General features: G+C 39.7%; 2 protein-coding genes and 1 long non-coding RNA gene across 9 annotated transcripts; 2 read left to right on the top strand and 1 right to left on the bottom strand.

Annotated features, from left to right (window-relative positions):
- Positions 1–203: 203 nt before the first annotated feature.
- Positions 204–10791, top strand: CALML4 (calmodulin like 4). Of its 3 annotated transcripts, none has more exons than XM_082448211.1 (7): positions 204–1134; positions 1234–1264; positions 3881–4078; positions 5848–5988; positions 7595–7783; positions 9145–9237; positions 10476–10791. In XM_082448211.1, exons 4-7 carry the CDS (start codon positions 5916–5918, stop codon positions 10571–10573), a joined length of 453 nt encoding a protein of 150 aa, XP_082304337.1. In that variant the 5' UTR covers positions 204–1134; positions 1234–1264; positions 3881–4078; positions 5848–5915; the 3' UTR covers positions 10574–10791. The 3 variants fall into 3 exon arrangements, with proteins under 3 accessions (XP_082304337.1, XP_082304336.1, XP_082304335.1); XM_082448210.1 differs by having other exon boundaries at positions 3866–4078; XM_082448209.1 differs by lacking the exon at positions 3881–4078 and having other exon boundaries at positions 209–1134.
- A 2397-nt stretch (positions 10792–13188) lies between these two features.
- Positions 13189–233806, bottom strand: PIAS1 (protein inhibitor of activated STAT 1). 5 transcript variants are annotated; one of them, XM_082446540.1, is made up of 14 exons: positions 233589–233806; positions 111879–112323; positions 58534–58618; positions 58222–58269; positions 54865–54955; positions 54080–54214; positions 46908–47013; positions 35833–35906; positions 26407–26567; positions 24549–24679; positions 23651–23831; positions 19899–20041; positions 17852–17889; positions 13189–17182 (listed from the first exon to the last, which is right to left on the bottom strand). In XM_082446540.1, the coding sequence occupies exons 1-14, from the start codon at positions 233592–233594 to the stop codon at positions 16889–16891; spliced, it is 1938 nt and encodes a 645-aa protein (XP_082302666.1). In that variant the 5' UTR covers positions 233595–233806; the 3' UTR covers positions 13189–16888. The 5 variants fall into 5 exon arrangements, with proteins under 5 accessions (XP_082302666.1, XP_082302665.1, XP_082302668.1 ...); XM_082446539.1 differs by lacking the exon at positions 233589–233806 and adding an exon at positions 137284–137361; XM_082446542.1 differs by lacking the exon at positions 233589–233806 and adding an exon at positions 137284–137361 and having other exon boundaries at positions 13189–17083.
- LOC309654363 lies at positions 153100–170424 on the top strand. Its single transcript, XR_014260188.1, has 2 exons — positions 153100–154299; positions 154610–170424. It is a non-coding gene; the product is annotated as an uncharacterized lncRNA (long non-coding RNA).
- Positions 233807–256129: the final 22323 nt, after the last annotated feature.

Raw genomic sequence — 256129 nt, 5'->3', positions numbered from 1 at the left:
GTGGACCCTGGAGTCGGAGCCCACAGGCAGGACAGCCGCCAGCCGTGGACAAGGGATATAACAGGTTTCTGGGAGAAGAACGGGGAGAACCCAGCTGTGCCCAGTGCTGTAGCTCCAGGGAACCACCCCCCTCACTTCCTCGGTGGGTGTGGGGATGGGTGGGGGGGCAGCACAAACCACTGAGAAATGGGGAGAGTCAGCAGCTTCTGCCGGAAGGGGTGGGGGCTGCGGTGGGGAGAGGAGGGAAAGGAAGAAAAGGGGGAGACTTCCCAGCCGGGAAAGTCACTTAAGAGGCCTCTCTCTGAGCCCCCTGGGCAGCCTGTGGTGGGGCCGCAGACCAGAATGCAGGCACCTACTGCATCCCCACCCCAAACCGCCCCCCCCCAACCAGAAGGAGGGGAGAGAACTGACACACATGCTGAGAACTGACGGTGCACCAGCCATTTGACCATCAACAGCCCTGCGATGAGGCCCGGCCAGGACACTGAGGCACAGAGCAGTGAAGTGACACGCCGAAGTCACTCAGCAGAGGGGCCTTAGAGCAACAGTGGCTGTGTCCCTTCTGCATACGGCATCCCAAGGCTCTGGCAGTGGAGGCGGCTGTGCCGTCACAGTGGTGTTTCCTTCCACCTACAAGGTGGTGTGTGATGAGCCTTAAGTAAGGCGGTGTGCAAAGTGCCCGACACCTAGGAGGAGCCTGTCAGCCCCCAGCTTAGTCCCTGGAGAGAGAGAGGAAAGACCCCCGGAGGCAGGGCCAGGGACCCCCTTTCTGTGTGTCACTGACCCCTTCTTAGTGTCCACTGAGGGCTCCCAGGAAGGAACAGCAGCGTTTGTCCTCTGGCTACAGAGAATCAGCCTCCTGATGCAGGCTCGAGTGCTGGGGAAGCCCTCGTGCAGCCCGGGTCTCTCAAAACCCAACCTGCCACTAGCCTAGGCAGGCCCGGCATCAGCAGTGCACGGGAAGCTGGAATCTGACCCCTGGCGTTGGGCCTGGTCTCCATGGCAGCCGTGGATTTATAACCGGGGCCTCCACCCAGCTTGGCGGACTTTCGACTTGAAGCCGGGAGGAAGGGGAACAGGAAGGCGGTTCTGGGAGCAGCGAGCGCACAGGTGGCAGCCGGAGGCCCCGCGATGGTGAGTGAGGGTCTGTGTGGCCCTGTCAGGCTGTCCTGGGCCGGGGTGGCCGGGGGGCTTTTGTGGAGTCCCTCCCTGACTGTTCTCTCTCTGCTGCAGGCCAAGTTTCTTTCCCAGGACCAAATTAATGGTAGGTTTGGTTTGTTCTTTCATTAGCAACTCACAGCAAAATATGGGTCTCATTAGGCAATTTGCTCTGCTCATTTTTTGTTAGCGGGAGGGAAGGAGGTTGGTGGGAGAGCTGGGCCCACCCACAGGCAAGGGGCCGGCCGCCGCAGGGAAGGGCTGGGTTGGAGGTGCAGGTGGGGGGCAAAGCTTGGAGGTAAGAGATGTTGGTGTGACACTTGTCAGTGTGATTTACAGGAGGGGGAGTGATAGGAGAGGGAGCTCACTGGGTTTTCCTCCAGAACTTGATAGTTGGATTTGGGGAAGGAGAGGGAAAGGGGATGGACAGAGAGACACCGGCAACTGGCTGTGGCTGAGGACCCGACCAAAGGAGGGGGCTTTGTAACTGGCTGAGAAAGAGAAAAGAGCCCAGGGTTGCACTCTCAGGCAGGATGCTTCTACCCTCTGGGCCTCAGTCTCCCCATCTGTAAAGGGGGGAAGGTCAGCTTAGGTGGTCTCTGAGGTCCCTTCTGTCCTGACAGCAAGCCTCGTTTTGGTGTTTGGAGCACTTTGTTCCCAGAGTCCCCTGACCTGCTGGTCCCCAAGCAGGCTTCAGTTTCCCGCAGTGCATGGTTCTCTTTCCACAACAGAGTTGGGTTACACAGAACTCAGGGGCCCAGACCTGGCTGGGGAGGCCCATCGGAGCTCAAGCAGGGAGATGAACTGAGGGTTACTTGGGCAGGGATTCCAGAGTTCTGGGTACCAGGAGCTTGGTCTATAAGGGAGAGTGGGTGGGTGGGTTGTAGGCACCTCCCCACAGACCCCTTGATATCCTTACCCTACGAGGGGGAACAGAGCAGGGACTCTTAAAACACAAGGCCCAGGGCAGGGGCCTCTCTTGCCCAGGTCTCGAGGCAAGACTTGAGGAGTCTCGGGGCTGGAGTCCAGCTGTCAGCCTCAGCCTCTCCCCACCAACACCTGGCTCTGAGGCTCATTGATCCTCCCTCTGGGGCCTCTGAACCTCCCAGAAGGGAAGAAGGTAAGTTCCCCTTTGTATCCTAATGTCTGACACAAAGAAAGTGACCACAAACGTTAATGAATGAAAGACTGGAGTAGGAAGACCAGGGACCTTGGAGGCAGTGGACCTGGGGTCCAGTCACCTCTGAGCCTCAGTTGTCTCATCTGTGAAGTGGGGCTAATGACACTGCCTCACCAGGCTGCTGTGAGTGAGGGAGACAGCAGATGTCAGCCACGTGCCTGACACTGGGCCTGGGTGTCACCCAGACCGACACTGGGGCCAGCTTGCTCTTGCTATCGTGAGCCGGACGGTACGGTTTTAAGAAATTTGTGAGCTGGTTGTTAAAATCAGCCATTATTAAACAATGGAAGATGAAAGAATGCTCCAATCCCTCCATCTGTATAAACATTTTTAAAAGATATCTCTTGGGGCTTCCCTGGTAGCGCAGTGGTTAAGAATCTGCCTGCCAATGCAAGGGACATGGGTTCAGACCCTGGTCCGGGAAGATCCCACATGCCGCGGAGCAACTAAGCCCGTGCGCCACAACTACTGAGCCTGCGCTCTAGAGCCTGTGAGCCACAGCTACTGAGCCCGCACGCCCAGAGCCCGTGCTCCATAACAAGAGAAGCCACCTTAACGAGAGGCCTGTGCACCGCAACAAACAGTAGCCCCCGCTCGCCACAACTAGAGAAAGCCCACGCGCAGCAACAAAGACCCAATGCAGCCCAAAATAAATTTATATATATATAAAAAAAATCTCTTGCAGTCAATAGTGCTGAAGATTTGAAAGAGATTTCAGTTGAATGAATATAATTTGCACAAAGGCGAGAAATAGTTTAATAGTAGATCACTTATCAGAGGTAATGATAGTATAGTCATTGGGAAAAGAGTGGCATTCATTGGCATGCAGCCTACCTCACTTATGGTTAAATCAAAACTGTAGGTTGGCAATGGCTACAAGAGCTGTCAAAACTCACTGTGATAATCAATTGGCTAGATGGAATTTATAATCAAGAGTATATTTTATGATTTGTAAATTGTGTGCTGCACATCCTTAAGTCTATAAAACTTAAACTATGTACATATATCATCAGAGCCAGTTGTTACATTCTGAGCATACAACTGGTGTCATCCTAGGCCCTGGGGAGGATTCTTTCTTGCCTTGGGGTATTTGTATTTTCAAAGGGAAAACCTAAAGGGGATTTTTAATTCAACTTATTTAACCCAATTTGTTCTTTCATTCAACAGTTATGAGTCCTTTCTTTGTGCCAGCCCAGTTCTAGGCATAAAAAAATATAGCGGTGCATGTAATAGCCCTAGATACCTGTGCTCACAGGGTTCACCTTGCAGGGATGGGGGGGCCAACAAAGGAAAGTAGTAAAATAAACAGGATGTTGGATGGCCGGCTGGCCTATGAGAAGGAGAGCCAGGCAGGGAGAGGAAGGAGGTGTGGAGGTCTCGGGGGGCGGGGCAGGGGGTGGAAGGAGAAGAGCCCTGTTGTTCCAGCACAAGACTCCAAGTTCAGAGCCAGACTCCCAAGTATCTAAAAGGCAGGAAGACAGAACACATTTTATGTAACTGAGGAGATGGGCCTCCATTTGACCTTAGCCCTGCTGGTATCAGGGACCATGGGCCCCCGTGGTGCAGGGCACGGGGGCGGGGGGCAATGTGCCCCCCTGTAGAGCCTGGTGGATTCCAGGCCCCAAGAATGTGATGTCCCCACCTGGCCACTGTCGGAAGATGGTCAACTGTCATAGAACGAAGTCTCAGGAAGGCAGCGCGCCCACCCCTCGTGCAGAGGCAAACCAGACAGAAGACAAGGTGAGGTGGCCAAGAGCAGTCCCCAGGAGGGGGAGGGGGAGAGCTGAGTTTAGGCCCTGCACACATGGTGGCCCTCTCTCTCTGCCCCCATCCCCACTGGCACTGGGCCTTCTTGGAGGGAATTAGGTTTTGCAGGAACCAAAAGTGGGGTTAGGCCAGGCTCTGGCCCTGCTTCCCCTGGGCCACTCCAGCCCCTGCCACCAGGTCCTGTTGCTGGTCTGCCCCTCCGAAGCTCAGGCTCTGGAAAGTTCTGAAAGGGTGGAAGGTTCCCATTCAACCTCTCCACAGGCACAAAAGCAGCTAATTGTCTCTAAACCCCACTGCCTGGCCTGCCTTTGATTAGCACCCTCCCTGAAATCCTCTGCTGCCAGGAGAGGACTTAAGGAGGGACCATGAAAGGGCCCTAGGCCCGGGCTTCCTTTTGCTGTCTCTCCCGCTCTGCTGCCCTCTGGTGGCTTCTGCCCGGGAGTGGAGATCTAGTGTGGCCTCAAGGGCAGAGCAGGCTGCCCACTGCGAGTCCTCTGCTGCTCCAGCCTTCCTTGCCCCATCTGCACCATGGGAACAACAAAGGTACCACCCCACAGGGTCACAGTGAGGATTACACAAGGGCCTGGGGGGCAAGTGCTAGTAGTGGGAGCGGCGGTTGCTGGTTTTGTTATCAGCTCAGGAGCCACTGGTCTAGGCCTCTGAGGAACCAGCTGGGTGTGGGAAGCGGGAGAGCAGGGTGCTGAGGACGGCACAGGGCCCTGCACGTTCCCAAGCAGGGCTCAAGCAGGAGCTCTACCCCGTGGGCCCCAGGGACTGGACGAGAGGGGAGTCTTGACCAATTCTGATGAGAGCCCTACCCCTGGGCTGTGGTCAGAACCTCTGTGAGGGGCCCCTGATCTTCCCAAGCTCACGGCTGGCCTCACTGTGCCTCCAGGGCTGGGGGTCTGGGGAGATGCAGGTGGGGGTCGGTTCTGCTGGGCCTGGGGGGCTGTGGATCTGGAGGCTACTTCGCCCCCAGCAGGGGAGAGAGGGTTTGGGGAGAGCAGCAAGCAGGATCTCAGCAGAGCCTGGGAGGACTTCCTGGCAGCGCCTCTTGAAGGGGGCCAGGGCCTGTGTCAGAGAGCAGCTTGAGAGTTCAGCAGCCTGGAGGCCGGCTGCTGGAGCCGTAGACTCAGAGGTGCCCACAGTTGTGATTATTGTCATCACATATGAGAGCCTCTCTGCCAGGCCTGCGCAGAGGGGATTTCTGGTCCTTCCCAGAAAGGAGGACCAGTAGCCCTGAGGCATTATTGTCCCTGTTTCCCACATAAGCTGTCTTTGCCAAGGTCCCCTGGGAGTCTGGTGCCCTGCTGTGGGCTCCTGGTCTCCCTGGGCTGGCCCTGGAGGGTGAGAGAGAGCTTTCATCTGGTTTTGGTCGACTGAGGAAGGGAGCAGGGAGGGCGAGAGGGAGGAGGCAGAAGGGAAGTCAGGAGGGGGAGGGGAGAGGGTTGGCAGATGAAACAGGACACCTAGTTAAATGTAAATTTCAGATAAATAACAAATACCTTCATAAGTATATCCCATGCAAAACTTGGGATCGACTTGAACAATGAATACATTTTTTAGAATATCTGAAATTCGGTTTACCCTGGCAGCCCTGGACTTTTCTTTGCTGTCTGGCCACTCTAGGAGGGGAAGAGGAGAGGGGAGCAGGCAAAAGGAAGGGGAGGGGCACAAAGAGGGGGAGAAGCGGGGTGGAGGGTGAAAGAGGGCTCCTGATTCTCCCTTCTGGGCTTTGGCAGAGTACAAGGAATGCTTCTCCCTGTACGACAAGCAGCAGCGGGGGAAGATTAAAGCCACTGACCTCCTGATGGTGATGAGGTGCCTGGGGGCCAGCCCGACGCCGGGGGAGGTGCAGCGGCACCTGCAGACTCAAAGGATAGGTGAGTGGGCTGGGCTGGGCCAGTTGCCAGGGAAGGAGTCGTCTGGGCTGAGGGTGGGCTCTGAGCCCCACAGCTGTGGTCCTGGGGAGGGCCCGGCAGGCAGGTGCAGATGATCGGGGTGTAAACAGCTCAGAAGTTTGAGGGGTAGGTTGTAGCTGGAGCTCACCGGCTGGGTGCTGTGGAGGCACCTGGCCAGGTGTGCTGTGTATCACTCGGGCTTCCTTGAATCCTCCCAGCAACCGGTGACACCCCCATCCCAGAGGACCAAGGATCTAGGCATTCCAACAAGGTTATCACACACCTGCAGTCCAGACGGTGCTAAGTGATCCCAACGTTGTTTTGCTAGAACGATGTCCCTTTACTATTTGTCATGTGCTTAGTTCAACAATCCAGTGAAGGAGGCACTATCCTAATCTGGGTTTTACAGACAAAGATCAAGATTCAGAGCCCATTAGGTAACTTCCCCAAGTGCTTACGCCAATAGTGGAATCGGGCTTGGAACCCAATTCTGATCTCCAAGTGGTTCTCTGGTGATGCGATTATGGGTGATTTTCATTCCTTGTTTCCTCTGTTTATGACAATGGAAACATACGGGACTTTTCATAACCAAAAACAAGTTCTGTTGTTGTTGCTCGTGGTGGGTTTTTATTTTTTAAAGAAAAAGAGGGAGGGATGTCAGAGGCCAGGATGGCTGTTTGCATTGGTGGCTGGACACTCAGGAAGGAAAGAGAAGGGTGGCCTGGAAAGAACACTTGATCAAGAGCCCATCTGGACCTCAGTTTCCTCATCTCTCAGATGGGTTCCCACCATCTGCTAGCATTATCCTGAGGTCCCATCCGAGGGTGCCTGAAGTAGCACTGGGAGCCCGTCCTGAGGACAGCCTGGGCCTGGGGGTTGGGCCTCTGAAAGCCTCAAGCCCGGTGATGGGGCGCTCAGCCACTGAGATCCACTGCTTCCATCTCCGAAGGGGTGGTGGTTTCCTCTGGTTTCTGTCTCCTGCAAACAGGAAGCTGTGGTCAGGGGCAGTTCTGACTTCCTGCAGTTGTAGCCCAGCCAGGGCCTGGGCGGAGGTCCCCAGGCATGCCTGGAGGAGGAGGGGTGTGGGCTGGGGGGACTGGGGTGGAGGCTGCAGTGAGGTGAACAGCCTGGGTGGGACAGAGGCTTGAGGCCCCAGGTGCGGCTCATCTGTCCATCTTTGTAGATGTGTTACAGTGGCTGCCAAAAGGGGAGATAGACATGTTGGTGCACTTCCCTCCGGTTCAGGGCAGGAGAGAAGCATCCAGAAGGGAGTAGAGGAGGCAGTGCTTCATCCTGGTCCTGCCACTGCTCTGAGGTGACTCTACGCTCTGAGCTTCTGTCTCCTTAGTGGGCAAAATGCGATGATAACCAGTCACTAAGGGGCTGTTGGGAGGATTAAATGAGGCATATCCATGGTGGGAACTCAGCAGGACAGGCTGCATCCTCTCCCCCATGACTACTGCCTCCAGCACGGTGCTTCCTGAGTTAGGTGGCCCTTGAGCTGGCCATGAAGGCAGGAAGCCAGCTGCCTTCCTCAAGAGAAGCCTTTCCCTCCCTGCTCACTCTGCTGTGTTTGGGGGTCTCCTAGACAGAAATGGAGAGCTGGATTTCTCTACTTTCCTGACCATTATGCACATGCAAATAAAACAAGAGGACCCAGAGAAGGAAATTCTTTTGGCCATGTTGATGGCGGACAAGGAGAAGAAAGGCTACATCATGGCGTCTGAACTGCGGTCAAAACTCATGAAACTGGGAGAGAAGCTCACCCACAAAGAAGGTAATGGCCTGGGTCCCTCTTTCCCAACAGCAGGAGGTGATTAAGGGGTCAGGGGAAGGACACCAAAGCCCAATCCATGCCACCTGGGTTATGTAGGCACTGCATTTGATGGATGCCCCAGAAGGTTGTGACTAGATGTTGAGCTCGGTGAACTCTGGATTGGATCCCAGAAAAGAACTAGGGACCCTGTGGGTGGCAGGAGAAATTAGCCAGGGCGAAGGGACAGCTTGGGGAAACCCAGTTATGATCTACTTGGGCATCGCACTGTGTTCTAAACTTTCACTGTGGGCCTTCATTTAGTGATTATGACATCTCTGGGAGCACTAGTGCCCCCCTCATACTGATTAAACAGGTGCAGTGAGTGGCTTGTGAGTAACAGAGCTGGGAGCTACATGCAGGTCTATTAGACACTCGGACCCCCGCCCCCCAGCCCCCCTCAGGCTCTTTTCTCTCACCACCGCTGTCTGTCTTCTGAAGCTGCTACTGCTGCCAAGTTTCTAAATTGAGATGTTACTTTGCTCCCTTTCCTCACGACTCAGCCAGCTCTAAGAGCTTTTCCAGAAGGGGTGTCTGTGGTGGTCTTTGACCCCTACCTTCCCTGCCTTCCTACCTCAGAGAGGGTGAGAGGCTTGCGTCTTCTAGGAAAGCCCCGTGTCCATGGTACGGGCGACCCCAATGCTGGGCCCTTTGCAGGTGTTCTCCCAGCCTGCCTGGTGGGCCCCTCGGTCCAGCCACGGCAGCCATGCCAGGTCGCCGCCAGACTCCACACCCACCAACCCCAGAGGCTGGGATTTCTAGTTAGGCCGCTGGGTCACTGCCTATGATTGAGGCAGGAGGAAAAAGGCTTCAATAGTGATGGGCCTTTAGCCTTTGGTTAAATCACAACAAACAGACTTGAATCCTGGCTCCCCCTCATTCTGGGGGACCTCAGGTGAGTTTCTTAACCTCTCTCACCCTCCTCAGTTTCCTCGTTGGGAAATGAGGTTACAATAGACAATCCCTCAGGTCCCTCCAAGAGCTAACATTCTATAAAGCAGTCTGCTGAGATTTTATCTGTAGTCACAAAGGCACAGCGCAAAGCATGTAAAAATAGCTCTACAGAAGGCAGATGGAGCTTCCCCCGCTTTTTCAGGCCAGCAGCTATCACGATCTCGTCTTTCATTGTGGCTGTTTTAATGTGAACAGGGAAACACGGGCTCTCCTTCCCTCCCCAGCTCTGAGGACACTGCTTGGCCTTTTATGTACCAAGTGGAGTGTTAGCAGAGGGCCAGCAGGGGCCTTAATTCTTACGGTTAATGATCTCTGCCTAAAGCAATACCATGGCCCCCAAACTCAAACATATCTCTCATTTGTTTAACCAGTAAAGAAACATTTCAAAGAAACTGACAATGTCTTCCAGACAGAGAACGATGTCCCTTCCTCTGGCTGTGGGAGAAGGAAAGATGGTACTAGAAGTAAGACTCCTTTACCCTCAGTGATTGAAAGAAAAGCTTCAGTTTTACTACAGAAGCATCCTTGGAGCTGCTGAGATGGCTGGGAGGGAGGCCTCCTTTGCGACCTGGTTCTTTGTGGGTTCACAGGGAACCGCCGTTCTACCCAGAAGGCATCATCAGACTCCAGCTGCCCCTCTTCTGGACAGTTGGAGGCTGCAGTGGTTGGTGTTAGACCTGTCCATTGGGACGGTTTTAACCAAGTGGTTGATGGGTAGACGCATCTCTATGAAATAAGATAAATTACAGTCTCAACATTCTGAAAATACTCAGAACTACTATCAGCTTAAGCACAGAGCACAGTAATTACATTTTTGGAGGAGGATGGTTAAGCAGGAAGTCACAGGATATTTTCTAACAACTACCCAGGATTATGTTGGGGACGCCTGGGGCCGGGGAAGTTAACACAGAGCAGTGAGATAGCTTTGTAAGAGGGTGAGGATGGTCCTGAGAAGCCACTGTGGAAAAGTGTAAGCTGAAATGGCTCTTGTTGTCAACTCCTGGGACAAGCTAGTATTTTGTCCCAGGGATCCAGAACCAGTAAATGTAGGGTTTTTGTTTTTTCTTTTTTTGAGCAACATTAGAGAACGAACAATGGCAGTTTTTTGTAGGCTTTGAGCTTAGACACAGTTGAATATATTTTCTCTTACACTACCCCACCCCCGAAACGCACACTTTTTAAAAGAGGTGATGGTGGCAGTTACCACTTGTCACCGAGCCCCCTTGGGGTGGGGGGTGGGGGGTGTCAAGTTGGAAGGCAGACTGGCAGGTCAGGGGCAGGCCAAAGACTGGGCTGGGGGGCCCAGGATGGAGCTGCAGAGGGTGTCTGTTCTGCAGGGGGCTGAGAGGGTGGGCTGTAGAAGGTAAAATTCATGCCCAAGCTTTCTGGAAATACTCACACAGGGGTCAGACATTTTCTGAAGGGGGAAAAAAAAAGCACAAGGTGGTTTCAGTGATTGAATCCTTACCAGTACACCCCTACCCTGGCCCCTGCAGAAAGCCTGATGAACTCAAAATTGGATACATGGTCTCCAAGGGGTAGGGGGTGGGTTGTCCTGTTCCCTCCACTGGTTTATTTCCTCATCTACGGGAACAGTCAATTAGACGCTCAGGGAAGACCTCCAGGGAGTCCCAACCCCCAACTGGATGTCCTATAACGTAACACTAAAGCCAAACTGAAAAATTAATGTGATTTATTGCAGTGGATGATCTTTTCAGGGAAGCAGATATTGAACCTAATGGCAAAGTGAAGTATGACGAATTTATCCACAAGATCACCATTCCTGTGCAGGACTACTGAATGAGGAGAAGGCAAGAGAGCCTCCCCTGGGCTGGAAAACGCAGACTGATGAATTTTTAAAAAGAAAAGTGTTCCTTTCACTTGCGGGAGATGGCAAACACAGCAAGATGACATACCTGACCACAGCAGAGGGTAACTTTTAGCAAGGAAACGAAACTATTTCAGCTACAGTATTAGCATGTCTTTAATAAAAGATTTTTACTGATTTTAATAACTAACTACCCTGAGTCTAGCCCTTTACATCATGGAACGAGCCTATGGTTGGGCCAGGGTTCCAGCCCTGACTCTGCCACTTCCGAGTCAGGTGATTTTGGGCAAATCATTTCACCCCTCAAAGCCTTAGGATCCTCACTGAGGTTGGACTCCTACTTCTTACCTCATGGAGCCTGTCGAGAATGGGCTTCAAAAGGCCTCTGCAAATCGTAGAGCACTGTGTAATCCTGGGTTGCCACGGTCGTGCTTCTCCTAAGAAGGTAAATTTACTGAAAGACTAATATTCTGTATTTGGGTGCTAGACTCATCTTCCGCATTTCAAAGATAAAGCTAGCTGCGAAACAGCGACAAGCAGAGGGCTCAAACTATGGCAACAGTTCTTGCAGCACCACAGGGTCACATACAAATTCTCATTCCCAGTGCATACTAATGTAGTTCAGGATATTCATTCATAAACAAACAGGATAAAAAGCAGGTTTAAAACAAGGCAGCATCAGCTAAACCCTGGGAAGAGTGATCTGACTACACCCCAAACCAAAGGAAACCAGATGTGACGAGCTGCATTCACTGAGGCCTTGCAGAGCTTGAGCAGACCTGTTATGATGCTTCTGTCAGAATTTTGAGCTCCTCCCTGACCCATTATCAGAGAGGTTCATGGGACTAGGATGGTCTGCTCAAGTGGGCCAAATTGATAATGGCTTCAAGCCATTTCCTCAGGACTAATGGAAAGTAATAAGGGGATGGAACAGGCCACAGCCATGACCCAGCGAGAGCCCTGGAAAACAATAGTAGGGGTACTGGTCCTGCCGGGAGCTTTTCCAGCTCAAGTGGCTTTTTAAGTTAATGTAGCCGGAGGTGCCAGGCTGGTGCTGCCTGTGCACTCATCAAAGTTGTGGATCCATTGCTAGCGCCAGCACAGCCCTAAAACGGGCTGGAGTCACACACCAGCATGCTGAGGCGGGGGCAGGGCAGAACTCTAAGTCCAGAGAGAGATTTTCATCCTTATATGTATCAAAACTGGGCTCTCTGGGCTGTGGCTTTTTCTAATTGTGCCTTAGTGGCTAAGGCAAAAGAAAACCAAATTAAGGAGGTGCGTCTCTGGGGAGGTTTACACAGAACACAAATCTAAGGGCCAGGAACAAGGGAAACTTCAGGGGACAAAACAGAGTCTTAGTGCAGCTATCTCAAGATGCTGCACGGCCTCAGACCAGATGGAGGTCCTGAGAAAGGAGAGCCGCTTTCATTTCCCCAACAGTGTAACTGCCAATGGAGTGAGTAGGAATTCCTAGGAGCTGTAGAGGAGGCTTCTGTGGGGGAAGGCAGTATATGGGCCCCAAAACACCAAGTAGGTGACCTTGTGATCGTCAGGCTGGGGATCTTAGGCTCACACGGTACAGGGGGTTTTGTGGGGTCTGAGGGTTATACGATTAGGCAGCCTTCTTCAAAAATATTACAGTAGAAATACAGAATTACTAGGGCTGCTCCTGGGACCCTGGAAGAGACCAGAGCAAGTGAGGGGCCCTGGTGCTTAAACTTCATTACCTTCATGGTAAATCCATCTGAGGGCTGGTTCGATGTTGGCACCCCATGCAGAACTGCTATATGTCACTTTCAGGCAAGGCTCAAGGGTCCTAGTGTGCCACATTTCTTTTTAACTCATCATGGACATGAGGAAGTTAGTCCTGCACAGCCACTCTGGAATACCAAGGATTAGACAGTAGATACCTGTGATTTAGACGGGACAGGAAAAGGAAGTTCTGGGCTATAACAATAAACGAGGGTACGTTCCCTCAAAGCTTTGTCTTTATATGCCACTGAATGGTACCCGTATGGTTTCAAAGCAAGTTTTATGAATCTCATTTGCCTAACAAACAGAAATCTGAAGTAGACCTTGCCAAAAACACATAAGTGGTGTGTAATGGCCTTGAGAACCTGGGGCTCGTGTCCACTGACTTGGTGTTCCTCATTAAGGGTGTTCAGTGGGTAGGATTCCAAGATCCTGGGATGTGCTCTGATTTAAACGTCTACCCCAGGAAAGGCTCTGACACTACCCCATGTCTGGGTTTCATGCTCATTCCTGAAATTCCTGTTGGTTTACCTAGCACCAACTATTGTTTGCAAAAAAAGGCCACAGTGCTCTTAACAATCAAATTGCAGATTAAACAGATTTAAAACTAAACAGATGCTGTGGTTCGTTACAAAGCTAGCCATATTTCAGTAAGAAAGGGGAATGATAGCTGTATATTCATTACTTACCTCAAAGCATGTTGCAAGAGAATGAGTTACCTGTCATGCTTTGAAATCTCTGGATCAAAGGGGCTCTGGAAGCACAAAGCACTGTCACTTTTTCTCATAGGGATTGTCCCCTTGTATACGCAGCAGTGTATTTTACAGAAGACAAATTAACTGAAGGCTTTTCTTTTATTACATCTAAAGAGCTCTACATAAACAGGTAACATTCAATAGGTAAACAATTTTTTTTTCCAATGCATGTAATAAATATTTTCACTTGGTACTTTTATACAAACTGACATTGGTCTACTATACATTTTTAAAAGCCATTTTACTGGTTTGGCATGCGGTATGGAAATTCTAAGAGAGAAAGTTTTAAGGCAATGAATCACAGATTTAAGTTCATGGAATTTATGGTAACTTTTATATCTGTTTATATACATTTTTCCCCTTTGTTAATTAAACAATTAACAGCAGCACACTCTGGGACCACCAGCTATTCTCCCTCCCTCTTTCTGAAATCTAAGCTTTGTGTTTTCTTTTAATTAAAAAACAGAATTCAACATGTATTCATAAAACAAAACTCTTACTAAAATAATTTCAAATGTGCTTTAAAGTCCTAAAGATCTTGAAGTGTTTTATGTGTTTAAAATTGGAGCTGTTTAAAAACAATGTTCTTTCCACAATTAGTAATTTAAAATTGGGATGTATTTTCATTCAGTTTCAGACATTTGACTCAAAGGAAAATCTGCCAAGAAATCACATTTCTCAGAAGCTTAAGGGTATCTTTTCTAAGTCAGTAATACTAGAGAATTGTGATAACGTCTACATTAATAGAAGTAGAAAATTTTTAATGCTCAAAATAAATTAGTCAACCAAGCGTGGCATGGTTAAGGTCCAGATACTTTTAAAAACATGTGTTCAATAATGCCCACAAAATAATTAAAAGCCACTTCAACCCTGCTAGTCAAACAGCTATTATACTAAAGATGTGTGTGTGTGCACATACACACACACCCCCACCCACAGTACTGTACAGACACACAAACATATGCTCACCTATTATGAGTGACCAAGGCAAGGGGGATGGTGGTAACTTGACTAAAGATTCTGAGAATCATTATTTATCCACAGACAGCATGTCAATATTAGCTTGGGTGGGGGAGTGACGGTGGGCTGGGGAAAAAAGAAATAACTGTGCTTAAAAAAAAAAAACACTTAGAAGATAAAGATGCAGTGCATGACTCCACTAATAATTACTATGGACCATAAAAAGTCTGATTGACTAATAGCGGCCATGAGACCAACAGAGTAATAGCTACTACTACTGCAACATTTTAGAAAGTTAACAACTGAAGGGAACAAACTCCTTAGGAGTGGAATGAACTAAAAAAGACAAACTGAATGGTTAGTTTCGCCCGTGGAGACACGACCAAAGCTACTAGACAGACATTTATTTCTCCCTGTTACCTGTTCTTCCCTTCGGTTGGTATAACGCAGGACCCTGAGGGAAAATAACCCTTTCCAAAACTGGGCTGAAGAAAGTAGAGGGACGGTTTTTCAACTGGATCATTCAAAGAGTTTGTTATTCAGCATCATACACAAAGTTATTGATCAGAATTCTGAGACCACTAACAACAACAAACAAAGAAAAACAAAATATTCACTTTATCTTAGGTAGCTGAATTAACAGAAACGTTTCCTATTACAATGTGAAATAAGAAGCAACTCCCTACAATTTAAGTAATTTCTATCCCAATCTGAATTTAGACACAAATTATAATACTATTAGATATTAGCCTAAGTTAACATGGCAATGAGAGTTCTAAAGTGTGTACTCACATAACACCAGATTCATTTAAAAACTTAACTATTTCCTGTTTTAACTGACAATGAATTTTTTTTAATTGCAAATTGTTTAGTGACTATAACTCAGCCATGAATGTGTGGAATACACATGCGTAGGGAAGACTATATAACTCAGTTGTCACTCACACACACTTGTCTATAAATACATATATACACACACACATATACATATCAATACCAACTTGTTTTTCAAACTTCAAGTCAACAATTTGGTGGCAGAGAGATCCTGTAAAAACAGGTATTTTAAAATGCCACACAGTCATGTGAACCATTAATTTCATCAGACAACTGAAGATACAGACATCTTGAACTCTAACTGGATTAAAGTAGGTCAATTTGTTACCACCGCCAGGTTTAAAATGACAATTTTATACACAAAGGTGGTCCTTCATCAACTCTGAGAACATTAACAGTTGTGATATAAAAATCCAGTCTGGAAAACTGGTAATCGTTATGCCCCTTCCTTATCTTTTCTGTTAAACCTGCTAAACCTTTCAATCAGATAAACAATATTTTCAACACCTTCAGATATTACCTGAAAAACGGACCTTCTCTGACGAGGATTTTGGAACACAAGTAGAACCACTTTTTCCTTCCCTCCAACCCTCACTCATTTCCTGAAAAACAGTTTTCAATATATTTACATTTCCATTATTAATAAGAGTAGATCAGACTGATCCATGAATTCTTAAAAAGATTTAACTTTCCTATGTCATGCTTGTCTTTAAAAGGTGAAGAAAAATATAAAACAAACAAGATAACTAGGCTAAAAAAATAAGTACACTCAGAACCAGAGAGTGAAAATGACTAAGGATCAAGCCCATTTTGAATTTCAACTGTTTATCAGATGATAGATTTCTACGGACTGACATGTGTGGGGCATTGTATTTTCCGAAGAGAATTTACTTTTAAGGATAATTGACTGTCTGTCTTTCTTTTTTGAGGTGATGTAGCCTTACCTCTGTCAGCTGCACAAGACATCCAACAGGGCTTTTCTAAGCTATTTTTACTTCCTACTTTGGTATGAAGATCTTACATGAAAACTTGTTACCCTGTGGCCAAAAAAGCAGGTGTTCACAGACTTGGTTTAAATACATAATACTGGCAATCCAAATTTAAAATAAAGAACTAGACTAAAGTGTATTATTCACAGGTCGGTTAAGCCTACTCCTTACCCAGATAGCTCTACTCCAATCTCTGAAACATATTCTCAGGGGGTATCTAGCAAATAAGAGACAATATGTGATGGAGAACATGCAATTGGGATAGTCGATAAAGATGCTCATATGAGAGTTCAAGACCTTCAAAGCACTTTGAAAGAAGCAGGCAACTGATTTATCAACTGAATGCAAACTCGGGAGAAGGAACAGTAACGACAGAAAAATACACACAGACACACACACGCCCACAAGCTATGTCCTGAAAATACATAGGGAATGCAGAGGGACAGATGAGATTTATAACTTAAGGCTGGATAAAATATGCACACACACAAACAGAATCCAAGTCTGTCATTTTTAGAAAATGGAAATTAAAACTATCCCCCCCAGCCCCTCCCCACAACAAAGAAAAGCCCACAATTTAAAACTTCATACATGCAATTCCTTTTCTGTTATTGCAAATAAAATAATGCCATTGAAGTAAAATAAAACCAAATAGGACAAATGATGGGAAAAAAATCTTCAGAATCCAGAAAGAATGAACTGAAGGTGGTTTGTGGGTACTTGTTTTTTTTCTTTTTTTTTCTTTTCTTTCCTTTTTTTTTGTTTTTTACAAGTGTTTTTTCAGACAGGCAGTCTTAGATTTATATACAAAAGTAAAACTGAAAATATAGTTTTGTTCTCTGTACATTTCTTTTAATTTTTTCCCTAAAAAAAAGGAAAAAAAACACGCTTGTGTACTTTTCTAAACAGAATAAGGTAAAACATAGCACAAAGTTCTCTTCTTTCTACCAAGTTCATTTAATCTGGGGCAGGGATGGGAGCAGCAGGGGCAAGGGAATCAGTCCAATGAAATGATGTCTGGGATGATGCCGAAGATGGATGCTGTGTCCGCGCTGCTCCTATTTGCGACGGCGTGGCTATGGCTCTCCCTTAGGCTGTTGGAGGATACGAGGCTGCTGTTACTGCCACTGCTGCTTCCATTGGTGGTTGGCAGAGAAGTACTGCCTCCTGCACTTAACTGATCGAGAAACATCTGTGAGGAGGTATATGGAAAAAACCGAGACGAGTGTAAGAGGTCTTGATCATCTGAAACCGCTGCTGCTGCAGCGGCAAGCAGGGAGGTGTTATAATGCTAGGGAGGGGAAACAAAAGACAGAAAATAAAGTTAATTATACTTATAAATTAATGAACTTTCTTCTCAGCAGAACAAAGTCCTAAATTTAATATATTCTGAGTACCTGGTGTTTTTGAAATATTTAGTAAAACATTTTGCAAAATCAAATGGTCTTATGTAATGATCACATCATTGACCTTTTTTTTTTAATTTTAATTTTTATTGGCACATCACTGATCTTAAGAGACATTTTTGTAGTTGAGATGGGGGGTGGTTGTGGGAGGGAATAAAAATATTATTTTTTGGTTTTAATTTGTATTGCAAGCAATTTTCATAATGCTATTTCCAAAGAGGCATATACTCAGAAGCAGCAGGAAACAGGAGAGTCCACTTTCTTTCTCTTCAGGAGATATATGGGCCAAGAAATTTATCAGTCAATATGACTCACTGCCCTGTTTTTTATAAAACAGTACTGGGAACCAACAAATAGACACTGTAGTTACCATATATTCAGGCCCAGCTGAAACAAAGGGACTTTTATTTAAATTTTTAAAACCTTAACAATAATGGGTATAACTTACTCTGAATTTCCTAAGGAAATTTATTTTCTTTCTCTTGGCTACATATTATACTTTTAAGTATTTTAACTTAGAATTAAAATAACAGTATTTTTTTCATATAACATACCTGATTGTCTCCTGATAAGAAAGGAAAGAAATCTAATCCTGTGGGAGAAAAAATTATTTTAGTTTAAAAAAAAAAAAGAAAGAAAGAAAAAGCCTTCCAAATGTCCCAATACTACAAAAACAAATACAATATCTTAAAAAGCTAATTCTAAATTCATTTAGAATTTTATTTAAACATGAAGAGTTGAGCTGAAGGTTTTACATTTCTCCCATCTCTAGATTACAAAGCCTAGAGTTCAAGCTTTAGCAATGATTTGCACTCCCGGTGACTCCATTTGTGGGACTTGGGCCACTGCTGCCCTGTTAAGTCCAACACTGATCCCTTAAATTGACAGAGCACTTTTCACCAGATGCTCTCATCGACTCCCCTAAAGTCACCTTTCAATCTACTCGAATTTACTCCTCACAAGCACCTCATGAGGTATGTAATTACTTTGGTCTCATTTTGTGGATAAGGACGTTTTTACATTAAGCAAGTTATAAGACAGATTTTCTTTCTCAAATTCCTTCACTTCCCACTATCTGTTCCAGATTGTAACTCAGAGACTCCTGAGTGACATGAGAGGGGAAGAGATCTGAGGGGGTGTCTGACTGCTGGCGTGGAGGCTATTACAGAAGGACCAGCTCTCATCCCTGGCTGCCAGCAAGTCATTGTAAGCCAGCCCCTTCCAAGTCACATTCTTGTCCATATTGCCCAATGTGTAATGCGACGAAGAGCAAGTAAACCAACATGAATAAAATGCCTCATTATGGTATCTAAACTTGGAGAAAAGTACAACAAGCAGGTGTAGATAAAAATATGACAACAACACGAACACTTTGGGGATCCATCCACTGTCTGCACTAGAGCAGATTATAACATGAGGATCCTGCAAAATGTATAGTACTGTGTTTTTTGTTTGTTTGTTTTGGCCATGCCGCAAGGCATGTGGGATCTTAGGTCCCCAACTGGGGATCGAACCTGCATCCCCTGCACTGGAAGCGTGAAGTCTTAACCACTAGACCGCCAGGGAAGTCCCAGTACTGCGGTTCTTGATAGTGAGTTTGGCAGTGGGCTAACAGGCAGTGAGAAACGGGGGTACACTGTCTAACAGAGTAGCTGCTAACCACCTGATGTGGCTATTTAAATTTACTAACGTTAAATAAAATGAAAAATTCAGTTCTTTAGTCATACTAGCCACATTTTAAATGCTCCATAACCACGTGTGGCTAGTGGCTACTGTACTGGTCAGATTACATCTCCCTAATTGCAGAAAGTTCTATTGGACAGAGCTGAAATAGGATTTTCATAACAATCACTAGGAATCCACTCAACTATCTGAGCTCCCAAGATCCTTGCCAGTGACCCTGAATTTTACTGTAGGAAATGGTTGGAGGGCACTTTGTGCTTTTGTATTATATTTTCTACAATGAGCATATATGGCTTTTTGTAATTTAAAAAATGTTCTTAGATTATATGGCTAATATACAAATTATTAAATTACAAAGATAATGAGAACAACTAGTAATTCTTTTTGATAATGTAAATGATTATTATGAACTCAAAATACATCATAGAAATGAGTATACTGACATTTCAAATTACTTTCAAAAAGAAGAATCAAGTTCACCGGAATAAAAATTAAAGCTTTCCAATGTTTCAGTTCTGCATTATCTAAAATACAATATGACATAGCTACCCACAATGCCTGATGCATTATAACTGGATTCAGGGAACAAAAAATAATTGTCATAAATATCAAAATTTAAAGCAACATATTGGAAGTCATTCAAAAACAACCTGCAGACTACTTTGAAGCGCACAAAACCTAAAGATCATTGAACTGTTTTTACCACTGGTAGTAAAACACTGGCTACTGATGAAGGTACTAACAAGGAACTGAGTCTGTATTTATTTATGACCACAGTGTATATTTCTCTCAGTTTCCTAGATCCAACCTCCTCTTTTCCTAATCTTTCGACCTTTCTTAGACTTGCCCAGAAGAAGACTATACAGATCAAAGGCATTCACAATGCTATGTGACGACACAGAAGAATGGGTGACTCACCTTGCAAGTCATAAGGCATGGGTGTCATGTGGAAAGGATGTCTGTAGTCTTGGATGAGGGATGTGTTAATATAGCTTGTGTCTACAGCAGGGAGGCTTGGGGTGCGGGACACTGGAGATGCTTGATGTGGAAGACTTAATATGCTAGAAGAAGAAAAGGTTTGCAAAATTTTCATGAGTCAGTTGAACTTTTAAAAAGGGTTGCATCTCACAATGAGTCCTAGTTTTTGTGCTGGAAATAAAAACAAAAGACAAGTAAAGCAATATATAATTTAGACTACCATAATTATTAGGAAATAATTTGTATACTTAATAGCATCTTTCAGAGGCTACAGGGAAAAAGAGATGGACGCAATGGTATCCAACATTCATAAATCACATGTTGTCTTTGGAACAACGTCATCTACACTTTCAGAATGCAGGGGGAAGAAGGCACGGCTGAGCCACTTCAATGGAATATGAGTGAAAAGTATCTACAGCAGACAAAATTCTGAAACCTTTAAAAAATAAGCACTAGAGTGCTGGCTAGTAAAAAGTTTAGGTAAATCCTTGCAAAGAAAACACATATAACAAGACTAGGGGAATGCAGCAATCTGAGCAGTGAGGAGTTAACAGTGGCCCTCAGACTTGTAAGATTTATAAGAATAAAAACTAGGTACTGTTTATCTTGGTATATTCAATGCCCGGCACAGTCATTAGCACGCTATTTACATAAAAGGCCTTCTGAATGAACGAGGGCAGCAAGACAAGGAGTAAAGATGCTCCATAATGAACAGGTGGTACAGCGTTTTTAAAGGGAGAATAGTATAAATAGTATAAATGGAAAAAGAAAAAAAGAACAAAGACAGGGATTCTGGAAGAACAGAGTGAAATGTTTAAGTAGCTGAGTAGTTAAATCTTTTTTTCTTTACCAAAAATCAAGGAAAAGCAAAAGAGAGGGAGAAATAAAGGAAAAAGAAAAGGAAGAATTAAAATGATTTTGAAAAGAGAAAGAATTCTAATAGTCCTGAGTGAAAACATAAGGGCCATATGCTATCCCAACCATACAGAGGCTAATAGACATATAAGTTATAGAAAATAAAGAGAAAAGAAGGTAGAAACAGGCTGTCTTTTGCTTTTAAAACTTCACGTAAAGTCCTCAGGGTATGGAGATGCAATTTCAATGGTAAAGAATATTTCAAAAGATGCCAAGGATGGATTTCCAGGAATAGAGTTCTAGTTATGACCTTCTACCATATTTTTATGAATGGGATATGAAGCATAAAATATACTCTCATCCACCTCATAAAAATGTTTTGTCTAATGGAAACTTAACTAAACCTCTTACATCTATAGAAAGTACCATTTTCCATTAGCTATCTCCTCTGACAATACCTAAGGGATTACAAGAGAGACAAAAGGAGTTGAAATGCTAGTCTTTGAAAACATCTTGGTATACCAAACAGCAAAGGTAATTTCTGGATGAACACTCAGCAGCTGAAGACAGCAAAATGTTTTACATTTACTAATCTTTGCCTCTTTCTGATTCCTGGCTGGCTCCTTCTCTTTCAATTTTATGATAATATTCTAAAATGCATTTCCACCTTCACACTGCACAATAACAAATACAATATGCTGGGTTTAGGTTTCTATTTATTGGCTAGTCATTACTGAAAAATGGTCACTGGTACTGAATATGGTGTTATTCTTCTAAAAATGTTATAAACTTTCAGGTTGCTTGTTTTTATCTGAAAATCAAGAGAGAAAGGTCTGGCGTTAGCAAATACTCTATCTGGGTTCAATTAGTCACTGGGAAGCTCAGGAAGTAGTTAATGCATCTAATGTAATTTCCCAAACATAATAAACAAGCTATTTCTGGAGAAACAGCAAAGCAAATATTCAAAGAAGAAAAATTAGATTTCTAAACACTCAGAAAGTTTCCTTTAAGGAAAAGTGTTTACATATGTATGACTACTATCAATATACTAAAGAGCAGAACTAATGTATATATAATGATGCATTTAATGCATGAAGTATTTATATACCCAGATTGATGAAATATATTTTAAGGTGCTGTTTTATGGCATTTAAAGTAATAAAATGATGATATGTTTTGGTCATGCTATGTTAAATATACCATTTAAAAATATATATAAAACATAAAATATCTTAGAGTCAAAATTCTACAGATATTTGCTCTAACTACACCAGCTTTTGCTAATTTGACTCTTCTTCCCTCCCTGCCCCCCCACCCACAACTCAGATTTAAGAAAGAAGCTGGTATAATAATACGGTCAGGTTTGTTGGATAACAGCCATCAACGTAGGCTTTCATCAGAGGTGAATGTTCATAAAGTAGGATGTAAAGCAGAATTAGTGTTTAAATATTCATTTTGTTTAGAATAATGATACTGCTCTTAATGTCTTTTATTTGTCTCTATGATAAAATAAGCTACTCTAGAGTGAAAATATCAACCTGCATCATATGTCTGGTTGTACTATAAAGACTCCTGAAATAGCCAAAGTCCTCTAATGAGAGAGGAGCCACATTTATCACAATTGTGCTCTTTTACTGTTGCAACTTCATTTTTCAAGTAACTACAAATATACTCAAATAGAAGATCTTTTTATCTCATCAAATAGTATCAAGCCTGAAAATAATTTGACTCCAAGCACAGAAGTGCCTGCTCTTGGTCTGGTGTTTACTTTCCCTCTTTAACCTTGAAATCTGTAACAATGCCTTCTGCAGACTTTCCCTTCCTCACTTACATTCTTCCTTCAGGCACTACAGTTTGCTGGAAGATTTTCTGAATAGCTTCTATTCAATTACATAAGGCCACATAACTCTCCTGATCTATACCTAAAAGGGGTCACACATGGATTTCTAGATTTACCTTTGGTGTGCTACAACTGTGCCTCAGCAAAACATGAAGTCTTTTGCTGAGGATCCCCGAAGTGTCTCATAAGACTAACAGCCTGTTTAAGAGTACAGCTAGAGTCAGCTACTTGTTTTACCATCCTCTACAAAATGTCAAACTCTTTAAGGTTGGGACTGTACTTACTTACTTTATTATCACCCATGTTTAGCATAGCGTGTTTTACATAAAGTAGGTAACAGTGTTTCATGAAGTGACATGAAGCATAACCAAGGTACATTATTACCGATATGAGACTAAATGGGAAGTATGGGAAATGAGTCTGCAAAACATAAAGCATTGTGTACTGCAACTTAAGTCCTACACTTCTTTCATTGCCAGTCTTACACATTCTGAGGCAGGTTTAAAGCATTCAACTGGACTTCCTCTGCTTTCTGCTTGAAACACTCAACTTAGGGTTAATTTTACAGCACACATTTTCCAGTCTGAGTAAGTATTTTAAATCCTACGACCAGCATTAGGATCACCTGGGAACTTATTAGAAATACACATTTTCTCAGTTCCTATTCCTGAATCAGACATGGGGGCTAGGGAAGCAATGTGTTTTAGTAAGTCCTTCAGGTGATACTGATGTATACCCAAGTTTGAGAACCACTGTACTAGAATCATCTTTTGGTACGATGAAGATCATATCCAAGTGACCCCTTTAATGCATTATCCCAACCCCTTAAGAAACACACCTGAGAAAAATTCAACCTATTCTCTGATTACTAAGTTAAGTTTTACAATCATTACTAAGTTAAGTTTTACAATCATTTTATTTAGCAGATCTTTTAACCCTATTTGCAAAATTAACTTTCACAATGAGTTTTTTCTTTTTTTAAGATCTCAGCACTTACCCTTTATTACTTAGTGGTGATGTGGGAGAGAGAGAAGGGCAGGTTCTCTTGGCAGATGGCTCTTCCTCCTCTTCATCGGATGAACTGTCTATGGTTAGGTCAATCACCTCTACTTTCTTACTTTTATTTGAGGACTGGTGATGAGAAGCCACTTGATGCTCTAATGTGGAGCTCAAGCATCCTGTGTGGGAATGATTGAAACACAAGGCAAAAAAGACCTGTAACATCTCTCTTTTTCTCAGCCTATGGATTAGATTATCAGTTGTAGTTTAGACTTTATCAGTTACACTATATTGCTAGGGTCCAAGAATACAAAAGCAACAGTGGCTCTGTTCCCCTAAGCTTAAAACTATTATTTATTATTGGTTGTTAAAGGATTGTTTTGAAAAACAATTCTGAATTAGGGCAAACAATCAAAATATATGTCCACCTCAGAATAAAAGTAGTCTGAGGGCAAACACTATATATTACACGTTTACCTGTACAATACCTGATATACAGAGAGACGTTATAGTAACATTTTTAAAAAGTCATAGTTTCCTTCCAGCAAAAACGTACTAAAAAAGCCAGGAAAAAAATGTAAATGAAAAAAGAACATTCACTAACCTGTACCAAGTCTGTAAAAGATTTAAAAGGATACCATTTCAAAAGCATGACTTTACAAATAACTTATTAGATTATGTTATTCTGAAATCTTATACCACAAAATTTTAAAAGCTGGCAGAAAGTGAATTTAGAGTTTCACTACTTCTAAACATTTAATCAATAATTTAATAAGTTATTGAGCTATCCATAAACTGCTGAGTATTCTTAAAAATTTTATGTGTTTTAATATTGAAAACCAAGGCTTCACAACAACAGGGAGACTGCCCCACCCTTTTGGAAAACTAACACTCACCATCAACTCCATTGTAAGAGGCAGAAACTTCCTGTACTTCCTTTTTTGATCTCATAGGTGCCCAAGAGCCATCCTCCTTAAACTGTATTTCATCACAATCTGTACAGTACTTTAGGATTTCCATAAACAAGCTATAAAAAACAATTTGTCCCTTGAATATCACATTCTAAAGTAAGACCAATTAGAATTATTACTATTCAAAAAACATTCAGACCTTCTATGTTTTGTACAAGTATAAATGAGAAAGTGTAACCGACAAGGTGTATTTGTTCTCAAAATCTAGGGCTAAATAGGAGAATAGTTACTTAAATTATGGTACCTGTATGCAAGAAAATATTATGTAACCATGAAAAATGAGGTTTCCAAAGATTTTTTTAATAATATGGGGGGAAATATATGTTCACAGAAAGTGTGACGAGGCCAAGAAAAGAAAACTCTATATTTTAAAAATAAAATTCTGTGTGTGAGTGGTATATAAATAGTGCTTATCTCTCAGTGGTGACATTGTGGATATTTATTCTTTTTCTTTATACTTTTCAACATAATCCAAATTGCCTACAATAAGCACATCTTATTTGATAACTGAAGAAATACATGCAAAAATATGTATTGAAAGTTAAAGCTCCTTGATAATTACCATGTGGATATTAAAAAATGAGATTTTCAAAAACGTGTAAAATTAATGATCAAATTCTCAGGTTGTAATATTAAATGAAACCAAAGGATAAAAAATACTAATACTGTATAATCACAAATATGGGGAAAAAAATCAGAAAATAACATAACAGCTTTTTATTTTCGTATGTTTCCAATTTTTCTTTAGGGGTGTGTGTGTATGTGTGGCTTTTATAGTAAGAAAGAATAATCCCAATTGATGCAGGCATCTAAAGTTACATAATATACAGAGTTGGTAAAGTATTATTCAATTCTGATTTATTAGTGATCACTGACATCTCTGAAAAATCAAACATAAAACATTTAAGTTACATGTTTACTTCTCCCCATATGACTGGTCTGACATCTTTCAAGCTCTGGATTACACTTCTATTGCTAAATGTATTCCATTCCTTATGTTATACCTTCAGGCTTCTATGTTTTCTCAAATATTATAGTAAGTTGCATTAAGCATTTTTCTAAAGAGTACAGGAAATCTCAAGAAGATCCTTCTTTTCACAATTTATCTTTGTTCAGTGGCAAAAAGGAAAAAAAGGAGGCTAGAGAATAGGAGAAAACTGAAAGGGATATTCGAAGATGTTTGGAAGGACAGATAAAACACCAGAGTGTTAAAAAAAAAATCGACTGTTGTGATGCTATAGGTGGAGAAGAAAGACAAAGACAAGTATTTTAGAGAAAACAGAAAAACAAAGAGCTGCTATTCAGTGTGTTGATCAGTTTGAGGAGCCCGTATGGTAGGGAGTAGGGATGCTGGCCCACAACTGAAGCAGCAGGAAATCTCCAAAAACAGACCAATTTCTGGTCAGTTAGGTTAACCAGAGTTTCACAATTCTTTCATTCTCTCTCCAAAATGGTCTGCATGTCTAGGGATAGATGGATTCATGTTAGGAAAAGGTGTAAGTACACCCTACTTAGAACCACTGGTGCTTTAAAATGGTAAATGTCAGGAGGCACTGACAGTAAGGCACACATTTTCAAAACAAGGGGACATAAAGTTAAAAAGGAAAAATGTTCACAATATTAATTACTTAGAAAACTACTGACTTCTACAGTCATGAAAATCCTAAAAATACATAGCTCAGAAAACACTACCTATAGAATTTTAATCCCAAACGTGATGGAAAACAAAACCAATAATAGATGGTTACTTTGAAGTACAAGGAAAAACTTTAAATTGACATACCCATCAATAATAAGGTGTTCATACGGAGCCTTCTTATCACAGACAGGACAAACCCAAGTTGGTTTTTTCTCATTCATCTGAATATAAAGAGTTGCATCAAAACACTGCAGATGAGAACATGTAAGGGCCCGACATGGAATTGTCAGCCGCATTTTACCAAGCTTTGAAAAAGGGAGACAAAAGTAAATATTAGACAACTGTTATACAAAATTTTTCCTGAAACACAAAGTATATGTATTCCAATTTAAAGCGTATTCTGTTTACTTCTAACACATTTTCTGTGAAACATCTACCGGCTAAAAATTACAGTATTTCTTTGGATATTAAAATAGAGAGACTATGGAAAGTTACAGCAGAGGTTATTTACCCTCAATCCACAGCTTACAGATCCACTTCTAGGGGGAAGAACTATGAACCCCTTGAAATTACATGCAAAATCTTGTAAGTGTGTGCATTTTTCCGGAGAAAGTGCTTTCACCAAATTCTTAGAGTAGTCCCTAATCCAAAAAAGTTAAGAACCACTTTACTAGGTATTGGGAAAGGAAAAAGGAATGCCTTATTAAATGCTCAAGATACAGATACTTACTCTCATTAAGATATCAGGTTGATTGTAATTCAGAGGTCAGAACAGAATAAGCATTTCCCACAATGCTTGGCATAATTGCCAAACAGCAGCTCTGAGAAGAAACCCAGGTGTGTGCACTCTCTTCCCTCACTGGGCACCATCACAGGCAATTCAGCAAACACCTCCGGACCTCTAGCATCTCTAGCATGTTATGAGACTTGCTCTTCTTGCCCTGCAAATAGTGCTTATGCTGACATAGGTTGAGTCTGTCCTACGAACAATGAAATATGCTTCATCTGGTCCCTGAACTGCCAGCTTTGGACCAAAGTAGAGAAGCTGTCCAGAGATCTGCCCAGGGAGCTACCATATCATGACCTCCTTGCATGGAAGACACTTCGTACAGTACAGCTGGATAACCACTGTGGGGTCCCCGTAGGTCACAATGGCCGTATAGTATAGAAGTCACCTACTTTCAGTAACCACATTTTTTGCTAAATATCAGGAAAAGATTTTCCACATGTTTGTGAGCTTGAAAAACATAAGGCCTTGGAAAGGATATGAGTTAAATGAGGAAAAAAAGAGGAAAAGATTCTTGGCTTACGAGAATTTCACGGAAATGTGCAATTTCCTAGTCTACCAAGGAAATTAACTGTCATTTGGGGCCCTAAATTATTGTTCTCACACCAGTGATTTACTGTGCCTCTAGGAAAGGCACTTAACCTTGCTGGGCTCTTTTTCTATCTCTGAAGTAACATGGTTTCCTCCTTATTTCAACAGGATGTAGTGATGAAGAATAAAAAAGGACCCAGAATGTGTCATCAACTTGAGAAGGGAGTAATGACAGTTTACAGTATCAGAAGTATGGACAGGAGGGATGCAGAGAAAACTGACAGCTCCCTTCTCTGTGCTCCCAACTCTACACTGCATATGATTACACTATTTATTTATGTGTTTCTCCTCCTACTAGAAACACATTGGGCTCATCTCCTTATCCTTGGCACTGGGAAAGGTACCTGCTATACATACAGCAAGAAGATGGTCCTGTGTACTGATCAGGCTTCAGCTATGCATGCTGGGTAGTTCTAGGAGGCACCATTCATTGAGGGTATGAATCCTGGAAGTTATTTAGTCTCTCTGAGCCTTAGTTTTAGAAAATGGGGATAAAAATAGCATCTATACCATATGACTGTAGGGTCTAAATTATATTTATTGCACAGGGCCTGACACAGAGCAAGTACTCAATATATGTCCCCCATTATTAAAGTACAGAAACATATTTGCTTCAAATCACTCTGCAAGCTAGTAGGAGACCCACTCAAACCTCAGCCCAGTCAGTCTTCTCTTCTATGCTCACACAGTATTAAACAACTCCATTACTCCCTTTCTACACTTCTATTCAGGTTTTATGATTTGATTTACCTAAGTACCTGATGAAAAAGGCACACACACAAAAAGAACAAACTAGCTCTTATAACAGAAATATCATCTATTTACCATTAGCCAAGACATGCTGCGTTAGTCTAGAAACATCTTCCAAATAACGATATAGGTGGTGGTGCTAAATTACATTTTTATGTCTTAAGTCACACCTTAACTTATCTGTGAAGTGCAAATTCCTACTGAGTAGGTATATTTGCTACTGCCTTAATACTAAGTAGAGAAATCCTAGATAAATACAGTCATTGTAGACAAGGTTCATGTAACTGCAGAACTAGTAGGCTACTTCTGATAGTTTATGAAGACAATGGATAAGAAGATAAGAAACAACGATTGTTTCAGAATCCAAGCCATAGGCTGTAGAACTTATACTATGAAAAGCAGTTATTCTCCAAAGACCATCACCTCACATAACTTTAGCCCTGTAGTTGCTGTCAGTTCATCTTTTCGTTGGGAGAGCAACTCTCAAGCCCTTATATGATCAGCCACACTGACAAGTTTACCTACAGAATTTTTAAGGAACACTGCTACATGAATGCCACAGGAAGGACGTTTTCAAATAGGTATACGAAAGGAGAAGTTCAATTTCAAATGCAGTTTATTAGCCATCACACAAATGTCTTGCTTCAAAGAATTACAAAGTTAATTGTTATATGACCCTCATACTCCTGATTTTTAAAAACAATCACTAAATTCTAAATACTTATCTATGAATGGACACTGAATTCTCTAACTTCAGAAAAGAAGCTGAGCTTTGAACATCTTCATCTGGTAATTACAAATTCCCCTTTTCCCTTTATAGGATGGGGTGGATATTTGCATCATTTGCAAATAAACACTTTGAAAACAACTCCCAAATAAGCTTTCTAATGCCATTAACCTTACTATAACATAATAGTAACTGATGATACTTCAAGAGAAAATACCCTACTTAGATATAAGTTCAAACCAGCTTATACCAAAAGACCCCCAAAACATCAATAATAGATGTACTTTTTCCTTATAAAAAGAAAGTAGTGTGATATTGAGAATTTTATAACTTCTTCATCATCATCATTATGATAAGTATTTCATGAATACATTTCCAAGGAGTTTATTTTTTTTTCTTCTATCAACTCCAAGTGATTTGCATTCGAGTTTACAGGTCTAGGGAGTATCTCACAAAGCAGGTTCACAAACATTCTTCCAGCTCTATTTTTAATAAATTAGAACTGAAAAATTCCCAAAGAGCAAAAACATCTTTAATTATTTTCATTGCCTTTAGCTAAACAGCACACAAAAAACAGAAACTCATTTATTTTGAGCTGTGTATATCACAACAAGGGTAATTCAAATGAACAGTCAGATATCATATTTACATATTTCAAAGGGAACAAATCTCTTTTATTATTCTATAAATTTGATATATAGATGAGTTGCCATTACGAAGTTTTATTTTTTAGAGTAAAAACATACCTAAAATATATTGCCTTACTGTTCCAGAATAATTGTAAAGGGATTGTCCCTTTGGCCAAATAGAAATCCATAAAAGTATTATAATTATGGGTTATATATATAGTTGTTTTTCCTATAATCTGAATTTTGAAAGCATAAGTCAATTTAAAATGAACTGCTGTAACTGCTGAAACTAAAAAGGGAGGAGCAGGGGGATATGGAAAGAAAAATTTAAAGCTCGCCGAGTAAATTAAGAGGTGCAACAAGCAAAACATGATTAACATTTTCTAATAATATAAAGATCACCTGAACTATGAAATTCAAAACTAGTTATACAAATAAGAACATCAAGATTTATATTGTAGTCCTTATTTATACGAATAAATGCTTCATATAAATGTTAAATAATATAAACATCATATATATTAGCACAACTGTAAACACTTTTAAAATGAGACTGCAGAAAAACAAGACTCCTTCCAGTGATTTGAATGGAAAATGAAGCTTATGCACGTTCCTAAATTTCTCATGTTCTCTGAACTGGTGTTTTATAATGGAATGGGGCGGCAAGGAATCATGTCAAGGGGGAGGGTAGATAAATAGGTGTTTGGAGGAAAGAGGGTATGATAGGTATATACCTTTAAAAAAAACTTTGTCTTCTTCCCACCCTCCACTTAGCTGGTCTGTGAACCATTTTTCTAAATGTTAAAAAATACCACATTCCTTTACACCATAGTCTGTTATAACATCTGATTACTTAAGAATCCACCCCATGTTCCCCCGGCCAATATTTTTTATTGTGGTAAAAACACTAAACATTAACATTAAACCTACCACCTTAACCATCTTAAAGTGTACAATTCAGTAATGCTAAGTATATTCACACTGTTGTACAACAGATCTCTAGAACGTTTTCATCTAGCAACACTGAAACTCTACACCCACTAATTTGCCCTCCCCAGCCCTTGGATCCATCTTTCTACTCTCTGCTTCCATGGTTTTGACTACTTTATATACTTCATGAGTGGAATCATACGGTATTTATGCTTTTGTGACTGGCTTATTTTGCTTATTGTAATGTTCTCAAGGTTTATCCACATGGCATATGACAGGATTTCCTTCTTTTTTCATGTTCCATACATTATATTCTATTGTATGTATATATACCATATTTGTTCATCTCTTGATGGACATTTGGGTTGCTTCCACCCTTTGGCTATTGTGAATAATGTGACGAACGTGGGTATGCAAATTATTTCTTCAAGATCTTGCTTTGAAGTCTTTTAGATATATACCCAGAAGAATCGACAGATCATATGTTAATTCTATTTTTAACTTTTTGAGGAACCTCCATACTGTTTTTCCATAATGGCTGCAGCATTTTACATTCCCACCAACAGTCCACAAGGGTTCCAGTGTCTGTGGCATCCTCACTGAAACTTGTCATATTCTGATTTTTTTGCTAGGCGCCATCCTGATGGGTGTGAAGTGATATCTCATGTGATTCTGATACGCATTTCCTTAATGATTAGCGATGTTGAACATCTTTTCATGTGCTTGTCAGCCATCTGTATACCTTCTTTGGGGAAATGTCTATTCAAGTCCTTTGCCTATGTTTAATCAGGTTGTTTGTTTTGTTGTTGTTGTTGGGTTGTAGAAGTTCCTTATATATTCTGGATATTAACCCCTTACCAGGTATAAAATTCTCAATTATTTTCTCCCATTCCCTAGGCTGTCTTTTCACTCTGTTAACTGTTTCCTTTGGCAAGAAAAGGTTTTAAGTTTTTAAGTTTAAGTTTTTAAGACCAATGGGTGTATTCCCATTGGTCTGTCCTTGCTTTTGTCGCCTCTGCTTTTGGTGTCATATCCAAGAAGTCACTGCCAGATTCAACTGAAGCCTTTCCCCCATGTTTCTTCTAGGAGCGTAACAGTTTAAGGTCCTATGGTTTTGATCTTTAATCCATTTTGAGTTAATTTTTATATACGGTGTAAAGTAAGGGTCCAACTTCATTATTTTGCATGTGAATACTCAGTTTTCCCAATGCCATTTGTTTAAAGAGACCATCTTTTTCCCATTATGTAGTCTTGGCACTCCTGTAGAAAGGCATTTGACCATATTGTTTCTGGGCTCTCTATTTTGTTCCATTGGTCTATATTATCTACCTTTCTGTCAGTACCACACCATCTTAATTACTACTGCTTTGTAGGATGTTTTGAAATCAGGGCGTGTGAGGGCTCGAACTTTGTTCTCGTTAAGATTGTTTTGGCTACTCAAGAGTCCCTTAACATTCCACAGAAATTTAAGCATTTTTTTTTTTTTGTATTTCTGCAAAAAATGCCATTGGGATTTGATAGGAACTACACTGAATCTGCAGATCACTTTGAGTAGTATGCGCATTTTAACAATATTAAGTCTTCCAATCTGTAATTATGGGATATCTCTCCATTTATTTCTATCTTCTCTGAATTCTTTTTTGTCATGTTTTATATTTTTCAATCTCCTTGGTTGAGCTTATTCCTAAATATTTTATCCTTTTTGATGCTATAGTAAATGGGACTGTTTTCATAGTTTCCTTCTCAGTTTGGTCACTGTTAGTGTATAGAAATGCAACTAATTTTTGACTGTTGATTTTGTATCCTGCAACTTTGTTGAATTCAGTTCGAACAGGTATATTTTGGATTTTTTGGTGGAATCTTTAGTGTTTTCTACGTAAAAGATCATGTCATCTGCAAACAGAGATTATTTTACTTCTTCCTTTCCAATCTTTTTTTTCCTCCTTGTCTAATTGCTCTGCCTAGAACTTCCAGTACTATGCTGAACAGCAGTGGTGACAGTGGGCATCCTTGCCTTGTTCTTGACCTTAGAGGACGAGCTTTCAAGTCTTGCCTCATTGAGTATGATGTTCACTGTGGGCTTTTCATATATGGCTTTTATTATGTTGAGGAAGCTTTCTTTTATTCCTAGTTTGCTGAGTGTTTTTATCATGAAATGGTGTTGAATTTTGTCAAATGTTTTTGTCAAGTTTTTTCTGCATCGATTGAGATGATTATGTGGTTTTTGTCCTTCATTTTGTTAATGTGGTATATTACAATGATTTACTTTTGTATGCTGAACCAGCCTTACATTCCAGCTATGAATCCCACTTGGTCTGGTGTATGATCATTCTGACGTGCTGGTGAATTCAGTTTGCTAGTATTTTGTTTAGGGTTTTTGCATCAATATTCATCAGGAATACTGGTATGCAGTTTTCTGGGGTTTTTTTGTTTCATTTTGTCTTGTCTTATTGTGTCCTTGTGTAGTTTTGGGATCAGTAATGCTAGCCTTACAGAATGAGTTTAGGAATATTCTTTCTTCAATTCTTTGTAAGAGTTTGAAAAGGATTGGTGTTAATTCCTCTTTAAATGTTTGGTAGGATTCTCCAGTGAAGCCATAGAGTCCTAGGCTTTTCTTTGTTGGGACATTTTTCATTGCCGCTTCAATCTCCTCACTAGTTATAAGTCTGTTCAGATTTCTTATTTCTCCATGATTCAGTCTTGCTAGGTTATGTGTTTCTAAGAATTTATCCACGTCTACGTTATCCAATTTGTTGGCACAGTAGTGTCTTATAATCTTTTTAATTTCTGTGACATCAGTTATAATGTCTCCTCTTTCATTTCTAATTTTAGCTATTTGAGTCTTCCCTCTTTTTTTCTTAGTCTAGCTAAGGATTTGTCAACTTTGTTGATCTTTTCAAAAAAACCAACTCTTGGTCTCGTGATTTTTTTTTTTTTAAAGATTTTATTGATTGATTGATTGATTGATTGCTATGTTGGGTCTTCGTTTCTGTGCTAGGGCTCTCTCTAGTTGCGGCAAGCAGGGGCCACTCTTCATCGCAGTGCGCGGGCCTCTCACTATCGTGGCCTCTCTTGTTGCGGAGCACAGGCTCCAGACGCGCAGGCTCAGTAGTTGTGGCTCACGGGCCTAGTTGCTCCGTGGCATGTGGGATCTTCCCAGACCAGGGCTCGAACCCGTGTCCCCTGCAGTAGCAGGCAGACTCTCAACCACTGTGCCACCAGGGAATCCCCGGTCTCGTGATTTTTTTGGACTGTTTTTCTATTTTCTATTTCATTTATCTCTGCTCTAATCTTTATTTCCTTCCTTCTGCTGACTTTGGGTTTAGTTTGTTTTTCTTTTTTTAGTTTCTTGAGGTATAAGATTAGGTTGTTGATCTGAGATCTTTCTTCTTTTTTAATGTAAGCATTTACTCCTATAAACTTCCCTCTTCTGCTGCATCCTGTAAGTTTTGGTATATTGTGTTTTTATTTTCATTTGTCTTCAGATATTTTCTAAATTCCCTTGTGATTTCTTCTTTGACTCATTGGTTGTTTAAGAATGTATTGTTTAATTTCCACATGTTTGTGGATTTTCCTGTTTTCCTCCTGTTACTGATTTCTAGTTTCATCACATTGTGATCAGAGAAGATACTTTATAATGATTTTAATCTTAAATTAAGACTTGTTTTGTAGCCTAACATGTGCTCTGTCTTGGAGAATGTTCTGTGTGTTCTGAGAAGAATGTGTATTCTGCTTTGTTGGGTGCAGTATTCTGTACATATCTGTTAGGTCCAATTGGCATACAGTGTTGTTTAAGTCCTTTGCTTCCTTATTGACCGTCTGTCTGGCTGTTCTATCCATAACCAAAAGTGGGGTATGGAAGTCTACTACTATCATTATGTTGCTGTCTATTTCTCCCTTTAGTTCTGTCAATGACTGCATTATATATTTGGGAAAGAATTTAAAAATTTAAAGTAATAATATAAAAAGCCTGGAGTCAAAATACTTTCCCTATAAAAATGACTGGCTATAGTAAGGAATAAAAAGATAGAAGGATATATACAAAATTATACATTTGGTGGTTTTTATTAACTTCACTGTATTTTTTTCTGTACTTTATAGATGTTTAATAGTGAACAGGAGTTCTCTTAGCAATTATAAAACAAAAAAGTTTTTTTTTTAAAGAGCTATGCAAAGTACTCTATTATAAACTAATTCATGAGCTAATGACTTTTTCATATTGTTTGAGGTTTTATAAATTATAGAAGACTAAGATATAAGACAAATAACACTTAATTTTTGTTTAAGAATAAATAACTTCATCTCAGATTAGTAGGATTTCAATATTAAAAGCTTTCAATATCAGGCTTGCCTGAACAATCCTGGCAAATCAGGAAAGAGCTGAGTCCTCTTATTTTCCATACTTTCTCCCCCAATTTAAATATGATTAATTTGATTAATTACAGAACAAAAGGCAATCAAAATATCAAAGTAATTTACTCTCAGTTTTTCACATATTTTTGTATGAAAGCATCATTCAACTACCATTCCTACTATTGGTGGACCTGACATCAAACTAGTTAAGAAATAAACCTTAACACATTTTTGGAAACTTTTTCACTACCAGTTTAATCCTTTGGTATGTCTTGAGCCTTATATTTATTTTGTAGAAATGACTGAAATTGATCTCATTTTCTGGTTTAAAAATATTTCTAGTTGATTTTTATATGCATAACCAATTCAACTTTTCAGGCTAAATAGAATAGTTTTTAATTGTTACAGTCATTGTTGGCAAAATGGTTAAATTGAATGTGTGAATAATCATGGCCAGATTTTTATTCAGAAGTATACTATTTTAAAAAATGAAATTTTAATAAATATACTAAGACAATAAAATGCATTATGTGGAGATTTTACACTTAAGTCTGAGAGAAAGTCATTTAATAACCACAAGCAATATTTAAATATAACTTACTAAGAGTAGAAAATTTTTATAGACATAAATTTGTTTAGATTTCAAATCCTAAGACTACATGATGTCTTTTACTTTTCATAAACTCTAACAAACAAGTGGGCATGTTTCAATTTAACAGAACTTGTTAAAGACTGGAAATACTTAATAACCAAAGAAAATGTATATTAAGCCTCCTGGAGAGCAAATATTAGTTAACACTTACTGGACACAGTAGAGAAACCCTCAGGCTGGTTGTAGCTATTTCACTGTCTGGATCCGCAGTCAATTTCTCTTTAACTGACATTCACCAAAGAGAAAACAAACAAGCAGAAGAAGTTTATTAAAGATACATCACTGATGCAACATAAGAAAAAGAATGAGGAACTTAAAAAAAAAGAACAAAAAAATAATCTGCTCAATTATTTTCCAATCAATTGAAAGAAAAGATAAAAACAATTATAAGGTTCATAATCTCTACAATAAGCAAAGGAAGGAAAACAATTGTATATCTATAGACTGATTACATTTCCTGTAAGTCTCCTATTTCTCACCCACAAAACAAAAACTGCATTGCACTAACACAAAGGAAATTTATATAGCAGGTTAATATATTCAGCTGATGGCAGACCATCTTCCTTTTATAACTCTAAGATACTGGATAAAGATTTTCTTTCTTTTAAACTATGACAATATTATTTTAAAATGTATTTATTTATTTATTTTTGGCTGTGTTGGGTCTTCGTTTCTGTGTGAGGGCTTTCTCTAGTTGTGGCAAGTGGGGGCCACTCTTCATTGCGGTGCGCGGGCCTCTCACTATCGTGGCCTCTCTTGTTGCGGGGCACAGGCTCCAGACGCGCAGGCTCAGCAGTTGTGGCTCACGGGCCCAGTTGCTCCGCGGCATGTGGGATCTTCCCAGACCAGGGTTCGAACCCGTGTCCCCTGCATTAGCAGGCAGATTCTCAACCACTGCGCCACCAGGGAAGCCCTGACAATATTATTTTAAAAGAAACTAATAAAAAACAACTATAAAACTAACACGTATAAGTTTTTATAATGCTCACATAATGCAAACATTTATTGTAAACACATTAATTCTAATTTCAAATTATAAAAAGAAAAAAGTTCAATTGATTTTTTTACCATATGATTATTTGAGTTTTATATTTATTTATCCATAACCTAATTAATTATGTTACCTTGGGCAAGTCAGTCCTCCTCTCTGAGCTTAATTTTACTTCTTGGAAGATAACAACCTACACTAGATAATCTCTACATCTTCTCAGTTCAAATTTCCTATGGTTCTTAAGAGAGGAGGCACTGGTAATTTTACTTTTAAAGCTGTTCTGTTACTCTCAGTCAGTCTAACATAACAAGGACCTTTATACTTCTCATCTGAAAACCTGAGACATCTGTTACTTCTGAAAACCTCAGAACTTTAATTAAACTTCAGCACAGAAGTGAGACTGGAAATGCCTAAATGTAATATTTCAGTAATTTTAGAAGCTGTTCCACAATAACTTTAAAGTCTAGATGTGTAAGGGGGCACAAGTGGAGTAGTTGTGGAGTCAATCATAGAATTTCAGAGCTGAGGCACAATTGAATGTGACAGGAAGGAAGGGAGAGAGGGAGGGAGGGAGGGAGGAAGGAAAGAAAGATACAAGAAAATGGAAAGGGGAAAAGTACTTGGGTAAGGAAGAATAATTCCAGATGTCTGTTGAACTGGTAACTATTTATAAGAACTAAGAATTCTGGGCTTCCCTAGTGGCACAGTGGTTAAGAATCTGCCTACCAACGCAGGGGACACGGGTTCAAGCCCTGGTCCGGGAAGATCCCACATGCCGCAGAGCAACTAAGCCCGTGCGCCACAACTACTGAGCCTGCGCTCTAGAGCCTGCGAGCCACAACTACTGAGCCCGTGTGCCACAACTACTGAAGCCCACGTGCCTGGAGCCCGTGCTCCACAACAAGAGAAGCCACCGCAATGAGAAGGCCGCGCACCACAACAAAGAGTAGCCCCCACACGCCGCAACTAGAGAAAGCCCGCGCGCAGCAACGAAGACCCAACACAGCCAAAAATAAATAAAATAAATAAATTAAAAATAAATAAAAGAACTAAAAAAAAAAAATTGAAAAAAAAAATCCCTGCATTCAAGAAAAAAAGAATTAAGAATTCTGCCTTTATTAAATTTGATGATCACAGAGTCTGAAATTTTTTGAGATGGTCCAAATCTTAGATATTCTATTCAACTGCCTCCATAAGCTAGTGGATCTCAACTAAGATGCACATCAGAACTACCTATAGAGCTTTCTAACTTATACTGCCCACTGAACCAAAATGGGGAAGAGGGACACTAATAAGCAGTTTTTAAAAAGCTCCAGATGTGATTCTGATGACAGACTGAAAAGTCATTTTATGGCCTGGAAATTCAAAAATTTTACAGTCTATATAACTCATAGGCTGTCTATCACATCTAAAAAGGCACACAATCCGTGAGTTTTAGTTCGGAAAATATAGTTATCATATCATTTATGCTAACTAATATTATATGTAAATTATGAAAAGTATGCTTTTGCCATTATAGACCCAATCTTACTCCAACCTTTCTTATAAAGATACAATTAACGAACAGTATCTTTTTTTTTTTTTTTTTTTTTTTTTTTATTTTTTTTGGCTGTGCTGGGTCTTCGGTTCGTGCGAGGGCTTTCTCTAGTTGCGGCAAGTGGGGGCCACTCTTCATCGCGGTGCGCGGGCCTTTCACTATCGCGGCCCCTCCCGTTGCGGGGCACAGGCTCCAGACGCGCAGGCTCAGTAGTTGTGGCTCACGGGCCCAGCTGCTCCGTGGCATGTGGGATCTTCCCAGACCAGGGCTCGAACCCGTGTCCCCTGCATTAGCAGGCAGATTCTCAACCACTGCGCCACCAGGGAAGCCCCGAACAGTATCTTTTTAAAGGTGACAAACAATTGCCATACGAAACAAACATGTAAATAGAATTCTAATGTGATTACTAACCATTCTGCATGTCTTCACCAACCACTCCCTAACACCCACCATGCACACAGCAATGGGAACAGTAACTGACTTTAATCTATTTAAACTTCGAGTTAAATGAAGCAATATGATAGATAATATCAGCCTTATGCAAAACAAAGTTCAGTGTTAGTACTTTGAAAAAAAAATGAAAAAGGAAAGGTAACCTGAGGTAGTGGTTCAGAGCACAGGATCTAAAGCCAGCCTAGGCTGTAATTCAGCCTTAGTCATTTAACTTTTCCGTGCCTCAGTTTCCTCATCTTGTAAATGGGAATAACAACAGTACCTCATGGCATTGTTTTAAGGATTAAATGAGTTAATACAAATAAAATGCTTTAAAATAACCTAACATTATACTAAACATTAGTTATCGCAACTTAAAATAAAATGTGACTTATATGTTTATTTTCTCTCAGAGGTCAAAGAATTTTCTGAAATTATTTTAGAATTAGCTTATCAAATTTCTATTAAAAAAAAAAAAAGCCTCGCTTTTCACCTTTGCCATTATAGACTCAATCAATTCTTTCCTATAAAGATACTTTTTAATACTTTAGGATCTTGATTGAATTTAACCTACAGATCAACTTGGAGAGAACTGACATTTCTCCAATAACAATACTGAGTGTTCTGATCCATTAACATGATGTATCTCTTCATTATTCAGGTCTTATTTTAATTACTCTCACCAATGTTTTATATTTTTCAGCATACAAATCGTGCACATATTTTGTGTAACATATTCCTAAGTATTTCATATTTTTTAAATTCTTATTATTTGAATTTCAATTTCCAGTTGTTTACAGCTAGTAGAAATACAATTTTTATAAACTGACCGTGTATTCTGCAACCGTGCTAAATTCACACATTGGCTTTAGCAGCTTTTTTGTAGATTTTTTGGGATGTTTTCTATACAATGAAGTCATCCTCAAATAAAGACAATAATTATTGTTCATTTCTAATCTATATGCTTCTTTTTTCTTGCCTTATTGTGCTGACTAGGATCTTAAGAGCAATGTTGAATAGAGGCATTAAGAAAGATATTCTTGCCTTATTCTCAGTCTTAGGGATGAAGTTTTTTACCATTAAATATGATGTTAGCTAAAGGCTTTTTGTAAATACCCTTTATTACATTGAAGCAGCCCCCTTCTCTCTATTTTGCTGAGTTTTATCATGAATGGATATTGAATTTGACCAACTGCTTTTTCTGAATCTATGGAAATGATCACATGATTTTTTCTTTTTTAGTTTGCTGAGATGAGAAGGTGTATTATATTGATAGATTTTTGAATGTTGTATGAACCTAATATTCCTGGAACAAACTCTATTTGATCCCTATGTATTACCTTTTAATATACTGTATTTAGTCAAAACAATTCTGAAAAAGAAAAATAAAGTTGGAGGACTACCTGATTTCAAGAATTACTATCAAGCTTTAGTAATGAAGACTGTGTTATTGGTATAAGGATAGATAAGTAGGTCAATGGAAGATAATGGAGTCCAGAAATAAATTCATACATCTATGGTCAATTGGTTTTTTTTTTTAAAGATGACAGGTTTTGGTTTTTGTTTTTAACTTTGGGTTTATTTATTTAATTTATTTATTTATTTATGGCCGTGCTGGGTCTTCGTTTCTGTGCGAGGGCCCTCTCCAGTTGCGGCAAGTGGGGGCCACTCCTCATTGCGGTGCGCGGGCCTCTCACTATCGCGGCCTCTCTTGTTGCGGAGCACAAGCTCCAGACGCGCAGGCTCAGCAGTTGTGGCTCACGGGCCTAGTTGCTCCACGGCATGTGGGATCTTCCCAGACCAGGGCTCGAACCCATGTCCCCTGCATTGGCAGGCAGACCCTCAACCACTGCGCCACCAGGGAAGCCCTCAATTGGTTTTTGACAAAGGTGTCAAGGTAATTAAATGGAGGAAAAATTAGTATTTTTGACAAATGTTATGGAACTGGGTATCTGTATGGGGAGAAAATGAACCTCTAAAGCTTACTTTGCATCATACACAAAAATTCATTTAAAATAAATTGTAGACCTAAATCTAAGAATAAAACAATAGAACTTCTAGAAGTAAAATGTTTGTGACCTTGGGCTGGACAAAGATTTCATAGTATGCAAAAAGCACAAACTATAAAAGAAATGGAGGGAAAAGTTGAATAGACATTTCATCAAAGAAGCTATAAGGATGGCAAATAAGCACATGAAAAGATGCTTAACATCATTAGTCATTAGAAAAGTTCATATTAAAACCACAATGACATATCACCTACACAGTGACCAGAATAGCTAAAATCAAAGCAGCCTGACAATATCAACTGCTAGAGAGAATGGGGAAAAAACTCTAAATCTCAAATCTTGTTGGTGGGAATGCAAAAATGGAATATGCACTTTATAAGAAACTGCCAACCTCTTTTCTATACATTTATCGTGTGACCCAGCAATCCTAGTCCTGAGTATTTACCCAAGAGAAATGAAAACGTATGTCCACAAAACTGATATTCATATGCAAACTGCAAATGTTTTAGCAGCTTTATTCATGATAACAAAAAACTGGAAGCAATCTAAACGTCCATCAACTGATAAATGGATAACCAAATTACAGTACAGATAAATGGAACACTACTCAATAATAAAGAAGAGCAAACTACATGAATGAACCTAAAAGCATTATACTATGTGAAAGAAGCCAGAAACAAAAGGCTACATGCTGTGGGATTTCAAGTTCTGGAAAAGAAAAAACCACTGAGACAGAAATCACATCAATGGTTATAAGAACTGGGGGAAGGAGATGAGGCAGAATGCAAAGGGCCACAGGGGAACTTTCTGGGGTGAAGAATGTTACATATTTTGATTGTGGCATTTAGTTCATGATTGCATACACCTGTCAAACTCATCAAACTGTACACTTAAACAGGTGAATTTTTACTGCTTGTAAACTATACTTGAATAAACACAACCAAAATTAAAAAAAGAAGAAAGGTGGGGGGGGGAATCACTATGTTAAATTTCATAAGAAAGTGAAAAATAAAAATAAGACATCAATATTCATCCTGCTGCATCAACCAACACCGGGTAAGTCTTTCAGGAGTTCAGGTTTTCTTGTGTCACTGTGAGCTGCAGCCGTAACAGTATTTCACTATATGACCTACAATACAGCTAGCCACACTTAAAATTAATCTTTGAAAATCCCTGTTGTCATGTGCTATGAGAGTTAGCCACTAGTCACATGTGGCTATATTTAAATTTAATTAAATTTAAAATTCAGTTCCTCAGTTGCACTACCACATTTCAAGTACTCAACAGACACATAGTACTAGTGGCTATCACACGGGATAGTGCAGATATAGAACATTTCCATCACCACAGAGTGTTCTATTAGTGCTGTTCCAGGTTTTCAAAAAAATTTCTATCCTTTTTAGAATTTTAAGGCTGGAAACAATTGAACATATTAAGTCCAATACTTCATTTTATAAGCAAGAAAACAGAGGCACAGAGATGTGATCTTTTACTCAAGATCTCTTTTCATCAGTTTACTTAACAAAAGTCTGAGGATCTACTATGTGCCAGGCCCTGAGCTAAGCACTAGGAATTCACAAAAAGATAAGATTAAGTTCCTGCCCAAAGGAACTCATAGTCTAGTAGAGAGCAAAGATACTTCTCTAATGTGCTGTAATGGAAACTAGCTGAAAGTCAATGCATCAACTCTGGGGGTTCTGAGATGCCTCCTGGAAAAAGTGAAACATGAAGGATAACTAGAATTTAGGCAAAGTAGGTAACAGGGAAGTGTGAGGCACAGAGAACAATATGGGCAAAGCACTGAAGAAAAGAAAAGAATTCATTATTTTTGGAGTAAAAAGAATGAGAAGAAGAATGAATACAGATGACACTGGAAAGTAATAAGCAGGTGCCACACCATGGAAAGCTATACGTTTAAGTCATGCTAACAAAAGTTGGAATTTTTATCCCATTGGTGTTAGGAAGCCATGGATTGCAAAGAAATGGTAAGATTAGATCTGTATTAATCACTTAGATTGCTACCAGAAGAGAGATATAAAAAGGGGGGCCAAGAAAGGAGAGGAATATATAATTCAAGAATAGGTTTTTAAAATAAAGGCAGGATATGAGAGCTTAAATGAGGTCAGTGATGGTAGGGAGAGAGAGAGCTCGACAGAGTTGAGAAATATTTAGGGTTTACGTCTGATAGAACTTGGTGAGTTCAGTTTTCACTACTTGAATCTGAGGAACCAGTGGTATATTTCAGTGAAGACAGTTAGCTATGTGTGTCTACATTTGAAATTCAGGGGAAGGTCTGGAATGAAAATATGTATTTGGGAGTTGGTGCTAATTTAAACCACAAGAGTAAATGTGATTATCTCTAGGGAAAGTACGTATGTCCTTGTAGAGAACAAGGACAAAAACCCAGGGAAAACAAACATTTAGGATACTACCCTTAAGAGAATCCATTGAAGGCAAGTGACTGAGAAGAAATAGAGATGAGAATTTCAAGGAGAAAGCTGTTGGTATGAAATGCAGCAAAAATATCTAAGACATAAACTGAAAAGATAAAACTTTAAATCTGGTAATCAGATTGTCACTTGTGACACCTGCAAGAGCAGTTTCAGTGGAATGATGGGAGTTAAAAGTTCACAATGGGTTGCAGTGAGGAGGTAGAAAGGGAAGTGTAGATGACTCTTTGAAGAAACTAGGATGAGAACAGGAGGAACACAGATCTCTATCTAGAGAGTAGCTTGCTTTTGTATTTTCTAAAGGATGAAAAAGACTCGACAGTGAAGGTTGACAGAAAGAGCCTATAGAGCGGAGGAAGGAACTGAAAATACAGGACAGAGAGCAGATAAGTGAGCAGAGAGGCCTCGTAATACTGTTTCTGAGCATCTCCATCTGTATGTCTCATAGACATCTCAAATACCAAAAGCCCAAGAGTGCACTCTGATCTTGCGCCTGCAACCGGATCTTTTCAACACTGTTTCCCATTTCAGTAAATGGTACTACCATGTAAGCTGGTGCCTAGTAAGTAAGGAACCTAAAACTCCTCCTTCACTTCTTTTTCTTCACTCCCCACACGTAGTCACCACTTCTCCCCTTTAACACCTCTCAAACCATCAACTTCTATTTCCATCATCATTACTTTAGTTCAAGACATCATCATCTCTTATCTGCACAACAGGTTCCTAACTGGCCTCACTACATCAGCCTAGCTCCCCTTCAATTCAGTCTTCTAAGTGAACATTTTATTGCCCATATCTGATCGTACCACTCTGCTTAAAAATCCTTTAAGGGTTTTTTATCATCTCTCTTCGTATCATCTATATGAACTCACCCCATGGCTATCTCTCTGGCCACTTTCCTCCTTTGTTCTCTCCACTCCAACTCTACTGGCCTTGTCTCTTGGCATATTCTCCTCCCATCTTGGGGCTTAACTCCTCCTCATCCTTATAATCTTGTCTTAAACATCACAGCACCAGAGAGGACTATGTTCTCCTGCTGTTACCTCCAGAGTTCCCCGTCTTTCTTCTTTAAGACACATGTCACAACTGTAATTCACTAATGGCCTGTACAATCATTTAATTCTGTCTTTCCCACTGGACTGCAAACTTCTGATGGATGCAGAGACAGTATGTGTTTTGTTTAGTGCTACAGTCTCCTGTGCCTGGAACACAGTAGACTCTTAATACAATTTCTTCAATGAGAAGAATAAATGAATAAAAAAATTAACTTTGGGCAGGAAACGGGACATTTCCTCCTGAGACTGAAGAGAATAAATAAAGATGGGTACAACTGAAGATAAGTTGAAAAGTAGTTATGTGACATTAAGGAAGAAATGGGCAATTTAGAGAAGTCACATCTTATAGCACCAATTTTCTTGCGCGGACAGTGTTGAAAGAGGGGGAATATTGTTTAAGTATGGCCAAGGTTTAAAGTGATTGCTAAAGGGAAAAAGAAGAGGAGACAGGAACTTGACCAAGAATTAGTAAAGGACTGTTTTGTGATAGTGGTGAGGGGACAACTCTACACAAAGACGGAAACCGCAATACAAAAATCTACTAAATCAAACGAATCAGCGTGGATTTCTCTGTGAAAAGTCTAAATACCTCTGACTTTATTTCAAGAATAACGTCTGATTTGACTAATAAAATTTTGCCAGTAGAATTCATTGATAAGATTAAGAATGACTTACAATGAACACATTTGTAGGTAATTTGATTCTACAAAAATATCTGAGAAACCCACCAACATTTTCTTCTGTCAAGTTGTTTCACACAATCTTTTAATTACATAATTAATTTGTTGGGTAAGTTATTTCTTTAGAGATAGCATAAAGGCAAACAATCTGTTCTTTAGTCAATTATGACAAATGTTTTATTGGTAGGATCCAAATTAAAGTTTTGTTGGTTCCCCAAGCCAATAAGGTAAGATACAAAGTGCCACAAAAATCCAACCCAATCTGCAACTACTCTCCACCTCCAGGATGTATTAGAGACGAAATAAACAGCTTTTGAATTAAGTAGCTTTTGCTGCTTAACAGTGGCTAACAGTGGTTTGTTCTAGTAAATAAAAAAACTCTAGGCTCACCTTCCCACTCTCCCTCCAGATGGTGCCACGGCTGCAAGCGGAGAAGAGTCTACAGCTTGAGCAAAGACAGCTTGCCTTATTATTATTATGCAACATAACAGCTTCATCAGCTTTCAGCTTTATTTCTTGGTATGACCTTTTCTACACAGGCTCACACAATTCCATAATACTTTCTGACTAAATGAAATTCTAACACTATGTGGCAAATATGAAGATTCTCAGGAGAATGACCAAGAATGGAATGTGAAAAAAGAAAAATTCTTCTCTTGTGTGCTCCTTCAAAGCAGGTGTCTGTCCCTCCTCTTCTTTCAGGATCCCCCACTCATCTCCTTGTCCTTGCCAAAAGGTGCTTCCACTCCCCTAGACCTCAAACCAGACCTCTAGCTCTCCACTGTCTATCAAGGAATGCCTACAGAGGCATTAGCCACTAGTGTGCTCCTCTTGACTCAGAATATTTGCAATTTTAAAAGGACGCTTTTAATACAGAAAAATCCTTCAATGAACTCTTAAGGGTATACTGATATTCAGAGGTAATGGGATCTTTTAATCTGGCATAGAAACAGGTTAGAAAAAGAGATAAAAGCTATGTCGCAAAGGGAAGCAAAAGGAAAGGTGGTCTTACTACCTTAGTTTCTTTCTACCAGAATGTTCCTAACTACAAATCTGATAGTGGGTTTCATTAATCAACTCTCATCAAGAATCCTTAAAGGGTAGCTACTGAACCCCCATCTGTAAAAGCTTTGTTCTCCAAGTGCCCATCCCCATCCCCCAAGCCATCTATCTCTCACAAAGAAGAGAATAAAGGAAGAACTTAGTTCACCTCTTTGGAAAGGCCACCAACCTCTGGCCTTAACCCTCAAACACTGAGGCCAGAAGAGTCAATGTGCACCTTACTACCTCTCAAGTTCAACTGGACAAAAGGAACCATCTAGCTATTCCTACCTAAGAACCTAGATTTTGAAGGAGCTTTAGATATCATGTGGTATAAACTTCTTGTTACAGATGAAGAATAAGAGATTCAGACTACGAGTAGACTGACTTTCCAAGGTCACATAACTGGTTAAAAGCAGAACCTACTTCATTATTATATCTACCACCCCACTGACTCTCTTTTTACTTTGTTAATGCAGGGATGTTGTCATCACATGTTCTTGGACATTTTTCCTGGATAAACCTTAAATATAAAATAATTCTTGTAAAATATATGCCAAGATTTCCTTTCCATCTCCTAGAATTCCTGAACATTTATTTATTTTTATGAAGCTTTGGTAAAATATTCTTCTGTATTCACGTACTGACTTTACAAAGTTAATTTTAAGATCAGTAAAATATAAATTATAAAATATACGTCATGACAAAGATATTAAAACTACTCTTTTTTTTTTTTTTTGGCCGCGCCACACAATGTGTGGCCTCTTAGTTCCCTGATGAGGGATCGAACCCGTGCCCCCCGCAGTGGAAGCGCAGAGTCTTAACCGCTGGACTGCCAGGGAAGTCCCTAAAACTACTCTTAAGCCTTGAATTACTGTAGCTCACAAAACAAAGTTTTCAGTGTTTTAATCCACTGTGACAAGCTCTAGTTAAAAAAATAAACCCTAAAATTTCTTGAGTTGAGAAAACACTATTCTAACCTTTACCAAAATAGTTCAGCTGCATAAATAAAATAAGGTTATCATACGTACTTAAAGCTCTAGAATGATCCGGATTCCTTATTCCCTTTGCTCGTAACCTCTGAAGAAGAACTGTTGAGGACAACTGTTTTACAAGATATACTGCCATGGAATAGTTCTGGAAAAAAAAAAAAAAAAAAAAGATGTAGAAAGCAAACAACATACGTAAGTAAATAGGTACATCTATTTTAATCCCACAATGATAGGGAAAGAAAATTAACACCTGTTTAAAACACCTACTGTGTGCCAAGCACTATCTTAGGTGTTTTCATGAATGGTAATTCATTTACTCTTAACCAAAAAGCTGCTGAGGTAATCCTATTTTTATGGATGAGGAAAGTGAAGTGTAGAAAAGTAAAAGAACTTGTTCTAATTTTGCAACTTTCAAGAGATAATGCCAGGTCTGTCATGCTTCTGTATTACCTGACTACCGATGCTTGAAGTTAATCAATTTAGGCACTTATGTAAAGAACATTGTTAAAAATAAATATAAACCAAGGCCAGTAAGATGTCAAAGTCATCATAAAACATATTTAGCAGGTAACAGTAGCTATTTAAAAAATTAGACTGGCATCCTAATTTATACCATTTAATTTCTCTCTATGCCTTTAACTAGTTTTGAAAAGACCCTACTTGGGCTATTATCACAACAAGCAGAGGGAATATTAAATATTTTCAAAGAGAAGCTGATGGTTTGGCAAAAGAACAGATGAATATCCATTACCAGCAGAGGGACTACCCAGAGATGGTACTAGGAGAAGGGGGACAAAGAAAATAGTTTATCAACAAGCCAAGGCAAAGTAAAGGGTACATGACTGGATAAGAGGAAGAAAAGAGGGCTGAGGCTTATGAAGGGTAAGAGAGAGATTTAAATGAGAAGGTCCACTTTCCACTTGGTGCTGGAATCAAGAGGAAGGTCAAGAGATTTGGAAAGAAGCAAAAGGAAAAATAATTATTGCCATCTTCTATTTATTAGCTACATACAGTTTTACACGCACTCTTAATATATACTCTCCACTTCATTTAAACCTCAAAGAAGGCCTGTAAGAGATAGGTAGGGCAACTATCTTTCTAAGTAAAGGATTGATGAACTGTAGGCACACAAAAATGCTTTTAATTTTAAATTTTAAAAAATATATGTAATCTGCTCATGATCATGCACCTGCTTGGTGACAAAGGTGGCACTAGAAATCAAGAGGAAAGTGTAGGGATGTCAGGACAATGGACTAATGGCCAAGGCCAGTGTAGTTCTCTATAGTTCTTGATTTCACATACCATTTGCTTTGACCCTCCTAACCTTCCAATGTACATTCCAACTTTCAGTTACTTTCGCACTTTGGAAAACGCATCCCCCTCTTTTGGCAAGAAGAGAATATATGTACAATACCCTCTGGAAGGTCAAATTTTCATTTAGAGTTCAGAAACCTATCCATGTTCACATGCTACACATTTTCCAGGAAAAAAATGAAGTTATCAAAAAAGCTAATTTGGGAGGGATAAATTAGGAGTCTGGGATTAACATATGCACACTACTATATATAAAATAGATAATCAACAAGGACCTACTGTATAGCACAGGGAACTCTGCTCAATACTCTGTAATAACCTAAATGGGAAAATAAGCTTAAAAAGAATGGATATATGTACATGTATAACTTGAATCACTTTGCTGTACACCTGAAACTAACATTGTAAATCAACTATACTCCAATATAAAATAAAAATTAAACATTTTTTAAAAGCTAATTTACTTTCATTAATAAATCCCATAATTTATTAACGAGGAACAAATAACCTTAAAACTTACCCGAATTTTAGACATACAACATACCAATCTAATATAAAACTAAAAAGTTCCTTTTAGAAAAAAAATCCTTATTCACCTTTATTATTTGATTAATGGTTCAAGTATGATAGAAACTGGAGAAATGCTAATTAACACTGTGAAATAATTATATATACTTACAGCCTGAATCTTCAGAACTAGTAATCACCCTAAGGCTTTATATAAATTTTTAAGGAGAGGTCAAGTAGAAACTACAAGTTCAGTGAAAAGGTATGTTCACTCTAGTTGAAACACGTAACCAGATAAGAAATAAAAAAAAAGGAAGTAAAAAGAAGGTCAGGTATTAACAAACACCACTTGTACCGATAATATGGAATTAAATTTTATATCACATGAAAGAGATTCAGCAGCAACCCCCGCCAAAACTTCAGTGGTATAATATCTCTCCTAGGTAGATGATATATTGTTCCTGCTAACCCTTCAAAGTACTACTTAACTCCAACTACTGAAATATATTGCATTACACTGATGTTTTTGTCAAATGCTTTTTCAAAGTCTTCAAAATTGTCTATCAAGTTTATAGGACATTTTCTTCACTATTAAGATATGATCTACTCATTAAGTGCCCTTTACACCAGTATCTAAATAACTTCTCTACAAACAATGACAGTTTAATAAATGCTAGATGCAGTGATTACTCTGAGGTAGGATAGGAAGTTACAACATAGTTCACTTATTTCCTTCAAGCACTGTACTAGCTCTTCTTTTTCTCTTATATTACAATTTTTTAAATTGAGCTATAATTGACATATAATATTGTGTAAGTTTAAGGTGTACATGTTGACTGCATAGAGTTATAATATATTGTAAGACGATTACCACCATAGCATTAGCTCTTCCATTTATTTCCTTTCAAGACATAATGCTAACATTTCTCAATGGCAACTAATAATACAGAAATTAATCCCCAAAACAGTAAGAGATCCTACATGAACTATTCAGAGTATCTTCACAAGCTGAATAAAACTAGGATCACAAACCAATCTAATCAGTTATCTTTTGGGCTTTAGAAAAGAATAATTTTCTTTCAATGTTTTATTTCAAAAAGAAGGTCTCCAACTTGTAGATCATGGTCTATGCAAATCTTAACCTGGGAGACCTTCAAATCACTGAAGATTACTGTTTTCTTTCTGAGGTGTGGAAGGCTTCCCATGGAAGAATATATCCCCCTCTCCTCTAGTGCTATATATCAGCAACTACATTTCCCTCCTCTCCCCCAGTTTGACTTCTTTCATAGTTCACTGTAAACACCCTGGTGTTTATACACTTTTCACACACAGACAAAACCCAAAACATCTGCAATACCCTCTTCAAAAAGGGGGACAAAAACAGGGAGCCCAAGGTACACTAGAAAAAAACATTTAAAAGGATTTTAAAAACCTAATAGTGACATATTGATTAGGTAAAGAAAAAATATATAACCTTGATGGATGTCAAAAAAGGATTCTGATAAAATTAAAAGTCCATTTCTCTCAAAGATATACAGTAAAAAAGAGGACCATAGGATTATATTATTGCTATAATTAAGTTCTATCAAAACTTAATAGCCATTATAATAATGTTGTGACACTAGTATTCTCATTAACATAAGGAAAAAGTCAAGTATGTCCACTAGCACTCACATTACTTAACATTGTTCTGAAGGTTCTAGACAGCACAAGAGAACAAGAATAAGAAATTATGGCATAAGTATTAGGATTATCATTATTCATATAATGATACATCTCAGACTCAAAACTGCCTATTTGGAAATACCAAGAAACCTACTAAAAAGCTATCAGAACCAATATGTGAATTTATGTACTAAGTAAATATTCAACAATAACTAGCTTTTAAATAAATCAACAATAAGTACATTTTTTAGAAAATACAACAGAAAAAAGATCTATTTACAAGAGCAGTAATAATAATAAACAACACAAAAATCAATAAAAATATGGAAAACTTCTAAGAAGAAACCTATTAAATTACTGAGGAACATGAAAGAGGATTTGAATAAATGGAGAAACATACAGTTCCTGAAATAAGGACATTAAATACTGTAAGTAAGTTAATCCTCTCTAAGTTAATATACACATTTTAAAGCAAGCTCATTTATTCCCAGAAAGATTTGGGGGAATAATGCAGGGGAATATGTCTTACTCCATGCAATTACTTTTTCAACATTTTCACTCTCCTCGAGGCCCCGATTTCTTCTCTCACTCTCAGCAGACCTCTCTCACTTCCTATCTCACAGACTTAAGAGAATTCATCAGATCAGAACTTACCATCTCTCCAGTACCAATCATATACATGCATCCAATCCTTTTATTCCACTAAATAAAGAAGTTGTCCCTCCTAGCTACAATGAGTTACTTAATGAAATTCACTATTGATTATTTTTCTCATGTATATTTAATCTCTTCCTCCCAAGAAGATACCTGCCATCATCCTTTATACCTGTTTAACAATCTCTCATTAAAGCAAACAAATAACTCTCATCTCAAATTTCCCTCCAGCTCAGCTGTATCTATTTCCAAAGCTACCCTTCTATAACTCACTATCTCCACTGCCTTACCTCTGCCTGGTCACAATCGGGCTTCTCCTACCACCATCCACCAAAACAGCTCATGCTAAAGTCAACTTTATGTTTCTAATCCAAAAAGTATTTTTTTAGATTTCAACATGCTTGACTTCTCAACATCTGTTCAATACTGCTTACCATCTCCTTTTTTTTTTTTAATAAATTTTATTTTATTTTATTTACTTATTATTTTTGGCTGCATTGGGTCTTCGTTGCTACATGCAGGCTTTCTCTAGCTGAGTGGGGGCTACTCTTCATTGCGGTACACGGGCTTCTCATTGCGGTGGCTTCTCTTGTTGTGGGGAACGGGCTCTAGGCACACGGGCCTCAGCAGTTGTGGCTCGCAGGCTCTAGAGCACAGGCTCCGTAGTTGTGGCGCACGGGCCCAGTTGCCCCATGGCATGTGGGATCTTCCCGGACCAGGGCTCAAACCCGTGTTCCCTGCATTGGCAGGTAAATTCTTAACCACTGCGCCACCAGGGAAGTCCCTGTCCTTCTTTTTTGAAACTCTTCCCTTGGTTTCTCATACCCACCCCCGGTTCTGCCCCACATCTCTAGTACTATTTCCCCATGTCCTCTGCAGGTTCATTCTCTTCTATCCAGTATTAAAAGTTATAGTTCTTCAAGAATGGTAAGTGTTCAACACTCTCTTCTTTTTACTTGTTACATTTCCCCTAAACAATGTCAGCCTGCTTTTATGGCTCTAGTAACCACCAATATGCAGATGACTCATTTTTTTCTCTAGCCCAAACTTGTCCTCTGAGCCTATATGCCCAACTGCCTCTTCAGCATGTCTCAAAGGCATCTCAAACTCAAAAGCTTCAAAACTGAACTCATGATTGTCTCCATGTAGTCCTCCAATACTCCTTCCTTCAAAGCAAAGCAAAGCAAAACAAAACGCACCTAAATTCAGTCCTTTTTCAGTGTTTCCTCTATCTCAGTAATATTTTCATTTACCTTGTCACTCAAGCCAGAAACCAAGGAGTCATCCTTGACCTCTCCCTTTCTCTTAGCCCCTATTTCTAATCTATCACTTATTCCTACAGATCCACCTATTTATCTCCATCCCCAGTGCCACCACTCTAGACTAATATACTATTTCTCTCACTAACGCTTCAGCAATAGTAAGAGGTAAGAATGCTAGGCTAAGAAACCATACAGAAAAGATCAGAACACACACAGGATAAATAAAAGCAAATATATAATAATGGTGGCTTCAGAATTAGCATTTGTTTAGTTAATGGTATTAGAACTGGCTATTTAAAAAATTAAATTTTTATTTCACACTACACATAAATTCACAATGGATTAAATATTTAAAGGTAAAACTAGAAACCTCAAAAGTCAAGAAAAAATATAAACAAATATTTATGTAAGATTGGGAAGGACAGACAGACTAAACTTGATGGAGGCTGACTGGAAAGACTATAAAGAAACAAAACTGTGCAACTAGAGATTATCATACTAAGTGAAGTAAGAAAGAGAAAGACCAATGCCACATGACATCACTTATAGGTAGAATCTAATATATGACACAAATGAACCTATCTATGAAACAGAAACAGAATGAGGTACGTAGAGAATAGACTGGTGGTTGCCAAGGGGGAGGGCAATGGAAGAGGGTAGGAGTGGGAGTTTGGAATTAGCAAATGCAAAGTGGTATATATAGGATGAATAAAGAACAAGGTCCTACTGTATCGTACAGGGAACTATATTCAATATCCTGTGATAAACCATAATGGAAAAGAATATGAAAAAGAATGTGTGTGTATATATATGTATATATGTATGTGTGTGTGTGTATGTGTGTGTGTGTGTGTATATATATATATATATATATATATATATATGTATATAACTGAGTCACTTTTATGTACCGCAGTAATTAACACAACACTGTAATTCAACTATACTCAATAAAAAATAAATTAAAAAAAAGAAAAACAAAACTGGTTAAGATTTGGCTCCGTAATAATTTAAATCTTCTACACATTAAATAAAAATAAAGGGCAATAAACTAGAAACAAACATTTGCCACATGTAAAAGAGGGTTAAATCAATATATAAAGAACTCAGAAACAATAAAAACAGCAATAGAGAAATAGATATTGATATGATTTTTAAATGTGAATAATCACAAACATAAATTATGTCCAACCTCAATAAGAGGAGTACTAATTAAAACAATGTGGTACCACTATTTACCTATTAAAATTAGTAGAGATCTTAAAGAAAATAAAACTCAATGTTATCCGTCGACAGGCACGTGAATAAACACAAAGTTAGAGAATAAATTTGTACAACATCTTTTGGTAAGGTAATCTGCCAATGTACACAAAATTTCTTTAAATTCTGATGCTCTCTGACTCAGCAATTCCACTTCTGGGAATTTACTCTAAGGAAATTACCATGTATGTATGCAAAGTTAGAGCTACTAGGATGGTCTTCAAAATGTTCTTTGAAATAGTAATGAATCAACCAAATAAATGTTCAACAGCAGGGAACATCATATTGGAATATGATGTAGCCATTTAAAATCATGCAGATGAACATGAAATGACATAGGAAGATGTTTATGAAAACTGCTCAGTGAAAGTTATCAGGTTATAAAACACTGTTTAAAACATTTTTTAAATGGGAACATGTTGAAAATTCATTGTGAGACAAAAATAAATCCTTTTACAACTCATTTTATTTACATACAAGCTCAGGTAGCCATGGAGATTAACCATTCCTTATAATACAAAAATCTGGTAGAAACAAAAATTTACTTACTCTTCCAATTTCTGCAGTCCATGAAACAACAATGGTGTTTGGTACAGTTGTGGACAATCGGACAAGTGAGGTGATATTAATTGGTCGGCTGGGTCGCTTTGGTTCCACACCATTTTTAGTAGGTGGAAGATAACCCTAAGGATGAAATATAATTTATTTCTACTTATTACTTCCACAATCATTTCAACTTCCATTCCTTAAAAAAAAAACCCTACAAACTACATATGAGAAAATATGAGTATTTTCATTTAAAAGTAGAGAAGCAAACATTTGTAAGAGTTTCCTGTTATGTTTCTCTAAACAACCATACAGTGTCATAGTAAGCCTGAGAAAAATACTGGTAGCAGAACTTAAAAATCTCTAAACTTTAAGAATCAGGTTGAATTCATAAAGAGCTTGGATAAGTATATAAGGACTATTTTAAAGGTGAACAATAACAGCCCCCACTCCTCTGTTAAAGACACAGCATTCTTCAGATCTCTATTCTACCACAAGCTCCAGACTTACACGAATACATCTGAGGTTTTGTTGAAACAATCTCGTCTTCCCAAAATTCAGTAAAACACGAAAGCTACCACACCCAACTCCTAGACTATGTCTCCATAGCTAATGTCACAGCTGTTAATTGTACATAGTTGGTGCAAGTGTTTCACTCAGTCACATGAATATATATCCAAAATAAAGATGTTTTCTTAATGAAAAAATATGATTAACAACAGCTGTGATGACTTATTTGCTAGCTATGTTGGCAATGCACTTTTTAAAAAATAGCTTTTGGGACTTACTGGAAGGCTGCAAGGTTTTGTATTCACTTTCACACAAAGATTGGGTGGGAAGTGATCTTCTTGTGGACAACTGGTTTCTGATAAACAAAACCTAAACAATAAATGATAAGTTTAATTACCTTTATTAAAGGATGACACCACATTAATATTTTTGTTCCATAGCTAATCTAAAAGATGGTCAAACTTAATAACAACAGCAAAAAACTACTAAACCTGAATAAATACATGAATAAATGTATTGAAATAGGTTCAAAATAAATAATTCTGTCAATGTAGAGTTTCAGTGGTCACAACTACCAACCTGTAGTTGTCTTCATAATATTTCCAGTCATTTGTTCAAGCATGTTTTTGGGGGGAGGAGGTGGGGAAGTGCTCTGTGGTTGAATAAATTTAAGAAATTTTGAATCAAAAAATTAAATTAAGTTTCCTCCATATAGAACTTCTCAGAGCTAGGCTAACAATAACTGTAACTTTTTAAGAGGGAAATATAAATATATAGTAGTTCCCAAATTTATTTGTCTGTGAAATATTTTTTTGTCTGTTCTCAGCAGACTATACTGAAAATGCTAGAAGTCCATCCCTGGGATCAAGTTCTGTCCACTAAGCCCAGGTACTCCATTATTCCCTGAAAACTGAAGATGCTGAATAATAACATTAATTGTATTATACCCACATGTGTTTAGAATACTATTTTAGAAACTCATGAAAACATTTATTTCTAAATTAAATGCGTTATCTTTTGGGAAAACCAACGACAACTACATAATTTGTTCATTCTCACTCCATTCTTACATAGATCAAGAAATAAATTATTAATTTGCTATTTAAGACAACTATTCTTGATTATTATACTTCCTTATTCCCAATATACAGCTGAGGCTCATTCCACTTTACAGAATGTTCACAGCACCTTTGTGTTACATGTTAAGAAGAACGCTGTCTCTGAATTCTGTGAAATATTCATCATGCACAAACATCTTCTCTCAACATCTTGATCTGCCTGCCATGCAATCTGTGTGAGGGAGTGTCCACAAAATGGGACAATTTTCTATGTAAAATTTTACGGGTACATATAAATATATGGTCATCTTTAAGCAGGGACAATCTATAGCTTCCATTAGATTCTCAAAGGGGTTAGAGATCCATATAAAGGTTGAGAATTACTAATCTACAAAGATTTTCTCAAAATATACTTAGCAAACAGATGTCAAAGCCCAAAAGATCATCTCTAACCCCAGCAGAAGCTTCTATTACAGGCGAGTTCTTTACTTTGCAACAGTAAGAGGATGCCATAAAGTCTTAAATCAATTACTCCAATGCAGAGATAAATTAGAAACGTGAACCTGGCTGCCTGAAGCTACAGAAAAGCAATAATTTATATGACAAGTTGACTCCTATTCAACTAAGTAAAAAGTGAAAATCTAAATCACCCTTACAAACCAAAGAGAAAAAAAGATTTTAAAAATGGGGAACAAGAGCAGAAAGTTTCTGTATAGGAGTTCATGGGGGTGGGGAGGGGAAACAGATAAATGAAAACAGATTAGGAATCTAATAGAGAAAATATTGATCCTAATTCTGACCAAATTGTTTTCATGTTTTAGATAAAGACTTACAATTAGGATAGTGGAAGGTATACGCTCCCAACTTAATAACACTGGAATTGCTGTAGAGGGTGAGGAGGGTGGGGATGAAAACAATTTAGTAAAATACAAAGAACCACCTAACAATTACCAAATATAATACAAAATGGTTCTTTATTCATCAAATTCTGGAGATAAATTTGATGGCTAAGCCATTTTTAACCGTCAAGATTCCCTTAGAATCTCTGAATTGATCTTAGAAAGAAAACCTTCCTTTGGAATGTGAACCATACCTCTTTACTGCTTTAAAGAATGCATGCGTACGTTAATACTAAGGATAGTAACTAAATCTTTTGCTTTAGAGCTATGGTTTTCAAACTTTATTTTAGTCTTAGGATACTCTCCTCAAGTGAAAACTAACCCAGAAATCAAACACGTAGAACAGATCAAAAGCCACATTACTTTGGTTCAGAGTGTGTGTATATGTGTGTGTCAGGTGGGGGAATTGGGGGTGTTGGGGGAGAGAAGGTGGAATGGTAGCCAAAGGGTAGCCACCAAACACTGGCTCCAAGCAACAGTCTGAAAACCACTGTTTTAAAGGGCAAAGTCACATATCAGTATGAACAAAATGTAAACTATTGAGGCAGGGAAGTAAAAAATGTTATAGCAATATATAATTAATTATGAAGGCACCATATTTTAGTCCTTTAATTTATTCAGTCATTATCATAGTCTGCCCCTGACAGAGGAAAAAGTACCTTTTACACAGAAACACCTTTGTCAGTGCCTTCCAAAACCAAGACCTCAACCTCTCCTCTGCTTTCTCAGTTTTCATCACACTATTTTTGAACCTAGATCAGAGTTTTTCACATTATTCCATGAAGCACTGAGCTGGTACTTTCATCTCTTTTCTGATCTCCTAGTGTATTTATAATCTGTACATACAACTTAGTATCTGATTATTGAGACTGGGCTATCTGTTTGACTTATCCTTCCCACTTTATAGGGAAAACAGCTTGTTGAGGAAAACAACTGTCTTGAATTTCCTCTTCTATCCCTATTGCAACAAGAACATTGTGGGACACTTAGGTTTACACAAGGATAGTCACTGAGTAAAAAGAACAGCATAAGATGGTTTATGTAAGCAACAAGAGAGAGACATATTAACATAAAAGATGTCTTAGATATTCTTAGAAGAAATGGGCTAAGAAAAGAAACTGAATATGGGCAGTAGCATGTTGGAAAATTTTCGTTTTCCAAATTGTAAAATTTCGTCTTTACAAATCTATCAAGAGATGTCTCACATGGAATCTAAATTAGAGAGTATTTAAATTAATGGTTTAAAAATACAGGACAAAACAAATTAGCCTATTTTGGTTCTTGTTAAGTCCATGAGACACTGTAGACTTAACCTAAGTATTAGTTCTTTATCTACAGTAGTTTGCCACTCATGCAGATAAGGTCTTTGCTTTCATAAAACTTGGTACTTCTAAAGAGCTGACCACCATATTTAAACATATCATTAGCTGGAGCTTCTCAACCAACCAAGGGCAACCAAAATAGAGAAATACGGTTAAATATATGGCACATCACTTGCTACATTAAAATCTAACTTTGATAGTAATTAGGATGTATCATAATAGGAAAAGGTTTTCCCTCACCCAAACATCTAAACCCAATACTTTCAATATACTTACTGAAAATTAGGCAGATTTTTTAAATCTTTAAGAAATATTAACTTTTAAACTTTGGATATATACTGTAGTCAACACTGTACCTTAACTGGACCTGCACTGTGAAGTCACATTTGGTCCCAGAAATATCCCTAGAAAAGACAGAGTAAGAACTACAATTATTTTAAAGATATACAGAGGAAAGCTGATTCAAAGACACTGTTACTCCAGAAAGTATTTCAAATTTATCAGAAATATTAACAGTTATTAGGGTAACTAACACTATAATAATATTTTCAATACTAATATTTGCATGACAATAATACTCATCCAATACACTGTTTTAAAAAGTCACTTATTATAGACAAAACTGGACTCAAAGGTCAAGCTGCAAGTTACACTCGAAGACAACTTACATGGAACTACTGATTTGCTGCACTTGTTGTGGTGTCAATGCAAATGCAAAACAGGTTTCTCGAAAGCGCTGACTGTTGTCTGATGCTAAAGAAGAAAAGAATTATATTTTTAATTACCTTCAAATTCATCAATATAGAACACATCAGCAAACAAAACAAAACAAAAAAACCCAGCCATTCACACACCTTTAATTAACTAGGACGGATTCTAGAGTTTAGGTAACAACTCAGTTAAGACACTGAAAAATAAGATATGTGCCAAATATCTAATCATATAGATGTCTGCATCTAAAAAGCACACTTGTATAAAAACATGCTGATATTAATTTTATTTAAAATAATATAAACCCATTTAAAGATACATGGCTTCTGAGTTAAGTAACAAACATATACACATACACCTTGAGATCTGCACAGGTGAGATGACAGTTGGACTTGAAGGCAAATTAAGAATTTTATCATCTCCCATCTAACTATACCATGCCAAGTTTTATACAATAAATATCATATATAGTTTCTCCTATGCTTAGATGAATTGACATCAAAATGGGCCTGTGGTCACTATCTCAAAGGAGGAAAGGAGTTACAAGAAGGGAAGGAAGGGAATAGAGAGAAGGAAGGGGGGTAAGTGGAGGTGGGGAGAGAGAAAAGAGCAAGAGAACAGGCAGGAAGGCACAGGTCAGTGAAGACCAGGGATTCCTACAGGGCGCTGCCGTGAGCAACAGTATTTCTATTGGCTTTTAATACACGTTATATCTATTTTTAAAATCAGTGGTCAATATCCCTCTTGTTCACTAATATTTCCTCAGTGCTTGGCACAAAGAAGCACTGAATGACTGTTTGTTGAACGAACAAAAGACTGAAAATAAGAAATACCAAACTTAATTAAACTGTCCTTTTCCAGGATAATTTTCTAGAACAAATGGATCACTGAAAGTTATTACCAAGGAACTCTTGGCCTGTGGGCCCTTAAACTGGTGCAGAAAAAGGAGCTGAAGCCATCTCTAAAAGGGTTCAAACAAAGTATAAGTGGAGGAAGTGAAAGGAAGGTTGAACTCTATCTAGATCAATGGTCTGCAAGCTCATTTGATTATTTGTACCTTTCAGCAAAATAATTTAGCAAATACCATGTATATGTTATGTATGTTAAACTATTATATTGATATTGTATATGCTATAGAACACACCAAAAATAGAATTCGATTTTATGGAAAATGTCAACTTTAGAAACTTCTATTTTACAGGTAGATATTTTTTCCTTTATCCCTATGGATTGTCTTGTGTACCCACTGAGATGCATACCCCCAACATCAGAGATCATTGTTTCGGATGATTTCCCTGCAAGCAACACTTCCTCCAAAATTACCACCAAACACAAATGTCAAAAAGCCGTACAAATGTATCACTATGAGAAAGAAATGCAAAAGAACACTGTTGATCTACAATTTCATGTCAATGTAGGAGTATCTTTTAAAGTCTACATTTGCTTTTCTGCTTTCTGTGATCTGGGAAGGTTTTTTCTTAAAAACTCTTTCCCCAAGAAACAGTTACTAACCAGAAAGTTATCTTAATCATGAAATATCAACGTGGCAAAAGGCAGATAACCAAGGACCAGAATGTAGAAAAGCAAACAGTTTCCTCTGTCAGGCAACGAAACTAACTTCTTTTGCTTCTTAGAGGATATGTCTCTATAAAGATTTTAGTCCAGTAGGCTTATCCTGATTTAGATTTCTGGCTCCATTCTAAAACAGTGCTATTGATAAAATAATTTCCCAAGTACCAAAATTAATATTATTCTCTGGGCAAAATTTCAGATTCATTTTAGAATACATGAGTACAGTAAGTTTTGGACACACTCACACGCAGATTTAGATAGAGAAGATATGACTAAAATAACAAGGCTGTTTCTTGAGCCACACATAGAAATCAGGTTTATTACTTAATAGTAACCCCTTTTTACATCCTCTTATATATAAATGCTCATGGGGTTATTACTGTTTACCTGGAAAAGCATCTTTCGCACTATTTGATTTTCAGGTTTAATTTTGCTATGAATGCCAGTGAATTTATAGTTTTGGTCTTAGGTAAGACTATTTAAAAACTTTTCTAAAAGTTAATTAAGCTATCATTATCCCTTTCAGAAAAGTTCAGGCCAAACAGAATCATGGACTCTTCATACTGAAAAATGAGTCTTACAAATCATCCAAAACAATGACCTCCAATGTTGGGGGTATACATCTCAGTGGGTACACAAGACAATCCACAGGGTTAAAGGAAAAAATATCTACCTGTAAAATAGAAGTTTCTAAAGTTGACATTTTCCATAAAATCTAATTCACAAAAATATCTAAAATTTTATGTCAAATCTTAACTTTTTTAACTTCTATTTTTGGTGTGTTTTATAGCATATACAATATCAATATAATTGTTAAACGTATATAACATATACATGGTATATGCTAAATTATTTTGCTGAAAGGTACAAATAATCAAATGAGCTTGCAGACCATTGATCTAGATAGAGTTCAACCTTCCCTTCAATTCTTCCATTTATACTTTGTTTGAACCCTTTTAGAGATGGGGGAAGAGAAGCTATCACCTTGTCAAGCAGAAGATGACTGGTGATAAACAGTGTAATTGTAAGAAAGCTTGCAGCCCAAGAGAGTAGCAAAGTTTAGTGGAAAGAGATGAGATCATATACACCTGGATTCCAAACTGGTTTTACAACTTATTTGCCATGTGACCTTAGGTACTTATCCACTCTGAATCTGTTTTCTTCAATATTTAAACATAAACATACACGAACACAAAAACCCTCAAAGGATTATTTTAAATTTAAATGAGGGAAGGTATTTAAAACAAGCACCAATTTCCTTTTCTGTCTCCCTTCCTCCTTATGCCCTTACACTGAATCAAAATATATAATGCTTTAACTCCCACCCACTGATGTCATATAGCATATCCAGTCATAGCCATTCTTCAAATATTTTAGACAGCATTAACGTGCCCCCTCTCTCTCCATCGACTCTTGCCACTGTACTTCAGGCAAGACTTCAGAATTACTCACCATTCTGATCTTTCTCCTCTGGACATATCCCAGTCTATCACACTTTTAAAGTGACAGCCAGAATTGAACACACTCTGTCATAGCATACTATTTCTCCAAAATATTTGCTGCCCCTCTGTACTGGCCCATCCCCACAGGAGGAATATGACCCAGTGCCACCGATGCCTTGGTCAATGAAATATGAGTAGAAGTTACCACTGTGGAGCAGACCTTTAAGAACTATCCTTGGGTTTCAACAACTTTCTTTCCAGTCTGCCTTGATTCTAGAGTGGAGAGAACACAGAGCACAGCCACAACCAACCCACAGCTAATAAGTAACGTACGTGAAAAATAAATCTTAGTTGTTTGCCATTGAAATTTATGATTGCTTGTAAGCTGACTTATTATTCAGATGTGATATGACAAGAACAATATTTTTATCAACAACTACCATCTACTACTGTTAATCCATACAACAATCATAAAGGAATCTACTCTTTTTTCAGATTTAGAAATTGAGGTTCAAAGTAGTTATGCAACTGTCAAGGCCTCATACTAGGTAAGTAGAACCCGAACTGGAAGTCAGATCTACACATTTCCAAAGCCCATGCTCTTCTCAAAACATAAGTCTATTAGCTCCCCTGATCTAAGTGTACTGTACTTCTATTAATGCAGCCTAGCATTATACTGAATCATAGAAAACAGGAAAAGAGGGCTTCCCTGGTGGCGCAGTGGTTGAAAATCTGCCTGCCAATGCAGGGGACATGGGTTCGAGCCCTGGTCTGGGAAGATCCCACATGCCGCGGAGCGACTAGGCCCGTGAGCCACAACTACTGAGCCTGCGCGTCTGGAGCCTGTGCTCCGCAACGAGAGGCCGCAACAGTGAAAGGCCCGCGCACCGCGATGAAGAGTGGCCCCCGCTTGCCACAACTAGAGAAAGCCCTTGCATAGAAACGAAGACCCAACACAGCCAAAAATAAAATAAAATAAAATAAAATAACTAAGTCAGGAGCTCTTTAAAAAAAAGAAAAAGAAAAGAAAACAGGAAAAGAATTACCCACTATATCCTCATCATAACTGCTTGTCATTTTTACATATTTCTTTCCAATCAAATTACACATACAATTTAAAAGCTCGCTTTAAAAAAATTACTCTTATCACATTTTCAATTACAATCTCTATTACCATATTTTAATTATTGCATTGTATTCTATCTGTGGGGTGTATGAAAATTTTAATTGCTCCCTTGATAAACCATTTAGGTTTCTCTAATTTTTCATTATTTGAAATGACTGTATACAGGGCTTATACGTTTGTTTTTTTGGAACAGGGGCGGGGGGCGGGTAGCTATTATTTTCTCTGGATCAATTCCCAGATGTGGGTTTTCTGGGTCAAAAAGTATGGAGATTTTTTTAAATGCATCTTGACATATCACAAGAGTGGTTTGCAAATGCTTGTAACACTATAAGACCATTAGCAATTTGTGCATCTACTAAATGCATCCGACTCTGGCCTGCACGGGAGTTGCTGCTAATTTAATGGGTGGATCTGGGCAACTCCTTAGTAGTTTAATTTGTATTAAGAATTTTTTTCTTGTTTTTAACTTCTTATTTAGTTAATTGCCTAATCTTGTCCTAGGCCCATTTTTACATCTGCATAACAGTTTCATATATAAAAAATATTAACCCTTTGGAAATCTGCTGCAAATATTTCCCCCAGTCTGTTATGTTTTTTCATTTTGGCTACATTTTGGGATGATACAAAAGTTAAGTTTTATGTAGTCTAATCTGTCAACCACCTCCTTGTAAATTTGTGTTGTTCCCCTTCTTAGGTTCAATCAGTACACAATTCAGTTCTTTGGCTTGTTGTTTCGATGTAATTATCAATCCATCTGGAACTTATTTTAGTATGTGATATTTTTTAAAAATCTAAATTTTTGTTTCTCCAAATTGCTTAGTTATACTAACACCATTTGTTAAATAATCCTTCTTCTCTATGGATATGTGTGCTTCCTTTATCATATATTAAATCCTTATATCCAACATGTTCCATTTCCAGGCTATTTTCTCATTGGTCTTTTTTATCCTGGTGCTGGCACTCTATTTTTTAATTGTTATAGTTTCATTATGTTTTAATATCTTCTATCAGGTTTCTCTCCATCCATTCTTCTTTTTTCAGAACTTTAACATCAACTCAAAGTTTTATCATCTAGATAAACTTCTGAATCCTTTTGCCATGATTCTCAAAGCTCAATGTATTTTGAGTAGAATTACAATAAACCCATAAATTATTTTGAGAGCTGACATCTTTATATATCTTTACATCTTTAATCTTCCCATCCTGGAGTACTGTATCTGTGTCCATTTATTCATATTCTTAAGGTTTTGTCATTTTCATCATATAAATTAGTCACACAGTTCCCATTAAGATTATTCTTATGCAAAATATCAACAATAGGAGAATGACTGACTAAACATTCATATAATGGAATACTCTGTAACCAAAAAAATAGAGAAAAATCAACAACACCAGAAGCTAGTTTCTTTTTGAAGATCAATAAAACTGATAAACCTCTAGCAAGACTACTAAGGAAAAGAAGAAAAGAAAAATAAGAATAAGGAATAAGAAGTAACATCACTACAGATTCTATAGACAATAAAAGTATATAGGAGAATATCATGAACACCTTTCGGCCAAAAAATGACAACTTAGAAAAAACAAATTTCTTGAAAAACAAAAACTACCAAATAGATAACCTGAATAGCTCATATCTAGTTTAAAGTTTGAATTTGTAGTTAAATGTCTTTCCTGAAAGAAAAGTCTAGGCCCAGATGTTTTCTCTGTGGAATTCTACCAAATATTTAAGAAAGAAATAGTACCAATTCTACATAAATTGTTTAAAAAAACTGAAGAAGTCTATCAAACATTTAAGCAAAGAGTAATACAAATTCTAAACAAACACTTGCCCCCAAATTAAAAAGAGAGTATTTCGCAACTCATTTTATGAGAGTATTACTCCAGTACCAAAACAAGACAGACATTAAAAGAAAATCACCAGTGTTACCTCTCATGAACATAAATACAAACATTCTTAACAGAACTTTCACAAATCAAATCCAACCATATAAAAAAAAAGGATAATACATCATAACCAAGAGACATTTATCCCAAGAATGCAGGGTTGTTTCAACATTCAAGTCACTAGATTAACAAACTAAAAAAGAAACATGTTGTCATTTCAATAGATGCAGAAAAAGCATGTGACAAAAATTTAACATCCATTCCTGATTTTTAAAAGAACTCTCAGCAAACCAGGAATAGAAGTGAACTTCCTCAACCCAATAAAGGATTTCTATGAAAAATTTACAGCCAACATTACACTTAGGGACTTCCCTGGTGGTCCAGTGGTTAAGAATCTGCCTTCCAATGCGGGAGATGTGGGTTCGATCCTTGGTCAGAGAACTAGGATCCCACATGCCGCTAAGCCTATGTTCCACAACCACTGAGCCCGCGCGCTCTGGAACCACAACTAGAGAAGCCCGCTCGCCACAACGAAGGGTTCCGCATGCTGCAACGAAGATCCCACGTGCCGAAATCAATCAATCAATCAATAAAAACAAAAAACAACAACAAAAATTACAATTAAAGATGAGAGACTAAAGAATTAGAAACAAGACAGTGACATCCACTCATCATTTCTATTCAACAATGTACTGGAGATTCTTGCCAGTGCAATAAGGCAAGAAAAAGAAAGAAAAAACATCAGGATTGAAAAATAACTAAAACCATCTATTCACAGACAACATGATGATCTATGTAGAAAATCTGACAGAATCTACCAAAAGGTATTAGAATAAGTGAGTTTAATAAGGTAACAATTATATACAAAAACCTGTGCTATTTCTATAAATTAGCAGTAAACAATAAGAAACTGAAATTTTAAAAACACATTTATAGTAGCATCCCCTCAAAATGAAATACTTAGGCATAAAACTGACAGAAGAGGAGCTAGACCTGTGCATTGAAAAATGCCAAATATTGCTCAGAGAAATTAAGGACCCAAATAAATGAAGAGCTAGATAGTGTTCATGGATCAGATGACTCAATGCGGTTAAGATATCAGTTGTTTCCAAACTGATCTACAGATTCAATGTAATCCAATAAAAATCCTAGCTAGTTTGTTTTTTTTGAAGAAATTGATAAGGTGCTTCTAAACTTCATGTGGAAATGTAAAGGACCTAGAAGAGCTAAAACAACTTTGAAAAAGAAGAACAAAGCTAGAGGGCTAATACCACTTGATTTTGAAACTTATTATAAAGCTACAGTAATTAAGACAGTGTGATGCTGGTGTCTAGATTAAAAAAATAGATCTATGGAGCAGAATAGAAAATCTTGAAATACACCCAAATATATATGAATGACTGATTTTTGACAAAGGTGCAAAGGCAATTTAGTTGAAAAAGAACAGTCTTTTCAATGAATGGTGCCAGAACAACTGGATACCCATATGCAGTGGGGGAAAAGTGCTTTGAGTCATATAGTACACCATATGCAAAAATTAACACAAAGTAGATCATAGGTGACATCAGAGAAAATGGTAGAATAGAAAGCTCCAGGAGTTAGTTCCTCCTTCCAAACAACCATTAAGCTGGGGGGAAAAAAATCAGAATCAATGATTTCAGAACTCTGAACCTGATCAGACACACAGCAACCAGGGGAATGCTTGATGAAGAGACTGCTGAATCTGTTGAGAGAGCTGTGAGTGATCTAGCAATTATCCCCTATTCCTCAGCCCCACTGTAGCTGTAGGGACTGTAGCCTGTCATCTATCACAAGATTTAAAGAGATGTACACACTTTTGAGGGGGCAGGGTGAGGGGTGATTGGATGTTTGGAGAAATCTCCGTCAGATCACAGGCCGACTGAAGAGACAATGGAAGAGAAACTTCACAGACCACACACAAGGAATTCAGACTTTGCAAAAGTAGTAAAGGAAAGTCACTATAGTCCCCTTGCAGATCTAGCTCCAGCTTCTCACTGAGGGTCACTAAGTTGCTGAAGACCTCTTTGGACTCCTCATCCACCTCAAATCCACAAAAATTGTGAACAAACTGTGGGCAAAGGTTCTTCCAAACCCCATTCATGGTGATGGCTGTAACCTCATGGCAAGCAAAGTCAATGTTTTTTACGGCCTTGTAGATGTTATAGTCCTTCCAAAATTGTCGCAAGGTTGTTCCTGATTTGTCACTCACCTTCACTGCCTGACGAAAAGTGTGATGTAAATAATATATCTTGAAAGTCGCTATAACTCCCTGGTCCATAGGTCGGACAAGCGACGTAGTATTCGGTGGCAGATGTACTACTTTGATGTTGGGATGAAAGTCATCTATGAATGGCGGGTGGCCCGGAGCACTGTCAAGCAGCAAAAGAATGTTGGAATGGGATGTCCTTCTCCAAGCAATATTTCTCTACCTCTGGGATAAAGTGGTGGAAAAACCAGTCCTGGAAAATGGCCTGTGTAACCCAGGCTTTGGGGTTACTCTTCCACACAACAGGAAGAGAGCCCTTGGCTATGTCTTTAAGGGCTCTTGCGTTCTCTCAATGATAAGCTAAGAGAGGCTTCAGCTTCATATCACCAGAAGCATTGCCACCAAACAACAGAGTTAGCTTATCCTTTGCTGCTTTATAGCCTGGCATCAACTTTTCCTCCTTACTGATGTAACTTTGGTCTGGCATCCTCTTCCAGTACAGTCCTGTCTCACCCACATTAAAAACCTGCTCAGGTAAATACTCACCTTCATCAATAATTTCTCGAAGCGTTTCAGGAAATTCCCAGGCAGCTACTGTATCTGCACTTGCTGCCTTGACACTTACTTTTACATTGTGAAGGTTGGCTCTAGCCTTGAACTGATGAAACCAGCCAAGGCTGGCATTAAAAGATGCACAATCTGATTCTTCACCGTTTTTCTTCAAGTCTTCACAAAGGCTTTTAGCTTTCTCTTGAATCAGCATTAAACTGAGTGGGACTTGATGCTGATACTGCATCCATACACTGAGAAGTTTCTCCATCTCCTCTATCACTTTTCCATGCTTCTTTGATATTATTGATATTGTCCACTTCATCGGCACAGCAGACTTTATATGTTCCATGATCTTGTCCTTGTTCTTTAGAATCATGCCAATGGTTGAACGATTCATGTTATAAGAATGAGCGATATCTACCATCTTTTCGCCTTGTTCCACTCTCTCAATTATTTTCACTTCTGTTCCCATCGTTATCACTTGGCACTTCTTAGCAGTACCAGCTACACCACCGCTACTTTTACGCTTGCTTCCAGACATCCTGGGCTTGAAATAAAGATACTGTACTATGGTACTCTATACAGTACTGTACAGCCGGGGTCCCCAACCCCCAGACCAGTACTAGTCTGTGGCCTGTTAGGAACTGGGCTGCACAGCAGGAAGTGAGCGGCAGGCAAGCGAGCAAAGCTTCATCTGTATTTACAGCCACTTCCCATCACTCACATTACCGCCTGAGCTCTGCCTCCTATCAGCATTATGGTGAGTTGTACAATTATTTCATTGTATATTACAATGTAATAATAATAGAAATAAAATGCACAACGCTTGAATCATCCCGAAACCATGCCCCCCCAACCCCGGTCCATGGAAAAATTGTCTTCCACGAAACCAGTCCCTGGTGCCAAAAAAGTCGGGGACCACTGCTGTATAGTAAAGTACACAAAAGCACAACCACTTGTAGAGAATGCATGCACGTGACAATGTACGCCAGACACGTGATCTTACATGACTGGACATGAAAATGCACATTTGCGTCTCTGAATGTTTGCAACTTGAAGGTTTGTATGTAGGGGAATTACTGTACACAAAACCAGAACCACTTCAAACTGACTAGGATGGCTACAATTAAAAACAAAACAAAATCACAAGAGTTGGTGAGGATACGGAGAAACTGGAACCCCTCATACACTGATGATAGGAATACTAAAATGGTACAGATGCTGTGGAAAACAATTTGGCAGTTCCCCCAAGAGTAAAACATAGAATTATCATTAAGACGCAGCAATTCCACTCCTAGGTATATACTAATGCAAAGAAATGAAAGCAGGGACTCAAACAGATACCTGAATGCCAATGCCCATAACAGCTTTATTCACAATAGCCAAAAGGTAAAAGAAACTCAAGTGTCCATCACGAGATGAACAGATAAACAAATATCTATTCCAGGGATGGATTGGGAGTAAAGATTTCTTTAGGTACAGTCCCAAAGCACGATCTTTTTTTTAATTGATGAATTGGACTTCATCAAAATTAAGAACTTATGCTCTTGGAAAGACACTGTTAAAAAAAAAAGAAAAGAGAAGCCACAGACTGGGAGAAAATATTTACAACTCACATATCCATTAAAGGACTTGTAGCCAGAATCTATAAAGAACCATTACAAGTCACTAACAAGAAAGCAAACAACATAACAAAATTTGAATGAGCAAAAGATCTGAACAGACACCTCACCAAAGAAGATAAATATATGGATGACAAAAAAGCACATTAAAAGATGTTCAACATCCTTAGTCTGTGGGAAATGTAAATTAAAACTACAATGAGATACACACCTATTAGAATGTCTAAAATCCTTAAAATGACAACACCAAGTGTTGACAAGGATGGAGAGCAACTGCAAAGTTCATATGCTACAGAAGAGAATGTAAAATGGCCTAATGGTTTAAAAAAGTTTGGCAGCTGCTTACAAAGTTAAACTTGTATCTATCATCTGACCCGCTTACTCCATTCCTAAGTAATTTACCCAAGAAAAATATAAGCATACAATTATACAAAGATTTGAGCCCAAATTTTCATAGCAGATTTGTTCTCAACAGCCAAAAACTGGAAACTCAAATGTCTATCAGTGGGTGAAGTGTTATATCCATATAATAAATACCACTCAGCAATAAAAAGCAACAAACTACCGATACAACAACATGGGTAAACGTTAGAATATAATCTTGAGTAAGAGAAGTCAGCCTCACCCCCCAACCCCCCCCCAAAAATAAAAGATTATATATTCCATGATACCATTATATAAAATTTTAGAAAATGCAAACTGATCTATAGTGACAGAAAACACATCATATCTAGGGGCTGGTTGGGAATGGAAGGGGCAGCTGGGAGGAATTACTAATGGGATGAGGAAACTTTGGGGAGTGATGGATACGTTCATTATTTTTATAATGATGGTGATTTCACATAGTCAAAATGTATTAAATTGTACATTTCAAGTATGTGAAGTTTATGGTATGTCAAGGATATTTTGATAAAGTTGTTTAAAAAAATAGTAACTAAAGCAAAATGGTGCACACACACACCCACACACAAAAAAACCGGCAGATGGTGAGGGGGAATGAACAACAGAACAGAACCCTTGTACCACATTTAAGGCGCAAGTCAAAGAAGACACAGCCAGAAATTCAGAAAGAAAAACAGGAGGAAATGGCGTCCTTGACATCAAGGGAAGAGAGAATTTCAAAGCGGCAGTGGTACATGCTCAGAAGTCAGGATAAGAATTGAGAACTAGACTTAATAACTAGCAAGACACAGGTGATCTTGGCTGGACCTGTTTCAGTGGAATGTGGAGCAAACGTCAGATTGCAACAGATTCAGGTATGAATGGTTACTGATTTTAATACTTAAATATGAGAACTTTGTTTTCATATCTGCAATAGGAAATTAATATCTCAGATTTGTGAATTAATTACCATTCTGTTTCGAATCACTACAGCCAATCTTGAAGGTCTCCAAAGTTCTATAATGCAATTTGAAATTTTGCTAAGATAGGACTTTGAATATTAGCTGTTTTGACGATGTAGGATGAGTGTCCCGGGTAATAACTCAGCCTCTCAATGTGGCCTAAATTGCATACTTGTCAGTAGCTCTCGTTGAGGGTAAAAACAGTCATTCAGATTTCCACCTTTTCCATACTCCAATTCAGAGAAAGGATGAAATGTTCTAGTGGAGTTCGTAATTAAGAATACCTATAAAGGTCGTGGAGGATATCTCTGTGAATATTAAGGGCTCACTGTACTTATAGGAGAAGATTTTCAACAACCCGCCCTCCCCCCATAAGTATTAATTACCAATGGTTCATCTGTAATAAAGAAAACCATTGCCCATAATAACCAGAATATAATTATCATTCAAAACATAAAATGTGCAGAGAAAAAGTTAAGGCTTTAGAAATTTCATTATTTTTTTTAAACATTGTTCCATAGAGAGATGAACTAGACTAAAAAGAGAAAGAGGAATCATGTTGCAATTTACATACACTAAACATATTGGAAGGCAAAACCTAGATACATAACATAAACAAAGTTATTGAGATTCTGATGATAGAAACACTAAGCTAATCTAAGTGGTTGTACTTTCAACTGCTCTAAAAATATTTGTTATTCCACCTCACCAGCAGAAAGAAAAGCTAAAAATAGTCATCTTTCTATTATAGAATATTTCTTGCTGTCTTGGGGAAAGTGAAACTAAAGTACCTATCTACAAATGTCAGTCTTAAAATCTTTATTGAACATTTTGGTTTATTCAAAACAAACAAACAAAAACCTGGACAATAAGGTAATTTTTAAAAATATACCTGAAATTACATAATTTCATCATCAGGCTGCTAACTACCATTAAAAAAGAAGGTTGCAGAAAATTTGTTTCCCCCAATAAAAGGCATATACCGAATCATCAACGAACTTACACTGCTTTTGACTATCTATCTTTAATGTGGGAAGTATTTTAAGCAAACAAAATATAATGACCTGAGAACACACTCATAAAATATTAAGGTAAAAAAGGCAAGATATAAACTTGAGATGTACAGCCTAAGTAAATTTATTTATATATGTGTGTATAGATGTATATACGCATTGAAAGATCAAAAGAAGCAGCAAAAACCGGTTTCTTGGCAACTTAAAAGTTTTTTCACATTGAGTATGCATTGCTTTTATAATAATTTGTTTCACATATCTTAAATAGAAACCAATGTAATATCACACATACACGTTAAACACACAACTATGATGTTCTACTGCTAGATTTTAAGAATTCTCATGGTGGCAAATATTCCACAATATTTGCCTGGCTAAAGGCAAAAGTTCTTTGCGGGTACAACAAAAGCCACACTTGAATTTCTCCATGAAGCAGGAAAGAACATTGTAACATGCAATTCTGTTGGACTCTAGCTCTATAAAACCCTCTGATATCATTTTATCACACCCTAATTGTAGGTTCCTAATAAATTCCTTTTCAGTAAGCTTACTATGCTTTTCATCATCTTTCTCCTCTGGAATTTAACTCTACCTGTCCTATTTATTTTGTGTCTTTATAATTTCTCAGATAGTTTACTGAGTTAGTCAGCTGGTCTCCTGAAGGACTTAAATCGTTATGAGCCTATACAGACTCCTGAGTAACTTTAGAGCTAACAGTATGGTAAATATTATATCTGGCCTATCTATTCTTTCACAGCTGGCAGGCTATCAGGCTATTTTAAGTCCAGTGGGGTTAAGAAACAAGACTGGGTCAAACCAAGCCAGCCAGCTATGAACAAAGTCTGATGATCAATGTTTAAATGCAAAGATAGAAAAAGGAACAAGACTATAATTGGAAAGTTAGTTTTCTTTCTTTTGTAAACATTTTTGATTTTCTTCTTTTTCTGACATTGGCAATACAACCAATCCAAGTTAGAAAAACCCTAAAATTCTGCCACTTACAGCAGCTAAAAAACATTTTGGTATTCATTTTTCCAGGTATTTTCCCATATATACACACTGTGTATATGTACATCCATGAGTGTAATATACACAATGTTTCCTACAAAAATTGTTCTGAATACTTTTCTCACTTCAAAATGTGTAATAAAAATCTTTCCATGTCAATAACCTATCTCTGTCATCATTTTAAGTGGCTACATGGTATTCTATTATATAAATATGCCATAATTTAACCAATCACCTATTGTTGGATATTTAGGTTGTTTTCAATATTTTCCTTTTATAAACTATGCCTTGATGAATCCTTTCCTCTCCCCCTGGGGGTGTGTGTTTGTATTTGTGTGATCTTTATTTCCTTAGGACATACTCGTAGAAAAGGAATGCGTGGGTCAAAAGATATACACATTTTTAAAGCTTTTGTACAAGTTGCCAAACTGCTTCCAGAAATGCTGTTCATTTGCATAAGGAAGTGGTATATGAGAGTTCCTTGCCAACACTGGGCACTAGATGAAAAACATCTTATTGTCTTAAATTTGCATTTCTTTGGCTACTCTATAAGTTAACTACTTTTCATACCCTTATTGGCTTTATGTTGTGAGCCACTCTAATCGTACCAGTCATATTTTAATTTTTTCTGTTGATGTTTCAAAACTGAGCAATGACTTGCTTTTAGTGACATAATGGTCACTGATGACCTATATAACAGAAGTTTCTTTGGCATGGGTTAAGTGAAAACCTACTTGGAAAGGATTCATGAGAGAAAAGGCAGGAAAGAAATCAGAGACAGTGAATCGAAACACTCCTGGCAAGGAATTTTGTGGCGAAGGAAAAGAAAATAGGGGTATAGCTGGAGGGAAATTAGGAGAAAAGTAGTTTGTTTTTTACGATGGGAAAGTTAGCACAAAATTGTATATTAATGGAATGATCTAGTACACAGGCAAAAAATTGATGACGTACGAGAGAGAAGGAAGAATTAATAAGCAATGTCTTTGAATAAGCAAGTGAATGGGATCTAACACACAAGTGTAAGGACTGGCCTTAGTCCAGAGACCAAAGAATTCATCCGGAGTCACGGAAAAAACATATATAGCATATGGTCAGAGACGTAGGTAGGTGTGGATAAAGTACTTATGGGGTGGGAACTTTTCGAAGTTAACTTTTGGGGACTTCCCTGGTGGCACAGTGGTTAAGAATCCACCTGCCAATGCAGGAGACATGGGTTCAATCCCTGCTGCGGGAAGATCCCACATGCCGTGGAGAAACTAAGCCCGTGCACCACAACTACTGAGCCCACGTGCTGCAACTACTGAAGCCCACGTGCCTAGGGCCCATGCTCCGCGACAAGAGAAGCCACCGTAGTGAGAAGCCCGCGCACGGCAACGAAGAGTAGCCCCCGCTCACCACAACTAGAGAAAGCCCGCACACAGCAACAAAGACCCAACGCAGCCAAAAATAAAATAAAATTAAAAAAAAAAAAAAAGAAGTTAACTTTTGACTGGTTCCATTTTCCTGGTGAAGAAGAAATAACAAGCACAGTCATCAACAAAGAGAGTGGAAAAATAGCTGTGTGTGAGAAAAAGTGTGTTGTGACAGAATAAGATGAAATAGTCATTCAGTGAAGTGGAAAGAGTGTATGAACCAGGGTAACACTGTCTGATGGCTAGGTAAGATTAAGCACTCCTGTGCACACACAAATTATTTCTAACAGCCTTTCATATATTAAAGATTTGTAATATGGTCGTATATTGTAAATATTTTCCCTTGGTTTATTTATTTTGCCATATAATGTAATAAAAAAATTTTGAGTCCTCACAATTCATGTTTTTCCTGAAGAAAAATTCCTTCCTAACTCCAGTATTATTTAAATATTTTTATGCAGTGTAATACATTATTTATGCATCTATTTAAATGCAACCTATACTTCCCTCTGACATCACTATAGTTTCATTTTCAAGCATTTAAATCTTTAAACCATATTTTGATATAATTCTGACAAGTTGCAAGGTAGGAATTTAACTTTTTAATGGTTAATTAGATACTCCTGAACAATTTAATGTCTAATTCATGCCACTAATTAGAAATTTCACTTTTGTTATTTTAAAATTATATTTCTACTTCACTAACTGCTTATTCAGGCATCAGTTCCACAGTTTCAATATTATACCTTTGTCATACATATAGACAGTATATTTTACATGTGGTATGCCATACATCTCTTTTTCAGAATTCCTCTATTCTTATTTTTTCTTCTAAATTACACTGGCTATTTTAGTCATGCTACCTACCACATCCAACTTTCCCTCCTAGTTGAACCTTCCCAGCCCACACCTTCTACCAGGAAAGCAGCTATAGGCTGTTTTCTGTACTGGACAGCCACTGATAGCAACAGGGAGCATAATTTTCCCAGGGGTGGCCTATCCACTGGGTAACCCATAAAATGACTATGCCTGAAGGGATCCATCCATTAGCAACATATTTACTAAAATCAATTCAAACTAGCTTCTTCCAGGATTTGGAGTATGGAACATAAAGGGTCTCCAAGAGCTCTCTGTAGTCAGAGGCAAACAAACTAAATGCTTAGAAAGATATAGAGGTGCCATAGAGGGAGAGAATATATATAACCAGACAGAGAAAGTGTAAATAATCATAACTTTCTAATTCTTATACAACCTTAAAATAAACCTTTCTTAGGTGGCCTGAGGTATTACCCTTTCTTGCAATCAAAAAAACCTACAACACAAAGGAACTTTGGAAGTCATTTGATAAAGCTCTCTTTCTCTTCCCTTTACCTCCCTCTCTATTAAACTGGATTTCTAATTACAACTACACTATATTTATTGAGAACAGACATCTTTCAAAGGACTGTGTCTTTCTAAATATTCAAGTCTTTGTGGAATCAAACATTTTTTCTTCTAATAAATCCTGTAAATTTGAAGAGTATTCCTTTGTATTTTTTCTTTTGTTGCTGTTGCATGAGATTTTTCTTCAATTTTCTAACTAGTTCTTAGCAAACATAACAATATTTCTCATTATGTGGGCCATGAGAATATACCATGAGATGTTCTAAAGGGAAAAGGCTTCCATGTTCAAAGAATTTGGGAACTTGTTGCATAAAACATATCCCACTTAGAGATTCATAGAGTACATTATTATATTTAAAACCCTGAGAAATTTTGCAATAACAAGCTTTTTTAAATTTAAGTTTCCAAAATTAATGGGACATGGTCAAATACCTACTGGCATCCCATGGAACCAGTATCCAAGGATCACATTTTGTAAAACAGTGGTATACAAGCTAGTAGACATTTCTTGTATTCAGCAGCTTCTATTCCCACAACAGACATTTTTATTTGTGACTTTACTTCCAGTCTCAGAATGGAGCATATGACCAAAGTCTAGGCTGAAAAGTGTACCCCATTCCCCTGCAGGGTTGATTGGTCAAGGGCGGGACATGGCATTTAAAGTAGTTCAATCATAGTGAACCTCAGGACCTTTTCCTGGGGATACTGGGACAAAGACTTTTTCTCTTTGGGGCTAGATTTGAATCTGGAAGTATTCCAGGACCTGCTGGGAACTACATAATGGCTAAAAAAAATAAGACCAACAGCACCTAACATGTATAAGACATTATTCTAGGTGCTTGGGATAATCAATGACGAAGAAACCAAAACCTCTGCCCTTATGGGACTTATATTCTAACAGGAAAAGAAAAATAATAAATGATATCATAATAAATAAAGTATGTTAGAAAGTGATAAACATTACAGAAAAAATAGCACAGGGTAATAGGGATTAGAAAGAATGAGGTGGAATTTTAAATAGGGTAGTCTGGGTAAGTCTTATTAAAAAAAAAAATAGTATTTTGGCTTGAAGGAGGTGAAGGAGATAGCCATGTGAATATATTGGGAAGAGCATTCCAGGTAAAGAAAACACCCATGCCAAGGCCCCAAGATAAGAGCATACAGTGTATCTGAGGAACAGCAAGAAAGCCACTGTGGTTAGAGCCAAGTTAAAGAGAATACTAGTAAATAATAATACTGGACGGGTAATGAAGAGAGGGCTAGATCATAGGATTTTGGATTTTACTCTGAGTCACAAGAGAAGCCAACAGAGAGTTTTAAACAAAGAAGTAACGTGATTAAAAGAGTTACTTAATGGAATCACTCTGGCTGCTAAATTGAGAATATTGTAAAGGAGGGAAATGTAGCAGCAGAAATCAATGTAATATGGCCAGATCTTCTGATTTTCCAAGAAAAGCCCAATATCTACGTTTTTAATGTGAAATCTTCCTATTATCCATTTTTAAGACTGGGCTATTTCTCTTTTTTGTTATTGAGTTTGATTATTGAATTATAAGGGTTCTTTATGTATTCTGGGTAGAAGTTTCCTTATCCCATATACGATTTGAAAATACTTTCTCCAATTCTGTGGATAGCCTTTTTACATTTTAGATGGAATTGTTTGCAGCACAAAAGTTTTTGTTGTTGTTGTTTTCAAAAAAAAAAAAAAGAAATCAATGTAATAATCCTGGTAAGAGATGATGGTGGCTCAGATCAGGGTAGTGGCAGTGAAGGTTATGAGAAGTGGTCAGATTCGGGATATATTTTAAAGATAGAGTCAAAAGAATTTCTTAACTAATTGACTGGGGCATAATAAAAGAGAAGAATCCAGGATGACTCTAAAGATTTTAGCCTGAGCAACTAGGCAGATGGAAGATGCCCTTAACCAAGACGACGACTAGGGGTAGAATTTGTTTTAAAAGAAAGAACAAAAATTCACCGCTGGACATATTAAGTTTGGGATAGACATCTGAATAGTGATTTTATATGGGCAGTTGGATGAGACTCTGGAACTCAGAGAGGACTTGGCTAAGATATAAATGTTATTTTGTCAAATAAATGTTATTTTGTCATATAAATGTTATAAATGTCATTAATGTTTAGTTACTATTTAAAGCCTTGAGACTAGATAAAATCGCCAAAGAAGTAAGGACAGCAAAGAGGTCTGCGAGAAGAAGAGAAACAAGAAAAGAAGTGTAGAAGACACACAGATGGCCAAGGGGCACAAGAAAAGATGTTCAAAATCACTAATTACTAGAGAAATGCAAATCAAAACTACAATGAGGTATCATCTCACACCAGTTAGCATAGCCATCATCAAAACATCTACAAAGAATAAATGCTGGAGAGGATGTGGAGAAAAGGGAACCCTCCTACAGTGTTGGTGGGAGTGTAAACTGGTACAGCCACTATGGAGAACAGCATGGAGGTTCCTTAAAAAACTAAAAATAGAACTACCATATGATCCAGCAATCCCACTCCTGGGCATATATCCACAGGAAACCATACTTTGAAAAGATACATGCACCCCAATGTTCATTGCAGCATTATTTACAGTAGCCAAGACATGGAAGCAACCTAAATGTCCACTGACAGATGAATGGATAAAGAAGCTGTGGTACATATATACAGTGGAATACTACTCAGCCATAAAAAAGAATGAAATAATGCCATTTGCAACAACATGGATGGACCTAGAGGTTATCATACTAAGTGAAGTAAGTCAGACAGAGAAAGACAAGTATGATATCGCTTATATGTGGAATCTAAAAAAAATGGTACAAATGAACCTATTTACAAAACAAACAGAGTCACAGATGTAGAAAACAAACTAATGGTTACCAAGAGGAAAGTGGTGGGGGATAAACTGGGAGATTGGGACTGACATATACACACTACTATCTATAAAAGATAACTAATAAGAACCTACTGTACAGCACAGGGAACTCTATTCAGTGCTCTGTAATGACCTATATGGGAATGGAGTCTAAAAGAGAGTGAATATATGTGTATGTATGGCTGATTCACTTTGCTGTACAGCGGAAACTAACACAACACTGTAAATCAACTATACTAAAATAAAAAAAAATTATTTAGAAAAGAAGTGTAAGAGGAAATGACCAGCAAGATATAAGGAAAACCAAGAGAGAGAGAGTTGTGTCCTGGAATACTTTGTCCAGTGACAAAGTGCTGCAAGTAGGAGAACCTGATTAACTGTGTCAAATGCTGCTAACAGATCAAGTGAGCTGGGGACTGAGAAGGGACCATGGGCTTTGGCATCAAAGATCTTCCTGACAAAGGAAGTTTCAGTGAAGTGACTGGAACAAAAGCATGACTGGAGTGAACTTACAGGAGAATGGAAAGTGAGGAACTGGAGACAGAGACTACAGAAGACTTGTTCGTGGAATTTTGCCACAATAAGGAGCAAAGCAATGGGGGTAGAGGTTCACAGGGGAAGAGCAGAGGGATAAGAAAAGGATCAAGTGATGTCATTGAGCTGAGCATCAAGCCTCTTATTCTTTGGTTATATAAACTAATGGATTAGTTTTTACATTTATGCCCAGTTATAGGTGGATTTTTCTATCATTTGTAGTAAAAAGAATACTGATTTTTCCCCCACAATAACCTTAATTAGCTCTCATGCTGAACTCAATTAGTTCTAACAGCTCTTCACAGTTGATTTTCTAGTAGTTTTCTTGTAGAAGAGTTTCTTGTATTTATATTAAAAAAGAGTTCTTGTATAAAAGTAGCTAGAAGTTTCTAGCTACACTACTACTCTTCACTAGAAAGGGAAATTACTTTAAATAATGTTTCAGTAACCACCTGGTAGTACAAACTGAAACACATGACTGTGCACTTAGTTTTTTCTTAAATGTGTATTTTCTCCAGTAAGTATAAGCATTAAATGTTTATCATGGACTTTTTTCTTGTTTATAAATGTTGGCCATTTTGTCATCAGACATTACTATTAGCTGTATAACTGCATTTAGATATAGTTTAACAGCCATTTTCAAATTCATTCTACCCTATCCTTTCTTAAGTAGAAGGGTAAAATATTAAAATTTGAGTAGCAACCTAAATTCATGAACTCAGAAAAGGCTCCAAAGACTAATTATCTAGTGTAAATATTAGGCATTTAATAACATTTACCCATAACTAATTTTATATTTACGACAGACAAACTAGAAATTCCAGGCATTTGGGTAAATACTGATTTATATACTCTTGAAATATACTGCTTAAGAGAACTCAATCTTACAAACTATTATGTTTACTTTCCCGCAGGAAGAAATGGAATTTCCTTCTGATAAGGATTAAGAGGACTCATGAGGAGAAGGTGGCGGCAAGTGAGCCCATACCCAAGCATATTTGCTGTGAACAGTGATCAGAGGGAAACCAGCTGTAAGTCAATGGATAATTCCTGACAAATACCTAAATTACAAATAAGCAAACATGTACAAATAGCTACTACAATCCTGGACTCCCATCCCTAAGCAAAGAACCTATAGGTTCAAAAGTAGAAATATCATGAGTATCAAGGTTAATTTAATGGAGTTGACCCAGAAGAATCCTCAAGCAAGATGTATGTACCTCTCCTAACAAGAGCACCTCACCATGCTCATTATGATTCTAGTTTTTTAAAGATCCATTAATAATTTTTCATACAACGACCCTAAAGATAAGCCAACTTCCTCTGTGTTCAACCAATGAAACAGCAATCTGACCCAATGCTGGAGGAAAGCTTACTGTGCTGTATATCTATTTAAATATGGTACACTATTATAACTGACAAGATAATTTCAGGAATTCTCAGTAGTCAGGTTAATACACTGACTTTTAGAACCAACTCCCTTCACTCTACAGATCAGATTGTTTTATTTCACAGACAACATTAGAAAGACAATGGAGGGGTTTTGTGGAGGTTAAGAGGTACATCTGCAGGCCTGGAAAAAATGCCACAGTAAGGAGCTAAAGACACCAGACACCTAAGAAGAAGGCAGGAGGAGGTGGGAGAAGCATGAAGAAAGACAAATGGGAAGATTCCAAAGACAACTTTCCACTGAAATTTGGCCTGGGCCAGTTTTGCACACGAGTAAGAGAATAGTTTCTTCCTGCTCCTCAAGTTCACCTTCTTGCACCACAAAACTCTCCATTCAGAAAATCTAGAAGGCCTAGAAGCAAAGGTTATTTTCCTCATGGGCACAGAAACAGGTGTTTAACCATCATTTTTAGCCTTGATGGGGGGAAAGGGGGGGTGCAAATACTTTAATATCTCTAATGTACACATTCTCATTTCTTTCTCCTATTCTTTTGAACTCTGAGTGCAAATGAATGCACTCTGTCTCTTACACACAGATATTCTTGTATGCAAATGTATGTATATGCAAACTAGAGTATTTAAAAAAAACAAACGGAAAAATAAGTATCACCTTTAATTGAATCAGTATCTAAACTGTAGTTTGCCATATAGCAGAAAAAGTATACTTTGCAATGACCTTCAGTTGAAGAACTGAATTAGACTGGTAATTATCATTTTTTTAAAGGGCAAAATGTTTAACTGTGTGAGGTGGTTTCTTAGGTATCAAAAAAAAAAAAGTGTCTATCCTCTAATTTTATATATTAATAGAAAATCTAATATATGTAGGACAATAAGAGATATAACAAACTACTATCATTAAGAACTATAATTTCTGGCTTCCCTGGTGGTGCAGTGGTTGAGAATCTGCCTGCCAATGCAGGGGACATGGGTTCGAGCCCTGGTCTGGGAAGATCCCACATGCTGCGGAGCAGCTAGGCCCGTGAGCCACAATTACTGAGCCTGCGTGTCTGGAGCCTGTGCTCCGCAACAAGAGAGACCACGATAGTGAGAGGCCCACGCACCGCGATGAAGAGTGGCCCCCGCTTGCTGCAACTAGAGAAAGCCCTGGCACAGAAACGAAGACCCAACACAAGCCATAAATAAATGAACAAATAAATACAAATTTAAAAAAAAAAAAAAAAAAAAGAACTATAATTTCATTTTGTAAAAGTTCAAACACATTTCAGAAGTTACTTTAAAAGCATAATGGGGGTAAAAGTAGAGGTGAAATGCTAGATTGGGGAGCAAAGAAGTAAGCTGCAGACAGAAAGACTGATATAGATTACTCATTAGGTAGTAAAAGCTCCAGCATTTTAATTCTAGTCACACTAAGTTAAATGTCATTCTCCAGTCTTCTGATTTAGCAAATCTAGATCTTACGGTGGGAAGGTGAGAATTAACATGAAAAAAATCATCACATATATGAATACAATTTTGGCTTTAAACTGACTCAAAAGCACACCAAAATCTACACAAGCATAAGCAAGTTATACACAACCACATAAACAGTAAATACACACATATGACCTTATTTACTTTATCTAAAAGTAACCATGGGGAACTTCCCTTGTGGCACAGTGGTTAAGAATCCACTTGCCAATGCAGGGGACACGGGTTTGATCCCTGGTCCGGGAAGATCCCACATGCTGTGGAGCAACTAAGCTCGTGTGCCACAACTACTGAGCCTGTGCTCTAGAGCCCATGAGCCACAACTACTGAGCCCACATGTCACAACTACTGAAGCCCACACGCCTAGAGCCTGTGCTCCACAACAAGAAGCCACCGCAACAAGAAGCCCGTGCACCACAACGAAGAGTAGCCCCTGCTTGCCACAACTAGAGAAAGCCCACGCGCAGCAACAAAGACCCAACACAGCCAAAAATAAAAATAATTTTAAAATTTTTTTAGGGCTTCCCTGGTGGCGCAGTGGTTGAGAATCTGCCTGCCAATGCAGGGGACACGGGTTCGAGCCCTGGTCTGGGAAGATCCCACATGCCGCGGAGCGGCTGGGCCCGTGAGCCACAATTACTGAGCCTGCGCGTCTGGAGCCTGTGCTCCGCAACAAGAGAGGCCGCGATAGTGAGAGGCCTGCGCACCGTGATGAAGAGTGGCCCCCGCTTGCCACAACTAGAAGAAAGCCCTCGCACAGAAACGAAGACCCAACACAGTCATAAATAAATAAATAAATATTTAAAAAAAATTTTTTTTAATTAAAATAAAAATAAATAAATAAAAGTAACCATGGGATGAATTCTAAAGAAATTTCAGCCTTAAGTAGAAATACAAGTTACAGTATCAAGGCTATCTGTTAAAGAATAATGTATTATTTCTATTAAAAAGGAAGTTAACAATTCACATCTTTGGTGAACATGAAAATATGAATTTCCTAATCTGCTTAATGGATAAAATTGCAATTTAACATGTTAAATATTGTCATAACTCCACTCTTTTGGTTGAGTTTTAACTAAATTCACAATGTATTCATCAGATTTTCTAATCCCCACTCTACCTACTTTGATTTGAAAGACTGCTTGTTAGCTTTTGGATTCTATAGAGACCTCTCAAAATAATATGAAATAAACCACTAAAGTGAATGTCTGTTTCTCCATTTGACAGCAATTCTTTCATAACCATAATTATTGAATCTATTAAGATTTCTACTCTTATCATGCAATGAGGGAAAATGCTTCTTCTGTCAACAACTCTCATGTAAGCTTTAATTGTTAATATAAACTTTGAGGAAATAGCCATCAACATATTTCTGATAAAATAAATCAATGAATAAATTAACGAGGGGGAAGGAGAGGCAAGACACATTGATTACACTGAAAAATTAACAATGTTGGTAAGAAAATTTAGGCTTAAACGTGCTTGGTAAACTTTAACTAGTAACTACTTAAGGAAACAAAGATGGCAGAGCAAAGACCAAATATAACAGTGACAATATAAAAATGAGAATATGTTACATTTTTAGATTGAGTTTTTTTAAAAGCCAGCTAGATGCTTGCTATGTATAAGCGCAAAAACTGCCACAGTGAGATACCACTTCACACCCACTAGGTTCCCTATAATCAAAAAGAGAATAACAAGTGCTAGCAAGGATGTGGAGAAACAGGAACCCTCACGTATCACTGGTGAGAATGTAAAATGGTACAACTACTGCTTTGGAAAACACTCTGGCAGTTCTTCAAAGTTTAGACAGAGTCACCATAAGACCCAGCAATTCTGCTCCAAGGTATATAACCAAGAGAACTGAAAATACATATCCATACAAAAACACATATATGAATATTCATAAGCATTATTCATAATACCAAAAAAGTGGAAACCCAAATGTTCATCAACTGATGAATGGACTTTAAAAATGTGGTATACCCATACAATGGAGTATTATTTTGCCATAAAAAGGAATGAAGTACTGATACATGCTATAACATGAATAAACCTTGAAAACATTATCCAAAATAGGCAAATACATAAAGACAGAAACTGCATTAGTAGTTCCAGGGGCTGGGGAGCTGGGACTGGAAAGTGACTGATAATGAGTACAGGGTCTCTTTTCCGGGTGATGAAAATGTTCTAACATTGACAGTGGTGATGGCTGCACGACTCTATGAATATACCAAAACCAATGAACTGTACACTTTAAAAGAGTAAATTTTATAGTATGTAAATTATATCAATAAAGCTGTTATTTAAAACACAGAGAACATCCTAAAATAAAATGCCACAAGAGGTTGAAAAAAACAAAGAACACAGCTTTTACCAGGCAAATGCTAACAATAAGGAAGCTTAAAAAAGAATAATAACACAAAACAAGGTAACTTTATGAGGAAAAGTCTGAAAACAGGTGGAAATAAAAATCAGTTTATCTTGAGACTTTCACCCTAAGATTAAAAACAAAGGATGGTAATTCTCACCATCAGTATTCAACACTCTGTTGGAATCCCAACCAGTTAAAAATAAGATAATGGCATAGAAAATGGTAAAAGAAGAAATAAAACTGTCCCTATTTCCAGATGACATTGTAATCTATGTAGAAAACTCCAAAAAATTTACAAAAGCCTTCCTAGAACTAAGAAATGAGTTCATCAAGGTCACAAGATACAAAATCAACAACAACAAAAAATCAACTGTACCTGTATATACTAACAACAAACACATGAAAATCAAAATTTTAAATACAATAACATCTGTAATCACTCAAGAGAGTGAAATACTTACGTATAGCTCTAATAAACATGTGCAAGACTTGCATACTGAAAACTACAAAATGCTGATGAACAAAATAAAAGAAAAAATAAATGGAAAGACATACCATGTTCATATATTGGAAGACTCAACAAAGAAAAACTTTTTTTTTAACATTTTTATTGGAGTATAATTGCTTTACAGTGGTGTGTTAGTTTCTGCTTTATAACAAAGTGAATCAGCTATACATATACATATATCCCCATATCTCTTTCCTCTTGCGTCTCCCTCCCACCCTCCCTATCCCACCCCTCTAGGTGGTCACAAAGCACCGAGCTAGAAAAACTATTAATTATTCCTAAATTGATTTGGAGGTTTAATTCAATTCCTATCAAAATCTCAGTAGGTTTTTTTTGTAGAGATAGACAAGATAATGTTAAAATTTGTATGGAAAGGCAAAGAAACTAGAATAGCTAAAATAATTTTTAAACAAAAGAATAAAGTTAGAGAAATTACTCTACCCAATTTTATGACATTATATAGTTAGTAACCAACATCTTGTGATATAAGTGGGAGACAGACTACAGATCAGTGGAACAGAACAAAGGACCCAGAAATAGACCCATACAAATAAGGACAACTAATTTTTCACAAAGGTGAAAAGGCAATTCAATGGAGGAAGGATAGCCTTTTTAAACAAATGGTACTGCAGTAGTCAGACACCTATAAATGAACCTGAACCTAAACCTCACCTTATATAAAAGGTAACAACAAATGGGTCATAGATTTAAATGTAAAACATAAAAATATAAACCTTTTAGAAAAAAACATAGCAGAAAATCTTTCAGATCTAGGGTTGGGCAAAGAGTTCTTAGACTTGACATCAAAAGCACAATCTATAAAATAAAAAAATATTTAATTTTGCTTTGCGGAAGACCCCATTAAGAGAATTAAAAAAAAAATCTACAAAATTGGAGAAAATATTTGCAAACCACATACCCAACAAAGGACTAGTATCTAGCATATATAAAGAACTCTGAAAGCTCAATAGTAAAAAACAAAACAAATAACAAAAACAAAAACCCAAATACTCCAATTAGAAAATGGACAAAAGTTATGAAGAGGAAATTCACCTAAGAAGATATTCAGATGCCAAATAAGCAAATAAAATGATGCTCAATATTATTAGCCATTAAGGCAATGCAAATTAAAACCATGAGATATCACTGCACATCTATCAGAATGGCTAAAATAAAAAATAATAATAATACCAAATGCTGGCAAGGATGCAGAGAAATTGGATCACTTATACATGGCCAGCAGAAATGCAAAATGGTATAGTTATTGCAGAAAATAATTTTGCAGTTCCTTTTAAAACTAAAAATGAACTTACCATATGGCTCAGCAATTGAACGCTTGGGCATTTATCTCAGAGAAAGGAAAACTTATTTCCACACAGAAACTTGTATATGAATGGTCATAGCAACTTTATGCATAACAGTCAAACACTGAAAACTATCTAAATGTCCTTCAGTGCATAAAATGGCTAAATAAACAGTATGTCATACAATGGAATACATCCCAGCAATAAAAAAGAACTACTGATAAACACAACAACTTGGATAAACCTCAAAGAAATTATGCTGAGTGAAAAAAGCCAATCTTCAGAGGATACAAGGCATGATTTTTTTTTTTAATATAACATTGCTGAAATAATTTAGAGATAGAGAACTGATTAGTGGTTGTCAGGGACTAGGAACAGGGCAGGAGGGTAAGTGAGGCTATGAAAGGGTAGCAAGGGGTGGTCTTGTGGAGTTAGTAAATATCTTGATTGTGGTGGTGGTTACATGAAGCTACCATGTGATAAAATTGCAGAGAGGTATACACACACAAAGAGTGCATAAGTAACTGATATAATTTGAATAAGCCCTGTGAATTGTACCAATGTTAATTTTCTGGTTATGATATTGCACTATAGTTAGAAAAAATGCTAACAATGGGGAGGCTGGGTGAAGGGTATACGGGATGATCCTTACTGAAGACTTCTTCGCAACTCCCTATGAATCCATAATTATTTCAAAAATCAGATGTTTTTTAAAAAAGAAACACAAGCTATACCCTGGAAGAAAATATTTCCAAATCATGTATCTAAGGACTAGTATCTAGAATATATACTGCAACTCTTAAAATTCAACACTATAAAAACAAACATTGCAATTTAAAAATGTGAAAGACATCCACAGATATTTCAGCAGGGAGGCTACAGAGACAGCAAAAACACACATGGAAAGATGTTCAACATCATTAGCCATTAGGGAAATGCAAACTAGAACACAAGGAGATATCACTACATACCTATTTAAACATCTAAAATAAAAAGTGACAATAACAAATATGCTTGCAAGGATGCAGAAAAACTGGGTCTCTCATACACTGCCAGTAGAAATGTAAAACGGCATAGACACTCTGGAAAACCGTTTGGTATTTTCTCAAAAAACTGAACACACACTTACACTTATGACTCAGAAATCTCACTATTGGGCATGTATCCAGAAAAAAAGGAAACTTATGTCCATACAAAAACCTGTACATGAAAAAGAAAAAAAGAAACAAAACCCCTGCACATGAGTGCTTATAACAACATTATTTGTGATAAACAAAAACTGGAAAAAACTAAAACACCCTTCAACAGGTGAAAAGGTAGAGAAACTGTGACACATGCATACCATGAAATACTACTTAGCAATGAAAAGGAATGGAATGCAAATTTCCAACACCAATCATAAATAAAGTCAAAAGATATCACACTAGAAAAAACAGCTGCAATTTATATCATGAAAGTGCTAAATTCCTTAATTCTACAAATCAGAGAAAAAAGTCCTATAAACCAATTTTTAAATGGGCAAAGTTCACAAACAAAACAATTCAAAGAAAAAGAAATACAACCATCTCAAACAAACTTCACCATCACTCTTAAGAGAAGTGCAAGTAAAAACTATAATGAGTTACAAATATTCACCTAATAATTTGAAATGATCAAAAAGTTTAATAACACAGCATTGCTGAGGCATAGGGAAAAAAACACTCTCAACACAGCCGCTAGGATTACGAATTTGCACAAACCTTCTCTGGAGGGAAATTTGGCAACATCTATCAAAATTTTAAACACACATTCTACTTCTAGGAATTTATCTTATAAAAACATTGGATACATTTAAACATGTGCATAGGGATATATATATCACAGGACAATCTCTGTAATTCAGTTTTAATAGTAGGAAACTATCTAAATGTCAATCAACAGGAGAATATTTAATAAAGCACACTCCAATCAACTACATACTAAGTAGATGGTAAAAAAAGAATGAGGCAAATATGAGGATGAGAACTTTCTGGAACGACATAAAAGGAACTGAAAACAACACCTCTGGTTGAAATAAAAGTAGGAGAGGGACTTCCTTTTCACTATAAACTCTTGTAACTTTTGACTTTTGTATTAAGTAAAAATGTATTAAAATGCATTTTAATTACAATAAAAATTAAATATAATAATCACATGTTAGTGCAGAATATATAAACAGATCAGGAGAACAGAATAAGGTCTGGAAGAATATTCATTCAAAAAAAGTTTTGGAGAAAATAAGAGCCTTACTCTCATATAAATAAAAATAAAATCAAGAACTGATGCAAAAAACCCCACAAATGTCAAATAGAAAATGTAGGCGCTTGCAATTTACTCATCTAGACACAGGATAGGTCATCAAAAATCAGACAAAATCCTTAAGTCACACTGTTTAATATAGGAAAAGCAATCAATATAATAAATAAAGAACAAAAACCAGAGACATCTCAACAGAGAAAAAGCATTTAAACAAATTCCAACATACTTTCATGATTTTTAAAAATTCAACAAAAAGAATATCTATGAAAAAAAATCCACAGCTAACATCATACTCAATGGTAAAAGACTAGATGCTTTCCCTCTAAAGAGCAAGATTAAGAATGTCCACTCTTCAAATTCAATAGCACATGAAAAGGATTATACACCATGACCTAGTGGGGTTTATCGTGAAATGCTAGGATTAAAATATGACAATTAATCAATGTAAAATACCACATTAAAAGAACGGAAAAAAACCAAAACACATGACCATCTCATTTAATGCAGAAAATGCACCTGACAAAATTCAATACCCTTTCATGATAAAAATACTCAATAAACTAAAACTAGAAGGAAACTATCTCAACATAATTAAGACCATATATACGAAAACCCCACAGCTAATATCATACTGAATGGTAAAAGATTGAAAGCTTTTCCTCTGAGATCAGGAACAAAGTAACTTTCTATTCAACACATCATACTATAAGTCCTAGCCAGAGCACTTAGGTAAGAAAAAGAAATAAAATGAAGTAAAATTATCTCTGTTCACAGACGACATGACATATATGTAGAAAACCTTAAAGATTCCACAAAAAACTAGTAAACAAATTCAGGAATGTTGCAGAACACAAGATTAACACTCAAAAAATCAGTTGCATTTCTATACACTAACAATGATCAATCTGAAAAGGAAATTAAGAAAATAATCCGATTTTCTATTATAGCATCAAAAAGGATGAAATACTTAGGAATAAACTTAACCAAAGAGGCAAAAGACTTAACATGCTGAAAATTATAAAGCATTGCTGAAAGAAACTAACACAAATAAATGGAAACACTTCCTGTGCTCATGGATGGGAAGACTTAATATTGTTAAAAAAAAAGTCCATATTACCCAAAGTGATCTGCAGATTCAATATAATCCATATCAAAATCCCAATAGCGTTTTCTGCAGAAATCGAAAAAAATCATCTTAAAATTCATCTGGAATTGAAAGGGACTCCGAGCAGCCAAACAATCTTGAAAAAAAAAAAGTCAGAGGTCTCATATTTCCTGGTATCAAAACACATAACAAAGCTATAGTAATCAAAACAATATGGTACAAAAACAAACAAACAAACAAAAAACAATGTGGTACCGACATAAAGATACATAGATCAAGGGAACAGAAAAGAGCCCAGAAATAAACCCTTGCACATAGGGTCAAATGATCTTTGCAAGGGTGCTAAGACTACACAATGGGGAAAGAATAGTCTCTTCAACAAATTGTGTTAGAGAATCTGGATATCCATACACAAAATAACAAGGTTGGACCATTCCTTTACAGCATACACAAAAATGAATTCAAAATGAATTAAAGACCTGGAACTGTAAAATTTCTAGAAAAAAATATAGGGGAGACACTTCATGATACTGCATTTGGTAATGATTTCTTAGATATGACACCAAAAGCACAGGCAACAAAAGCAAAAACAGACACTTGAGGGTACATCAAACTTAAAAACGTATTCACATAAACACACCATTGTAAAGCAATTATACTCCAATAAAGATGTTAGGAAAAAAAAAACGTATTCACATAAATGGAAACAACAGAGTGAAAAGGCAATCTATGGAATGGCAGAAAATATTTAGAAATCATATCTGATCGGTGTTCTTTTTGTTTGTTTGTTTTAATTAACTTATTTTTGGCTGTGTTGGGTCTTCGTTCCTGCGCGCGGGCTTTCTCTAGTTGCGGCAAGTGGGGGCTATGCTTTGTTGCGGTGTGCGGGCTTCTCATTGCAGTGGCTTCTCTTGTTGTGGAGCATGGGCTCTAGGAGTGGGGGCTTCAGTAGTTGTGGCACGCAGGCTCAGTAGTTGTGGTGCACGGGCTTAGTTGCTCCACAGCATGTGGAATTTTCCCAGACCAGGGCTTGAACCCGTGTCTCCTGCATTGGCAGGTGGATTCTTAACCACTGAGCCACCAGGGAAGTCCTGATCAGGGTTTAATATTCAGAATAAATTAAAAACACCTACAACTCAACAACAGAAAAACAAATAACCCCATTAAAAAAACGGGTAAAGGACCTGAATAGAGATTTCTCCAAAGATATACAAATGGACAACAAATACATGAATAGATGCTCAACATTATGAATCATCAGAGAAATGCAAATCAAAAGCACAACAAGATATTACTTCAAAACCATTAGGATACCCACCGTTAAAAAAAAACAAAAACAGAAAATAAGTGTTGGAGAGAATGTGGAGAATCTGGAACCCCCTGTACACTGTTAGTGGGAATGTTAAATGGCATAGCCATTATGGAAAACATGGCTGTACCATGTATGGTGGTTCCTCAAAAAATTAAAAATAGAACTACCATATGATCCAACACTCTCACTTTTGGACATAAATCCAAACGAACTGAAAACAGGATCTCAGCTATTTGCACAATCATGTTCATAGCAGCATTATTCACAACAATCGAGAGGTGGAAGCAACCTAAATGTCCATCCAGGTGAATGGTTAACCAAATGTGGTACATGCATACAACAGAATATTAATTAGCCTTAAAAAGGAAGGAAATTCTGTCATACACTACAATACAGATGAAACTTAAGGGCACTGTGTTAAAGGAAATAATCCAGTCACAAAAAGATAAGTACTGTATAATTCCACTTATATGAAGTACTTAAGTAGTTAAATTCTTAGATATGAAAGTGGAATGGTGGTTACCAGGGGCTGGGGGGAAGGAGAAATGGGGAGTTGTTTTTTGGGTACAGAGTTTCAGGTTTTTGTTTTTTTGTTTTTTTTAACATCTTTATTGGAGTATAATTGCTTTACAATGGTGTGTTAGTTTCTGCTTTATAACAAAGTGAATCAGCTATACATATACATATATCCCCATATCTCCTCCCTCTGGCGTCTCCCTCCCACCCTCCCTATGCCACCCCTCTAGGCGATCACAAAGCACCAAGCTGATCTCCCTGTGCTATGCAGCTGCTTCCCACTAGCTATCTATTTTACACTTGGTAGTGTATATATGTCCGTGCCACTCTCTCACTTCGTCCCAGCTTACCCTTCCCCCTCCTTGTGTCCTCAAGCCCATTCTCTATGTCTGCGTCTTTAAGATAAAAAAGTTCTAGAGGTCTGTTGCACAATACGAATATACTTAACACTACTGAAATGTACACTTAAAAATGGTTAAAAGAGAAATATTTTTACAATTTAAAAACATTTTTAAGGAAATTAGACATATCCCACTAAAAATAATTATATACCAACCTGCAAAAGAATGAAGTACTGATGCATGCTGTAACATGGGTGAACCTTAAAACCATTATGCAAGTGAAAGCCAGTCACAAGAAGGCCATATATTATATGATTCCATTAATATGAAATAGCCAGAATAGGCAAATCCATAGAGACAGAAAGACAATTAATGGTTTTCAGGGGCTGGGAGGAGGGGCAAATGGGAGTGACTGCTAATCAGTATGGTGTTTCTTTTGGGGGTGATGAAATTTTTTTAATTAAATAGTAGTGATGGGTACACAACTCCATGAATATACTAAAAACCATTGAATTGTATGCTTTAACAGGGTGAAGCTGTTACTTGAAAATCCAAACACCATAAGAGTAATAACAGAGTTGACAGCTTAACTGTTTTCAACTTCTGTGTAATGAAAGATATTAGAAATTACATAATAAGATCTGTAACAGACCAAGATAAAATATTTACAACATATAATAGAGGGCTGGCTAGTATGTAATACATACAAAGTACAAACCAATAAAAAAAGAAATATAGAGACTAGAAAAATGAGCAAAGAATATAAACAAGCAATTCATGGATGACAAATGGTTAATAATCATTAAAATGTTTGGCTTCAGCAGTAAGCAAAATATATAAATTAAAACAAGATGGTTTTCATTTTATCAGTTTATAAAAATTATTTAAAGTATTGATAAAACTGTGGATAATAGGCACTTTCATAACAATGTTGTTGGTCGGAGTGTAAACTTTTTTGGGGGGCGGGGGATGAAATTTGATAGCAAATTAGAAGTATGCATATCCTTTGACCTAGCAAAATTATTTTAAATTTTAAAAAATACTCACATAATTACAAAAATATATACTCATATATAAGGATGTTTGCTGGAAGAGGAGCAAAAAATAGAAACAACCCATACATTCATGGAAAGGAGAAAACTTAAGTTTACGACTATACTATGATACATTCTGTAGGAGTTCAAAGAAATAACATGATCTATGTGAGAAAGTTTTTATAATGTATTATGATGTTAAATACAATTCAGAAGATCTGGAGTGTGGAAAAATCTCTATTTTTTATAAGCATCCTCAGTAATTCTGACTCAACTACTCCACAAGACAAAAATGTTAAATTCATGCTCCCTGGTAAATATAATCTCTTTAATTTTTATCCTTAGGTTATGCCTTTTAGTTTACTTTCCCTTGTGTTTTCTAAGATGAACTATATATGTTTGACTCCTCTACTAGATCATGAACTCCTTGAATAACCATGTCTTATTTTTTCTCAGAAACCAGAATGATGCTTGGCACAAAAAGAAACTTAATAAATATTAGTTAAATGAATAAATTTTTTAAAAATCAAAAATATTATATTTTTGTATCTATGTTGTCTAAAACATTGGGAGGAATGGATGGAGAAGACTGTACTTTCATGACCATGGGTATTTACATAAAAATGAAAACATGTTTTATTATGATCTTTGTTCTTTTGGAACGTTTTACAGTGGCTTGATGCATATGGAAAGGATAAAAATGAACAAAAAAAAAGAACTAAAGAAAAAATAACCAATAAAATAATCCTCTATAACTTCATTTTATATTTCTCTTCTATTTATGTAATTTTAGAAGAACTTTAAACTTTTTACTTATAATTTTTTCCCTATTGTTTTTGAGGAGTCTTAGAATCTTCATCTTATTTTTAAGGTCTCTTTATATCTTATAAAATACCATAAATTATTTTCTTTAAGGCAAACAAGGTTTTGCTCCCCACAAATATCAGGAAATCAGGGAGATTTTGAGATTAACTACACATACTTGTCATTTCAACAGAATGAATTTAGCAAACACCTGAAATCTACATTGGGTTGAAAAAAACTTAATTCCTCTTTAAGATACTTAGGTATTGAGTTATGAAGGGTCTATAATTTTAACACCTTAAAAAAAAATTCTAGGACTTCCCTGGTAGTGCAGTGGTTAAGAATCCACCTGCCAATGCAGGGGACACGGGTTCAAGCCCTGGTCCGGGAAGATCCCACATGCTGTGGAGCAACTAAGCCCATGCACCACAACTACTGAGCCTGCAGTCTAGAGCCCGCGAGCCACAACTGCTGAAGCCCGTGTGCCTAAAGCCATGCTTCGCAACAAGAGAAGTCGCTGCAATGAGAAGCCTGCTCGCCACAACTAGAGAAAGCCCACGCACTGCAAGGAAGACCCAACGCAGCCAATAAGTAAATAAATAAATTTATTAAAAAAAAAATTCTAGTGACTAAGATCTAGAGGTGCTAAATCAGAATTCCTCACATGTACTGTGAATTTCACACAGGTCCAAGCTGATCTATTGAAATAAAACTCCATTTACAGTATGTACTGGTAAAAATTATCATGTAAAATTAAAATGTCAAACCCTCTTTCAATGTATGTATGAAATACAAAAGAATTTACTTTATGAATTCACTGTATGAATTTACTGTATGGAGTAGTTCTCCATACAGTAAATTTCAACACAGTGATCCCACCTGTAGATCCAATGAATTCTACTGGAAAAAAAAAAAAAAATCAAGAAGACTTCACTATATAAAAATGAGAGCAAAAGATGTTATAAAATTGCAAAATTGTTTTAAAGAACAATTTTTAAAATACTTTCATTTATTGTTAATATATTATGTTATACAGGAGCATTGGCTTTGGAAGCAAACTTACTTATTTTCAAATCCTGACACCTTCCCCTCATCTCTGTGAATTACCTTCTTCAGATCTCAGCTACTACCACTTTCATAAAATTTAGGCTATTGGTCTAACCTTCCAAAGCTGTTTGGAGGCTTAAACGAGATAACAGATATAAAACTCCTAGCTTAATGCTTGTCAGAGTAGGTAATAATTTTTAGTTACCTAATCTAATTTCTTATTTAGTTACCTATCTAATTTCTCTCCTCATGTATTAAAGACTTTATAATAATTTTGACTGATCCTTAAAATATTCTCTATAGTAAATATATCAGTTTAATTAAATGTTATTCTATAATTGGATATTTAAGTTATTTCTAATTTTTATACTGGAAATAATGTTGCAATGAATATACTTAGGCTTTGAGTTCCCAATGGTGGAACTAATAGATCAAAAAGTATTTTTAAGCTCTTGCTGCATACTGCCAAAATGTACTCTCAAAGAGCTGTATTATAGTTTATATTGCTACCAGCAATGAACACAACATTTTAACACATCTCATGGATACTGTATAGAAATTCATACATATTTTAATGTAAGCTATAGACAAGATTTAAAACCTCATTATTGACTTATTTTGAATTTTGGTTAAGAACTAGTGAAATTCAGTATCTTTTCATGTTTCCTAGCTGCACTTCGCCTTTAATAATTTACATTTTCATACACTGTCTAATAGAGTCTTAGTATCCTACCCCATATTGATTTGTGAGTTCTTTCCTTCAGTCTTATATTTGATTCAAATATTTTTATTCAGTATTTACTTTGATACTTGGGCTTTAAAAAAAAAAAAACTGATGCATAGGGGGTTTGATCTTTATATGTAATCAACTCCATCATTTCCTTTTGAAACTGCTAATTTTACATTTAAACTTTACATGGAAAGGTGGTGAAAAGAAACACAAAATGAAAATACAGTGTGTGTGTGTGGAAAAAAATAAAAAATAAAAAAAATAAAAAGTGAAAAAAAAAAAAAAAAAAGAAACACAAAATGCCACGAGTACTTACAGATAAGTGACTTTCCCCTCTAATTCATATCTTATGTAATAAAATAATTTTAAAATTAATAAAATTTAAGAGCAGAAATAAAATATTCAAAACTACAGCAGCAAAATAAACAATGAAACAGAATTCTAAGAACTGCAGAGAACATGTAGAGGTGATAAATTGAATTTGTTTTGTTAAAATAACTCAGCCTTTTTATTTTTACCTACCTTAAAGTGATTTAATTCTAATAATACATTCAACATCCAGTTTCTTTTAAACTGCAAAATCCCCGTCTTTGGCATATCTAAGGCTTATTTACATTTTAGTGTTAATAAGTTTAGCAAGAGTAGTGCCAAAAAACTAGAATGACTAATTGCCACTCAAAACCATTGGGGTCATCTGCAAGCACTGTCAACACCGAAATAGTAAGGCTCAAGAAAGGGAATGGCAGTCCAGTGGTTAGGACTCTGCAATTCTACTGCAGGGGGCACGGGTTCGATCCCTGGTCAGGGAACTAAGGTCCCATATGCCACAAGGCGGCCACAAAAAAAAAAAAGAGAGAGAGAAAAGGGAATGGCTTAAAATTACCTTCCAATCACCCAGATGTCTAACAACAAAACTTCTGTTTTAAAAAAAGCAAAGAAACAGAATGCCAAAAATGGGTTCTCCCTTTGTTGTGCCATCCTACCTGTACCACCATTACCACAACCAAGTCCTCCAGCTGGCTGGTCTGCAACTTGTATGGTAACTCAACTTGTGCTGGGAAGACTGAACCAAAGTGGTGTAGGATTCATTGGCAAATTCTGAAATGCTACATTTCAAGCACTATATATACTACATGTTTGATCTTTAAATTTCATCCCAATAAAGTCTTATATGTTGGATTTCTCTGTAAAACTATACTTGCTTGCTTCTGAACCTAAATGGCTGGCTCATTAATCTCACAAGTAAAATTTTTAATGTCATATTTACAATTATACACAAGGATTCTTTACTGATTCTGATCATCAAGATTCCTTCCCAACAACAACAAAGTCCATCATTCTAGTTCCCAAGATAACAATCAAGAACACAAAGATTCATTTATTAAAAACACAATAGGGCGATTAACCAAGATGGCGGAGTAGAAGGACGTGCTCTCACTCCCGCTTGCGAGAGCACCAGAATCACAACTGGCTGCTGGACAATCATCGACAGGAAAACACTGGACTTCACCAAGGAGGATACCCCATGTCCAAGGACAGAGGAAAAGCCACAGTGAGACGGTAGGAGGGGCGCAATCAGAGTAAAATCAAATCCCATAACTGCTGGGTGGGTGACTCACAGACTGACGAACACTTATACCACAGAAGTCCACCCACTGGAGTGAAGGTTCTGAGCCCCACGTCAGGCTTCCCAACCTGGGGGTCCGGCAACGGGAGAAGGAATTCATAGAGAATCAGACTTTGAAGCCTAGTGGGAATTGACTGCAGGACTTCGACAGGACTGGAGGAAACAGAGACCCCACTCTTGGAGGGCGCACACGGAATAGTGTGCGTATCGGGACCCGGGGGAAGGAGCAGTGACCCTGGGGGAGACTGAACCAGACCTACCTGCTAGTGTTGGAGGGTCTCCTGCAGAGGCGGGGGCTGGCTCTGTTTCACCGTGGGGACAAGGACACTGGCAGCGGAGGTTCTAGGAAGTACTCCTTGGCGTGAGCCCTCCCAGAGTCTGCCATTAGCCCCACCAAAGAGCCCAGGTAGGCTCCAGTGTTGGGTTGCCTCAGGCAAAACAACCAACAGGGAGGGAACCCAGACCCACTTATCAACAGTCAAGTGGCTTAAAGTTTTACGGAGCTCTGACCGCCACAGCAACAGTCAGCTGTACCCACCACCAGAGCCTCCCATCAAGCCTCTTAGATAGCCTCAACCACCAGAGGGCAGACAGCAGAAGCAAGAAAAACTACAATCCTGCAGCCTGTGGAACAAAAACCACATTTACAGAAAGATAGAGAAGATGAAAAGGCAGAGGGCTATATACCAGATGAAGGAACAAGAAAAAAACCCCAGAAAAACAACTAAATGAAGTGGAGATAGGCAACCTTCCAGAAAAAGAATTCAGAATAATGATAGTGAAGATGATCCAGGACCTCGGAATAAGAATGGAGGCAAAGATTGAGAAGATGCAAGAAATGATTAACAAAGACCTAGAAGAATTAAAGAACAAACAAACAGAGAGGAACAATACAATAACTGAAATGAAAACTACACTAGAAGGAATCAATAGCAGAATAACTGAGGCAGAAGAACGGATAAGTGACTTGGAAGACAGAATGGTAGAATTCACTGCTGCAGAACAGAATAAAGAAAAAAGAATGAAAAGAAATGAAGACAGCCTAAGAGACCTCTGGGACAACACTAAACGCAACAACATTCGCATTATAGGGGTCCCAGAAGGAGAAGAGAGAGAGAAAGGACCCAAGAAAATATTTGAAGAGATTATAGTCAAAAACTTCCCTAACATGGGAAAGGAAATAGCCACCCAAGTCCAGGAAGCGCAGAGAGTCCCATACAGGATAAACCCAAGGAGAAACACACTGAGACACATAGTAATCAAAGTGGCAAAAATTAAAGACAAAAAAAAATTATTGAAAGCAGCAACGGAAAAACGACAAATAACATACAAGGGAACTCCCATAAGGTTAACAGCTGATTTCTCAGCAGAAACTCTACAAGCCAGAAGGGAGTGGCAATGATATACTTAAAGTGATGAAAGGGAAGAACCTACAACCAAGATTACTCTACCCGGCAAGGATCTGATTTAGATTTGATGGAAAAATCAAAAGCTTTACAGACAAGCAAAAGCTAAAAGAATTCAGCACCACCAAACCAGCTCTACAACAAATGCTAAAGGAACTTCTCTAAGTGGGAAACACAAGAGAAGAAAAGGACCTACAAAAACAAACCCAAAACAATTAAGAAAATGGTCATAGGAACATACCTATCGATAATTACCTTAAACGTGAATGGATTAAATGCTCCAACCAAAAGACACAGGCTTGCTGAATGGATACTGAAACAAGACCCATATATATGCTGTCTACAAGAGACCCACTTCAGACCTAGGGACACATACAGACTGAAAGTGAGGGGATGGAAAAAGATATTCCATGCAAATGAAAATCAAAAGAAAGCTGGAGTAGCTATACTCATATCAGATAAAAGAGACTTTAAAATAAAGAATGTTACAAGAGACAAGGAAGGACAGTACATAATGATCAAGGGATCAATCCAAGAAGATATAACAATTATAAATATATATGCACCCAACATAGGAGCACCTCAATACATAAGGCAACTGCCAACAGCTATAAAAGAGGAAATCGACAGTAACACAATAATAGGGGGACTTTAACACCTCACTTACACCAATGGACAGATCATCCAAAATGAAAGTAAATAAGGAAACAGAAGCTTTAAATGACACAATAGACCAGATAGATTTAATTGATATTTATAGGACATTCCATCCAAAAACAGCAGATTACACGTTCTTCTCAAGTGCGCGCGGAACATTCTCCAGGATAGATCACATCTTGGGTCACAAATCAAGCCTCAGTAAATTTAAGAAAATTGAAATCATATCAAGCATCTTTTCTGACCACAATGCTATGAGATTAGAAATGAATTACAGGGAAAAAAACGTAAAAAAGGCAAACACATGGAGGCTAAACAATACATTACTAAATAACCAAGAGATCACTGAAGAAATCAAAGAAGAAATCAAAAAATACCTAGCGACAAATGACAATGAAAACACGATGACCCAAAACCTATGGGATGCAGCAAAAGCAGTTCTAAGAGGAAAGTTTATAGCTATACAAGCCTACCTAAAGAAACAAGAAAAATCTCAAGTAAACAATCTAACCTTACACCTAAAGGAACTAGAGAAAGAAGAACAAACAAAACCCAAAGTTAGCAGAAGGAAAGAAATCATAAAGATCAGAGCAGAAATAAATGAAATAGAAACAAAGAAAACAATAGCAAAGATCAATAAAACTAAAAGTTGGTTCTTTGAGAAGATAAACAAAATTGATAAGCCATTAGTCAGACTCATCAAGAAAAACAGGGAGAGGACTCAAATCAATAAAATCAGAAATGAAAAAGGAGAAGTTACAACAGACACCGCAGAAATACAAAGCATCCTAAGAGACTACTACAAGCAACTTTATGCCAATAAAATGGACAACCTGGAAGAAATGGACAAATTCTTAGAAAGGTACAACCTTCCAAGACTGAACCAGGAAGAAACAGAAAATATGAACAGACCGATCTCAAGTAATGAAATTGAAACTGTGATTAAAAATCTCCCAACAAACAAAAGTCCAGGACCAGATGGCTTCACAGGTGAATTCTATCAAACATTTAGAGAAGAGCTAACACCTATCCTTCTCAAACTCTTCCAAAAAATTGCAGAGGAAGGAACACTCCCAAACTGATTCTATGAGGCCACCATCACCCTGATACCAAAACCAGACAAAGACACTACAAAAAAAGAAAATTACAGACCAATATCACTGATGAATATAGATGCAAAAATCCTCAACAAAATACTAGTAAACAGTATCCAACAACACATTGAAAGAATCATGCACCACGATCAAGTGGGATTTATCCCAGGGATGCAAGGATTCTTCAATATACGCAAATCAATCAATGTGATACACCATATTAACAAATTGAAGAATAAAAACCATATGATCATTTCAATAGATGCAGAAAAAGCTTTTGACAAAATTCAACACCCATTTATGATAAAAACTCTCCAGAAAGTGGGCATAGAGGGAACCTACCTCAACATAATAAAGGCCATATATGACAAACCCACAGCAAACATCATTCTCAACGGTGAAAAACTGAAAGCATTTCCTCTAAGATCAGGAACGAGACAAGGATGTCCACTCTCACCACTATTATTCAACATAGTTCTGCAAGTCCTAGCCACGGCAATCAGAGAAGAGAAAGAAATAAAAGGAATACAAATTGGAAAAGAAGTAAAACTGTCACTGTTTGCAGATGACATGATACTATACATAGAGAATCCTAAAACTGCCACCAGAAAACTGCTAGAGCTAATTAATGAATATGGTAAAGTTGCAGGATACAAAGTTAATGCACAGAAATCTCTTGCATTCCTATACACTAATGATGAAAAATCTGAAAGAGAAATTATGGAAACACTCCCATTTACCACTGCAACAAAAAGAATAAAATACCTAGGAATAAACCTACCTAGGGAGACAAAAGACCTGTATGCAGAAAACTATAAGACACTGATGAAAGAAATTAAAGATGATACCAACAGATGGAGAGATATACCATGTTCTTGGATTGGAAGAATCAACATTGTGAAAGTGACTATACTACCCAAAGCAATCTACAGATTCAATGCAATCCCTTTCAAATTACCAATGGCATTTTTTACGGAGCTAGAACAAATCATCTTAAAATTTGTATGGGGAAACAAAATACCCCGAATAGCCAAAGCAGTCTTGAGGGAAAAAAACGGAGCTGGAGGAATCAGACTCCCTGACTTCAGACTATACTACAAAGCTACAGTAATCAAGACAATATGGTACTGGCACAAAAACAGAAACACAGATCAATGGAAGAAGATAGAAAGCCCAGCGATAAACCCACGCACCTATGGTCAACTAATCTATGACAAAGGAGGCAAAGATATACAATGGAGAAAAGACAGTCTCTTCAATAAGTGGTGCTGGGAAAACTGGACAGCTACATGTAAAAGAATGAACTTAGAATACTCCCTAACACCATACACAAAAATAAACTCAAAATGGATTAGAGACCTAAATGTAAGACTGGACACTATAAAACTCTTACAGGAAAACATAGGAAGAACACTCTTTGACATAAAGCACAGCAAGATCTTTTTTGATCCACCTCCTAGAGTAATGGAAATAAAAACAAAAATAAACAAATGGGACCTAATGAAACTTCAAAGGTTTTGCACAGCAAAGGAAACCATAAACAAGACGAAAAGACAACCCTCAGAATGGGAGAAAATATTTGCAAACGAATCAACGGACAAAGGATTAATCTCCAAAATATATAAACAGCTCATTCAGCTCAGTATTAAAGAAACAAACACCCAAATCCAAAAATGGGCAGAAGACCTAAATAGACATTTCTCCAAAGAAGACATACAGATGGCCACGAAGCACATGAAAAGATGCTCAACATCACTAATTATTAGAGAAATGCAAATCAAAACTACAATGAGGTATCACCTCACACCAGTTAGAATGGGCATCATCAGAAAATCTACAAACAACAAATGCTGGAGAGGGTGTGGAGAAAAGGGAACCCTCTTGCACTGTTGGTGGGAATGTAAATTGATACAGCCACTATGGAGAACAGTATGGAGGTTCCTTAAAAAACTAAAAATAGAATTACCATATGACCCAGCAATCCCACTACTGGGCATATACCCAGAGAAAACCATAATTCAAAAAGACACATGCACCCCAATGTTCACTGCAGCACTATTTACAATAGCCAGGTCATGGAAGCAACCTAAATGCCCATCAACAGACAAATGGATAAAGAAGTTGTGGTACACATATACAATGGAATATTACTCAGCCATAAAAAGGAACAAAACTGAGTCATTTGTTGAGAAGTGGATGGATCTAGAGACTGTCATACAGAGTGAAGTAAGTCAGAAAGAGAAAAACAAATATCGTATATTAACGCATGTATGTGGAACCTAGAAAAATGGTACAGATGAGCCTGTTTGCAGGGCAGAAGTTGAGACACAGATGTAGAGAACAGACATATGGACACCAAGGGGGGAAAACTGCGGTGGGGTGGGGATGGTGGTGTGCTGAAATGGGCGATTGGGATTGACATGTATACATTGATGTGTATAAAATTGATGACTAATAAGAACCTGCAGTATAAAAAAACAAACAAACAAAACAACTAATACTAAACTTTCATTGGGTTATTTGTATGGAAATATGTTAATATAAATGTTTCAGACATTACATGAAATTTCTAAAAATCTTATATGTTCTGGTATAATGTTATAAGTCATAATCCTAGTTATTACTTTAAAATGTGTATCTCAGAAATAACTAATTTTCTTGTCAACTGCATTATTATGAACTTTCATCAAATCTTTAACCATGGTCATTTTTAAGTTTTTTGTCATTTACAGACAGTTCTGGGTGTACTCTGATGCTTTTGCAACTATGTTCCTATAAAAGGGTTTCATCTTCAAGGAATTCATGGAAAAGACTGACAAGTACAGGTTTCTGGTAACTGACTGTACTGCTGAACTGAATGAATAAGCATTTTCAGAACTCTAATGAAAAACTGATGAACTCATAAAAGTGGTAACAAAAGATCAAGATGAAAAAAAAAATTAATTACATGGGACTGAGTGAACTGATGAGGATGAGTATAATTTTTGTGACTTTCTGTTTGAATTAAAAAAAAAAATCGCACAAGGACTCAGAGGCAAAGAATATACAAATCGATTTTCACTGCAAAGTAAAGGAGCTGTTACAGTGGAGGATTACTGGACTGAAGGTCAATATTATGACATAGTATGAGTGTGTTTCATGTTTGGTAATTGCAATCATTGTTGCTTTTGCTGTGGTCATCCATGTACAATGCTTGGTGTCAGTCTATTTATCTCTTGTAAAAATAAAATACAGTGTGTGCGTGTGAAAAAAAAAAAAAGAAGACTACCTGAGACCAGATTAGAGGAGTGCAGGCCCTGCACACACCCTAATCTTGTCAGCAACCCCACCCTTGGGAAGCACTGCTATAAAACTCCTTATCAAATCCTACTGGGTTGGGACATATAGTTTTTTGAGGCAGGAGTCTGCTGTGTCCCCCTTTGCCTGGCAAAGTAATAAAGCTATACTTTTCTACTTTACCCCACAAAAAATTTTTTTTAAAAATAAAAAAAAAACACAATAGATGGCTTCAGGCTTCTGGGCCACTTATACAAACTATAATAAAAATATTAAATTAAATTCACCAGATAAAAAGACAGATTATCTACAAGGGGATGTAGATTTAGAAGTAAATTTTAGATTTTGTTTTGAAAGTCAGAAATCAGTGCTGCTCTCCAAAAAAAAATTGCAGAGGAAGGAGCACTTCCAAATTCATTCTATAAGGCCACCATCACCCTGATACCAAAATCAGACAAAGATACCACAAAAAAAGAAAATTACAGGCCAGTATCACTGATGGACACAGATGCAAAAAGCCTCAACAAAATACTAGCAAACGAATCCAGCAATACATTAAAAGGATTATACACCATGATCAAGTGGGATTTATCCCAGGGATGCAAGGATTTTTCAATATCTGCAAATCAATCAGTGTGATACACCACATTAACAAACTGAAGAATAAAAACCATATGATCATCTCAATAGATGCAGAAAAAGCTTTTGATAAAATTCAACATCCATTTATGATAAACACACTCCAGAAACTGGGCATAGAGGGAACATACCTCAACATACTAAAGGCCATATATGACAAACCCACAGCTAACATCATACTCAATGGGGAAAAGCTGAAAACATTTCCTCTAAGATCAGGAGCAAGACAAGGATGTTCACTCTCACCACTTTTATTCAACATAATTTTGAAAGTCCTAGCCCAGCAATCAAAGAAAAAAAAGAAATAAAAAGAATCCAAAGTGGAAAAGAAGAAGTAAAACTATCACTGTTTACAGATGACATGATACTATACATAGAAAATCCTAAAGATGCTACCAGAAAACTACTAGAGCTCATCAATGAATGTGGTGAAGCTGCAGGCTACAAAATCAATACACAGAAATCTGATGCATTTCTATACACTAAGAACGAAAGGTCAGAAAGAGAAATTAAGGAAACAATCCCATTTACCATTGCATCAAAAGAATAAAATACTTAGTAATAAACCTACCTATGGAGGCAAAAGACCTGTACTCCGAGAACTATAAGATGCTGATGAAAGACATCGAAAATGACACAAATGGAAAGATATACCATGTTCTTGGACTGGAAGAACCAATACTGTCAAAATGACTATTACTACCCAAGGCAATCTACAGATTCAATGTAATTCCTATCAAATTACCAATTGCATTTTTCACATAACTAGAACAAAAAATTTTATAATTTGTATGGAAACACAAAAGACCCCGAATAGCAAAAGCCATCCTGAGAAAGAAAAACGAAGCTGGAGGAATCAGGCTCCCTGACGTCACACCATACTACAAAGCTGCAGTAATCAAAACAGTATGGTACTGGCACAAAAACAGAAATACAGATCAATGGAACAGAACAGAAAGCCCAGAAATAAATCCACACACACAGTCAATTAATCCACAACAAAGGAGGCAAGAATATACAATGCAGAAAAGACAGTCTCTTCAATAAGTGGTACTGGAAACACTGGACAGCTACATGTAAAAGAATGAAATTACAACATTCTCTAACACCATACACAAAAATAAACTCAAAATGGATTAAAGACCTAAATGTAAGACCTGATACTATAAAACCGCTGGAGGAAAACATAGGCAGAACACTCTCTGACATAAATTACAGCAATATCTTTTTGGATCCATCTCCTAGAGTAATGGAAATAAAAACAAAAATAAACAAATGGGACCTAATCAAACTTACCAGCTTTTGCACAGCGAAGGAAACCATAAACGAAACAAAAAGACAGGCTTCCCTGGTGGCACAGTGGTTGAGAATCCACCTGCCAATGCAGGGGACACGGGTTCGAGCCCTGGTCCAGGGGAATCCCACATGCCACGGAGCAACAAAGCCCGTGCACCACAACTACTGAGCCTGCACTCTAGAACCCACAAGCCACAACTACTGAAGCCTGTGCACCTGGAGCCTGTGCTCCACAACAAGAGAAGCCATCCCACTGAGAAGCCTGTGCAATGCAACGAAGAGTAGCCCCCGCTCACCGCAACTGGAGAAACCCCACATGCAGCAATTAAGACCCAACGCAGCCAAAAATAAAATAAATGAATTTTTTTAAAAAAGGCAATCTACAGAATGGGAGAAAATATTTGCAAACGATGTGACTGACAAGGGATTAATCTCCGAAATATACAAACAGCTCATACAGCTCAACAGCAAAAAAAAAAACCAAACAACCCAATCAAAAAATGGGCAGAAGACCTAAAAAGACATTTCTCCAAAAAAGACAAACAGATGGCCAAGAGGTACATGAAAAGTTGCTCAATATCACTAATGATTAGAGAAATGCAAATCAAAACTACAATGAGGTATCACCTCACATTGGTCAGAATGGCCATCATCAAAAAAAATCTACAAATAATAAATGCTGGAGAGGGTGTGGAGAAAAAGGAACCTTCCTACACTGTTGGTGGGAATGTAAATTGATATAGCCGCTATGGAGAACAGCAAGGAGGTTCCTTAAAAAACTAATAATAGAGCTACCATATTATCCAGCAATCCCACTCCTGGGCATATATCTGGAGAAAACCATAATTCGAAAAGACAAATGCACCCCAATGTTCATTGCAGCACTGTTTACAATAGCCAAGAATGGCTAGCAACCTAACTGTCCATCAAGAGATGAATGGATAAAGAAGATGTGGTATATATACACAATGGAATATTACTCAGCTATAAAAAAGAATGAAATAATGCCATTTGCAACAACATGGATGGATCTAGAGATTATCATATTAAGTGAAGTAAGCCAGACAGAGGAAGACAAATATCATATGATATCACTTATATGAGGAATCTAAAAAAAAGGATACAAATGAACTTATCTACAAAACAGAAATGGACTCTCAAACACAGAAAACAAACTAATGGTTGCCAAGGGGAGGAGGGGAGAGGGATAATTTAGGAGTTTGGGGTTAAAATATACACACTACTATACATAAAATAGATAACTAACAAAGACATACTGTATAGCACAGGGAACTATACTCAGTATCTTGTAATAACATATAATTGAAGAGAATATAAAAAAAGAATATATATATTTATATATATGTGTGTATAACTGAATCACTTTACTATGTACCTGAAACTAACACAACATTGTAAATCAACTATATTTGAATAAAAATTTAAAAAATAAAAATAAAGATAAATAAAATAGCAATTTATAATACTTAATGGACACTAGTTTATGGTGATACTGTTGTATACAACAACAAATGTAATTAAAACGCACAAGCAATAAATTAGTCAAATTAGCCAAAGTTTAAAATAAATAAATAAATTCTCTCTACATCTCTTAAAAAAGAAAAGAAAAGAAACCAGTGCTGCCAAATTAGGAAGAAAAGTTCCTAGGGAAGAAACCTGCCTACAGAAAAAATCAGTGCTTTTGATTTCCTAAAATTCAAGTACAGAAGAGCACAGCTTGTGTTGAATTGTTAGAAGGCAAATTTTCTAAAAGCAGAGTAGAGTAAATCATAAAACCTCTGAATGCCCTTCCCAATACTTATCAGAGTCTGTGTCCTTGAATTTGCATCACCTGATCTTTAGGCAGTGGCTATTAGGCATGTGGAGGAAGGCAAACTCAATTATAAAAAATGAGAAAAGAAAGAAACTGTGAAATCTAATCCAATGCCAGTCGAGCCCTTGGCAGAAAACACTGGTAACCAATGTTATTAAGATGTAGCAGAAACCTTACTCGCACTGCACAAAACAAGATGGATCGTTTTAACTATTTAGGAGTGCTGAAGCATCTGCTGCCTTGTTTCCTAAGGCAAAAAACCAAGTGCATAATATAAAACATATATATATTAATTCAAATCTTTTCTATAAATTATTCATACATCTTCCCAAGCCTAAAATAATTATAATTTTCTATATACAAATGTTCTACTTTAAAAAGGCAACAGACTGACCTAGCTTTCTAAAATACTGAAACTATAAACCCTATACACCTAGGTTGTTGGACATCCCTAGGAAATACCAATACACCGTCCCACATCAAATTAAATTATAACTACTTAAGACAGAACTCAGGAGAATCAAATATGTAACCCAGAGCAGAGATATTTGTGGTGTTTAACGGAAAAGATTGTTTGACAAACATTAAAACTTAAATAGAAACCACCTTCCAAGACGTAAAAAAAGAGGGAGGGAGGGATAAATTGGGAGACTGGGATTGACATATACACATTACTATATATAAAATAGATAAGAACCTACTGTATAGCACAGGGAACTCTACTCAATACTCTGTAATGACCTATACGGGAAAACGATCTAAAAAAGAGTGGATATATGTACAAATGATTCACTTTGCTGTAAAGCAGAAACTAACACAACATTTTAAATCAACTATACTCCAATAAAAATTAATTTTAAAAAAGACTTAAAAAAAGAGAAAGACAAAGAAATAAGTGACTTGTTTCATGACAAACTGAAGAATGACATCCATATGACCAATTATAATGTCTCAGTGTTTCAGATTCTTCAGTATGTAGCATCCAAATACTTTGCAAAAAACATTAAAACAGACTTTATTGTATTTAAATAAATTGGAGAGCTAATAATTGTTTACTGTGGTTCCACATAAGAGGTTCATAGCTCTGTATATTATGGGAATATACAGATGAATGCAGCAGAGCTGATTTTGAGGAACTAACAACAACAAAATGTTATTAAGAGCATGCAGGAAAGTGAAATTGATTTGGATTGGGGAAGAACAGACAGATGTGAGGGGGACATCTTAGAAAGATTAATGGAAAAGGTTTTTAAAAGCATTTGAAATGGACCTCATAGAACAAACGGGATTTTAATACTGACAGACAAAAATACACAGTAAATCAAGCATTTTACTCTACAACCACCTTTACTTCATCTCCCAATTAATGAAAAGAATTCTCTTTAATATGTGTTCCAAAATGGATAAAGACCTTAAAATTACTTATTGTTAAAGAAATAATAACAAGATGATTATAAAAATGGATAAGAATTATCTAATAAAACGGGGGAATACCAAAACTATTGTTTTGATTTTAGTTAGAAACATGAACCATGCATACAAACATTCAGCTTACACTAGAACACCTTAAACTCTGTTTACATCTAGTGCTTACAGATAAAATGGAAGGGGAAAAAATGAAAAATTAAATTTACCCATCACATTCTGGACTCAAGTGATTAAATGTGATGAACCAGCTAAGTACAGGTCAACACTAAACTCTTAAGAGTTTGTAATGATTTTAAATGTATTCAATATGTATACTAAGAAAGAAAATGCTTCAAGCCATTTAATTTTTCAGAGAATACTGTTTTCCTAGACTTAAAACAAACAATCTACGGGCGAAAGTAATCCCTTAGAAAATTGAATTCCATGATGAAGTAGTCATTTCATTTAATGAAGTACAGAGATAGTCTTTTAACAATGTTAAAAATCTTATAGATTCCTTTTTTCAATTTTTTTTTTTTTTTTTTTTACTTGACAGGGCCTTAAAATATGTTCATCCTAAACTCTTGCAGATTACTCAGAATCTTTTTTCAAATTCTCTGAGTATTTCCATCCCCTGAATAGTTACTGAATCAATAAACTTCCACAAATTACTTTCTGGTGATCTTTTTATGCATAACCAAAATGTTTGCTTTTATTTTAATTCTATGATAACAATGAGAAATTAGAAATCTATTTACATACCACCAAGCAATTCCATACCACCTATTCATTTTGTGTTTATATCACAAACAATGGATTTATTCATGAAAACTGGTGCTCTATAAAGTTGCCACAAACAATGAGTTAGTGAATACTGAACCATTGCTCCTAGGAGAAATACAGGGTTAGATTCCTGCAAGCCTCTGAGCACCACATTTTCATCAACTGATCAATACCTAACCTTGTTTTATGTGTGCTTCTGTTTAAAGACACCTTATTTGATATATATTGATGATTCACTCACACTAAGCTCATTGCCAACAGCACTGTAACTCAAGGCTGAACAAAACTGATCTAATACATGTATTTTCTCCATAATGCACATCACAGCCTTTGTGCATACAGGAACACTAGACAAAACTTCAGCACTATGCTTGGGGGCCATTTTAAACAATGCAATCACCAACAAAAAGCACAGAAATGCAAAAAATGTGGCATTAAGTAGAATGCAAAGAGGACATTTGTTTACAATATGAAAGCAAGAGCCACCTAGTTCAACCACAGGTGGGAAAGCACACATGAGCCAACTCAAATTCTTTGCAGCTCTGTGCATGTCTATAAATGGCTGTGAAACTGTTGTGAGTAGTGATTTTGGATTTACTGAGATAGCAGGCATTCATCCACTAGCATGTGCAAATAATGAGGCTTGACAATACAAAGAAAGTCCAATTAAATAAATATTATGGGAAATATTTTAGTACTTCAACCAGTCAATTTTGTAAATGCAAAGGTTTACTTAATGGTTATCAAGAATGGGCAAAACTTTATGACATTGTTCTTAAACTGTTACACAAAAATACCCCATTGAAGCATTCTATAAATTTTCAGATGAAGAGTAAAGACAGAAAAATTATTTAAAATTTATTGACTATTCTTTAAAAACAGTCATTAGGGAGAAAATACTATAGAAAGATAACAAAAACTATCTGCAGCTTTAACAACACAATTTCTTATGAACTACCTGCTTCTCATATCTTTTTAGGGAAAAACCAGATGTTTGCCCACTATTATTACACACTAAAAAGTTCATAAGGATAAAGTACCCTGAAGTATTAAAACAATAAGATATAAATTATGATATATTAAGTTAAACTGCAAAGGCATAAAAAGACAGTGTAGACAACTAGAAATGAACACATAACATATATATTTAAGCAAAGTACCTCAGTAAAAATAACTTTAAATGCTCTATTTTTATTTATTAATATTTAAAATATTATCCAATATAACCAGAATTTATGTCCACTTTGCATTTCTACTTTTCATAACAAAATTTAGATACGTATGTAAACATCACCTATTCACACTGGTACTTGAAATTTATATTAGTGAAACTGAAAACAACAAGATATGTTAATTGTTAAGACCCAAAGAAAATTTGAGAGCTGGGAATCAAATCAAATCAAAGCCACCAACATTCTTTTCCTTTCAAATTTCAGATGATGTTCACTATAGCATGTTTTTGGCAGCGAAAAACTAGAAAATACGTCTTTTAACAGAGGACTTATTTAGAACATAAAATAATACAGTCTTTAATAAGAAATTAGCTCATATATATATATATATATATATACACACACACACATGCTCACACATGTACACAATGACACTATATATACGTGTGTGTATGTATAGCCTTCAATTAAAAATGGGAAAGACAGACAAGGAGAAATGTCTGTAATATATTAGTAAGGCAAAAAAGGGGGTAGGGGCAAGTCACAGAACACTATGTATTGATACAATATGATTCCTTCTTAAAAACAAGAAACATAACTTGCTTATATATGCATATATACTGAACTGCTAACAAGGAAGGGACTTTGGCACTTTCATTTTTTATAATGAGCATGTATAAGTTTTAAAAGCTTACAGTAGGTTCTCAGCAAGTGTTTTCTTATTAATGGCTATTTAAAAAATAAAGTCATGTGAAAAAATTCATGTTGTTTGAAAATGACTCCTATAATCTTAATTTATTCAGTTATTCTGCTAAAAATAATTTAAAACAAACATTTCCCAGTTCAAAGAATTTCTGTAAATGTTCTCAAAATTCAACACTCACCAATCCCCCAAACTGAAATGTTTACTGATTTGTAACAGGGGTTGGCAAACTTTTTCTGTAAAACCCAGACAGTAAATATTTTAGGTTTTGCAGACATACATGGTCTCTGTTGCATATTCTTCTGTTTTTGTTTTATTTTACAACTCTTTAGGAATATTAAACAAAAAAAAAAATTCTTAGCTCAGATTCACCAAAACAGGCTGCAGGCTGAATTTCCCTTGCCATCCATAGTTTGCCAACCACTGATTTATAACAACAAACCAGCATCTGGAAGTCTGATATTTTAAATATATTACACCAAAGGTAGCAGAGATCCCAGCAGGGTCAATTTTCTTCTACCTTAAATAAAGTAAGGTAGCATTATAGCAATTAAAATTTCAAATTGATTAATACATCGAATTCTATTAATAGACTAGGCATTTATCAAATGATGGGAAAACATAGTACATGAAATTTCAAGTGATTATATAACCATAATCATGTGTGCAAATGAAAGGTACACATATCCACTTGAAAAAGTCAACTGAAATTAAAATACTACACATCAAAGCTCAAATCTCCTTTATAAAAATTTAAACCATTTACTCATTTAAATAATCAAAAATAGTCATTTGATTTAGATGTCATCAACCCTTGAAAATTAAAAACTAAATTCAGAGACTGATAGTAATTACTGGGTTTTAATTTTAATTTTGTAAGGGTTATTATAAAATAGTAATCAACAATCTAAAGTATTACACTTTAAAAACGTTTATTTTCTTGGAAAGTTTTTAACATTTACTGTGTCAGCAACCATCACGGAAGACGTGAATATGCTTTTTTTCTGTCTAAAAGACAGCTTTTATATATTTGAATTTGTCTAAAATTCAAAGATCCTTTTTACCATCTAGATCCTACCACCAAATATAAATTTTATTATGAATAATAATCTGGGTCAAATTCAAACTCAAAAATGAAAATGTATCCTCCAAAAGTAACCAAATAATCATTACAGAATAATCTTACCTAGACTGGTGGGTTTTATCAGTTCATCCAGTAAATCATAAAATGGTAATTTTTGAAGTTTTATATCCGGATGGACTGGATGAAGAGCTGATGTAAGATGTGGGAGTTCCAGTTCATGTTTAGGTCCCAGAAGAGAAACAGGGAGTAACGGTGATGATGCAGGGTGACCATCATAAGTGAGTTGTGGAATGGTAGATGGAGACAAAGTTGCTGGCATAGGACTTGAATGTACGTTGGGGATGGACAAGTCCGCAGGCGTCATGATTTTCTGGGGGAACCTCCGCCTATAGAGTTCTTTAATTTTCATTTGTACAGCAGGACTGCAGCCAGCCTTTAGCAAATGCAGGGCTTTTGTGAGAAGTTCGTGTTTGCGTCCGTGCTTGTTTCTCCCAGCGTAGCCCAACAGTACTTGGAGTTCAGAAACTCTAAGGCTCATAACCATTTGCTTAGAGACAAAACAAAATGTAAAACATTAGTATTCCAATAATATAATTTACAACATTAAACGATACTTTAACACTTTATCCTTATGGTTTGTTTACAAAGGCCAATTTATTTACAGTCAATTCCAGTTATTTCAAACTTAAAATCTAATCATTTGATATAACCAAAGAAATTTAAAATTAATATTCATAAATTCACGAACTTCTACCTAGGGTTATGAAAGATGTAAAATAAGTATACACCAAGTAGAACCACATCTCACCTCATTCCATTGTTATAATGAAATTTTCAGGTATTTATCAAGCACTTACTAAGTCTCCAGGAGAGTACTGAGTGCTGTGTGGATGGCAAAAGATAATGAACCCTCAAGAACATTTGTTTTCTTAGGGGAAAATTATATAAGTATATGTGAAACATATAAAGAGTCCACCTCAAGCACCAGATGTAGGCAGGATACAAATAACATTATATTACATTCTATACTGACTTTGGGATTTATAGGGCTTAAACTATACCTTTTTTGACCCATTATATACCAGATACATTTGATATTTTCATATGGGTTGTCATTAAATCTTTACAACTCCACAAGGTGTTACCCTTCCTGCTTTACATGTGAAGAAACTAGTTAGGAAAGGTTAAACAACTTACCTAAGGCCACATAGCTACTAAGTATCAATGAGGATTTAAACCCAGTTATGTGTAATTCTAAAGCCCATGCATGATCTTTCCACTAAACCATTAGGAAAAGGATGACACTGGAAACATATTATTGACACTCTATTGGCAAAGCCAGGCTAAAAAGTCCAGGAATTGGGAATTTCCTGGCAGTCCAATGGTTCGGACTCTGTGCTTTCACTGCCGAGGGCCTGGGCTCAATCCCTCATCGGGGAACTAAGATCCCACAAGCCACGTGGCAGAAATCCAGGAATTCAATCCACATGCCATAATGCATAAGGCTGTAGTAAAGAAATCTATTTAACTTTAACTCTGCGTTCCCAAACTTATTTCTCCTTTTTCCCCAACTACTAAGAGACTACCAACAGGAAATACCCACACCAATTCTCTCATTTTAAAGTTGAGGAAAATGAAATCCAAAGGGAAGACAAGATCATACAGCTATTAACAGAAGAATCCTGACTTTACCACCACTGACAGGGAGGTGTCAGGATGAAAGACACATGTAAGGTTACCATTTACTCTCTATTTGCACAACTGTTTTCTCCCCTCACCTCATCCCAAATACCACAAAAGCTAAGCTGCCTTCCCTAATTTACCACCACTCCCTGGGATAACATTCATCTCAAGCCAATCATCTAGAAGTTATCTGCAGATTACAAAACAATTAAGAAAAATAAAACAGTGAGAAAAACAAGTGTATAAAGAGCTTTAAATGCAATATAGCGGGTTAATCAAAGAAATATGAGCCCTTGCCCTACCTTCCCTGGCCTGGAGAATGCTTTGTTTCCTTAAAGCCCAGATTTTGTCAGCCTTGCCCTTTAGGCCTGGCAGAACTAAATGACTCTCTTTTCACTACTCTTACTGGCCATTTTTCATATCTTTATTTTAGCACTTATCTTGCTGTATTATAATTTTCTTTTTTTTTACAAATGATTCCATGACCAGACTGAGGTCCTCTATGGCAACAGTCCCCAACCTTTTTGACACCAGGGACCAGTTTCGTGGAAGACAATTTTTCCATGGGTCAGGGAGGGGAGGATGATGGTTTTGGGATGATTCAAGCACATTGATTATGGTCTCTGTGCAGTCAAACCTCTCTGCTCATGATAATCTGTATTTGCAGCTGCTTCCCAGCACTAGCCTCACCACCTCAGCTCCACCTCAGATCATCGGGCATTAGATTCTCATAAGGAGCACGCGACCTAGATCCCTCACATGCGCAGTTCACAGTAGGGTTCACGCTCCTATGAGAATCTAATGTCACCGCTGATCTGACAAGAGGTGGAGCTCAGGTGGTAATGATGGGGAGCAGCTGTAAATACAGATGAAGCTTTGCTTGCTCTCCCACCGCTCACCTCCTGCTGTGTAGCCAAGTTCCTATCAGGCCATGGACCAGGTGGTTGGGGACCCATGCTCTATGGTACAAGGTCATGTTACCTTCAGCCTCTAACACTAGGGCCCAACAATAATGACAGGACAATGAATGAATGATGAACAAAATAAGAAAATCACACCAGAAGGAAGGGTGGGGGTGGATTCTACAGTGATAAGTTATACATATAACTATAATATAAATCCAAATGAACTCCCAAGCTCTTATGTTCAAAGATATAATGTAGCCCTTAAAAAACAAATTCTAGCCCGAATCCTATAACGTTTCTCTCTTTAGATTGTTATCAGAGATTAAATAATTACTATAATGTCAGCAGGATATCAATTTCTCCCTACTATCCAAACTGTCCTAAGAGTACAAAATAGTTTTAAAGATTTTTTTTTACTTATTTTAAAAGGAACAGAGATTTCAACAGAAAAGCACTGTATTAATAAGCTTCTGCTCTTAGAGAAATAACATGAATTATGCTTCGAAGATTATAGGTTAAAACTAAATTTAAGTTGGCATTGGCCAAATGTATTTTGTTTTACAGAGAAAACACGATAAATTTTTAGAAAGAGAAGAATGTCTTTCCATTTCAATTCAGCTCCATTCTCTTAAGTCAAACACAAAAACCGAAACTCAGCGGTTACCATAAACTTATGACAGCTTTTGTCCTAACTCTATGTGTATAAGGATTTATTTAAATGCAGCACAGATGTATTATTGTTCTATTTCTATGGAAGAATACATTGACAACTCGCATAAAATAAAATCTCATGCTTGATGATCAAAAGAAAAAAGTTAATGACATAGGCATAATTTTTGTTTTCATTTTCACAGGACGCATAATTAATCATCACAATTATAAGGTAGGTATTGTCCTCAATTTACAGATGGGAAAACTGAGGCCTAGGAAGGTTAAGAAATTTGTTGAATGATACAAAACTACTTCTACTCCAAATGTTGTACCTTTACACTATGTTAGTGTCTTTTAGCGAAAACAAACCACATGCCTTTTAATTAGGAAAGAGAAAAACTTCTAAAAGATCAATTTATTTAACATTCAATCTCAACTTCAAGCTTCAACATTTTAGCTTTAAAAAAAATTGGTGGTTAAGATAAAAGAAAACATCTGGATTCAAATTAACCATTGCACCTTGTAATCAGGTACAGTGAAAGATGAGGTGCTATCTATTGCTATTATTGGAGCAGCTGCTGCATAATCTTAAGGACTGTAATAAGCATGCACTGTTTAAAAAACCAAATAAGAGGGCAGGAAATGCAACCATCTGAAGTATCTCTCAACCAAAAAGCTTCAAAGAAGCATGGAGCAGTCAATTCACAATGTAAAGTGTTGACAACACAGAGGAAAACTAAACACTTAAATGTGAAATGTTGAAATGCAATGTATTTTAATCTTTCGTGTGTTTAAAATCTCCATTTGTTAGCACTACAACAAAATGAATATTTATAACTAAGGACAACATCAACCACTGCTATTACTAGAAATCATTACCTCCTTGGATAGCATTCTGCTGACTCTACAACCCCAAATGATAGAATGCCTGAGAAATGTGTATATTCTGTACAGAAAGCATTCTGTGAGGAGCATCTTTTTAAAATGAATCTTTTTAATCAGAAAGACCTGCACACCGTTTTAAAAGTCGAACAGTTTTACAAGAAAAACAGATCTCACTTGCCCTGTCCCCATTTTTCACATCCCTAAGGCAACTACTTTCAAGTCTTTTTAGCTATTTCTTCAGGCGTTTTTTTCCCTATTTCTACTATATAGTAGGTCTATTAGTTATTTAAAATTTTTTCCCTTTAGGAAAAAAATTGACTTCCTATTAAAAGATAATGTTTTAGATCTGTTACAACTTCCCATCATCATTTTTGGTTGAATCAATTGTTAGAGTTTATATTATTACTATGGCCGTAAATAATATTCACAGACAAGCCAAAAGTACATCATGATTACTGTTTCTTTTTTTGTATGACCTTGTTTTCCTTCTAGTTAATAACTGCACCATTTTTGCATTTGCTTAATTTTCTGTGTAACTACGGTTAATTCATCTTTAAATTGCTAGTGTTAACTTTCCTCTCAACATATTCAAATATATCAGGTAAATCTCTGTTTTAATTTCTTTTTTGGTAATTTTATTTTTGGCTGCATTGGGTCTTCGTTGCTGCGCGTGGCCTTTCTCTAGTTGCGGCGAGCAGGGGCTACTCTTGGTTGCGGTGCGCGGGACTTCTTATTGCAGTGGCTTCTCTTGTTGCGGAGCATGGGCTCTAGGCGCATGGGCTTCAGTAGTTGTGGCACACAGGCTCAGTAGTTGTGGCTCACGGGCTCTAGAGCACAGGCTCAGTAGTTGTGGCACACGGGCTTAGTTGCTCCACAGCATGTGAGATCTTCCCACACCAGGGATTGAACCCATGTCCCCTGCATTGGCAGGTAGATTCCTAACCACTGCGCCACCAGAGAAGTCCTTTAATTTCTTTCTTAAAAATATACTTCATACAATCCTCCATCAAGTTCTAATTTAGACTGCTTGCTCTCTAGACCTGGTACAAAACTATGGTCATGGAATTTCCCTTTAACTTATCCTGGGAATTCCCTTATCACTCTTTGTGTTGGACCCCCTGTTTCCTTGATCTCACTTCTTCCTTTCTTGATTTTCTCTTTTTAGTGGGGTATTTCCTCCAGTAGCTTCCTGAGAAGGGGGCATGGGAAGTACACTTTTTTAAAAATCCCTTGCATTGTCTAAAAATATCTTCATTTACTCATACTTAGTAACTGAGTTTGGCTCAGTATAGAATTCCAGACAGGAAAGTATGTTCCATCAGAATTTTGAAGGCCTTTCCTCATCATCTTCTCTTAAGAAGCCTGGCACCATTCTGATCCACAGTCTTTCACAGTCACCTATATATCCTCCTCAGGAAGCTTCCAGAAGCTTCTCTGTATGTGTTCTGAAATTTTACAATATTGTATCTTGGAGTAGGTTTTTTGTTTTTTTTTTATTGTATGAACTGATAAGTGCTAAGTCTTTTACATTTATAGATATATGTCCTTCAGTTCTGGGAAGTTTTCTTTTTTTTTTTTAAATAAATTTATTTTTGCCTATGTTGGGTCTTCGTTGCTGCATGCGGGCTTTCTCTAGTTGCGGCAAGCAGGGGCTACTCTTCGTGGCAGTGTGTGGGCTTCTCACTGCTGTGGCTTCTCTTGTTGCGGAGCACGGGCTCTAGGCATGTGGGCTTCAGTAGTTGTGGCACACGGGCTCAGTAGTTGTGGCTCGCGGGCTCTAGAGCACAGCCTCAGTAGTTGTGGCACATGTGCTTAGCTGCTCTGCGGCATGTGGGATCTTCCCGGACGAGGGATCGAACCTGTGTCCCCTGCATTGGCAGGTGGATTCTTAACCACTGTGCCACCAGGGAAGTCCCTGGGAAGTTTTCTTGCAGTAATCTTCCTTTGACTTTTTTCTGTTCTCTTTCTTGCATGCCTATTATTTAGATACTGGCCTTGCTAGACTGTCTAATTCTCTTTTGCTCTGTTTTCTTTTTCCTCTTGCATTTACATCTCTTGTCTTTAGCTCTATTTTCCGGGAGATTTCCTCAACTTCATCTTCTAACTCTTCTATTAAAATTTTAATTCCGGGGCTTCCCTGGTGTCACAGTGGCTGAGAAGCTGCCTGCCAATGCAGGGGACACGGGTTCGAGCCCTGGTCTGGGAAGATCCCACATGCCGCAGAGCAACTAGGCCCGTGAGCCACAACTGCTGAGCCTGCGCGTCTGGAGCCTGTGCCCCGCAACAAGAGGGGCCGCGACAGTGAGAGGCCCGCACACCGCGATGAAGAGTGGCCCCCACTTGCCACAACTAGAGAAAGCCCTCACATAGAAACGAAGACCCAACACAGCCAAAAAAAATAAAATAAATAAATAAATTTAAAAAAAAAATTTTAATTCCTATGAGCTCTTTTCTGTTTGCTGCATTTTTCTTTTTCTTTTCTTTTCCCTCTACATCTTGTTCTTATTTTACATGAATGTAGTGTAGTATCTTCTCTCTTTTTTTTAATTTTATTTTATTTTTTACTACAGCATCTTCTTTTCTCTTGAGAATATAAATAAATAGGATGTTTGATGTTGTTGTTTTCTTCACCTGCCTGCACTTGTCTCTGTAATCTGAGTTCTTTCTTGCTATTCTCTCGGGTCTCTGCCTTTCATGCTTGACGTTTTCCTCAAGTAAGAGGGAACCTTTGGCTGTACATTTATATCTAAGAGTAAGACACGAAAAAGATGATCAGATGAACTGTGTGAGTGAGCAGACCGGAGTACTGCACTCTAGGATGATAAGGCAGGAACTTGGCTATCATGAGGATTCCATTTTTTCCTTTTATCTGATCACTTTTGACACAGAGGAATCCTCCAACCTCCTGCTTTGGCAGTATAAGGTTGACTTCCAGTGTTCTCAGGGCAGAGTAGGGGAATGGGGAGGAAGGAGGGGAAGGTCCTCACCATTATATAAGAACACATTTCAACTTAATCTCCTTCTCAGATATGTAACATTTTACACACACACACACAAACACACACACACACAGTTATGTGTGTGTGCCTGTATAAGAACACCATTCCAACTACAGAGGCAGGGACTATATTCTGAGAAAAAGAAATACAAGAAATAGTCAAGCAATATTAATAAGTATTGTAGACAGCTTTTTGAGATTAAATAAAAAGGGCCAATGTTACTGTCTCATTAGCTATGACCCTACGTTATTAAAGGTCATACCTAAATTGTGAATAAGAATTAGGTACTTCCTGTTGAACTACCTAATTACTCTCGTTCACACATCCCACTTCAGTATTTTAGGGGATGAATCATAAAGCAGACTCTATATTATGAATCTTTATCTGGTATCAATTTGTAAACAACTGTAAACCAAAATGAATTCTAAAGACAGTCAAAATAGGCATTTAACAATGTCATAATATTTCATTTATACTTTTACTTTCCATCCACAAAAGCAATCATCAAAAATACTCTAACTGCATAAAGATTGTACGGTACTACAAAAATATTTTATTCATTATTTTCAAAGTCAGATTCTTCATTCAATGGAACTGACTTCAGGATCACTTCTAATCCTCTCCACTTGAAATAGTTAATAAACAGCTGTTAGATTAGCAATTTGTCAACAATGTCCAGTTCAACCAGAAAACCTAGTTAGACAGTTTCTACTAAAGCAGCAAGTCAGGCTGGTTACATACTTCTCCATAATCTTGTTCCACCTGATTTCTCATCTTTTATTTATTTCTCAATATAAGATGACTGAAAAATGACCTGTAGTGCCTACTCCTCTAGCTGATTTTCTTTCTCCCCTTCTGGTATCTTCCATCACATGGGTTGCATTTAGCTCCCACATAATGACAAAACATGAAGATTCCATTCTCCTTCAAGCAAAGTATAAACCTAACACTCTGTTGAAATGGCATATCATGGCTTTGATTTTTGATAGATAATTTAAATATCATCCCCATTTATGTACTACCACATTTCATGAAACTCACGGATATGTCCTTCAAAAGCTCCTTCTAGATGATAACTCGAATACTAAAAATAACAAACCCAAATCAAAACAGTTTAAAATTTGGATTAAATATTTTTTACAATAAAAAAAGTTTAATTTAAAAATTAAGAGTTTAAAATTCTAACACATTGCCAAACTTCTTATGCAGAGGTAGGACAAATATAACTTTAAGTAAAAAGCTGCTCTGCACACAGATGTTCAATAAACGCTTTTTGGATCCATGAATGAGCCCTAAATGAGTTGTAGAAAGGGAATACAGGAACAAACAATGAACACATAGAGATAAGCTATTCTTCAGAAACAGAGACTCATGATCATATTAATTCAATTCTCAAATGTGCTAGGTACAAATACAACATAATATGGTACTAGTATATATAGAATTTGGATTCTAATACTAACTCGGCCACTAATTTACTGAATCACAATCTTTCAGGGTCTATTTTCTCTCTTTAAAAAATGACAGATTGACTAGAGCTTCTCAAAGATTCCTCAATTTCAAAATTCTATAATGCTATAACTATTAAGTGAAATCTTTCTTTTCGTTCTACTCTTCCACAGGTTAAGGAAATACAATCTGTATGGTCAGTGAAATCTCTCCATGAGCAATGTTCTCAATCAAAAATATAAGTGTCATACATGAGTTGATACAGTAAAAATAATGATAAACCTAATATATATTAAATGCTTATAATATGCCAATTACATATTAATTATAGTAGCATGAGTATCTTACTTAACCCTCACATGGACACAAGAGACAGACCAATATTATTCCCATTTTATGGTTAAGAGAACTGATGCTAAACAGTAAATAAGTAAATAAGTGATGGAGACAGGGCTCAAACCTGACCTGACTCCAGAGCTCAAATTTATAACCACTAACCAATACAAGTGTCTTATCACAAATCTTAGCCAGGACAGAGTATGTGTTACACTGGGATGGGGGCACTAAATGACAGTGAGAGAAATTAGACTCTACAGAGTGAACAAGCAGTGGAATAAATGCTTATTTGGGGACAGTAAACAAGTGATAAAAATAGTTTAAGGTTATTCAAGTAGCCACCTATAGGATGGATGAAAGAGACTAAGAAATAAGACTTCTAGCTAAAAGAGACAGCAACAAGCAAGAATTATTTATCTACATGTAAGAAGAAACTGTGACAGTGGAAATAGAGGAGAGAGGACCAAGAAATACTGCAAAGAAAATCTGCAAGAACGTTCAATCATCTAGATAAGGTGCCTTTTAAAAAGCAGTGCTATACATGATCATGAGAACAATCGTTCACTTTTCAAATAAAATCTAAAATTTAAAAATAATAAAGCTTTATGGACTTCCCTGCTGGCACAGCGGTTAAGAATCCACCTGCCAGTGCAGGGGACATGGGTTCGAGCCCTGGTCCGGGAAGATCCCACAGGCCGTGGAGCAACTAAGTCTGTGTACCACAACTACTGAGCCTGCGCTCTAGAGCCCATGAGCCACAACTACTGAAAGCCCACGCACCTAGAGCCCGTGCTCCTCAACAAGAGAAGCCACCACAATGAGAAGCCCACGCACCACAACGAAGTGTAGCCCCCACTCGCCACAACTAGAGAAAGCCTGCGCACAGCAATGAAGACCCAACGCAGCCAAAAATTTTTAAATATATAAATAAATGTATAAAAAAATAAAATAAATAAAGCTTTAAGAAATTTTAAGTCTATCAAATTATAAAAGAATGAATATTTTTTCACAAACTCCTCCAACCAAAACCAAACAAAATGTTGCATTTACAACTGGAGATATCATCTAATTTAAGTTTCAGACAAGATGCAATGAAAGATACATTATACTCTATCTGAGAGAAAGTTACGAAGTGTAAAAGAATAGATAAATATTAACAAAACAAAAAGTGAGAAAAAATGCATTCTGTAACTATACAAAATCTTTAAATCACAGCCTTCAATCTGGGTCCCAGAAAAGTGATTAAGTAAAAACCTTAGAGGGAAAGTATCAAGAGAACTATTTCAGAGTAACAAGTGTAACCTATTCAATCAAAGTTAGAGCTAGTAAATAGTGGAGCTCAGACTCAAAAGTCAGATGCCAAAGTCCACACAATGCTGCAGAGTACTGACAATTACAGACATCATTAGGGAATTTGAAATGATTTTTTTTTTTTTTTTTTTTTTTGCCGCACCGTGTGCCATACAGAACTCCCCTGACCAGGGATCGAACCTGGACCCCCTGCAATGGAAGCACGGAGTCTTAACCACTAGACCACCAAGGAAGTCCATGAAATGATGTTTTTCTTTTTTTAGTTTTTGTTTTTTTAATTTTTTATTTTTGGCTGTGTTGGGTCTTCGTTGCTGCACATGGGTTTGTTTTTTTTTTTCCTCTAGTTGCAGAGAGTGGGGGCTACTCTTCATTGCGGTGCACTGGCCTCTCACCGTGGCGGCCTCTCATTGCGCAGCACGGGCTCTAGGCACACGGGCTCAGTAGTTGTGGCATACAGGCTCAGTAGTTGTGGCACACAGGCTTAGTTGCTCCACGGCATGTGGGATCCTCCCAGACCAGGGATCGAACCTGTGTTCCCTGCATTGGCAGGGAGATTCCCAACCACTGCACCACCAGGGAAGCCCTGAAATGATGTTTTTAAAAACTGTAGAATCATAGGACCATAACATAAAATAGGACTTTATTTTTCTTGACGTATACTTGACTTACAATGTTGTTAGTTTAAAATAGAACTTTAGCAATCATCTTGTCCAACTCTCCATCTAATATATGAAGTTCTACTGTAACCTCCTTAATTGATGGTCTCCCAGCCTCTGCTGAAACACTTACATGAGTTCACAATCTAATCTTAAAACAGCCTACATTACTGAAAAGCTCTATGAATTGAAATTTTCCTTAAACTTCTACCCAATGGTTCTAAAATTTCATCCTGTTGGTATAGACCCCTTCCCACCCTGGCCATCGTACTCAGAGTGAATGAAATAATCCAGATGATAGTTTGACTACTCTTAGTACTATCTCTCTTATTATGAACAGAGCTATTTCTACCAGTGCAACCTAATAAGGCATTTTAGACTGACTGGCCTGTTTTATTTAGGCAAGTGGAAGGATGTTGTACGTTATGCTTTTCTTTCAGCAGGGACAGGGAGTCACGTCCACATCACATTGTCGCTCACATTAAGCTTGAGGTTAACTAAAACCTTTATTCAATTGTTTTCATATGACATGCTACTAGGTTAAACCTCCTCATCCTCGAATACAATTTTTAAAATTTAAAAATAGAACTTTATATACAGCGCTGTTAAACTTCGTTTTTTCCAAGTTCATTATTCCAGCCTTTCAAAACCCTGTTGAAGAATTGCACCCTGCACTCTCTGCTGTAGCATTTATCACACAGTGTTGTAAACAGCTGATTTTCTAGTCTATGTCCTCCCCTAGACTTTGAGACTTTCAAGGACACTTTTCTCCATATCACCTATGCTAAGTATGGTAGATGACATCTAGTAAGTGCACAGGAGATGATGATGATGATGATGAATTAATTATCAAGGAATTAATTATCAAGGAATTAATTCCTCTTGATTTTGTCATCTAACATTCTTCCCAGTTTTCTGACACCTACAAAATCTGAGAGTTTTGCTTCTTAAATATTCATACAGGTCATCCTTAAAACTTGGGATATAACAGGGTCAAGACTATAGAGCCCAGTGGCACATGATAAGAAACTCCCCTCCAGATAACAAAGTTTAAGGTTACAAATAAGATCGTTCAACTACTTAGGATTCAGATGATTATTTTTCCCCAAGATTCTCCAATCTTAAGGTAATTATTCAATAAACACTGTCCAGGGTGCACAAGAAAAACAAGGTTATCATATGCTTGATTTATAGCTTTCAGAGAAAAACAAGCTTAGAAAAAGATATACACAATTTTTTTTTTTTTTTTTTTTGGCCGCACTACAAGGCTTGCAGGATCTTAGTTCCCCAAGCAGGGATTGAACCCAGGCCCTTGCAGTGAAAGCGCTGAGTCCTAACCACTGGACCTCCAGGAAATTCCCACAAATGTTGTTTTTAATTTTATTTTATTTAAAAAAATTCTTTTCCATTATTGTTTATTACAGGATATTGAATATAGTTCCCTGTGCTACACAGTAGGACCTTGTTGTCCATCCATTCTATATGTAATAGTTTGCATCTACTAACCCCAAACTCGCAGTCAATTCCTCTCCCACCTCTCCTTCCCCGTTGGCAACCACAAGTCTGTTCTCTATGTCTGTGAGTCTGTTTCTCCTTTGTAGATAGGTTCATTTGTGTCACATTTTAGATTCCACATATAAGTGGCATCATATAGTATGTCTTTCTCTTTCTGACTTACTTCACTTAGTATGATAATCTTTAGGTCCATCCAAGTTGCTACAAATGGCATTATTTCATTTTTTTGTGGCTGAGTAATATTCCATTGTATGTATGTACCACATCTTCTTTATCCATTTATCCATCTTTATCCATTCATCCATGTAGCTTTTTGAATTATAGTTTTGTCCAGAAATACACCCAGGAGTGGGATTGCTGGATCATATGGCAACTCTATTTTTAGTTTTTTGAGGAACCTCCATACTGTTCTCCATAGTGGCTGCACCAACTTACATTACCCCCAACAGTGTAGGAGGGTTCCCTTTTCTCCACACCCTCTCCAGCATTTGTTATTTGCAGACTTTTTAATGATGGCCATTCTGACCAGTGTGAGGTGGTACCTCACTGTAGTTCTGATTTGCATTTCTCTAATAATTAGCAATGTTGAGCATCTTTTTCAGGTGCCTATTGGCCATCTGTATGTCTTCTTTTGAGAAATGTCTATTTAAGTCTTCTGCCCATTTTTTGATTGGGTTGTTGTTATTGAGTTGTATGAGCTGTTTGTATATTTTGGAAATTAAACCCTTGTAGTATTGTCTGAAGTCTGGGATGATTATGCCTCCTGCTTTATTCTTTTTCCTCAGGATTGCTTTTGCAATTCTGGGTCTTTTATGGTTCCATATAAATTTTAGGATTATTTGTTCTACTTCTAACAAAAAATACCATTGATAATTTGATAGGGATCACATTAAATCGGTGTATTGCTTTGGGTAGTATGGTCATTTTAACAATATTAATTCGTCCAGTCCAAGAGCATGGGATATCTTTCCATTTCTTTGACTCATCTTCAATTTTCTTTGTTAACGTTCTATAGTTCTCATCACATAAGTCTTTCACCTCCTTGGTCAGGTGTATTCCTAAGTATTTTTTTTTTTTTTTGGTGTGATTTTAAAAGGTATTGTTTTTTTAAACAACCCATTCAAAAAATGGGCAGAAAACTTAACTAGACATTTCTCCAAAGAAGACATACAGATGAACAAGAGGCACAGGAAAAGATGCTCAACATCGCTTAGTATTAGAGATGCAAATCAAAACTACAATGAGATATCACCTCACACAAGTCAGAATGGCCATCATCAAAAAGTCTACAAACAATAAATGCTGGCGAGAGTGTGGAGAAAAGGGAACCCTCCTACACTATAGGTGGGAATGTAAATTGGTACAGCCACTATGGAGAACAGCATGGAGGTTGCTTAGGAGACTAAAAATAGAGCTACCATATGATCCAGCAATCCCACTCCCTGGGCATATAGCCAGAGAAAAACGTGGTTCAAAAGGATACATGAACCCTAATGTTCATTGCAGCACTATTTACAATAGCCAAGACGTGAAAGCAATCTAAATGTCCACTGACAGATGAATGGATAAAGAAGATGTGGTACATATATACAGTGGAATATTACTCGGCCATTAAAAAGCATGAAATAATGCCATTTGCAGCAACATGGATGGACCTGGAGATTATCATACTAAGTAAGTCAAACAGAGAAAGACATATATGATATCACTTATATGGGGAATCTTAAAAAAAGATACAAATGAACTTATTTACAAAACAGAAACAGACTCATAGGCTTAGAGAACTTATGGTTACCAGTGGGAGGGGTGGAGGGGGAGAGACAGACTGGCAGTTTGGGATTGACATGTACACACTGCTATATTTAAAATAGATAACGAACAGGGACCTACTGTATAGCACAGGGAACTCTGCTCAATATTCTGTAATAACCTAAATGGGAAAACAATTTGAAAAATAATAGATTCATGTATATGTATATCTGAATCACTTTGCTGTACACCTGAAACACAATGTTGTTAATCAACTATATTCCAACCAAATAAATATTAAAAAAATAAATACAATTTTTAAAAAGGTATTGTTTTTTACATTCCCTTTCTGATATTTGTTAAAGAAATGCAACTGATTTCTGTATGTTAATCTTGTATCCTGCTACCTTGCTGAATTCATTTTTCAGTTCTAGTAGTTTCTGTGTGGAGTTTTCAGGGTTTTCTATATATAGTATGTCATCTGCATATAGTGACTAGTTTATGAGGTTATATTTTTTAAACTTCAAATTTTACTCATTGTAATAAAGTTAGCTGCCCAGATATGACAAAACAAAATCCCAAATAAAACTTATAACTGAGAAGCAATCTGATTGGGCTTCACATTAAAAAGCTCCAATTTAAATGACAGGATACTCCAAGTCACCATTTTCCAAACTACGTTCATACGGTTAATAGATATTCAGAGTAATAGGGTGCTGGGGTAAAACTGGTCCAGGAGGGACTTCCCTGGTGGTCCTGTGGTTAAGACTTTGCCTTCCAATGCACAGGGTGAGGGTTTGATCTCTGGTCAGAGAGCTAAGATCCCACATTTCTTGGGGACAAAAAACCAAAACAAACAACCAGAAGCAATATTGTAACAAATTCAAATAAGGACAAAAAAAAAAAAAAACCGGTCCAGGAAATTCAAGAGTCTATAATTCCCCATCATGCCCTCCCTTCTCAAACAACATTCACACATTAAAGGTCTTAAGAAGTCCAGCAGAAGAAGTATGTTAACTTTGCATCCAACATTTTGCAAATTTACTTGGCCACAAAACTCTTCTTTATTATTATCATTTTTTAATCTCTGTCATCTCATTTCTTAGCACTTCACAAAAAAAGTATTTTAGAAAAAATTACAAGATCTTCAAGTTTTCCATTTTACATCTGTTGTTCTAGCAACATTATTAAAAGCATCCCCTTCCACTCTTAAAAGTGTCCCACTTTGGTTGATAAATTATATATGGTCACCCTAATACTCTAAAACTAAACACAGGGACTTCCCTGGTGGCACAGTGGTTAAGAATCTGTCTGCCAATGCAAGGGAAATGGGTTTGAGCCCTGGTCTGGGAAGATCCCACGTGCCGCGGAGCAACTAAGCCCGTGCACCACCACTACTGAGGCTGCGCTCTAGAGCCCGCGAGCCACAACTACTGAGCCTGCGTGCCACAACTACTGAAGCCCGCATGCCTAGAGCCCGTGCTCCGCAACAAGAGAAGCCACCGCAATGAGAAGCCTGCACACCACAACAAAGAGTAGCCCCTGCTCGCTGCAACCAGAGAAAGCCCGTGGAGCAACGAGGACCCAACGCAGCCAAAAATAAATTAATTTTTTAAATTAAAGTGGATAAGATGGTAAATTTTAAGTTATGTATATATTACTATAATTTAAAACTTTTAAAGAAAAAAGAAAACAAAATTTTTAAAGATTTGTCATTTAAAAAAATAATAAATTACTTAACATAAATCAAAATATTAACTTAAAAAGACTATTCCAAGACAAAAAAAATTGTAAAAATAGTCACTATTTTACATTTTTGCACATCTCTTTAATGTCTGGTTTAAAAAAGACAGCCTCATTTTCATATCCACTTTCACATTCAATCTGCATTAGGTTGTTTTGATTGAAGTACATGAAGAAAATTCAGCCTTATGCAGATACGTAGTGGAAAAAGATGGAGTATTTCAATAGCTTTCTCAGATAACTGTGGATATTCTTTGGTCCTCTACCAAAACTCAACAAGTGGCAGTTTCTTAAAGGCTGTTCCAATATGGAATCTGAAACCATATCAATGAACATTTCCTACTCTGATATACTCAAATCCATTGGTCTGTCTTACATTTCCAATGGATCTTTTTACCATTTTGCAATACCATGCATTGATTATTTAGAAAGTATTGCTTCAGTGAGTTATGCAGTTCTTCCAAATGTTGACCTTTTCACTTTACAACTTCAATATATAACATTCATTAATACCACCCTGGAGACTTCCCTGGTGGCGCAGTGGTTAGGAATCCGCCTGCCAGTGCAGGGGACACGGGTTTGATCCTTGGTCCAGAAGATCCCACATGCCGCAGAGCAACTAAGCGCATGTGCCACAACTACTGAGCCTGCACTCTAGAGCCCGTGCGCCACAACTACTGAAGCCCGCACACATAGAGCCCGCGCTCCACAACAAGAGAATCCACTGCAATGAGAAGCCTGCGCACCACAACGAAGAGTAGCCCCTGCTCACTGCAACTAGAGAAAGCCTGTGTGCAGCAATGAAGACCCAACACAGCCAAAAAATAAATTAAATTAAAAAAAAAAAAAAAACCACCACCACTGATCTTATCGGAAAAAAAAAAAAAAAAGTCAAGTATTGGGAAACTGTCAAGCTCAAAGTGGCAAACACAAGTCTCCCAAAATTCTATTTTCACTTGAAAGCTGAAATTTTATCATTAGCAACAAATATTGTCAGTTTGTCTTGCTGTGACAGGCTCACTTGGTTTAGTTTTGAGAAAACGTCTGCCGAATACCCAAGTCTTTATAACCATACTTCGTCAGCCATTCTTTCAAATAAAAATGGTATCCCATTAAAAAAGTAGCTAGTTCAGCATGCCAACTCAAACAACTGCACAAGTTCTTTTTCTTGAATTAACCATCATCAGATTTGGTGTTCAGTAAAAGTGGTTTACAGGACTTTTCATCACACAAAATATATTTTAAAACGTATTCAAGAATTGAGACATAATGAAATTAATAAGTTTTATTGTTTCATCATCTTAATTCCAAGTGCATGAGGTCGTAAACTAGTACAGTTTAGTGTTACTGCCTTAATTCATGTAATTTTACCCACCACTGATTTTGCAAATGTCAATATAGCAAATAATGTCTTACTTCTACTGAGAAAATAGTTTTGACCTGCAGGATCCCCAGAAAGAGTCTGAAGAACTACCAGAGGTCTGGGAAACACACTTTGAGAACCACTGTAATAAGTGGTGCATTACTTGGATGCTTAAGAAACAAATATTTTTAGTACATATCCCACTATAACAAGAGTGTTTAAATAAATACACACATTTATATGGTGATATGCTCAAACCAACTGATAATCTGGCATTTCACATACAGTCGGAACTCAAACATATAATGAACGACAGAATATGATACTTCCTGAATAAATAACAAATAATTACCAAATACCTACTATAAGCTAGACTCTGAGCTAGGTGCCTCTACGTTCTCTTTCTTGGGTAACTCACAGAAGCCCACAGACCAGACTGATGATTTTAATATATGAGAAAAATATTTACCCTGAAATCTTTCAGATCTTAAGATTAGACCTACATGGCTACAAGAAAAAGTCTTAAAATTCACCATAATGCACAAGATAGCATGTTTAAATTCTATTTTAAGCACTATGCCATGAAGCTAAAAACAGGCTTGCTCACATTCAGAAACCCAAATACAAAATGAACTGCTCTGGCTGTGTACTGCCAGCACCCCATAAAGAGCCTATATTCATTTCTCCTCAAGCCAAACAACCCTTATCTGTTACAGTTTTCATTCCTATTTTTAAGTGAAATTCCAATATTAATATTATCGGAGTTACATTAAATGTGGCAACTATTTTTTTTATAAAAACAATATAGCAAAACCATCAAAACAAGTTAAGAACTTTTAGACATATACATTGATAAATTCAAGAGGTAAACTTCTACAAACATACATATGAAATATTTGCACTGTAAAAAAGAAAGAGACCATCTCATTTTGGGACATGTCATGGAAAGAGCTTCAATATAGTATATCGTTAAGTGAAAAAAGTCAAAGGATATTGTATATAGTATGATTATGTATGGTAATACATGTACATTCATTTAATAAATATTTACATACTGAGTTCCATGTATGTTCCTAATTTGTTCTGAATCTAGACACACACACATATAATAAATTACAAATGTTATACAGACATACACAATTAAATGTCCAAAGAAAAATGAGTAGGTCAGACACAAAAGACTACATATTATAGGATTCCATTTACACGAAATGTTCAATACAGGCAAATCTATAGGGACAAAAAGTAGATAGCGGTTGCCTGAGGGTGGGGTGTGTTGTGGCAATGGGGTGATAGCTGAAGGGTGCAAGATTTCTTTGGCGGGGGCGGGGGGGTGGGTAAGAAAAATATTCTGAAACTGGTTGCGGTGATGGTTACACAACTTTGTGAATATATTAAAATACCATTTAATTATGCACTTAAATGGATGAAATGCATGGTATGTGAATTATACCTCAATAAAACTTATGCTCTCTCCTTCTCAAAAAACAGAATAGGTACCAAAGAGGTTGCAAGGGGTAAGGAGTGGGTGGGGTGAAAATGAAGGCCTTTAAAATTTTATTCTACTTACTGCTATAACATTACAATGAGAAATGTATTCATTTATTATCTATATAACTTAAAGAAATGTAAAAGGTAAACCTAAAACAGTCTCTCATAAATTATCTGGATTTAATGTTACTCAAGTTCATCTACGCAGCAGCCACAAGAAAAAGTATGAAGATATGACCCTATCGCAGAACATTCACAATTTAGACTTGTCATATAAACATGTGCATCTGCCCCCTCACTAACAGAAACAAATCTTGAATGTAATTCATTTCACGAATATATCTTAGGCACCTACTGTCTCCACAGGGTAGGGATGAGGGAAAATGGAGTGGTGTACAAAGCAGAACACTAGTCAACAACAAAAAAGCAAACTAACAGCTCTGGCTTTAAGTTAAAAACTTTTGCTATACAGTGGAGGAGACAAAACAGACACATGAAATGTATTAGAGTCAGACTATAGAAAATCTTGAATACCAAACTGAGAGCTAAGACTTTATCCTGTTTTCAATGGAAAGCCAGTGGAGTGACAGGATGAAAGGAGTGTTTGGGGAAAACTGACCTGGCAACCAAAGGGGGGAAACTGAAAGCAGAAAAGAATAGCAGGAAAGGTAAGAAAGAGATGGAGCTTTTAAAAATAGGAACATATATTAACAGTCCTGTGAAAGTTATTGATATTTCAAAGTTACAGTTAATGTTCAAAGGGTTTATGTTTGTTTTGTTTGCTTGATCTAATGTGAAGTAGAAAAGGAAAAAAGGTGATTTCTTCATTTTGATGAATTTTAGAAGTTCATGGCTAAGAATGAACGTTTACCAGAAAATTCTGAGGGGAGTAGGGGCTTAGGGAGTTTTTATTCACGTGCTACCACGAAACCAAGAGTAGAGGGAATCAAAAGCAATGGGAGTTCCACAATTTTTAACATGGAAGAGGAAGTAGCACTCAAACATTTTGCAGTAAGAATAGCAAAAAAAAAAAATGCATAACAATTAGTACTATTTCTGAAATTGATAGTAAAGGACAACTAAGTATTTTTAAATATCTCTATCACCTATTTCTGAAAAATCCTAATGAAACAATTTGTTATATAAATGCTAAAGATTTAGGTGAGGACCAAATTTAACATATCAAATTTAGAGTATGATCAATTTCATACCCTTAATTTCATCAGCTGTTCCTCCTACAGTGCAGTACTGTTGCAGATGTTGCACAAATAATATTCTTGATTCAATTCACACATGCATTTATTAATTGATTTAACCCATAAAGGTTCTTAAGATAGAAAAATGTTTTCATTGCCTGTGTAACCTCCTTTCTCTAACAGCCTCTCCAAAACAATGTTACCTACCAATCTTATACTATAGCAACACTTTGCTTTGAGATTAAAAATATGGGTAAAGCAAAAATTCTCATAATCTATTTCTATTTTCGTAATCTATTTAATACTTTATCAAATGTTCTGATTCAGATCATTTATATAATGTTTACTGACAGATTTATAGGAACAGATATAATAAAGGTATAAACAACGAACAAATCAAAAATTACTTTTCACTCAACCCTTAATCTAATCAAAATCCTATTTGCACTGTTCCCTGAAGCACAAAAAAAAAAAGTCTGTAGAATATACTTAGTTAGAATAAAACATTTGCAGGGGCTTCCCTGGTGGCACAGTGGTTAAGAATCCGCCTGCCAATGCAGGGGACTCAGGTTTGAGCCCTGGTCTGGGAAGATCCCACATGCCGCGGAGCAACTAAGCCCATGCGGCACAACTACTGAGCCTGCGCTATAGAGGCCTCGAGCCATAACTACTGAACCCCGTGAGCCTAGAGCCCGTGCTCTGCAACAAGAGAAGCCGCCGCAATGAGAAGCCCGCGCACCGCAACGAAGAGTAGCCCCTGCTCGCAGCAACTAGAGAAAGCCCACTTGCAGCAACGAAAACCCAACACAGCCAAAAATAAATAAATAAAATAAAAATTTTTTTTTAAATTGCAAACTTTACTACCAGGCTGTTTGTCAAGACTGTTTAAAATAGCAAAAAAGAAAAAAAAAAAAAGTGGAAGTAATCTGATTGCCCAGTGATAGGGGACTAGCTGAATAAAATACGTTACCTTTCAAATGATCATATAGACCTATATTTACTAACCTGGAAAGATAGCCATGAAAATAGCAGATTACAAATAAAGAGTAGTACAATCTCTTTTGTGATGTATATACATATGCATTTACTCACAGACAGAAAGTCTAAATGGATACCCAGATGTTAACCATGATATTTCTAAGTGCTGGGATTACAGGTGCTGTTTATTTTTGTGCTTACTTTTCAGTATTCGCTGAAACTTTCTCAAGTAAAATGATATTTGCAAGAATTAATGTCTATGTTTCCAACTAACAAACTCAAAAATCTTCCTTGCAAAAAGCCCAAGGAATATCCAAAAATACCCTGGCATAGAGCAAGAGGGAAAGTATTAGCAACAACATAACTAGAATTCTTTGTGAGCGAGGCACCCTAGAGGGCTCCAGAACTGACATGGCACCTTTAACGCAGCCTACAGTACAGGATTTTGAACTCACAAGACCTAGGCTCAAGTCCCTGCCACTTTTATTTGTATGACCTTGGGCTAGTCACTTACCTTTTCTGGGCTTACTTTATTGGTAAAAGGGAGATATTACCTGCCTTTCCTACCTTAAAGAACTGATGGAAAAATCAAATGAGATAATGTGATACATTATGAACTGCAAAGTACCATATAAGATATTATTCAAACATAAAAAAAAAAAAAAAGGTCCTTAAGGCCAGAGCAGAATACTTCTACAGAACACACTACAATCAATTCTATGAAGTAATGAACCAGGGGTTTTGTTTGTTTTTAAAGGCTACGTCTCATCATAAACACTGCAGTTTTCCAGAAATTTAGATAATTCTTCCCGTCCCTACTACAACTCTAAGACATTTTCTTTTCTTATCCCTAGTTACAAGCAAGAAAGGGTGCTAATTACACTGAACTCAAAAGCCTCAGCAAGAACCCTGGAGCAGCATGTTGATGGAGTTCACCAGGAGAAACCCAAGGTTAATCAGCTATGGACTCACCACTAAGCACTACTGCAATCAACAGGGATTACAAGAGACCCTTTGAAGACAGACAATACAATCGTCCAGGAGAAAACGTCGGAGGAAAAGGAGATATTTCAAAACAATTATATGAAATACTCAAATATTAAAGTGTTTTACAAATTTTTAAATATTGTTCATAAAAATGGTGACTTTAAAAAGCCATCTAAATGTGGCACTTGAGAAAAGCAAGTTATGGAGATTCAATTCAAATCCATGAATAAACTGTCAGATTTACTTGCTTCTATCTGAAATAAAAGCAGACAAATTACACCACAAAGATCAAAATTAAGTGACTAGTTCTTGAAAACAGAGAGGCAGAATATGACAACAGAATTTACTGACACGCTTATACAGATACTACTTTTAAAGGTATGGTTTTTAAAGTATGATTTCTCCTCCCCTTGAATTCCATTATTTACTCCACTAAAATGATAATGAACTTCTTCCTTCCCACTGTTCCTCCGGTGAGTTAAAAACGGCAATATAACGCAATTTGACTTTTAATGCAAAAAACATTTGTAATTTTTTTTTTTTAAAGTACTTTAAGAGGAGCTCCATGAAGCTGTCAGATTAACTTCCAAAATCACCTGGCCATCACACCCTCCTGCTTTTAAGTTCCTAAAGACAATAAAATGCTCACTCTCTACATTCTTACAAATGTCATTTATGGGTATTCCCAATGAAAAATTAAACCTTTCATAAACAAACAAGTACAGAGAACTTTTTGATATGTATGACTCACAATCTAATTTTTATTGGCAATATCTTTAAGTGTTGCAGCTTGCACAATTTCTACAGGGGGTACAGATCTATCCATTTTTCCCATCTGATCCTGCAGATCTGTTATACATTTAAAAGGACTCACTAAAATGGGTCACGAGGAAAAAAATTATGAATACAATCCACAGCAAAATGAAATGTGGGTTGTAAATTAAGATAACAAAAGTCACTATTTACTCAAAGCCTCATAGTTGGAAATCCATTGGAATACTGTTGTTTTCACCTAAAACTGTGAAAAATCTGAGTTTTTCTTAATTCTTACTCTGACCTTTCATTCCTTATTAGGAATAAGTGCTACTTACCTCCAAAAACCACAAAAAACAAAGAAACAAAATACCACTCAGAAAATATAATTTCAAAAGGAGTATCTTCCAAAGCTTACTGCACAGAAAATTACATATACACATTCTTAAATAACTATGGTAGGTGTTCCTAAGATCATATCCTCCCCTTCAAAAAAAAAAAGAGCAAATGTAACCACAATCAAATATAAACATAATGTTTAACACAGCTATTACCAACTAAGCAATTTATCACAGCTCCTCAAAGTACTGGGCACACACAATGACAGATCAGTATGTCAAGAGCAGTTATTATAATCTGGAGGAAAAAACTGTACAACAGAACAAAATATTAGAAAAAAACTCCTTTGGAAAAACTCAAGTAGATTTTGGAGAGAGCAAAACAGGAGACCAATTTTAGAAAAATAAAGTTTCCCCCCAAGTGTTTAGAGTTCATCTGATGCAGGCTCATTTTTGTGAAGAGAAACTTTACCTAACAAGACTCACACCAGGGATCTGATCTATCCCCAAAGGCACTTTCTTAAAATGAGAAAGAACAAAGGAGGAAATCTCCCAGCATGTGCTTTCCATACCAGTTTCTTTGGACAGCATCAAGAGTGACAACATAGCCAGCACAAGCTTTTCAGCTTTACTCTGTAGTCCACGTAAAACAGAACTGATTAGCTATCATTCAAAAGGATTCCTAGCAAAATAAATATTAGAAGGCAAAGATCACAGCAACATAGTGACTACATTTTAAAACTACAGAAAACATGTATCTTAAAGTTGCACACTTTTTTATTTCAAGAGTTAATTACCTCCAAATATTCAAATTCCTGGGGCTTTTTCATTTCAGTCAATAGTTTGAAACTGGAAAAAACGAAACCATCCATTCTAAATCTGCTCTCCCTTAATTTGCAATTAGAAGTAAATTAAAAAAGAATGACACTCAAAGGCAGAGCCTAAATATACAAATTTTGGAATGTTAACATTGAAAAATTATTGGGAAAAACGATCTCTCAGCGAAGGTTTCCACTGAAAAACTCTCCAGAAACAAACCTGGCGTTTGCTTGTTCTAGGAGTTGTCGTTTCATTATAACCGAGATAATTCTTTAAATAATTTTCATTAATTATAAAAAGACGACTCTCCCCAAAGATTTACAACTATATATCCCAATCTCCACTCTGACAGAGATGTCAGTTCCCGGGGTCAAGATAACCAGCTACTCGGTTCACACACAGGAAGCCAGAGAAGGGAATATCGCGTTCAGAGCCTCGAAATAATACGCGTTAGTTAAAAACTGCTTGCTACTGAACCAAAATTATTCAAGCGGAGCCCCATTTGTCACAATCCAATCATAAGGGTTCCACCCCCCCCTCCCCCAACTGCTTGTGTAGTGGCATATCTGCTTCGGTAAAGAAGCCATCATCAGGTAAAGACTGGGGTGGGAGAAAAAGCGGGGAAAAGGGGGCACCCTTTCATCCAATTTCGCGAGGCGAGAGTAACTGGTACAGTTGAGAGAAACGAAGGAACGTTCTATTTATGGGGGTTGAAGTAGGATGAGGGGAGAATTTCGTTCAAATCAACATGGCCAGCAAGATGTGCCTACAAACAAAAGGCAACGGGGGGATATAAACACTAACCATTCACCTCCATCAGCTATAGCATCGCCATCATGGTGTGTGCAGAGACCCCCGAAGGCTCCTCTCACCCTCCACACCAGCCAAAAGGAAGAAACGAAAAAGAAGGGAGAGTAGCTGCTTCCCACCACCCACTGCTTCCAAATACACACCCTTCGAAGGGGTCTCTCCCCCCGGTTGCCCGGAATCAGAGAGAAAGAGTACCGTCCCGCCCAGACAGACTCCCCCGTCACCCCCCAGTCGAACCCCAACGCCAGCCCGGGGTTCACTAAACTTTACTGGAGCTTCTCCCCCACATCCCCACCCCATCGCCCCAGGATCGCGCTGCCCACAAACGGGGCACCCTGGGCGCCTCCTGACAGGCGGGCAGCCGGGGAGAACCGAGTCCGGGGCGGGGGCGGCAGGGAGCCCCGGAGGGGCGGGGCGACAGGAGCCAAGTTCCCGGGGGTCTGAGGAGAGCGCCTGACAGGAGCCCGGGACTGCAAAGGAGGAAGAGGAAGCGGCGGCGGGGAGCTTTCCCAATCCCCCCAACATGAACACCCTGCCCCTGCCCCCGCTCCCCACGGGGGGCAGGGAGGCTGCCTGGAAGGTGAGGAAGCCGAGCCCCGGGGACAGCCGCGGCCCCCACCTCCCGACTCCCAATCTCTTCCCCCGCCAGAGGCGCCCACAACAATAACACGCTGGGGACGACCCGTCAGCGCCCCCGAGGCACTCGGGGCCCGCGGCCCGCCGCTACCGGGCCCCCTCGGCTGGGGCCCGGCGAGCCGCTCCTCTCTACAACTCCAGGCCCGGTTGGAGTCAGGCCCGAGCGGCCCCCCAGGGTCGGACGCATCCCCCCTGGCACCAGCGGCACAGTCTCCGTGGACGAATATTAGAAGTGAATTCGAGCTGCGCTTTACCTTTAGTTCCGCACTGTCCGCCATCTTGCGTCTGTCAGCGCAAGCGCAGTGAACATCGCCGGGGACCGCCGCTAGACCCGCCCCTCTAGCCAGCATGGCCCCGCCCCGGCCCGTCCCCTCTCGCCCCTCCACCTCCCCGGCCCGCCCCCGGCCTCCGCCCCGCTCCGGGGGCTCGCAGCCCCGCCCCGGGCACGTACAGCTGCGAGACGGGCACGTACCATTTAAATAATGGCGCCAAGCGAGGAGGTTTGACAGTTACTCCCCCCCAGGCTCCCCGCCCCTCCTCCTTGCCCGGCTGGCGCCTCCGGGGAAAGGCCGGAGCGGGAGGGCTTCTGGCCTGAGCCCCGCCCCTCCGCGGCCTGCGGAACCCTTCTGCAAAACTTCGATGCCTACAGCCACAGGAAAAAATAATACCTCTCTCCCCCAATCAGCAAGTCCTTTTCAGCACCTGCTACCTGCGAGGCTACACGTGGGCCGCAAACAACAATACGTTACATTTAAGGATCACTTGATGAAGCATTTCCAGGTTTATTTGCTCAGGTCCTCCTCGTGACGATGCGGTGAGGTAGGCAGGGAAGAGATTACAATTCCCATGGCATATGTATTCAGTTACAAAAGCTCGGAGAGGAAAAGTGACTTGCCCAAGCTAGTACTTAAAAGAGGTTGCCTCTAAGACAAAATTCTGAAGACGTTATTCATTAACTTATTTGTTTTAACAAATAATTATTTAGTGACTATGTACCGGCCCTGTTTCTAAGGGCTATATATACATTGGGAAATTAAATACAACAAAGTTCCTGCCTCCCTGTAGTTCTTTAAAGTGGGAAACAGACAACTGAACCAATAAAGATACAATTACAAATGGTGATGAGTACCAAAAACGAGCAAATGGTCCAGTGAGAGAAAAGGGGGTTGGGAGGAGATGTACTTAATCCTGGAAGGGCTTGCTCCACGAAACTGACATTTAAGTATTCGTGATGAAAGAATTATTTCACATCCTCCCCTCTCTACTAAAAGCCTCCTCCCAAACCACTTTTTGCTGTTCAACTTTGTCTCACACCTGATGGAAAAGATATCAGATATGAACTCCTTGTCTTCTCACCACCAAAACTACTCTTATAGGCATAGTAACATTGGGGTTACTATGAATGAAGTTTCCCTGTGCCTATGAAGGCCTGTCCTTCCACCAGGGACCTGTTTTCTTTTTCCCTCCCACGTTCCTAAGGATTTTACTCTTACAATTTACAATTACCCCTCCCTCCAACATCATTACATTCTCTCCCCGCCCCCATTAGATTATTTCTATCTGCATATAAACATACTGAAGTTCCTCCCATCTAAAACAAACCTTGACTCCAAATTCGCCTCCAGGACTGCCCAGTTTCTCGGCCCTCTTCACTGCATAAATTCTCGGAAAGGTTTTTCAAGAGCTCTCTACAGTGCTTGTTCCCACTTCCTCACTTCACATTCACTCCTCAGCCTACTCTGATCCAGCTTTGACTTCCCTCATCAAGATCACTTATCAAGATTACTAATGATCCCCAGGTTTCCAAAGCCAACTGCCAATTCTCTATTCTTATCTAAATTGACCTCTCAGCAGAATTGCAAACAGTTGACAGCTTCCTTTCTTTTGAAACACTTTTTCCCCTGAACTTCTCTCCATATCTTATTCTCCTGATTTTCTTGTTCCCTCACTGAGCCTCATTTTCAGAATCCTTTGCTAATTTTTCCTCTTTGGCTCAATCTTTAAATGTTGCAGTGTTCCAGGGCTCAGTCCTTATACTCTTCTCTACTTTACTCTCCCCGGGTGATCTCCTTGATGCTAAGTCTACAAACTGATGACTCTCAGATTTCTGTCCAGCCCAGACCTCTCCACCAATACCCAGATTCACAAATCCAACTGGCTACTTAATATCTCTACTTCATGACTCATGGTCATCTCAGATCCATAGCAAAAGCCCTTGATTTTACCCCCAACTCTTCTTTCCCAGTATTCTCAGTGGATGGCACTATCATCCACCCAGTTGTTCAAGCCAAAAATGTAGAAATCATCCTTGGTTTCACTGTTTCATTAACCTCTCATATCCAATCCATCGGTCAATCCACCTGACTCTACCTCTAAAACATATCCCAAGACTGCCCATTTCACTGTGTTTCTACTACCATCACCCTACTCCAGGCTGCCATCATTTCACAAATGGACAGCTGGGAAGGCTACTCAACTGACAGGACCACATTGACTTTTGTGGCCCCAGGCACTTTTGCCTTCTAGGAACTGTGGTATATAACAGATATTATTTGACTTTGTCCCTGGTTCCTGGCACAGAGTTCCTAAAACCCTTATTTCCTGAGTGATAGGATTGTCTTTTGTTAATCATAACAAGCCCCTTTCCACCACACCTGAATTTATGTTAATGAGGTGACTCAGGGTGGGGCTCTTGCGTAGTTTAAGGATCGGAGCTGTTCAATAGAAAACCAAATGTGATTAAAGAGAGGTCGGTGAATAAACGGAAGTACTGGGAGGCATATCGGGAGGCAAGGTGGGGTGCCTGAAGAGGGTGTGGAAGCTTCACAGCCCCTCCCCCCCACACCCCGTACCTTACCCTATGCATCTCTTCCATTTGGCTGTTCCTGAGTTGTTTTATTTATAATAAACTGGTAAATGTAAGTAAAGTGTTTTCCTGAGTTCTGTGAGTCATTTCAGTGAATTATCAAAACTGAAGAGGGGATTGCAGGAATCTTCAAATGTGGTCAGTCAGAAACCGATGGAACTGGTGACTGGTAGCTGAAGTAGGTGCAGTCTTGTGGGACTGAGCACTAAACCTGTGGGGTCTGATCTTACTTCTGGAGTTAGTGTCGAAATTAAATTGTCAGATACCCAGTTGGTGTTGGAGAATTGATGTGGAAAGACTCCACGTATTTGATGTCAGAAAGAACCTCAGAGGCTCTTTCTTCCATAAAAATTTTATTTTATTTTTTTCTTTTTTTTTTTCTGCACCACACGGGATCTTAGGATCTTAATTCCCTGACCAGGGATCAAACCTGTGCCCCCTGCAGTATAAGCATGTAGTCTTAACCACTGGCCCTCCAGGGAAGTCCTAAAAGTATATTTTACATCTGCATCAGTATAAAGACTAATGTAATCCAAACAGAGTGTACTTACTTTTTCTTCTGATTTTAAAGATTTAGAATATTTTTGTGAGACCCTAAAACTATTGTGGGTCTCACTCAACACTTAAAAATTAACCCCAAGAACCCTCTTGCATGGTTGGTGGGAATGTAAATTGATACAGCCACTATGGAGAACAGTATGGAGGTTCCTTAAAAAACTAAAAATAGAACTACCATATGACCCAGCAATCCCACCACTGGGCATATACCCTGAGAAAACCATAATTCAAAAAAGAGTCATGTACCACAATGTTCATTGCAGTACTATTTACAATATCCAGGACATGGAAGCAACCTAAGTGTCCACTGACAGATGAATGGATGAAGAAGATGCGGCACATACTATGGAGAACAGTATGGAGGTTACTTAGAAAACTAAAAATAGAACTACCATACGACCCAGCAATCCCACTACTGGGCATATACCCTGAGAAAACCATAATTCAAAAAGAGTCATGTACCACAATGTTCATTGCAGCTCTATTTACAATAGTCAGGACATGGAAGCAACCTAAGTGTCCATCGACAGATGAATGGATAAAGAAGATGTGGCACATAAATACAATGGAATATTACTCAGTCATAAAAAGAAACGAAATTGAGTTATTTGTAGTGAGGTGCATGGACCTAGAGACTGTAATACAGAGTGAAGCAAGTCAGAAAGAGAAAAACAAATACCGTATGCTAACACATGTATATGGAATCTAAAAAAAAAATGGTTCTGATGAACTTAGGGGCAGGACAGGAATAAACACGCAGACTTAGAGAATGGACTTGAGGACATGGGGAGGGGGAAGGGTAAGCTGGGATGAAGTGAGAGAGTAGCACTGACATATATACACTACCAAATGTAAAATAGATAGCTAGTGGGAAGCAGCTGCATGGCACAGGGAGATCAGCTCGGTGCTTTGTGACCACTTAGAGGGGTGGGATAAGGAGGGTGGGAGGGAGATGCAAGAGGGAGGGGATATGGGGATATACGTATGCATATAGCTGATTCACTTTGTTATACAGCAGAAGCTAACACAATGCTGTAAAGCAATTATACTCCAATAAAGATGTTAAAAAAAAAATTAACCCCAAATAAATCATAGACCTAAATATGAGTTAAAACTATAAAACTCTTAGATGAAAACTGTGGAGTAAATCTCAATGACCTTGGGTTAGGCATAGTTTCCTTAGATACGGATCACACATACATTGTTGATAGGAATAGTATAGCCACTTGGAATATAGTTTAGCAGTTCATTTGAAAACTAGAAATGTACTTACCATACAACTTAATTGTGTCCTTGGGCATTTTTCCCAGAGAAACGCAGGAAGTTGTACCAGAATTTTCATAGCAGCTTTATAAGAGCCCCAAACTGGAAACTATCCAAATATCCTTTAGTGAGTAAATGGCCAAATAAACTGATACATCCATACCATGGAATGCTGAAACTGCACACCTCAGGTGGGATTTGATCCCAGTCAAAACTCAGATTGGGGCTTGAACCCATGGGCTGGGACTCGAACCCACTGTCTTTTAATTAAAATCATTCACCTGGTGTCAGGACCTATGGAAGCTCAGGTTCTTCATGTCTCAGCATAGAAGGAATTCAGTGAGAGGCAAAGTGATAGGCAAGAAGTAGATTTATTAATATAGGACACTTGTGAGGGATACAAGTGGGCAGGCAAGGGGGGGCTCTGCTCCAAGAACTAAGTGGGAAAGCAGGTTTATTTAGGGAGACACACATTCCATAGACAGACTGCAGTCAGTCTCAAAAGGCAAGAGCAGCCCCAAAATATGGCAGGTGGTTAGTTTTTATGGGCTGGGTAATTTCATAGGCTAATGAGTGAGAGGATTATTCTAACTATTTTGGAGAAGGGGTGGAGATTTCTAGGAATTGGGCCACCGCCCACTTTTTGGTCTTTTATGGTTGGCCTCGGAACTGTCATGGCACTTGTGCATGTGTCATTTAGCATGCTAATGTATTACAATGAGCATATAATGAGGCTCAAGGGCTACTGGAAGTCGAATCTTCCACCATCTTGGGCCTAGTAGGTTCTAACAAGTTTTTGTCATATTCACAACGCCTATGTCATTCTTTTAAAGGTTGTGCCCTGCCCCCTTCCTTCCTGTCTCAATACTACTCAGCAATTTTAAAAAAGATCAAACTATTGATACACACAGCAACTTGGATAAACTTCATGGAAATCATGCTGAGTGAGGAAAACAATCCCAAAAGAATTGCATGAATTATTGCATGATTCCATTTATGTAATATTAATGAAATAACATAATTACAGAGATGGAGAAGAGACTAGTGATTACCAGGGATTAGGGAGAGAGGGAGAAAATAGCTCTTACCTGTGTCAACTTCCTGGTTTTGATATTGTACTGTACTTCCATAAGATGTTAACTTTGGGGGAGAATGGGAAAAGGATGCATGTAACTTTCCTGTACATTTTTTTTTGCAATCTCCTGTTAATCTACAATTACTTGAAAATAAAAGTACATATATTTTTTCATATACGTTTGAAAAGTATATATATTTAAAAAGTATATATATATATATATATATATATATATATATGTATTAATATATCAAAATTTGTGGAGAGAGGGACATCAACAAAATAGCAGAGTAAATAGCTCCAAATCCCATACCACAAAACACTGAAAAATTAACCAGAAGCTGTCAGACCAACTTTATCAGAACTCTGTCTGGAAAACAAAGGTTTACAGCAACCAAATGCTTAATTTAAAAAAAAAAAAAAAAAAAGACAAGTTAAAAATGGTAAGAAAACTTTATGACATTTTTACTTGCCCCTGCCCTACTCCCTCCCTGACTCAGCAGCAGTCTTAAAGACAGAAGCCCACCTTCCCAGGATGGAACCCTGGTCCCTAGTAATCATTGTGTTTGTCTGTTCTAATCTGTCTGGGGGCTAGCTGAAGGACTAATTCAAGGCTCTTGTCTTCATTTTGCCAACTCTGGAACCCATAACAGAAAAGCAGTGGTCATTGCTTGAAAACACTGTAAGGTGAACAAATAACCTGCAACTGCCTGGGGCCAAAGATTACAGTTGGTACATACAACAGACCACCTAAAGCCTGGAAGTAAAAGCTGAGGAGATAAATTTGCTAGGAAATTAGGGCATTCAGATTCAAAAGTGCTTGTGCACACAGGGCATTTAGAAAGCTACACACATGCCTGAGACAGGATGCATGCTCAGGAAACACCTGAGAAGATCCTAAGACCTGAGAAGATCCTAAGACTCCACCACTGGCTGATTTATACGCTCAGTGCAACCAGGAAGTGAAGGCTGAGGAAGAATTTCAAATGGCCTGGCTAAGTGTTAAAGGAATACAATGCAAAGATTGGGAAAGGTATTTGTTTGTTTTAAGTTCTCATTGTTCAAGAATATACTGGCTGAACACAAGCTGAGGCTTCAACAATCAAGAACAGCAAAACCTGGGCAAGGGAGAGAGTTTGATTTCCATAGATAACCCATTATAATATTCAAATGTCCAGTTTTCAATGACAACAACAACAACAACAAAAATCACACAATGTACAAAGAAACAGGAAAAAATGGCCCATTCACTGAAAAAAAAAAACTGACAAAAACTATCCCTGAGGAAGCTCAGACATTGAACTTATGATACAAAGACTTTAAAACCACTGTCCTAAATATTCTTCAAAAACTAAGGAAAACTGGACTTCCCTGGTGGCACAGTGGTTAAGAATCTGCCTGCCAATGCAGGGGACACGGGCTCAATCCCTGGTCCAGGAAGATCCCACGTGCCACTGAGCAACTAAGCCCATGTGCCACAACTAATGAGCCTGCACTCTAGAGCCTGCAAGCCACAACTACTGAACCCACGTGCCACAAATACTGAAGCCCATGTACCCTAGAGCCCATGAGATGCAACTACTGAGCCTGCGTGCTGCAACTACTGAAGCCCACGTGCCAAGATCCCATGCTCTGCAACAAGAGAAGCCACCTCAATGAGAAGCCTGCACACCACAACGAAGAGTAGCTCCCACTCACTGTAACTAGAGAAAGCCTGCGCGCAGCAACAAAGACCCAATGTCGCAAAAAAAAAAACTAAGGGAAACCAGGAAAATGATGTATGAACAAAATGAGAATATCAATAAAGAGAAGGAAAATTTTTAAAGAAACCAGGTAGAAATTTTGGGGCTGAAAAATTTGATATCTAAAATGAAAAATTCACTAGAGGGGCTCAAGAGCAGATTTGAGCAGTCAGAAGAAAGAATCAATGAACTTGAAAATAAGACAATTGAAATTATCCAATCTGAGGAGCCAAAAGAAACAAAAGTAATAAAGAAAAGTGAACAGATTCTAAGGGACCTGTGGGGTACCATCAACTGGACCAACACATATGTTATGGGACTTCCAGAAGGAAAAGAGAAAGAGAATATCTGAATAAATTATGATCAGAAATTTTCCAAATTTGATGAAATATATAAATCTACACATCCAAGGATTTCAATAAACTCCAAGTAGGATAAACTCAAAACAGAATACTACATAAAAATCAACTCCAAAAAAATTTTTTAAGGCAGTAATGGAGGAATTGAGAAATAAAAAGTATATAAACCATACAGAAGATAGTTAAGTGACAGAAGAAAGACTTTCTTATCAATGATTACTTTAAATGTAAATGGTCAAGCTCTCCAATATGAATCCCTTGGTTAAACTTATTCCTAAGAATTTTATTCATTTTAGTATTATTATAAATGAAATAATTTTCTTAATTTCCTTTTAAAATTGTTCGTTGCTAGTGTATAGAAATACAACTAATTTTTGTGTGTTGATTTTGTATTTCACAAGGTTGCTGAATTTGTTTAACTCTTTTTTTTTTTTTTTTTTTCTTTATTTATTTATTTTTGGCTGTGTTGGGTCTTCGTTTCTGTGCAAGGGCTTTCTCTAGTTGCGGCAAGCGGGGGCCACTCTTCATCGCGGTGCGCGGGCCTCTCACTATCGCGGCCTCTCTTGTTGCGGAGCACAGGCTCCAGACGCGCAGGCTCAGTAGTTGTGGCTCACGGGCCTAGTTGCTCCGTGGCATGTGGGATCTTCCCAGACCAGGGCTCGAACCCGTGTCCCCTGCATTGGCAGGCAGATTCTCAACCACTGCGCCACCAGGGAAGCCCCTGTTTAACTCTTAAGTGGTAGTTTGTGTCATATAATTTACCACAATAAAAAATTTAAAAAATAAATAAACTTAGAGGGAAATTTATAGCCATTTATGCGTATATTAGAAAATTTTAAGGTTGAAAATCAATTATATAAGTTTCCATCTCAGGCAGACATTAAGAGACGAGCAAATCAAACTCAAACTGGCAGTAAGCAAATAATGAAAATGAGAGCAGAGATAAAACTTAAAATAAATATAAAATAGAGAAGATCAACAAAGCCAAAAGTTGGCTATTTGAAAATTTTAATGAAATTGGTTACCCCCTAATAAAACTGATCAAGAAGAAAAAAAGAAAGAAGCTATCATCTTCACGAATGAACAAAGGGTCACTACAGATCCTATAGACACTAGAAAAGATAATAAAAGAATACCATAAACAGCCTGATTCCAGTACAGCTGATGATTTAAATGAAATGAACAAATTCCATAAAACATACAACTTACCAAAACTGACTCCTATCCAAGAACATGAGAACAGTCCTACATCTATTTAAAAAGTTGAATCGATTATTTAAAACTCTGTTACAGAGAAAAATCCAGACACAGATGATTTCACCAGTGAATTTTCCAGACAATTAAGAAAGAAATAATAACCAATCTTAAAGTCTTCTCAAGAATAGAAAAAAGAGGGCTTCCCTGGTGGTGCAGTGGTTACGAATCCGCCTGCTAATGCAGGGGACATGGGTTCGAGCCCTGGTCCGGGAAGATCCCACATGCTACAGAGCAACTAAGCCCATGAGCCACAACTACTGAAGCCCACGCGCCTAGAGCCCGTGCTCCACAACAAGAGATGCCACCGCAATGAGAAGCCTGCTCACCCCAACGAAGAGTAGCCCCCGCTCGCCACAACTAGAGAAAGCCCACGCGCAGCAACAAAGACCCAATGCAACCAAAAAAAAAAAAAAAAGAATAGAAAAAGATATAACATACTCAACTCTTTATGAGGCCAGGACTGTAAGACGAAAACCTGACAAGGATATTACAAGAAAGGAAAAGTATAGACCACTCTCTTTCATTCCTATAGAGTGAAAATCTTAAGCAAAATATTAACAAATTGAATCCAGCAATATATATATATTATATATATATATATCCATTTTATATATATATATAATGGAATAAAACCAAGAGGAACTTATTCTAGGAACACAAAAAATTGTTTAACATTTGAAAACCAACCATTTTAATTTACCACATTAACAGAACCAAAAATAGAAAAATGATATGATCATATTGATAGATGCAGAAAAATCATTTAATAAAATTTAACACCTATTCATGATACTACTTCAATAAACCAGTAATAGGAGGAAACTCCTTTATATGATTATAAGTATCTACAAAAACCCACAGAAAACATAGTTAATGGTAAAACATTGGAAGTATTTCTTTTGATAATGGGAATGAGACAAAGATGATAAGGTAAGTAGAAGAAAAAATCAGGATTAGAAAGGAAGTAATAAAACTGTCATTCACAGAGAACATGATGGTGCATGGAGAAAATCTCAAAGAATTCTCAGAAAAACTATTAGATATTAGAATTTATTAATAAGTTAATTTCACTGGATGCAATGTGAGCTAGCAAAAATCAATTACATTTCTATATATCAGCAATAAACAAATAGAAGATATAATTCAGAAAAAGATGACAATTACAGTTACATTTTAAAAATAGCAAAAAATATATTGGAATACATTTACAAAAAAGGCCTCTACCTTGAAAACTATTAAATTTTTGCTGAAATTAAATAAAAAGAGGGATTATAGGGCTTCCCTGGTGGCGCAGTGGTTGAGAATCTGCCTGCCAATGCAGGGGACACGGGTTCGAGCCCTGGTCTGGGAAGATCCCACATGCCACGGAGCAACTAAGCCCGTGAGCCACAACTGCTGAGCCTGCGCGTCTGGAGCCCGTGCTCCGCAACAAGAGAGGCCGCGACAGTGAGAGGCCCGCACACCGTGATGAAGAGTGGCCCCCCCTTGCCTCAACTAGAGAAAGCCCTCGCACAGAAACGAAGACCCAACACAGCCAAAAATAGATAAATAAATAAGTAAAAAGAGGGATTATATTCTTCATAGATTTGAATACTCAATATTGTAAAGATGTCAGTTCTCCCCAAATTGATATGTATTTTATTGGAATATATCAATGTAATTGTAATCAAAATCCTAGTAGATTTGTTACAGATACTAGTAAACTGATTCTAATATTGCTAGAAATGCAATGATTCAGAAATAGCAAATATAGTCTCGAAGGGAAGAACCTAAGTGGAGGCCTCAGACTACCAGATATCAAGACATATTATAAACCTAGAGTGATTAAATCATTATAATATTGGCAGAAAGATAGACAGACCAAGGAACAGAAAAAAATAGTTCAGAGACACTTGGAAACAGCATGTTCAATAAAGATACAGGTCAATCAGATATCATTTAGCAATAAATGATGCGTGACCCCTACCTCAAATCATACGTTGAAAGAAGCAATTACAGACAAATTATAAATCTATATATGAAATGTAAAGTAAAAAAATTTTCTGTAAGTTAACATAGAAGAATATCTTTACGGCCTTAAGATAGGCAGAGATTTCTTAAATGAGATGCAAAAAGTGCCAACCACAAAGTGGTAGAACCCACTCAGGGTTCTAGTTCACTTTCCAAGTCCACTTGTCCAGACTCCCTTTGATCCTAAGAGTCCCCAATTACCTTCTAACCTAAGTGGATCTGCTTGCTTACAATCAAGTATCCTGTCTGATGCATCTTTCTCTCGTTCATTTTCTTTCATTATAGTTATCACAGTGTACAATTACTTTATCTCTTTGTCTACTTGGCGCTGACCCTTACCTAAGAGTAAGCTCCAGGAAGTCAGGGTTCATATCTGTCTTGTTTTCCACTGTACCCCCTATACTTAGAACAGGACCCGACATATAACAGGAACTCAATGAATGCTAGCTGAATGAATGAATGAATGGATGGATGAATGCCTCCTTTGCTTACTTCCCTGCTGTCTTGTCTGTTACTTCACAGACAGGGGTTTTCAGCAGCCATCCCCTCTGTAATGTTTAACTCAACATATTTTCTGTCAAGGCATTTTCATCCAATGATTAAGAAGCCTGCATTTAGGGAACCTAGCTTCAAGACAGACCTAGGATCTAATTTCAGGATGAAAGATTAGAAAGCTGCCTCATGTTGCTACTTCTCCAATATGCCCAGATATTTATATTAACCTTTTAGTTGCTAAACAACAGTTCACTTTTCTCTCTCACTAACATTCTTCCATTCCACAAAGTAGATCATCAAAACTTTATGAATATCCATCATCTTAGGGAAATAAACTAAGCCATTTTAAAACTTTGAACAGAAGCAAAACACGACTTTTGTTTTGAATAAAAACAAATATTTTAAATTTCTCTGAATTGACCCTCTTGCAAAACACAGTAATAACCAGGGTTTTCAGTCTTTAATAGAACTGCAGAATGAAGTATCAGGTAAGGAAGAAGGATAGAATAAGGAGATATCCTAATTATAACTTATTCTGAGCAAGTGTGGTTTAGTGGAAGGAAGTCAGTCTTAAGGATTCAGTATTTTTATTAAGCTTTAAAGCAAAATTAAATTTTTTTGAAAGTGGGCTCAGAACATGGTGGCCCATCCTCAGAACCATAAAAATAGAGTAACAGAAGTCCTACTTGGAGTTAAAAAACTAGACCCAGTGACGTGGATAATGAGAGGTTGTTATTGTCACCTATAGTCTATTTCACTGCAATAAACCTGCAAAACAAAAATACCTGTGATAGCCGTTTGTGAGAGCCACTAATATCCAAGTGTTAGGAGAAGGAAGATGTGTCACTTCTAGGCAGAGCCATGCATCTGTGCCATATCCCCCCTCCCTGCTGTGATGATTGTAGAAGCATATGCTGAAGTGGACCTTCCATCAGCTAAGGCTCCTGGGTGACTTCAATGAACAGCTGGCCCTGCTGACCCACAATGGACCTGTAGCATAGGCAAGAAATAAACTTTTATTGTTTTTAGTGATTGAGATTTGGGAGTCTGTTACTACAGCATAACCTACTTTATCCTGACCTGATCCCTAAATATGAGATGCTGCCAGAACAAAAACCTAAAATGTGTCATTGGCAGTGACAAGGATGATGAGTCATGTTACCCGATGGTGAAATATTTAGTAAAGCTGTTGCCTGAAGTTACTTGGTAGGTAGGTCACGTACCTAGTGAAGTTGTAGCTCTAGAAGAAGCAATTAAAAAACATAATGTTAACAGTATGATTTGGCTGTATTTGATAAGGTATTACAGAGAGAGAGAGAGAGAGAGAGGTTGCATGGTTTGCAAGCAGCAATGAAAGGCAAACGAAAGAGTCCAGAAATTCAGAGATTTGCGGAGTTGGAAGACAGACTGCTTCTCATAACAAATAAAATAAGAAATCAAACAATGAAAACCCAGTCTTACAGCAAGGATCTAATCAAGGCTATTCCCTCATATCGACATTTAAAACCTCCGAATGGATTAATATGTGGGAATAATGGTCCAATCAGAATGGGACTTTAGGGTTGACTCCCTTCAAAAAGGGTGAGTGAGAATATTTGGATTGTGGGAAAGGCATTTGGGGGCTGAAATGTGGATTATAGTAGTCCTCATGGCTTTTCACAAACATTTTGGTTTCCTTCTCCTAAGCACATGGTAGGATTGTACTTCCCCTCTCCGTCTGAAATTAATCCTGACCATGCGATTGAATTTGGTCAATAAAATGTGAAAGGAAATCATGGATGTTGTTTTGGGGCAGAAGCTTTTTTTGTTTTCTGGGGGTTTTTTTGGCCGCACCGCGCAGCATACAGGATCTTAGTCCCCCAACCAGAGATGGAACCCGTGCCCCCTGCAGGGGAAGAACGGACTCCCAACAACTGGACCGCCAGGGAATTCCCAGGGCAGAAGCTTTAAGAGCCAGTGCTGACTCATCACGTCCTCTTCCTCTTCTTCCCTCTGTGTTGGTGCCTGTAGAAGCACGTCTTGAGACACAACCTCCTTTAGCATGGGTTCCTGAGTGACCACAAATCATACAGCTTTCTGCCCACCCAACATGTAATGTAAGCAGAAATACTTTTATTGTTACTCCACTGAGATTTTAGAGCATTTTTTTCCTTCTTATCACAGCACCCCTAATCTATCCTGACCAATATAGTGACCAGTGTGTTTATCTCTGTAGGAGGAAAACATTAAGCAAAAAAGGAAATCCACAGCCATAAACGGAAAAAAAAAAAAAAAAAAAAAAAAAAAAGCTACATTGGACTATATACTAATTTTAACTTCTGTATGGTAAAAGACACTACAAAGAAATCATATGCTAGAAAAAACACTTGCAATACATATATAAAAGTTTAACATTAGCTATCTTCAAAGACCATCAATCAATTGATAATAAAACCACCCAACAGAAACAACAGGCAAACGATACAGGAAGTTGAGGTGGACATTTGTTGTTTCCTTCTCCAGCATTGTTTTTCCTTCTGCCAAAAGCACATAGATTTTCCTTTGGTGGAACTGCTCAACTTACATTCTCAGGCATGTGATTAGGTAGGTTTGACCACACCCTCAGTTGCAATGGGTCCCAGACTAGATTGAGTCACATGCCAAACTCTGAACCAATCATTGAGATCAGGAATGATTGGATAAATGTTGGCATTTCCATGAGATATTTCTGAACAGCTTTTTAAAAATGAGATTGCTCTAGTATGCTTACATGGAAACATGTGCATAATATATAGTTTAATGAAACAAGCAAGTTTCCAAGTAATGTGTATACTCTGACCACAATTTTTTCTAAATATAAAGGGGGGAAAGCCTATAATACATGTGAATATATCTCTGTACGAGCACAGAGAAAAGCGTGTAACATACAGACAGTATCGTTAACACTGTGTGCTTGTTGTTAGACCATTGTTTCAGGTCCAGGAACCTTTCATTCTGCTTTGTGAAGCTAGGGCTGAGACTCCACAAACCACATTTCTGGTTTGCCAGCTGCTGTCTGTCACACTGTTAATACGGGGTGCCGGAGGGACTTCCTATTTGCCTCCTGAGGGCTTCCTGTTCCTGTCAGAGTAGCCCCAGTAATTTTTCACCCTGGCGGCAACGGGATTTTCCACATCTCCAGAATGAGCTTCTTGATGACCCTTTAGAGCACTGGCACTCCAGTGCCCGCTCCTCAGAGGTCTGGGTCCCATCTCCACAAGGCCCCTTCTCCAAGTTTCTGGGTTCAAACAACCTTGGCCAATTCCCTTTGTTCCCCAGCCCTAGGAGTGGGGAGCCACTTCCTGCAGCTTCTCTGTTATCTCAATGCCCCCTTTTGCCTCCTCAGTCCTCTAGTACCCGTTAAGTCAATTGTACTAGTTTGCTATTGCTGCTCTAATAGGTTATCACAAACCTAGTGGCTTAAAACAACACACATGGGCTTCCCTGGTGGTGCAGTGGTTAAGAATCCACCTGCCAATGCAGGGGACACGGGTTCGAGCCCTGGTCCCAGAAGATCCCACATGCCGCAGAGCAACTAAGCCCATGCACCACAGCTGCTGAACCTGAGCTCTAGAGCCTGCAGGCCACAACTACTGAGCCCACATGCCACAACTACTGAAACCTGCGCGCCTAGAGCCTGTGCTCCGCAACAAGAGAAGGCACGACAATGAGAAGCCTGCGCACCACAACGAAGAGCAGCCCTCACTCACCGCAACTAGAGAAAGCCTGCGCACAGCAACGAAGACCCAACGCAGTCAAAAAATAAATAATTTATAAACAAACAACACACATTTATTATCTTACAGTTCTGGAGATCAGAAGTCCAAAATGGGTTTCATTGGGCTAAAATCAAGGTGTTAGCAAGCCTTCATTCCTTCCGGAGGGGCTAGGAAAGAATCTCTATCCTTGCATTTTCCAGCTTCTAGAAGCTGCCCGCATTTTTTGGTTCGTAGCCCTCCTCCTCCACCTTCAAAGACAGCAGCACAGGACCTTCAAATCTCTCTCTGACTCTCCTGCTTCCCTCTATTCCTTTAAAGGACCCTTGTGATTACATTGGACCCACATTAATAATCCATGATAATGAAATTTCCACATTTAATCATGCAGGAAAATGTTAAAAATATATGAACATTTAATGGGACATTTACCATACAATGGGACTATCCCATTATAAAACAATAGACATCCTACAATCCAATTTTCAAAAGGTGTATTTATACATGGAAAAACTATGGACAGGTATACTCTAACACATTAAACTGGTTATCTCAGAGTATGGGGTTTTGAGTAATTTTTATTTAAAATTTTTATATCCTTGTATCTTTTAAGAGAAACGTTAGATGTGTCATATACACACACACACACACACACACACACACACACACACACACACACACATACATAGAGAGAGAGAGAGAGAGAGAGAGCGAGGGGGAGAGAGAGAGAGAGAGAGAGAGATTGATTTATATATATCTTTGAGATACAACTTAGGGGCCCTACTGCTTTTTCCCCTGTATCTCTTTAGCTACAGAGTAATATTACAATTCCTAAGTTACTGCTTTCCGGCATCCCATACAACAAAGTAAAACAAAGTAGCTCTAAGAACCAACAAGCAGTCCTGATCCCAGCAAGAACTGCCTAAGAACTAGCCAGCTATTCTTCAAAGCCTATGGCAAACAGCGATCTTTCCATCCATCCCCTCCTCCTTCCACTCCAGGTGAATGTCACTCCACCTCCTCTGCATGTCCTAGGTACTTCAGTGGCACCTCAGAGGCATTCATATAAAGAATCCTCCCACCTAGAATAGAAGCACCTTGCGGGCAGGAATCCCATTTTAGTTTGAGAATGAGTCTCAGTTCGTAATATGAGTGATAGCTTTGGGGTCATTAAGACCTACTTAATCTCCGGCAAGTGTCTTGAGTTCTTTGAGTCTCAGTGTTCTCATCTGCAATTTGGGATAATAAGGTCCACGTGACATGACCGTAGAGGTGTAACTGCTAAGAATCAGGGCTTTGGAGTGGAACTGGGCTTCTTATCCAAGCTCTACCACTTGTGTGCTTTGTATCCTTAGGTAAGTCACTCTACCTCTGAGCCTGAATCTCCTCCTCTACATATGAAGAATCATTGTAATACCTACTTCAGAGGTTTGGTGGAGGGTAAGTGAGAATGTAATCGTGATGACCTCACTGGTCCAAGGATCAGCATCACCTTTGCCCCAGCTGACGGCCTTGGCCTCCTCACGTCTCCATGCTTCTCCCTCCAGGCTCTGCTCAACACAACAGCCAGGGTGCTCCAGCTGAAGCTCCATTACATTCTGTCATTCCCTGCCAGTGGGCATCAGCAAACTATGACTTAACAGGCCAAATACAGCCCACAAGCTCAAAATGGTTTTCACATTTTCAAATGGTTGGGGAAAAAAAATCAAAAGGGGAATAATATTTTGTGACACATGAAAATTATACAAAATCCAACCGTGTACATAAATCGAATTTTCTTGGACCACAGCTACACTGGTTTGTTCACACAGCGTACCTCCATGGTAGATGGCAGCTTTTTGAGTAGTTGTGACAGAGACTATACCGCCAGCAAAAGCTAAAATATTTACTGTCGGGCCCTTTACGGAAAAAGTTACCAACCCCTGCTTTATTTTTTTTTTTAATTTATTTTTATTTATTTATGGCTGTGCTGGGTCTTCGTTTCTGTGCGAGGGCTTTCTCCAGTTGTGGCAAGCGGGGGCCACTCTTCATCGCGGTGCGCAGGCCTCTCACTATCGCGGCCTCTCTTGTTGCGGAGCACAGGCTCCAGACGCGCAGGCTCAGCAACTGTGGCTCACGGGCCCAGCTGCTCCGCGGCATGTGGGATCTTCCGGGACCAGGGCTCGAACCCGTGTCCCTTGCATTGGCAGGCGGATTCTCAACCACTGCGCCACCAGGGAAGCCCCCCAACCCCTGCTTTAAAACGCAGATTAACAAAACAAAACAAACTAAAACACTCTGAGGGTTTCCATCACACTCAAACGGCACTTTCCCAGAGAGACCACCTATTTAATATTCAATCCCCCTCTGTACCTCACTAATGTAGGCACTCTTGATCCACCCAACTCAGCTCTATTCTTTTCCACAGTAAACGTCACCTTCTAACACTCCACTTAATTTACTTATTTATTACCTCTGTGGGCCTGTCTCTCCCACCAGAATGAAATCTCTTCCAGGGCAGGGATTTTTGTCCACTGATGGCTCCAAGCACTTACACCTAAAACAAATGTGTTGAATAAATAAGTGAAGTAAAAGAAAACATAAAGCATTAAGCACTGTGCCTAGACCATAGCAAGTACATCAAAGCACTTATTATTGTTTTTATTATTTTTGATTGATTAGTAGTATGTATACGAGTGCCTAACATAAAACAAACTCGTAGATTTTAATTTCCTTCCCTTCCTTTTATATCTTACAGCACTTGGAAAAGTATCTTATCCTTACTAAGCCCTCACTACTCTGATGACTTTTCACTCACCCCTGTGCCCGTCCCTATCAAGCCAAATACTGGGCCTCTGATCCTTGTCCTGTCCAGCTCCCAACATTCAGCTCTGTGGCTCTGTCACCAGGGGGAAAGTGTGCATGTGACTGAAGGGATGCTAGTGGCCCCATCTTACCAGATCTGGCTGAACTACTGTGGACGGTGCTGTAAAGAACTCTAGTTCTGGGCTTCCCTCGTGGCGCAGTGGTTGAGAATCTGCCTGCTAATGCAGGGGACACGGGTTCGAGCCCTGGTCTGGGAAGATCCCACATGCCATAGAACAGCTAGGCCCGTGAGCCTCAATTACTGAGCCTGCGCATCTGGAGCCTGTGCTCCGCAACAAGAGAGGCTGCGATAATGAGAGGCCAGCGCACCGCAATGAAGAGTAGCCCCCACTTGTCACAACTAGAGAAAGCCCTCGCACAGAAACGAAGACCCAACACAGCCATAAATAAATAAATAAATACAATTAAAAAAAAAAAAAAAAAAAGAACTCTAGTTCTGATACCAACCTCAGAAAGACCATTCAAAGGCAAAACACTTAGGAGGTATGCATGCTTGTACCTAAGATAAAACTGTTATAAAGTCTCCAGGGTTTGGAAAAAACCTGGCTGTGTAATCACCATGGCTTGGCTTTGTTTAAATAAGAGTGTTTGAGGAATGCGTTCAGGACTATTTAAACTCAGATCATTTAAATTGTAAAGAATTCAAAAAATAAGGGTAAACACTTAAATGATTTTAAAGATAAGCAAGATAGGAGACTATATAACTTACAGAGCGTCCACCCTTGGTTCTGAGGATCAAGTCATTTTATGTGGAACGTCTGGGGGAAATAAAGGTAGGGGGTGGGGGAGATGGAGTCCAGGTGTACAATGAAGTCATACATCTTGGATTTTCTGGGGGCACACTTAATATCAAATCTTGTGGCATTAGCAGACAGTGTATCTTGGATTTTTATTTCTGAGAATATGGCCATTTTAATCCATTTAGATCATCTATTCCAACACCCTTATTTTACGAAGAAGAACACGAGGCCCAGAGAGGGGTTCACAAATGCTAGGCATAGTTCCTGGCACATAGGCGCTAACTAAATATTTGCCAACTAACTAAAATTGGACCTATGACTTGCTCAAAATTAGTAAGTTGAGGAGTTAGGACACTTCCTTAGGCCCTCTCAGCTAGAGACCATCAAGCCCGCCATGTGCAGCCTCAACTCCACACAGGTTCCAGGCCAGTATTGACCACCATAGAGAGAGCATTAGCCACCACAGGTCCTTCAGGCAGGTGGGTTTGGGATTAAGTGAGCTTCTGCACCCTTGTTGGGGCCTCTGGGCACCAGTTATATATTTCTCCAACGCCTATCTCACTGGAGCACGTGATGCCATTTTTAAAAAATTAACAATGATTTCTTTTTTAATTTAATTAATTTATTTAATTTATTATTTTTACTTTTTGGCTGCATTGGGTCTTCGTTACTGCACGCAGACTTTCTCTAGTTGCGGCGAGCGGGGGCTACCCTTCATTGAGGTACGTGGGCTTCTCATTGCGGTGGCTTCTCTTGTTGCAGAGCATGGGCTCTAGGTGCACAGGCTTCAGTAGTTGTGGCTTGCAGGCTCTAGAGTGCAGGCTCAGTAGTTGCACATGGGCTTAGTTGCTCCGTGCCATGTAGAATCTTCCCGGACCAGGGCTCAAACCCGTGTCCCCTGCATTGGTAGGAGGATTCTTAACCACTGTGCCACCAGGGAGGCCCCAGTGACACCATTCTTACAGACCCTTTTGAGAAAGCTGTCTTGCTCTGAGTCAGGTAGCTCTGCAACCTATGCCCCATCTGATTAGATAGAGGATAAGGCCCAGGTCAATGGTGGCCATCTTTATAGACTGGAAATACGGGAAGTCTGGAGGGTGCCAGGCATGAGACTCTGATAAACAGGCACCTTCTCCACAGCAGAGTGATTGGTGGACCCACCAGAACTACTCTTCAGGGCACAGTCAAACAGAAGATGTAGGGGATGCTGTGATGTGCCACTACATCCCCCCTTTAGGATTGAGGCACTCATTTTTCCCCACTGCAGGCATTATTGGCTATTCACAACCCACCCCTCTCCTAGACTTGCCCTCAGCCAAATTATACCCCTTCCCCAGGAGCAGCCAGCATCTAATGCCTTGTGAGAGTACAAAGGCCTGACCCCATTGTCTCAATCTGAAGCACCTTTGAAAGGCCATCCCAGCTCCAGAATTCCCCATGGGGTTGGCTGAGGCCTTTGTACTGACTGCACCAAAGTCCAACTTCTCCCTTGTCTCTTACTCCTCATAGGTATTGATCTTGAGAGTTCTTCGCAATAAACTTCCTGCAGACAAATAGCCACCTCAGAGTCTTTTCCTAGGGAATTCTAAGACAGAAGGGGAAGCAGACAGTGGAACAGAAGCCTAGACACATTCAGAGAAGACACTGAGCAAAAGGCATGAGGTAGCAGACACCATGTCCTCGCAGAAACCATTCAGAAGTCAGGAGCTACAGTTAAAAGGAGAGAAGAAAAGTTGAGAAAGCTCAAATCACTTTCCCAATGCATTGCTAAAATCAGTTGAAGTAACCTGAGTTGTCTCCTTTCCTTCTAACCAGAAAGAGCCTTAGGACCACACTCAGCTGGGTATCTGCCTCCTGTCCTTATTGTTTTTCCACTTCCTGCCTTGACTCTGGGACCACGTGACCAGGACACTCTGCCCACATTCGTCAGCCTCTCCCTTTGAGGAACTGGCCAGGATTCTCTAAACGCCCAACTTCTGGCTGCCGTCTTCTTCTGAATCAACTGATGACCCAGAACAAAAGTGCTTCCTCCTGTCTGACTGTGAGTACTGCATGTCCCTTTGGACACTGTCTTGGATTGCTGCCCCCCCTGGGGGCTAGTTTGATGGCAGGGTCATTTTCCCTAGCTCCACGCCCTCAGGCTCTGGCTCCCCTTCTCTCCCCATTATCCCATGATGTTGAGAGTACAGCCAAGTACACTCAGGTTCTATAATCTCCTTTTCCTTTTTGGCTTTAGCTTCACCTCTAAGAAAATACAGACATGCCTTCTTACAATTTTAGTTTTGTTCCCCTCATTTCTTGCTCTCTTTGTCTGCATGTCTCATCCTTTAGCAAGAAACCTTCTTAAGTTTTAAAATTTCATTAGGTCAGAACTAAGGGTTATGGAGAACATCTAACTAGTAGAATAAAGTGTTCACAGTGAGTCTGAAATATTAGTTCAAATATTTCTTGTCATAATATAAAAGTTGATGGATCGTAAAAAGTTGCTTTAAAATGGATTTATTTACTTATTTTTTTAAATGTTAGTATGCAAAAGTTTAAACATACACAAAAGAAATCATATGATAATACTTCATGCACCCATCATCCAGCCTAATTTATCTAAAATGTACATATTTATTCTACTTTGTTCAGTTGAGTGAACGCAGTCAATAGATGATGAATCAACTAATTTACTTGCAGGTGACTCAAGGTCAACCTAAAATGACAACTACTGATCACTTTGACTGACCTGCGCATTCCGTGACTCCCACGTTGAACTGGTTGGCAAAAATGAATGATTCTTCTACACATCTCTTGACTTTATCCCCTTCTATCTCCACCCTACTTCTATAGTTTAGGGACCTCAGTCATCTCTTGACTGTATAACTAGATTTTATATCTTGAGATGTTAATATGTTGTCAGTTCCCACCCCCCCCCCATATTTGCTCTTCTCTATTCTTCCCATTCAAGCAGAGGGTCAGCTCTGAACTCTGAAACCTTGAGAAAGATCTGATGCAGAGCAGAAGGCAGAAGCAGGCAAAGCTTTCTCACTTTTGTTTTCCCAAAACCCAAGGAGCTTGAGGGAAAATTAGAGGGTTTGCAAAGGAAAGAAAGGAAGAACGATATTTGCAGGTATAGATAGTGTCTAGGGGCAAAAACAGAGTTCCCTGGTGGGGGAGGTCCCTGCTCCACAGGGAGCCTGGTTCTGATTCCTGGGAGGTAGCAAGTCCCCAGGGAGGAATAGCTACTGGCTGCATCTAGGCTGGGTGACTATAAGCAGACTCACAATAGACGCCCAAATCCCCAGCGTGGCACAAAGATAATAGAGAATTGCTGGGCCTAAAGGGACCATGTGGGCAGGACTGATGGTTGTCTCAGTGGTACCACATGTCTGATGGGAGCACGTTGCCACACACCCCCACCTCAGCACTGGGGGAGACTCTGGAGCTGTGTAGCACTGCCCCTGTCGGTGAAGCAGGGAAGAACTCAGTTCCAAGTCTCAGCGGGATGGCCAGTGAATCAGTTAAGTAACTTGCCCACGTTTATATAACTGCTAACGCATGGCAGAGCTGTTATTTAAGGCCAGGTCTCTCAGCTTTACCCCCCCAATTACTCTATAGAATTGCACAAATTCAGTGCCTTAACACCTCCATCAGCTTCCTGAGGAGTGACTGATACCCTTCTGTCCCAGAGGCATGAAGGTGTATCAGACACAATTTCAGGTGACCCCTCTCCTGAGGCAGCTGTGGGAGGTGAAGGAGCTCAGGCTGGCATAGCCTCAGACTCTCTAAGACTCACTGAGCCATGTGACGGTGCCTGGCCTCAGGCTCCTCATCTGTGAAATGGAGCTACAACACCTACATCATAGGGTTCCTGGTAAGCATGAGATAAGATAATGGAGATGAAATGTACTATAACAAATGCCTGGGTTTAGGAAAAATATCAGGAAGAACAATAACAACTAGCACTTTCATAGTAATAGTGACACCCTGAGGCCTGCTGGACCTTCTAGGGCAGTTCAGTTCCTGGAGGCCGAGCTCTCTGGGATCTCAACCTCTGCATAGCCTGCTCCCTTTTCCTGGAACATCTTGCCCTGCCCTGCCCTGCCCTCCCCTCCCTTTGCAAACTCCTATTAATCTGGTCTCACTGTAAAATGTCACTGCTTCTGAAGGCCCACCATGAACCATGTGTGACAAGCCCCTTCTCTGGGCAGCCCTACCGGCATGCATTGCCCCTTTAGCACTGAAATTTCCTCACTCACCAGCCCATCAGCACACTCCACTTCCCCTCAGCCTCCCCTCTCCAACTAAACTAGCAAGCTCCTGGAGAGTGGGGACTGTGTCTTGTTTATCGTTGTATTTCTAAGGTCTAGAAGAGGGCCTCACATATAATAGACACTCAGTATTGCAAAATCTGTTAAATGAAGGAAGGTACAAATATACCCTCTGAGTCATCAAACACAGATTCACTTATGGCCCCCAATAGTTTCAGTGCCAAGTATGTCTTACTATAATTGAATTTCCTAAAAATTGGTAATCCAAATACAGTTTAAATATAACATAGCTAGTCACCAACCACCCATAAGCAGAACATAAGTTGCTCCTTGAAGGGCTTGATAATTCTTTGGCTTACCTAAGAAAGTTCAAGAAACATTTGCTGAAAACATTCTCTGACATAAATCGTACCAATGTTTGTTAGGTCAGTCTCCCAAGGCAAGCTTACAAGCTTGCCTTGTGCACAGCAAAGGAAACCATAAACAAAATGAAAAGACAACCTAAGGAATGGGAGAAAATATCTGCAAACCATGCGACCAACAAGAGCTTAATTTCCAAAATATACAAATAGCTCATACGACTAAACAACAAAAAAAACCAAACGACCCAGTTGAAAAATGGGCAGAAGACCTAAATACTGTAGACATTTCTCCAAAGAAGACATACAGATGGCCAATAGGCACATGAAAAGATGCTCAACATCACTAATAATTAGAGAAATGCAAATCAAAACTACAGTGAGGTACCACCTCACGCTGGTCAGAATGGCCATCATTAAAAAGCCTAAAAATAACAAATGCTGGAGAGGATGCGGAGAAAAGGGAACCCTCCTACACTGTTGGTAGGAATGTAAGTTGGTGCAGCCACTATGGAAAACAGTATAGAGGTTCTTCAAAAAACTGAAAATAGAATTACCATGTGATCTAGCAGTCCTACTCCTGGGCATATACCCAGACAAAACTATAATTCAAAAAGACTCATGCACCCCTATGTTCATAGCAACACTATTCACAATAGCCAAGACATGGAAACAACCTAAATGTCTATCAACAGATGAATGGATAAAGAAGATGTGGTACATATATACAATGGAATACTATTCAGCCATAAAAAAGACCAAAATAATGCCATTTGCAGCAACTGAATGGAACTAGAGATTATCATACTAAGTGAAGTAAGTCAGAAAGAGAAAGACAAATACCGTATGATATCACTTATATGTGGAATTGTTGGGCTGCACCCCACAGGCCTACAAGGCCTGTGCCTGCCCAGCCTCAAAACTGAAGAAAGAGTCCAGAGTCAGCAACAGAGACATCAGTGGTTTAATGGATGGGGGAGCTTACACAGCTGAAGCAAGGTCCTGGAGGGACACCCCACCGTGTGCCGCGGACCGCGGGCAGGACATCGTGGTGGTCTTTGCTCCTGAGGGGAAGGGGAGATTATCAGTTATAGGGGAACTGACGTCAGGTGGGCTCATTAGTTACCAGGGAAACCAGTAGAGGAGCAGGTCCTTCAGTGCCCCTTTGATAAGAACAATCACTAGCTCGGCCCTGGGGCAAGTATGTAGGAAGGTCAGTCATGTGTGTAAGATATAGGTGAAGCAGGCACTGGTCAGCCAGGGGACGTACAGAGAGCAAGAGAGCAGCCATCTTGAGTGGCCTGACCATACAGGAATCTAAAACATGACACAAATGAACCTATCTACAAAACAGAAACAGACTCACAGACATAGAGAACAGACTTGTGGTTGCCAAGGGCAGGCGGGATGGGGGTGGGGCAATGGACTGGGAGTTTGCGGTTAGCAGATGCAAACTATTATATATAAAATGGATAAACAGCAAGGTCCTACTGTGTAACACAAGGAACTATATGCACTATCCTGAGATAAAGCATAATGGAAAAGAATATTTTAAAAAATGTATGTATATGTATAACTGAATCACTTTGCTGTAGAGCAGAAATTAACACAACATTGTAAATCAACAATTAAAAAAGTTCTTGAACCTAAGGAAAAAAAAAGAAAGAAAAAAAGAAACATTTGCTGAGTAATTGTTCAACATAATATATCCTTCCTTGACCAGTGTGGGGACAGAATTCACTGCATAAATTCTTACTGCTCACCACAAGCTGAGATGTGTTCTATGTTTCATAAATTATAGGAATTGGGAACAAGTCTTTTCCTCTTGAAAAAATATCAAAGTCTAGTATATTAAGGCCTGATGCCAGGAGCTATGAGATCGTTGGGGTAATCTAAAGTCTAGATTCTAGACAGTCCGGCCTTCAATTTTTTACAGTCTAATACTGGAAGATAATAAAGAGTACACCATCCCCATCTTTTAAAGAGATTGGAGTTTATTTATTTATTTATTTATTTATTTATTTATTTATTTTCGGCTGTGTTGGGTCTTCGTTTCTGTGTGAGGGCTTTCTCTAGTTGTGGCAAGCGGGGGCCACTCTTCATCGCGGTGCGCGGGCCTCTCACTATCGCGGCCTCTCTTGTTGCGGAGCACAGGCTCCAGACGCGCAGGCTCAGTAGTTGTGGCACACGGGCTTAGTTGCTCCGCGGCGTGTGGGATCTTCCCAGACCAGGGCTCGAACCCGTGTCCCCTGCATTGGCAGGCGGACTCTCAACCACTGTGCCACCAGGGAAGCCCCACCATTCCCATCTTAACCTTGGCTTCTGCTCAAGTCCACAGATGTGTGCTCCTGTCTTCTGTACCTGAACTGGTCAATGAGAAGTTAATGAACTAAGAAGTCAGCCAAGCCCTAAACCAACAATTGCCCTAAATATTGACTAGACTGAGCAGCCACAGACATTTCACAATGAATGATGGGGGAAAATTCAGTCTTACCGCAAACAGAACCAGATGAAAATGTCTCCCATAACACCATGGCAAGCAGCTGGGCCATTAAAGTCACAAACTGCCACTTAGTCTAACTTATTTTGTTTGCCTGATGCCCTCTGGAGCTGTTTATCTCTCTGCAGAGATGACACAGGTATGTGATATCCTGGTTTTATCTTAAGTTGGAGTGAGAACAATGAGGTCTTCTATAAAGTTTTGGATGGCTAGTCTCTGGAGAGCTGTCTTTTGCAACACCCAGTGAACTCAGAGTACAAATGATGCATTTACTCCTAAGGAAAAAAATGGACATAGAGTTACAGAGTTTTTTTCCCTGTCTGGCTTCCATATCTCCCTCAGCTTTGTCTTATAGAAGAAAAAACTTTTATGGGTCCAGGGCTGGGTATCTGGAGCAAGCTGAGCCAAGAATTGCCTTCCCTGGGAATCTAGAACCAAGACAGAGATTCCATTTTCAGTGGGACTGGTTTATAGACAGGACTTACAAACTCAGGATCTGGGAGTGGCGACTTCTGCCACATGGCCTGTAGAACAAAGAGAGCCAAAATGCAGTCAGAAAAAAGGAAAGAAGGAGAGGATGAAAAATGAGAGAGAAACTTCTGATAACATTCCATGTTCTTTTCTGAAACTTGGCTACTTATTGGGATTCCGTGAGACTCTTCTGTATCCTCATAATAGATCCCTTTTTGCTTAAGTTGGCACAATTTGGTTTCTATTACCGATTTGTAATTACCAATTACATTTATTCTACTACCAATTTGGCTTAATCTATTGGTCAGAAGATTCAAAACTAATACACAGGCAATTTTGTGGTAAGTATAAACTGCAATAGGAATTTGAGCACATACAATACAATGGTGCTAGGTCGCTGTCAAGAAATTCTTGTGGAATGAATTGAGATCAGTGATTTGCTGGTAAATGCTTAACGGGCTTTGTTTGTGGGGAGGTGGGAGGGGTAAGCCCTAATTTGTAGCATTTGCCAATTTCCAAGGTGTAAATGTTCCATTCATGGCCAGTTTCAAGCTATCTATGTGAAGTCAGCACACACAGAGTTAGAGCAGCATACTATTACGTAGTATTTCTACAATACACATACAAAGGATGTAAATTACCTCAAGAGCATTGCTAATAGTAACATGTAGTAAAATAATTAGGAAGTGATGAGTATTGAATAAGTATTTATCACTTTTGTTTTAAACAGAATGTATTTAATATATTCCAGTTTACGTGATTTAATTTTAATAATGGCTGTTTAATAACTGAAATTCCTGTAAATCTGACCATCTGCTTTTGCAAACTTGTACAAGCTGGCTCTAGCATAACACTGATTAAGATGAATGTTTGTTGGTCAAGTTCACATACAGGTTTAATACTGGGTTAATATAATAGCTAATACAGAGTAATCTCACCTAACTCTTTACTGCTAGTGCTTGACATGACACACACATTCTTTTGTTGTTGTTCTTTCTAAGTCAGAACTTTCTCATTCCCTTTGGAAGCTTCTAAATTTTTACCCATCTTTCTTTCAAAAGAAGTGATGCCCCACCCTTTCCAAGCCCTCTTCCCCCAACCCCAAGCTCAAGCTCCCAACCATCTCCTCTGGGACATCAGGTCATTAATTGCAGTTAGCACATCCAAAACCAAACTCATTATTTTCTGCCTGAACTTGCTCTTCCTCCCCCCTCTTCACCTATTTTACACCCTAACCACAAAGAACTATTTGTTTCCTGTCTCATTTAATACCATCCCAATTCACTCTGTTTACCAAGGTGGAACTCTGAGTGCAGTGGCTCCCAGCCTTGGCTACATTCAAAAATACCTGCACCTGAGTCCCACAGGCAGCAATTCAGACTTAATTGGTCTGAGGTGTGGCTTGGGCATTGGGGGCGGGGAGGCTTAAAAGATTGCCAAGTGATTCTGATGTTCAGCCAAGTTGCAAACCACTGCTTTAGTGTCAACCTTACCGACTCCCTCTTAGCATTTATTATTTTAAATTGGCTGCCAAAGACCAGTCAATTCTGCCTCCAAAACATCTTTCAATTCCACTGCAAATCTCCATTTCTACTCTCCTTGCTCCGTCACTCCCTCACCTGGATTACCATAGTTGCTTCTTGACCGGTCCCCCCTAGTCAATCCGTCCTCCTCTAGAACCTCCTCTTGCACTTACCAGAGTGATCTTTCCCAAATACAGGTCTGGTCGTGTCTTAACACACACTGAAAAGCCATTAGAGTGGCAAGCAGTTGCACCACAATATTTGGATGCAAGAAACATCGCATCTCGTTATCTTTCTCAATCAAACTAAATTGACTTTGAGCATCCATTTTCCAGCAGAGTGGCTTATTATTGACTATCTTCTTTCCTAGAATTATACAAGAATCCCAGGAGGCCCCAACAAGCCAGAAAGTGTGGTCCTTCTAGGTCCATCTTGGTCACTCACTGCTGACATGCTATTTACCCAGCTTATGAGCCAATTCCATCCCCTTTGAGTCAAGCAGGTCACAAAGATCTTTCACCCAGACTTCCAGGCCCCAGTGTCTAGGGTCTGGCTTTTCTGGGCCACCCTCAATCTGGGGTACTGTGTGCCAGTGGTTGCTCAGGAGTTCACCACCCATGAAACCCGTATTCCAGAACACTCTGTCCCTTGCCTGTCTTGGGGAAATTGATTGCCTCCTCAACCCTGGAAGACTTCCTTCTCCCAGAGAAACTAATTTCAGAGTTCAGCACAAAGTCCTGTTTGCTGAAGGGTACCTGGCCTGGCAGGATGAAGCAATCCACTTGGCATAGAGGAGAATCCTGGCCCTGGCCTGGTCTGAGCAGGTCACATACCTGGGCCCAGAAAGAATGTGGGGCTGGACTTTCCTGGTGGCGCAGTGGTTAAGAATCCACCTGCCAATGCAGGGGACATGGGTTTGAGCCCTGGTCCGGGAAGATCCAACATGCTGCGGAGCAACTAAGCCCGTGAGCCACAACTACTGAGCCTGCACTCTAGAGCCTGTGAACCACAACTACTGAGCCCATGCGCCACAACTACTGAAGCCCATGCACCTAGAGCCCGTGCTCCCCGACAAGAGAAGCCACCGCAATGAGACGCCCGCGCACCACAACGCAGAGTAGCACCCCCTCACTGCAACTAGAGAAAGTAACGAAGCAACGAAGCGCACACAGCCAAAGCGCACAGCAACGAAGACCCAACACAGCCAAAAATAAATGAATAAGTAAATTTATTAAAGAAAAAAAAAAAGAGTGTGGGACCAACACCACCAGGGCAGGAAGTTATGACTCTCCCTTTTCTAGGCTTTTGTTGTGCACTCACCCATTGTCTCATCAACACATATCTCTTTTACTTAACCCTGTGGAGTTGTAAAACAATAGAAGGAAGGAGTGGTTCATCAATGATTAACCAACCTATTGTTGGTCACATTCTTGCAGAATCTAGCATCAGCCCAAAAAGAGCTGGGAGTTTGGGAGGAGTGCCTCTACTCTATTCAACTGGTCCCTCAGCACCTTTTTGGCCACTTCCAGCCACTGTCCCTGGGTACACAGGGAACGTAATGAGTTACCTGTAGTTCGCCAACCATGCACCCTCTTGTGGCCTCCATAACTTTGCTTATGCTGGTCTCTGCCTCTAATACCTCCCCTCCCCCTTTCTATACCTGATGAGCTCCTATTCTTAACTTAACACTCAGTTCTATGTCATCTTCTCTAAAAATCTTCCAAAAGCATCTCACAAACACTTGATACATACCTCCATCTTAGGCCCCATCACGTTACTATCATTAACACTACACATGTTGCTTCACCTCCCAAGTACTCACAGGCAGGCCTTGTGCTAGTGAATATTTATGGACAGGAATTGTGTTTTCCTTCAGCGCCTTTCACAAGTCAGGCATATGTTAGATGGATTCTAAATTCCTAGAATTTTAGAGCTATAAGGAACCTTGGAGTGCATCTAACCAGTGGTTTTCGAACTCTATTTTAGTTCTGCAATCCCTCTTCAAACAAAATCTTACATGGAACTGATATTTAAATAGGTGAGAACAGAGAAGCTCTAGTTAAAGCAAAGGAGATGGTGGTGCCGAGAGAGAGAGAGAGAGAGAGAGAGAGAGAGAGAGAGAGACAGAGAGAGACAGAGAGAGAGAAAGAGGCCCACGGACCCACCTCCTCAGGTCAAAATCAGAAACCCACAGGGCTTGCCCAATACCTTCATTTTGCTGATGAGACAACCACAGTCAGGGAACAATTCTATCTCATATAAACCTACTCAACCTTACATCTTTAGAAAGTTGTCACTTTACTCTCTCCAATCTTCTAGAATCATCACGGCCTCACAAGAAGAATCAATGGCCCATTTTTAAAGCCTTTGTGTGATAAACGATTTCCTTTGCCATGTATTATGCATCCTATTAACCAACTCTTCAAGGAAGGTGTTTATAGGCAAGTTATTACTGTGTCAGGATTGCAGAAACATGTATGGCAATTATTTGGTTTTTTTTTTTTATTGCTTTAAAAAAAAATTTCCCCTATAATATTGTGTGGGTGTTTGTAAAATTAACAGGCTAGAGTCTGTGCCCCATAGCTCTGCCAGTGTGCCTCAGTGAGCAGTTCCAACCTGCAAAAAACTCTTCCAGGCTGAAGATACTAAGGAAGTATCTTTAGTTTCTTTTGACAAGGTCCGGTTTGGTTTTTGTTGTTGTTGTTTAATTAATTAATTATATTTTATTTATTTATTTATTTTTGGCTGTGTTGGGTCTTCGTTGCTGCATGTGGGCTTTCTCTAGTTGTAGAGAGCAGGGGCTACTCTTCGTTGCGGTGCGCAGGCTTCTCATTGCGGTGGCTCCTCTTGTTGAGGAGCACGGGCTCTAGGCGCGGGCCTCAGTAGTTGTGGCACGTGGGTTCAGTAGTTGTGGCTCACGGGCTCTAGAGCACAGGCTGAGTAGTTGTGGTGCATGGGCTTAGTTGCTCCGCGGCATGTGGGATCTTCCCGGACCAGGGCTCAAACCCGTGTCCCCTGCATTGGCAGGCGGATTCTTAACCACTGCACCACCAGGGAAGCCCTTTGTTGTTTTTAAATAATCCAGGAAGTGGACCAAAGCACTCCCTTCCTTTATAAGCCACAATGCATTGAGATGTAACTTCGAGGGTGGAGGCATTTGCTTATTCTTAAGCAGGTCCTGGGTACTTTCAAATTATAAGGGAAGTCATTGGAAATTCTTAGGGTCAGATCACAATTGCCTCAGAAGTAAATGCATATTGTGAATTCCTGCAGAGAGGATATTGTCAAGTCCATTAAAGTCACAGCTCTTTAAATCGAACCTTTTCTCTCCTTTCCAACATCACCACCCTAAGTCAGGCCTCACCATCTCTTGTATGTACCATTGCTTTCGCCCTCTAACAAATTTCTCCGTCTTCAGTTTCAACCCCTCGGACCCAGGTTTTTGTTTTGTTTTGTTTTGTTGTTTGTTTGGTTTTTTTAACATCTTTATTGGAGTATAATTGCTTTACAATGGTGCGTTAGTTTCTGCTTTATAACAAAGTGAATCAGTTATACATATACATATGTCCCCATATCTCTTCTCTCTTGCGTCTCCCTCCCTATCCCACCCCTCTAGGTGGTCACAAAGCACCGAGCTGATCTCCCTGTGCTATGCGGCTGTTTCTCACTAGCTATCTATTTTACATTTGGTAGTGTATATATGTCCATGCCACTCTCTCACTTTGTCCCAGCTTACCCTTCCCCCTCCCCATATCCTCAAGTCCCTTCTCTAGTAGGTCTGCGTCTTTATTCCCATCTTACCCCTAGGTTCTTCATGACCTTTTTTTTTTTTTTTTTTTTAGATTCCATATATATGTGTTAGCATACGGTATTTATTTTTCTCTTTCTGACTTACTTCACTCTGTATGACAGACTCTAGGTCCAGCCACCTCACTACAAATAACTCAATTTCATTTCTTCTTATGGCTGAGTAATATTCCATTGTATATATGTGCCACATCTTCTTTATCCATTCATCTGTCGATGGACACTTAGGTTGCTTCCATGACGGACCCAGCTTTTGAGCTGCTGCTAGAGAGGACTTTTGCAAATGCACTTGAGTCCTTGCAAAGTGGTGGTGACCAAAAGGGTCTTCTGGGACGCTGATCTGGTTCTGTTTCTTGATTTGAGTTCTTGGTTACATGGATGTGTTTGCTCTGTGAAAAATTCATGAATCTGTACGTTAATGATTTGTATACGTTTCTGTCTTCGTGTGTCACTCTACTGTAGCTGGTTTATTTGTCCTGTTAGACTGTGATCCAGGGATGCCTCTTTCATCATCTTTGTATCCCAGTATCTAGCACACAGTGGTTATTCTACAAATTATTGTTGAATGTTATAGGCATAAATAATTAAATGAATAAATGGAATTGAAGACTCAGGTGGCAAGGGCTATAGGATTTTATCTAGGGCGGGATGATTAGATATACAAGAATGGAATTATGAAAAGTGGGGGAGTGGGTAGAGTAGAGGGCCGGTAGGAAGGTTATTTAGAAGTGTTGTGTTCAGACAGGAGGAAGACCAGAGTGAAGTGAGGCACTCATAGACCACCTGCCAGCACAAGCCACACTGGCATCCCCATACCCTGCCCCACTTCAGGCCAGCTCCCCTTCCTGACGTCCCTATTCTGGGACTGGAATCCTCCCTGTCACAAAGGCACCAACACTCCTCCTCTTTTCTCTCTCTTTTGTCCCCCTCCACCTTCCATTTGCTGCCAAACTAAATGTTTCTTTAATCAATCCTCCTTCCACTCCCATCACTGGCCCCCTTGTTAAGATTCTCCTGGATTCTTAGTCTAATTGTTCCAACCTGGTCTCCCTATTAGGACTTTTTGTGACATGGAAATGGACTGATTTTTTAGAAAAGAAAAGAAAAAAAAACTGGAAGGGAAGATTCATTAAAAGATTACAGGGATGGGGCTTCCCTGGTGGCGCAGTGGTTAAGAATCCTGCCAATGCAGGGGACACAGGTTTGAGCCCTGGTCCGAGAAGATCCCACATGCCACGGAGCAACTAAGCCTGTGCGCCACAACTACTGAGCCTGCGTTCTAGAGCCCGCGAGCCACAACTACTGAACCCACGTGCCACAACTACTGAAGCCCGCGCCTAGAGCCCGTGCTCCACAACAAGAGAAGCCACCACAACGAGAAGCCCACTCACCGCAACGAAGAGTAGACCCCGCTTGCCACAACTAGAGAAAACCCACACACAGCAACGAAGACCCAGCACAGCCAAAAATAAATAAATAAAATAAATAAATTTATATATATAAAAGAAAAGATTACAGGGATGACCTACAGAACCTCAAAAAAAAAAAGAAAGCTAGAGTTAGGGACAAGAAAAGTCACCAAGGCTCGTTTGCTGCCACTTTCTGGGCACTTCTTGGTAATTTTAGTCTATGCGTCTTTCTTCTGTTCCTCAGACCTCATGGTGGAAATCATGGCCATTGACCCACACACCGAAGTTTTACATCAGCTTCCAAGAGACCACACCGGACAGGGATGAGAATCTTCCAGGCTCAATACCAAATTCCCATGCAAGGGACTCTGATTAGTCCCCTGGGTCAGACCTCTGCCCTGGAATCACTCAGTTGTGTTCTGGGGAGAGCATCCAACTGCGACAAAGACTGTCCATGATCGAGTACCGTTGCCAAGAGGAAGAGGTGGGGCCATTACCAGAGAAGAGGAGCTGGACAAACAACCCAAGGATGAATTTACACCTTTGGCTTTGAATCTGCCTGGCAAGCCACCACAGTGCTATCCTTCCCAAAGGAGTGCTCTGATCAGGTCACTTTCACTCAGCAACTTGACCTCAGCTGCAGGGTCACCTCACCTGTGGTCACGCCCCAGGGCAGCCTATAGCTGCCCTACAGTGAGATCAAGTGAGGTGGGGGGTCTATAGTCCTGGCCATTAACCTGACCTGGGATAACGCTGCCAGGCACTGTTCCTGGCAGAATTCCCCACCCAGCTGGCTGAGGCTTTGCCAAGCTTGCATTGCAATTCCACTTCCTCCTCTGTCCTTCCTGCTTCCTCTCACTTCCTTCTATGGATGTTGACTCTAATGCACTCTGTCTCGGTGTCTGCTTCCAGAGGAGCCAAGCTTTGACAACTGCACGGATCCTTCTGCCCACCTAGGTTTCCCATTTCCTATCATCTCTTCCTGCCTCAATTCATCCTTCCCTTCAGATGCCACCTCTTCTCAGAAGCTTTGCCTAGTTGCCGCAATCAGACGTATTCTCTCCATCCAGTAATCTCTGTCACCACCTCAGATGGTGTACCTTTTTTACTGAACTTGTCTGATTCTCCCCAGTATTGTAGCTATTTGTGAGCCTTTCCACCAACCCCCCAACCTCCCCATAATACACACTAATCAGTGAGCTCTTGGAGTGGAAGTCCAGTTTTGCTTTTTTTTTTTTCCCTCTTTCTCCAACGCTCTGCTAAGTACATGGTCAGTCCTCAGCGCGGGATTATTAATGTTCCCAAACACTTGGGAGAATCAGGCAGTAAACGAATATAAACCACCAAAGGTCTTTAAAAAAATTTTTTTTCCTTGAACAAGACAGGGCAGAAATAAATTTTAAAATACCAAATGTTTGCAAAAGTGTTTAATCTTCGCTACTAGTCTATAAGCTCCTAAACAACAGAGACTAAATCCTATCAATGTATTCATATCCCTCCTAAGCACAATTTTAGGTCAGCGTAAGACAGAGGCTAAACCCACCAGGTCTGCAGCTCACTAGGCCTGGGGTCACATCTTGACTCCGTCATTTACTTCCTGCACACACTTGATCAATTCACTTAATTCATTTAACCTTTAGTTTTTTACCTGTAAAATACCTGCCTCACAGGGTTGTTAAGGGACTAAATGAGATAACTGTATGAAGTATAGTGTCTGGGTCAAGTAAGAGTTTGATAACAATTAGTTAATTTTGTTTATTATTAAAGGGTGTTCTATAATGTTTACTAAATGAATGAGTGAATACAAAGAAAGGAGGAGGAAGAAAATAACTTGGAGAAAATCTACGTAGACATTTGCTGAAAGCAGAGACCAGGAGTTATAGGATGAGATGCCAAGTCCTGTGAATTTCATAACTCTGTCATCCTACTTATGAGTGTTTGCCCATAGTAGGCACTCAAAAAATGCAACTCTTCCAGAGACCAAAATGGGACAGGAGATAAAGGAAACAGATGTCTTAGACTAGGGCAACTGTTCTCAAATCATTTGGTCTTAGGATTGCTTTACCCTCTTAAAAATTATCAAGGATCCTAAGAACTTTTGTTTATGTGGGCTGTATCTGTCACTATCTACAGTATTAAAAATTAAAAATGAGGACATTTTAAAATATTGTTTTATTCTTTTGAAAATAACAATAACAAAGTCATGTTACATGTTGACATAAATAATATCGTTTATGAAAAATAGCTATATTTTCCACACAAAAAATGGTGAGAAGAGTGGCATTGCAAATTCCTTTGATGTTTGGCTAACAGAAGACAGCTGGATTCTCATATCTGCTTTTGCATTCAATCTGTGATATGTTGTTTTGGTTGAAGTACATGTAGAAAACCTAGCCTCACACAGATATGTAGATGGAGAAGGGAGGAGTATTTTAAAAGCCTTTTCAGATAATTGTGAATATTCCTCTTTGCTACCACTCTAAAACTCATTAAGTTTAACTTTATTAAATCAAATAAGTTTCTTAAAGGTCAGTTTCAATGTGGATTATGAAACCACATCACGAACCTTTCCCACGCTGTTATATTAAAATCCATGTACTTTGAATGGATCATTTTACTCGTGTGTGATTTTGTAACATTATGTTTTGGTCATTTAGAAAGTATTGGCTCACTGAGTTATACAGAACTTCCAAATGTTGACATAGTTCATTGTATAATATCAAAAAAAAATCACGTTTGTTAATATTGCCACTAATCTCATCAGAAAAGTCTTTCAGTATTGGTAAGCTGTCAAGTTCTCAATGGCAAATACAGGTTTTCCAAACTTCTAGTTTTTGGTTAAAAACCTGAATTTTATCATTGGCAACAAATGCTATCAGTTGCTTTCCTTAAGGTGACTGGCTTACTTTGTTTATATTTAAGAGAATGTCTACCAAATATTCAAGTTTCAATAACCACCCTTGTCAGTTTTTGTCAGTCTTCTTTAAGTAAAAACGATGTTTCAGGAAAAAAACAGGGAATTCAGTTTGCATCTCAGAACAATTGCACTTCTCCTTGAGACAACCATTGTTCTTCAGTATCTAGTAGAAGTGCTTTACTTGTACTTTCCATTTCATCATACAGGATAGTATTAAAAAGACAGGTACTAAAGGGTCAAGATTTAATAAAAGTAATTCTTTTACTGCTTCATTAAGGACACTCTTGAGTGAATCCAGCTTTTCTTTTTTTTTTCAAACTGAGAGTGCAGAGTGGTGAAAAATGCAACGTCTACCAGTACACTTTGGTGCCACTGCCTTACTTCATGCTAGGGTGCCAGCAACTGTGCCCATCACTGCTTTTGTACCATCATATCATTGCTTTTGCACCATCAGTGCAAATGTTAACCTTGGGAAAAAAGCCAATTAACAACTTCGTATTATTATGAAAATAGTTCTTGACAGACCCCCTGGAATGGTCTTGGGATCAACAAGGGTCCACGAACCACACTCTGTAACAGCTGGACTACAGAAAAGAAATTGAGAAAACAGTAAGTCATAATTCAGGCTTCCCTAGTGGCGCAGCGGTTAAGAATCTGCCTGCCAATGCAGGGGACACCGGTTCGAGCCCTGGTCCGGGAAGATCCCACATGCTGCGGAGCAACTAAGCCCATGTGCCACAACTACTGAGCCTGCGTGCCACAACTACTGAAGCCCGCAGGCCTAGAGCCTGTGCTCTGCAACAAGAGAAGCCACCACAATGAGAAGCCCGCGCACCGCAACAAAGAGTAGCCCCCGCTCACCACAACTAGAAGAAAGCCCGCACGCAGCAACGAAGACCCAATGCAGCCAAAAAAAAAAAAAAGTCATAACTCAAAGGATTACGGCCTAGAGGAGGGATTTGGGGAACTACAGGGAAATTTGAAGACAGAGTCCCTGGAAGGGACCATAGAAGACTCCTAGGGTTGGCAGATTTCATAACTGAAGTTTTGGTTATCTTTGTTTTTAAGTCCTCTAGGGAGACCCCACCCCTTTATTGCCTGTACCTGGGGAGAACTACTCCCAACACTAGTTCTTTTTTTTTTTAATTTAATTTAATTTATTTTTTATACAGCAGGTTCTTACTAGTTATCTATTTTATACATATTATTGTATATATGTCAATCCCAATCTCCCAATTCATCACACCTCCCCCCTTTCCCCCCCTTGGTGTCCATACATTTGTTCTCTGCATCTGTGTCTCTATTTCTGCCTTGCAAACCGGTTCATCTGTACCATTTTTCTAGATTCTACATATATGTGTTAATATACGATATTTCCAACACTAGTTCTTGTTACACCCCTGTTTTTTGTTTTCTGGCCGCGCAGGGAGATCTTAGTTCCCTGCCCCTGCAGTGCAAATGCTGAGTCTTAACCACTGGACCACTGGGGAAGTCCCTACACCCCTGTTTTTACGAGACCCTGAAGGCCTGTGACCTGCCTGCAGTTCTCTACCCTCTACATCATTTTTACTTTATTATTTTCTACTTTGGGGCACAAATGCATTTGGGGGGAGGTGACATTTGTTCTGTAATTCATCAATTCTGATATGTACATCATTTTCACATTATAACATCCCTGAAATTGAGACATCTATAGCAATCAATGGCATCTTATAATCAATGTACATCATTTTCACATTATAACATCCCTGAAATTGAGACATCTATAGCAATCAATGGCATCTGGCTTTTGGCCAGTTAGGGGTCATGGCACAGTTGGCACCACCCATACATATGTGAACTTGGTTATTGTGACCTGAGTAGACTGCTGCAAACTGCCAATGTCTCTGTCAACAAACCATTTAGAAAACATCTGGGGAAGGACCATGAGTCCTGCTTGTTGTTTGAAAACCTCTGTTGACATCTTCTGGTAAGATCAACTAACAGAATGGAAGGCAGGGGTTTGTCAGAAACAATTACGGAGTACTCCTTGAGGATACATTGCCTCACTAATGCTCTTGGTGGCAGAGAGAACAATATTGTGTCGAAAACAGACTTCGATTACTCTCAGCTGAAAAGTGACCTAGGAGAGTTGGCCTTGGAATGTGAAGATATTTCAGGAATACCTTAGCCAATTTATTTGCCTATATTTCCCTTTTTGCACATGAATGCTATGTAATAAAAGCAAATGTCTAAATGAGTCTGAGAGAGCTCTTTCAATAAGTATAAAATGAGAAGTCTAATACAGATGGCCAATAGGCACATGAAAAGATGCTCAGCATCGTTAATTATTAGAGGAAGGCAAATCCAAACTGCAGTGAGGTACCATCTCACACCGGTCAGAATGGCCATCATCAAAAAGTCTACAAATAACAAATGCTGGAGAGAATGTGGAGAAAAGGGAACCCGCCTACACTGTTGGGGGGAATGTAAATTGGTTCAGCCACTATGGAGAACAGTATGGAGGTTCCTCAAAAAACTAAAAATAGAGTTGCCATATGATCCAATAATTCCACCCCTGGGTGTATTTCCAGACAAAACTATAATTCAAAAAGACTCATGCACCCCTATGTTCATAGCAGCACTATTCACAGTAGCCAAGACACAGAAACAACCTAAATGTCCATCAGCAGATGAATGCATAAAGAAGATGTGGTAAACATATACAATGGACTATTACTCAGCCATAAAAAGGAATGAAATTATGCCATTTGCAGCAACATGGATGGGCCTAAAGATTATCACACTAAGTGAAGTAAGTCAGACAGAGAAAGACAAATACCATATGATATCACTTATATGTGGAATCTAAAATATGACACATATGGAGCCTCTCAGAACTCTGCTTTTTAAGGTAGGTCAGAGTTCTAAGGGTAAATTTCAACAGGCCAATTTATCATAATTTAAATTACTGAGTTAGAAAAAACAAAGGTTTAGTTTCTAGGCTAAAATAAAGAATTTCTCATTTTAGGATATCTAATTGAAAGCCACTGATAGAATTTAGCTATCAGAAATGTTAAAAGACTGGTTTATAATGGTCTATTTCTGATACATGAATACTTATAATAACCATGTACAAATGGAAGTCAAAAGTATACCATGCTTCTTAAATATTAGCAAACAGGGCCACGACTTGCAAATTTTAAAATGTGTAATTACTTCTAAACTACAAATATGTTCCCACCAAGTGCAGATAAATACTTTTATAGTACCTGTTAAAGAAATGTTTCAATATGTATTAAACAAGCATCCCTAAAAATGTGCTACTGTTCATACCTTATGGAAAAATTAAAGACAAACAACATATAAAATATGACACATGTGAACTTATCTATGGAACGGAAACAGACTCAGACATAGAAAACAGATTTGTGGTTGCCAAGGGACAGGGGGAGGGATGGATTGGGAGTTTGGGATTAGTAGATGCAAACTATTATATATAGAATGGATAAACAACAAGGTCCTGCTATATAGCACAGGGAACTATATTCAATATCCTGTGATAAACCCTAATGGAAAAGAATATGAAAAAGAATGTATATATGTATATAACTGAATCACCCTGCTGTACAGTAGAAATTAACATTGTAAATCAACTATACTTCAGTAAAATAAAATAAAATGAAAAGTCGAAGTGATAAGAAAGTATTGTGTATTTATTTGGCAGCATTTTTTTTTTTAATTATTTATTTTATTTTATTTTTGGCTGCATTGGGTCTTCGTTGCTGCACGTGGACTTTCTCTGATTGTGGCGAACGGGGTCCACTCTTCGTTGTGGTGCGCGCACCTCTCATTGCGGTGGTTTCTCTTGTTGAGGAGCACAGGCTCTAGGCACATGGTCTTCAGCAGTTGTGGCACATGGGCTCAGTAGTTGTGGCTCTCAGGCTCTAGAGCACAGGCTCAGCAGCTGTGGCACACGGGCCCAGTTGCTCCATGGCATGTGGGATCTTCCCGGACCAGGGCTCGAACCCATGTCCCCTGCATTGGCAGACGGACTCTTAACCACTGCGCCACTGGGGAAGCCCTGGCAGCATTTTTTTGTTCATTCTTAGTGATACATAAAATGATGATTGTATCTTATAACTGAGGTATTTTAGATTTGATGAATTATGGTGGTAATATTTGCATTTAGGTATATCTGAAGTTTTAAAACATGGCACTTGTGAGTGAAGACACTCTAATATAGTTGTTCCTTGTTTGTTTCCTTATTGTTTTCTTCCCAATACAAACATTTGCATATACATCATGAAAGATAAAACCAATTTCGAAATGAAAGAGAAAGTCCCCCATCAACTTGGTCCCCAGACATACCACTGTAAACAGAACAGTGTATATTCTTTCAAAAATAAACTAAAATATACTTTTAAATATATTAATTTATTTTTGAAGTATTTGATACTTATAAAAGAATATATGTAATGTATACGTTAAGTTATGAAGCATAAAACTAATAACCATGAACCCATCTCCCACTTTAAGAATTATAAATCCCAATAGCACTGCATCTTCTTGTATATGCCTTCCCAAGCCCATCCCCCAGTTTCCCCACCAGGGAAACTGATTTTGTTGTTGTTGTTGTTATTTCTCTTGTTTTCAGTATAATTTTACTATATATGTGTGAATTCCTACACAATGTATTCTGTTTGTTTTCTTGCCTTTGAACTTTTGAAAAATAGTATTATTCTGTATATATTCTTCTGCAACATGCTTTCTGCACTCAACATTGTATTTGTGAGATTCATCCATATTAATGCCTATAATTCAGGGTTTCTCAACCTTGACACTGTTGATATATTGGACTGGATAATTTTTTGTTGTGGGGGGCTGTCCAGTGCACGTTAGGGCCTGACACATAGTAGCTTCTCAATAAATGTTCTTTCTTTTGTAGCCAACTTGTACACCAAAGTGCTCAGTAATAATATTTGTTGAATGAATGAGCGAGTGAATGAATGAATGAATGAACTAAGCCTTTACTCTTCTGGGGCATCTTCTTAGGGCTTCTGCTGCCCTAGCTTATCACTCTTGGCTTGGTTCTTTCACTTAAGCTTTGAATTCTGACTGGATCTGAATTAAATGGTGTCCTTTCACCATAGCTCATCTCCCTGTGGGAAGCCAAAAGCAACCAGGAGAATACTTGACCCATTCAAAGAAGGTGGCTTCTGGTCAGTTCCATCTCAGTGTCAAAGGCCAGAATCTTCTGATTTTCAAGAGAATCCCCAAATTCCGGATTTTATGGATATCTTCTGATATTTAAACATTTGCAAAGGATTCAATTTCTTTTTTTTTTTTTCACATCACATAGGACACATTAGAAATGCCTAGGGCTTCCCTGGTGGCGCAGTGGTTGAGAATCTGCCTGCTAATGCAGGGAACACGGGTTTGAGCCCTGGTCTGGGAAGATCCCACATGCCGCGGAGCAACTGGGCCCGTGAGCCACAACTACTGAGCCTGCGTGTCTGGAGCCTGTGCTCCGCAACAAGAGAGGCCACAATAGTGAGAGGCCCGCGCACCGCGATGAAGAGTGGCCCCCGCTTGCCACAACTAGAGAAAGCCCTAGCACAGAAACGAAGACCCAACATAGCAATCAATCAATCAATCAATAAAATAAATAAATCTTTAAAAAAAAAAAAAAAAAGATAAGAAATGCCTAAGCTTGGCTTTGGCCCTCAGGCAGCCAGTTGACAGCCTTTGTTTCAAGCCAGCCACCATGGTCCTCCTTTCATGTGACCATGGAGGTAATGGCTCTTGGCCTTGAGAATAGGACCTTCACATAGGGCCCTAGGACCCTTTCCACTGGAGCTTCTCCAGGCCAAAGACTAAGGGAAGGGGAAGAAAGCCAACATTTGTAGATGCACCCTGCACAAGATTCCCACTCTTTCCTTCAACTGCTGCAGCAGCCCTGTGAGATAGGTGTTATCATTATCCCCATTTTGACAGAAACAAAAGCTCAGAATTACAACATCACTTGCTAAAGTTACACTTTGCTACTAAATTACAGGCCTAGGATTTGAACCCAGGACTATCTGACCAGACTATAAACTCATTTAGAGAAGAGAGAAACCGTGCCCTATTCCCCTCTGTATTCTTCCAAACACAGGTCTGGGCACGTAGTCCATGCTCAGTAGGCATGGTTGATTGATGATCAATTGATTGGCTGGAGAAAGACATGCTTATGGCTACATCTTCTCAACACTTAAACAAGAATTTGAGATTCAGTTTGTCTAGGCCTGATAGACAAACTCCTCTACCAAACAAGAAAAACAACACACATGTACAAATACGTTGAATTATCTGAATTGAGTTCTTATCTGAATTGGCATCAAAGAGATACAGAAGAGATAGAAATATTTAAAAGAATAGAATTGTGATTACCTACCAGCTTTTCATAAGCTCTTTCCAATCTCCTTGCTTCTCATCCCCCTCAAAAGAACATTTTTGTCGTTAAAAAAAAAAAGCCTCCAATTATTCTTTCATGAGCATATCCTGAAAAGGATTCCATACCCTAAATTAGTGTGAGTGGCTGGTGGTGATGACAATGATACCACAACTCTGAACAGTGATTAATATTTCTATGTCAGTATTTTACAATATGGAGCTCAAATTACAGACTTAATCCAATGAAAAAACATGAGAGGTATTCATAGTCAGAATACTTGTTGAAAGATTCCCCACCTATAGAAACATACAGGATAGCTCCAGGGACTATATCACCATTTTCCTAAAATTTTGGCAAGAAGCTGTTAGGAGTCCTGATATGGCTGGCAACATGGAAGAACATTTCCTCCTCTTGATGCCACCCAGCCAGCTTCTGACAGCCCTGTGCCAGCTTCCCAGAGCTACAAATGGCTTGGGGTGATTTTATCTTGACTTTATTATCCTAACTCACAACCTATAGAAGTCATAAAAGAGGAAACACAACGGATGAAATGTGAAGCAACATTTCATGGCAATGAGCCATGACCAATTTAAGATGAAATTCAAAATGCATAACCAAGCAACAGACTTAATCCAAATTCAAACAGTAGGTAGTAAGGTGGACAAGCCCCAAAGACAGGAGTGGCATTAGAAAACTATAAGGAAAAGAACTAAAATATTCCTTTGACTCCAAATGGGGCCAGAGAGGCAGAGATTCTTTTTCCCCCCTCTTAGGAGGCTTGAAATGGAAGTCAGGGATGAGAAAAAATTATTTTCTATGTAGTATCATTTGTAGTATTATAAGAGACTGGCCCTAATTTATTCATGTGTTCATTTGAAAGATATGTTTCAAAAGATGCATGCACCCCAATGTTCAGAGCAGTATTATTTACAATAGCTGACATATGGAAGCAACCTAAGTGCCCATGAACAGATGAATGGATAAAAAAGCTGTGGTATATATATAATGGAATACTACTCAGCCAGAAAAATGAGTGAAATTATGCCATTTGCAACAACATGGATTAACTTGGAGGGTATTTTGCTTAGTGAAATAAGTCCAAGAAAGACAAATACTGTATGATATCATTTACATGTGGAATCTAAAAAATAAGACAAAGTACTGAATATAACAAAAAAGAAACAGACTCACAGATACAGAGAACAAACTAGTAGCTACCAGTGGGGAGAGAGAAGGGGGAGGGGCAAAAGAGGGGTAGGGGATTAAGAGGTACAAACTACTATGTATAAAATAAATAAGCTACAAGGATATATTGTATAGCACAGGGAATATAGCCAATATTTTATAATCACTATAAATGGAGTATAACCTTTAGAATTTGTGAATCACTATGTTGTACACCTGAAACGTATAATATTGTAAATCAACCATACCTCATTAAAAAAAAAAAAAAAAACTCTGAAGGAAAAAAAAAACATGTTTTGACATCCACCCTATCGTATTTCTGCCTTCAAACAGTCCGGGGAGGGGCTCAGTCATGAACAAATAGTTACAAAATGAAATAAGTTACAGATCAAAAAAAGTGGGAAGCACAGAGGAAGGAGCAGCGTGACTCCTCCCTTGAGGATGGAAATAGGGGTGAGGAACTGAGAATCTGGGGCCGGGGCAGGGAATTCCCCATCACAGATCGCTGAGCCAACGAAACCAGAAGGTTGACCCAAGTCCAGGGTCCATGCAGAAAGCCGAAGTCCCAAGTTGGAATGAAAGTCCTGGCATGGACAAGGCAAAGGGCTCAGAGACAACTCAGTGTTGGAGCACAGAGCCCCAGATCTGGGAAAGTAGGGGAGCCAGATTGACCACAATTGCCTGAGTACCCCCTGCGGCTCCTACATCCCTGTCGCTTCCCTGGGACCTCCCCATGATCCAGCAACCAACGGGTTCAGACGGCCCACCAGGGGCCCCCAGGACGGAGTTGTGTGATAGGCCTGCTTCTGTTTTGATGGCTTTTACATGCTTGCCAGGGGGGTGATATGCAGGTGGATCAGCCAAGTTTGATGGTTTAGGATGCGATGAAGGGAGTATCTTGCCCTTTTGGGGGGGAAAGGGAGAAGTTTTCTCAGACACTTTGATAAAGAGGCAGGTATGGGGCTGGTGGAAATGGGGCATGAGGGAGTGTGTGCGTAAAGGCAGAAAGCATGTAAAGGGCTGGGCTCTGAGCTCAAGGGGCCGTGGGTACCAATGAGCCTGAGCCACTGGGCTTGAGCCACGTTGGGGAGCCTTAGGTGAGGCTCCAGGCCTTAGACTTTATCCTCTAGCCAAAGAGGAAGACCTTCTTTCCAATTAAGAAGAGGTGGTTCTGAACCCAGGAGCTCTCATTGCCTTACTAGATGGGTCTGAATGCTGGTATGTTTTTTTTCTGTGTCCCAGAGAACAAGCCACTAGGAAACAGACACAAGCTGTTTGCTGCTCTGTCACTGCCTATGTGCTGAGTAGGGCTGCAGATGTCCCAGTCACAGGAAAGCTTTGCTTGAGAGAATGCCCAGAGGTGTGCAGACATCAGCAGTACCCGGTGATCACACCCAGGGGGCCTCAGGTGGGTAAGCAGTCCCACTGCCCCAAGTCCTGAGACGCAGCCATTTCCCTGGGCCTGACCTTTGGCCTCTCAGGCTCCCAAGGGCTGCAGAGTCTGTTTTCACAGGCCCAAGAGGTAGTTTTCACAGGCCCCTTGTGGCAAATCATACATCTTCTATAATGAAAGAATGCTATCTTACTAGAGACACAGCTCATTTGTCCCTGGTCTGTTCCTTGGGGAACTTTCTGTACAGAAAGTATAAACGTCATCTGAGCATCCAACAGACTTTCTTTCCTTCCCATCTGTGTAAAAATTTACCCGTAACACCACTTTATGCTGCTCAAATTTTCAGGGACTTGGAGGGACCATTTCAACCAGCATCGTGGCAGCTTGGTGAGGCAGGTGACATCACCCCTTCCTACAGGGGAGGAAACTGAGGCTCAGAGAGGGTAAGTTCCACCGTTTGTGAAGTTGAGATTCAAACCCAGACTTGTCAGAAGCCCCAGTCCATGCTCTTCCCACTGGCCCACATTCTCTCTCCTCCCAGGGAAGAGATGCTGATGCAAGGGCTGCTATTTCCAAGGGCCTGGAGTTCCTCTGAATGTTTGCTTATCAGTTTGGTTGAGTTTAATAAGACAAATCATTCTGACTGGGCCTTAAAGACAAACATCTCAAAAAAAAAAAAAAAAAAAAAGACAAACATCTCATGACGGTGAAAAGTGTGAGAAGGGACGGTTCATCATAATATTTTGCATTTATAGGACTCTATTTTCCCAAGCATTTTACAATTTCCGCTGCACTGAGACACCCAACCCTCCTGTGAAGGAGCTGGAGCATTTATTACACTGGCTCCTTCTGAGGGTTAGGTCAGGCAGGCTACTCCAAATTTCAGCGGCTTCCCCTTTTGGGGATTACAGTTCTGCACGGTGTATTAGAAAAGAGGGGATTTGAATAGCAGGGACCCTCTATCACCATGTACTCCTCTCTCCTCACTGGGGCCTCCTGGGACCTTTTCATGGTCCCCTTTCCTTAAACCCCCCTTCCTCCTTTCAAGCTGCTTGCTCCAAATGGGAGGGGCAGGCCACTCTCACTCTCCTACCCCTTCCCTCTATCCTTCACCGGCATCATCATATAAGGCTAAACTAGGAGGGTAGGGTAACTAGGGACAATCTCAATGTAGCAATGGAAAAAAATTTTAAGCATGCAAGCTAAATATGATTTCTTCCCCCATAGACTGAGAGAGAGTGCCAAGAAGTGAAACCAAGAAGTTTAGGGCCAAGAAGTCATCCCAGGTATGTCTGTGGGTACCACAGGCCTCCAGGGCTGCCACATTGCACAGCTCAGCCCCACCTGGGGCCTTGCCAGTCCCTAACCCTGTGCCCTAGCCTCATGTTTCTCTGAGAAAACTTCTTCTTTTTTACTTCTGCCTTGCAGATCTGACTTGCAAATCTCTCCACTCTGCCTCAAAAATCTGCTCCCACTTTTTAGGAAACCCCACCTTTAAATCCCAGGACTTGATCTCACTTTACAGCATTCCCTACCCCAGCAGTACAGTTCCTTAGGTATGAGTTATTCAGTCTGGAATGATAGCCAGAGTGCGGCAGGACAGACCACACAGGGTAGTGGCACTCTCTTCCACAAGATAGTCAGAGGTTGGGGAGGGTCTCACCAGTCTCCTCTAGAATCCACCCCCTGCCCCAGTCCCCACTACCACTACCCTGTGAGAATCAGGTAGGCTTCTTTATTTTTCTGATTAACCAGTTGGTAACTTTAGATCAGATATACACTCATCTCTAATGGACAGAGTTTTAGTCTAAAGCCCTAAAGCTAAATAAAGACTGCAAACATCTTCTATTTGGTGAGTGCTGTGTTTTCAAAAATGTTTGAGAATTTGAACTCCTTTAAGTAGGGCATGCCTTCTCAATTAGCCACAGTCCCCACTGTTCCCTAGTGTCCTACACCTAGGCTGATTCACTCATTTATATTATCTGTGTTGCCCCTATAGGCATCTGTGTTTGCCACTACTCTTCCAAACTCACAAGGAAGAAGAGAAACATTTTCCTAATTGTCCCCTAATTTGAAAACCTGCTTCTCTCTCAGTGGAGCTGGTACTGCACATTATTACTGCATCGTGCTTGATCTTTTCCTTAAACCCCCTTCCTCCTTTCAAACAAGCTTCCTTGGCTCCGTTGGCATTTTAAAATTTCATTACAGAATGGCCAAAAAGCACATGAAAAGTGCTCAACACCACTAATTATTAGAGAAATGCAAATCAAAACTACAATGAGGTACCACCTCACACCGGTCAGAATGGCCATCATCAAAAAATCTACAAACAATAAATGCTGGAGAGGGTGTGGAGAAGAGGGAACACTTCTACACTGTTGATGGGAATGTAAATTGGTACAGCCACTATGGAGAACAGTATGGAGATTCTTTAAAAAACTAAAAATAGAGCTACCATATGATCCAGCAATCCCACTCCTGGGCATATATCTAGAGAAAACCATAATTCAAAAATATATATGCACCCCAATGTTCATTGCAGCCCTGTTTACAATAGCCAGGACATGGAAGCAACCTAAGTGTCCATCAACAGAGGAATGGATAAAGAAGATGTGGTACATATATACAGTGGACTATTACTCAGCCATAAAAAGAGAATGAAATAATGCCATCTGCAGCAACACGGATGGACTTAGAGATTGTCATACTGAGTGAAGTAAGTCAGACAGAGAAAGACAAATGTCATATGATATCACTTATATGTGGAATCTGAAAAAAAAGGGTACAAATGAACTTATCTACAAAACAGAAATAGAGTTAGAGATGTAGAAAACAACTTATGGTTACCAGTGGGGGGGAAGGGAGGGAGGGATAAACTGGGAGATTGAGATTGACATATACACACTACTATATATAAAATAGGTAACTAATAAGGACCTACTGTACAGCACAGGGAACTCTACTCAGAACTCTGTAATGGCCCATATGGGAAAAGAACCTAAAAAAGAATGGATATATGTATATGTATAACTGATTCATTTTACGGTACACCTGAAACTAACACAACATTATAAATCAACTATACTCCAATAAAATTTTTTTAAAAAATTCCATTACTGAGCTGCTTGTCCCTTAAAGGTTGCTCCTGTAATTATACAAACACATGGCCAACGTTTTGAAATCATCTCTGGGGTTGGGGCAAGATGGTGGGGAAGCGTAGGCAACACCATATTCCTATCACAAACTGAGCGGGAGAGAGGTCCTGACCTGGCTCTGGGACTGCCCTTCAGGCTGTGGTGTTCTTTTCAGCGTGAGCAAGAAGAGCTTAGTGAATCAGTTCACTAAGACCTGGGAGAGCGAAGGGGCAGCCAAGAGCATCAAAGGCAGCAGAAGATTCAGGTCAGGTTAACAGGAGGTCCCAAACGCTGCAATATGAGCCACTCTCCATCCCACACACTCGTTCCCACAGCCTGGCAGACGCGATTAAACAATCGCAGCACTCTTTCCCACCAAGTGGACTACTCCCTCACAAGCCTTCTCTGTCCCTCACTCTAGGCAGCCACCACAGCCTGAGCAAAGCTGACAATTACGATGAAACCTATTTCCTATCCTTTGATTACACTGGATGGCTAATCTAAAGACCAGGACTCTGGTGTCAGCCCTGCCATTGACTCACTGGGCTATCTGGGGCTTGGGCAAGGCTGCTTACCTCTGCAGACCGGTTTCTTCATCTGTTAAATGAAGTGGCTGGGCAGTTGATTAATTGATTTCCAACCTGATGTCAAGGTTAAGTGAGTAGGATGATGATTTAGGTGAGGAGGGCTGGAAGAGTACAGAAAAGGAAGGGATCCCTGTGGGTCAGTTGTCCTGAGAGGGTCTCCGACTTAGTAGAATTTATGCAAAGCTGATGGCCACGTTTAGAGAAACAGGAGGGGGCTCCAAGCAGGCATCATGAGCAAAGGCATGGAGGTGAGAATGTACTGAACAGGGAGGGGACCTGTAAATTGACAATAATCTCATAAATCCCTGGGTTAGGTGCATGCAATCACTCACTCAGTAAGCCTTTCCTCTGTCCTACCATGTGTTGGGTGTTGTGCTAGGTGCTGAGGTCCTACTGTGAATAGAAGGCACATACAGAGCGACTGGTGCTGTATGCTGGCTCCTTAGCCACACTGAAGCGTCAATAGGACTGGATGCAGCTTGCCCTCTGGCCCTTCCAGACGGGCAAGGAGATACATTTTAATGGCTGAGTGAGTACAGCCAAGTCACCTAACTGCTCTCAGCACTTCTGCAGATAAGCGAGGCACTTCATGTAAAAGGCACCTCGTCAACTGCAAAATCCTCCAAGATGTTGTCTATAAATCTAAATTGTAATAATAACAACAGTTGAATGAGATGCGGATGGTAGAGTTTCAGGCAAGGGACCTCAAGTGGCAGAAAGCACTCAAAGCCCCTGGAAACCAACTCATCAGAGAAAAGCTGACTTTGACCCTTGCTCCCTGACCATCCCAGCTTCAACGTTTTGACCCAGTTTAGGCTTCCTTTTAAAAGCTCATAGAAATATTTTCTCACTATAATTACAGGCAAGGCTCAGGATCTCTGTCGTAAAAAGAGCTGGTAGAAAAGCGACGATTAACCAAGGCACATAACTGAAGGGTAGATAAATATATCCGGTGGCAGATGAGGCCCCTTCCTATTGGATACTATTCCCAGTATCCAAGGGCAAAGATAGGAATGTGCTTCATTTAGACCAGAGGGTGCTGAGCACTTTATAATTAAAGGCTCCCGTCAAGAAGTGAGGTGCACGTGAATGTGGGTGATGGAGACTTCTGGGTGCCTCCTGCATGGACTGAGTCAACAAGCTCCCTTTCCTACCCAGGAGGCTTTCCGTGGCAGTGGCTCAATTTAAAAAGTCTGCTAATCATGAGAACGGAGGGCACGTTTGGAGTAGAGACAGTGTGACTCCTGTCACTGAGCAGAACAATGAAAAGTTCAAAAATAGTAGTATCTGCTGGTGGAAAACCAATAAGCATATAATTTCCAGGTAATTACTATCATATAATTAGCTCTCTGCTTTCATATGTCCCAGCAGAAATTGAGTTGGGGAGCAACTGTAACACAGCTTAATAATTGTGGTACACTCCACAGCAAAATGAAGACTTTTTTTCTCCCAACAAAAACTGAGGGTCAAAGAGCACCAAGACTGGCTGATCCTGGGCCCAATTCACATGGACTGGTGAGCCGGGTTCTTGGGTGACATAAAATGGGCTCTGAGCTCGGAATCTGAAGAGCTGGTTTTCATTCCAGCTCTACCTGATCCCCTTTTGTGACCGTTCCTCCCGCTCTTGGTGTCCTTCTAATCAGTCAAATGATGGTGTTGGACTAACTCACGCATTCTCATCACACTCAAGGGGGTGAACATTGGTTCTGGAGGCAAAACAGTCTTAGATATTACAATGGCTTGTGGCCCTCCAAAGCTCAACCCTATCTGGCAAAATCTTATTTCTTAGTGTTTAACTTATTTCTCTCATCAGGTTTTCTTTGTCATTATCATTAAGTTCGCGGAGGATACACAAAATGCATGCAAGATCAGTACTGCAAAACTACGGGGGATGGATTGGAGGACTTTCTCTTCATCCCTCGCTCCATCACAAAGTCCTATCACAAGAGGTGGCTCGTGTGTCCTATTGGCTGCCATTCGCTGCCTCCTGGGTGTTGTTTATGTTTATTTCTCAGTGATTCTGTGTGTGACTTGGGCTTTGAGAATTAAATAAAAAGTTGTATTTTACTATTTCATTCCTCTAAGTTATTCAATCCATCAATAATTACGTCAAGTGCTGAAAAGAAAAAATGTCAACAATATCTGAAAGAATATCTAGCCAAGTACACACACACACACAGTGCATAAATGGATATACAATACATCTGTGATATTAAAATTTCATGGGAGCAGCGATTAGGGAGCAGCGATTAGGGTAAAAAAAAAAGGTCTAAAAACACTCTTGGGAAGGTAATAATAGGTTGAGAACACTGCACTAGATGATTCTAAGAGTCTTTCCAGCTACGAGATTCTGTAGGTCCGTGATTAAGAAGTGTCCTCTGAGTTGGTACCCACCCAGCACAGCAACGTCCCTTACTGTCCTGTGAATTTGGGAAGGTTCCTTAACCCCTCTGAGCCTTGGATTTCTCATTGGGAAAGAGGACATGCATACATGCCTCAACAGGTATCAGCATCTTTCTTCTAGGGGAAGAGGAATAGACCGGTTTGAGCAGGGTCTTCATTTGTGTTCTCCTAAAATCAGAGCCTGAGACAAGGACTTGAGCGCAGGTAGGTTTGGGGAGATGATCCCAGGAAGCAGGATTGAGTGAATGGGGGGAGTGAGACAGGAAAGGGTGGAAAGTCAGTAAAGGGTGTGAGTTGGTTACTGCTGTGGGCAGGTGGGCCTCAATCCTGCTGGCAAATCTCTGAAGAATTATCTAGAAAGCATCTTAGAATTGTTCCTTTGAAGGATGGGAGGCTGGGGCATTCGAGCACTGATTTTCATCCTCCATGGCAGAGGGTTACCCCTGGGGATGTTGACTCCTCTGCACTTTGAGGCTGCCCTGCACTTAGGCTGAGTGAGCTTCTGCAGCTTTGAGAAAAGATTTGGGGCAGAACATGAAAAGATGCTCATCATCACTAATTATTAGAGAAATGCAAATCAAAACTACAATGAGGTACCACCTCACACCAGTCAGAATGGCCATCAATAAAAAGTCTACAAATAGCAACTGCTGGAAGAGGTGTAGAGAAAAGGGAACCCTCCTACACTGTTGGTGGGAATGTAAATTGGTGCAGCCACTATGGGGAACAGTGTGGAGGCACCTCAAAAGAACTAAAAATAGAGTTGCCATATGATCCAGCAATCCCACTCCGGGGTGTATATCCAGACAAAACTATAATTCAAAAAAATACATGCACCCCTATGTTCACAGCAGCAATATTCACAATAGCCAGATGAATGGATAAAGAAGATGTGGTACATATATACAATGGAATACTACTCAACCATAAAAAAGAATGAAATAATGCCATCTGCAGCAACATGGATGGACCTAGAGATTATCACACTAAGTGAAATTAGCCAGAAAGAGAAAGACAAATACCATATGATATCACTTATATGTGGAATCTAAAATATGACACAAATAAACTTCTCTACAAAACAGAAACAGACTCAGACATAGAGAACAGACTTGTGGGGAGGAGAGGTGGCGGAGGGATGGAGTGGGAGTTTGGGGTTAGCAGATGCAAACTATTACATATAGAATGGATAAATAACAAGGTCCTACTGTATAGCACAGGGAACTATATTCAATATCCTGTGATAAACCATAATGGAAAAAAATATAAAAAAGAATGTATGTACATGTATAACTGAATCACTTTGCTGTACAGCAGTAATTAACACAACACTGTAAATCAACTATACTTCAATTTTAAAAAAAAAGAAGATTTGAGGCAGAAAAGGAGATAAAATGCCTGGGGTGGGACATTGTCAGTATGCTTGGAAATATCCATCATGGCCTCAGTGGTGGCCCAGAGCCTCTGCCCAACCACAAAAGAGTGTGTGTTAAGGGGTACTCCTGGCCATAGCACCATCCATCCGTCCATGCATCCATCCCTACAGGATCCACGCACCATCCATTCATTCAAGCATCCAGGCATCCAACCATGCACGCATCTATCTATCCATTCATCATCCATTCATCATGCTCCTTCCTACTATGAAAAAGAACTTGAAGTGAGACACAAATATATGCTAATACCCTGGAAAAGTCATTCCCTCTTTTTGGGATTTCCTTCTTCTCTGAAAAAAAAAAAAAGGTGGGGAGGGATTGGGATGCTTGGTCTTACAGCCCCCGGCCAGCTTTGGGGTTTAAAGTGTAGTAAGAACAAGAATTGAAAAGACAAATAGAGTGCGGATTGCCAGCAGCCCACCACAGCTGGAGAAACGAAGTACAGATGTGTTCTGGTGAGGCTGGCTCGTTGTCCAGAGAGGCAAAGCCCCGGTGCAGCCCCTCACTCCAGAATCTGGTCCTCCGCACCAGAGCTTTAGACACTTGGGTATAGAATCTGGATGTGACTGGGTTCTGGAAATGAAAGTAAAGGTGGTTGGGGAGCTATAGAGTGGGTCCTGATTCAGAATTCCCAAGTTCGTCAGATACACCAGAGGCCAATTTATTAACTTAGCATGAGCTATAACTGTCAAGAGAATCAGAACCCTTTGTGGGCTGATCAGCACATACAGAAGTCAAATGCTAAACACAGGCTGTTTGGGGAGTTTGATTCAGAACCTTGGGAGGGAGCAGGTGCTTTCATGGCAGGTGTCACGAAGCTATGACAGTCTGATGCATCCAACTCTCTTTGGAGGCAGGCTCACGGGGGCTGACAGTGAGTCCACCTTCTCCCCTGACAGTGTGGAGACACGTGGCCAAATTCTGTATTTTGAGTCCTCACCCAGCTGTCCATACTCCTGTGAAGAGTTCTTACAACTCCCAGATTGGATACAATGCAATTGATTTTGAATCAAGTGCCTTAACTGAAATCACATTCCGGGTCTGCTTCCCAGGAATGAGTCTTGGGTGCACTCAAACCTTTCAGTCACCTACCGAGGGTTGCTTTAGAGTGGCTGATGGCATCCATGATGTGTAGATTTTTCTAGTTTGGCTCTCTGAGAGGGTACTGGCTAGCCTTCCCCTGCTCCCTGGCAACACACACACACCCTACCCAGAGCTATTCTCTGCTCTGTTCCGTGCCCCAAGGTCTGCCTCTGTGGATGCACCCTTGGCCTCCTTTGCCAGTTCACTTGTGGTTGGCAGGAGATTGGGGACAGGAAGAGATATGGGTCAGATCTTTTTCTTTCCCTCCGTCTCCCTGCTGTGATGGCCTGTTTTCGGCTGCCTCCCTCCAAGGCTATAGCTCCTGATGGGAAGTCCCTTATTTACTCTTCTTATCCCTTCAGACCTAAGGGTGGTAACAGCTTCCCTCCCTCTCTCCGATGCTGCTCTCTGAGTGCCCCAACATCCCTTGTTGGTTCCCTGAATTCTGCTCGTATCGCTGTATCTCCCTCTATCAAGTATCTTCATTTGAACCACCTTGGGGGGCGGGGGGTGAATCCTACTTCTTACTCTGACCCTGATTATTACAGAGGGTATCCTTAGTCTCAAAGTCCTGGTAGGCTCCCATAATAGTCTCCCATATCATCACAAAAAGGGCTTCATGTTTTCATGTGACAACATGTGCTAGTGTAAGAGCGAAAGCAATTGACATTGACAGGTTTAGAAACCCTGGACAAGCATAAAGTGTTTCAAGAAATGTCTCAGCTGGACAATGGCACATTAAGGCGGAGATCATTATGACCCTCAGTGACCTTCTCAATGACACACCAAGGAGGGTGTGACTGTCCTGAAAGTAATCCCAGCACATTTCACTTTATGAGAAAATAGAGGTATCAGATTTAGAAATTAAATAGCTTATCAAATTTTAACTCTCAATCATAAGATATTAAGGCTATTAATTATTAAAGTTCTAATCATGCATTAAGATACTTTAAACATTTAAAAATACACTGAGCTTCTAACAAGTTAAATTTTACAAAAAGAACTTTGGTTGAAATGAACAGAAGTGAATTTCTCTGGGCCTCCCTTTCCTCTTTTGTTTGGCAGAACAATTTTTATTATCCTTCTTACTAGTTTAGGAAAGTCTAAGACTCCATGATCCGTGGAGATTCATTCTGCCCATCAATGTATTCATTCTACTCAGTCTTTCTTCAGCTTATTTGATCAACCTACACTGTTGCATAAAAAGTACTGTGGAGCCCACTAAGGGGAGGGCTTTAACCCACACCCACATCTGCTTCAAGTCCCTAAATCTTCCTCTGACACTCCTGGCCATAAAATCTCACCCCCCTTTTCCACATCAACACTTGGAATTTGAACCACACAATTTGCCATCTGACTGCATATATTTTGTTCTCTGCTTGCTTCACATGTGTTGTTTCTTGTATTTTCAATGAAATTATAAATCATTCTGGACATAGAAAACAAACTTATGGTTACCTAAGAGGAAAGCGGGGGGGATAAATTAGGAGTTTGGTATTAACATATACACACTCCTGTATATGAAACAGGTAACCAGTATTTCCCTGGCTGTTCAGCGGTTAAGACTCCACACTTCCACCACAGGGGGCACAGGTTCAATCCCAGGTTGGGGAACTAAGATCCCTTGAGCCGCATGATGTGACCAAAAAAAAAAAAAAAAGGTAACCAACAAGGACCTACCGTGTAGCATGAGGAACTAAACTCAATATTTTATAATACCTATAAGGGAAAAGAATCTGAAAAAGAATATATATATATATATATATATTTATATATATATATACACAAACACACACATATAACTGAATCACTTTGCTGTACACCTGAAACTAACACAACATTGTAAATCAACTACACTTCAATTAAAAAAAAATCATTCTGGGATAGGCACACTGTCATACATCATTGTATGCCCTCTGCCACCCAGAACAAGGGCAGACTCATAGATATTACACATCCATTCAGCCAACATTTTTAAGCAGCTACTATGTGCCAGGCACAGTGTTAGGCTCTGGGCATAAAGATGATTAAGATAAAATCCAGATTCTCATGAAACGCAAAATCTGGAGAGGACAATAGACTTGTAAATATACAATTATAGTATGTCCTGGTAAGTGTTCAAATGAAGTCATGATCCCAAACACCAGGGAGAGCAAAGAAGGTGAGGTTTGATACAGATATTAAAGAATAAGAAGACTTTTCCAAGAAGTGCAATGATGGAAGAGATGCCAGTAATGGGGAATTAGGTGAAAAGAACTATGTCTGCAGAAGGGCAAGCAGTGGGATATTTGGGCACCCCTTGGAGGGGAGGGGACAACATGATGGTGGGAGATGAGGTTCTTCAGAGGCCCTTGGTGGCCTCCTGGAGCTGGAGTCCTAAGACATGTGTCTGAATTCTAGTTTTGCCTTTTCCTTCACATCAACCTTTGTGAGCCACCATTTCCCTATCTCTAAAACAGGAACAATAAGACCTTCTTCTTACTGCCTTTGCAAGGATTAAACAAGGTAACAAATGGAAGAGCACCAGTTTAATGTCCTGCCATACCACTTACTGGTTATGGGATATTAGGCAAGTTACTAAATCATTCTGCGCCTCAGTTTCCTCATGGGACAATAATAACGATACTTAGATTAAATTATGTTTAGAATTTCATAGCAAGTCTTCTTCCTCTGCCTAAATGATATGCATCCTTCTTTTGAATAATTATGGAAGGAATTGTATTTTCCTTTTTTCTCCCTGGCTGCCAGGAAGCTCAGAAGCAAGTCTCATGCCCAATCCCAGAAAACATGTGACCCCTTTTGTGAATGTCTCTGCCATTTCCTCCTCCTGGACTGCATTCTCCATGATACTACTCTTACTTTAAGTCTATCCTTTGTTGTAAAGCTTTGACTGTTGGTTCTTTTTTTTCCCCCCCACTTAGCCTGCTTCTTTTCCATGAAAGTATATACTCTTAGGAAACAGGAGTTTTAATGCTTGCAGAATATTCATATGAATTGAAGCAACTTTAACCAGTCCCTTGTTGCTAGAAGTTTAATGATTTCCCATCCTCATATTTAGACAGAAGATGGATAGGTAGACAGACACACAGATGGGGAAATAAAAATAAAGAGATATATAGGTGTCAAGACCCAAATTTATGGCAGTGCAGCACTAAATACCACCTGAACATTTAATTTATTATTATTAATATTTAACTATATAAATAATACATAGATACATTCTCCTTGTAAAACATTGAACATTGCTGATAAGGCTAAAGTCTTTTTGGAGCCCCTGACTCCGGTACCCTTCCTGCCTCCCCAGAGGAAACCATTATTATCAGTTTGGTGCGTAAACTTCACAGCCCTTTTCTATGGGAATATGTACATTTCCATAGAAAATGGACTCATCTTTGTATTTTGACAGCTAATCTTCTGGGCTGTGCCTAGGCTTGCCCTTCATATTCATGATTACTTTTTAAGACAGGCCACATGTATATAAGTGTACGTAAGTGAAATAGTTTATGAAATCTAAGAGAGAAAAGGTATCGCATGGAAAATATCTCTAGAAACTCCACAGCCTTTAAGAAAATAGAGAGCTCATATTCTCCCAATAGCTTCCAGGTACTTTCTTTTTTCTGGGTTAGTCTCTGAGTACTGAGGGCTTTCAGGAGCTTCCAGGGCGATGGACACACTTTGTGCCCAAAGGGTAAATGTGTAAGAAGGAAAGATCCTTGGAGATCGCTCCCAGCTCCCATTCTACAGATGGGGATATCAAGGCCCAGGAAGGAAGAAATGAACTTCCAAGGTCACACAATTGGGTAGCAGCAGGGCTGGGGTAGAAACCCAGGCTTCCCGATTCCCAGCCCAGTACCCTTTCCACACTCACATGCCCAGTTCCTGCTTTCCCTTTGGAAACTTGCCCACAGACCAACCTGTGTGCAGTCACTCAGAGGTGATAACACTCAGTCGATTCTTTTTTTTTTTTTTTTTACTCAGTCGATTCTTGTACACACATTGTACACATTTTAGATGATGTGGGAAAACTGTGATATTGAAGGATATTGTATGGATGTGCTCATTCATTCACTTATCCCGATGTTCACGGAGTGTCTTCTCTATGCCAGGACCTGTGATAGGTGACATAGGGATTCAGGAATGCATCAGACCAGGTCCTGCCCTTTAGGAGCCTACAGCCTAACTGAGGATATATGACAAGTGCAATAATAGCCGCAGCGCCAAGTCTAAAGTGCTGAGTGCTATGCGAGAGGTAGAGAGTGCAGAGAGAGCCCAGACACCATTGCATCTAAGAGTGGGAAGTCAGAGAAGGCTTTTTGGAAGAGATGGCATCTGAGTGAGCCTTTGAAGGATGATTAGGTTAGTTGAGGGGCAGTAAGTCAAGGGGACTCCAGGCATAGCAAAGTGCCAAGAAAGAAAAGCAAGAGGGTTTTAGAGAAAATGCAGAGCTCAGGTTGGTAGGCAATGAAGAGGCTTGTAAAGGATGTGGGGGCCAGGCTTAGCCCCCTTGACTTGGAATCTTGAGGCATGTATCTTGTTGCCTTCACTCGAGTGTATGCCCCCAGAGGAAAGACAGCTGGCCTCACCCCTCTGAATCCTCTTGATGCCTGGCAAAGTCATGCATACATTACATTATCACGGATTATATTATATTAATAACAATAATATGTAACATTATACTATAATGCATACATTATATGTGTGTGTATATCTATCTATCTATCCATATTATATATACACACTACAGATTATATATGTATGCATATATTTAGAAGGGAGGAGGGGGGGAGATGTGAAGAGGGAAAGAGGGGAGTAAGTAAACAAACAGGCAAGGAGATTACTTCCTTCTGTCACCTACTCTTTACCCTTCCCTGGAGATATTGTGTTTCTTCATTCTAGGAGTCTAAATAGTCAGTTCAATCTTGTGTGGTAATGTGTTTGTGTCACAAATGATTTGACTGCATGCTCTAGTATGGTAATCACTATTTATTACTTCTTAGAAGTTATAAGCCGCTTTGCTATTCTCACCCCCAGGAAGAATGTATGACTGTCACAAATCCCCTCAGGAACAAACACAGAATCTATTCTTCTTAGGGAAAAAAAAATCCTCTCCAATGATTAAGGAAATGCCAAATTAAAACAATACAAAATATAATTCCCCTCTTTCCCCTCAAATTAGTAAAATTTTTAAATGAATGAGAACATGCATGAACATGAGTGGGTTATTCCTATTCATATGAATCAAGTATGTATTAAGAATCTTAAAATGTTCATACTCCTGGACAGTAATGAACATTTCTATAGAGTTATCCGAAGGAAGGAATCTGAAATGTGGACAGAGTATTAAATATAATGGTGTTCACGTCAGTATTATTTATCATTGGGAAAAATGAGAAATAATAGGATGTCCAACATGAAGCTTATGATTAATAAATTACAGTGTACCCAGCCAGTGGAGTATTATGCAGGTCCTACAATGCATGTTTATGGAAGACTTTTTAATGGCATAAAAATATGTGCCTGTGTGTGCGCGCGTGTGTGTGTTGGTTTGTTTATCAATAAATACTCAGTGTGTTTTTTCTAAAAATAAAGACTTTTTTACATAACAAGAAGCAAAGAAAGTCAGGAAATTAATAATGATACGATCCCATCACTTAATCCACAGACAAACATTTCACCAACGTCTCAGCAATGTTCTCTATAGCAAAAGGGGAAAAAAATGTTTCTTCCGGTTCAGGATACAAAATTGGATCACACGTTGCATTTAGTTGTCATGTGTCTTTAGTCTCCTTTAATCTGGAACAATGTCTCACTCCTTTTTGTCTTTCATGATTTTGGTAACTTTAAATAGCACAGGTCAGTTATTTTGTAGAATGTCCCTCAATTTGTGTTTATTTGATGTTTCCTCATGATTAGATTCTGGTTATGAATTTTTGTCAGAAACATGACAGAGGTGATGGTGTGTCCTTATCAAATCAAGAGGCATATGGTGTCATTTGGGAGATGGAGATTGACATATATACACGAATATGTATAAAACAGATAACTAATAACAACCTGCTGTATAAAAAAAATAAAATAAAATTCAAAAAGAAAAAAGAATAAACTGGAAAAAAAATTATTTGGCCAGCCAAAGAACCAAGAAATGTCTTCCTCCCCTACAATTTCATTTTACAGTTTTTCCATATTGTTGTTCATTTCATTTTTTCTGAGTATGTGAAAATTAACATGGTTCAAGACTTGTGGTTGCCAAAGGGGATGGGGGGGCGGTGGGAGAGGGAAGGATTGGGAGTTTGGGGTTAGCAGATGCAAACTATTATATATAGGATGCATAAACAACAAGGTCCTACTGTGTAGCACAGGGAACTATACTCAATATCTTGTGATAAACCACAATGGAAAAGAATTTGAAAAAGAATGTACATAGATGTATAACGGAATCACTTTGCTGTACAGTAGAAATGAACACAACATTGTAAATCAACTATATTTCAATAAAATAAATTTTAAAAAGAAAAAAAATCAAGAGGCATATGGTGTCTCCTTGTCACATAACTGGTGATGTAATCACTCAATTAAGGTGGTGACTGTCAGGTTTCTCCACTGTAAATTTACTACTCTTCCCTTTATAATTAATAAGCATCTCATGGGGAGATACTCTGAGACTATGTAAATATCCTGTTTCCTGTTAAATTTTTACCCACTAGTTTTAGCATCTGTTGATGATACTTGTTCGAAACATTTCTTACTATGGTGGTTGCCAAGTGGCAATTTCCTGATTCCATCAGTCCTTTTTTACTAGTTGTAATTCTGCCCTAAGGAAGAACTTTCCCTTCTCCTCTATTTATATATTTATTCATTTTTTATCAGCATTGATTCTTATTTATTTTTATTTTATGGGTTATTATTTATTATATCATTATTTATTTTGATGCTCAAGTTGCCCCAGATTTGGCCAGTGGAAACCCCTTTGACTGACTCCTACATCCTTTTGATAGAACCCCATCATTTTTTCTGGCACTTCCATACTATCTGATGCAACTAGATAGTACTGGTAAGTTCCAGGCTTACCTTGTACTGTCCGTGCCTCAGTCCTAGAATCTGTCATTTCTCCAAAGAAGCCTTGGTTACTTTTAGCGCATAATAGTATTTAGAAACTAAGATTTGGACAATAAGTGTACTCTCTACTACTAAAGTATCACTGCCTCTGGGCCCTGTCAGCAGACACAGCTAGGAAATACACACACACACACACACACACACACACAAGCATACGTTTATACTCACATATCTGAAAATATGTTTTTAACAAAATATTAAGTAGAAAAATACAGAATTACATATACCTACATGGCAGATTGAGCCCACGCCCAGCCTTAGAAAAGATAGGGGGACAAGATATAATTCAAAAACAAGTACAGGCTTTCTTTATGGTCCAACAGTGGGAAGGATCTCCATGAGACTGAAAGCAGGCAGGATTGGATTAAAGAGGAAATCAGCAGCAGCAATAGCTCAAGTGAGCCACCCCAAAGGAGGAAAGAACACCAAGGTGTTCCATGTCCAGAGGCGATGGGAGAAAAGTGAAAAAAAAAAAAAAAAAGTGCCTATGGGGAAACTGATGGGGGGATTTTGGAGAACTGTAGCGGAGCAGCCAGGCCAATCGACCTTGTATTTCTCCACGTACCTTGCATGTAAGAGCTCTGGGGTAAGTACTTGGATTAATGAGAAAGGGCCACGTACCGAGTGGCTGTCAAAGTCTGGAAGGAATGAAAAACATCCAAGCCCAGAAGACCAGCTGCTGAGCTTCCACCCAGCAGCAGGTCCTGCCCATCAAAGTGGTGTGGAGTGCAAGTCCCAGCAGCTGTTTTGCCCTTCTCTATAAGCAAACTGCTCAACCAGAGACAGCTGTCAGCCTAACCAGACACTGCAACTGCAAAAATGCATACACAGTCAAGAATCGCCAATTGCTTGAGGTGTGCAATATTATAAAAAAGAGATCATAAATCTAACAGATAAATGCACATCTGAGAAAAGGGAGTTAATAGGGTAACCAGAACTAGACTTTAAAATAAATGTGGGCTTCCCTGGTGGCTCAGTGGTTGAGAATCTGCCTGCTAATGCAGGGGACACGGGTCCAAGCCCTGGTCTGGGAGGACCCCACATGCCGCGGAGCAACTGGGCCCGTGAGCCACAGCTACTGAGCCTGCGCATCTGGAGCCTGTGCTCAGCAACAAGAGAGGCCGCGATAGTGAGAGGCCCGCGCACCGCGATGAAGAGTGGCCCCCGCTTGCCGCAACTAGAGAAAGCCCTTGCACAGAAACGAAGACCCAACACAGCCAAAAATAAAAAAAATAAATAAAATAAAATAAATGTAATGATAAATCCTAAGAGCGATAAGGAAGAGTACTTCATTTAAGAAAAAGAAAGAATTGGTTGTAAAAAAGAAACAATTAGAGATTTTTGTAATAAAAATATAATTATTGAAATTAAAAAACAGATGGGCTAATATCAGAATGAGCACATTTAAAGAGTGAACAAGGGAACTGGACGATGAGATCTAGGAATTCTTCTGGAATGCAGCACAAATAAAAGAGATGGGTGGTAAAAAGAAAACTTAAGGATACAGGGGATAGATTCAGAAGTGTTAATATTTATCTAATAAGAGTTTCAGAGACATAGGGCAAAGACAATAGAAAGGACGCACTATTTAAAGAAATAATAGCCAGAGATTACCAGAATTTTTTAAAAAGTAAGTCTTCCGATTGAAAGGGTCCACCATGTACCAATAAAAATTTTTAACCCACATTTGGATTCATCATAGTGAAATCTCAGAACATGAAGGCTAAAGTAGAAATTCTAAATTAAATGCTCATTTAAAAAGTCAGATTTACCAACTGCAAAAGAATGAAGTCAGGTTTCTTTTTGGCAACATCAGTTCAATATCTTCAAAATGCTAACTGTAGAGACATTTGAATTTATTATTTAATAGCCAAATTACTATTTAAATGTGAGGATAAAAGAGAGACATTTTCGGACATGAAGCACTCAGAAAGTTTACTCAGCTCTTCTCTCCACATCCCTTCTGAAAAGGAAATAAAATAAAACAAAAACCAATTAGAGGGACTTCCCCGGTGGTCCACTGGTAAAGAATCTGCCTTCCAAGGCAGGGGACGCGGGTTCGATCCCTGGTTGGGGAACTAAGATCCCACATGCTGCGGGGCAACTAAGCCTGAGTGCTGCAAACTACAGAGCCCATGCACTCTGGAGCCCGAGCACCATAACTAGAGAAAGAAAAACCCTCATGCCACAACTAGAGAGAAGCCTGCGCACCCCAGGCTTGAAAGATCCTGCATGCCTCAACAACGATCCCATGTGCCACAATTAAGACTCAATTCAGGGCTTCCCTGGTGGCGCAATGGTTAAGAATCCGCCTGCCAATGCAGAGGACATGGGTTCGAGCCCTGGTCGGGGAAGATCCCATATGCCGTGGAGCAATTAAGCCTGTGCGTCACAACTACTGAGCCTGTGCTCTAGAGCCCATGAGCCACAACTACCGAAGCCTGTATGCTCAGAGCCTGTGCCCCACAACAAGACAAGCCATTGCAATGAGAAGCCCACACACCGCAAGGAAGAATAGCCCCTGCTCGCTACTGCGAAGACTAACACAGCCAAAAATAAATAAACTTATTATAGAAGACCCAGTGCAGCCAAAACAAAAACCAAAATGAACAAAAAGATCAATTAGATGTTGTGCTCCAGTTAAAGAAAAAAAATCCAAGAGGAAACTGCCATGCAAAGACCAGAGGAAAACAAGAATTTAAGAAATCATAATAACTTCCTGGAAAAGTTATAAAATAACCACCTGGAACTAAAATTTTAGGTATCAGCAAAGTCAACATATATAGAAATATCGCACAAAAAGTGAAGGAAAATAAAAAAGTTTCTTAATAGAATTTTGGCCTTGTCTGGGTGAGGACATAGATTCTAATGAATTCTTTAAAAAATATATTTGCATATGTGCATTAAAAATGAATGTTAATACAGAAGTTGGTTGCATTTCTTTATACTAACAAATAAATATCAGAAAGGGAATGTAAACAATCACTTTTAAAATCGCATCAAAAAATAAATACTTAGGAATAAACCTAACCAAGGGAGGTGGAAGAGTTATATGCTGAGAACTACAAAACATTAATAAAGGAAACTGAAGATTCAAAGAAATGGAAAGATATCCCATGCTCTTGGATTGGAAGAATTAATATTGTTAAAATGGCCATACTACCCAAAGCAACCTACAGATTTTTTTAATAAATTTATTTGATTTATTTTATTTTTGGCTGTGTTGGGTCTTTGTTGCTGTGCTTGGGCTTTCTCTAGTTGCAGCAGGTGGGGCCTACTCTTCCTTGCGGTGCACGGGCTCTAGGCACGTGGGCTTCAGTAGTTGTGGCACGCGGGCTTGGTAGTTGTGGTTTGCAGGCTCTAGAGCGCAGGCTCAGTAGTTGTGGTGCATGGACTTAGTTGTTCTGCGACATGTGGGATTTTCCTGGACCAGGGCTTGAACCCGTGTCCCCTGCGTTGGCAGGCGGATTCTTAACCACTGCACCACCAGGGAAGCCCCCAATCTACAGATTTAATGCAATCCCTATCAAATTACCAATGGTATTTTTCACAGAACTAGAACAAATAATTCGAAAATTTATATGGAACTATAAAAGACCCAGAATTGCCAAAGTAATCCTGAGAAAAAGGAACAAAGCAGGAGGCATAACCATCCCAGACTTTGGACAATACTACAAAGCTAAATCAAAACAGCATGGTATTGACACAAAAAGACATATGGATCAATGCAACAGAATAGAGAGTCCAGAAATAAACCTACACACCTATGGACAATTAATCTTCAACAAAGGAGGCAAGAATATACAAGTGGTATATTCAGCAAATGGTATTGGGAAAGTTGGATAGCTGCATGTAAATCAATGAAATTAGAACACACCCTCACACCATACACAAAAATAAACTCAAAATGGCTTAAAGACTTAAGTATAAGACAAGACACAATAAAACTAGAAGAGAACAGGCAAAACACTCTCTGACATAAATCATACAAATGTTTTCTTAGGTCAGTCTCCCAAGGCACTAGAAATAAAAGCAAAAATAAACAAATGGGACCTAATCAAACCTATAAGCCGTTGCGCAGCAAAGGAAGCCATAAGCAAAACAAAAAGACAACCTACAGACCGGGAGAAAATATTTGCAGATGATGCAACCGACAAGGGTTTAATTTCCAAAATATACAAACAGCTCATACAACTCAATAACAAAGAAACAAGCAACCCAGTCAAAAAATGGGCAGAAGACCTAAACAGACATTTCTCCAAGGAAGACATACAGATGGCCAATAGGCACATGAAAAGATGCTCATTATGCTAATTATTAGAGAAATGCAAACCAAAACTACAATGAGGTACCACCTCATACTGGTCAGAATGGCCATCAATAAAAAGTCTACAAATAACAAATGCTGGAGAGGGTGTGGAAAAAAGGGAACCCTCTTACACTGTTGGTGGAAATGTAAATTAGTGCACCCACTGTGGAAAATAGTTTAAAGGTTCCTCAGAAAACTAAAAATAGAGTTGCCATATGATTCAGCAATCCCACTCCTGGGCATATATCCAGACAAAACTATAATTCAAAAAGATACACGCACCCTTATGTTCATAGCAGCACTATTCACAATAGCCAAGACATGGAAACAACCTAAATGTCCACAAACAGATGAATGGATAAAGAAGATATGGCACATATATACAATGGAATACTACTCAGCCATAAAAAAGAACAAATTAATGCCATTTGCAGCAACATGGATGCAACTAGAGATTATCATACTAAGTGAAGTAAGTCAGAAAGAGATAAATACCATATGATATCACTTATAATATGGAATCTAAAATATGACACAAATGAACCTATCTATGAAACAGAAACCGAATCAAGGACATAGAGAATAAACTGGTGGTTGCGAAGGGGGAGGGAGGTGGGAGAGGGATGGATTGGGAGTTTGGGATTAGCAGATGCAAACTGGCATATACAGAATGGATAAGCAACAAGATCGTACTGTATAGCACAGGGAACTATATTCAATATCCTGTGATAAACCATAATGGAAAAGAATATGAAAAAGAATGTATATATATGTATAACTGAGTTGCTTTGCTGTACAGCAGTAATTAACACAACACTGTAAATCAACTATACTTCAATAAAAAAAAAGAATGAAATAATGCCATTTGCAGCAACATTGATGGACCTAAAGATTATCAAACTAAGCAAAGTAAGTCAGAAAGACAAACACCATGTGATATCACTTATATGTGGAATCTAAAATACAACACAAATGAACATATCTATGAAACAGAAACAGACTCACAGACATGGAGAACAGATTTGTGGTTGCCAAGGGGGAGGGGGGATGGGGGAGGGAAGGATTGGAAGTTTGGGATTAGCAGATGCAAACTGTTATCTATAGGATGAACAAACAACAAGGTACTACTGTACAGCACAGGGAACTGTATTCATTATCCTGTGATAAACCATAATGGAAAAGAATTTGAAAAAGAATATATATATGTATAGCTAAGACACTTTGCTGTACAGCAGAAATTAATACAACATTGTAAATCAAATATACTTCAATAAAATTTTTTTTAAATGAGTGTTAATAAGCATAGGAAAATGTACTCAACATCATTAGTCATTAGGGAAATGCAAATCAAAATTACAAGATACCACTTCACACCCAGTAGGATAACTATAATAAAAAAGATAGATAATAGTAAGTATTGGTGAGGATGTGGAGAAATTGGAACCCTCATACATTGCTGGTGGGATTCTAAAATGGTACAGCCACTTTGGAAAACAGTTTGGCAGTTCCTCAAAATGTTAAATATAGACGTACTATATAATCCACCAATTCTACTCCTGGTATATGCCCAAGGGAATTAAGAACATATGTCCACACAAAAACCTGTCAACAAATGTTCATAGAAGCATTATTCATAAGAGCAAAAGAGTGGAAACAACTCAAATATTCATCAACTGATGAATGGATAAACAACATGTGGTATACTCACACAGTGGAATATCATTCAACCATAAAAAGAAATGAAATACTAACACATGATACAACATGAATAAACCTTGAAAACATTATGGTAAGTGAAAGAAATCACACACAAAAGGCCGAATATTGTATGATTCCATTTATATGAAGTGTCCAGAAGAGGCAAAACCATAGAGAGAGAAAGTAGATTAATGGTTGCTAGGGGCTAATGGTAGGGGAGAATGGGGAGTGACGGCTAATGGTTTTGGGTGTTTTTTCGGGGATGATGGAAATGTTCTGAAATCAGACAGTGATGATGGTTGGACAACTCTATAACTATACCCAAAACACTCAATTGTACACTTGACAAGGGTAAATTTTATGGTACGTGAATTATATCTCAATAAAGCTGTTATTTAAAAAATTAGCATCAGAATGTAATATTATTCAGACTAAAAGTAGGAAGGACATTCTGAAAAATGTTACAACATGGATGAACTTTGAAGACATTATGCTAAGTGAAATCAACCAGCCACAAAAGGATAAATAGTATATGATTCCATTTGTATGTGATACCTAGAGTAGTCAAATTCATAGAGACAGAAAGGAGAATGGTGGGTAACAGGGGTTGGGGGAGGGGTGAATGGGGAGTTAGTGTCTAATGGGTACAGAGTTCCAGATGGGGAAGATGAAAAAGTTCTGGAGCTGGATGGTGGTGATTGTTGTACAACAATGTGAATGTACTTAATGCCCCAGAACTGTACATTTTAAAATGGTTAAAATAGTAAACTTCATGTACATTTTACCACAGTAAAAAATGAATGTTAACCACTAGAAGTCTCAAATAGAATATGCAAGTTTCAAATCAGTAGACGAAAAAATTGAATTAATAAAATTTAATGATTCCAAAAAATCTAGGAGAATGGGGGGAGGGGGAGGAAGTTGGAGAAAGCATAGAAATGGTAATACAAATAAGATGGTCAAGAATAAGTGCAAGAAATGTGGTGTCCTGGATTCAGTCCTGGAGCAGAAAATGGACATTTGTGGAAAAACTGGTAAAATTGAAAAAAGTCCGGGCTTTAGTTGACAGTAACCTACTAATATTGGGTTTTTTAGTTTTGACAAATGTACCACAATAATGTAAGAAGATAACATCACAGGAAATGAAACTGGGTGTCCAGTATTTAGAAACTTCTGTACTATTGCAACTGCAACTTTTCTGTAAATATAAAAGTATTCCAAAATAAAAAGTTTATTAAAAAAAATAAGTGCAAGAATATCAATAATTACCAAAATTTGTGGTTAATTAAACTGACCCATTAACAGACAGTGTTTTCATTTTGGGGATTTTTCAAGAATATAGTTATATATTGTTTAGGTAGAAAATATACTTTTAAAAATTACAGAGGAAAGTTGAAAAAAAAAAAAAACACTTGGAAAATAATTAGCAAAAATATTTTTCATAGTGACAAAAGGAATAATTTGCTAAGAACTTATAACACATATGAGATTGTGTGTACCTAACAGCATACTATGAAATATACAGTAAGATTTTATAGAATTACTAAGAGAAATTTATAAATTGATATTTATATTGAGAGACTAACACACATCCCTCAGATTTGACTACTAGGTAAGACAAAAATTATAAAGGTATGTAGTATCTGAGAGCAAAAATGTTTATCAGTTTAGGTCACATTAGCATCTATAACAACAACAACAAAAAACAAACCTTAAACATCAGGACCTTAAACCTTAAACAATAGAAGTTTGTTTCTCTTTCATGTAAAATCCAATCTTAGGTCACGGGCTACCGAGGAAGGGTCTCTGCTCCAGAGAGTCAGTCAGGGATTCAAGCTGATAGATACTTTGCTAGCTTCAAAACGTGACTTCCACGGTCCCCTAAGTGTTGTATCCTAGCAGACAGTCATGGTAAAAGAGAGAATGGAGACTCACACGCGAGCCGGTCCTGGAACTGACACATTATAAATTTTATTCACGTTCCATTGGCCAAAACTCAATCATATGGCCACATCTAATTGCTAGAGAGGCCATGAAATATAGCCTCGTTGTGTGCCCAGGAAGAAGGTGGAAACAGGTTTGTTTGTCAGTTAGCCAGTCTTTAACACAGTAATTAACAACCTATGAGGGACTCCTCCAGTGGTCCAGTGGTTAAGAATCTGTCTTGCAATGCAGGGGACACCGGTTCGATCCCCGGTTGGGGGACTAAGATCCCACACGCCTTGGGGCAACTAAGCTGGCGCACCACAACTACAGAGCCCACGCACTCTGGAACCCGGGTGCCACCACTAGAGAGAAGGCCGCATGCCGCAATGAAAGATCCCGAGTGCAGCAACTAAGACCTGATGCAGCCAATAAATAAATAAATAAAACAAAAACTAACTTAAAAAAAAAACAAAAAACAAAAAAGCCTATGAACCTAATGGATACGTATAGAACTCTGAACCCAACAGAGAATGTATGTACATTCTTTTCAAAGACAAATGGAACATTTACAAAAATTGACTATTACGCTGCACAGTAAGTCTCCAAAATTTATTTAATTGATGTAATATAAAACATTTATTGCCAACACAGAAATAAAATTAGATGCCAACAACAGTATAAAGATGACTAGAAACTTGTATACATCTGGAAACTTAAAAACACAGTTCTAAATAATTAATGGGATGAAGGAAAATCATAAGAGAATTAGAATTGAATGAAGTACTACTTTAGAATGCAAAGTAGTTTTCAGGGAAATATATAGACTTACAGGCACTTATAAAACAAGAAAGATGAATGATGGATGAACTTAGCTTTTATATTAGAGATGCCATAACAAATTATCACAAACTAAGTGGCTTAAAACAACAGTTTATTGTTTCACAGTTCTAGAAGCTATATGACTGAAATAAACGTATTGGCAGGGCTATGTTCCCTCTGAAGGCTCAAGGGGAAGATACTTCCTTGTTTCTTGCTAGCTTTTGTTGATTGCACGCAATCCTTGGCACTCTTTGGCTTCAGACACATCCCTCCACTCTCTCCCTCTGTCATCACATGGTGTTCTCCCTGTGTCTGTCTTTGGTTCCAGAGAAAGATTTCTCTTTTCTTACAGGGACACCAGTCATATTGGATTTAGGGCTCATCCTAACCCAGTAAGACCTCATCTTAACTTGGGTACATGTGCTAAGACCCTATTTCCAAACAAGGTCACATTTATAGGTTCTGGATGGACATCAATTTTGGGAGACACCATTCAACCCAGTAGAGCTTCAAATAAAAAAATAAATTGAAAAAAAAAACCCTATGAAACATAAAGAAAAATAGCAAAGACTGCAGTAGAAAGCAATAAAATAGGAAAAAAAGTTAATAAATAAATAGTGATTCTTTGAAAAGTCTTAAAGAACTTGATCAATTGAAACAAAGGGAGGGCAAATTAACATCATATAGATTGACAAAATGGTCAAACGACCAACTACTGACTCAGAAGAGATTTTAAAGTTGTAAAAGACTACCAAACAACATTATGGGGATTTCCCTGGTGGCGCAGTGTTTAAGATTCTGCTTGCCAATGCAGGGGACACAGGTTCAAGCCCTGGTCCAGGGAGATCCCACATGCTGCGGAGCAACTAAGCCCATGAGCCACAACTACTGAGCCTGCACTATAGAACCCACAAGCCACAACTACTGAGCCCGTGTGCCACAACTACTGAAGCCCATACACCTAGAGCCCGTACTCCACAACAAGAGAAGCCACCACAATGAGAAACCCGTGCATCAAAACGAAGAGTAGCCCCCACTCGCCACTACTAGAGAAAGCCTGCGCACAGCAACAAAGACCCAACGCAGCCTAAATAAATAAATAAATAAATAAATAAACCAACATTATGCAAAAAAATGAAACCCAGATGAAATGGAAACAGGAAAAATTAAATTATCAACCACAAAAGAAATTGAAATTATCGTCAAAGATCTATCCACTAAAAAGATACTGGTCCATGTGGTTCTATAGGAGAGTTTTACCAAACATTAAGGGGACCAATAATTCCTTTCTTATATTAACTCTTGCAGAGAAGAGAAAAAGAGGGAAAGCTACTCATCTTATTTTCTAGATGAATATTACATGTGAGCCTGAGAAAAATGTTTATTCTGCTGTTGTTGGATGAAGTAGTCTATAGATGTCAATCATACCCAGTTGATTGATGGTGCTGCTGAGTTCAGCTATGTCCTCACTGATTTTCTGCCTGATGAATCTGCCCACTTCTGACAGAGAAGTGTTGAAATCTCTAACTATGATAGTGGATTTATCGATTTCTCCTTGCAGTTCTGTCAGTTTTTGCCTCACGTAGTTTGACACTTTGTTGTTAGGCACATACATGTCAAGAATTGTTATGTCTTCGTGGAGAATTGACTCCTTTATTATTATGTATTGCCGTTCTTTATCTCTGATAATGCTCTTATTTTGAAGTTAGCTCTGTCTGAAATTAATATAGCTATTCCTGCTTTCTTTTGGTTAATGTCAGCATAGTATATTTTTCTCCATTTACTTTTAATCTATATGTGCCCTTTATATTTAAAGTGGGTTTCTTGTAAACAACACAGAGTTGAATCATGTTTCTTCATCTACCTGGACAATATCTGTCTTTTAATTGGTGCATTTAGACCAATGACATTCAAAGTGATTGTTGATATAGTTGGATTAATATCTACCATATTTGTTACTGGTTTTCTACTTGTTGCCTTTGTTCTTTGTCCATCTTTTTGTCTTCCACTCTTTCTGCCGGTTGTGGTTTTAATTAAGCATTTTATATGATGTCATTTTCTCTCCTTTCTTAACAAACCAGTTATACTTCTTTTAGTGGTTTCCCTAAAGTTGCAATATACATTTGCAACTAATCTAAATCCACTTTCAAATAATCCTATACCACTTCACAGGTAGTGTGAGTACCTTATAGTAACAAAACATCCTAATTCCTTTATCCTGTCCCTTGTATCATTGCTGTTATCATTTCACTTATTATAAGCATATATATATACACACACACATAAGCAAAATAATTGAACACATTGTTGCTGTTATTATTTTGAGCAAACTATTATCTATTAAATCAATTAAGAATAAGAAAAATAAGTTTTATTTTACCTTCACTTATTCCTTCTGCAATGCTCTTTTTTTTTTTTTTTTTTTTAATGTAGTTCTGAGTTTTTGACCTATACTTGCCCCTCCATATCTGTGAGTTCCACATCCGTGGAGTCAATTAATCTTGGATTGAATTTATTTGGAAAAAATCCAGAAAGTTTCAAAAACCAATACTTGAATTTGCCATACCCTGGCAACTGTTTACATAGCATTTACATTGTATTTACAACTATCTACATAGCATTTACACTGTATTAGGTATTATAAGTAATCTAGAGATGGTTTAAAGCAGTGGTCCCCAACCTTTCTGGCACCAGGGACCAGTTTCGTGGAAGACAATTTTTCCACGGAAGCGGGGAATGGTTCCAGCGGTAATGAGAGCGATGGGGGGAAGCAGATGAAGCTTCGCTCGCTCACCTGCTGCTTACTTCCTGCTGTGCAGCCCACGTCCTAACAGGCTGCAGAGGGGTTGGGGACCCCTGATTTAAAGTATATGGAAGGATGTGCATAAGTTATATGCAAATACTGCGCCATTTTACATAAGGGACTTGAACGTCCATGGAGTTTGGTATCCATGGGAGGTCCTGGAACCAGTCCCCTGCAGATATCAAGGGACAACTGTATATTATTTTCCTTCTCTCTAAAGAACTTCTTTTAAAATTTCTTGCAAGGCAGGTCTACTGGCAACAAATTCCCTCAATTTTTGTTTATCTGAGAAAAAATTTTTAGTTCTCTTTCACTTTTGAAGGATAATTTTGCAGTGTACAGAATTGTACGTGGCTGGATTTTTTCCTCTCAACACTTTAAATATTTTGCTTTACTCTCTTCTTTCTGGCTTGGTTTCTGAGGAGAAGTTGGATGTAATTCTTATCATTTTTTTCCTCTATAGATAAGGTGTATTTTTCCTCTGGTTTCTTTCATATTTTTCTTTATCTTTAATTTTCCGTAATTTAAAAATAATATGCTAAGACATTGTTTTTTAAATATTTATCTTGCTTGGTGTTCTCTGAGTTTCCTGAATCTGACATTAAATTGAGAAAATTCTGTCATTATTATTATAAATATTTCTTCTGCTCCTTCTCTCTTTCTTGAAGTATTCCCATTACACATATGTTATACCTTACGTAGTTGCCCCACAGACCTCAGATATTCTGTTATATTTTTTTCAACCTTTGTTCTCTTTGCTTTTTGCATTTTGAGGATTCTATTGAGACATCCTCAGGCTCAAAAATTCTTTCCTCAGCTGTGTCCACTCTACTAATGAACCCATCAAAGGCATTCTTCCTTTCTGTTACAGTGGGTTTTTTTAATCTCTTGCCTTTCTTTTTTGTTCTTTCTTAGGATTTCTATCTCTCTGCTTACATTGCCCATCTGTCCTTACATGCTGTCTACATTTATCCATTAGAGCCCTTAGCATATTAATCAGACTTATTTTAAATTCCCAGTCTGATCATTCCAAAATCCCTGCCATGTCTGGTGCTGATGCTTGCTTTGTCTCTTCAATTTTTGTTGTAGTTGTTGCTGTTTTCATTTTTTGCCTTTTGGTATGACTTGTAATTTTTTCTTAATAGTCAGACATGATATACCAGGTAAAAGGAATCGATTTGTTAATCATTAAATAAAAGTTTTTAAATTACAATATAATATACTCTGTACAAGGAAAAAAGTATAGAAAAAAGACTGAAAGGAAATGTACAACAATGTTGAACAATGGCTGTACTGGGCAATGTGTTTATGGGTGATTTTGTTTTCTGCTTTTTTTTTTTTTTTCCTGTACTTTACACATTTTCTGGAATACCATGTGTCACTTTATAATTAGCCATGAAAAATGTAAAATAAAAATAAAGAGCCTTTTAAAAACCCACTGTCAGATTCAATCTTTAAAGAGTAGTGTGTTTACTCCCCTTCCCCCTAAAGGAGGCCCTGACATTTAGAAACAATATAAAACACTCTGAAGCATCATTTAATCCTATTACTCTTCTGGACCTCTTATAAACCAGGGGATGATCCTTTTGGCTCTCTAAAATAAATCTCCCAAGGTCACCGGGCTTGTCTGTAACAGAGGGGGTTGAAACTCCCAGGCCAGTGCTCCTCCCCCTGCACCATCTGGCACCTCGGAATTTCATCAAAGACTGCTTGAGCTAGCCAGAGAGCCAAATGTTCAAATTTTTCTTCTTTCTAAGGGAATATTACTCCCTCTTAGGATCATTCCACTAACAAGCCATTGCCCCCTTGCTGGGCCTCAGTTTCTTCCTCTGTAAAATGAGGGACTTGTGTTGTCCTGGCAGATCTGGAAATTCCAGGTTTCAAGACAACTTGTGCCCTTTTTTTTCCTCCCTGTTACCTCAAGGTTCTGCTTTTCTCTGCTGGCTCTGTCATGGTCCTGAGGAGGCCATGTCCCATCCTGGTTCTGCCACGAACTCATTTACTGGGTATCCTTGATCGAGTCAGTGACCATCTGGGGACCTCAGTTTTCCCATCTGTACTGTGAGGGTTTGGGCCCAGAACAGAGATTTTCACTTTCTGGGTGTTGCAACTCTAGAGTCCTGGGGACGGTGGATGGAGTGAGCAGCACCCTCTGTGTTTGGTTTGCACATTGAGGTTCTGGGTAAGATTTCCTTTGAAAAAAGGATCTGTTGCTACAAAACTGCTTGAAAACTATTGAGCCAGGAGACTCTGCAAACATTTTTCCAGGGCTGACATTCTATTTCCCCACCAATCGCAGAACACTGGGTACCAGGGTGAAAGAACAGGGTAGACTCCACTTCCCTGTAGGGGCTAAGCTATTGGGAGAAGAAGTGGAGATGGGTGCTACTAGGTGGTGCTAAGATCTGAGATGCTCAGATCAACTCAGCCCACTCAGCCACTTCTCCTTCATTCCCCTACCCTTCCCCGTCACCTAGGCAACCAGGCAGGGACACTGGGCCTGCGGTCCCTCCTTCCCCCTCCCTCCCCACCCACTCAAACTCCAGGCCGCATTCCCACTCCTCTGTCTGTCCACAGCTTCTCTGCGTGGAGAGATGCAAATCCTACCTTTAGGGCTGTCTTTTTGTGAACATGAAACCCAGATTCCAAGCGGGGGGCCCCTAAGCCCTAAAATAATTTTGGCTTGCATGCGAATTTGCCTGTTTTCCTGGAAGGCGTGCTGCAAGCAAAGGGTCTGACCTTGCCACTGCAGTGAGTGCAGAGCTCTGGGAGGTCTAAGGCCAGGGCTCTCTCACTGGAGACCAGGGCTGCCATCGGCTGGGGGTAGGGGGGTTTGGGGGGTGGGGAGGGGGTGGACAGAGGTGGTGGATGCCACCAGCGGTTCTCTGCTGCAGGTAGGAAGTTGGGGGTAAAGTGTCCTGGGGTTTCATGTTTTGAGAGTTATCTCCGCTACCAAGTGGCCAGAGCTGAGGGCCAGGGTCAGGGTGGGAATCCAGCTAGGCTCATGATAATAGTTAAACGGAGGCAAACAGGAGGCAGAGATTGGGGAGTTGGAAGGGATGGATGGGGGCTTTGTAGAGGGAACTCGCTGGAATCTGTGTCTGCATATTACACTGAAAAATTCCAGGTTCAATTCAGGGGGTGAGCTGGAGTGCTAAGCTGGGTGGTGGACGTCGGGCCATGAGAGGCAATAGAACCGTGGGCGAGTCCCAGCTACTTGGTTTCTTCAACAATTAAATGGGGATGAAAGAAGGTGTGTGGACTAGAGTAAGGGTCACATATCAATAGCAACTAGAGCTAATAAACAAATTCAGCAAAGTTGCAGGGTACAAGACCAATATGGAAAAATCAGTTGTATTTCTATACACTAACAATTAACAACCAGAAAAGGAAATGAAGAAAACAATTCCATTTATAATAGAATCAAAAAGAATAAAATATGAGGGTCTATCAGAACTCTCCTTACTTTCGGCTCATTTTTTCTGTAAAACTAAATGTCCCCCCAAAGTCCATTAATTTTTCAAAAGTAATAAAATACTTAGGAATAAATTTAACCAAGGAGATGCAAGACTTACATTGAAAATATTGCTGAAAGAAAATAAGGAAGATCTAAATAAACGGAAAGACATTCTGGGTTCATGGATTCAAAGACTTAATATTGTTAAAATGGTAGTACTGTGCAAAGCGATCTACAGATTCAATGCCATCTCTATCAAAATCTGAAAGTCCTTGTTGCAGAAATGGACAAGATGATCCTAAAATTCATATGGAATTACAAGGGACTTCAAATAGCCAAAACAATCTAGAAAAAGAATTAAGTTGGGGGACTCATTCTTCCTGATTTCAAAACTCACTGTGAAGCTACACTAATCAAAACAGTGTGGAACTGGTGTAAGAATAGAAATACAGATCAATGGAATAGAATTGAGAGTCCAGGAATAAACCTATACATATATAGTCAATTGATTTTCGAAGGGTGTGATGACCATTCAATGGGGAAACAGTCTCTTCAACAAATTGTGGTGGGGAAACTGAATACTTCCATGCAAAAAAATGAAGTTTGAATCCTACCTCACCCCATATTTAAAAATTAACTCAAAATGAATCAAAGACTTAAATGTAAGATCTAAAACCATAAAACTCTTAGGAGAACACATAGGGGGAAATCTCCATGACCTCAGATTTGGCAATTTTTGGCCCAAAACACAAGGAATAAAAGAAAAAAAATGGATGAATTGGACTTTATCAACATTAAAAACTATTGTGCATCAAAAGACACTATCAAGACAGTGCAATAACAACCCACAGAATGAGACAAAAAATTTGCAAATCATATATCTGACAAGAGACTTATTCCCTTATCAGAATATATTAAAAACTCCTACAACTCATCAACAAAAGACAACTGGATTGCAAAATGGGCAAAGGGCTTGAATAGATATTTCTCCAAAGAAAATATTCAATGGCCAATAAGAATATGAAAAGATGCTCAGTATCATTAGTCACTAGGGAAATGCAAATCAAAACCACAATAAGATACCATTTCACACCCACCAGAACAGCTATAACAAGTATTGGCAAGGATGTAAGAAAATCAAAACACTCACACATTGCTGGTACGAATGCAAAATGGTACAGGCACTATAGAAAACACTTTGGCAGTTCCTTAGTAACTTAAACATATGACCCAGATATTCCTTTCCTGGGTATGTGGCCAAAAGAATTGAAAACAGGTGCTCAAACAAAGACTTGTACAAAACTGATCATAGCAGTATTATTCATAATAGACAAAAAGTGAAAACAATTCAAATGTCCCTCAACTGATAAATGGATAAACAAAATGTGGTATATACATACAATGGAATATTATTCAATCATACAAAGGAATGAAGGGCTTCCCTGCTGGCACAGGGACACTGGGTTAAGTGTCCTGTGTTAAGGTTAAGAATTTGCCTGCCAATGCAGGGGACATGGGTTCGAGCTTTGGTCCAGGAAGATCCCACATGCCACAGAGCAACGAAGCCTGTGTGCCAAAACTACTGAGCCTGCACTCTACAGCCCATGAGCCACAACTACTGAGCCCATGTGCCACAACTACTGAGCCCTCATGCCACAACTACTGAAGCCCACGCACCTAGAGCCCGTGCTCCGCAACAAGAGAAGCCACCACAATGAGAAGCTCATGCACCGCAATGAAGAGTAGCCCCGGCTCTCTGCACTTAGAGAATGCTCGCGCACAGCAACGAAGACCTAATGCAGCCAAAAATAAATAAATAAATAAATAAGTTTAAAAAAAAAAAGGAATGAAGTACTGATACATGCTACATCATGGATGAACCTTGAAAACATTGTGGTATGTGAAAGAAGCCAGGCACAAAAGCCCATGCATTGTATGATTTCATTTATATGAAATATCCAGAATAGGCAAATCTATAGATGCAGAAAGTAGATTAGTGGTTGCCACGGGCTAGGGAGAGAGGTTAATGGAGAGTGATTACTTCATAGGTATGAGGTCTCCTGCTGGGGTGATGAAAATGTCCTGGCACTAGATAGTGGTGAATATTGTACAACATTGTGAAGGTTCTAACTGCTGCTAATGGTAAATTCTACATTATGTGTATTTTACCACAATAATAAAATGTTCAATGAATTTTTTTCCAAAAGAAAGAGAACTCCTTAAAATTTTTGCTCACCTCTCCATAAACAAACAAGCAAACTTGTTTTAACCACAAAACTATTTTGTTCAAGTATGAGCTTATGCAGAAACTCCATATCTGAAACAGATAAAAGTGGAGGTCCTGGGACAGGGGGTGTCCATGATCATTTCGCCTCATATGAAAAGCCCTGAGCAACTGAATAGATTTTGAGATGCCTTCTAGCCCTGATCTCCTGAGTTTGAGGTGCATAGTAAATCTGTGTTGAAGGACTGCTCGGCTGAGGCCGCCAGAATTAAAGGGTCTTGGATTGGTGACCAGGCCAGAGGTCCAGCTCTAGTCCGTGTTCCCTGTGGAATTCCGGCCGGAGCCTGCCGAGCTCAGCACTGGGTGGCATTCTCTGAAAGACGACAAGATGAACTATAGCGAAGGGCCCGAGAATGTCTGGGGTAGAGAGGAGGTAGGTGTGGCGCTTAGGAGTTGGGAGCTCTGGACCCAGTCTGCCTGGCTTTGATTCCCGCATCCATACTTACTAGCTATTTCCTGGAGTTAAGTTCTCAAACCGTCTGTTCACCAGGGGTTAATAATACTGTGTATGGCATGGTGGTGTCATGGGGAGTCAATGCATTAACTGCAGTAAAGAGCTTAGAACAATACCTGGCATATAGAAAGCCCTCAATAATTAATCTTATTTTTATTCTAGAATTACAGGGGTCTCTTTCATCATATGACTCAATACAGTCAATCCTATGGTGACTGAGAATCTCTCTCTGAGGAGGGTCCAAGAGATGACCTTGGGCCCCAACTTGCCCTTCATCCTTGTTTCTTCTGTAGTACACATGGCTGTGGCAAACTGAGGTTTCCTCTCCAAAATGTCTGCATACTTTGGTTGCCTTGAGTGTATTTCAAACCACTGGTCTTAACCCATTGGTAGTGAAATCAACTGAGTGGGTTGTGAGCAGTTACAAACATTTCAAAACATGAAAAACAAAAGAATAGAATGGAAAACAGAGTGCAGCGTAGGTAATTAGGGTAAATATTCAGTATTGTTTGTTGAAGCTTCTGTTTCAGTTTGTGTGTGTGTGTGTGTGTGTGTGTGCACACACGCACATGCTAGCGAGCACATAGGTAATGGGTTGTGATATAACGTGTATTTCTTGCTGAGGGTTGCAGTAAAAGAAGTTTGAAGATCATGATCTGGTAACACCCAGGGGCTTCCCAAAAGTCCCTGAGCTGAGCTGAGGAGGGCTGTCTGGCCTAGGAAAGCAGATCTGATTTGGTGGGCAGGACTGACTGAATGAACTCAGGTAATTTGCCCATCCCCCAGCAAAGCTAGGACGGTGGCTTGCATTGGAGACTGGAGGCCAGGAGGAGGGAAGAATCTTCAGCTGGGAGGTGGGGAGATTCAAAGGGTGGGACAGGTGCCCTGATACTTGAATCAAGTCGATAGAACTTGGAAGACTTCCCTCCCCTCCCCCTACATACACATAAATACATACTAGGATCATTTAAGCAAAAACCAAGGGCCTGTCTCAGGTGTTTGGCTGTCTCTTTCATAGTATTTTGTATTTTCCAGGCTACCTTATTCCCCAGGTTTGTGTTGTGGTTCCAGAAGTCCCCACCTTCCCCTGCCTTTTAGATGACCCATGCAGACTCATTTCAAAACTACTAGCTTTCCTGCTCCCCTTAGCCCCTGCCTTCTCAGATGTCACTGGCTTCCCTGGGTTCAATTTCTCCTGGTAGCTTTGGCCCAACCCAGACTCCTCCTCCCTCCACCCCAGCAAGGAAGACTAGCACCCCCCTCCCCTATATACAAACTTAGACTCACCGGAGGTCGGGAGTCATTGCCAAGGCCTGGGCAAGGGCTGCCAGCTTTGTGGAAGGGGGCCTTCTGGAGATTTCCCAGCTGGGGACTTATCCAGAAAAAGAAGAGGCAAGAGTCGGAAGTATTGTTGAAAATGTGGCCAGTGGACAAGCTGTTTGGTATTGCTTAATCCATGATCAAGTGGGTGGGAGGTAAAACTGCCTTCTAGTGTTTGGGATTTCAAACCCCTACCCTCACTCACCCTCACTGGGTCTCCTGGGAGTATGGCAATTCTCTGAAGCTGGGACATCAAAAGCCAAAAGGAGGGGGACTTCATCTCAGCTGGGGAAGTATACATTGAGACACAGCTTTTAAGGACTATTCATGTCCTTTAAAGAGCGTTAATCACATTGAAGTCTTTAAATCTAGTCCTTATGACAACCTGGGTATCACCTATGTTGACCACACCTTTGCTTTGTAAGGATAAAAGAAACTAACATGTGAAAATATCCTAGTACAGTTCCTAAAGCAAGATAGACACGTCACAGATCAATCATTTATCACAAGCATCCTTGCAATATCACATTTTACCATTGATATCACATTTTATAATTTGGTTGAAAATTAGTGAAAACACATAAAACAAAAACCACCCACAAGCCATCTTTTATGCTTAAAAAGAAAGAACTGTACAAAGACCTCACAAGACCCCACTTTCTACTTCCCAGATTAATAATTTGCTGTGTCTCTTTCTTTATTTTTTTCTTCAAGTTTAACTGGACCTACTTATTGGTCACTCCCTCTCTCTCCAGGCTTTTTTAAAAGATGGAAATTGAATCACGCAGTCTATCTAACTAACGTTTTAACTTGCTTTTTTCACTTAATGTATCATGAACAATGTATGAGTGCAGCCATTCCTTACTGGGTATTATCTGTCTTTTTAGTTTTTTTCCAATCTGATGGGCAAAAAATAGCGTCTCATTGTTTCAGGTTGCAATTCTCTGATCAAGCATCATTTTATGTCTTCTGGAGGTTTGCATTTTCTCCTCTATGAATTGCCAGTTCAAACCCTACCTAACCCACCTTTCTATTGGGCCTTTTCTATGTTTCTTATTAAACTGTACAGCACTCTTTGTATAGGAAAGACATTTACCTTTTGTCTTTTACATGTGTTGCAAATATTTTTCTTCCATTCTGTACTTTGCCTTCTGACTTTATTTATAGTATCTTTTGTTATTCAGACATTTTTAGTATTTTATGTAGTCAAATGTGTTTATTTTTCCTTTATGGCATCTGGATCTCTTTTTGGGTTGTTTAGCAAGCCTTTCTTTTCTGGCTTTCCTGGACCTATTGCTATGTTCTCCATCCACTCCTGGGTGACAGCTGGCAACGAATGTCCTCACTGAGCCCTGCTCTGTCCCTCATGCCAGCACCTTGGGCTCCTTATCTATCAACACGGTGTAATCATTGTCTGGTGTTGGCAAGTATTACATTGTGTCAGAGAACACAGAGAGAGGCAAGGGTGGAGGAGCCAAGACAGTCAGTGAAAGAAGTGGAGTGGCAGTTGGTAGAGCTGAAAGGTTGAGAAAGCAGAGAGGAGGAGGGAGAAGAATTTCATGACCTTGAATGGAGCGTCTAAAAGTCACGCTAGCTGATACTCTGAGTAGGAATTTTAAAGCCAACGGCATCTTGGAAAGGAATTTCGTTTAACTTTTTTCCAACTCATTTCATTCTTTACAAGCACTACATAGTGGCTGGCCCCCACACCTGGGAGGTAATATAAAAACCTCCTGCCAGACTCGAAGTGAAAGAAAAAGAAATTGGAAAATAGGACCTCAGCTCAAAAGTATGTCCCTTCTTGAGTAAATTATAATAGACATTCCAGGCTCCATAGATCAAATGCTTAAATTAAGAAAAAAAAAATCAAGAAAGTAATGGTACTTTGGTTAGAGTGAGTCTGAGTTCCTTACCTCTCCACAGTTCACCTTCCTAAATGAACAGACAAAAACAGCTCAGGTCACCACATACGCGGGAGCACCTACCCTGTACCAACTACCTCTCATGAAAACAGCCCTGGAGATAAACAGGACATGGTGTAGGGTCATCTGAGATCACTGCAGCGCTGATGGCTGGAGCATTGCCTAATGGTCCCTGGCATCCATTGCCCGTGACTCTGGCTCCAGAATTAGGCAACACAGTTACTCTCTGCCTCTGCAGTTATGGCCCCTACAGCCCTGGGGCTTCTGCTCACTGCCTTCTCTCTGCACCACTGACTTCTGCCTCCTTCCAGGCCTCCTTTGCATGGGATGCCCTCTTGAGACTCATACTCAAACTCTCCAAAAGACAGGGTCCGACTGGTTCTAGCTACTAGTGTCCTTTTGGGGTTGTCTCATTGGCAGCTGGTCAATCTACGGCCAACTCTTCTTGGGTTTGTTGCCCACCCCTGCTCCATGGTGGCAGGGTCACGTGGCCAGCTTTCCTCCAAAGGAGCTCCACATGGGCATTAAGGCCTCAAGAGTAAAATAAGCTGCTTTCCAATAATCACTCCTTCCAGCATCATGCCCACTGCAACAAGGTGTGACATCTGGCTACCCAGTTTATAGTAGATTAGAATGTTAAAGAGGGGAAATGGAAGATGAGAAAGCATTTACAATCATAGTCAAATATTATTCATTAACCACCATTTGTTAGCATTTCAACATTTATCATTTTCTAAGGAATAAGATATGGTTTCTTAAGGCCTACAGTGAGGAAATAGGCCATAAAGTATAATATAAAAAAGTATAATTGACATGTAAGAACTCAAGAAGCTACCAAATGGGGCCATGCAGTGTCGCGACAAGCCTTGCCTCCTTCTGTGATGCCAGTCTACCCCTATCTACCCCTATTCTATCTACTGAAGAATACTTGAGATGCAGAATAATACTTGAACCGTGGAACTGCTAAGCTGGGTTCTAAAGACTCTCTCTACTCAGTGGTTAAGAACAACTTAAGTTTGTGATTATTGATGTGTCATCACCCCTTCATTCCACTGACAACAGTCATCTGCAGGCCATCTTGCGGAATCTTAGTGCAGACACCAGGCAGAACACACACATTTGCCAGAGCACTCACCTTTGGATATTCTGAACAACCATTTCTTGAGATATTTCTAAACTCCCTCTTATATCTATTTGGACTCATAGCAATCTTTCAGATTATACCATTTTTTAAAAAAATCCAGGATTATTATTAAAAACAGCCATAACTAACACTTCTACATCATTTCTAAGCTATATGTGTCACTCAGGATCCCTGCGGGGGATCTGTGTGATTTGAGGAGAGTTTATAAAGGGACTATTTACAAAAGTTTGAGGGCAGAGTTTAGGGAAACTACCACGGGACAGTGCAGCACCCTGGGGCTAGCACCCATGGGGAGCAGTTACCATCCCTAGGCTTAGAGGGGAGAGAGCATAGGAAGTGGTGACCAGGACCAGGACAGGGGATATGTATGGAGAGGGTCCCCTGACAGGAGCTGTAGCCCTAGCTAGAGGCACAAAGCCAAACCATGGTGACCTGGCAGAGAGGAAACCAAGGAAATATATCTCTCTCCTCACTTTCCTCTGGCCCTCCTATCTCCAGTATTTCCCATTTGCCAAACCCTACTGGAAGCCTGAGTGCAAGAGATATAGTCCACGGAGGTCAGTCTCCTAGGGCACAGAATAGAGTGGAAAAGATGAGGGGTGGATATAGAGGGACAAATAGAAGACGTCCAGTGCTTCTGCCATTAAGGACAACAATATTAATAACACCTTCCATATGAGCCCCTGCTTTACGCCCTTCACACCAGTTTGCTTTTTACAGGTAAGGGAAGGATGGTTCACAGGCTACTGTGTTCTTCAGTGTCACTGGTAGGACAGCAGTTGAGATTACCTTCTGAGAAGGAAATTCATAAGAATTAAAACAAAAAGCGATGATCGCAGTCATCTAGGGTATATTAGTTATCTGTCGCTGCTAACAAATTACCTCAAAACTTAGTAATAAAAAATAACAAACATTTATTATTTCACACAATCTCTGTGGGTCAGGAGCAGCTTGGCTGGGTGGTTCTAGCTCAGGGTCTGTCATGAGGTTGTCAAGAGGTTGGCCAGGGCTGCCTTCCTCTGAAGGCTTGATTTGGGCTGAAGGATTCATTTCCTATGCAGCTCATTCACTGGCCTTGCAAGTGAGTGTTGGCTTTTGGCAGGAGGCCTCAGTTCTTCACCACGTGGACCTCTCCACAGGACTGCTAGAGTGTCCTTGGGACATGGCAGTTGGCTTCTCCCAAAGTGAGTGATCCAAGAGAGCAAAGCAGGGAGGGACCACAGTGCCTTTTATGACCTAGTCTCACAAGATATACACTATCATCACTTCCACCATATGCTACTCATTAGAAGCAAGTCACAAAGCCCAACCCACTCTTGTCGGGGGACAGCAGGTACATGGCAGGGATTAAATTCCATCTCTTAATGAGATTAGGAAAGACTTTGTGAACATATTCTAAAACAACCATATATCACAATAACAATATCAAAGATAATGTGGTTACATGATTGAAGAACTTAGGGAAGACTTTAAACTACACTGAAACTTGACCATCACCAAGCATGGTGAAACCTCCCAAGCATACTGTGCTCTGTCTGAAGAAAGGGCAGGTTAACAGAAGAGGGCTAATTCCCAAGGCATCTATGAAAAGATGGCCCAGAGGGGTAATACTGTGCAGAGAATTGTGAACCCAGTGGACACAAGTTATCTGATAAAAGGAGAGGCATACTTGGTTTGGGGACAGGAATGGATCATGTCTGGATGAAATATCTGACAGGATTATCCATTTGCCCTGGGTGGGAGATGTCTTCTGGCAAGGTAGTGTCCTAGGCAGTAGGTATGAGGATTTCAGTAAATCTAAAGAATCACCTCCACTTAATATCAATTAATTGCTAATGTTGGATGCCCAGCAGTGTCTTATGAGTGTTGCTAATGTGACTTGGGCCTGAGCATTTCCAGACCAGCAAAGCTAAGGACTGGATAGACCCATAAACATAGAGGTTCCACCCTGCAGAGAAATCACCGCCTTGAGTGATGTCCTTATCTTGCCATGCCTTTTGTTATTGCAGAGCCCCTTCTATAAAAATTCATGTGCCTTTTGCCTCCTTGCACCCCTGAAAGCAAGCTGGGTCACTAGCAGTGTTACTAGAGCCACCTGGGAAAATTCAGCCAGGGTTCTCACTCTTGCTGTGTCTGCTCAAAACAACACGGTCTGATCTGGAAACAGGGCCTCAATATGGGCCCCCAGTGTTTCTGTCAGTACACAGAGGATACAGTCTTCATCAAGTCAGGCTAAGTGATTTTCCTTGAATGGACCATCCAAGACACCTATCCAGTGAATAAACAACGCTAGCTCTTTGTACATAAAAATTTTTTAAAAACAACTTCAAAAAAATATTCATGTGATTTTATAACTAAATCACTTTGCTGTACATCTGAAACTAACACAACATTGTCAATCAACTATAATATAAAATAAAAATTTTTTAAAAACTAAAAAAAAATTCATGTGATAATAGGGCACTGTTTACAACACTAAAAATAGTGCAAAAAACCCAAGTGTCCAGCAATATGGGACTGATAGCATTAACTATGTTACAACCACACAGTTGAATACATTAGCTGTATTGATGAAAGTATTCTACTCTACTATGATGAAAGTGTTCTACTCTGTCCTGCTATGATGAAAGTATTCTACTCTGTCCAATACGGTAGCCTCTAGCCACATGTAGCTACTTAACACTTGAAATGGGGCTAGTTCAGCCAAGGTATTAAAATTTAATTTTATTAATTTTATTTTAAATAACCATATGTGGCCAGTAGGCTATCTTAATGGACCCTACTCCTCAATACATTGGTATCATATGATCTCCAAGATAGACTGTGAAGTGAAAAACAAGATTCAGGAAGTGTAGACCAATGTATAGAGGATATTACTTTTTGTGAATAAAAGGGAGAGAAGTAAAAAACATATTTGCATGAATTTGCACAAACCCAGTGAAAGGACAAATGAAAAAGGTTACCTCTTGGACAAGGGGAATAGGATGGATGGGGATGGAATGAAAGACGGCTTAGTGTGTATCTTTTTATATTAATTAGATTTTTTTAACCATACAGATGTATTGTCTACTCAATAAAATAGAATAAACCAAAATAAAAATGTAAAGATAATAAAGAAAAAAAATTCATGTGAGGATATACTCAGCATATGAATGTTAGGAATAGATCTTTCTCTCTTTGGGTTCTCATTGACTTCCTGCTATCAGATAAGGCAAGATATATAAATCACCATGTTTCTTTTTACCTTAGTTGCCTGGTAGGGCAGAGCAAAATGTAATGCTTAGTTACAGTATCTTCCATTTATCTAGATTTCTAGTGTATCATCTCCCTACAGTCCTACCCCTTACCTGGCTTTTTAAAATTTATCCTTCTTTTTTTCTTTTTTAAAGTTATTGTTTTTTTGTTTGTTTGTTTTTTGTTTTTTTAATTTATTTGGTTGAACTGGGTCTTAGTTGCGGCAGGCAGGCTCCTTAGTTGCAGCACATGGGCTCTTTACTTGTGGCTCCAGGGCTCCTTAGTTGCGGCTTGCCGGCTCCTTAGTTATGGCACGTGAACTCCTAGTTGTCGCATGCATGTGGGATCTAGTTCCCTGACCAGGGATCGAACCTCGGCCCCCTGCATTGGGAGCACAGAGTCTTATCCACTGCGCCACCAGGGAAGTCCCTTATCCTTCTTTCTGACTTTCATTGTAAGCCCTCTCTAATCCTTTCTGAGGCAAAATGGTCAAACAAGAAGGGAAAGAATAAACATAAAATACTTGATTTAAGAACATAAGAAAGTGGGTGCTCTTGCACATTTTTGAAAGAAGTTTAAAATGATGCAATCTTTTAAGAATGTAATTTAGAAGTGTCTATTAATTTCCTAAATGTACATGGTATTTGATTCAACAGTCCTTCTAGGAGTTTGTCTTACTAAAATACTGGCAAAAGTGCATAAGATATAGTACAAAGGACATTCATTGTTCATTGTAAATAATAATGAAAAATTATAACCAACCTAAATGTGCATCAATCGGGGAGTGGTTAACTAAATTACAAGAAAGCATGCAATAGGACTTCCGTGGTGGCACAGTGGTTAAGAATCCACCTGCCAATGCAGGGGACACGTGTTCGAGCCCTGGTCCGGGAAGATCCCACATGCCGCGGAGCAGCTAAGCCCGTGAGCCACAACTACTGAGCCTGCACGCCACAACTACTACTGAAGCCTGCATGCCTAGAGCCCGTGCTCTGCAACAAGAGAAGCCACCACAATGAAAAGCCCACGCACCTCAACGAAGAGTAGCCCCTGCTCGCTGCAACTAGAGAAAGCCCGTGAGCAGCAACGAAGACCCAACACAGCCATAAATAAATAAATAAATTTATAAAAAAGAAAACACGCAATAGTGAAAAAGGGTGCTCTAGGCCTATGTTTACTGACATGTGATGATGATCAAGCATGAAACAATACATAGAGCAGCAGTTCTCAAATTTTTTGGTCTCAGGACTCCTTTATACTCTTATCAATTAATTAGTATCCCAAAGAGCTTTTTTTATGTAGGTTATGTCTATTGGTATTTACCATATTAGAAATTTAAACTAAGACATTTAAAAAATATACTTCTTAATTTATTTAAAGTAACAATAATGAACTCATTACAAGTTTACATAAGTTACATCCTTTTTATAAAAATGAACTATATCAAAACACAATTTAGTGAGAAGGCTGACATTGCCTCACATTTCTGCAAGTGTATTTAATCTCTGGCTTAATAGAAGACAGCTGGATTCTCATATCTGCTTCTGCATTCAATCTGTTGTGATATGGTGTTTTGGTTTAAGTACAGGAAGAAAATCCAGCCTCATACTCATATGTAGTCAGAAAAGGGAGGATAATTTAATAGCCTTTTCAGATCATTTTGGCTATTCTTCTTGGAGAGTTTACCAAAATTCAACAAGTGGTGGTTACTCAAAGGTTAGTTGCAATGTGGATTCTGAAACCATATCAATGAACATTTCTTACTCTGTTACTTTAAAATCCACCAGTCTGGGACTTCCCTGGCAGTCCAGTGGTAAGACTTTGCCTTCCACTGCAGGGGGTGTGTGTTCCATCCCTGGTTGGGGAGCTAAGATCCCACATGCCTCGCGGCCAAAAAAAAAACCCAAAACATAAAACAGAAGCAGTATTGTAACAAATTCAATAAAGACTTTAAAAATGGTCCACATCAAAAAAAAAAATCTTAAAAAAAAAAAAAAATCCATTGGTCTATCTTCCACTTTGAACTTGAATGATTCTTTTACCCATGTATGACTTTGTAACATCATAATTGGTCATTTAAAAAAATATTGGTTCACTGAGTTATATAGATGCTTTGTATATTGACACATTTTATTAACAATATCAAAAATCATATTTTTTAATATCACCACCAATCTCATCACTAAAGTCTTTAAGTGTTGGCAAGCTGTCAGCTCACAATGACAAATATAAGTCATAGAGCGCCCTTTGAGAACTGCTGTGTAGCTTATAATCCCCTTTCTGTTAAAAAAAAATCCTAATTTTTGCTTGAAAGTTTGAATTCCATCATTAGTAATAAACACTGCCGGTTTTCCTTGAAGTGACAGGCTTATTAATTTTTGAGAAAATGTCTGAAAAATGCCCAATTCTGACCCACCATAGTTTGCCTGTTAGTCATTATTTCAAGTAAAAATATTTCTCCATAAAAAAAAAAAAATTGAATTCAGTTTGCAAGTCAAACAATGGCACAAGTACTGCTCCATCACTGTACCTTGGAATGCATCTGAAGTGTTTGATGTGTTCTTTTCATCTCATTATACAGAATCTTAAAAAGACAAGTACTCCAGGGTTGAAATTTAATAAAATAAATCATCTTTACAGCTTCATCAAGGGCATTCTTAAGGAAACTGGCACTTCTGTTATTCTGAGAGTGTGCTGGTGAAGGATACAATGACCACTAGGACAGTTTGGTGCCACCACCTTGATCCAAGGCACCAGCAGTTTTACCCACTTTCGCTTTTTGTAACATCAGTGCAAATGTCAATACTGTGAAGAAAGCAAATAATGCCTCAGCATAACTATAAAAATAGCTTTGGCCTTGTGAACCCTCTGAAATGGTCTCAGGGACCTTCCGGAATTCATAAGACCACCCTTTGAGAACTGCTGATGTAGCCTATGATCCCTTTTTTGCTTAAAAATAAAGAGGCAAAAAACAAACAAACAAAAAAAGATACATACCGAAGTGCTAACAGTGGCTATCTCTAGCAATAGAAAGTGATAAAGTGATGTTTACTTGGTACTTCACATACTTTACTCTTTTTTTTTTTTTTTTTTTTTTTTTAAATTTTTATTTATTTATTTATTTTTAATTTATGGCTATGTTGGGTCTTCGTTTCTGTGCGAGGGCTTTCACTAGTTGTGGCAAGTGGGGGTCACTCTTCATCGCTGTGCGCGGGCCTCTCACTATCACGGCCTCTCTTGTTGCGGAGCACAGGCTCCAGACGCGCAGGCTCAGTAATTATGGCTCACGGGCCCAGCCGCTCCGCGGCATGTGGGATCTTCCCAGACCAGGGCTCGAACCCGTGTTCCCTGCATTAGCAGGCAGATTCTCAACCACTGCGCCACCAGGGAAGCCCCACATACTTTACTCTTTTTCACATCCTTTACAATGAGTATGTATTTCTTAAGTAATTAAAAACACTAAAGAAAAGATTAAATTTAAATGATAAACACCAATTACAACACACTCAGAGAATGTAAAATGCCCCTTGGACCTAATTTCATATTGAAAATATGAAGAGATTAGATACATAAAGCAGGGAGCTTAAATTATTAAAAAACAAAACAAGACACAACAAAACCTCACCCTGAGAAATACCTCATTTCCCACAGGGCTGGAGGAAGGAAATGTCACGGTGCCTTACTGCTGAGGCATCCACCAGACCCAGGTAGCTTAAATGAATGACCCTGCTGATATCTTTACATGCAGTTTGAAAATAAATCTAAAACACATTCTCTCTAGAAGGCAACAGGATTAGACTCGAAGAGTGATTTGACACTTTAGAAAGCTCCCAGCTTCCTTCCCAGAGGAAAGAGAAAATCAGGCACAGGACCCAGGACTTACAAAGCAGGTATTAAGTTTCTCTTTGGTGCCTTACTTAAGCCTCCTAGCTCTGTGCCTTCCTCCCTCTAGACTGAGCCTGTCACCTCTTGCCTTTGCAGGATCCGGTGCTCTTCTAAGCTTCTCTCCTCTGCCTCCCACCCCGCCCACCTAAACCTCTAGGTGTCAAAAACCATGATATCAGTCATCCATGCCTATCAGTCATCTACACCCTAGCATAAATGAGTTTCCATTACCACGCTCCCTCCCCCACTGCATTTGCCTGTTAGGCTGATCTCTGATGATGCACTAGAAGGCTGGGTGCTGAAAGAAGGCAGCTGAGGCATCAGCAGTAACTGCTGGCGAAGCCCCTGAAGTGGAAGTCTCTGAAATCATGGGGCTTCTGAAATCATGCTCTACGGGCGGCTACCTTCAGCAAAGCTTCTTTCTGCTGTGTGACATCAAAGAAGTTACTGCCCCTTTCTGGGCTCTGTAAACCAAGTGTGTTGGACTAGTGACCTCCTAGGTGGCCCCTGCTCTGGGTTTCTGTGACCGAGCTCCATCAATGTAAGGTACTGCTAGCTCAGGAGGCCTTGGGAAACGGCATCTTGTTTTCAGTTCCTGAATTAGAAGAAGATTTGGAGGAAGCTCCCCACATGCTCCCTGCAGTTTGCCCCCTTCCCCCTTCTCTTCCTCATGACCTGTGTCTCCAGGGGGAAGATCAAACAAAGAGGTTGCAGAGGGTGGTGGAATGCTGTGTTTGCTTAAGTCCCAGGCTGGATGTGATTACAAAGTTCCTGTGACTGGGGAGACGCGGTGGGGAATGCGGTGGGAGGGGTTCTGAGCTCCGAGAATGCGCTCAGCCACACCCCACACACACCCTGCACACGCATGCGCACAGGACTCGCAACACAGTTGTGAGTTGCTGAAGTTTGTGCTCAAACCCCCCAGCCCCATCCCACGTGTGCCCACCGCCTCCTTAAGAGGTCTTGTTCCGGGTATTTGTTTTCTTCCATAAGGGCGATCAGAAGACTGAACAACTTTCACAAATTAAAGCGACTTTTAAATAAATAAATAAGTGACTTTTCTAATATGGTTATGTCTCAATGTCTGTCTTCCTAAAAATGCGTTGAATTCTCAAGGGCAAGGGTCACGGCCGACCACTCTCTTTATCCCCCCCGCCCCGCCCCTTTCATCATGCCTAGCACATGTTCGATGCCTCCCCCAGTTTTGTCCCATGTACGAAGGAATGAATGAATGGAGAAATGACTGTTTCCACTAAGGTTCAAAAAAGTCTCTTTAAAGGTAATGGGTTATTCCCGTCGAGTGTCACCATGTAACTCAACATGTCTTCTTGTCTCCATCTTCTTTACCATAATTCACAAAAGACTGGCCCTGGGAGAGAGTTCGTGGTAAATAAGGGAGAGCAAAATAAGGACCCTGTGCTGGCACTTCTGGCTTTGTGACCTTAAGAAAGTCACTCGCCTTCTCTAGGCCTCAGTTTCAACTCAAAAATAGGGCTGAAAATACCTGCCTCTAACCTAGAGGGGCTATATGAGCCTATATGAGACTCTGGATGAGTGAACAAGATTTGTCAGGGCCACCCAGCGAGTTAGGGACAGTGAGACCCAGGCTAGCTGACAGTACACCCCCAGACTGTGCTCCCCACTTGGTGCCTGACTTCCTTACGTCCTTGAAGACTCACAGCAACATAAGAGAAGGGAGTGCTTTATCTTCATCTCCCACCAGCCCCTCAGAGCAGCTGGGACCATCAACTCAACGGGGTATTCTGGAACTGTTTGTAGGGAGACGGTTGTCTGGCTGGGAGGAGGCCAGAGTCACAGACTCAGGCTGTGCCCAACAGACGGTTTTGCTGCCTTCTGAGCCTGCTGCACCTGCAGACAGCCTGGGCTGGCAGTGAGGGAGTAGGGATGACAGATTAGATGTCCCTCCAGCAGATGCTGTCAGTGCCCCACCTGGATCCCCACGGCCCACGCTGGAGGTCACCTACAGATGTGGTGGACAGTCCCTGCATTCACAGGCTTTCCATGTCAAAGCCTGCTTCTCTCTGCCGAAGGGCTCTCTCTAGCAGCAGGAGCACAAGGAAGGCCAAAGGTGTAGAAAATCAATGGCCCAAGATGTAAACCTCACCCAGTGAGGAACAGTTGTTGATAGATTAACAGCTTCCTAGCCCCTTAGAGGACTGAGCTCCAGTTGCCCAGAGGAATAACCTGCTCATCAATACCTCTTAATAGGGCTTCCCTAGTGGCGCAGTGGTTAAGAATCCGCCTGCCAATGCACGGGGCACGGGTTCGAGCCCTGGTCCAGGAAGATCCCACATGCCGCGGAGCAACCAAAGCCCGTGCGCCACAACTACTGAGCCTGCGCTCTAGATCCTGCGAGCCACAACTACTGAAGCCCGCGTGCCTAGAGCCCGTGCTCTGCAACAAGAGAAGCCACCACAATGAGAAGACCGCGGACCACAACAAAGAGAAAGCCCGCGCGCAGCAACGAAGACCCAATGCAGCCAAAAATAAATAAATACAATAAATAAATTAAAAAAAAATACCTCTTAATAAAGCGGTGACTTTTCTACTTTCCCTGTCCCACGTCCCCACTCCCTCACCTTGATTTCCTGGGATCATCTCCTAAATAAGTAATTGCCACCAAACTTGTCTCAGGGTCTGCTTTAGGGAGATCAACCTCCTCCAAGCTTTCCAACTAGCTGGGAGGGCAGAGCATCCTATCCACATACCCATCTGACAAATCCATTCACTGGGCAAACTTCCTTTGTGCAAGACCACCTAACTGCAAAACAGGAGAACAACCTCCAGGTCTGCTTGATCTTTGGTCTGTTTGTTCCTTCCTTCATCATACATTTTTTGAGAGCCAACTATGGGCAAGACCTTGGGCTGGGGGCGCACATGCAGCAGTGAGAAACAGACGCGGTTCCTCTCCCTGCGGGGCGTTTCATCAGCTCAGGCCTTTGAACAAGCTCTCTCCCCTTTCTGGGCTGAACTAGACCATCCCTAAGGCCTTTCCAGGCAGAGCATCCGTGCCTCTAGGACAGGCCCCTGCCCTCCAGCAGCAGAAACTCTAGTGGTTCCTCAAGGGCCTGAATTGTCCCCGTGGGACACTGGACGGCATAAAAGTGGTCAGTGTTACAATGCACAATGGAATTTTTTCCCTTAAAAGAAATATATAATGGAAAAGAAGTTTAAAGTTTTTTTTTTTTAACTTGGCAATAAAGTAGCAGACTCTTGCTCTTCTGTGTAGAGGGTACCGTGATCATGGATCCCCAGCTGCCAGAGTCCCATGCTCGGGTCAGAGCGTTCAGGGCCTGGCTACGAGGGACATCTGCCCCGGGGCCCTGAGCAGTGTTATCAGTCCCTGTTGCACAGGACGTCCCGGGGAAGCTGGGGGCAGGAGACAACAATCTTGCCACCAAAGGACCTCGGCAAGGAGCAGTCACCACCTCAGACTCCAGCCCAGGCGTCAAGGCAGGTTGTCCTGAGGTCCCACCCTGTGCTGGTCCTGGATCCCTGGCCAGCAGTGTCAGGGGAAAGGCAGGAGCACCCGCAGGGTAGACAGTTCGGGTCAGGATGAGGTCATGAGGGTAGGTTTGGCCAGGGCCAGGCTGTGGCACCCAGGCACAGCCACTGTGCCATCAGCTTCTCTGTAACTGGTAACATTCTGTAGGACCCTTGATCAGATGTCGTGGGAGATGTAGCAGCCGCTGTTCCTCTTTGTAAAGACACTAGCAACAGAGTTGGTTTTGAACCCAGCCGTGGCCTGTGGGGTACTGGTGGTGGTGGGTTTCTCTGCCCCCTGCCCCATCCCTCTTGTCTATATGATGAGTAGGAGAGTGGAGGCTCAGATCCAGCTCTGTTTGTTCTCAAAGCCCACAGTCTCTCCCGCTACAGTACAGGGTTGGGGGCAAATTGTCTTCAAGACCCCTCCTCCTCTCTGGGCCTCTTTCCAGCAGCCCCAGCCCCAGGTGGCCAGGGTCCTCTGGGGAAGGAGAAGCCCCCTCTTAGGAGGAAGGCAGCAGACAATAAACTCATTTGGGCTGAAGTTTTGTGGATTTAATGAATACAATTTCAAAAGGGGAGATGAACAAGAACGATGTTTAAGAAAAATGGCCTGATTAGCTACGTGGCCTTGGGTTATTTACCCAGCCTCACTGAGCCCCAGTATCTTCATCTATACCATGGGAATAACACTGTTTTTGCCTTATGGATGTAATGATTAAATGTGGGAAATGCCCAGAACAGACTAGGAATCCATATATGTAGCATCTTAGACACAACAAGAGAGATATTTGGGGCTCCTTTACTGATTTCCTTCTCCATCATAAGACCCACCACACTGATTTTAAGCTTTCTGCATTTACCCATGGAAGAAGGGGCTCTCTTTCCTCTGAATACTTTTTAACAAGTTTGCCCATTTTTAACAAGGTAGCAGTAATTAGGGCCTGGGAAAGATGTCAGGGACAGCAAGACTCTGCAAGGCTCCTACTTCTAGCTTAACCCGAAAAGGAATCTGAAGGTAGACAGAGGAGGGGACCTGGATTAGAACAGTCTGTGTAGTTTAATCAAAGCTCCCAACACCATTGGGCTGTGTTTCTCGAAATTTCCACCAAAGAACCATTTATAGCTGCAGAAAAGAATGTATACTGCCAAGAGGTTTAGATATGCATATGGAACTGGCTCTCTGCCCGTAGAAAATTTCTTAGAATACACTTGTGTTCGCATAAAAATCCCTGCAGATTCTTCTATTCTATGCCAAAATATATATGTACTTAATTTAAAAACAAAAAAACAAAAAAAAACCCAAACCAAAAAACGACAACCATGTCTCCCTACCCCCATAAAATCTTCAAACTGTCACTTCGAGGAGACACAGTGTGTTCAGCCTGTGGATTCATGCTCTGCCTGTATCTGCCACAGGCCCCCTTCCATGGCTGTGCAATCCCAATTTGACAGTGTGGCTCAGGACCTAAGATATGAATCCAGCTAACCCCACCATCTCCCTTAGCTCCTAATACTCGACCTGGCCTGCTCAGCCACTGCCCACACCCCATCCACAGCATAAACACAACGCAGCAGGACCACACATATGCACACAGACTGAGAAGCCTGAACCATTGTCAGCGGAGGAAATGGGGCTTGAAAGACCTAGGTGGCATGGGTGCCGTATTACCTGGGGTCTTAGGTGGTAAGCAACAGAAATTGACTCCGGGTAACTTACCCAGAAAGAATTTTATTGGAAGATGTGAGGCAACAGAGAACTCAAGGAAAAGCTGAAGCCAGGAGGATAGGCAGGAGGGCAGTTCCAGGAATCTGGGAAGCAGACACCAGTGGGTAGTCACCAGAACTAGCATGAATTGGCCCCAAATATTTTCTGTTTTTGTATCATCTGCTCTCTTTTCCTAGGAGAGAGTATCTGATTGGCCTAACTTGGGTGGCATGGCCCATCCCCTGGTCAGGGACGATGGGGTCCCTTGATGGCCAGTCTCACCAAAACTGTATCAAATGAAAGACAGGTCAATTACTAAGGCAAAATTGTGGTGCTATCACCAGAAAGGTGGGCATTGAATGCTGGGCAGAAGCAGTTCACAGCTATCCACAACAATATTGTGCTTAGTGAAGTCAGACAGAGAAAGACAAATACTAAATGATATCATTCATACGTGCAATCTAAGAAAGAATACAAATGAATCTATATACAAAACAGAAACAGATTCACATAGAAAACAAACTTGTGCTTACCAACAGGGAGAGGGAAGGGGGGAGGGACAAATTAGGGGTATGGGATTAACAAACTACTATATATGAAATAGCTAAGCAAAAAGGATTTACTGTATAGCACAGGGAATTATACCCATTCTCTTGTAATAACCTGTAATGGAATATAATCTGCAAAAATACTGAATTACTATGCTGTACACCTGAAACTAACACAATATTGTAAATCAACTACACTTCAAACAAACAAACAAACAAATGAAAGTTATCCACAATGGATCCTACAACTTGTCTCCAAAGCCAGCCTGGCTCTCCCCAAGGGACTCACAGGTCCCCTCTAGGGAGAGCCTGCCATCACCAGATCACCACTATCACCAGCTGCTGCTGAGTGTTCCTTTCTCAGGACACAGAGACTTTCACCTCAAGCAAGAAGGTCCAGCATAAAGTATAAAGCCCCCAGGGGAGAGGAAGCCCATCTGGAGACAACCTTGTCCTCAGTGGGATAACCCACAATCAGAATCATTCAAGGGAATGGGTGTCAGGGAGACAGGAAAGGGGAGGGGACACGCCCACAAAGGGAGAACCCAGACAGAGAGGCCTGGGCTCCTGTAGGCAGCCCAACTACCTTCATAATTTGGCCAAAGGTAGGTGCTAGTCTAGAGGTCGTCACTCTGAGAAGTCTGGAGCCAGGCTTGGTTTGTCGGCCGGAGTCTTCTTCCTGCAATGCCCCAAAAAGAGATATAAGCAAGCAAAGAAACTCACAACAGCAACACTAGACATTGCGATACACACAGCACGCATTATAAAACATTCAAGTAGCACAGAGCTATGTAGAGTAAAAAATTAGTCTGTAGAATGACTCTTTCATTCCCTCAAACTCCCCAAACATGAGCCCCATTTTAAGAAATCTCAAGTACCTGCTTCCCCCTTCTCAGTGGACCCCAAGAGGAGTCCCTAGAGTGAAGGGACAGAGGGGACAGAGTAGGGGAACTCCAAGTGCTGTTCCAGCTGAAACAGAGCAGAGGGGAAAGCAGGGCTGCCTCAGACACATGCTGCACCCGGGCACCCGGGCGATAGGGAGGTGGTGAAAAGAAGGGGAGGCGGGGGTCGGGGGAGAGAGGGAGAGAGAGAGAAAATTAAAGTCCCCTGTACTCCCCCATTCCACCCGTCTTACTTCCTCCCACAGGTAGCAACCGTTACCACCTTTCCTTACTCACTCAAAGTGGCAGATAATCAGATGAGAAATTGGACGTTATTTTCCTGCAGGCATCTTATGAAAAGACAAGAGACCTATTTTGCTCCTCGTCCTCTCAAGTAGGCAAATCTGCTTGGAGCCCTGGAGGACCAGGGCTTACTTCCCCGTTGTCCTCCTCTGTAGAAAGGAAGCTCTACAGGACAGGAGCTCTGTTTACTTTCTTTCTTTTTTTTTTAATAAGACATTTTTTTCCATGAGGAATTCTTTTTTTTTTTTTTTTAAATAAATTTATTTACTTTTGGCTGCGTTGGGTCTTCGTTGCTGCACGCGGGCTTTCTCTAGTTGCTTGCAGCGGGGGCTACTCTTTGTTGCGGTGCATGGGCTTCTTTTTGCAGTGGCTTCTCTTGTTGCAGAGCACAGGTTCTAGGCGTGCGGGCTTCAGTAGTTGTGGCTTGTGGGCTCTAGAGCGCAGGCTCAGTAGTCGTGGCGCACGGGCTTAGTTGCTCCGCGGCATGTGGGATCTTCCCGGACCAGGGATCACGCCCTCTGCATTGGCAGGTGGATTCTTAACCACTGCGCCACCAGGGAAGCCCTCTGTTTACTTCCTTCTCATTTCTCCCACACTTAGAGCTTGGAATATAGTAAGCGCTCAGTAAATATTTTTGAGTGAATGAAATTTCTTGTCTCTCCTCAGATGGAGATTCCTTTCTTGCCACTCAACGATCCCCAGCTGGAGCCTATGGTCTTGCTCGTGCACGCTGAGATAGGGGAGCACGTGATGGAGCTGGAAAAACAAGGCTAACCTCGTTAGGTTTGGAGACAGAGAAACTATGTGTAAGTTCCTGCTCAGCCACTAGCTGTGGGCTGGAGAGAAGTGGTGGATATTGTGGTGAATCACCCAGAGCTCCTCTGCGGGGCTGAAGCCGTGCTTCCCCCAGCAGCTGGTAGTGCTGAAAGTCGATGGCTCTCAGCTGAGTCCCGTGGGGGAATTGCCCTTGGCTGAAAAGGACCACCTGTCTCAAGCCCAAGGACTGCCTCTATACAGGGGTACAAAGGCTCGGCCCCCTCTTGGCAGCAGGGACAACCCTGAAGAGACACCCCAGCTCCAGAGCAACCTGGGGGACTGTCCAAGGCCTATGTGATGCGTCACAGCCCAGCCTCTCTCTCTGCCCAGTCCTGCCTTCTTCACTCCCTGTGGGGTGCCAATCCTGAGAGCACTTCCCAATCAGCTCCCTGCACGTCCCTCTGCCACAGAGCCTGCTTCCCAGGGAACCCAAAATGCAGCAAGAGGCCACTTATTTTCTCGGTTCCCAGGCTCCTTAGCTATGCAACACAGGTACTAGAGAAGACAGGCTTTGAAGTCAGACAGATGTAGATTTTAATCCAAACCCACCAATTGCCACAATTGCTCTGTGTTAACGGTCAGTTTATTTAACCTTTCTGATACTTAGTTGCCTCATCTGTAAAATGGGATAGAGCAGACACCTCTAGTGCCCTATGTCACATCCTCTCAACTTACCTGTGATACAGCTACGTAGAAGCTCAGACTTACCTGTGCAGGCAGTGTTCCACCATTTGTTTTTTGTTTTTTTAATTTAATATTTATTTATTTAATTTATTTATTTTCCTTTTATTTTTTGGCTGCGTCGGGTCTTAGCTGAGGCACACGGGATCTTTGCTGAGGCACATGGGATCTTTTTCTTACGGTGCACGGTCTCTTTGTTGCGGTGCTCGGGCTTCTCTCTAGTTGTGGTGTGCGGGTTTTCTCGCTCTACTTGTGGCGCTCAGGCTCCAGAGTGCACGGGCTCTGTAGTTTGCAGCGCACAGGCTCTCTAGTTGAGGCACGCAAGCTCAATAGTTGTGGTGTGCAGGCTTAGTTGCCCCGCAGCATGTGGGATCTTAGCTCCCTGACCAGGGATCGAACCCGCATCCCCTGTATTGGAAGGCGGATTCTTTACCACTGGACCACCAGGGAAGTCCCCACCACTTGTTCTTTACATCCTCTACTTTGGAGGGGATGTCCCCAGGCCACTCGACCTCTATACGCTTCACTGATATGTCGGACCCTAAATCTTGGTAGGATTTATATCCTCCTCTCTAGATTAAATGCATCATACTTGTCAGTTCCTGCTTATTTGGTCTCATTAACGTGAGGTCATTGATACGGTGCATTAATGTGCTGCTCTATGGAGTGTCCAGATGGTCCAGGTCCCTTCAGACTCCATCATGATGGAAGGTGGGGGAGTTAACATAGCCCTGACGCAAGACACAAATGTATCCTGTCCTCTGCTCCATGTGTATTGCTTTGATTCTCCTTTCTGATAGGGATAGAAAAGAAAGCAATAAACAGGTCGATGGGCATGCACCATGTATTGGAGGCTGTGTTGATCTGCTCCAGCAAAGATACCCTACTTGGCAAAACAGCAACAACTGGGGCTCCTGCTTGGTTAGGTTTGTGGTAGTTTAGTCTCATCAGCCATTTTATCCAGTTTTTGTAGGGGCCTGACAGGTGAGTTAAATGGGAATATGACAGAGACCACCATCCCTACATTCTTTCATCATTGAGGATGGCACTAATTCCTGCCATTCCCCCTGGGATACAGTCTTGTATTTGATTTACCATCTTGGCCAGGGAGAGGGAGCATTTTAGAGACTTCAACTGGCCTTCCTTACTGTACCAGCTCTTATTCCATAGGCCAAGGAACCAATGTTGGGATTCTACCAAGTATATGTATTCCAATACACACCCAGGAACAGATATATAACCACAGTGGACCTATGAACTCAATGTGAGCTGGAGCAAGGCCAGGGCTCCATTATTCCCTGGCCCCCTCACTCTAATGGGGGGCATGATGGCACTTTGGGTCACCAGATACCAATGCCAATTCAGACCCTGTGGTCAAAAATTCTTCCACGTCTTTGCTATTCCTTTCTCATGCTCAGTTACACAAGTAAATGGTCATGGATTCTTTTTGGAAAGGACTTGGTGGGAATACTACTGAATACATTTGCCATGATGTTGCATGTCCTATAGTCAATGGCTCAGGTCCAGAAACGGGTTAAGGACTCATGACATTTTACTGGGAGTGTCTGCCTTCAGCCCCCTGATCATCCATCCTTGATTTCTTTTGATTGTCTAAATTAAGCAATATACCGTTGGCCACCCATCTATCTTGCCTTTAGGAACACTGTGTTCTATTAACCATCTCCATAGCCCTCTGTGTGTCAGGCCCTCCTGACTGCCTCTCAGATTTTTTTTTTTTCTTTTTAACTTTTTAAAAAATATATTTTACTGGAGTATAATTGCTTTACACTGTTGTGTTAGTTTCTGCTGTATAACAAAGTGAATCAGCTATACGTATACATATATCCCCATATCCCCTCCCTCTTGCGTCTCCCTCCCACCCTCCCTATTCCACTCCTCTAGGTGGTCACAAAGCAGAGCTGGTCTCCCTGTGCTATGCAGCTGTTTCCCACTAGCTATCTATTTTACATTTGGTGGTGTATATATGTCCATGCCACTCTCTCACTTTGTCGCAGCTTACCCTTCCCCCTCCCCATATCCTCAAGTCCATTCTCTACATCTGCGTCTTTTTTCCTGTCCTGCCCCTAGGTTCCTCAGAACCTTCTTTTTTTTTTTTTTTAGATTCCATATATATGTGTTAGCATACTATATTTGTTTTTCTCTTTCTGATTTACTTCACTCTGTATGACAGTCTCTAGGTCCATCCACCTCACTACAAAGAACTCAATTTCGTTTCTTTTTATGGCTGAGTAATATTCCATTGTATATAGGGGCCACATCTTCTTTATCCATTCATCTGTCGATGGACACTTAGGTTGCTTCCATGTCCTGACTATTGTAACTAGTGCTGCAATGAACATTGTGCTACATGACTCTTTTTGAATTGTGGTTTTCTCAGGGTATATGCCCAGTAGTGGGATTACTGGGTCATATGGTAGTTCTATTTTTAGTTTTCTAAGGAGCCTCCATACTGTTCTCCATAGTGGCTGTCAATTTACATTCCCACCAACAGTGCAAGAGGGTTCCCTTTTCTCCACACCCTCTCCAGCATTTATTGTTTGTAGATTTTTTGACGATGGCCATTCTGACCAGTGTGAGGTGATACCACATTGTAGTTTTGATTTGCATTTCTCTACTGATTAGTGATGTTCAGCATCCTTTCATGTGTTTGTTGGCAATCTGTATATTTTCTTTGGAGAAATGTCTATTTAGGTCTTCTGCCCATTCTTGGATTGGGTTTTTTGTTTTTTTGATATTGAGCTGCATGAGCTGCTTGTATATTTTGGAGATTAATCCTTTGTCAGTTGCTTCATTGGCAAATATCTTCTCCCATTCTGAGGGTTGTCTTTTTATCTTGTTTATGGTTTCCTTTGCTATGAAAAAGCTTTTAAGTTTCATTAGGTCCCATTTGTTTATTTTTGTTTTTATTTCCATTTCTCTAGGAGGTGGGTCAAAAAGGATCTTGCTGTGCTTTATGTCATAGAGTGTTCTGCCTACTTTCCTCTAAGAGTTTTATAGTGTCTGGCCTTACATTTAGGTCTTTAATCCATTCTGAGTTTATTTTTGTGTATGGTGTTAGGGAGTGTTCTAATTTCAGTCTTTTACATGTAGCTGTCCAGTTTTCCCAGCACCACTTATTGAAGAGGTTGTCTTTTCTCCATTGTATATTCTTGCCTCCTTTATGAAAGATAAGGTGACCATATGTGTGTGGGATTATCTCTGGGCTTTCTAGCCTGTTCCATTCATCTATATTTTTGTGCCAGTACCATACTGTCTTGATTACTGTAGCTTTGTAGTATAGTCTGAAGTCTGGGAGCCTGATTCCTCCAGCTCCGTTTTTCTTTCTCAAGATTGCTTTGGCTGTTCGGGGTCTTTTGTGTTTCCATACAAATTGTGAAATGTTTTGTTCTAGTTCTGTGAAAAACGTCATTGGTAGTTTGATAGGAATTGCACTGAATCTGTAGATTGCTTTGGGTAGTAGAGTCATTTTCACAATGTTGATTCTTCCAATCTAAGAACATGGTACATCTCTCCATCTGTTTGTATCATCTTTAATTTCCTTCATCAGTGTCTTATAGTTTTCTGCATACAGGTCTTTTGTCTCCTTAGGTAGGTTTATTCCTAGGTATTTTGTTCTTTTTGTTGCAATGGTAAATGGGAGTGTTTCCTTAATTTTTCTTTCAGATTTTTCATCATTAGTGTATAGGAATGCAAGAGATTTCTGTGCATTAATTTTGTATCCTGCTACTTTACCAAATTCATTGATTAGCTCTAGTAGTTTTCTGGTAGCATCTTTAGGATCCTCTGTGTATAGTATCATGTCATCTGCAAACAGTGACAGTTTTACTTCTTCTTTTCTGATTTGGATTCCTTTTATTTCTTTTTCGTCTCTGATTGCTGTGGCTAAAACTTCCAAACCTATGTTGAATAATAGTGGTGAGAGTGGGCAACTTTGTCTTGTTCTTGATCTTAGTGGAAATGGTTTCAGTTTTTCACCATTGAGAATGATGTTGGCTGTGGGTTTGTCATATATGTCCTTTATTGTGTTGAGGTAAGTTCCCTCTATGCCTACTTTCTGGAGAGATTTTATCATAAATGGTTGTTGAATTATGTCAAAAGCTTTTTCTGCATCTATTGAGATGATCATATGGTTTTTATCCTTCAGTTTGCTAATATGGTGTATCACATTGATTGATTTGCATATATTGAAGAATTCTTGCGTTCCTGGGATAAACCCCACTTGGTCATGGTGTATGATCCTTTTAATGTGCTGCTGGATTCTGTTTGCTAGTATTTTGTTGAGGATTTTTGCATCTATGTTCATCAGTGATGTTGGCCTGTAGTTTTCTTTTTTTGGCACATCTTTGTCTGGTTTTGGTATCAGGGTGATGGTGGCCTTGTAGAATTAGTTTGGGAGTGTTCCTCCCTCTGCTATATTTTGGAAGAGTTTGAGAAGGATGGGTGTTAGCTCTTCTCTAAATGTTTGATGGAATTCGCCTGTGAAGCCATCTGGTCCTGGGCTTTTGTATGTTGGAAGGTTTTTAATCACAGTTTCAATTTCAGGGCTTGTGCCACTCAGATTTTGCTGCTCACTACAATCATTGCACCCACCTGGGTTCTAAAGGCTAAGCACTGCCACCTGACCTCTGTTATGTTGGCATCCTCTAATCCCCATGGGTATCAGAGAGCCCAGTTCTGTAATAGTGTCTCCTACTGTGCCCTCCCCCCCACCAGCTCCTTCCTTACTGCCTCCCACAGAACAGAGTTGGCTGGTGGGTTTTCTGGCCTCATGTACCACAAACACTCTGACATGCCCACTCCTCTGGGCCTTTTGTTCTGCTCCTCCACCATCTGCCACGGCAGCTCTGACATTTCTACTTCACTTGTGTGCACCATGGCTTTGCCTATGCTTCTAAAATCCATCTTTAAAGTGTATTAGCACCACCTCCTGGGTTCCCGGCCAGGCTGTTAAATCCTGTACCACGGTAGAGTACTTCCGTATCAACATCTGCTCTTATCCAACTTCACCTTCCTCCCCTCTTGATCCGGCCCCCTCAGGATTCAGTTCTGTGCACACTTCCTGCCTGAGTGTGTGAGCCGGATTCAGCATATAATCACTTTCCTCCCTAGCAGGCCCGGCCACAGCTGGGACCTGACTCTTGTCCATCAGATAGATAAAGAGGAGGAGGAGGTAGGCTACGAGAAAGACAAGCTTTATCTTGTAGGGCACCTGCCCCATTTGAAACGGAGTGCGATCTTCCTAGAAGGGGAACCACTATTTGCCAAGAAGAAGTGGGTCACTGGGACGTCCCTGGCAGTCCAGTGGTTAAGACTTCACCTTCCAAGGCAGGGGGTGTGGGTTCGATCCCTGGTCGGGGAGCTAAGATCCCACATGCCTCAGGGCCAAAAAACCAAAACATCAAACATCAAACAAAAACCATAAGTCTTTAGTGAAATAAATTCACTAAAGACTTTAAAAATGGTCCACATCAAAAAAAAAAAAAAAAAAAAAAAGAAGTGGTTTACCTCTCCAGGCCCAGTGGGTTCAGAAGAATCTGAGAGGTCAAGGTTCTCAACTGCATTTATTCATTTATGTCCAACCCCGGTCTCAGGTTCCCACCCCTTTCCTAACAGGGCTCTGACCTTGGCACACAAGGCCTGAGCACACAGGAAGATTCCATCTTCTCTGGAGCTCTGCTACTCTTCCCAGTAAGTCTTAAGCCTGGTCCTCCCTCTGCAGGCGGGATTTCCTCAAATGTTGCCCAGGAGGTCCTCTGGCTTTTGCCTTTTGCCTTTTGCCTAGGTGATTTTTCACTGAGAGTGTCATTACCCCTTGTGAGCAAATCAATGGGCTCAGCAAAGGCATTCATTTCTATAGTCCTTACACTCACTACTTCCCTCAATCACTAAAGACATTGCACCAGCCAGTGTGACCCCTTCCACCCATATCCCAGCCCAGTTCACAACAGTGAGTGGGTTTTAACAATCACGAGGTTACGGCATGCCAGGGACTAAACTTACTTCTATACCAGTTATGGGGTCTTCACTGATACCTGGCTGGCAAATGGTCCCTCTCCAAATTCCCATTTCTGCTTCCCAGGACCACTTCTGGCCCAAACTGTCTTGGTTTGGGTTCCCTGAAAGCAGACTCTGAGATGGAGAATTGTCTGCAGAAGGTTTATCAGACAGTGCTCTTGGGAGATAGACCTGTGAGAGAACAGGATTGGAAAGAGGGAGAAGCCGATCCCAATGTGGTTGCAACTGGGCCCTCTGCTGATCCTACAGGGAGCTCTGAGCTGGGATGGCCCTTCAGAGGGTCCCGGAATGAGGCAAGGAGGCCGGGGCATGACATTCCCACATCAACCAGTTACTGGCTGCGGACTGCCCCATACGGGGACTGGGCCTCACCTTGGTGGAGGCAACAACTTGTAGCCAGGACAAGTCCCAGGGAGGGAAGGAGCAGTGAGACACCAGTAGCCAGTATTCCCAGCATCTGGGAATGGGTTTGTGGGCCCTGAAGGGGGGCCCAGGAGGAACACTGCTACAGCCTATCGTACCATCTCAGCAAGTTCTTGTGAGAACTGAATGAGAGAAAATGTGATAAGAGCTTAGCAATATGCCAGGCACATAATTTTTTTTGAAGGTACCTATTATTGTTTTTATGCATAATAATAATTATAGTTATAGTTTATACAATAATATTCAGCTGAACCATGTAAGTTGTCGACATTTAACCACATTTGACCTTTAAATATAGAGATTTCATACGGCTCATCCTGTTAATTAATAAGAACAATTAATCTAATATCTGTCCTACTTATCTTATAGGATTATTTGAAGATCACCTAGAGATGGGCATATGTAAAAATGCTTTGTAAAGTGAAAATCCCCGGGAATTCCCTGGTGGTCCAGTGGTTAGGACTCCACGCTTTCACTGACGTGGGCCTGGGTTCAATCCCTGGGTTCCTCAGAGAACTAAGATCCCGCAAGCTGTGCATGTGGGAAAAAAAAAAAAAGTTCTAATAAAATGTTGACACACTAGTTTATGTTATCAACTTTTACTACTACAACATCTAAGAGAATGGCTCTGTTCAGGCTTCCCCAGCCAATGATGATAAGCTGTCTTATCTCCTTTAAATACTCAAATTACAATTTACTTTGAACCCTACTGTCCCTCATGGGAACCCAGCCCCTGCAGAGTGTTCCAAGCTGTCTTGGAGAGCCCCTCAGTGCTGGGTTACACCAGCCCCAGAGCTCGCCCTCTCTGTTCCTCCCCTCCAGCTTCCTCAGTGGCCCCCACACCCTCTGTGAGCTCCCACCCAGCTGGGCATGGCCATCCTCTGTGGGTGGCTGCCGCCACTGAGCCCGCCACTGGCCTCCTCACAGCCACTCAGCCCCAAGCGTGGCCGGGGCTCTTTTCTCAATGCATCATACTTAACAGAAACCAGGCACAGCTTCTAGAAGGAGCTGACAAAATTTAGGGGACCGTGCAAGAAGAGTAAAACAAAGAGAAGTACTCACAACCTTGATCGATATGGTTTTTCTCAGAGCCCACAGATCCCAGGCTGGTACCCAGATAATCTCACAGGGCCACCTACCTGGCCAGCCCTGGCTTGCTCCGCATGGCAGGGCCCAGCCCAGCACCACCGCCAAGGTTTGCTTGGACCATGTCTTCCATCACAGGGCAGATGCAACTTTCTTAAAACAGGGAGAAGAGGAGGAGAGAGACAGAGACAGAAACAGAGACAGAGAGAGAGAGAGAGAAAGAGAGAGAAACTTCCGCATCATTCCCAGGGCCCCGTCTTGAGTCCTCAATGTCTGCCCCAGGACAGTCTTCCTCCCAGGATGACTGGCAGTGGGTATTTTCCTTTAATGGCATTTACCCCCCTCCTAAGGCCGTGGCCTTGCTCTTTGCAAACAGCAGGATGGTTACAGGAATACAGAAAGTCCAAGATCAGTACAATTCAGGATATTGTGTATATATCATGTGTGTCCAGCCCAGCCTGGTCCAGGCGCTTTTCACAGTTTCTGTTCCAGGGGACAATCAGGTTCAAATGTGCTTTCTGCGGTCCTCTGGATTGGAGTTCCCCCAATCTTCCAAAACATCCATTCAAAGCACCCACAGTTCCATAAAGAACAAGCAACAGTTGATGGCCCAGTGCCCTCTTGATCAAGACAGAACCAAGAAACTCTTCTCCAACCTCCATGCACCCCAAAGAGCACAGTAACAGCCGAGTGCCAGGTACATGCCGCACACACACAAGACCCCTGCTCGCGGTAGCTTCCCCACCAGCAGAGGTAAAAGACATTAACCCGTCAGCCTATCCTCAGAGCCCCGGTTAAAGGGACAAGGGCCCATCCTTATGACGGAAGGCTGGGACAGACGGAGCATGCTTTTTATTATGTGCTGCGAGAGAAGCGTGGTTGGCAGCTTCTGAAATAGCTCCCAGTGATCCCAGCCTCCCGGGATTTACACCCTTGTGTGATCCCCTCCTTGCGTGTGCGGAGGGGTGTGGTGCTTGGAGTGTGGATGAGAACAGCCAGGCCTAACGCCTTCTTCCAACAACTAGAATACAGCAAAGGCAAAGGAGGTCACTCGGAGATTGGGCTCTAAAAGCCTGGGACCTCTAGCTTGCTCACTCTCTTCCTTCTCAGGGCACTCCCCTTGATGATGTAAGCTGCCGCGTCGGAGAGGCCATGTGGCCAGGACCCGAGAGGGACTAAGCCAAGGGTCCAGCAGCTCCCGAGGAACTGAAACCTACCAACAACCCCATGAGTGAACTCGGCATCTGATTCCACTCGATACCTTGATGGCAGCCTGGGAGCGGCCTTGAGCGGAAGACCCAAGTGTGCAGTTGCGACCCACAGAAACCGAGATGTGAATGTTGTTGTCACAAGCCACTAAGTTTGGAAGTAGTTTGTTATGTAGCAAGATAATTCGGATGGGAATAATCTTCAAGATGTGTTCTTCAGTAGAAAAATCAAGGTGCTGAAAAGGTGCATTACATGTTATTATTTGTATAAAAGGGAGAAATATTTCCATTATGTGTATGCGTGTGTGTGATCCATATATATGTATATCCATATATATATTTGCTTCTATATGCATAAAATATCCCTGGAATGATATACATTAAATTCAGAATTTGGGTTGCTTCCAGGGAGAAGACCTAATGTTTGGGGGAGGGAGAATTTTCACTGCATACATTTTAGATCTTGATTTTGTATCATGTGAAACTGTTGACTCTTCAAAAAGTAAGCACAATATTTTTTGAAAAGAATCAGTCAATAAACCACCCAGGAAAAACAAAATGAAGATAAAGGTTTTTAAAAAGCAATTAATCAAACTTCAAACTGAGGCGCTATTACTGATTTTGTACCTGCCTCTTATCCCCCATATCCAAGTGCTGTCAACTCGCCTTTCAGAATGTCTCAAATCTGCCCACTTCTTTTTTAAAAATTTATTATTTTATTTTTAATACAATTTTTAAATGTCACACTCCATTTACAGTTATTACAAAATACTGGACATATTCCCCATGTTGTACAATACATCCTTGTAGCCTATCTTACACCCAATAGTTTGTACCTCCTAACCCCTCATCCCTATGTTGCCTCTCCCTCCCCTCTCCCCACTGGTAATCACTAGTTTGTTCTCTATATCTCTCAGTCTGTTTCTTTTTTCTTATATTCATTAGTTTGTTGTATTTTTTAGATTCCACATATAAGTGATATCATACAGTATTTGTCTCTTTCTGTCTGACTTGCTTCACTTAGCGTAATGCCCTCCAAGTCCATCCACGTTGCTGCAAATGGCAAAATTTCATTCTTTTTATGGCTGAGTAGTATTCCATTGTATATATATGCCACATCTTCTTTATCCATTCATCTGTTGATGGACACTTAGATTGCTTCCATATCTTGCCTGTTGTAAACAATGCTGCTGTGAACATTGGGGTGCATGTATCTTTTCAAATTAGCATTTTTTTTCAGACACATACATAGGAGTGGGATTGCTGGATCATATGGTAGTTCTATTTTTAGCTTTTTGAGAAACCTCCCTACTGTTTTGCCACAGTGGCTGCACCAATTTACATTCCCACCAACAGTATATTAGGATTCCCTTTTCTCCACATCCTCCCAACATTTGTTATTTGTGTTCTTTTTGATGACAGCCATTCTGACAGGTGCACAGTAATATCTCATTGTGTTTTTAATTCTGTCCCACTTCTCTCTTTCCATCGTCACTCTGACTACCCTGGACCAAGCCACAAGCATCTTTTCCCTGGCCTATTGCAATAGCTTCCTAACCATTCTCCCTGCTTCCTTCCCCACCTCCTTTCTTGATCACATTGCTCCCCTTCTTCATACTGGAGTTTTCAGGCCAAATTTTCACATTCTCTTTTAAAGTGAATTTTGGTATAGGTGATAGCTACCAATTATAGAAATACTCCTGCAAAAACAAAGGGAGAAGGGAACTTATATGTACTAGGTGCTTATGTAAAGCAGACTTTACATATATTATGCTGTTTACTCTTCATAACAGCCCTATGGTGTGGGCATAATTACTGTCCCCATTTTACAGATGAAGAGAGTTGAGGCAAGGAGGCTGCAGTATGTGTCCACGGGGATTGTCTGCTCAGCATCCCCTTCTCCTGGGAATGATCTTTTCTTATCTCCATCCACCTGCTTATTGTAGGAGCTGCCATCATCTGCGGTTATCCTGCCTCCAGGCCACAGCTGATTAGTTCAAGAGCAGGTATCTGACCCAGTCTGGGCAGCAGAGCACTCCTTGTCCTACAGGGATCCCTTCTCCAGCTGCTAACAGCTGCAGAAAGACCCAGTAATCCAGATCAGAGAGGAGCCTTTGATGCTCATCACCCTCAACTGAGAAGATGTTGAACTGTGGTGGTCAAAATTCCCTGGATTTGGACCAGGGAACCTGGCTACTACTCCACCTTCTGCCCTGAAGTCGAGTTTGTCACTTTCTCTGCACTTTGGTACCGTGTTTGTAAAGTAACAGGGTGGGGACCAGCAGAGTGGTTCTGATTGGAGGGGATCATCTCCAAGGACCCTAACTCTTCTGTGTGACCTTGGGAACTGCGTTTCCCCACTCTGGGCCTCAGTTTCCTCAACTATAAAATGAGAGTTGGAGATGGCAGTGGGGGAGGAAGTGGGGAATGGATGAGACAATCTCTAGAAGGACTTTCCAGTTCAAAAAGCCACGGGGCCATCACATCAGAGGTAAGTGGCTGCCTTCTTCCTCAACAGGAGACGAGTCTTTCCCCCTAACTTTTGGCTGAGCCCCGCCAGGCCTCTTTAACAAGAGGATGGTGGACCCTCTAATCTGGGACTTCTGACTCGGAAGGGGCCGATCTCACTCAGAACAAATGAACCACAGAGACAAAATCCATCTGTGGTGTGGTGGAGACCCTGCCAGAGGCCCCTTAGCAGCCTGCCTCTCGCCAAGACCCCCAGCCCCAGCCCTCTTGGCAACCCCTGTCCCCCCAGATTTGATTAAATTTTACAGTTCCCGTCATGCACTTGGGCCTTCTGCTACGAGGTTACTAGCTGCTCTTAAGAGTTCTTTATACAACTCCACTTGGGCTGCCAGCCACCAAATTCTTCCTGCTCATGCATTACTTAGATTAGCTAAGGATGTTGGCATTTAGAGCCAAACGCCGACATTTATCTCGAAGGCGGCCTCATGACAGCCACGGCTGTTCTTTCAGTACAGCACTCCTCTGCAGACTGTTCTTTCTAATGTAAGGTGTTACACAAGCTCTCACTATATCTATAATTCTGCATATTTTTACGATTAGCTGACTAGGAGTACATACATTCCACCGTTGGCCTCTGGCATATGAATTGGTCCAGGAGACAAGGCATCAGATTCCAACCACTTTTGTTCCCCAGCTCCTTTTCAGATGACCCCACCTTGCCTCTCAGCTGAGATAGAACAGGTCTAGTGCCCTCCACTGCCCAGGATGCTGAGAGGCCCTTACCCTTGTATGACATTTGACAATGTATGAAACTTTCACTTACTCCTCATACTTCCGTGGTTGCTCTTTTACAGATGAGGAAGCAAGGTCTTGCAAAGGAAATCTTTGTCAATTATAATGCAACGCACAAAATGTTAATTATTTTCATTAAGCAGCCAAATTTCTTAACTTTGAGTCTAGGGCCCTTCCCACTATACCACAAATGTCTATTGTTCATTGAAAGGAAGCCAACTTTGAGAAATGGATGCCCTACCCAAGATGGTCCATACCAGATGTTAGGGCAAGGCTCAGCTACTATCATAAAGAGATCTGATAAAACCACGGGTTAGGGGGCAAAAGAGTCTATTTTTCTCTCATGTAATAGTCCATGATGGCTGGCAGCTCAGCAGCACACAGTTTGTCAAGACCCAGCTTCCTTCCAAGTTCTTGCTCTGCCATCTCTGGAGCCCATTTATGAACTATTTGCAAGACTGAAGCTGATTTTGCAGCCACATCTGGGTTGCAGCTGGTGGGAAGGGAAAAGAGGAGGAAACATGTCCATAATTTTAAGGCCTGAGCCCCCAAAAACTACATATCATTACCACTCACATTCCAGTGGAGAGAATTTGGTCACATGGCTACCCTTAACTACAAGAGGGGAAGGAAAATATGATCTAGCTATGTGCCCAGGAAAGAAGGGAGATGGATTTGGTGGGGTGACTAGCAGAATCTCCCACACAAAGCATTGAAAGTCTCCAACTATTCTTCATACTTTCCTTGACCTCCTCCCAAGAAAATAACTCTCTCTCTCTCTCTCTCACTCACCTCCTTGTATCTAACAACCAACCATTTAAGGGCCACCTTTGCATTTTGAAGGCCCTTTGGTCTTCTAGCAATCATTTTTTTTTCTTGGTGCCAATTTTAAGTACAGTTTTATTTAAGACATTGCATTTTCCACTTATAATACAGTGCTTATAAAGTGCAATGTTATTTCCTTTCCCTGTGCACATATCCATATTCAAGTATCAAGAATGCCCGGTTATTTACCATAGCAGCTCAACTTTAAAAGTGCCATGGTATTTGGGGTCCTTCAGTGTTTTGTGTGGAACAATGCTACATCTGTATGCTAGGTTGGCTTAATCAACCTCTTCAATGGTGGGCCCAGGAGAGGCACCACCGGATGGAGGAGCTCTGCCACCAGGGAAGCCCCCACGCATGCCTCCTGCACTCTGGTACAGCTTGGTAATGATGGGGTTGCAGACTTTTTCCGGCTCCTTCTGCTATCCAAATTCTTCCTTCTCTGCATTCTGGTTCTTATCAAGCCAGTTAATTATTTCATTACAGTTATCAAAAATCTTCTGTTTGTCCTCATCATTGATCTTGCCTTGGAGTTTTTCATCTTCAACAGTAGCTTTCATGTTGAAAGCATAGGATTCAAGCGAATTCTGAGAAGACACCTTGTCCCGCTGAAGCTCATCTTCAGCTTTGTACTTCTCTGCTTCCTGGACCAGTAGCAATGATTATTTAAATATTTTTTCATTCTTTCAATTACCATCCATCCTCTATAATGAGCACCTAATAGTATCATCTTTAATCCTCAAAATACCCCATTAAGAGAGTGTCATTGTCCTCCTTTTTATATGGGAGCATCTTTTTTTCAGGCCTGTGCTGCAGTTGCCATCCAGAAACTCTCCAGGGCTGTGACCCAGACTCTTCACATTAAAAATAGTTCTTTTTTAAAAAAAAATATTTATTTATTTGGCTGCATCGGGTCTTAGTTGCGGCACGTGGGATCTTCATTGCTGCGTCTGCGGCATCTTCACTGCCACATGCAGGATCTTTTTTTTTTTTTTAGTTGCGGCACGCAGGATCTTTTAGTTGAGGCATGAGAACTCTTGGTTGCAGTATGTGGGATCTAGTTCCCTGACCAGGGATTGAATCTGGGCTCCCTGCATTGGGAGCGTGGAGTCTTTGCCACTGGACCACCAGGGAAGTCCCTAAAAATAATTCTTAACAAAACCAAAGCACGTGTTTTGGTTCCAGATATTGTTTTACAGGAAAAACTAATCTAATAAGAAAAACTTTTTTCAAAATCTTGGAAAAGCCCACTTCTCTTATAACCCATGGACCAACATGACTTTCAGCCCATGTCCACTGTGGTTTTAGACAATCTTGTAATTAACTTCTAGGATGTTGATACTAGACCCACTGGCAAGGAGGAGGGACCGTGTGTTTAATGTCTTTGTGTGACAAACGTATTCTCTATCTGATCAGTCAGCATAGGCAAAGTCCCCAATTCCAAACTAGATGTGACTTAAGGGTTATCTAGAATGAGGCCCATACAGGGCTGCCTTTTTTTCTTACTGTATCCATCCCATCCTTGGACCCATTCACTCCCAAGTCACCACTGTACTTCTGGGCTGCTCCTGAAACCTCAACATTTTTCTTTCAACTCAACCGACATCTTTTTCTCGAAAACCTTCATCTGTTGGCCCTGGTGTTCCCTCTTGTATCATCTAAAGCAAATCTAATTCCCCTCCCATGTGACAACTCTTTACATATCTAAAGATATAGCCCTGTCTCCCAGAAGTTTCTCTTCCTTGAGTGAACATCCCAGCTCCTTTAACTTTTTCCTGGATAACAACTCTTAGTTTCCTAATCCCACAAGCAGCCTGGTCCTCCCTCTGCAGAACGGATTTCCTTTTATGTTGCCTAGGAGGCAACCCATTTACCATTTTGTCCATCTCCCTTATATTGGTCAGGAATAGAAATCCAATTCAAATCAAAGTAAGACTAATAACAAATAAGGGAAAGGGGTTGAGAATTTATTGACTCACAAAGCTGACAATTCCAGGAACTAGATCTTTGCCTTCAGGCATGGCGGGATCCAGGGAATCAATGTTATCAGGACTCAGTGTCATTTTGCTCATCTCTTAATTCTGTTTTCTTCTGTGTTGCCTTCATTCTCAAACACAAACTTTCAATGCAGTAGGTCATAATAACTCAAGGCTAACATTCTCCCAGTTCTACAGCCTCAGTGGAGTGGCTGCATTTCTCCCCATGATTGCAACAAAAGTCCCAGCCCTGGGTCTTATTGGCAGGCCTGGGTTGCTCGTGTTTCCTAGAAGCCAGAGGATAAGATGGATCCCTCAGAACCACATAGACTGAGAGTGGGGAAGGGAGACTCCCCAAAGGAAAATCTCATTTCTATTATCAGAAAAAGCAGAATACAGAAGAGAGCATAGGCAAAACATTCTCTGACATAAATTGTACCAATGTTTTCTTAGGTCAGCCTCCCAAGGCAATAGAAATAAAAACAAAAATAAACAAATGGAACCTAATCAAACTTACAAGCTTTTGCACAGCAAAGGAAATCATTTTTAAAAAAATGAAAAGACAACTACAGACTGGGAGAAAATATTTGCAAATGATGCACCCGAAAAGGGTTTAATCTCCAAAACAGACAAACAACTCATACAACTCAACAACAACAACAAAAACAACCCAATCAAAAAATGTGCAGAAGACCTTAATAGACATTTCTCCAAAGAAGACATACAGATGGCCAGTAGGCACATGAAAAGATGCTCAACATTGCTAATTATTAGAGAAATGCAACTCAAAACTACAATGAGGTACCACTTCACACCAGTCAGAATGGCCATCATTAAAGAGTCTACAAATAACAAATGCTGGAGAGGGTGTGGAGAAAAGGGAACCCTCCTACCCAGTTGGTGGGAATGTAAGTTGGTGCAGCCACCATGGAAAACAGTATGGAAGTTCCTCAGAAAACTAAAAATAGAATTACCATGTGATCCAGCAATCCCACTCCTGGGCATATATCCAGACAAAACTATAATTCAAAAAGATACATGCACCCCTATGTTCATAGCAGCACTATTAACAATAGCCAAGACATGGAAACAACCTAAATGTCCATCGACAGAGGAATGGATAAAGAAGATGTGGTACATGTATACAATGGAATACTACTCAGCCATAGAAAAGAACTAAATAATGCCATTTGCAACAACATGGGTGGACCTAGAGATTATCATACTAAGTGAAGTAAGTCAGACAGAGAAAGACAAATACCATATGATATCACTTATATGTGGAATCTAAAATATGGCAAAATGAACCTAGCTACAAAACAGAAACAGACTCACAGACATAGAGAATAGACTTGTGGTTGCCAAGGGGGGCAGGGGGAGGGAGAGGGATGGACTGGGAGTTTGGGGTTAGTAGATGTAAACTAATACATTTAGAATGGATAAACAACAAGGTTCTACTGTATAGCACAGGGAACTATATCCAATTTCCTGGGATAAACCAAACCATAATGGAAAAGAATATAAAAACAATGTATATATGTGTATAACTGAGTCTTTGCTGTACAGCAGAAATTAGCACAACATTGTAAATCAACTATACTTCAAAAAAAAAAAAAAGGAAAGAAAAAGGGGAGTAAATGATGGGTACAAAAACACCAGTGAAAACAGATATCCACTCCATCACTTTTACCCTCTCAGCTACATGGATTTCACTATCTTATCTTTCCATCCTCCAGAGTGTTCAGCACAGTGGGAGCTAAAAATTGCTTGCTGAATGTACAAATCATGCTCAGAGAAGAAGGCCAGCTTTTTGCAAAAAAAGGAAATTGCCCCAGCAGGAGGCAAGTTACTCAACAAATATTTATTGATACTTACTCTGTGCCCAGGCACTGCTCTAGATGAACAAGCAAAACAGACAGAGCTCTTGCCCCCAAGGACCTTACCTTCCAGTGGGGGGTGGGATGGGAGACAATAATGATCATAAGCAAATACACAAAAAAATAGACAAAATGAAGGTGATATGAAATTCTGACACATGCTACAACATACATGAACCTTGAAGAAATTACGCTAAGTGAAATAAGCCAGACACAAAAGAACAAACACCGTATGAGTCTACTTATATGTGGTAACTAGAGCAGTCAAATTCACAGAAACAGAAAGGAGAATGGTGGGTAGCAGGGGTTGGGGGAGGGGTGAATGGGGAGTTAGTGTCTAATGGGTACAGAGTTTCAGATGGGGAAGATGAAAAAGTTCTGGAGATGGATGGTGGTGATGGTTTGACAGCAAAGTGAATGTACTTATTGCCACCGAACTGTATACTTTAAAATTGTTAAAATGGTAAATTCCCCATTAGGTACATTTTACCACACTTTTTTTAAAAAGGCGGGTGATAATAAACAAAAGCAGGAAAAGGGAAATAGGAAATGCCCTGGAGAAGAAAATGTTATTTTAGATGAAGGGTCAGGAAAGCTCTTTCTGATGGGCTGGACATTGAAGTAGAGTCCTGAACGAGGCAGGGGGTGGCCCACTGACTATGGGGGGTGGGGGGTCAGGGGAGAATGTGCCAGGCAGAGCAACAGTAAATGCAATGGCCCTGAGGCAGAAGTTATGGGCTGGGTAAGAACAGTGAGGAGGCGACTGCAGCTGCGACCCTGAGAACAGGGGAGAACAGCCAGAGCTGAGATCCAGGGGTATCTGGGGCCAGATCTCACAGGGCCTTAACAGCCACAATAAGAGCTTTGGATTTTACTTTAAGGAGCTGGGAAGCCATAGAAAGAATAGCATAATATTACTCCCCTCTCCCCTTTTTAAAAAAATTTCAAACATATGTAAAAGTAGGGAAAGTAGGATAACACATACTAGTGAAATCGAGCAGGACCCTGTGGGGCTCCTGGGCACGGAAACCTTTCTGTCCCCTGTTTCTTATTTGTTGGGAACAGATTCCAGACTCCATGACCTTCACTGAGTCCCAAAGGGCAGATTCAAACAGTTGCTAATCAGGGAAGGGAGGGGATGCAGAGACAAGGAAGGAGCAGCCAAGAAATAATAGTGTAGCCTTGGGACAGGGTCCTGATTCACTTCAAGGGATACACATAACAATATCTTTTGAGCTCTTCATAGAACTAAAACCCTCAACAAATGGAAGGTGTTAGCATTCTTCATTCCAGAGAAGACCACCTGAGGCCAGATTAAAGGAACCAGAGAAGCTCATTAGGAGGAGACCACCTGAGGCCAGATTAAAGGAGTGCAGGCCCTGCGCACACCCTAATCTTATCAGCAACCCCGCCCTTGAACTAGAGCTATAAAACTCCTCACCAAAGCATCCCGGGTTGGGACACACAGATTTTCCAGGGCATGAGCCTGCTGTGTCCCCTTTTGCCTGGCAAAGCAATAAAGCTGTTCTTTTCTACTCCACTCAAAACTCTGTCTCCAAGATTTGATTCGGCACTGGTGAATCAAATCACAGAGGCAGAGGTTTTGGTATCACTACCACCTGGATTTAATCATTATTAACATTTTGCCATGTTTGCTTCATCCTTTTTTTCTTTTGCTGAGTTTTTGAAAGCAAATTTTCAGACGTTATGACATTTCATCATAATTAAATATGCATCTCTAGAAAATGAAGACATTTCTTACATAACCATGATATAAGGCTATTCCTAACAAAATTAATGATTCTTTCATATCTGTATTCAAATCTCACCAATTTTCCCCAAATTGGCTTAACTCGGGATCAGACATTGCATTTGTTAGTGTGTTTCCTAAAATTTTAAAATCTAGGACAGTGTCTCACCCCATTCCCCACTCCCCTTTTTATCATGCTTTGACTATCAAGGAGGTTAGGGCAGTGCCCTATGGAATGTCCACATTCTGATATTGTGACTTACATGTTTAAAGGCCCCCTCTTGCTTCTGTGTCAATAACAGCCCATAAAGGGACAAAGGTGGAAGCCAAGAGACAAGTTGGGGGATGTCACTGCAGTAAGAACAAACTCTAGGCTCAGAAGGATAATAGTACAAGAATGGAAGCAATCGGGGGAAAGAGTTGTCAATATGTTAGGAGGGTGAAAAGCTGATAGAGGGATCCAGTCTGTCTTATCAGGGTAGCAGAAGCCAACTCTTAAGAGATTGATGACACCATGAGAAGCAAGCCCATTCACCCTGTAGAAACCCAGAAAGGCTCAGTAACTGGGGGCACCAGGTAATACAGAAGGCTAAAAGCAAGAGGCTCAGTGGATAATGAGACTTAAGGGTTTCCTCCAAAAAATACTCTCCCTGCTCCCTTCCCTTCAGTGTGGCCCACCAGTTGATAACCCTCTCTATGAATACAGAACTTCCATAAAACTTTTCAGTGACTCACTCTTTAACAAAGATAGACAAAGATTTCCAGTAAGTTGAAGAAAGCCTCCAACATTAAAGACAGAATAAAACAAACGGAATATAAGAACTTGGAGGAAACAAGGACAATGCAGAGAGCAGAATGAAATGAAAAGTCCCATCCGTACTTAATATCCTCAGAAGAGTAAGAGAAGATCCTGTGAATGTATAAAAAGAATATGATGCTATAAAGACAACAAAAGAACAAGACAGACTGTTGAGAAATCAAAAGTATGGTAGCTAGAATAAAAACGATTTAAATAGAAGGAGTGGAAGTTATAGTCTAGGAAATTCCTCCAAAAGTAAATTAAAAAGAAAAAGGCAGAAAATAGAAAAAAATCCGATTAAGGGATCAGTCCAAGAGGTCTAAAATCCAATGAACTGAAGCTTCAGAAAGAAAGAACAGAGAAAATGGAGAAAGGAAATTATGAAAGAAATATCACAAAGAAATTTCTCAAAACTAAAGGACATGAATGTTCAAATTGAAAGGGTCCACTGAGTGCCTGGCACAATGACTAGAAATTAGGCCTCACCAAGGTACATCATATGGAAATTGCAGAACATTAGGAATAAAGAGAAGAACATAAACACTTCTAGAGAAGAAAAAACAGACTGCATACAAAGAACTGAGTATCCAAAAGATATCAGACCTTTAACAATCTGTATGCTTTAAAATATTGAGGAAAAAATGATTTTCAGTCTAGAATTCTACACCTTGCAAAACTATCATTCAAGAGTGGTGATAGATTAAAGACATTTTCAGATATACCAAATTTCAAAATTTTACCTCCCATGTACCCTTTCTCAGGAAGCTACTAGAGGATGTGCTCCAGCAAAATGAGGAAGTAAGTCAGAGAAGTAGACATGGGATCTGGGAAAAAGAGATCCAACACAGAAAAGAAGTTAAGTGGATTTCTCCTTTTTCCAGGGAGGAAGGACATCCTAGGATAAGAGCTGAGCCCAAGCCCAGAGGGAGTACCCAGACCACATTGGAGCAGGAGGCTGAAGGGCTCTGGGAGGGGCTCCAGTAAAACAATGGCACGTGTGGGCGGGGGTGGGGGGGGGGAGAGACACTGATACACTCTCTGTTTAACCATGTAGAAAATTATCTGAGAGAGGCTGTTGAAGGTCAAAGAAATTATACAAATGAAAAAAAGAATGAAATAGTTATTAAGTCCAGGTAAAAACAAAAGCTGCCTGAGAAAGGAAATAGGAAATGTCACATAGTATACTACTTGACTCAGCAGAGAAT

This window comes from Balaenoptera physalus, assembly GCF_965194825.1.
Source record: "Balaenoptera physalus genome assembly, chromosome: 2".
NCBI classification, from domain to species: domain Eukaryota; kingdom Metazoa; phylum Chordata; class Mammalia; order Artiodactyla; family Balaenopteridae; genus Balaenoptera; species Balaenoptera physalus.
The sequence above is the reverse complement of the archived record's forward strand: the minus strand, read 5'-3'. Positions and strand labels throughout refer to the sequence as shown.

What these genes read in the sequence shown, in the direction of transcription:
- CALML4 (XM_082448209.1), top strand. An exon ending in TTCCCAGGACCAAATTAATG is followed by an intron (nt 1,265 to 5,847) that starts GTAGGTTTGGTT and finishes GGGCTTTGGCAG; the next exon opens with AGTACAAGGAATGCTTCTCC. An exon ending in GAAGCTCACCCACAAAGAAG is followed by an intron (nt 7,784 to 9,144) that starts GTAATGGCCTGG and finishes TTGTTTAACCAG; the next exon opens with TAAAGAAACATTTCAAAGAA.
- PIAS1 (XM_082446539.1), bottom strand. Translation starts at nt 137,307, where the DNA reads ATGGCGGACAGTGCGGAACTAAAG. An exon ending in CATGCCTTATGACTTGCAAG is followed by an intron (nt 17,890 to 19,898) that starts GTGAGTCACCCA and finishes TTTCTCCCACAG; the next exon opens with GATTAGATTTCTTTCCTTTC. An exon ending in TCTTATCAGGAGACAATCAG is followed by an intron (nt 17,183 to 17,851) that starts GTATGTTATATG and finishes TCCCCTCCCTAG; the next exon opens with CATTATAACACCTCCCTGCT.